The 288,358-nt window shown below is 43.1% G+C and overlaps 2 protein-coding genes across 2 annotated transcripts; one reads left to right on the top strand and one right to left on the bottom strand.

Moving 5' to 3' along the window:
• The first annotated feature begins 59,862 nt into the window (after positions 1-59,862).
• Positions 59,863-133,249, top strand: LOC126176290 (sialin-like). The gene is made up of 10 exons (XM_049923440.1): positions 59,863-59,946; positions 71,354-71,614; positions 79,361-79,594; positions 79,986-80,070; positions 84,604-84,818; positions 92,049-92,201; positions 98,527-98,659; positions 114,542-114,780; positions 123,595-123,715; positions 133,026-133,249. Exons 1-10 carry the CDS (start codon positions 59,863-59,865, stop codon positions 133,247-133,249), a joined length of 1,749 nt encoding a protein of 582 aa, XP_049779397.1.
• An 18,119-nt stretch (positions 133,250-151,368) lies between these two features.
• On the bottom strand, positions 151,369-281,375 carry LOC126176712 (sialin-like). Its single transcript, XM_049923878.1, has 11 exons — positions 281,270-281,375; positions 253,120-253,343; positions 239,850-240,083; positions 212,604-212,688; positions 201,011-201,225; positions 193,387-193,539; positions 184,931-185,063; positions 180,585-180,826; positions 169,269-169,389; positions 155,975-156,102; positions 151,369-151,717 (listed from the first exon to the last, which is right to left on the bottom strand). The coding sequence occupies exons 1-10, from the start codon at positions 281,328-281,330 to the stop codon at positions 156,005-156,007; spliced, it is 1,566 nt and encodes a 521-aa protein (XP_049779835.1). The 5' UTR covers positions 281,331-281,375; the 3' UTR covers positions 151,369-151,717; positions 155,975-156,004.
• Positions 281,376-288,358: the final 6,983 nt, after the last annotated feature.

The following is a 288,358-nucleotide window of genomic DNA, read 5'->3' as shown; positions in this document are numbered from 1 at the left end:
ACGTTCTCCTTTAACACGCAAAGAACTCTAAAGGCATAAGATCAGGAAAACGGGCTGGCCAATTTATGCATCCGCCACGTCCTATGAATCGCCAGTCGAACATTCGGTCAAGCGTCATTGCAGAATGTGCAGGAGCACCAACATGTTGGTACCACATACGTCTACGCGTTTCCAGCGGGACATTTTCTACCAATGTTGGCAGATAATTTTGTAGATCGTCGGTGTATTTTTCAGCTGTTTGGGTGCCTTAAATGAAGTGAGGACCAATGAGATGGTCGTCAATTATTCCGCACCACACTTTTACATTCCACGGTCGCTGTCGCTCTACCTGCCGAAGCAAGCGAGGATTGTCCACGGACCAGTAATGCATGTTTCGTAAATTCGCTGCACCGTGGTTTGCGAAACCTGCTTCATCGGTAAACAGGTAGAACTGCAACGCATTCTCTGTTAACGCCCACTAACAGAAATTCACTCGATTATTAAAGTCATCTCCATGTAACTGCTGATGCAGCGACACATCATACTGGTGAAATTTGTGACAATGAGGTAAGCGCATTACACTACTTTAACCCATTGCACTGCCTCTAGCGATGTCACGTGAACTCATGTGTGGGTTCAAGGCAACAGCATCTAACATAAAAACTGCACTGCTTCTACTGTGATGGGTTTGTTACTGACCCGTTTGCGTTTTACGACCATACCTGTTGCATAAAAATTGTTTGCAGATGTTTTCAAATGTATGGCGCTGTCCGGGTACCTTTCTGCATACAACCTGCAGGCTGCAGCTGCATTGTGTCTACACTCGCCATAGATGAGTATCATCTCTGCTTTTTCAAAGTTAGAATAAACCATTTTCACAGTTCTTACGGCACCGTACACAGTATTGTATTTGCGACCTTCTCACGTTCCTACTGTGCGTACTTCTGTTCTTACTTGTGTACAGTACACTATCACTGACGTCCGGTAACACAGTGTACTACAGTTATTCTGAGTACAAGGACTAATTCAGCAAGCGCTACATGCAGACACTGAGACAGCCAAAAAAAAGTTGAAATGGCTCTGAGCACTATGGGACTTAACAGCGGTGGTCATCAGTCCCTTAGGACTTAGAACTACTTAAACCTAACTAACCTAAGGACATCACACACATCCATGCCCGAGGCAGGAACCGAACCTGCGACCGTAGCAGTCGCGCCGTTCCGGACTGCGCGCCTAGAACCACGAGACCACCGCGGCCGGCCTGAGACAGCCAAACTCGTAAACATCGTAGTCTTCGTAAACATACCCCTACAGATCTTGTTTGTTACAACACGCGACTGAACGTCTGAGGTTTCAAGCGTCAGCTTTACGTTGCGAATTACTCCGGATGTACTTAACATTTTACGGTGTAACAAACAGCATTGTTAAGTATTAGTTTCTATTTACAGTTGTGCTAAAAATAATAACAGGTCTCTATTTAAAGAAAATATATAAATTTGTGTTGAAATTCATACTTCCGTGCATTTCTCAGTGGTTTGTATTAACCAATTCCACCAGCCGCTCTCCTCACTTTCAGCCTGTGGAATAGGTTATTCAGTGTTGTGGTTTGGGAGGTGTTTCCAGTGGTAATGTCATGTGACTCACTCTATATATATATATATATATATATATATATATATATATATATATATATATATATATATATACAGGGTGGTCCATTGATCGTGACCGGGCCAAATATCTCACGAAATAAGCGCCAAACGAAAAAACTACAAAGAACAAAACTTGTCTAGCTTGAAGGGAGAAACCAGATGGCGCTATGGTTGGCCCGCTAGATGGCGCTCCCGTTGATCAAACGGATATCAACTGCGTTTTTTCAAATAGGAACCCCCATTTTTATCACATATTCGTGTAGTACGTAAAGATATATGCATGTTTTAGTTGGACCACTTTTTTCGCTTTGTGATAGATGGCACTGTAATAGTCACAAACATATGGTTCACAATTTTAGACGAATAGTTGGTAACGGGTAGGTATTTTAAATTAAAATACAGAACGTAGCTACGGTTGAACATTTTATTTCGGTTGTTCCAATGTGATACATGTACCTTTGTGAACTTATTTCTGAGAACGCATGCTGTTACAGCGTGATTACCTGTAAATAATATATTAATTCAATAAATGCTCAAAATGATGTCCGTCAACCTCAGTGCATTTGGCAATACGTGTAACGACATTCCTCTCAACAGCGAGTAGTTCGCCTTCCGTAATGTTCGCACATGCATTGACAATGCGCTGTCGCATGTTGCCACGCGTTGTCGGTGGATCACGATAGCAAATATCCTTCAGCTTTCCCCACAGAAAGAAATTCGGAAACGTCAGATCCGGTGAACGTGCGGGCCATGCTATGTTACTTCGACGACCAATCCACCAGTCATGAAATATGCTATTCAATACCGCTTCAACCGCACGCGAGCTACGTACCAGACATCCATCATGTTGGAAGTACATCGCCATTCTGTCATGCACTGAAACATTTTGTAGAAACATCGGTAGAACATTACGTAGGAAATCAGCATACATTGCACGTTTAGATTGCCATCGATAAAATGGGGGCCAGTTATCCTTCCTCCCATAATGCTGCACCATACATTAACCCGCCAAGGTTGCTGATGTTCCACTTGTCGCAGCCATCGTGGATTTCCCGTTGCCCAATAGTGCATATTATGCCGGTTTACGTTACCGCTGTTGGTGAATGACGCTTCGTCACTAAATAGATCGCGTGCAAAAAATCTGTCATCGTCCCGCAATTTCTCTTGTGCCCAGTGGCAGAACTGTACACGACGTTCAAAGTCGCCGCCATGCAATTCCTGGTGCATAGAAATATGGTACGGGTGCAATCGATGTTGATGCAGCATTATCAACACAGACGTTTTTGAGATTCCCGATTCTCGCGCAATTTGTCTACTACTGACGTGCGGATTAGCCGCGTCAGCAGCTAAAACACCTGCTTGAGCGTCATCATTTGCTGCAGGTCGTGGTTGACGTTTCACATGTGGCTGAACACTTCCTGTTTCCTTAAATAACGTAACTATCCGGCGAACGGTCCGGTCACTTGGATGATGTCGTCCAGGATACCGAGCAGCATACATAGCACACGCCCGTTGGGAATTTTGATCACAATAGCCATACATCAACACGATATCGACCTTTTCCGCAATTGGTAAACGGTCCATTTTAACACAGGTAATATATCACGAAGCAAATACCGTCCGCACTGGCGGAATGTTACGTGATACCACGTATTTATACGTTTGTGACTATTACAGCGCCATCTATCACAAAACGAAAAAAGTGATCCAACTAAAATTTTCATATTTCTTTACGTACTACTCGAATATGTAATAAAAATGGGGGCTCCTATTTAAAAAAAAACGCAGTTGATATCCGTTTGACCTATGGCAGCGCCATCTAGCAGGCCAACCATAGCGCCATCTGGTTTCCCCCTTCAAGCTAGACGAGTTTCGTTCTTTGTAGTTTTTTTGTTTAAATGCTTATTTCGTGAGATATTTGTCCCGGCCACTATCAATGGACCACCCTGTACACATATCAAAAATAGATTTGTATCATAACTGATCCGAGAGTTCCGGAATCTGTACAAAAAAATTGGAATAGAGATTAACATAAATATCATTTCCGGCCTTTTTATTGCTCATGAAAACCACACATTGCATGTTGTACAGGCATACAGCGATACCTTCAGAGGTGGTGGTCCAGATTGCTGTAGACACCGGTACCTCTAATACTCAGTAGTACGTCCTCTTGCATAGATGCATGCCTGTATTCGTCGTGGCATACTATCCACAAGTAGACACTGTTGGTCCAGATTGTCCCACTCCTCAACTGTGATTCGGCATAGATCCCTCAGAGTGGTTGGTGGCGTAGATCCCTCAGAGTGGTTGGTGCGTCGCGTCGTCCATAAGCAGCCCTTTTCAATCTATCCCAGGCATGTTCGATAGATTTCATTTCTGGAGAACATGCTGGCCAGTCTAGTCGAGCTATGTCATTATTGTGTAGGCAGTCATTCACAAGACGTGCACGATCTGGGCGCGAATTGTCGTCCATGAAGACGAATGCCTTGCCAATATGCTGCCGATATGGTTGCACAATCGGTCGGAGGATGGCATTCACGTATCGTACAGCCGTTACGGTGCCTTCCACGACTACCGGCGGCGTAAGTCGGTCCCACGTAATGCCACCCAAAAACATCAGGGAACCTCGCTGGACAGGCTTTCATGCTGACCGGGTTGCCTCCAAACACGTCTCCGACTATTGTCTGGTTGAAGGCATATGCGACACTCGTCGGTCAAGAGAACGTGATGCCAATCCTGAGTGGTCCATTCGGCATGTTGGGCCCATCTGTAACGGGCTGCATGGTGTCGTGGTTGCAAAGATGGACCCCGCCAAGGACGTCGGGAGTGAAGTTGCGCATCATGCAGCCTATTGCGCACAGTTTGAGTGGTAACACGACATCCTCTGGCTGCACGAAAAGCATTATTCAAGATGGTGGCGTTACTGCCAGGGTTCCTCTGATCCGTAAGCCGTAGATAGCGATCATCCACTGTAGTAATAGCCCTTGCGTGGCCTGAGCGAGGCATGTCATCGAAAGTTCCTGCCTCTCTGTATTTCCTGCATGTCCGAACAACATCGCTTTGGTTCACTCCGAGACGCCTGGACACTTCCCTTGTTGAGAGCCCTTCCTGGCACAATGTAACACTGCGGGCGCGATCGAACCGTTGTAATTACCGCCTAGGCACGGTTGAACTACAGAGAATGTCCTTCCTGGTGGAATGACTGGATCTGATCGGCTGTTGGACCCCCACCGTCTAATACGCGCCGCTCATGCATGGTTGTTTACATCCTTGGGCGGGTTTAGTGACATCTCTGAACAGTCAAAGGGACGGTGTCTGTGATGCAATATCCACAGTTAACATCTATCTTCAGGAGTTCTGGGAGACGGGGTGATGCAAAACTTTCTTGATGTGTGTATACATGAGAGATAAGGCATTACAGAAGTTAAAATTGGTGTGAAGAAATTAACGGCAAATGTAACTTTCGCATGGTGTTTCACGGCCAAGTAACAAAGCTCGATGATACTGTGACCATACATAGAAACAACTGCTGCAGTATACTACAGAAGGTAACTGAATGAAATACACAACGGGACGAACAGAAATGACATTTCATTCAAAGACAATAATTACATTGAGATCATAGCGATTCATTATAGTCCCCTGGACATTGCAAACGGCGGTATACGGGTGTTGATCACAACGAACGTCATTGTATCCTCTAAAAAGTGCTGCCAAGCTGGGCACGACGTTGGTAAGGAGTTGTTGTTGTATGGCGTTCCACCCCAACGTGGTTGACAATTCCTGAATGGTCGTTGGAGCATGTGGGGTTGTTGCGATATGTCTCCCCAACGCATCTCACATATGTTCTGGGACACGAGCAAGCCAGTCCATCCGCCGAATATCCCCTCGTTCCAAGAACGCCTCTACTTGTGCTGTTCGATGCAGCTGCACTTCGTCATCCATAAAATGAAGTCAGGAACGAGTGGACGTTTGAAAAAACATACATGGTGAAGGAGTATAGTGTCTCAATAATACTGGCCGGTGAGTGTACCTTGTCCCAAGATTTGGAGGTCAGTAAGCGCATCTAACATTATCCATAACCGCATCATGACACCGGGACCATCAAAACGATCATGTTTGTTCCTGGGTACATTACATGTTCTTTCCGTGCACAGCCCAAGGTACATCGAGCTACATCACTTGGCAATGACATATCATGCGAAAGGTTTTTTCGTTCTAAGTTTTTCACGTCAGTATACAGGGTGATTCAAAAAGAATAGCACAACTTTAGGCAGAGCTAAGCACTATCTGTCGGCGAATTAAGGGAGCTATAAAGTTTCATTTAGTTGTACATTTGTTCGCTTGAGGCGCTGTTGACTAGGCGTCAGCGTCAGTTGATGCTAAGATGGTGACCGCTCAACAGAAAGCTTTTTGTGTTATTGAGTACGGCAGAAGTGAATCGACGACAGTTGTTCAGCGTGCATTTCGAACGAAGTATGGTGTTAAACCTCCTGATAGGTGGTGTATTAAACGTCGGTATAAACAGTTTACAGAGAATGGGTGTTTGTGCAAAGGGAAAAGTTCTGGACGGCCGAGAACGAGTGATGAAAATGTAGCACGCATCCAGCAAGCATTTGTTCGCAGCCCAGGAAAATCGACTCGCAGAGCTAGCAGAGAGCTGCAAATTCCACAATCAACTGTATGAAGAGTCCTACGAAAAAGGTTAGTTATGAAACTGTATCGTCTGAAATTGGTTCAAGCACTGTCTGCAGCTGATAAGATTAAAAGAATCGATTTCTGTGATTTTATCCTTGCTCAAATGGAAACAGATGAATCTTTCGTTTCAAAGATTGTGTTTAGTGATGAAGCAACTTTCCACACTAACGGGAAAGTCAACCGTAACAATGTCTGTATATGGGGCACTGAGAATCCGCGGGAAACAACTCAGTATGAACGTGACTCGCCTAAGGTGAACGCTTTCTGTGCCATTTCAGCCAATAAAGTTTTTGGTCCCTTTTTCTTCGAAGGTGCTACTGTAACTGGACTACAGTATCTGGAGATGTTAGAGAATTGGCTGTTCCCTCAGCTCGAACAAGAAGCACAACAATTCATATAACATATTTCAGCAGGATGGAGCGCCACCACATTGGCACTTATCTGTCCGTAACTACCTGAACGTCAACTACCCGAGGCGATGGATCGGCCGCCAGGCAGCCCGTGACAGAGCACTTCATCACTGGCCTCCAAGAAGCCCTGATCTTACCCCCTGCGATTTTTTCTTATGGGGGTATGTTAAGGATATGGTGTTTCAGCCACCTCTCCCAGCCACCATTGATGATTTGAAACGAGAAATAACAGCAGCTATCCAAACTGTTACGCCTGATATGCTACAGAGAGTGTGGAACGAGTTGGAGTATCGGGTTGATATTGTTCAAGTGTCTGGAGGGGGCCATATTGAACATCTCTGAACCTGTTTTTGAGTGAAAAAAAAAACCTTTTTAAATACTCTTTGTAATGATGTATAACAGAAGGTTATATTATGTTTCTTTCATTAAATACACATTTTTAAAGTTGTGGTATCCTTTTTGAATCACCTTGTATATTACCAATACATTTTAGTTTACATATCGAGGTGACTTCAATGGAATTATTGTCTTTGAATAAAAGTGAAATTTCTGATCGTCGTATTTCTTTCAGTTGCCGTCCATCGTACTTTGTAGTAGTGCTTTCTATGCATGGCCTAACAGGGGATATAGCAGGGGAGAATGTCACAGAGATACTGAAGGAACTGGACTGGAAGAGTCTTGAAGATAGAATTAAACCATCCCGAAAAGTTTATTAACAAACTTTGAAGAACTAGCTCTAAATTATGACTCTAGGAACATACTTCAGCCCCAACGTATAGCTCACATAGAGATCGTGAGGATAAGATTAATTACTTCACGGTAAATGATGACAGCCAAAACAGTTGCAGGATAAAGATTTATTAAAATTCTTGACCAAGGTTTCGGTATATATAAATATACCTTCATCAGAAGTAAAATATCCTGAACAGGAAGACACTTTCATTAACAAAAACTTAGCATCGGAAACGAGAAAGAAAAAAACACTATAACTTAAGTAACCGTAATTACCAGAGTATTACAGGCACAAAACTTTTAGTCACTTACTAAAATTACATCCTGCAATGGAGATTAATAAAACAATTGCGTCAAAGGTGTCGTCAGTAGTTAAGACATCATCTCCATTTATACAACATGATTATGGACACAGGGACGATGCGAACACAGTTTAGCATCAGTACTTCGCCTATGAACTATCGTGACAAGAGTGTGAAAGCCCTAGGGCAGATAGTTTCGCCGAGAGAGATCACTTGTATGTGCCAGACACTCGCGCACATAAATCCAGCGATACATACACATGCGCATCAAAATTATTAAAAGTTGTGCCAATTCAAACCTTCTGTCTTAATAAATAAAACTCTGTCTTAATAAATAAAACATATCAGAACCATTTAAAAACATCTATGTAAAATAGAAAATATGAAACCAATTTACCTGTGTCCTAGTGTCAAGCAGATGAAGCTTTCGCTATGGAACTCATCTAACGAGAGAGGGCACTAGTGTTATGCGCGAGAATCTCGCGTAATGTAAACGGTAAAATACATACTAGCGAAAACAACAAAAATGTTAAAGTAAAACGAAACCATCTGCCGTTTTGAATAAAAACATAACAGTCAATTAACCACACATACACATCGAAAATCACAAACAGCAAGCATCAAAAATACGTAAAATCCCAACAAGACAGGAAAAGCGCATTTCACCGGCATCAACAGGCAAGAAAACTAGCTTCTAGTCAGCCAGACCATATTACATTAAAGCAAGGAGGGGTTTGAAACTGTCTAAAAAATGTTTACCTGTCTGTCCAATGTAATAGTTTGGGCAGTCGTTGCAAATAATTTTGTAAACTCCGGATTTATTGGGAAGTTCTTCCCGTGCTCCAATAGTATGAATCACTCTTTGTTTCAGGCTATTAGTTACGGAAAAGGCAACTCTGTAACCGTATTGTTTCTGTAGAAGTCTTCTTATCTTATATGATACGTTCCCCAAAAATGGAATAGACATAGAGTTATTACCCTCATTCTTTTTCGCCCTGTTATCTCCTAAGGTTGAACATTTTACATCTCTTTTTTTCCTAACAATTTGGTCAATTAATTTAGGGTCGTATCCATTGTTAGTAGCTATTTCTTTCTCATTTCCGATGCTAAGTTTTTGCTAATGAAAGTGTCTTCCTGTTCAGGGTATTTTACTTCTGATGAAGGTATATTTATATATACTGAAACCTTGGTCAAGAATTTTAGTAAATCTCTATCCTGCAACTGTTTTGGCTGTCATGATTTACCGTGAAGAATTTCAACAGTTGCTGTTTCAGCCATGTTTAAAATGTTAGAATAATTACACCACGCCCAGAGGCATTCAAACTGTCATTCTTCCCGTGCTCCATACGTGGATGGAACGGTAATAAGCCCTAATAACTGGTACAGTGGGACGTACCCTTTGCCGTGCACCTCACGGTGGTTTGCCGAGTATAGATGTAGATATAAATGTAGAAGGTTCGTTGAGCTATGTTACCTGGCAGTGACACATCATGTGTAATGTACTTTCATCCTTAAGTTTTTCACACCAGTGTATATTGCCAATACATTTCAGTTTACGTAGTTAACTTTCCCAGGAGTTACTAATGCGTAATGACTCAGTTTAAAGTTCTTTAACTTAATTTGCATTTTAACCTGGCTGTATTACAAATGTGGTCATATAACAGAATTGAATAATTAATTTCATAACAGAATTAAATAGGTACTACTTTATATAAAATAATTTCAAATTTTTAAATAGAAATTCTTCTATGAAAGTGGGGGAGCTGTCCAAATGGAAAATTTTCTTTTGCCAATTTTAGCTTAGCTTTGACGTCTGTCGGGCATTTAATGTCGTTGGGTATTTGATCAGGGGTATTGGTAGCTCTTTCTGAATTAAAGTAAATCTTAATAATAAGTAATGAAAGCCATGTTTTCTTCTAGTATTGTAGTACGTCATGTCATATCGTTGGTTGCGTATTTCTTCGAGTCTGTTACATCATCTGGCAGTTGTTACAGGAGTTCCCCAAATCTCGTCATAAATCACAAGAACATTACGTGCACACATTCAGCCTTTGGATATGTACTTCGTTCGTTACCTTCACTTATCGCTTTTAGTGTGTCGTCAAAACACACTTTATTCTTGTATACTGATTCTGTTCGCACTTACATTCTGCTTTGGTCTGCCGAACTCATGAAAACTTCCTATGTGTACCACGCGCATACAGTTTCAAAGTTCAGTGGAAACTTTAATGCAAAGATGTTTGTTTGAGACGAGAAATACTTACAGAATACTAAATGGATGTCTATAAAATAAAGATACAAAAGTTTTCGATCACCTATCACAGCTATGCACTTGTGTTTAAAACAGGGATTTGGTTTTGAATATTCTATTATATGTCAGACCTGATAATAAATTAAGTATAAATATGTAAAGATTAAGCAGCGCCTTCGTTGTGTATTTGACTGGTTATTGACACTGAGGGCGCTGATGAAAATCAACAACACTTACATGCCTTCACCTAAAACGGTTCTGTTGGAATTGACCAAATTTCTTCAGCTGTCTGTGTAGCAATCAGGTTGCCTTAGTTTGCAGTACATTGTGTGCATCTAGCAGTGTGGTTATATACTTGGTCAGGTTCATACCATACTACCTTCTAATGGGACAGAAGAAGGAGACTGGAACTGAAAACGTGCTGTAATTGTAGCTCTGCAAATAGAAGGCTGTTTTAGCAAGACAACAGGTAGAAAAATCGGCGTAGCACAATCTACAGTGCTGCATACACTGCAGCGGTTCAAGTAACCTCGTGCCAACGCAAATGTTTCGCGATCTGCAACATCGTAAAGGGAAGATCAGTTCATCCCTGCAACTGAAATTCGCGAGGAAGTAAACAGCACGCCAGCGATTCCAGTCTCTGTCTCAACAGGGGTGCTTAGCGGCCAGAAAACCTTAATTACGCAAAGAAAATAAAATGAAAAGATTGCAGTGGGCACAACAACATAAAAACTGGAACGTGCAACAGTGCTCCAAGCTGTTATTCACGAACGAATCTATGTCTGAATTACCTGGAAGCCATCGTCGAGTGTTGTTCGTCGACTTCCCGGAGAACGTATGGAGTGTCAGTGTGTGACGGTAGCGGTGAAGCAAGATGGAGGGTCGGTTATGTTGCGGGGATGTTTTTCGGACGACAAAGGCGGTGATGTAGTGAGTATTAACGGAATATTAAAGAAGGACGGATATCACAGGATACTGATCAACAATGCCATCTGGCAAGAGACTTGTTGGTCTTGGGTTTGTTCTGCAACAAAATAATGATCTAAGCTATGCTTCTAAACTGTGCAGAGGGTTTGTGAATCGAAAAGAGAAATACGGGGAACTGAAAATATGATTTGGCCAGGGTAGTCGCCTGACTTAAATCCTATTAAACTGTTATGAGATGAACTTGACAGTAAGCTTAGGAAACTGAGGTCACCTAATGTCTAACACCTGTGGTATCGATAGCTACGATCCCACAACGTACTGTAGGTGCGCCCTGCTAGGTTGGCACTACGACAGACACCGACGAGAGCGCACTCTAGCCGGAGCGGGAGAGCTCTACGAGCTCCGCTCCAGATTCTGTCCATTTTCATCAACAGAAGACGGCCTGCAAAAGTCGCTTCAACCTCAGCTTGCTATTGAGACTATGTACTACTTACGACGGGTCTAAGGCTTCGCACCTCAGTGCAAAGTTATGTATTCAGTTAATATTTTGATATAGTAAAACCATTTCTAAGAGCAGTACCGAGAGATTTTCACCTTTTCCTGCTCCACCTCACTTCCTGTATTCGGCCAACCTTTCAGTTTTCAGGAGCAGACCCACGCGCCGCCTTCCAGGTGGGATACAAAAAGACCTACGGTGTAATTTTCAGATATGTTGAACTGCAGTATCCATAAAAACACTCCAGAATGTCAAGAGTTTGTGCAGCTGTTTCGAGAGCAAAGGGTGGATACTTTGAAGAGGCTAAAATATAGACGATATTTACCGAGAGAGGAAATATTTATTTTGTTGGTCTATTTCGTTTTTTGCGATGTGTTCGTATATTGATTGAAGTCTACAGTTTTTATCATAGGTAATATAAAACTTTTCATAGCTAGTGTACATTACGTCTTATAAGTAATACACTCCTGGAAATTGAAATAAGAACACCGTGAATTCATTGTCCCAGGAAGGGGAAACTATATTGACACATTCCTGGGGTCAGATACATCACATGATCACACTGACAGAACCACAGGCACATAGACACAGGCAACAGAGCATGCACAATGTCGGCACTAGTACAGTGTATATCCACCTTTCGCAGCAATGCAGGCTGCTATTCTCCCATGGAGACGATCGTAGAGATGCTGGATGTAGTCCTGTGGAACGGCTTGCCATGCCATTTCCACCTGGCGCCTCAGTTGCACCAGCGTTCGTGCTGGACGTGCAGACCGCGTGAGACGATGCTTCATCCAGTCCCAAACATGCTCAATGGGGGACAGACCCGGAGATCTTGCTGGCAAGGGTAGTTGACTTACACCTTCTAGAGCACGTTGGGTGGCACGGGATACATGCGGACGTGCATTGTCCTGTTGGAACAGCAAGTTCCCTTGCCGGTCTAGGAATGGTAGAACGATGGGTTCGATGACGGTTTGGATGTACCGTGCACTATTCAGTGTCCCCTCGACGATCACCAGTGGTGTACGGCCAGTGTAGGAGATCGCTCCCCACACCATGATGCCGGGTGTTGGCCCTGTGTGCCTCGGTCGTATGCAGTCCTGATTGTGGCGCTCACCTGCACGGCGCCAAACACGCATACGACCATCATTGGCACCAAGGCAGAAGCGACTCTCATCGCTGAAGACGACACGTCTCCATTCGTCCCTCCATTCACGCCTGTCGCGACACCACTGGAGGCGGGCTGCACGATGTTGGGGCGTGAGCGGAAGACGGCCTAACGGTCGCGGGACCGTAGCCCAGCTTCATGGAGACGGTTGCGAATGGTCCTTGCCGATACCCCAGGAGCAACATTGTCCCTAATTTGCTGGGAAGTGGCGGTGCGGTCCCCTACGGCACTGCGTAGGATCCTACGGTCTTGGCGTGCATCCGTGCGTCGCTGCGGTCCGGTCCCAGGTCGACGGGCACGTGCACCTTCCGCCGACCACTGGCGACAACATCGATGTACTGTGGAGACCTCACGCCCCACGTGTTGAGCAATTCGGCGGTACGTCCACCCGGACTCCCGCATGCCCACTATACGCCCTCGCTCAAAGTCCGTCAACTGCACATACGGTTCACGTCCACGCTGTCGCGGCATGCTACCAGTGTTAAAGACTGCGATGGAGCTCCGTATGCCACGGCAAACTGGCTGACACTGACGGCGGCGGTGCACAAATGCTGCGCAGCTAGCGCCATTCGACGGCCAACACCGCGGTTCCTGGTGTGTCCGCTGTGCCGTGCGTGTGATCATTGCTTGTACAGCCCTCTCGCAGTGTCCGGAGCAAGTATGGTGGGTCTGACACACCGGTGTCAATGTGTACTTTTTTCCATTTCCAGGAGTGTATGTATACAAAATTATCCTGAAAGTGCTGCTAAGAAACACTACATATCTAAATTCAAACGACTCAAAACATTTATGGTTAAGCACTTTAATATTCTTATAAGGCTTTCCTTTGTGGATTACTGATGATGCGTTAGACTATTAGATGAAACACGTTCATTAAAAAATTAGTTGCAAATGATTAGTTATGGTTATTCTCGCCTACAAGATAAACACCATTTAACTAGCAACTCAGAAAAAATGGGTGCATAATTATAAATACAATTTGGAAGGGATTTGCAGGTTTCACTTTTTCTTTACAAAATTCGAAGTTTACAGTCGATGACATTTGGGCATTATATTTGATGGTGTAATCAATGGTAAATAACGTAATTAGGCGATGAAAAAGTGAAAATTATCGTATTTGGTAATAACTATGCAGAAAGTGAATTTGTAATTCAATAAAACGTTCTCGGTTTTCAAGCCGCGTCAATTCGAAAAAAATTTTATTAAAATTGACGTGGCTTGAAAAGCAGGACGTTTTATCCATGTATGCCGTCGCGAAAGACTCCGAGGACACATAAATCTGTAACTTTCATCAAAATAAAATCGCAGCAGAACCGCTGGGAGTCAAATACAACAGCTATGGGAAGAATTGATTATACTGCATTGCTAAGTGTTGCAAAAATTAACGCCAGTGACACGTTCATGCCATTTCAGAAGAACTGTCAAAATACCGATTTCAAACATCTTTAGAAGGATCGTTCCTTTCCTTTTGAGATAGCAAGGTGAACTTTGTTTACGTGAAAACGGCACAGAACAATTTTTAAGTTTACAACGTGTGTGATACTGCCCACTTGTAGGTGCCGGGTTAAATTCCGAACGTCATTGATTCAGTTAAGCAATTGCATCTAAACATAGTTGTACAGGGTGAACCCGAACACCGACAAAATTTCGTCACTCAGGGATATTTTCAGAATATTTTAGTACAAAGCGATACGTGGTATCAGGTGGCGCGTAAAGAGTAATTGGATTTCGTTTTCTTTCCTAGCCCTTTTATCTTTCTATCCATATTGTACAGTTAACATGCAAATGTTCACTGTACAAACCGCGTTTCTTGCTTGAAGGCAAATTTGTTTCCTTCCCACTCGGTACTTGCCGTTGACAACAGTAATTCCCAATTTACGCTTCGCTCTCAAGCCTGCGTTCAGTGCTGCTCGGTTCTGTCTTGGATTTATTTCCCTCGCAGCGTTGTTGTACGGTAACGTTAATACTCAACGATACATATAGGTTTTTCTGTTCAAGAGTTGGCCGTTATGCCTATCGTGTATGGATTCACTGAATGCGATGGAAGAGATACGGTGAAGTGTTCTCACAGCAGCATCTGTACATATACGCCTACGAAGAAACGGACCTTTCCATGTTTAGAAACTGCATATTTACAGGCTTTATCAGTGTTGTGAAAAGGTGTTCACGCAAACAGAGGTAATTAGGACAACAAACCGAGTAAGTCACAATTCCATTATTACTTTGCAACGAGCTACCGGAGACCCGTAGGTACCTGATTCCATATTACTCACAAAATAGCTGTGAACGATCTCAGAAATTTTTTTGGTAAATTCTGGATCACCCCGTACTCATACAAACAGGATAAGAACATGAAGATAATGTTTTTAAATACACTTCTTGAAGATCACTGATGAGCTCTCCATCAGAAAAGCCTTCGCTATCACCCAACGGATATGGAGGGCAGCCACCGACGTAATTCAGCGGCTGGACGCTGCAGAATAACTGACACACAGTCTGCAACGCTGCCTTCTGCCTTCATTGGTTGGCCGGATTGCTGCACAGTTTAGAACAATGCGGTGTTTCCACAGCCGATTACACCATGGGAGCCTACCTCCTGTCATAACACACTCGAGGGTGTATATATCCTCCCAGCTAAGCCAGCGGCGGCATTCCTTCGGCGTCAAGCAGTCGACCAGCGCAGCATCGACGCCAGTCTCCAGTAGGGTATACGCCTAAGTCTCTCCAGGCTCATCGAACAGCCTGAACAGCTGGGCAGATTCGCTTATCCACGAGCTGTCAACTATCCCCGAAGGTTGTGGGCTTTGATCTGAATTCGCCCAGGTGAGGCCTGCCACTGGATTCCACCGCATGGCACCAAGGGTCCTGGCTTCGACGTGGGTTCTGCCCACTTTCCCCTGGCATCGGAGCTATTCCGCCGCCTCAGTTGGCCTTACGCCAACGAGGTGACAATGCGACTTGCGTCAGAAAGGACATAGTCCACTGAAATGTCTTAGGATATAGGTGTGAGCTGAAGGGGTGGCTACCAACCTAGAGCGACCAGTGGTCCGCTGTCACTGAAGTACTGTGTGCAAACCATCAAGTAATAAGGAATGCTCCTGTTGAGTTATCATTCTTGAATCTGTGCCGGCCGCAGTACTTTTTTTCGCTTGCTGCTGTTTTAACGTCATAATTCCTTACAGTAGGCCATTTTTAGCTTTATAGTCACAATGACTGACCATGGTGTCCGAGGGAACTTTTGCCCTCCCACACCGTAACAGCTGCACCACCAAAATGAACGTGTTCCACAGTTTTCCTGTGTGCATTTCGCGTTCTCACCTCCCACCGTATTAGGATACGTAAGCACTGCCAAACATGATCGTTTGGCTGTTCCAGGTGATGTGCTGTGGGGAGACATAATGTTGCATTAGCCTACTCACCTACAAATCTTTGAACACAGTACAACGTTGTTGCGGCACTGAACTCTTTCCCTATGTGCACATTTCCGTGGGTGCAATGACCTTGACTTCATGTGTAGATGACAGTGTGAGACCTCACCGAACAGCGCAGTTGGAGGAGGTCTCAGAGCGAAAGGATACTGACTGGCGTGTACCTGTCCCCCGACCTTAAGCCCATCGAACACGTGTGGGATTCGTTGCAGAGACGTACCGCAGCATGTCCACGTGCACCACCTGACGTCCTTCTGTTGTCTACCACTCTGGCCGAGGAATGGAACCTCCTACCACAAGAACTGCTTGCCAACTTTCTGACCAGCATGGGAGTACGTTGCAGAGCTTGCCCTACCGTCCGTGGCGATCACACACCCTATTAAGAAGCATGTCACGCCCTTTGTTAAGTCCAGAGGACCATCATGGTTTGCTGTTATTTCAATGTAATTGTTGTCTTTGGATACAAGAATCATTTCTGTTGGTGTCATTGCGTATTTATTTCAGTTCCTCTCTTCTTCTTCTTCTCCTTCTTCTTCTTCTGCCATTCTATGGTTGGGCTAGAGCCTGTTCCGAACTAACCATCTTATCTTCGGTCTTTCCTCACTTCTGTTGTTCCATGTTTTATAATCCATTTCTAGTATTGAATTACATGTTGGATTATTTGTTGCATTCGTAATTCTTTCCTTATTACTTCGTCTCTTATTCCAGTTATCTTCTGTGCTATACTGTAGCAGTTCCTTCTATGTGTTGTCCAAGTTTCATAGAGTTACGTTACTTGGCAGTGACAAATCGTGCGAAAGTTACTTTCGCTCTTAAATTTTGTCCTCCAGTGTATATGTAACGAAAAGTAACTACTGTCATGTAACTGTGCGTTAGGGTATTTCTGAAATTATTGAGCCTTGGCGACTGGCGGTAGGGTGTTCTACTTGCATCGCTGATATCTATATTCGGCTGTCTTGCTATGTTTGACTGCTCCCCCCGGTGGGTTTTCCGGGTGAACGTGTGACGAGAGATTCTCCGGTCGGCGTTCAACGACCCAAATTGTATTGAAAAAAAGCCTGCGTCCCTAACCGTGGTGCACGGGCCTCGCCGTGCCCACCGCCCTTGTGTTTTGTCGCGCCGTAAGTACGGTGCCGGTCATTGGGCGCCTTGACGTGCAAAATTGTGGTGGGTTCGTCGTCTCACGCAGAACAGCTTCCCAACTCGTAATTTGCAAGCTCCAAGTTACGTATGACTTTTATTCTGTGTTTAACTAAGAAGATTGTTGAAACTTATTGTCGCATGGGTAGGTGCCGCAGATGGTTCTGAACTTGGTTACACAGTGGTTATCTTAAGGAGTGTGATGTTCCTCATTTCGTTTCTCATTATCTGTGGAGTGTGTGTTTTAAGTGGTTTCCAAGCAAATTTTAACTTGTTTTAGGACATATTGACCGCTTTGAGACTGGTTGTGGTTGTGTACGCGCCCGGTAGCTGTAGAGTTAATGGTTTAATCATTTGGCACGGCTGGATTTGGTGTGTTAATTAAATGTTGAAAGTGCCTTAAGGCAACTGGTAGTGATCTCTAAGTTTCCTGCTAATTTACTGGGAGACGGGTAATGTTAGGGTATTGCTCCATAAGAGTTTGGGAGCATGCTTGTTATATATTCCAATGGGGCTGTGATTTGACACCGAGCGAGGTGGCGCAGTGGTTAGCACACTGGACTCGCATTCGGGAGGACGACGGTTCAATCCCGTCTCCAGCCATCCTGATTTAGGTTTTCCGTGATTTCCCTAAATCGTTTCAGGCAAATGCCGAGATGGTTCCTTTGAAAGGGCACGGCCGATTTCCTTCCCCATCCTTCCCTAACCCGAGCTTGCGCTCCGTCTCTAATGACCTCGTTGTCGACGGGACGTTAAATAACACTAACCTAACTAACCTGTGATTTGACCTTGTTTTCATTGCAATCTATTTGTGCTGCAGGCCGCTTGTTAAGACTGCTCGTTCCCTGGCGTCGGTGGGGTTATGGATTCTTGTCAGGGCCGTTTATTGTGAGGCCAGTCGGACTATATATGAATATATACCGCCTGCTAGTGAGCCTCTGCACAAGCCGTGGGGAGTGAATGCTTGTATTGCCTGCCGGCCGTAGCGTTATTGCTTCCAAATACTGCTGTGGGCTTTAACGCTGTTCTATAAAGTTAAGTGCAATTTTGGAAATCATTCTGAGTCATTATATTTGTTAGTTAAGTGAGGCCACTTTATTAATATTAGCGTTTCTGTAAGTCATTTTACTGGTTGAGTTATTACTAGCCATTCTTATTTAATACTTACGTTCATCATATGTGTATCTTTAATGAATGTGAAACTTGTTATTTTTCCTATGTGCCAGTTTTGCGACCTTGGTTGGCTCACTTTGCATTTTTAGTATAAGCGTGTTTCACTGGGGACCTTTATGTGGGCAGTTCAGTTTTATTAAGCTTCTAAGATCTTTGTTTTTTTAATGAAGTTGTGGTATTATGTGGCTGTGTAAGTTTGGGTTGTAAGTGTATAGTGTTACTAGTCTTTTGAGATATGCTTAAACAAGAACGACTGTTTATGATTGATTATCTCACAGTGGCAACTATCAATGATTTTGGTTGCGGACGTAAAATATGATTCTTATTCGTGTTTATGTAATTCAATTAAAAGTGAAGATTTGTATATTGCATCAGTAAGAGGGCAAATGTCCAAATTGAAGTTTATAATAAAGTCTGTTTTGAGTCAAATTAAAATTCTAAAACAATCACAAGCTTGTCCATCACTAGTGATCCCGGGCTTCCTATTTCCTTTAAATAACTGTGGTGAGATCGTAATTTTTGATTTTCTACAGAATTGAGTAGTGCCACGGTTCAGTTATATTTTCATGTGATCATTTTGCTCCGTTAATAAGGATGAGTTAACTTCCGTCTATTAAGAATTTCAGAATCTAGGCACAAAGTTGATCTGATATTCCGTAAGTTAGTATTGTATTCACTAGGTGACAAGATACTGGCATGAGACAATCCACTGACTGCTTCTCTTTCTTGCCGTAATTTTTTTGCGATTACAGAGCATTAAAGGTACAAAGTAAGTGTAAGAGAGACTGCTTTATTTAAGGAATTAAATATATTGTCTCTGATACATTATACATCATACCGGCAACTAGTGCAAGTGGTCAACGTGACTGCCGCTAGGAAGGAACAGCGAGGAGAAGAGTACGAAGGAGTCGGTCTGTAGGTAGCTAAGAACGGGAAGTGTTTCACGCAGTTAGTGCGCCCAGGAGTCGAGTCTGCGACATCGCTAGCGGTCAGCATGGGGCATGGCGCCGCTGTGTCAATACAGGCAACCCAGGGTTAGGCAACTGGTCTCTTTTCTCGGGGCGAGAGGACAGCCATTCTATAGGAGACGCGGACAGGGGTTTTCCACATTACAAGGGGAGCACTAACAGGGTGGTTTATTGACTGAAAATCTGGAAATTTGCGGTAAGTTCCTATGAGACCAAACTGCTGAGGTCATCGGTCACTAGGCTTACACACTACTTAATCTAACTTAAACTAATTTACGCTAAGGACAACATACACACACCCATGCCCGAGGGAGGACTTGAACCTCTGACGGGGAGGCCGCCCTATCCTCGGTAAGATGCCTTAGACCGCGCGGCTATCCCCCGCGGCTTTATTTACTGACAGCGGTATTTTCATCGGTTGGGTGATGCGACATAGTGTACAGCGAGGCCCACGAAAAAGACAGCGCAAATGTCATAGCACGTGACACTGCAGGTGTTACGAGTGCCAGTAGCCGTCTCCAGCGGGGAGCGAGTAACTATTTCAGACTAATTTAATAATTATTAGTTGGTCGTTTAAATGCAAGCGAGCTCTCATAATACACGACAAAGTTAAGACCGTTGGCGGGTACCTTTTCATTGACCCATTGATTTCCCGTGGGCCCTGCACGCACCAGAGCATTTACGAAGTATAGTGCACAATGCGACTAGTGTCACGCCACTAGTTCGTTGCAGAACCCGTGTTTCTCGTGGGCCCCAGTGTACAGAGAAGAGTGCAGGCTGTGCATTCAGTGTCACTAGTTATCAGTAATAATTCACACGGAAGGTCTGTGTGCACAGTGCAGCGTGTTGAGGTTGTTCTGTATTGACACGCGGGAGCCGTCCGAAGTGGCCGAGCTGTTCTAGGCGCTACAGTATGGAACCGCGCGACCGCTACGGTCGCAGGTTCGAATACTACCTCGGGCATGGATGTGTTAGTTAGGTTTAAGTAGTTCTAAGTTCTAGGGGACTGATGACCTCAGAAGTTAAGTCCCATAGTGCTCAGAGCCATTTGAACCATTTGACACGCGTGACGTGCAGTTGTTTCTCCAAGTGAAAGATATAGTGATCTTGTGAATTTTACGCTGTGAGCGTAACTTATTTTGTATGTGCCGTACAGAAAATTATTTTATTATTACTACAATATGAATGTCATTGTGTATGTGACATTATACAAAACGTTGTCTTCTTATTATCATGTTTTGCGGGTGATTCATTTTGTATGTGGTATTGTACAGAAAATTGTAACTGCGAAATTTACATAGGAAGTATTGTAGTGAGTTGACGGTAGCATTGTTTTGGTGAGTTGTTTGTGATGAGAGTGGAAGTAGATCTAGATTTAGTTGAGTGCCAAGGTACGTAAAGCACTAATTAAGCCAGGTAGTTGTCTTCTCATTCTTTGCTTGTTCTAAGTCGTTATCTGTGGAAGATAATTGCATTTGCCATTTTGTTGTCTGTCGGCAAGGGTATATCTTGCGAACTATTGTTTTCGTTGGCCGAATTTTCCTTAGTGAGTGGAGCGAAGCATAATGCAAATTTTGTTAAATTATGCTGAAGAATGTTACGTTGTTATCCTCTTACTTGTAGCCCTGCCTTCGAGAACTGAAATTGGGCTGCCTATTAAGTCCAGTTGCATTGCTTATTATTATTTGTCAAGATGTATGTTTTATGTCCAAGAACTTGTCTGTTAAATTGAGCCCACACCTGCACGACTCCAGCCCGAAACCCACGCCTCCAAAACCCTACTCTCCAAGCCAGATAGAGCTCATAAAGAAAACAGAGGATATCTAAGGAAGAGCAGCGCTTCTGGTCATGGATTCGTTCAGCAAGCACGGATGCATCTCGGAGATGCTCAGCCAACTTCTTTGGCAAACGCTGTAAGAGAGGCGTTATGCGTCAGGAGTCGCTTATTGTTTAAGTTTCAAGAGCCTACATTTTTAGAAGAGGGAATCAAAAAATGCTTCCTCCTACCCATATCTCGCCAATCGTCTATGAAAGTAAAGTTAGAGAGATTCGTTGTCTCTTGGAGGGGTACCAGCTGTCGTTCTAACCCACGCATTATTTGCGACTGGACTGGGATAGGCGGGAGTTGACAGTGGTACACAAAGTAACCTCCGCCACACATTACGTGTGTCACATGCAGATAACTGATGTATATTTAGCTTTACTGTAACACCGTGGACCTTGCCGTTGGTGGGGTGGCTTGCGTGCCTCAGCGATACAGGTACCCGGTACCGGAGGCGTAACCACAACGAAAGGGTATCTGTTGAGAGGCCAGACAAACGTGTAGTTCCTGAAGAGGGGCAGCAGCCTTTTCAGTAGTTGCAGGGGCAACAGTCTGGATGTTTGACTGATCTGGCCTTGTAACATCAACCACAACACCCTTGCTGTGCTGGTACTGCGAACGGCTGACAGCAAGAGCATGCAGCTCTATTGTATGGTTAAATGACGATGGCAACCTCTTGGGTAAAATATTCTGGAAGTAAAATAGTCCCCGATTCGGATCTCCGGTCGGGGACTACTCAGGAGGACGTCGTTATGGAGAAACGAAACTAGTGTGGAATGTTACATTCCTTAATCGGGCAAGTAAGCTACAAAATTTAGAAAGGGTAACAGACAAGTCGAAGTTAGATATAATGGGAAATAGTGAGGTTCGGTGGCAGCAGGAGCAGAACCTCTGGTCAGTCAATACAGGGCCATAAATACAAAAACAAATAGGGGTAAGGCAGGAGTAGGTTTCCAAATCAGGAACACGGGTAAGCTACTATGAACAGCATAGTGAACGCATTATCGTAGACAAGGTAGACACTAATGCCACACATACCACAGTAGTAGAAGTTTATATGCCAACCAGCTCCGCAGAGAATGAACAGTTTGAAGAAATATATGACGAGATAAAAGAAATTAATAAGATAGTTAATGGAGACGAAAGTTAATGGTGATAGAGGACTGGAATTCGATGATAGAGAAAGGAAGAGAAATAAAAATAGTAGGGGAATAAGGACTGGGGGAGGGGTGGGAAAGGAATAAAAGTGGAAGCCGACTGTTAGAATTGTGCATAGAGCATATCTAATGAAAGCTAACACATGGTTTAAGAATCATGAAAGAAGGTTGTATACGTGGAAGAGACTTGGAGACACCAGAAGGTTTCAGATTGATTATGTAATGGTTATACAGAGATTTAGGAACCAGGTTTTAAATTGTAAGACATTTACAGGGGCAGATGTGGACTCTGACCACAATTTATTAGTTATGAACTGTATATCAAAAGCGAAAAAACCGCAAAAAGGTAGGAATTTAAGAAGCTAGGACCTGAATAAGTGGAAAGAACGAGAGGTTGTTAAGAGTTTCAGAGGGTGCATTAGGCAACAACGGGAAAGAATTCAGTAGAAGACTAATTGATAGTTTTTGAGAGATGAAATAGTGAAAGCAGCAGAGGATCAAACAGGAAAAAGACAATGACTACTAGAAATCTACAACTACATCTACATCTACGTGATTACTCTGCCCTTCACAATAAAGTTTCTGGCAGAGGGTTCAATGAACCACCTTCAAGCTGTCTCTCTACCGTTCCATTCTCGAAGGGCGTGCGGGAAAAATATTTCTCTGTGAGTCCTGATTTCTCTTATTGGGTATCACAGGGGAAGTGGAATTTAATTAATGATCGGAGAAAATATAAAAATGCAGCAGTTAATAAGAGATTGAAGGTACAAAATCGCTAAGCAGGAATGGCTGGAGGACAAATGTAAGGCTTTAGATGCATATTTCACAAGGGGAAAGATAGATACCGCTTACAGGAAAATTAAAGAGGGTTTTCGAGAAAAGAGGTGCAGCTGTATGAATATCATTGGCTGAAATGGAAAATTAGTACGAAGCAAAGAGAGGACAGATGGAAGGTGGAAGTATACACAGGGTCTAGAAAAGAGAGGTGAACTTGAAAGCTGATTTATAGAAAGGGAAGACGACGCAGATGAAGATGAGATGGGAGATACAATACTGCGAGTAAAGTTTGATACAGCACTGAAAGACCTAAGTCGAAACAAGACCCCGAGAGTAGACGACATATTGCTAGAACCAGCAATATCCTTGGGAGAGCTAGCCACGACGAAACTATTCCATTTGATGTTTAAGACGTATGAGACAGGCGAAATACACTTCGAGAAGAATGTAATAGTTCGAATTTGAAAGAAAGCAAGTGCTGAGAGATGTTAATATTACAGAACTATCAGCATATTAAGTCATGGTTGCAAAAACCTAACGCTAATTATTTACAGAAGAATGGAAAGTCGGGTAGAAGCCGAACTCGGGAATGATCATTTTGATTCCGGAGAAACGTAAGAACTCGCTAGGCAATACTGATATTACGACTTCTCTTAGAATACAGACTAAGGAAAGGCAAACCTAGGTTTATAGCATTTGTTGACTTAGAAAAACCTTTTACAGTGTTGACTGGAATACTCTCATTGAAATCCTGTAGTTAGAAGGAGTAAAATACAGGGAGCGAAAGGTAAGTATAGCTTGTACAGAAAGCAGACGGCAGTTATAAGAGTCAAGGAGTATGAAAGGGAAGCAGTGGTTGGGAAGGGAGCGAGACAGTGTTGTAGCCTACCTCCGATGTTATTCAATCTATAGACTGAGGAAACCAAAGAAAAATTTGGAGTATGAATTAAAGTTAAAGGAGAAGAAATAAAAACTTGGAAGTTTCTCGATGACATTTTAATTCTGTCAAAGGCAGCAAAGGACTTGGGTTGGGGGTTGGGTTGGGTTGTTTGGGGGAGGAGACCAGACAGCAAGGTCATCGGTCTCATCAGATTAGGGAAGGACAGGGAAGGAAGTCGGCCGTGCCCTTTCAAAGGAACCATCCCGGAATTTGGAGCGATTTAGGTAAATCACGGGAAACCTAAATCAGGATGGCCGGTTGCGGGATTGAACCGTCGTCCTCCCGAATGCGAGTCCAGTGTGCTAGCCACTGCACCATCTCGCTCTGTCAAATGACTTGGAAAAGCAGTTGAACGGAATGGACAGAGTCTTGAAAGGAGGGTATAAAATGAAAATCAACAAAAGCAAAGGGATGATAATGGAATGTAGTCGAAATACATTAGATGATGCTGTGAGATTAGGGAATGAGAAACTGAAAGTAGTAGATGAGTTTTGCTATTTGGGAAGCAAAGTAATTGATGATGGTCGAAGTAGGGAGGATATGAAATGTAGACTGACAGTGGCAAGAAAAGCGTTTCTGAAGAAGAGAAATTTGTTGACATCGAATGTATATTCGTGTGCTAGGAAGAATTTTCTGAAGTTATTTTTATCGAGTACAGCATTGCACGGAAGCGAAACGTGGACGGTAAACAGCACAGACAAGAAGATGGTGTAGTCGTGAATGGAAGTGAGACATGGATGATAAATAGGTTAGATGAGAAGAGGGCAGGGGCTTTTGAAATGTGGTGCTATAGAAGAATGGTGAAGATTAGATGGGTAGAGAGTGTAATTAATGTGTGGTACTGAACAGAACCGGGGAGACAAGAAATTAGTGGCACAGCTTTTCAAAAAGAAGGGGGGTTCAGTTGGTACTGCACAATCTGAGACATCAAGCGATGGCCAGTTTAGTATCGGATGGAAGTGTGTGATGGAGGGATTGGAGGGAGAGGGGGTAAAAATTGTATAGGGAGACCAGGAGATGAATACAGTAAGCAGATTCAGAAGGATGTAGTTTGCAGCAGTTATTCGGAGATGAAGAGGCTTGCACATTAATAACGTAATTATGACTTACTCAGTTTGTTATCCCTCTTACCTTTGTTTGTGTGAGCACATTTTCACAACACTGATAATAGATGAAAAGTTTCTATAGCATCGAAAGATTCTGTTCCTCGTAGATACATTCGTACAGATACAAAAGTACTGTGATGTGGTTGACACCGCCGGCCGCTGTGGTCGAGCGATTCTAGGTGCTTCAGTCCGGAACCGCGCTGCTGCTACGGTCGCAGGTTCGAATCCTGACTCGCGCATGGATGTGTGGTGTCCTTAGGCTAGTTAGGTTTAAGTAGTTCTAAGTCTAGGGGACTGATGACCTCAAATGTTAAGTGCCATAGTGCTTAGAGCCATTTGAACCATTTTTTTGGTTGACACCACTGTGAGGGCAGCTAACCATAGGTCTTCCATATCAGTTAGTGAACCCATACACAAGACGCATATCGGCCAACTCTTGATCGGAAAAACCTATATGCACCGCTGAGTATTGATTTTCACGAACAAGAAACACTGCTGGGCAAACAGATCCTAGACAGAACCGAGCAATGCTGAATGCAAGCTTGAGAGTGAAATATAAATTGGGAATTACTATTGTCAGTAACAAGGACCGTGAGTGAATAAAACACATTTGTTTCCAAGCAAGGCCAACGGCTTATACTGTCGACATATACCTGTTCAAATTGCAGTATGCGTACAAAGATAAATGCGCCAGGACACTAAACGCAATTCCTCTACTCTGTAAGGCTTCATCTGATACCACGGATCGCTTGTACCTTAATACTCAGAAAATTGAACAACCTCCGCAATTTTGTCGGTGTACAGGTTCACAACTATGTTTAGATACTGCTGCTTGACTAGATCTATGACGCTTGAAAATTAACCGGGCGCCTACATATTCGCGGTATCACATTCTTAGTGAAGTGTGCTGTGCTATTTTCGCGAAAACGAAGTTCGCCTTGCTGTCTCGAAAGGGACAATCTTTCTAAAAATGTTTAAAATCGGTATTTCGGTAGTTCTTCGGAGATGGCATTAACTTGACACTGGCATCAATTTTTTTAACGCCTAGCTAGAAAGGACAATCATTTTGCGGCCTTGCCATAGCATTTGTGCTACGATTTTATTTTGTTTTTTGATGAAAGCTACAGATTTACTTTTCTGGTGAGCTATTATTGAAATCCGATAATTTTCAATTTTTCATCACTCAATTACATTATTTACCATAGATTACACCATCTTATTTAATGCCTTAATGTCATTGACTGTATGCTTTGAATTCTGTGACGAAAAAGAAAAATCTGCAAATCCCTTCGATACTGTACTGTTAATTCTCGTGTTGAACTGCGTCACACCAGTCTTTGGACTGAAGACCATAAGCACAACATCACAACATGGAATGGACCATTTTCCTCTAGATACACAGGACAAATAAGCACTTACACAATATCTTTAATAGGTAATACTTTTCGAATTTTCTATCAGAAATTAAAATTATTAATTTTGGCTTATGAGCCAACATAAATTAATCAATTGTTTTATTCATTGCACGTATATAGTATAGTTAATACTTCTTCGATTTCAAGTATTGTTGTAACTAAGTCTATCTTGTAGCGTCAGGTAAGTTGAGTTTAATTGTTTCACGCCATCCACACAGTCTTAATTAATTTTATTACATACTTTATCAGTACCACTGAACAATACCCATAAATGTTTATTTATTTTAATGGGATTCTCGTAGTTTACGCATCAGCAGACAGAGAAATTTTCGCAGGTCGAAGTCAATGGCTCAATCCATGTTATAAATGCATAGTGTTTGTATGAATAATGTGCCCGAGAGATTTTATGAAAGGAATTCGTGGTAGTGGTCGATGTTTATGACTTCAAGTTATTCTGATCATACATGTCAGTCCATGTTTTGTTCACAAAAAAGAAGATTAGACGTTTCTTTGTGGAGCATGAGCATGCATCTTTAGTATTATTTTTGTATACATTTCGTTGTAGCGATATATCATTTAAATAACGTTGTGTAAGATGGTTAACAATTGACACGATGTTAGTTTAAGAATAATAAAACAATAATATAGCAGTTGTTATTATAGGTCTATGTTTATTTCTTCCTTCTAAGAAATTGAGACGGAATTGTTTGCGACATAACCCAAATTTGCAATCCACTTGAGAGAGAAGCGGTTTCCTGGAAACGACTGTTGACATACATTGGCGCTATTTAATGTTTGGCGTGAGTGTGCGAATCGCTGTTACACGTAAATTTCCATTCGCTTATCACAGTTCGTGGAGGATTCCCAGCACGGAAGCTTAGTCGTCTAAGACCTCCAAAGCTTGGCGATTACGCTATGTTGACAATCCGGCTAGCACGTGGTCCCAAATGTCAGGCAAATAGAGGTTCGTGTAACAACATTTAGCGACGCAGCAGACAGCACTAAACAGGTGTTCAGAAAAAGACGACAACAGAGAGCCGTAGTACGCTGTGTGTTCGAACAATAAAGATACATATCTAATGTCTATTAAAAACACTATTAGTTCACCGTTATGCGTATGACGTGCTAAAAATTGAAGTTGTGACCGAAGAGTTAGCCCGAACTGATGAAAGAACGTAAATTCGTTGCCTTCTAGGAACCAGAGCCAACGCGGGTTTCTGGGTATGGTGGTGTAACCGTGGCCGAAACGTCAGTTTTATCAGTGCGTGTACTACAAAGTTTGATGTGAGATCACACCCAGAAAACTTGTAGAGCGAATTGTATAATGTCATCTGATTTTTTCTTCGAGTACGCACTGTCATGCAACTTCACTTTTTTTTCTGCCGATAGACGCGTTTTCGTAGTAGTAAAAAATGATTTGCAGCAGCAATTTGACATTTTGTATTTAAAATAGTGATTGTTATATGCTATCAACCGATTTTAACCAGTGTGTCATATTCAAGGAATTATCTTACAATGCCTCAAGCCATTGTGTATGGCGATTCCATAAATGCAAGATTACAAGTACGTATACAGTGAGGTGACAAAAGTCACGGGTTAGCGATATGGACTGTATTTATTTATTTATTTTTTTTTTTTTTTTGGTCATCAGTGTACTGACTGGTTTGGTGCGGCCCGCCACGAATTCCTTTCCTGTGCCAACCTCTTCATCTCAGAGTAGCACTTGCAACCTACGTCCTCAATTATTTGCTTGACGTATTCCAATCTCTGTCTTCCTCTACAGTTTTTGCCCTCTACAGCTCCCTCTAGTACCATGGAAGTCATTCCCTCATGTCTTAGCAGATGTCCTATCATCCTGTCCCTTCTCCTTATCAGTGTTTTCCACATATTCCGTTCCTCTTCGATTCTGCGTAGAACCTCCTCATTCCTTACCTTATCAGTCCACCTAATTTTCAACATTCGTCTGTAGCACCACATCTCAAATGCTTCAATTTTCTTCTGTTCCGGTTTTCCCACAGTCCATGTTTCACTACCATACAATGCTGTACTCATGATGTACATCCTCAGAAATTTCTTCCTCAAATTAAGGCCTGTATTTGATATTAGTAGACTTCTCTTGGCCAGAAATGCCTTTTTTGCCATAGCGAGTCTGCTTTTGATGTCCTCCTTGCTCCGTCCGTCATTGGTTATTCTACTGCCTAGGTAGCAGAATTCCTTAACTTCATTGACTTCGTGACCATCAATCCTGATGTTAAGTTTCTCGCTGTTCTCATTTCTACTACTTCTCATTACCTTCGTCTTTCTCCGATTTACTCTCAAACCATACTGTGTACTCATTATACTGTTCATTCCGTTCAGCAGATCATTTAATTCTTCTTCACTTTCACTCAGGATAGCAATGTCATCAGCGAATCGTATCATTGATATCCTTTCACCTTGTATTTTAATTCCACTCCTGAACCTTTCTTTTATTACCATCATTGCTTCCACGATGTACATATTGAAGAGTAGGGGCGAAAGGCTACAGCCTTGTCTTACACCCTTCTTAATACGAGCACTTCGTTCTTGATCGTCCACTCTTATTATTCCCTCTTGGTTGTTGTACATATTGTATATGACCCGTCTCTCCCTATAGCTTACCCCTACTTTTTTCAGAATCTCGAACAGCTTGCACCATTTTATATTGTCGAACGCTTTTTCCAGGTCGACAAATCCTATGAAAGTGTCTTGATTTTTCTTTAGCCTTGCTTCCATTATTAGCCGTACCGTCAGAATTGCCTCTCCCGTCCCTTTACTTTTCCTAAAGCCAAACTGATCGTCACCTAGCGCATTCTCAATTTTCTTTGCCATTCTTCTGTATATTATTCTTGTGAGCAGCTTCGATGCATGAGCTGTTAAGCTGATTGTGCGATAATTCTCGCACTTGTCAGCCCTTGCCGTATTCATACGCAAGGTATAAAAGGGAAGTGCATAGGCAGAGCTGTCATTTGCACTCAGGTGATTCATGTGGAAAGGTTTCCTACGTGATTATGGTCGAACGACTGGAATTAACAGACTTTGGACGCGGAGTGATAGTTGGAGCTAAACGCATGGGACATTCCAGTTTCGAAATCGTTAGGAAATTCCATATTCCGAGATCCGCTGTGTAAAGATTGTGCCAAGAATGGCAAATTTTCGGCTTTCCTGTCACCACGGACATCGCTGTTGCCGACGGTCTTCACTTGACGACAGAAAGCAGCGGCGTTTCGGTACAGATGTCACAGAGCCGACACTGAGTGAAATAACGCCGAAATAAATGTGAGTCATACGGCTAATGTATACGTTAGGCCAGTGCTGCGAAATTTTGCGTTAATAGACTGTGTCAGCAGACGACCGACGCGAGTCCCTTTATTAACAGCACGACATCGCCTGCAGCGCCTCTTCTGGGCTCGTGTCCATGTTGGTTGGACTGTAGACGATTGGAAAACTGTGACCTGGTCGGATGAGTCTCGATTTCAGTTGGTAACGGATGCTGGTATGGTCCGAGTGTGGGGCAAACCCAGCGGCTGCGTGGGGTAGCCGTGCGGTCAGGGGAGCCAGGTCACGGTTCGCGCGGCTTCCCCCGTCGGAGGTTCGAGTCCTCCCTCAGGCATGGGTGTGTGTGTTGTCCTTAGCTTAAGTTAGTTTAAATTAGATCAAATAGTGTGTAAGCCTAGGGACCGATGACCTCAGCAGTTTGGTCCCATAGTCCTTACCACAAATTTACAAAATTTTGCAAACCCTACGAGGCCATGGAGCCAAGTTTCCAACAAGGCACTGTGCATTTCTATGGGCAGATGTGGACTCTGACCACAATTTATTGCTTATGAATTGTAGATTAAAACTAAAAATCTGCAAAAAGGTAGGAATTTAAGGAGATGGGACCTGGATAAACTAGACGAACCCAAGGTTGCAAAGAGTTTCAGACGGAGTATTAGGGAACGATTGACAAGAGCAAGGGAACGGAACACAGCAGAAGAGGAACAGGTGGTTTTGAGAGATGAAATACTAAAGGCAGCAGAGGATGAAATAGGTAAAAAGATAACGGCTAGTAGAATACAAGAGATGTGGAATTTAATTGATGAAAGAAGGAAATATGAAAACTTTTGTAAATGAAGTGGGAAAAAGGCAATATAAACGTCTCAACAATGAAAGCGACAAGATGTGAAAAATGGCTTAACAGAAATGGCTAGAGGACAGATGTAAGGATGTGGAAGCAAATATCATTAGGGGTAAGATAGATGTCGCCTACAGGAAAATTAAAGAGACCTTTGGAGAAAAAAGAAGCACCTGTATGAATATTAAGAAGTCAGATGGAAAATCAGTCCTAAGGAAAGAAGGGAAAGCAGAAAGGTGGAAGGAACATACAGAGCTTCTATACAAGGGAGATGTACTTGAGAGCATTATCTTGGAAATGGAAGAGGACGTAGATGAAGATGAGATGGGAGATATGATACTGCGTGAAGTATTTGACAGGGATCTGAAAGACCTAAATCGAAACAAGGGTCTGCGAATAGACAACATTCCGTTATAAGTACTGATTGTCTTGGGAGAGCCAGCCATGACAAAACTCTACCATCTGGTGAGCAAGATGTAAGAGACAGGTGAAATACCAATTACAAAGACAGTAGGTGCTGGCAGATGTGAAAATTGCCGAACTATCAATTTAATAAGTCACGGATGCAAAATACTGACACGAATTCTTTGCAGACGACTAGAAAAATTGGTAGAAGTCGATCTCGGAGAAGATCATTTTGGACTACTGAGAGATGTAGAAATACGTGAGGCAATACTAACCCTATGACTCATCATAGAAGATAGGTTAAGAAAAGGCAAACTAACGTTTATAGCATTTGTAGACTTAGAGAAATCTTTTGACCGTGTTGACTGGAGTACTCTCTTTCAAATTCTGAAGGTGACAGGGATAAAATACAGGGAGCGAAAGGCTGTTTACACTTTGTACGGAAACCAGATGGCAGTTATAAGAGTCGAGAGGCATGAAAGGGAATCAGTTGTTGAGAAGGGAGTGAGACAGGGTTGTAGGCTACCCCAATTTTATTCAATCTGTATATTGAGCAAGCAGTAAAGGAAACAAAAGAAAAATTTGGAGTAGGAATTAAAGTCCTGGGGGGAGAAGCAAAAACTTTGAGGTTTGCCAGTGATATTGTAATTCTGTCTGAGATAGCAAAGGACTTGGAAGAGCAGTTGAACGGAATGGACAGTGTCTTGAAAGGAGGATATAAGATAAACATCAACAAAAACAATACGAGAATAATGGAATGTAGTCGAATTAAATCAGGTGATGCTAAGGGAATTAGATTAGGAAATAAGACACTTAAAGCAATAGATGGGTTTTGTTATTTGGGCAGCATAATAACTGACGGTGGTCGAAGTAGAGGGGACATAAAATGTAGACTGGTGATGGCAAGAAATGCGTTTCTGAAGAAGAGAAATTCGCTAACATCGAGTATAGATTAAAGCGTCAAGAAGTCGTTTCTGAAAGTGTTTGTATGGAGTGTAGCCATGTATGGAAGTGAACCATGAACGATAAACAGTTTGGACGAGAAGAGAACAGAAGCTATTGAAATGCTGTGATATAGAATAATGCGGAAGATTAGGTGGGTAGATCATGTAATTAATGAGGAAGTACCAAATAGCACTGAGGAGAAGAGGAATTTGTGGCACAAGTTGACTAGGAGAAGGGGGCGGTGGTTAAACACATTCTGACGCATCATGGAATAACCAATGTAGTATTGGAGGGAAGCGTGGAGGGTAAAAATCGTAGAGGGAGATCATGAGATGAATACAGTAAGCAGATTCAGAAGGATGTAGGTTGCAATAGTTACTCGGAGACGAAGAGGTTTGCACAAGATAGAGTAGCATGGAGAGCTGTACCAAACCAGTCTTTGGACTGAAGACCACAACAACAACAAGAAATAGGTTTTATTGATTATAGTTCTACTAGTTAAAAACCTGATTGTATATTTCTGTAAATATACAATCACAATTAAAACTTATTACTCAGTGCACATGGAAGAAAAAGGTTTTTCCTGTCATTTTGCCGAAAACTGACATTTCTGAGACCGTGGCTCTGTAGAAAAAGTTGATTCTTGTAAAGACGCGAACAGTAACCAGGTACAGTTAATAACGCTGTTCATTTACACAAATAGCGCCGTTATTCGTTTTGAACCATCAGGTTGGCTGTTCCTGTTTATATTACGTTTGTTGCTTACATTCGTTGTTGAAAAAAAGAGGCTAATAAAAATGTGATACAAATATGAACAGCCTTCTTCAGACGAACCTGTCGGTTTGAAAACAGTAATGGCGCAATTGGCGTAGATGAATAGAATTATTAACAGTGGCTAGTGCTGTTTTCTTCTTCACAAGAATCATCTCGTAAAAACTAACTTATTGGTATCTCGAACCAGTAAGCTTGCAGTTATGGCACTTCAAACGTTCTTAACATAGTATTTACTTTCTAGTTTGTCTCATTATTTTTGCGGTGATGCGGTGAACATATTTTTGTGGTATCGGAATACCTTCTAAAATTTTTGGGTACAAATCGGTTATGTACAAACAGAGATACATTGGAGGTTTGTTTGCGTGGCCACCACACGCAACAAGATCATAAATATTCGTTTTATAAACTTAAACGTCTTTATCTTGGAGCAGTGCCACAGTCCAACAAAATAAAAGCGTTTAAATTTATAAAACGAGGGGGTACACTGTTTTATTCATTACCCTGGAAAGTCTCAGATTTGGCATTTAGAACGTTTTCCACTTCTGTTCTTCATATTTTAGTAGACATCAGTCAATATTACGTTGAATTAAAGACTCTACAGCCTGGTTCTGGGGATGAATTCCTTTAAACAATTTCCATTGTCAATAATTTTTTTCTGGGTTTGAGACCATATTGTCAATATTTAAAACTACCGACGTTTCGGTCATTGTTGCGACGGACCTTCCGCAGTGTATTTTAGCTTACTGACTGGACGGCTCGATTAACCCTCTAGAAGACAGACCACGCCAGACTGATACTCTTAGTAGATCCCTCGGTTCCGTATGGATTCTCACTGGCCCAGTACACGCAGTTATGGCGGATAATTGTACCGTTAAGTTGAAAGGTCCCATCATCCGACCAAAGAATTAGATCTTGGAAACATTGCACTTCTTCACATCTGTTGATGAACCACTCCCAAAATTCACTTAACTGTCGGGATCATCCTCGTTGAGTGTAAGGTTTAAATTTCATGGATCGCAAAATTCTATGAATACTGTTTTTGCAGATCCCAGTCGCACGAGATCATTGCCTCATAGATTTCTTTGGGGATTACTGGATCACTGCATCATTGTCTGTTGAACGTCTCTTCCTTCTGCAGTGTCCCTTCATCATATCCTGCAGCGTTCCTTCGACGTCAAACTTATCTCGGATTCTTGTAATTGTTACCCTTGTTGGTGGTGGTGATGTTCCAAATCAACCCTCCTATGTCGTCGTACCTCACTGATATTCTCTGCTTTTCAGAAACAGTAACACTTTAGCATCCATTTCCGCTGATCCAACGATAACGCCATGTTTGTTTACAATCCTGAAGCAAAAAAAGCGTTATTATGTTTCTCACTACCTTCTGAATAACTACTCGCGAAAATTTTATTTCTGTCTCCTTTAGTTAAAGAGATATTCAGTCTCAGTGCATTCATTACTTTGGGACACCCTGTGTAAGTTCCGCGGACGCCGATGGTTTCTGCTCTCTTTACTAGAGATAGAATGGTGATGCCCGTTCAAAGCGTGATCACCTATGTTGCAGAATGTCCTGAAGATGGTGCGTTGTATCATCGAAACTGGTTGCAATTAAATGAAACTATTACAAACAGCTTATAGTGTTATCGTTGCTAGTCTAGGCTATTTTTACTGTTCTGTTTATTTCAGCCTTTATGCACCCAGTAGTTGCGTTCAGCTGCCCTAAATACAAAAATGAATCAACTGATTGTTGATTTGTACACTGCTATCCATTAAAATTGCAGCACCATGAAAGCTGCATGTGACAAACGTCAAACTGACATGGGATGTACTAGGTATATACTAGAATACCGCCGAAAGCACCGACTGTCTTAACGTTTTCACTTGTAAAATGTGAAATATTTAAAAATTCGGGAATTTAATACATACTCTGGTACTTAAACTATTGCCGTATGGATGTACATGTAAGATTTCCTTGAAAATGTACAAAAGTGTAGAAGTAAAAGCAGGTGGATATTCAGTCAGTGCAATAAGTTTTCTTCCAGTACCGCCCAGAGCCACTTTAGGAAGAGTTTCAGGCTTTATTGATAAATAACATTAGACAAGTAAATAAAATAATTAAACATATTATTATATGAACAGAATTTACATCAACATCTACGTGATTACTCTGCAATTCATAATAAAGTGCATGGCAGAGGGTTCAATGAACCACCTTCAAGCTGTCTCTCTACCGTCCCACTCTCGAACGACGGCGCACGGGAAAAACGAGCACTTAAATTTTTCAAAAAAAAAATGGTTCAAATGACTCTGAGCCCTATGGGACTTCACATCTGTGGTCATCAGTCCCCTAGAAATTATAACTACTTAAACCTAACTAACCTAAGGACATCACAAACATTCATGCCCTAAGCAGGATTCGAACCTGCTACTGTAGCGGTCACGCGGTTCCAGACTGAAGCGCCTAGAACCGCACGGCCACACCTGCAGGCTTAAATTTTTCTTTGCGAGCCCTGATTTCTCTTATTTTATCGCGATGATCATTGCGCCCTATCTAGGTGGATGCTAACAGAATGTTTTCGCAATCCGAGGAGAAAACTGGTGCCAGAAATTTCATGAGAAGATCCCGTCGCAACGAAAAACGCCTTTGTTTTAATGATTGCTACTCCAATTCACATATTATGTCTGTGGTACTATCTCCCCTATTTCGCGATAACACAAAACGAGCTGCCCTTCTTTGAACTTTTCGATGTCATCCGTCAGTTCCACCTGATGCGGACCCCTCACCGCACAGCAATATTCAAGAATAGCGGGGGCAAGCGTGGTGTAAGCAGTCTCTTTAGTAGACCTGTTGCACCTTCTAAGTGTTCTGCCAATGAATCACGGTCTTTGGTTTACTCTACCCACAACATTATCTATGTGATCGTTCCAGTTTAGGTTATTTGTAATTGTAATCCTTAAGTATTTACTTGAATTTACAGTGTGGTGTCACCGCCAGACACCACACTTGCTAGGTGGTAGCCTTTAAATCGGCCGCGGTCCGTTAGTATACGTCGGACCCGCGTGTCGCCACTATCAGTGATTGGAGACCGAGCGCCGCCACACGGCAGGTCTAGAGAGACTTCCTAGCACTCGCCCCAGTTGTACAGCCGACTTTGCTAGCTATGGTTCACTGACAAAATACGCTCTCATTTGCCGAGACGATAGTTAGCATAGCCTTCAGCTACGTCATTTGCTACGACCTAGTAAGGCGCCATTACCAGTTACTATTGATGCTGTAAAACATGTACCGTCAAGAGCGATGTTCACCATTTATGGATTAAAGTTAAGTATTCCACAGCTACGTCCTTTTTTGCTAGTCTAAATTCCTTGTCCTGTTCCAGACTTCACGCCAGCCTGCGTGAGCTAAAACGCGTGCCTTTCGGCTTCCTCTCAAACCCGGGTTGGCTCTCTTGCCAATCCACAACATACAGCCTTCAGATTTGTGTGACTTACCGAGTAATGGAAATGTAGCGTATTTCTTTTAGTACTCAAGTGAATAACTTCACACTTTTCTTTATTCAGGGTCAATTGCCACATTTCGCACCATACGGATATCTTATTTACATCATTTTGCAATTCGTTTTGGTCATCTGATGACTTTTTTAGATGGTAAATGACAGCATCATCTGCAATTTCAAACACCATCGTTCACTTATTGCTTGATCACAAAAAACAATGTACTTTCTTGGTCTACGTAACCAACATGCGTCCGCTCTTTACATTTAGTGCATTGTACCCATTCTAACTGTGTTCTGTAATAAATTTTAGCTCGTAATAGCGAATACTCTCTTCAAGAATCACAAGACGAGAAGATACACTTGAAAATGGCCGACGACACGGAAAGAGTGCAGTTAGATTATATGGTGGTCAGACAGAGATTCCGAAATCAGATGCTGTATTGTAAGGCGTACCCACGAACGGATGTAGACTCAGATCACAATGTAGTAGTGACGAAGACTAGCCTGACAGTTAAGAGATTAGTCAGGAAGAATCAATATGCAAAGAAGTGGGATACAGAAGTACAAAGGAATGGGGAGATACACTTGAAGTTCTCTAAGGTTATAGATATAGCAATAAGGAATAGCTCAGTAGGCAGTACAGTGGAAGAAGAATGGACATCTGTAAGAAGGGCAATCACAGAAGTTGGAAAGAAAAACATAAGTACAAAGAAGGTAACTCTGAAGAAACCATGGGTAACAGGAGAAATTTTTCAGTTGATCAATGAATGAAGTAAGTACAAATCCAGGAATACAGAAATACAAGTCGATGAGGAATGAAATAAAAAAGAAGTGCAGGCAAGCTAAGACGAAATGGCTGCAGGAAAATTGTGAAAGAATGGAAGACGAAAAGACTGTCGGATGGACTGACTCAGCATATAGGAAAGTAAAAACAACCATCGGTAAAATTAAAAGCAAGGGTTGTAACATTAAGAGTGCAACAGGAATTCCCCCTGTTAAATGCACAGGAGAGGACGGGAAGTCCTCTATGACGCGAAGATTTGTGTGATGTGATAGAAGAAGAAACAGGAGTCGATTTAGGAGAGAGAGGGGATCCAGTATTAGACTCATATTTTAAGGAGCTTTGGAGGACATAAGATCAAATAACACAGAAGGAGTATATAACATTCCATCAGAATTTCTAAAATCGTTGGGGAAAGCGGCAACAAAACGACTATTCACGTTGGTGGGTAGAATGTAAGTGTCTGGTGGCATACCATCTGACTTTCGGAAAGATATCATCATTATAATTCCGAAGACTGCAAGACCTGACAAGTGCGAGAATTATCGCACAATCAGCTTAACAGCTCACGCATCCAAGTTGCTGACAAGAATAATATACAGGAGAATGGAAAAGAAAATTGAGGATGTGTTAGATGACGATCAGTTTGGCTTTAGGAAAGCTAAAGGTACCATAAAGGCAAGTCTGACGTGGCAACTGATAAAGGAAGCAAGACTAAAGAAAAATCAAGACACGTTTATAGGATTTGTAGACCTGGAAAAAGCATTCGACAATGTAAAATGGTGAACGATGTTCGAATTTCTGAGATGAATAGGGGTAGGCTATACATACAGACGGGTAATATACGATATGTACAAGAGACCGGAATGAATAATAAGAGTGGATGACCAAGAACGCAGTGCTCGGATTAAAAGGTGTAAGACAGTGATATGGTCTTTCGCCTCTTCTGTTCTGTCTGTACGTCGAAAAAGCAATGATGGAAATAAAAGAAAGGTTCACGAGTGGGATTAACATTCACGATGAAAGAATATCAATGAGATGATTCGCTTATGACATTGCTATCCTGACTGAAAGTGAAGAAGAATTACATGATCTGCTGAATGGAATGAAGAACCTAATGAGTACGGAATATGAATTGAAAGTGTATCGAAGAACGATGAAAGTAATGAAAAATAGCAGAAACGAGACCACCAAAAGGCTTAACATCAGGATTGATGGTCACGAAGTAAATGAAGTTAAGGAATTCTGCTACCTTGGTAGCAAAATAACGAAGAACGTACGGAGCAAGGAGGACATCAGAAGCAGATTAGCACAGTCAAAAAGGGTATTCCTTGTCAAGAGAAAAAATCTGAGGAAAAAATTTCTGAGAATGTACATTTGGAGTACAGCATTGTGTGGTAGTGAAACAGGGACTGTGAGAAAACAGGGACAGAAGAAAATCGAAGCTTTCGAAATGTGGTGCTACAGACGAATGTTGAAAATTCGCTGGTCTGGTAACGTAAGGAATGGGGAGATTCTGCACAGAATCGGAGAGGAAAGGAATATGCGGAAAACACTGACAAGGAGAAGGGACAGGATAATAGGACATCTGGTAAGACATCAGGGAATGACTTCCATGGTACTAGAAGGAGCTGTAGAGGGCAAAAACTGTAGAGGAAGAGACAGATTGGAGTTCATCAAGAAAATAATTGCGAACGCAGGTTACAAGTGCTGCTCTGAGGTGTCGGAAGACTGATGACTCAAAAATTAAAAAAAGTATTCTTCTTGAAACGATTAAAACTCAGATATTGTGCTCTCGTCTGTTGTTCGAATGTCCCCACCAGACATCAGTTCTTTCTGACACTTGCTATTTGTTAGTGAGTATTGGCACTATTTGCCTGTTTGCTTCCATTAAATGCATCTGACGTATCTCTGTTGAGCGCATGATCTGACGTCAACACTCTTTCTGACTTCCTTTTTCCTGCTGTTTGTCTTTTATTCGATCACCTGACGTGCTCCTCCGGACATGAGAGACTCAACTGCCTGCCTTGCTGTCATTTTCCCCGACATTACTTCATTTATTGCCATCCTCATACTCTTTTCAGTCCATTCTTCTTATTCTCAGTCATTTCACTATGAAAATTGAAGAGAACGTGTTATTACTGGTTTTCCCCTAATGTTCTGACTGGTCGGTACTGGAAGGCAAGTAGCCGGCCGGTACTGTACGACGATCACGCAATAAAAACTATATCGATTGCGTATTGTTTAATTAACTGTGTCGTTAAAGTTTTACGGCTACAGTATCCTTAAAAATACAATTAAAACAACTGTAAAATAAATCCAATTACTCACCTCATAAACATGTACCACAGTCTTGAAACTAATTTCTTGCGCTCTCCTCACACACAAACAACATTAAACGCTCACTACTCATAAACAACTAAACGTAGGACAAATTGCCCGACGACTCATGAGTAGGATCATGGCAACCTTCAGATCACCCCTTATATGTGCTGCCACCTGGCACTAGAAACGAGAACTAGCGATGGCTGGTACCAATGACGTAGCCGAAGGGGGTCCCAAGCGGCCTAGCTGCCGTGTTGTGAAATTGAAAGATATTTTGATTTTCAATCATACAACGAAAAAGAGATACGAACTGTTAGCAGTCAACATGGACATAGATAGATTCAAAGTATCGATATACTGATAGCATTACTACCTGTTGCCCATCCCTACTTTAGCCAAGACCAACTGTTGTACATTGATGGCCTCACTTGAGCTCAGTAGCGTTAAAGTAAGTACACCATTCTCTTCCCTTTACAGCAGATGATGTCTTATATATTATGGCAAGAGAACAGAAAGGAAGACTTTTTCTATAGTTATCAAATATACATCTGTGATACTTATAGGTGCATATAAACGGATGTAACGTTCTTTACGAAAACTAGTGACAAATTTCAACAAACATATTTTTAAATAATTAATTATCTAAGAAATTTATCTTTCATTTAAAACAAATATTTGTTTACTTGATATACCTATCTATACTTCAAGCAGTACTCTGATTTTATATGACTATGATAGCCAGAGAAATAATACGTTCGTTTTGCTGTACTACATTAAAATTTTTTAGTTGAATTGCTTAACTCAGTTTATAATTTTCCTATTGCTATTATATAAAGGTAGTTGATATACAAGATTTTCACACAACAATCTTTGTGACTGAACTGTGTGTCAAATATCGCTTAATGCATCTAAAATTGCACAAATTAATTATTTTCACTCATGTTCTTTTGTTTAGCATTTTTTATTCTTTTTTTGAATGCTCTGTTTTTATCTTCAAAGTGTAATGTTTATAAGTTGTGCAAGCAATGGTATAACAAAATTTCTGGCTACTTTTGTAACAATACTTATCTTGATTTGTGGAATACATATCTATTTCTCGGGCAGACAGTATTTAATTTTAATGTTGCTCTGCGTAGTATTACGGCAGTAGGTGTAGTTCAGCGATATTTACATTGGAAGGCTACTAGAAATAGTCATTTTGTACTACACATCTGTCCAAAAAGATGGTTCCACTTGTGGAACAGCGATATATCATGTCTTCAGGTTTTACGACAAGAACGATGTTCTACTGTGGAATGTCTTATTCGTAATATCCTTAGAACCTTGAGTCCAACTAACGCAACTCTAACGTATTTGTAAATAAAAATCATGCAAACAGCAATATATGTTGTACGCTATAGAGGAGCTAATTAACATCATAGACTATATAACCGTATGATCATGGATAATTTTTTTTAGTGGTCGCATATATAAGAAGTCTAGTCGAAATCAAGGTGTTAATTAATGTCAAGGTCATTTTATTTATGTTTTCCCTTTTGTTTTGTATATAAAGTTGGCTGCTATAGTTTCAAGTTGACTTTTAGAATAATAATTTTAAGGAATTTCTTCATCACTTAAGGAAATTGAATAATTTTAATTGAATGAAAATCATTTTAATAAAAATTTGTGACTGAATTGAGAAACTTAGGATTCTTTGATGTACTGAAGGAATTCTGGCTTGGTTACAATTTTTTTTCGCAATAAAGTGAAGTTACATTATTATATTGCCAAATAAAGAAATATTTAATTGCGCATTTGGATGTTCCTTAGACATATGTGTTTTCATAATAATGAAAAACATGAACCTTTTTAAGCTCATATTTAGCAAATTGTTCCCCCATTTGGCAAAATCCTGGCTTCGTCCATGCCAGTACTCTAAGATGGTCGGTACTCTAGGACTCCCCATATGCAAATGATTTAGCATTTGAGTGGACTCACACAGAGTAGGCAGGAGTAACGCCATCTACATTCTTTTATAAGAAAAGATTACGCAGCGCGCTTCTTATTCAGGAATCACATATCAAAGCCGTTCATTTATGAGAAATTCATGCCTCACATAAGAAAAAGGAACGTCTACCGGCAAGTGCTGAATTTCCATAGGGGCAGGATTGTGACCTACCGAGACGGCGTCTCATATTTCTGCGATGTTGTCAATACACCCACGACTGGTAGGTGAACAGCGAGCCGAATAGTTTCAGGAGAGCTGCAGTGAACGCTATGCTGGAACTCAACTCTCCCATGCGACCAGCACCTGACAGAACCCAGTGCTCACTCATCTATACAGGATCTTACAGCCATGTCATGTACGTCGAGTCAGGAAATGACCTAGTTTGTAGCGAGACAAGTATCCACACAGACACTAGAGGTCGTCCAGACCAGACCTGTTCACTGACAGGCTCGTGAGAGCTGGCTCACGCTGAGGCCTCAGCAGTGATCAAGCGCCCGACTCACGGCGAGTTAATAGTGGGGAGGGGGGGAGGGGGAGGGGAGGAGGAATCGGAACAAAGCAACTCGTCACAAGAAACTGCTGTCAACGAGTCTATTCTTCGGCTGCTAATACTTCTACGGAGATCTATTGCTTCACCATGGCTAATTAATGCCTTTCGTCGCAAATTTATTTCCTGTAACAGTTGCAACGAAATGAAACTTACATTTCTTCTGATTGCTGAGGCGAAGAACGTGGGGTAGCTGACTACGAAATATTTGTCATGATTGATGCAGCCTTATTCTGAATGTCATTTTCGGACGAAGTTTTAATTGACATTAACTTGGTATTTCGTAACTATTTTATTTGCACGTTAAACATAAAAAGAGATAATTATTACTCATTTTGCTTTTGACTAAATCATCAGTGTCTCGCATCATTTTCTGAGCACTGCTCATTGGAAACCAAGCTTTTAAACTGAAGTCTGTCAGCGAGTTTCTGTCGGTAGATTTCTTCCCCTTCATTGCGCCAAAAAGTTTCTTGCAGAAATATGTAGATCCAGACATCGATATAATCGTAGATACATGCTTGTGAAGTCGTGGAAATTTATGTTAAAACGCAATTTTATAGAGTCTATAAGACTTGTTTTTTTATGAAACTTACTGTATAACTGCCTGTGTACAGGTTGATAAGTTCTAAATGTAGTTGCCTGCCTTTAACGTTGAAGTTCCTCTCCTGGCAATAATTTTTTTCATCGATCTTCAATCAGCTGCTGTCCACTTTAATCACTGCGTCATTAAGTATATACACCTGCATTTAAAACTACGGCGAAGTTAATGTATTGTAATTCCTCTGAAGAAAGTGCACAGTTTGCACTCGCTCTGGGGTACATAACGACTTCTGACAGCCACATTGTATCGCGAGCGCTCACTACTCAGGCCGCGAGCGACCACGAGCTCTCACGCTCGCCTAGCCACCAAGCCACCTGCCAAACAGGCCTGGTCTACTCGTAGACCACCACGGACTGTCGGCACTGCTATTATGCTCGACGTGGAAGCAGATGGAGGTGCGGTGGCAGCTGCTAATCCAACGGTAACGTTGAACACAGATATAGCGCAACGTCTTCTTTTCAGGCATTCCGGTTCTGCGTAGAGCATCACAGATGTGTCTGTGTTTGGAAACTCCGAGGAGGTGAGTCACTGTCATATTGGGTCGTCGTACGGGGTATCCCACTGGATACACGACACGATAAGTTCAGGTTCTCATTGCTGGTGCAAAAAATGTTCAAATGTGTATGAATTCCTAAGGGATGAAACTGCTGAGGCCATCGATCCCTAGACGCACACTACTTCAACCAAGTTATGCTAAGAACGACACACACACACCCATGCCCGAGGGAGGACTCGAACCTCCGGAGGGCATTGCTGGTGATTTGGACAATAGCCATTACATTTGACATGTTACCGCAGGTGGCTACGTCCTGTCATCGAGGAATAAGTGGTGTTACCTTTCAACAAGGCAACGCAGGCCCACACGTGACCAGTGTTGCTACGACGTACCTCAACAAAGATGCTGTTCAACTGCTGTCCTGGCTATAATGCTCTCCAAATCTCTCATGTTTACGGTCACTTCGAAAACTTTGGATAAAAAAAGAGAAATTTGATGTAATGAGCTAAAAATACTACAGCACGCATCTCATCACTGGCCTATGAAAGGATGAACCAGACATTCTGTAACACACTAAAAACTGCATGGCAAAAGCTTTGACTGGAGCACAGGCATCACACAAAGCTTTGAAAATTTAACACACTCGTCTCGTCGTCCGTATCACTAAACAGGTACTTAACTTCCAGATGCCTTCCGTGGCGCTACAATGTCTTCTTAATTTCTACACCTACATCTACATACATACTTCGCAATCCACCATACGGTGCGTGGCGGAGGGTACCTCGTACCACAACTAGTACCTTCTCTTCCTGTTCCACTCCCAAACAGAACGAGGGAAAAATGACTGCCTATATGCCTCTGTACGAGCCCTAATCTTTGTGTTCTTTCCACGAAATATAAGTTGGCGACAGTAAAATTGTACTGTAGTCAGCCTCAAATGCTGGTTCTCTAAATTTCCTCAATAGCGATTCACGAAAAGAACGCCTCCTTTCCTCCAGAAACTCCAACGAGAGTTCCTGAAGCATTTCCGTAACACTCGCGTGATGATCAAACCTACCAGTAACAAATCTAGCAGCCCGCCTCTGAATTCATTCTATGTCCTCCCTTAATCCGACCTGATAGGGATCCCAAACGCCCGAGCAGTACTCAAGAATAGGTCGTATTTGTGTTTTATAAGCGGTCTCCTTTACATATGAACCACATCTTCCCAAAATTCTACCAATGAACCGAAGACGACTATCCGCCTTCCCCACAACTGCCATTACATGCTTGTCCCACTTCATATCGCTCTGCAATGTTACGACCAAATATTTAATCGACGTGACTGTGTCAAGCGCTACACTACTAATGGAGTATTCAAACATTACGGGATTCTTTTTCCTATTCATCTGCATTATTTTACATTTATCTATATATACAGTTAGCTGTGATTCTTTACACCAATCACAAATCCTGTCCAAGTCATCTTGTATCCTCCTACAGTCACTCAACGACGACACCTTCCCGTACACCACAGCATCATCAGCAAACAGCCGCACATTGCTATCCACCCTATCCAAAAGATCATTTATGTAGATATAAAACAACAGCGGACCTACCACACTTCCCTGGGGCACTCCAGATGATACCCTCACCTCCGATGAACACTCACCATCGAAGACAACGTGCTGGGTTCTATTACTAAAGAAGTCTTCGAGCCACTCACATTTTTGGGAACCAGTCCCATATGCTCGTACCTTAGTTAGGAGTAACAGTGGGGCACCGAGTCAAACGCTTTCCGGAATTCAAGGAATATGGCATACGTCTGGTACCCTTCAAAGGAAAAAATCCCTTTCCCTTTAAAGGAAAAATACGTGCTCTGCAAACCACTTTTAAGTGCATGTCACAGGTTATTTCCCATTACACCATATTATGGTGCTTCTTTCCGCTCCATTCGCATTTAGAGCCACGCGGGGTAGCCGCGCGGTCAAGGGCGCCTTGCCTCGGCTCGCGTGGCTCCCCCCTTGGGAGGCCCGAGTCCTCCCACGGCCATGGATAAGCGTGCTGTCCTTAGCATAAGTTAGTTTAAATTAGATTAAGTAGTCTGTAAGCCTAGGGGACGATGACCTCAGCAGTTTGGTCCCATAAGGACTTACCATAAATTTCCAATTTCGCATTTAGATCGTGGGAAGGATGACTGGTTAAATGCCTCTATGCACTCTGTAATTATTTCACTCATCTTTCATACACACGAGTATTCCTAAATCATTCACTTAATACTGGTTCTTGAAACTTTGTAAGGAATAACAGTCATCTATTTTCAAGTGTCTGCCACCTCAGTCTATCAGCATTTCCGTGACGTTTTCCAGAGATTCACAAAAACCTGTGATCGCTCATGCCGCCCTCCTTTCTATACAGTCGAGTCCTGTCTGATATGAGCCGCACACACTTGGGCAATATTCTATGACGTGTTTTGCAGACAGACTTTTATGTAGACTGACTGCATTTTCCAGCATTCTGTTAATGAGCTAAAATCTGCCACCTGCTTTACGTATGACTGATCCTCTGTTATCAGTCCATAGAACATCTTTAAAACTGTTATACCCAGGTGTTTCGGTGAGTTTACGGATTACAGTTCTGATTCGGTAATACTGTAGCCATAAGATGCAAAGTTCCTTCGTTCTGTGAATTGCAGAATTTTACTTTTTCAGAGATTTAAATCAAGTGGCCAACGTTTGCATCGAATTGAAATCTTATCAATGTGTGCACAGGTATTTGTGCAAAATTCTTCATAGAAGGCTTCATTATAAATAAGGTTATCATGTTCCCGAATTTGAGGCTACTATTGATATTAACTATCACCTTATTAATATGTAACACCAACAACACGTGTCCCAACTTCGCTGGGATATGCCTGAAGTTTCTTGTAATTCCGTTGACTCTCCATCCAAGATAACATTCTGTTTCCTCTCCACCAACAAATTTTCAGTACCGTCATAAATTTGGTTTGAAACCTCATATCACCGTTCTGCCGATAGTAAATATTGCTACGATATTTAGTCAAATGTTTTTTAGAATTCTAGAAATACCGTATCCATCAGATTGGCTTGATCCGTGGGTTTCAGGATGTCATGTGACAAACTTGCGTCCGTTTACAACTATCCTATGTGTTTTCGAATTGTTTTAAGTATTTACGTATTGTGTTTCTGAGAAGCAGACAAAGAACCGGCCTAACAGGCGTCATAAAATGCCTTAAATGCTGACCAGTGTCTCGGACAAACAGTCTTTCATCCTGTGCAAGACTTCGAAGCGGTATTTCTCTACCTTCAGACTCTGCAGGCTAGTACTGTCCACTTGAAGCCAAACGACCATCTCTAGGATACGCTTTACATTGATTGCCAAAGAAAAATACTGAACATGATTCAGATGAATCAGGTTGTTTACTTTTGTTAATAACCTAGACAGACGTAGAACGAATCATTTCCATTTTCGGGTGCAACAGCGCTCCTTACCAGCGCATTTATACGGAATTTCACAACAAACAATCAGTACCAGAATGAGATTTTCACTCTGCAGTGGAGTGTGCGCTGGTATGAAACTTCCTGGCAGATTAAAACTGTGTGCCGGACCGAGACTCGAACTACGGGGCGTGAGTCGTGCTTGGGTAGCTCAGATTGTAGAGCACTTGCCCGCGAAAGGCAAAGGTCAACAGTTCTAGTCTCGGTCCGGCACACAGTTTTAATCTGCCAGGAAGTTTCAAATCAGTACCACTTTCTGCTATATCTGTCGTCTCAAAGCAGAAGATAACAGCTGGAACATCAGGTATGCGTGCTGAAGTGATGGAAGGATAACTTGTTTTTATCAGACTTTTTGAAACATGTGGTTCACTTTCGTTATCGAACCTTAAAAACCAAATAAAAGTAGGGAAAGCCTTGATATCCAAAGTGAACCATTCAATCGACGTTTAAAATCACGTTTCATCTTCAGTCATGCATAAGTTCCTAGACCTAATTCGCCCAGTTTAGTCTCGGTTCCCGCAATTGAAGTTTCTCCTAGTTCGACAATTGTAATGATAATCTTCAGTTTTCCATTCGTGTCATATGTGCCAAACATTTCCATCTGTACTGTGTTGTTACGTCATTAAGTATAGTTACATGGTTTTCCGATATCTTCCTTTTTCTGTCGGTCTTTATATACATTTAGCTCCTCTTTAAATCTTATTTCAGACATTGTCGTCTCGTCAGTTGATTTTGTGCGACTGTTCGAAGATGTTGTGTTGTAGCCGCCGCGTCTTAATGCTAACGAAAAGAACTTCTATATCTATGTCGAAATAATTGAATACGATGTGAACTGCACGAACTGGAAAGGAAAAAGGAGTGATACATTGTCTTAGTCAAGTTTAATTGCTATCTGATAAGAGTAACTGTCCTGTGCCGCACGATTTTAATTCTTTCCACTGAACTGCCCATTTTTATTTTGTTTAAGAACAACCTAAAAGCTTAATTTTAGGATTTCTCTTTCTTTTTGTTCAAATGGCTCACAGCACTATGGGACTTAACATCTGAGGTCATAAGTCCCCTAGAACTTAGAACTACGTAAACCTAACTAATCTAAGGACATCACACACATCCATGCCCGAGGCAGGATTCGAATCCGCGACCATAGCGGTCACGCGGTTCCAGTCTGAAGCGCCTAGAACCGCACGGCCAATAGCGGCCGGCTCTCTCCCTCTCTCTCTCTATCTCTCTCTCTCTCTCTCTCTCTCTCTCTCTCTCTCTCTCTCTCTCTGTGTGTGTGTGTGTGTGTGTGTGTGTGTGTGTGTGTGTGTGAGCGTGTGTATGTGTATTTTTGTGCTTTGTGTAAATGGCTCTGTGTTTTAAGGGCGTTTTTATACGTTCGTGCTAACTGAGTTTTTTATTTTCCTGCCACTTTTATTCACATTCGCCTTATGAAAATTTTAGTACGGGCACCAAGTCCGCTGTCGTGCACCCAGAGCAATACAGTGTACAGGGTACTTCAAAAGACACGCTACAACATGAATGTGTTGTAGCACACAAGCGAATTAAGATATTCAAACCATGTTTGGTTTATGTGAGAGACAAATTCGCAGAGTTTTGTTCTTGTGTGTTCAAAAAAATGCCTCTGAGCACTATGTTCCTTCAACCGTGTATTCACACTTCTCTTTGTAGTTCCATGCGGTAGGGTCTACATTGGAACTACAAAGACAAGTGTGAATACAAGGTTGAAGGAAAATAGAAGTCTTTGCCGACTGGGGAAAACAGACAGGTCAGCCGTGACGGAACATGCTCTGCAGTCGGGGGATCATGTAGTGAAATTTTAGGAAACTGAAGTTTTATATACTATGACGAACTATTATCCACGGCTATATAGAGAAGCCATCGAAATATATAAACATGGGGATAATTTTAACAGAAAAGAAGAAGCTGTGAAACTCAGCGATATATGGACAGTGGTGCTACAGAATCGACGAGAAGTTTTTATCTTTGACGTACTATGATCGATAGTTATATTTTATACTTGACAAGGTTTATCTCTGCTGTCACTTGAAATTCAGACCACGCCCACTTTCCACGGTATTTAGGCCGTTCTTCGACAAGACTTAGCACAAGCAGGATCACCTCCTAAGTTGTCCAACGTGGCTTTGGACGAAACGTCAGGGATAGAAGAGTTCCATGGACCAAGGGCATTGTGGCGCGTGCCCCCGGGCTCCAACCGCGTGCTGATGTTTTTTTTTTTTTTTTTGTGGTTTTAGGGCGCACAACTTCAATGGTCATTAGCGCCCTGACTACGTTAAGAATGCACCGCGAGGCACAAGTTTAAAACAACAACTAAAAGGGAAAACACGATAAAAGACAGACTGACAGGCATAGGATTAAAAAACAGCATCATCAAATGTCCTGAGAGAGGTTTGTCAAATTGATAAAACGAAGAACACGAGCAGCTGCTCGTGGGTCATCCGCTAAAATGGCATCTAAAGTACATGGCAGGTTAAGATCTAGACGCAGTGTGTTAAAATCCGGACAGGACATTAAAATGTGGCGGACCGTCAGCAATTGCCCACATGGGCAGAACGGCGCCGGCGCAGCCGTCAGCAGATGGCGATGGCTGAACCGGCAGTGTCCAATTCTTAACCGGGCCAAAACTACCTCCTCCCGCCGAGAAGGGCGTGAGGAGGACGTCCAAGCCACGGGAAGAGGTTTTAAGGCCCGAAGCTTGTTGTCTGTAAGTGCAGCCCAATCGGCATGCCACAGCGATAAAATGCGCCGACAAATAACCCTGCTACAATCGGATGAAGGGACACAACAAGAAGCTGTCCGAGGCTGGAAGACCGCAGCCTTGGCCGCGGCATCTGCAGCTTCGTTCCCAGGGATACCGACATGGCCATGGACCCACATAAAGCTAACCGGAGAACCGACCTCCACCAGCTGCCGAAGAGAGCGTTGGATCCGGTGCACGAAAGGGTGAACCGGATACGGATCACTGAGGCTCTGGATGGCGATCAGGGAATCGGAGCAGATGACATAAGCAGAATGTCGGTGGCGGCAGATGTAAAGAACAGCCTGGTAGAGGGCAAAGAGCTCAGCTGTGAAGACCGAACAATGGCCATGGAGCCGGTATGTGAAACTTTGTGCCCCGACAATAAAAGAACACCCGACCCCGTCATTGGTCTTAGAGCCATCTGTATAAATGAAGGTCATATTGATGAACTTCGAACGAAGTTCCACAAAACGGGAGTGGTAGGCCGAACCGAGGGTAACCTCTTTTGGGAGCGAGCTGAGGTCAAGGTGAACGCGGACCTGAGCCTGGAGCCAAGGTGGCGTGTGGCTCTCGCCCACTCGAAAGGTTGCAGGGAATGAAAAATTAAGGTGTTGAAGGAGGCGACGAAAGCGAACTCCAGGGGGTAGCAGGGCAGAGACATACAACCCGTATTGACGGTCGAGAGAGTCGTCAAAAAAGGAACGATAAGACGGGTGGTCGGGCATTGACAGTAGCCGACAGGCATACCGACAAAGCAGTATATCGCGCCGGTAGGTGAGTGGCAATTCGCCAGCGTCAGCATGAAGACTCTCTATGGGACTAGTATAAAACGCTCCGATCGCAAGTCGTAAACCCCGAGTATGGAGTTGAGGCGGCGTAAGATGGATGGCCGTGCAGAGGAGTATACGAAGCTCCCATAATCCAGCTTGGAGCGGACGATCGACCGATATAGACGAAGTAGGACAGTTCGATCCGTTCCCCACGACATACCACTGAGAACACGGAGGACATTTAAAGAACGGGTACAACGGGCGGCCAAATATGACACATGTGGAGACCAGCTAAGTTTCCTGTTAAATGTAAGACCTAAAAATTTGGTTGTCTCCACGATTGGGAGAGCAACGGGACCGAGTCGTAAGGACGGTGGGAGAAACTCTTTGTAGCGCCAGAAGCCATTGGCGACACTCCAGGAGTAAAGACGGTCAAGAGAACGCTGAAGACAGCGCTCCAGGACACGTGTACACTGCGCGCTGCAATAGATGGTAAAATCGTCCACGAAAAGGGAGCCTGATACATCAGCTGGGAGGCAATCCATTATTGGATTGATCGCGATGGCGAAGAGAGCGACGCTCAAAACTGAGCCCTGTGGCACCCCATTCTCCTGGCGAAAGGTGTCTGACAGGACAGAACCCACACGTACCCTGAACTGTCGATCCATTAAAAAGGAACGAATAAAAAGAGGGAGGCGACCGCGAAGGCCCCATGTATGCATGGTGCGGAGAATGCCCGCCCTCCAACAGGTGTCGTAAGCCTTCTCCAAATCAAAGAACACAGCCGCGGTCGGGCGCTTCCGCAAGAAGTTATTCATAATGAAGGTCGACAAGGTAACCAGATGGTCAACAGCAGAGCGGCGCCTACGAAATCCACATTGTGCATTGGTAAGTAGGCGTCGAGACTCGAGCAGCCAAACCAATCGAGAGTTAACCATTCGCTCCATCACTTTACAGACACAGCTGGTAAGCGAGATGGGTCGATAACTGGAAGGCAAGTGCTTGTCCTTCCCCGGCTTAGGAATCGGGACAACAATAGACTCGCGCCAGCATGTGGGAACATGTCCCTCAATCCAGATGCGATTGTATGTACGAAGAAGAAAACCTTTACCCGCAGGAGAAAGGTTCTTCAGCGTCTGAATACGAATAGAATCAGGCCCTGGAGCGGAGGACCGTGATCGGCCAAGTGCGTTTTCGAGTTCCCGCATGGTGAATGGGGCATTATAACTTTCACGATTCGAGGAGCGGAAGTTAGGTGGCCTAGCCTCCTCTGCCTGTTTGCGGGGGAGGAAGGCAGGGTGGTAATGAGCGGAGCTCGAAACCTCTGCGAAAAAGCGGCCGAAGGCATTGGAGACATCCTCAGGGGCCACAAGGACGTCATTCGCGACCGTCAAGCCAGAAACTGGTGAGTGGACCTTAGTGCCAGATAGCCGGCGCAGGCTACCCCAGACAACAGAAGAACGAGTAAAACTGTTGAAGGTGCTTGTGAAAGCAGCCCAGCTGCCTTTCTTGCTTTCTTTAATAATACGACGACACTGAGCATGTAATCGTTTATAATTGATACAATTCGCCACTGTAGGGTGGCGTTTAAAGGTGCGTAAAGCACGTCGACGAGCACGTAAAGCGTCTCTACAAGCTGCGGTCCACCAGGGGACCGGTACGCGACGTGGAGAAGAAGTAGGGTGAGGGATGGAATATTCAGCAGCAACGAGAATGACGTCCGTGAGGTGTGCGACCTGACGATCGCAGCTTGTGAAGGTTTGATCCTGAAAGGTCGCCCTGGAAGAGAAGAGCCCCCAGTCTGCCTTGGAGATGGTCCAACTAGAGGAGCACGGAGAGGGGGTATGCTGCAGGAGATGGATAACACACGGGAAGTGGTCGCTCGAATATGTATCAGAAAGTGCATACCACTCAAACCGGCGTGCTAGTTGGGGAGTACATATAGAGAGGTCTAAATGGGAATAGGTGTGAGATGTGTCCGAAAGAAAAGTAGTGGCGCCAGTATTGAGGCAGACAAGAGTGAGCTGGTTGAAAAGGTCTGCTAACAGGGAGCCCCTCGGGCAGGATGCTGGAGAGCCCCCAAGGGGATGGTGGGCATTGAAGTCTCCAGTTAACAAAAATGGTGCAGGTAGCTGAGCAATAAGTTGCATCATGTCTGCCCTGGTAACGGCAGATGACGATGGAGTGTAAACGGTACAAATGGAATATGTAAAAGTGGGGAGAGTAATGCGGATGGCAACTGCCTGCAGGCCGGTGTGCAACGTGATGGGATCGTAGTAAATATCATCCCGGACCAGCAACATAACCCCTCCAATTGAGCTGGGATACCTACCACAGGGGGTAGGTCAAAACGCACAGAGGTGTAGTGTGCCAAGGCAATGTGATTGCATGGGCGTAGCTTCGTTTCCTGGAGGGTTACGACGAGCGGACGGTGCAAGCGGAGCAGCAACTTCAGGTCCTCTCGGTTGGAGCGAATGCTGCGAATATTCCAGTGAATAAGTGCCATCGTAAGAAGAAAGGAAAATGAAAGAAGGGGTCACCTCGAAGGCCGCTGAGGGCCTGGCTTCGAGCGAGCACCGCCGCCGCTATCAGTAGGCGGACAGTCATCGTCCATTGGGTCTATAGGTTCATCGGCCATCTTGGGAGGATGGCCGGGAGGGGGAGCTTCCTCCGCCGGTGAACGGCCAGATGTTCGGCTACCAGCGGGGCGGCCAGGCGAAACGGATGACGGCCTGGGGCGGCAACCGCTGGGTGGCGCAGGAGAAGAAATGCGCCGTGGCGGAGAAGGAGAACTGTGCTTCCTATGAGCCTTCTTGGAAGGACGTTTGGTGGAAGTACCGGTCGAAGGCTGGGAGGTCAAGGTACGTAGGAAGTCTGCATGGGATGGTTCCTTCTTGAAGGCCCGTGCATCTGACTTCTGGGTCTTCGTCTTAGCAGAAGCTGATGAAGGGGCTGGTGTCTGTGGGGTGATGGGAGGAAGAGGAGACGTCGACCTCGCGATCTTAGCACTGGCCGAACGGACGACCGTGGTGCTGAAGGTCAGATCGCATGTCTGGGTTGCCACCTCCCTGGTAGTCCGAGGGGAGGCGAGGACAGTACTGTATTTCCCCGCTGGGAGCAGCGTGGGCTTCCTACTAGACAATAGCTTGCGAGCAGCGTTCTTCCTTATAGACAGGACAGTCGCGGGAGGATGCGGCATGGTCACCCTGACAGTTCACACAACGAGGAGACGGAGGTGGACAGTCACCCTCATGGGCATCCCTGCCACAAGTGACACATTTAGCCGCATTGGAACAAGACTGTCGAGTGTGATTGAAACGCTGACACTGGTAGCAGCGCGTAGGTGTCGGGACATAGGGGCGAACAGAAATAACCTCGTAGCCCGCCTTGATGCGCGATGGCAGCTTAACACTATCGAAGGTCAAGAAAAGTGACCGGGTCGGTACAAGGTCATTGTTGACCTTTTTCATGACCCTATGGACAGCCGTCACGCCCTGCTCAGCGAGGAAAGATTGAATCTCCTCGTCAGTCAATCCGTCGAGGGAGCTAGTATAGACTACACCACGAGTCGAATTCAAAGTTCGGTGGGCCTCCACCCAGACAGGGAACGTGTACAGGAGTGTGGCCCGAAGCAGTTTTTGTGCCTGAAAGGCGCTCTCAGTTTCTAGTAATAAGGTACCGTTATGCAACCTGGTACAAGATTTGACAGATCCGGCTATGGCATCTACGCCCTTCTGGATAACGAAAGGGTTGACAGAGGAAAAATCCTTTCCGTCCTCAGATCGAGAAACGATGAGGAACTGTGGGGCAGGCGGTAGTACTTTTGTCACTGGTGGCTGGTCACATTTCCGTTTTTGGGCAGAAGTCGAGAGAGATGGAGTGAAATCCATTGCGGAGGAATCCCCCATTATTGCCAGCATCTCCGATGGCGCGCTCCTTCCTTGTGGGGACCCTCTCAGAGGGCACTCCTGCCTTAGGTGAATGTTTACACCTCAGGTCACACCTCCCGAGAAACAGACGGAGGGACCAATCGGCATGGTCAGAAGGTATCAGCTCAGGCAATCACCCCTCCCCAGGCCTGGCCTTTACCAGAGGGTACGCGCGTGCCTTACATGTCTACCCAGGGCGGGGAATTACGCGTTACCCCGTCACCGGCTACGCGTGCGAACGCGTGGGTCGGCCTTCAGGCACGCACAGGGAGGAAGGAAGAAGAGGAAAAAGGAGAGAGAGAGGGAGAGAGAGAGAGAGAGAGGACAGACTGTCCCAAACGCCGAGGCGGAGACCAGAGAAGGCAAGGGGAAGAAGGCAATGAGAAGGCAAGGAGAAGAAGGCAATGAGAAGGCAAGGAGAAGAAGGCAATGAGAAGGCAAGGAGAAGAAGGCAATGAGAAGGCAAGGAGAAGAAGGCAATAAGAAGGCAAGGAGATTGTGCAGGGGAGAGAGTAAGGAAGACAGTGAGGTGGAGAAGAGCAAAGAAAGGAACCAACCAAAGGTAGGAAGAAACGAGAAGTGAAAAAGCAAAATGACCGCAAATAGAGGTCGTGGAACTGTCCGTCTCCGGACGCAGGCGCTAACTACCCCCGTGAGGGGGATGGACTCCTTTTAGTCGCCTCTTACGACAGGCAGGAATACCTCGGGCCTATTCTAATCCCCGGACCCGCAGGGGGGGGCGTGCTGATGTAGTCGACGCCGTAGAGCTGCTACTGCCACAGCTCTCGCGGCAGAGTAGAGACACGATGCGATATAACGTCAGTCCCCGTAGATTAACGGGAGAAAAAACCTGAAAAACTCGCGAAAAGGCGTTCCTCGCGTAGTCGTTGTATCCCAATTACAAGTCCGCAGCGTTTCCACTTATGCGAACTCGTATAATTGATGCTTTTTATTATTAATATTGTATTGTTAATTGCCCGGATTTGCAGTAGTTATTAATTCTTCTCTCGTTCGCATAGCACACACCAGTGATTGCGAGGAAATATTTTAGTTAACAGTTTTTTCTTACGCTGTTGTCTCGTTGCTATGGAATTGTTGTGCTGGTACGCAGCGAGATCCGGAGATACTCTTTGATTCAGTCTTGGGTCTAGTGAAGCAGGGGATACAACCCGTCGGCTTTGACCAATGACGTCATACATTAGTCATAGATAGTAATGTCTTCACTTCGTGGCGTAGATAGTAAAACAGTTCTGTGTTCCGGATAAGCGCTATCATTGTACATTAAAATAATTGAATGTGAATCTAAAAGCGATCGCTTGGAATTCATTAAATTATTCATCGTGTAATTTAATTAAATTAATTGGTTGTTTCTTATTGAAACGGTACTTAATTTTATTCGTAATGATATTGAGGTAATTTGGAGTATTAGTTTGTTACTGTAGAACAAATTTTAGTGTCTCATTTTCGTTTATAGGAATTGATTTGTCTGATGCAATGAATCTTGACGATTTAGGAGAAGCTATGGGCGAAGACATATTGACCACAATTTGTTTCTTGCAAATGTGTGGTCTTATTGCTGAATACGTCCTATGTCGAGAGTGCGGCGAACATATGCGCCTCAGCAGTGTATCATGTCGCCGTACTCACGACTTATTTGTATGGAGGTGCAGCAGAGACCAGTTGTGGCGATCTATTAGGAGGGGCACGTGGTTCGAGAAATCTAAGCTCGCGCTGAGAGACATAATGAAAATCACTTACTGTTGGTGTTTAAGATAGCCTGTGTGGCTCTGTGTGCATGAATGTCGTGTGAGTAAGCGTACGTAGTGGACTGGTACTCGTTTTGTAGGGAAGTTTGTGGGGAATATATGAAATATAGGGGGCCTTTGGGGGGGGGTGGGGGGTGGGGGCGGGTGTTATGGTCGAAATTGACGAGTCGCAGTTTGGGAAAAGGAAGTACAACAGGGGGGAGCCTCCGGTGGGATTATGGGTGTGGGGGGCAGTAGTTTCAAAAATGGCTTCAAATGGCGCTGAGCGAATTTTGGGAAAAGGAAGTACAACAGGGGGGAACCTCCGGTGGGATTATGGGTGTGGGGGGCAGTAGTTTCAAAAATGGCTTCAAATGGCTCTGAGCACTGTGGAACTTAACATCTGAGGTCATCAGCCCCTAGAACGTAGAGCTATTTAAACCTGACTAACCTAAGGACATCACACATATCCATGCCCGAGGCAGGATTCGAACCTGCGACCGTAGCGGTCGCGCGGTTCCAGAATGAAGCACCTAGAACCGCTCGGTCACCACGGCCGGCGGCAGTAGTTTCAGGTCAGCATTGTGACGATGTAGTGTTCAGAGTAGTACGAAATAGAAGTAAGGACGTATGGTTACGTTAATTGAAGATAAGGTTGCAGAGGGTTCTATTGTTATTGCAGAAGGGTTTTCTTCATATAGGGATTTAGGGGATAGGGGTTATCAACATCTTGTAGTAAACCACATCACTGAATTTAGATCATTATCCACAGGCGCCTGCACTAACAGTATAGAGGGGTACTGGTCAGCGGTGAAATCTCTTGTAGGGAAAGGGAAACGTCAGATTTCGACACTTCAGAGGCACCTAGAAGAGTATTCGTAATGTTGGTCAAATGGTTCAAATGGCTCTGAGCACTATGGGACTTAACTTCTGAGGTCATCAGTCCCCTACAAATTAGAACTACTTAAACCTAACTAACCTAAGGACATCACACACATCCATGCCCGAGGCAGGATTCGAACCTGCTACCTTAGCGGTCGCGCGGTTCCAGACTGTAGCGCCTAGAACCGCTCGGCCACTCCGGCCGGCCGTTCGTTCGTTGTGAGTGTGGGTATGTGATTTCCGTTACTGTCTGTCAAGGCGAGCTTCGGTTATTCCTCGATATTTCCGTGTGGTAAGTTCACTTTTCAAAATGGTTCAAATGGCTCTAAGCACTATGGGACTCAACATCTTAGGTCATAAGTCCCCTAGAACTTAGAACTACTTAAACCTAACTAACCTAAGGACATCACACACACCCATGCCCGAGGCAGGATTCGAACCTGCGACCGTAGCAGTCCCGCGGTTCCGGACTGCAGCGCCAGAACCGCTAGACCGTTCACTTTTCCATTTGCTTCTTTCACTGTATTTCACTATTTTGACATTTCACTATTTTATTCCACCAATGTGTGTATTTTCGTGTTGTGAAGTACGTAATAGAAATTTCTCAGCTGCCGATCTTCTTTCGTTTCCCAGCACTAGTATCAGTACGACATTTTCGAATATGTACTTGCTATATTAAAGGCGAAATCCCCGACACAACTAAAATTTGTATCCCGTCCTTTTCTTCGCCTTTACACTGATAATATATATGTCAATTGGCGAGCAAGATACAAATGTTGCGTATAGCTATATAGCTCAAGTAACGAATGGGATACTATTAGCATTCAAGGCAACAAAAAAACTGTACCCCATAGTGAAATACGGGATACAAATTGTACATGTGCCGTCTTCTTGTGTCCGTGTAGTTCAATTGAGGTACAGGTTGCAAATGTAACTTACTTCTATTTCCACCTTCTAGTTATCAGTGTACATCTATAGAGGTCAACGGAAGTCTGGCATACATATATCACATACGTAGGTCCTTCTGTCATCAGTAGTACTGATATGTACGTAAGAAAGGACTGTGAGTAATAGCGGAGACGAAATAAACAACACATCTACAATTTGTATCCCGTGTTCCACTTTTACATTGTATTTTGCGGAGAAATACTAAGATACAAACACGCGATATCGTTAACGTGAAAATACTTCTGGCTCTTATATATGTGAAGTACAAAAAATGGTTCAAATGGCTCTGAGCACTATGGGACTTAACTTGAGGTCATCAGTCCCCTAGAACTTAGAACTACTTAAACCTAACTAACCTAAGGACATGACACACATCCATGCCCGAGGCAGGATTCGAACCTGCGACCGTAGCGGTCACGCGGTTCCAAACTGAAGCGCTTAGAACCGCACGGCCACACCGGCCGGCTATGTGAAGTACAGTTTTTTCTCTTGCATTCCTTTGTTTCTGAACATTCTTCTCAGCTCTTTCATCTTTGTAATATATGCTCTCTGGCCAATTCTGACGTCATTGGTCAAAGCCGACGGGTTGTATCCCCTGCTAAACTAGACCCGGAATTGTTGTGCTGGTATGCAGCGAGATCCAGAGATACTCTTTGATTCAGTCTTTGTAAGATTGCGTAGTAATACGAAAATATTTTAAAGTTCACTTCTCAACTAATCACGTGAATATTTGCACTTCAATGAAATAGTCTTTCATGAGTAGTCGTTGATTTAGTCATTTATCAAACTATTTAATGATGTAGTCCACACCAGGTATTTAACAGGTAACGAACAGTTTATTGTTATTTTGTCACTAAATACTTATAACTCCTGCACCAGACGCACATGAAATAGTTTAGTTAAGTCAGTCCGAATGAGTTATAGTTTCTTGGCAATTACCACAACTCAACACTTAAGCGTAATAGTTTTATCTTCATGATGTCGTGTACTTGGGTCCTACTCAAGACTAACTGCGTGTATTCTTTCGTAGAATGTTCAATTCTCCTTAAGGTCCAACTAATTTAAAGTCAAGTCCAATGTTCACTAATTCCGTTACTAGATTTAAATTAACGCGTAGTGCACGGTTAAATGAGTCTATCTGTTCCTGTCTCAGTTCATAAAATCAGTTTCTTAAGCCGTGAATCGCGTCACGCAACAAACACTTCTAAACTCGAAAACAATCTCGTCACGATTCGCAGTCTCAATAATTCAGATCAGAACTGCTCTCGTACGTCTGCACTGGATGAGTTCTAGCAAGCGACTTCTTCTGTGGAAGAGCATTGTAGGCGCATTGAATTTCTTCGTTGCGCTTACAAATCTCTTCCACATAAAAGAGATCTCTGATGACATTACTTTGGACTTAACTTTTAATATATTAATGTCACATTTGTCACATGGATATTTGTCCATTGCTGAAATACGATGTTCCTTCTTTCTCTTTCGCTAACAAATATGCTCAGAGCTGTGCAATGTAGTTGTTGACAAAACTCTTTCGTGTTAGCTCATCGGCAAAGATGTATCTGCCAAGATAACTTTCCCTATTTCATGTTCTTTCTTAATTGACTTGGTGGTCGTTGGCGCGTTACAACATACAACCCGGAAGAATTCTCGGTAACTGGGACAAACTGTTAATCGATGGTAATATCGGGATGTGTTGCGACGCCTACGAGAAAATATGAGAAAGAAACGATCTGAAATGTGGCGAGACAATTCATAGCTCTTGCGTCACGCACCCGCACGTTCAACCCTGTTCGTGCGTGACTATTGAACTATAAACTGCCTCATCCTCCGTACTCTCCGAGCCTGGGCCCTGCGAACTGTTTTTTTTTATTTCAGAAGTGGAAAAAACCAGTTGAAAGGACGAATATTTGAAAGCTTGGACGAGATAAAAGAAAATTCACAGACGGCGATTCGCGCGATGCAGCAACAGGCACACCAAGACATCCTCCGGTAGTGGAAACGGTGCCGTGAGCGGTGTATCAGTTGTGGAGGAGAGTATTTCGAAGGAGACCGTGCACAGTAAGTAAAAGGTAAGCATAGAAAAATTTTGTGGACAAAGTTCTGGGTACAGGAAGTGTACTGCAGGACTTACGTTAAGCGAGGTACAGAGTGCGCGGCAAATGACGCGGGGTTCGCTTACAGGCGTTTCTGAGAATCTGGGTGGAAGATTTCTGTCCTTTTGCCTTGAAAGCGCTAACAAACAGCCTAAGGCGAGTCATGCGTAATGTAACGTTTGCCGTGTAACAAGGTGCGTACAATGGGCACCGGGCTACCGACGCAGCCTCAGCCGGGCCGAATGACGCCGTGCGCGACAAACGGCGTCGCTCCCCCTCCTTCGCCGGCGCGGATTCCCGCGCAGATAAAAACATGAAATACGCCAGAGGCTCGTACTCGTAGCCACAGATCCGCCTGGGCGCAGGACAGAGCGGCTAACAAGGTCTCTAGCTGACGAGAATCGCAAACAGCGCACCGCACTCGCGACCGACATGGCTGTAGCGGCGCCGTCGTCCAAACCGCAAGACAGCGTCGGTAAGCAGCGCACAGACACTCACTCTCTCTCTCTCTCTCTCTCTCTCACACACACACACACACACACACACACACACACATATATATATATATATATATATATATATATATATATATATGTTCAGAATATTCAGAATAAGTTACTTTTGTTTATGTCTATGATCGCAGAAGTGTTTGGTCGTTAGAGTACCGGTTTCGGTCAGGGATGACCATCTTCAGAACTGTATTTAAAACATGGCCTAACATACATATCTGAAGACGGTCACCACTGACCGAAACCGATAGTCTAAGGATCAAACAATTTTGTGATCATAGATGTAAAAAGAAAAATTTATTCTATTTTCTACATCACTGTTCTACTCGTGACTATGTCGCAGCTTGTGAGGTCTAAGTACTGTACGCGCAAGTTATTATTTAATTTCTTTGCTTTATTGGCCTTTGGAGTACATACTGTACAGCGAGTGGTAATACATACTAAGTAAATCTGATGTTAAAAACAAGTTTATGTAAGTACGTACAGAGCACGTAGTAGGTGGGAGATTTAAGTTTTTCCCATCGGGCGACTTAACGGTAAAAGTCTAGGGTATTACGCAAAGATGTGCGTCAAAGTCGCATGATCTTTCGGGGTCAAATCGAGACACAAGAATGATGTGATTCACCCACATCCACATCTCTTACCCATGGGATCTTGGTTTGACTTCTCGATTTCGTTCTGCTTTGACACATATGATGTGATAGCCTAGATTTTCAATTCTGCATCTACATCTACATTCCAAAAGCCACCTTACCGTACGTGGCAAAGAATGCTTCTGGTATGGCTATCTGATCCCCTTCCCTGTTACAGTCACACATGCTGCGTGGGAATAATGACTGTCCATGAATCTCCTTACCAGCTGCAGCACATCTCATTTTTCCATCGTGGTCAATTCGGGAGACGAATCCAGTAGGAAGTGACATATTGTTTGACTTTTCCTGGAACGTATGCTCTTAGAATTTCAACAGTAAACATCTCTGCGATGCATAAAGTCTTTGGTAGCGTCTGATGTTGGAGTTCGTTGAGAATCTCGGTAATGTTCTCAAGCTGACTAGTCGATTCTGTGACGAAACGCACCGCTCTTCGTTTGCACCTCTCTAACTCTTCTATTAATGTAACGTGGTAAGCTTCCCATTCGCGCAACACTTAATAAGGGTTTCTCAAGCCATTTCTTTCGTTACATTTGCTTAAGCTTCTCTCAATCGATCTCAGTCAAGCATCTGTTTTTCGTACAGTTTGTTTCATGCCGTCATTCCACTTTATGTCGCTCCAGATGTACGGTAATAGTGGTCTCCATCTTTTGTCGCCAATAGTGTAATCGAATGGTAGCGGATCTCTTCGCTTATTTATGAGCCTTTAATAGTTCATGATAGTAATGGGAAACAAATACAATGCATTAGACCATTGAGACAAAAGAAGCAAGCAACAGTGTAGAAACCTTTAATTGGTTCTCGAGTGATACTGCAACATTATCTTCTGGCAATAGGATTAATAAAGTCATCAGAAGATCAAAACAAACTACAAAACGATTTAGAAAAGATATCTGAATGGTGCGAAAATTGGCAGTTGACCCTAAATTACAAAAAGTGTGAGGTCATCCACATGAGTGCTAAAAGGAATTCGTTGAACTTCGGTTACACTATAAATCAGTCTAATCTAAAAGCCGTAAATTCAACTAAATACCTAGGTATTACAATTACGAACAAGTTAAATTGGAAGGAAGACATAGAAAATGTTGTGGGGGGCTAACCAAACACTGTGTTTTTTGGCAGGACACTTACAAAATGTAACAGATTTACTAAGGAGACTGCCTAACTACGCTTGTCCGTTCTCTTTTAGAATACTGCTGCGTGGTGTAGGATCCTTATCAGATAGGGCTGACGGAGTACATCGAGAAAGTTCAAAGAAGGGCAGCACGTTTTGTATTATCGAGAAATATGTGAGAGAGTGTGATAGAAATGATACAGGATTTGGGCTGGTCATCATTAAATGAAAGGCGTTTTTCGTTGCGACGGAATCTTCTCACGAAATTCCAATCACCAACTTTCTCTTCCGAATGCGAAAATATTTTGTTGACACCGAACTACATAGGGAGAAACGATCACCAAGATAAAATGATAGAAACCAGAGCTAGCGTGGAAAGATATAGGTGTTCGTTCTTTCCGGCCGCTATAAGAGATTGGAATATTAGAGAATTCTGAAGGTGGTTCGATGAACCCTCTGCCAGGCACTTAAATGTGATTTGCAGAGTATCCATGTAGATGTAGATGTAGACGACTTGCATAAGGTATTAAATCTGATTGTCAGCCCTCGGTTTGGCACAGTTCTCCTGTCAAAGACTTTCAATTACATGTGCAGGTTACAAGCTCTAGAAAAGTTTTCGATGATACTACCAACTGTATTTCGCGGCGCGAAAGCGTAGTTGAAGTTTCAACTTGTTGACTCTTTTGCACAAAGTGACTTAGTGATCGCGTTTTCATATACATGAGAAGAAAATCTGATTTTAATCATTTCTGATGTCGAGTCAGAGGAACAAAGCGAGGAATCTGTAACGCACATCTTGATGACTTGGGAAGTCTCTGTAATGGAAATGCACCATCGTCACTGACGTTATGTATCATTGGTGTATGTGCAACCCGTAAACCACGCACTACCGAGGGCGGGGCAGCTGTCAGATTGTAGTACTGGCGGCTTCTCTGCCTCCTTTGTCTCGCTACTCTACCTCACGTACGTTATATGAACTCGCTTTCATTAAGCGACGAAGTCGAATGCAAGGAAATCGGGAATACATTAGTGCTTGTCTCGTATTTCATTTTGCTGGCCGGCGGGACTGCGATGTGAGATTTTCCTCCAACCTGTCTACAATATTTTCATCTAGAGACAACTCTGACTTTCCGAAGCTCCTCACATCATAACTAAAATTTTTAGTTGGTGAAGTCCTTCACCTCTTGCACGATTTGGAAATGTGTTTAAGTGAGATCTGAAACTCTGGGTTAACTTTTTACTAACCCACAGTAGAACTGTTTAAAAACTGTCCCATCTGAACCACTATATGCCCATGCAGAATTTGATACAGCAAGCGTATTCTACTCAGCGTGACACACACGGACTTACAGGGTTTACTGGCTAGGAATACTTGCTTTGTATAAAACTGTAACAAATTTTATACACACTGACGGGAAAAAAATCACAACACCAAAAGATGATTAAAGCAGAGTAATGATATTTAGAGAATACATTTGTCTAGGCAACATACGTAAGAGATTGACATTGCAAGATCACGGATTAATCTACGCGCGAGATAAGCCATTGTAGTAAACGTGAAATTCTGGTAGCTTAATAACCGATGCAACCACCAGAATGTTGAATGCAAGCATGCAGACGGGAATACATTGTGTTGTACAAGTGCCAAACGTCAGTTTGTGGGAAGGAGTCCCATGCCTGTTGCATATGGTCGGTCAGTACAAATACGGTTAATGTTGCTTGTGGATGACGCTGGAGTTGTCGTTCGATGGTCTCCCATATGTACTCGATTGGAGACAGATCTGGTGATCGAGCAGCCCAAGGCAACATGTCGACACTATGCAGAGCAAGCTGGGTTACAACAGTGGTATGTGGGCGAGCGTTATCCTGTTGGAAAACACCCCCTGGAACACTGTTCACGAATGGCAGCACAAAATATCGAATCACCAGACTGACGTACAAATTTCCAGTACGGTTCGTGGGATAACTACGAAACTGTTCCTGCTGTCATATGACATGACATCCCAGACAGTAACTCCAGGGTAGGTCCAGTGTGTCTAGCACGCAGACGGGTTGGCTGTGGGCTATCAATTGACCTCCTTCTAACCAACAGACAGTCATCACTAACTCCGAGGTAGAATCGGCTTTCATACGAAAATACAAGAGTCCTCCACCTTGCCCTTCGATGATCTCTCGCTTTACATCACTGAAGTCGCACATGGCGGTGGTGTGGGGTCACTAAAATGCACGTTACAGGGTATTTGGCTCGGAGTTGTCCTTCAAGTAACGGATTTGTAACAATTCTTTGTGTTAGTATGGCACCAACAGCTGCTCAAATTGCTGCTGCAGATACAGTACGATGCACTATATAGTGGCTACATTTCTGCCAAGTCTTTCTGCAATATCGCAGAAGGAACATTCAGCTTCTCGTAGCCCTATTACACGACCTTGTTAAGCTCAGTGACAGGTTGACAATGGTGTCTTTGAAACTTCCTGGCAGATTAAAACTGTGTGCCGAACCGAGACCCGAACTCGGGACCTTTGCCTTTCGCGGGCAAGTGCAAGTGGTAGAGCACTTGCCCGCGAAAGGCAACGGTCCCGACTTCGAGTCTCGGTCCGGCACACAGTTTTAATCCGCCAGGAAATTTCATATCAGCGCATACTCCGCTGCAGAGTGAAAATCTCATTCTGCAAACATCCCCCAGGCTGTGTCTTCGCAATATCCTTTCTTCCAGGAGTGCTAGTTCTGCAAGGTTCGCAGGAGAGCTTGTGTAAAGTTTGGAAGGTAGGAGACGAGGTACTGGCAGAAGTAAAGCTGTGAGGACGGGGCGTGAGTCGTGCTGTGGTAGCTCAGATGGTAGAGCACTTTCCCGTGAAAGGCAAAGGTCCTGAGTTCGAGTGTCGCTCCGGAACACGGTTTTAATCTGCCAGGAAGTTTCATATCGCCGCACACTCCGCTGCAGAGTGAAAATCTCATTCTGGAATGGTGTCTCTGTCGCCTCAAAATCATTCTTGACTAACATCAACTCACCACGTCCAAATGAATGGTAACTAACGTTCATGACCGTTACAATGTGTGTTTAAATCAAGCCTGATTTGCAGCCTCATAGTGGCGCTACTACGGTCAACCTCATGCGACTGGCGCGAAATTTGAATAGACATCGTCCTTCTGATGTAGAAACACGTCTACCAACTTTCGCTTGTATCGCACAACTCCTTGTTGGTCTTGCTATTATTTTCCGTCACTGTATATTTCAGTTCTCTCCCTGATCACTTGTTACAGTCTAATTCGTTCATTTTTCATTGGTCTTAAACTGCAATGCACCCAAACTTGGATGTTATAGATGCTGATCTACGAAGTCGAACGGCTCAGTATTGCCAACATATTCTAATGCGCAACGCGTCGCAGTAGTGGATTCTGCTTCTGAAAAGTATGTCAAAGAAAGAACCATTAAGAAAATTTCATTTCACTGAGTTCCAGATCTCTCACCAACCAGGAATACTCCCTTAGGGACAGACAGTAGCCGTCTTGTGTAGCTAGGGACTGAAATACCTAACAACAAAGTTCCTAATCGTCATTTTTATGTTTTCTGTCGTTTCGTAGTTGCTTTCATTTTAATATTTTTATCAATATCTTCTTGGATTGTGAACCGACTATGCAACTAAACAGAAGGCTTTTTGTTTCAATGACGTAGGCTCTTCGCTTGGTTTCATTTGCCAAGCAATCTCAGTGGGCTGTAAAACAGATATACTACTATATCACAGTTAGTATTTTACTATTATTGTCTTATTGCTAAATAAGAAACAAATTTCTGGAGCCCAAGTTTCGTAAGATGACATTGCTGTCTCATTCTGCTTTCGATTTTCTGGGAGCTTGGTATCAGATGTACGTCACCCTAGAATTATACCTCGTTGTCCTGCGTACACCAGGGTTTTCTACTTTCAGCGTTCGCGGCACATTTCACCCCGTTTTCAAAAATACATGCTGTAAAATGTGCTCGCAAACGGCGAAAATCGGACGTCCTGGATGTTACCAGGGTCAACGAGGTATAATTATAGGGCGACGTATGTCTGATTACAGCGTCCCACAAAATCGTAAGCATATTCAAAGAGCAATTGGTAAAATCTTGCGCTCCAAATTTTTTTCTTATTTAACGTTACGACAATAACGAACAAAACTGTAATATGACAGTATTCTGTACACACTTTTATTATATATATGCAACACACATCTATTACAGGCCACTGAGGATCCTTCGCGAATAAAAAAAAAAAAGCGAAACGTGTATGTCGTAAAAACAGACTTTTATTCGATTTCACAGACTGATCACACACCCAAGAAGGTATTAATAATAATAATTATAAAGTCCCTGGGCCTTGACAAATAATGAAAATTGCCTAGGACTAGCCATATATTTAACACCTTTTAATTCTCCGGAGCCCAAAGAGAGATTCCCGAAATTACATCCAGAAATCACAGCAGAAAATTCGTCACCACCAATACAAGAAGAGGGCTGTTCACACATAAAGAAACTTAAAAACATCAAATCATCAGTGGAGGCCGGATCTGTAGCTGAACTCTTGAATAATTTAGATCCAAAACCAGTCAGATAAATTTCACAAATAATTCGAAACGTTTAGCAAAGGGGGATCTCCCTCTTAGCGGTCACCTGCAAAATCCTATCAGCTTGTTTCTTGAATAGAACAAAAAAGCAATTTTAACTATAATTAGCAGAATATCAAGCAGGATTCAGACCGAACAAGTCATGCCCAGAACAAATTTTTATCTTCAAAACCGTACTCAAAATGCGTATGTGTTGATTTAAAAAAGAACCCCGGCAGGCAAGCGCTCACGGTTCCAAATTTTAGAAGAGAGGGGACTAGATCCCACAACACAATAACTCATGAAACAAACACTAAGTGGCACGAAAGTAAAGTTTATGAGGGAGAACTCAGAACACTTTCACAGTCAAACAGGTGCCAGACAAGGCGATGGACTCCCTCCTATTTTGTTCCACGTCGGTGTAGACGAGCCTATTGAAGAATTGGCGAAAGAAAGTAAGAAACATGGGTTTTGGAAGCCAATTCTATTGGGCTTTCACGAGGTCAACCTCTGCATACCATACCTCACGTTTGCAGACGACCTGGCGATACAAGAGGACGAAGAAACAGCCGTCAAACAGTTCAAAATACTAAAAGAATGTGACGAAAAGGTAAAGTTACAAATCTCATTCGAGAAAGCTGAATTCTTATGTTCAAAGTCAAGAATGGCGTGCCCGAAAACAGCGTCTTGCACTTTAAAAAACTCGGAGAACTCATCGAACCGACAGGACTTGAAAAAATCTAACAACAAAATCGTCCCCAAAAGGTCAAAAAAGCATTAGTTTAGTCCAAAGCCTCTACAACAAAAAATCTATCTCAAGAAAGGCAAAAATCGGCACTACAACACATTCACAAAACCAACAGTCCCCTACGCAAGCGAAAACACTGACACCTAACCCAAAAGGAATTGAAGACAACAAGAAAGAAGGGAGAGAGATAATTAGGAAACGTTTAGGAGCAAGGCATGCCCAAGACGGTCACAGGTTACAATCAATCAAAACAACAGATAAGTTTTCAAATATCGAAACTGACACTAATAAAATGCGAATTACCAGAAAAGTGGTTGACAAACAGGATAATACTTTATGTTATAGCACTTAAAAACTCAGCACCTGGGCTGAACGAGATTCGAAAGGACCTCAAAAACGCAAACATATGACCAATCAACGTTTCAGAAAGAGACAACTTCAGACATAAAGTAGACAAATGGGAAGTTAGATCAGAGCAACCAAAATAAAGTACAGACCAAAGCGGTCGGCTGACATTAACAAACCTTTCTGGAAAAAATTAAAGCCTAAGGGTGCAACAAGAAGAATCTAAACAAATGTTTATTTAGTTATTTGTTTGACTTCCTCTATTAACAAGAAGAATTCGCTAATAATAACAATAATAATAATAACCATAATAATAAAGTTCCTAATCTCTTAAAAATTTGTCAATACCAAAGACTAGGGGATAACGAATAACGACTGGTACCTCCATGTTTCATGCAAAAATTAATGAATAAATTCGACAAATACTTGATGAAGAATAACCTGAAAATGGGTTGACATAATATGAAGTGCCTGTAAAGATCGAAACAAGACCTCCAGCAGGTAATAGTGAAACATTGTCTAGGCGAGCGAAACCTGTGGAAGTGAGGATAACAAACGAGGATGTCAGATACGTATATGAAGATTCAAATAATGTATAAAATTCAATTTCGGAAATTGTCATTCTAAGTAACATTATACTTCCATTGAACTCTATAAGTGATTCTTTCTTTTTCGATAGATATTGCTCGTTTTCAAAATTTCAGGTGGTTTGGCTTTTTGTCTACTGTATGTTGGTATTGCAATGATACTGAAAATGGGACTATATATCACGTTAATGTTGTTTCAGATCTATCTTGCATTTAATGTCGTCAAATTATTGGTCATTAGCTGACTGTCAGTAACTGCGTTTTACTGAGTTACACCTTTCTAAAGTAAGATTAATGTTTTGAGCTACGCTGTTATTATGTACTCTGAAAAATTTTGCATTGATAAGCAGAGCTGACACGTTTGTATACATGTTCTGCTGCTTTCGTTCTTCCTGAGCTTGCCGGTCACGAATGATTAGATGAGTAAATCTTTTCCCAATTCCGGAACTGTTGTTTTTGTTACAGTATGTTACATATATCGTTTTCTGATTCTATTAACATGTAAAGCTGTCAGTCCCCTTCTTCTGTTTGAAGTTAGGCTGGTAATCTGAGCAATGTGTACGGCAGAAGCAACAAATAAAAAAAATGTAAGAAATGTTTTAATGTAGATAACATGTTTTCGACTGCCAACCCTGTAAACACCCTTCTGTAGTCATACGTGTTAAATATCACACTTATTTAATATACGCTGTCTGTTTTAACTATTTGTAATCGTTGTTCACATGAATAATGCATATTTGTGAGAGAAGTTTGGGGATGGAAGATATAGCAAGAATTGAGACATTCATCATCACGAAAGTTCTCAAGGGAAATGGAACAGGACAATACAATTTTTTTAAGTACGCAAGCTGCACAGATATTTTGACTAGAAGATCAGAATTTAACGCTGTGTCTAATACGAGGTCATTAAATACAAAGTAGCAGTACCTGTGTTATTTAGAAATAAGATGCAGTACTCCTTCGCACATGTATGCACGTCCTAAGGAACAACGCATCGTACTTCTTAATAACACAGGCACTTTTATTTTGTATTAATTCGCCAATGCCAGACCTTCGACTCATTATAACTCCTTGCTGGATGGGAATACAGGTAACGTACAAGTGCAAGTTGTGACAGGACGGCGATATATGGAATTTTTGGTCCGGCCGTGTTTCTTGCACGGATAGCCGCAGCGGTTGAGGCGATAGCTCGCGTAAAGCGGCAAAGCCGGGTTTGAGTACCGGTTCGGCACAAATTTTCATTGACGTCATTCTAATATACAGTCGAAGGTGGCTCATATTCACAACTGCGAATACATTTCCTAAAGTCATTACAGACGGAACATTCGCAAATGCTGGACAGAAACGGAAAAGGGCAACATACGTCTCGCATTCGTGGAACAATTCTGGAATCCACGATTAGCGGTGTAGTGAAACAATGAAAATCTCGAAACATAGAGGTCGGTCAGAATATCGTACATTATTTCCTGCACATTGAATACTAATTGGTGAATAAAGTACGCTGTTAACACTAGCGTCAATCACTATACGGACAGAGTAAGAAGCAAGGCAGGCTCGCACGCACTTGAATTTCTCCTATCTTGTCTTTTTAGTATTTACATGAAAGATATGAACACGGCGGTAATACTGCTTCTCAAAGAGTGTGACAGACTTCATCAGCAGCGTCTCGACCACCTTGTGGATAGTATGCCAAGGACAATCCAAGCATGCCAAAATCTACAGGATGGGATAACAAATCATTGAATGTTACCAATCACATGAGTGCATTTTAGAACAGACTTTATTATCTTCTTATTTATTTTTATTTCACCTATATCTCTAACGTCGATCAGTTGTAGAATTTTGGAACACGTATTATGTTCGAGTACAATGACTTTTCTGGAGACTAGAAATCTACTCAGTAGGAATCAACATGTGTTTCGAAATAGACAATCGTGTGAAACCCAGCTCACGCTATTCGTCCACGAGACTCAGAGGGCCATAGACACGGGTTCCCAAGTAGATGCCGTGTTTCTTGGCGCAAGGCGTTCGATACAGTTCCCCACAGTCGTCTAATGAACAAAGTAAGAGCATATGGACTATCAGACCAATTGTGTGATTGGATTGAAGAGTTCCTAGATAACAGAACGCAGCATGTCATTCTCAATGGAGAGAAGTCTTCCGAAGTAAGAGTGATTTCAGGTATGCCGCAGGGGAGTGTCGTAGGACCGTTGCTATTCGCATATAAATGACCTTGTGCATAACCTCGGAAGTTCACTGAGGCTTTTTGCGGATGATGCTGTGGTATATCGGTAGGTTGTAGCAATGGAAAATTGTACTGAAATGCAGGAGGATCTGCAGCGAATTGACGCATGGAGCAGGGAATGGCAATTGAATCTCAATGTAGACAAGTATAATGTGCTGCAAATACATAGAAAGAAAGATCCTTTATCATTTAGCTACAATATAGCAGGTCAGCAACTGGAAGCAGTTAATTCCATAAATTATCTGGCAGTAGGCATTAGAAGTGATTTAAAATGGAATGATCATATAAAGTTGATCGTCGGTAAAGCAGATGCCAGACAGATTCGTTGGAAGAATCCTAAGGAAATGCAATCCGAAAACAAAGGAAGTAGGTTACAGTACACTTGTTCGCCCACTGCTTGAATATTGCTCACCGGTGTGGGATCCGTACCAGATAGGTTTGATAGAGAAGGTCCAACGGAGAGCAGCGCGCTTCGTTACAGGATCATTTGGTAATCGCGAAAGCGTTACGGAGATGATAGATAAACTCCAGTGGAAGACTCTGCAGGAGAGACGCTCAGTAGCTCGGTACGGGCTTTTGATGAAGTTTCGAGAACATACCTTCACCGAGGAGTCAAGCAGTATATTGCTCCCTCCTACGTAAATCTCGCGAAGAGACCATGAGGATAAAATCAGAGAGATTAGAGCCCACACAGAGGCATACCGACAATCCTTCTTTCCACGAACAATACGAGACTGGAATAGAAGGGAGAACCGATAGAGGTACTCAAGGTACCCTCTGCCACACCGTCAGGTGGCTTGCGGAGTATGGATGTAGATGTAGATGTAGAGCTATTTTCTTAGTTCTCCTTGAATCAAAAACAATACAACTTCGTATACTTTGTATACACATAGGCGGTGCGAAACTTTGAATAGATTAGATATGATACAAGAGGCTCCCCGATATCCCCAAGTAACGTTCCTGCTTGTTTGGCGGCGAGCTCAGGCTTCTGGAAGACGCGGTACACGCTGCTGGTGCTGAACCTGGTGGGGCTGGCCATCAGCTACGCGACCCGCGTCAACTTGTCCATGGCGATCGTCGACATGGTCAACAACACGGCGCTGCGCGAAATCTACTCCTCTGAAGTAGACACGGAACTGGAGAATCTGGGCATAGCCGACTGGGCTGACCGCAAGGTAAGTCCCGCGCCGCCTGCGAACGCAGATATTGGCACGCGACGCGACTCACGAGGAGAACACAGCAAGTGCCATAACGCGATTTCCCAGAAACTTCAGTCCGTGGCTTGGCCTATCTGTAGATTGCAAGATGGACATGCCATGAAACTTCCTGGCAGATTAAAACTGTGTGCCGGACCGAGACTCGAAGTCGGGACCTTTGCCTTTCGCGGGCACGACTCAGGCCCAATCCTCACAGCATCACTTCTGCCACTACCTGTCTCCTACCTTCCTGCTTGGGTAGCTCAGATGGTAGAGAACTTGATCGCGAAAGACAAAGGTCCCGAGTTCGAGTCTCGGTCCGGCACACGGTTTTAATCTGCCTGGAAGTTTCATATCAGCACACACTCCGCTGCAGAGTGAAAATCTCTTTCTGGACATGTCATTTTGATTTTTGCATGTTAGCGGCGTGCAGTGCAGGTCAGAGAGGGAGGAAGTTACGTTACTGTTAAACAGTCTTTGGTCTTGTCGTGGCACAGTTTTTGCCTCTGTACAGTCTGATACATTCTTAGTTGAAGTATGGTAGGTGATGGACGTATTTAGAAGTGCTGAGAAAAAAGAGAGAAGATGTTTGAGGTAAGACTGCAGCATTGCTCATCTACTTTGTAGAAATGATTCCTGGCAGCTAGTTAACTTCGTTCACTTGCTCAGAAGTGAGAGAAAGACCCTGAATCACGCATTAAGATACCAACTGATCAAGCTGTATGACCCCCCGTAGCTGAGTGTTCAGCGCGACAGAATGCCAATCCTGTCGATTCCCGGCTAGATCGGAGATTTTCTCCGCTCAGGGACTGGGTGTTGTGTTGTCCTAATCATCGTCATTTCATCCCCATCGACGAGCAAGTCGCCGAAGTGGCGTCAGATCGAAAGACTTGAACCCGGCGAACGGTCTACCCGACGGGAGGCCCGAGTCACACGACATTTATTTATCAAGCTGTCTGATTTTTATAGACGTTCTCTATTAACAGTGTCCCCTTTTCAAATCATTGTTCACTTTGTTAAGCATACTATTATTCAGACCAATGTTAACGTGTGAAGATCACGCGAAATTTTACTCTGTCCGTTGGAATACATAGTTCATTCTAATTGTTGTTTTGAATACCATTTCATAGGAATAGCTCCTCTCCCTATCACACTGTTTAATAGAGATGGGCAAACTGAAACATGTAACTATTTCGAAACAAATGAAACAGTACAATGTAATGTTTCGATACGCTGTTTCGAAACAGTGAAACAGTTTGTAATCTAATAAACCTACACATTTTATCATCTTGAATGTCTACTCTATAAGTATGTCCATATAAACACAAATCATATCGCAGAAAGCATGAAACTATCACTTAGACGTCTTGGCAGTTTCGTATTTCCTGCAGCAAATGCGCTGCTTTCGTGTCGTGTGACTTTCACGCTTTTGAATTGGCTGAGGACAGCCATAGCTGAAGATAGAAGAACCACCACGAACGGAACTGGAGGTGGGAGCAAACTGCAGAAACAACGGATATGCTACTGGGATTCCCATATTCTGTTAGTATGGGTAATATACTCATCCTGCTAATTTCCATTCACACAAAGGGAATCATTGTGGATAATAGGCACAGTGACTATAGACTCACAGATAACGCCAAATAATTCGAATAAATAACAAAATATAACAGAAAAAATTTTTGTCTCTCAAGGTGTTTCGAACCGTTACTATAAATTCACCATGCTTCCCAGCCCTTCCCGTTCACGATTACACTATCAGTGACACGTCAAACAGATTGCTTGCAATTATACCTACATCAAATTTATGTATATGTCTAATAACTGTCACTCTACGCCTTTTTTATTCAAAATGTTGTAGGCTTACTTGCGTTTCTTAATGTGATTACTGTACATGAACATAGAAGCGTATGTTATAAAAAAGTGTAATTTAGCTGAATGATTTTCACATATTTATTATTTTGAATGTGAATAGTATGCGTTGTTTTATTGTTTGGTTAGTGTTTATAAAGCAGATGTTACGCCATTTCGTAATAGGACAGTCAGCTAGAAACGAAGCTTTATTTTCGGATATCTTAAGCTTCACGCTATTGCTTGTCAAAAAGATTTCGACACTCTTGAAAGTGTTTCATGAAGTGTTATGTTGTGTTTCAGTACCTGTGCCGAGCCCGAATCTCGTCCGACACAGAGCGGAATGAAACATCACTGTTTCGATACAATTAGTCCGTTCCAAGCACAAGTGGACTGAAACAGCCTTATTTTGAAACAACGATATAGTTTCTGTGTCTGGCTCGAGATCGAATCTGGTCCGGTTGTCCGAGACAGGAGCGAAATGAAACACCACTGTTTCGAAACAGTGAACCATAGCCGTTCCGAAACACTGAAACAGTTTCACGTATCGATACACTGTATCGAAACATAGAAACAGTGGCCAAGTCTACTGTTTAACATTAGGCAGTACCACATTGCACCATGTGGTATGAAACAGTTTGAATATAGTTTGGTAATTTTATTTAGAGATAAATCTGGCTTAGCCGCTGCCTGCTTGCTGTTTGTTATTATGCTTTCGAGAAATATGCAATAATGTTGTCAAGACTCGAGGCAAGTGGAAATTCTGATTAGGGCCAGATTATTGCTTTTATTACAGTTGCGCATTTAACATGAAGACAAGTTGTATTCAGACCAGTTACAATTCAATTCAAATTAGGTTCTGTTTAGCCAAAGGTTAACATCTGAGTTTAAGTTGGATAACAGTTTCTGGATACATAGTTTTGGTAATGGGTAGCTTTATATAGAGTGGGAGGTAAAGTTGGACTAAATTTCTTAGAAATAAATATAGTGGTGAGGTTACAACTTGACATTTTCTGCTAAAACGACGGTCAAAGTTTTCGACGTACTTCTACAGAAAGTAGTGAATTGGAAGCGGTGGCACAATGGCTAGGCTCGCGGAATGACAGTTTTACTCCCCGTGTTTGAAACACAACTATTTTTATTTTTGTTTTTCATTTGTCTACCCATTTCCATAGAAGATGGAAACACGTGTGTTTTCCAATGTATACTGAATTACGTTACCCTAATTCATCTACTGGAAAAAATGGAAATACCGTGTGGCTAGGGCCTCCCGTCGGGTAGACCGTTCGCCTGGTGCAGGTCTGTCGATTTGACGCCACTTCGGCGAACTGCGCGTCGATGGGGATGAAATGATGATGATTAGGACAACACAACACCCAGTCCCTGAGCGGAGAAAATTTCCGACCCAGCCGGGAATCGAACCCGGGCCCTTAAGATTGACTGTCACGCTGACCACTCAGCTACCGGGGCGGACATTCGTCTACTAATTTACGTCTAGTGAATGAATTAAAAAAATAAAAACAATAAATGAATAGAAGAGTTATTTGAAATTATTTTTGGTAAAATTCCTGTAGCATATCTTGATCCATAATCAGCTACATTCACCAGTTTTCGGAGAAGTGATCCATTATGCTTGGTTAGCGGCGGCATTATTGCCAATGCGTGAAATCTTCAGCGATGCTAACGACGTTTCTTTTTTGAGAGCGAGGCCAACTAGAAAGCCAGGCCGCAGCGCCTACGTCACAGCAAGTGACACTGCAGGTCTTACGAGTGCCAGCAGCGGTCCCCGGCGGGAAGCGAGTAATTATTTCAGGAGAATATAATAATTCTTGACTCCGTGATTAAATGCATGCAAGTTCTCGATAGCACACGACATTGATAAGTCGGTACTGATTTCCCGTGGGCCCTACACGGTGCCGAGCGTTCGCGGAATATGGAGCACAAGGCGACTAGTCAGGACCATTCTTTTGTAAGGATTATTCAAAGTCAGATTGCGTTGTGTTAAAAAATATAATGTGTCAGTTTAGTGATGATCAGAATAATTAAAGAGAGAACTATCTGAGTACGTTCAGTTTTTCTCAGCTGTTTGAAAATCGCATAACGTAGAAGTTTACTACCACAGTCATTCTTAATTTTTCTAAGGGGACGTTTCAGTGGTATCACTTGATCTATAGCCTTATAGGTACGGTTGTATATGAACCGTTCTAGCAATTTGTAGCTTACACTCAGTAATGCTATTCAGTGATAGGTTGCTGGATGTTTCGGTGGTTTACTAGTCGTTCCAGGACCAGAATATCTCGTTGGCCCCGCCCGACAGAGGTTCATACGAGGAAATGTCACTGTGGCAAATCTGCTTTCGCACGATGCTCCTGCTGTTTGCGATTCCTATATCTAGAATCTTTCTACACTCGGTACCTCCTACATATTGCACTAAATCATCTTGAAGAATAAAATATAAGAAAAATAGGTAAACCACTGAAAGATCCAGCAAGCTATAGCTCAATAGCATTACTGAGTGTAAGCTGCAAATTGCTAGAACGGTTCATATACAACCGTACCTATAAATCTATAATATCAAGTGATACCACTAAAACGTCTCCTTAGAAAAATTAAGAATGACTGTGCTAGTAAACTTCTACGTTATGTGATTTTCAAACAGCTGAGCAAAACTGAACGTACTCAGACAGTTCTCTCTCTACTTATCACTAAACTGACACACAATATTTTTTAGCGTAACGCAATCTTTCAATAATCCCTAGAAAAGAATGACCCTGACTAACAATAACCTATACCTTTAATGAACCACTTACCTCACAAAAATCTTCGTTACTCGAACTACTGCAATACAGCGAGCGCCAATACTGCCAGCTAAATAAAAGATTCTAACTACTGAAGGCACTAACTACTGATAGGCATAGTTAGCAAATGAAAGATTTTGATAGAGAACGAACAATTTATTTACCTTAATAATGTTCATATATCAATTCATGACATCCATCTTTACAAATTTCCTTTTTCTGGCAGACACGTCCAGATCGTTCGCTTACAGTAACCTCTCAAAACTCTTGGCATCTCTCTCTCCACATCCACCACTGCCAGCGGCTCACGTCCAACTGCACAACACTACACAATCGAATATTCCAACAATGAGTCCAATCAGCTACAGACTGCACACAGCATAGTCAGTGATTTTCATACAGAGCGCTACGTGGCGTTACCAACATAAAAACCTAAACAGCCTACTTACACCACCATTCCAGGCAGGCTTCCGCAATAATCGTAGCTGCAGCGAGCAAGTATGGCTTTGACATCATACATAGAAGCTGTCTTTCAAAGAGGACTGGAAACATCAGTGGAATTCGTAGACTTAACAGCTGCCTACGATACTGTTTGGCTGGATGGACCTCTTGCTGAAACTAAAGAAAGTGATCCTATGACTTCGGCTCACAACTCCCCTAAATAACATGCTCACCAATCGCAACTTTAAAGTGACAAGTAGCATGGACGTCAGTAACTCTTTTAAGATCAAGAATGGACTACCTCAAGGCTCAGTCCTAGCACAACTACTATTCAACCTCTACACCAGCGATATGCCTTACACAGTGAGCAAAAAATTCGGATACGCTGACGACCTGGCCATGGCAGTCCAAAGGAAATCTCTCGAACAAGGGGCAAGACTTTAACTGATGACGTTGAAGTTCTTACCAAATGTTACAGAAGATGGCGTCTGCACACAAACCCTTCTAAGACACAAGTCGGCGCTTTTCGCCTTAACAATAAAGGCGCCAATGATAGGCTGACCGTGTTATTTGACAAACAGAGGGTGAAACACAACTTCCATCCTAAATATTTCAGCGTTGCACTGGACAGGACCATATCCTACAAACAACACATTAAAAATGTTGGTCAGAGGCTCAAAACATGGAATAATACAATTAGGAAACTATTGGCGGGTAGTTCTTGGGATGCAGATGCATCAACTCTACGAACAGCAGCAACATCAATAGTCTACACAACTGCAGAATACTGTGCTCCTGACTGGCAGAGAAGTCACCATACCAACATGGTAGACGTGCAGCTCCGCGATACCATGAGTATTATCACTGGGACATTAAAATCTACCCCGATACCATGGCTCTCGTCATCGCCAACATAGCACCGCCAAAACTAAGACGGCAAAAAACATCTATTGAAGAATACAAATAGATAACGCAAAATGCCTACCTATTCAAGAGGTCATTAGGAATTTACCAAATCACACATTAAAGTCACGAAACCCGATATGGAATAACAGCTACATAAGAGGAGAGGATAGCTTCAACCTTACAGACGCTTGGAAAAAGGAATGGGAGAACTCAGTCCGTAATTGTCACGTTATAACTGACCCCTCAAAAGCACGAAAATGGTTCGACTCTGCTAGGAAAGACTGGGTTAAGCTCAACCATATCCGAAGGAACCACACTAGATGCAAGGCCACGCTCTGTAAATGAGGATTCGTAGATAACTCAAGCAGTGACTGTGGGGCACCTGAACAAACCCTGGATCACATCACAACGATTTAACAGCGCCAAAACGATCAGTTGTTTCTGCTCTAAACTGAGTGTGCCGGGGATCAGGTGACTTTCATTCGGTTGCTCCCACAGACTGGATTCACTCAAAAGAATAAATCAGTACAGGGCTATTACAAATGATTGAAGCGATTTCATAAATTCACTGTAGCTCCATTCATTGACATATGGTCACGACACACTACAGATACGTATAAAAACTCATAAAGTTTTGTTCGGCTGAAGCCGCACTTCAGGTTTCTGCCCTCAGAGCGCTCGAGAGCGCAGTGAGACAATGGCGACAGGAGCCGAGAAAGCGTATGTCGTGCTTGAAATGCACTCACATCAGTCAGTCATAACAGTGCAACGACACTTCAGGACGAAGTTCAACAAAGATCCACCAACTGCTAACTCCATTCGGCGATGGTATGCGCAGTTTAAAGCTTGTGGATGCCTCTATAAGGGTAAATCAACGGGTCGGCCTGCAGTGAGCGAAGAAACGATTGAACGCGTGCGGGCAAGTTTCACGCGTAGCCCGCGGAAAATTGGCTCATGCCACAACTGGAGACCGACAGCGCCGACTTCATCCTTCAACAGGATGGTGCTCCACCGCACTTCCATCATGATGTTCGACATTTCTTAAACAGGAGATTGGAAAACCGATGGATCGGTCGTGGTGGAGATCATGATCAGCAATTCATGTCATGGCCTCCACGCTCTCCCGACTTAACCCCATGCGATTTATTTCTGTGGGGTTATGTAAAAGATTCAGTGTTTAAATCTTCTCTACCAAGAAACGTGCCAGAACTGCGAGCTCGCATCAACGATGCTTTCGAACTCATTGATGGGGACATACTGCGCCGAGTGTGGGAGGAACTTGATTATCGGCTTGATGTCTGCCGAATCACTAAAGGGGCACATATCGAACATTTGTGAATGACTAAAAAAACTTTTTGAGTTTTTGTATGTGTGTGCAAAGCATTGTGAAAATATCTCAAATAATAAAGTTATTGTAGAGCTGTGAAATCGCTTCAATCATTTGTAATAGCCCTGTAGTTCTACTGGCGAGTAAAACTCTAGCCGAATGTGCCAATTTTCATTTTACAACAACCGACTAATTCAGTTGTTTTCGTTTTGTTGTTACCCTCACTAACCACAGGCGCAAAAGCTTAAAGATGACGATGATTGTGTAGAGTTTCTTACAATATCTGTATACGAACACTTGTGCATCCAGTCGTAGCTGGCTGTGTGTCGTCCGATGTCCTGACCATCAAGTGACTATTCTGCTAAAGAGCAAACTGCTACAGTTTGCGGCCTCGTGTTCCAGGACGGGCATTTCATCTGGGACAGACAGCAGCAAGGAGAGCTGCTGGCTGCCTACTACTATGGTTACGCGGCAGGCCACATCCCCGGCGGCGTGATGGCCGACCGTTTCGGAGGTAAAATCGTCTTCGGGCTCGGTATCTTCATCTCGTCCATCCTCACAATCCTGACTCCTGCGTCAGCATGGGCTGGCTATTACGTCCTTTTCGCCAACAGGATCGGACAGGGATTTATTCTGGTACGTATTTTCCACTCCTACTGCCAGTTTCCTTACGCATTAGGTATGGTATATGCTTGATAATATTTACACTAATGAAAGCATAGCTTCTATACAAAGGCACAAAAACCTTGGACATTTGGAACAATTACAGAATGGTCGACAAACACTGAACGCATCTACCAACATTGGTGTAGAAATATTAAACTGTTTCGTTTAAAATAAAAAAATTGGTGACCTTTATACAAAAAAAGGGATTAACTCCAAAGAATAAAATTTTCGAACAATCCTTCATTTATTTTTCACAATCCTTATTTTTTATTTGCTTAAAGTTCACTGCTATATTTCACAATTTGGTATTTATTTATATATAAAGGGATTGTATGTCATTTTTGTTTCTCTTAACTTCTAGGGCGGCGTTATACCAGCGATACAGACAGTTATATGTCGATGGGCCCCTGACCACGAGAGAAGCAAGTTTTCCGTTATCTATGTTGGTGAGTTTCAAATTACGGAAATATCAGAGATTCGTCTTTTCCACAAACAGTATTTCTCACATGCGCTTTTTAGTCATAGGTTACTTACCCAACTCAACAAATTATTATAATATTGTGAACAGGTAACTGAGAGCTGGCTGTCGCCGTAATTTGGTCACTGATGATTCTTTGAAACTACGAGGTGCAGACATCTGAGCTACTTTTCGCTATCCCGAAATTTCCGAAAGGGTTACTCGATAAAAACTTCCTTTGCTGCGTCCCACATTCTTCACCCATTATTTTGGCCGGTTGTGATGCATGTTATTCCAGACATGTCTTTATGCGAACTTTAACTTGCAACCAGTAAATTCACATTTTTTTTTCTTCGGACCATGTCTTGGCAAAATTTTCGTTTTCTCGAATGCTGGTGTGTTCTGAGTTGTTCAGAAGAGCACATTTATTTGTGTTTCATTTGTGATACCAAATTATTGGGTATATTGTTCAACATCAGAAAACAAGAGCTCTTCGTATTTTTTCCAGATATTAGGTATAAATGTGTCTTACTGTATTCCGACTCTTTTCGTCTTATGCATCCATAGAAAGAAACACAGCTTTCCCAATTGGTGCCTGTTACCTTATGCACATAGAAGCATTCTCTCTTGTCAGTCTATGGTCGCCCTGAGACCTTCCACCTTCCTTTCTTTCTTTGGCTTCTAACTTCTCGTTCAGTCCCGTTCCTATTCATCACGTGGCATCCTGTTGTTCTGGTTGAATGACTGCATAATAGTGTCTGAGCTTGCATGAAACAGCACGGATCGCCATTGTAAACACCTCTAGTCAGCTAGTGTAGAACAATCACGTTGCTGATCATATTTGCAGAGGCTTCTTTGAAAGAAATTTTTGGTTATATTGATTTTCTTAGATACTCGAACATTTTTCGCGTTTAATTTTTCTACGATGTAAATTGAGCTCTATGAGCACTTTGTTGATGTTAGTTATAAGCCACATTTTCGGAGTGGAAATTAGAGGTTCGGTAAGGCCTCTGTGGGTATTAAGTTCATTGATTTGTTTTGTGACTGTCACCACATGATGAGAAAAATGTACACGACCATCAACAGAAGCTATGCAGTCAGATGTCTGTTCTACGCTCATACAATCCATTTTTCACTCCTCCCTTGAATTCCAAGAAGTTCGGCAGTAAAGACAAGAGCCAGTTTTCTTGCTTGATCTCAAAGGCTTCTTAAATCTCTTTTCTATATTTAAGTCTGAAGGTGATCTCAGTCAATTTTTGTTGGCTAATCGCTGTTATCTTGTTGTTTAAGTTCATTTTTTCGCGATTTGGAATAATGTCATAAACTTCTGTTAGTGGGACATCCACAGGTGTTATATAAATTGTTCATAACTGAAAGTTCCGTTGCAGCTCTATAAGATATTTATTACTGAAGACATCCAAAAACCGTTTCGGGGTCTCAGCTGAATCTTCAGGTAGAACTGTAAATTAAAAATGAAGCCAAATGTCTGAGCAGTAAGACCCATGAAAAACCTACCAGTATTACAAAAGCAAATAAGATAAAAAATATATAGAGGAAAAATCAACATATCTAAAACCAGTACGAGGTGTACATGACCAAGTTAAGTTAACGGCAGCACATCTACTGTGCATGGCTGCTCAGTGGGAGTATGGAAAAGTGACCACGTTAAAACCATCTCTCAAATGTGATTGATGTAAATCTATCATAAGCTGCAAGCACAGTCGAAGGCCTAGAGTCTAAATAAACGCAAACAGAGCCGGATTATGGACTATAAGGGAAGTCAAGAGCTATAATGTAAGGCTAAAACTGGTCCAAAGATTACGGAAGGCCAACAGATGCCAAGATTGCACAGCGCCGTCATTGATGGTAGCACGCAAATTGACGTAACTGTAATAAACGAGAAAACTATTCACTTAGCCATAACTAAACAACTAAACGACTGGGAAATGATACGGCCGCAAAGTCTGCCACATACCAATTACTCGCAGAAAGCAGCAAAGTGTCCCCCCTAACAGTGGATCGAAAACTGAGTAACGTGATTACAAGCTGCACTGAGGTAAGCACGGCGTGAGGAGGGCCCCACCCGAGCAAAGGAGAAGTTAAGATAAAGTTCAAAGTGACGAAAATAGTAATGAGCAGCTGAAAATAAAACGGATGTACGAGAGATGAGCGCCCCATAAAAACGTAGTAGACCAAGCCCAAAGTATTAAAAAGCTGAGGTGAAACCAATAAAATCAACCAACACAAAAATTTACACGGATCACATGTAATGTCAAACCAGCGCTCTACGCAAGACGGATATAGAAGTCAAATACAGTAAACTCTCGCTAACACGGCCCTCAGTAATCCGGCCTCTCAGTAATCCGGCACACTTCAAGCATGTAGTCGTTCAACCTGAAATGACACGTACAACAATGAAATTTCGTCTGCAACCATGTTGTTTATTAATTATAATGTTCAACATTCCTGTACACTTAGAAATTGTGGCTTTCCTTGCGGATCATTATCGTGGATTCTAAAGGGAAAGCGGAAACTCGAAATTAGATATAAACTGAGCTGAGGTTTCTCGCAGAAAATCATTGTTGCCCGTAACAGTGTTGGACGGGCAACTATTTATGACCAGACTTCAGCAGAAAAGTGGTAATCATAAGCTCGCAGTGAAGTTGCGGTGAAACTGATGAAGAAGAGGAAATAGGAGGAGAGAACATGAGGATATCTCAAACTGCTGGTGCTGAAGCTGGAGACGTCTTCGTGGAGTTCATTATGCAACAATCAGAAACATGGCAGCACCTATGAAATGCTGGTAAGGCCGTTGTGTGATCAAGCATACTACCGTAGCGTATCATCATGGTGACAACCAAAACTTCAGGACATGTTTAACAGTGAATTTCGAGTGATACTAACATGCGTGTACACACTCAAGGACTAAGTTTTCTGTAAAGATGAATGTATCTTCTGATTTGATAAAGCACCATCCCTACGTACTCTACTGGCCATTAAAATAGGTACACCAAGAATAAATGCAGATGATAAACGGGTATTCAGTGGAAAAATATACTAGAACTGACATGTAACTACATTTTTACGCAGTTTGGGTGCATACACCCTGAGAAATCAGTACCCAGAACAACCACCTCTGCCCATAATAACGGCCTTGATACGCCTGGGCGTTGAGTCAAACAGAGCTTGGATGGCGTGTACAGGTACAGCTGCCCATGTAGCTTCAACACGATACCACACTTCATCAAGAGTAGTGACTGGCGTATTGTGACGAGCCAGTTGCTCGGCCACCATTGACCAGACGTTTTCAATTGGTGAGAGATCTGGAGAATGTGCTGGCCAGCGCAGTAGTCGAACATTTTCTGCATCCAGAAAGGCCCATGCAGGACCTGCACCATGCGGTCGTGCATTATCCTGCTGAAATGTAGGGTTTCGCAGGGATCGAATGAAGGGTAGAGCCACGGGTCGTAACACATCTGAAACGTAACGTCCACTTTTCAAAGTGTCGTCAATACGAACAAGAGATGACCGAGACGGGTAACCAATGGCACCCCTTACCATCACGCCAGGTGATACGCCAGTATGACGATGACGAATACACGCTTCCCATGTGCGTTCACCGCGATGTCGCCAAACACGGATGCGATCGTCGTGATGCTGTAAACAGAACCTGGATGCATCCGAAAAAGAGACGTTTAGCCATTCGTGCACCCAGGTTCGTCGTTCTGTACACCATCGGAGGCGCTCCTGTCTGTGATGCAGCGTCAAGGGTAACCGCAGCCATGGTCTCCGAGCTGATAGTCCATGCTGCTGCAAACGTCGTCGAACTGTTCGTACAGATGGTTGTTGCCTTGCAAATGTTCCCGACTCAGGGATCGAGACGTGGCTGCACGATCCGTTACAGCCATGCGGATTGTCTTGCAAATGTTCCCGACTCAGGGATCGAGACGTGGCTGCACGATCCGTTACAGCCATGCGGATAAGATGCCTGTCATCTCAACTGCTAGTGATACTAGACCGTTGGGATCCAGCACGGCGTTCCGTATTACCCTCCTGAACCCACAGATTCCATATTCTGCTAACAGTCATTGGATCACGACCAACGCGAGCAGCAACGTCGCGATACGATAAACCGCAATCGTGATAGCCTACAATCCGACCTTTATCAAAGTCGGAAACATGATGGTACGCATTTCTCCTCCTTACACGAGGCATCATAACAATGTTTCACTAGGCAACGCCGGTCAACTGCTGTTTGTGTATGGGAAATCGGTTGGAAACTTTCCTCATGTCAGCACGTTGTAGGTGTCGCCACCGGCGCCAACCTTGTGTGAATGCTCTGAAAAGTTAATCATTTGCATATCACAGCATCTTCTTCCTGTCAAATTTCGCGTCTGCAGCACGTCATCTTCGTGGTGTAGAAATTTTAATGGCCAGTAGTGTAGAATAGTTGTTTCGATAATCAGAGTCACAGGGTTTTACGCTTTCAGTATAATTAATTGTGACGCGTGTCGTGCGGCAGGCGTGTTCGGAGGGACGCTGATCTCGATGGCGCTGACGGGCGCGCTGTGCGTGACGTCTGTGGGCTGGCCGCTGGCCTTCTACTTCTTCGGCGGCGTCGGCCTGCTGTGGTGCCTGCCGTGGTGCTTCTACGTCGCAGACTCCCCGGCCCAGCACAAGCACATCGACCCGGCGGAGCGCTACTTCATAGAGGCCAACATACAGTCCAGCGCCAAGGTACCGTTGCACTCGAGGCTAAATAAGTATATTTTGGGTTCCGTGCCTCAATCCGTGAAAGCGGAACCCTTGTAAAAGCGGTTTGTTGTCCGTCTGTAGGCCTGTCCGACTGTTAAGAACCATTTTCTCAGGAACGTGTAGACGTTTCAAGTTCAAATTTATGTTAAATATTAAGGTCTACGGTTCCTTAACGGTGCAAACATTTTAAGCTTCTACGCCAATTCATTCAAAAGATACGGCGATTCATGTCACATATTTTGAAACTCGAAAACTAGCTTTCAACACCTATGCGGTACTTCCCATTGACCTAGAATCATGCAATTTGGCAAGGAGCAGCGTTTCACAGTAAAAGCAAAGAAAAACATCCGAAATCGTATCACACAAAAAAATCTTCGTTTGTCATTTGTTTTCCGACTTCAAACTTGAAATTAAATGTTGTCGAGAGTCTTAGAACCCCGGGGCCGATATCTTGCCAGTATCGAAATCTTTAACAGGCAAAAATTGTCAGTAGCCTCGATTCCTGGAATGTATAAACTGCCTATACAGTATACATTGTCAACTTTGTACGGATCTCTCAGAGCACGAGTGCTACTTGCATCTCGCCAAATTTTATAGATACTGTTACCACCCAACGCTGTTTTCATCAGGTTTTCACTAGGTTACAACAGCAGTGAGGGGATGTAGCCACATTGCAATTCATTCGAAATTGCCACATGTTTCTAAAAGCTTCACAGTATTTGTTGTACGATAAGGTGCCGATGATAACGCAAATGCGGAGGTAATTCCTTTATTACTTAACTTGTATACTTCTTAAGTCCGCCCCTCGTGGTCTCGCGGTAGCGTTCTCGCTTCCTGAGCACGGGGTCCCGGGTTCGATTCCCGACGGGGTCAGGAATTTTTCCTGCCTCGAGATGACTGGGTGTTGTTGTGTCGTCTTCATCATCATCATTCATTCCCATTGCGGTCGGAGGAAGGCAACGGCAAACCACCTCCATTAGGACCTTGCCTAGTAAGGCGCATCGTTCCCCTACGCTCTGTAAAGAAGCATGGGACTTCATTTCCATGCTTCACAAATGATACAACATTCGACAACACATTTCAAATGGCGGCATTCACATATTCTCACTGAGCTCACTCGGGTCATTGTAGTGGATTTTGTGTATTCTTAGTCATTATTTTATTGTATGCTTTGTCTTCGTGATGTTTTGTAAAGTTCCCATGAGGACTTAAATATAATTTCTATGAGAGTTCTGCTGCACAGAGACCAAATACCTGAAAGAGAAAAATAATTTAGGTTTTACGTTACCTGGGCGAAGGAAAAGCCTGTAGCGTGCACAAATAACAACATAAACAGATGAAACGGCTTTTGTTAAATAATATTGTTTGTGCGTGAAAAAGTCTGTTCTACTGAAGAGAGAAATATGGCTTTTAACTCGACTAAAAGAAGAGATCGGTTGGTAGGACATATTCCGAGGCATCAAGGGATCAGCAATTTAGTATTGAAGGGCAGCGTGGAGGATAAAAATCGTAAAGGGAGACCAAAAGACGATTACACTAAGCAGATTCAGCAAGATGAAGGTTGCAGTAGACACTGGGAAATGAAGAAGCTTTCACAGGATAGAGTAACATGGAGAGCTACATCAAAGCAGTCTCCGGACTGAACATCACAACAACAACGTTATTTGATACTTAGAAAGAAAACCAACTGCAGGAGAAAAGTATAACGGTTCTGCCTGTAGGGTTCTAAATACTATTTTATCAGTTTGCGTGTATATATTTACCCAAGGGAATGCGAGTGTGTTCATTTTTTGAAATATTTGGATATTTTTCTGTTGTTTCATTTAATACCTGTTTACCACAAAAACTTTGTTAGGAACATCAGTTATAGATTTTGCTTTGACCATTAATTTGTCATTGCTAGTGCATTAATTATTACACTAGCTGAGCAAAAACATCCGAACACCTATCAGTGGATATTGATATGAAGAGTTTCCATCTTTCGCCTTCATGACGCTTTGAACTCTGCTGGGCACATTCAACGTGGTGTCTGAATGTCTCTGAAGGAATGGCTTCCCACTTTCCTCAAGATCCAAAACCAGAGGACGTAGTGATGTTGGACGCTGGGGTCTGAAATGAAGTTAGCGTTCTACCTCATACCAAGACCATTCATTGTATTCAGGCTGGGAAAGAAAGCACTCCGTCTTAAGGCCACAAGTGGCCCATCGGGACCACCCGACCGCCGTGTCATCCTCAGGTGAGGATGCAGATAGGAGGGGCGTGTGGTCAACAAACCGCTCTCCCAGTCGTTGTGATGGTTTTCTGTAACCGGGGCCGCTGCTATTCGGTCGAGCAGCTCCTCAATTGCCATCACGAGGCCTAGTGCACCCCGAAAAATGGCAACAACGCATGACGGCTCAGATGATCACCCAATTCAGGCTGGGGACAGGGATGTGACTGTCCACAACATTTTGCCTCACAGATGCTACTTTACGACAGGGCGCATCGTCAACCTGATACAGTCACTGTCTCCGAACTGCTCCTCTAGTGGACGTAGTACAAAATGCTATAAAATGTGTCTATATCCTTCCGTATTTAGCTTTTTCTTAAGCCTAATAATGGGACCAAACACTAGCCACGTAAATCACACAACCCCTCCCTCCCACCTCCCCCACCACCGTATTTCGACTAGGCACTGCACATGACAGGTGACATTTTCCAGGCATCCACCAAACCTAAACCCCTCCTTCAGATTCTCTTAGAGTATGCCGTGATTCATGATTTCTAATCATTCATTTCAGTCATCCACTGTACAGTGCCGTTGCTCTTTACACCACTTAAAGCGGCGATTAGCACTGACAACAGAAATGTGTGGCTTATGAAAGCCTCCTCGAGAACTGTACCCCATTCTTTTTAACTGCATTGAAGAGCCAAATAAACCAGTATACCTGCCTAACATCGTTTAGGGCCCCGCGGGCACGCAGAAGTGCCGCAACACGACGTGGCGTGGACTCGACTAATGTCTGAAGTAGCGCTGGAGGGAACTGATATCACGAATCCTGCAAGGCTGTCCATAAATCCGTAAGAGTAATAGGGGGTGACGATCTCTTCTGAACAGCACGTTGCAAGGCATCCCACATATGCTCAATTATGTTCATGTTTGGGTAGTTTGATGGACAGCGGAAGTGTTTGAACTCAGAAGAGTGTTCCTGGAGCCACACTGTAGCAATTCTGGACGTGTGGTGTGTCAAATTGTCCTGCTGAAATTGCCCATTACAGAGCCTCCACTTGCTTGGTCAGCACCTGCTAACGTGCAGGGTCCATATATTCATGACGTTGTCTCCATACCTGTACACGTCCATCCGCTAGACACAATTTGAAACGAGACTCGTCCGACCAGGCAACATGTCTCCAGTCGTCAACAGTCCATAGACGGACCCAGGCGATGTGTAGAACGTTGTGCCGTGGAGTCATCAAGGGTACACGAGTGAGCCTTCGGCTCCGAAAGCCCATATCGATGATGTTTCGTTGAATGAATCGCACTCTGAGACCTGCTGATGGCCCAGCATTGAAATTTGCAGCAATTCGTGGAAAGATGGCACTTCTGTCACATTGAACGTATCTCTTCAGTCGTCGTTGGTTCTTGCAGGATATTTTTTCGGCCGCAGCGATGTCTGAGATTTGATGTTTTACCGGATTTCTGATATTCGCGGTAGACTCGTGAAATGGTCGAACGGGAAAATCTCCACTTCATCGCTACATTGGAGAAACTGTGTCCCATCGCTCGTGCGCCGATTGTAACACCACGTTCAAACTCACTTAAATGTTGATAACCTGCCATTGTAGCAGCAGTAACCGATCTAACAGCTGCGCCAGACACTTGTCTTATATAGACGTTGCCGACCGCAGCGCCGTATTCTGCCTGTTTACATATATCTGTGTTTGAATACCCATTGCTACATCAGTTTTTGTGGCGCTACAGTGTACCTACTCACAGAAATTTTTCTAGATGGGTTGGTCGTAGCAGTTTGGAACTCACAAGTGATTTCTTCTGCTGATTTTATGCGATGGCTCACAACCAGCCTCTTCTCTGCTCGACGTTCCCTGTTCATCTGTATATGTCTGCCTAGGCTTGGTTAAGCTATGGTTGTTTATTCGTGTTTCCACTTAACAATTACATCACCAACAGTGGACTCTGGCGGCTTTATAAAGGCTTAAATGCACGTGATGGATTAGTTAGCCAGGTGACATCCAATGACTAGTCCACTTTCGAAGCCATTGAGATCTCCTGGCATAATTATTCTGACAACGCAATACTCGCCGCCTCCTTTTATTGCGATGGGTCCGCCTCTTGTGACATCTAGTGGTCAATTTCACGTTTCGTAGGAGTGTCCGGATACTTTTCATCAGCTAACGTATATTCCAACTGTATGTATCACGGATAGTATGTCATAACCTCACGTTCATAGTTCGGAACTTGGCTAAGCAAGTGACGTTGTTTTTGCCTTTGCGTCTAGCATGAACACACCACCATCTGATGTGATGTCGCACTCCTTTCCTTTCCGTTGACCTGAAGGCAGCCAGACGAAAGAGCGAGAGCTGTCTTGCCTTTGTTCTACAGAGGAATGTAGACAGCTGTCATGTCACTTTACTTGCACGGCTCTGAATGTCTATTCAAAGAATGCAGCGTTGTCAGCAGCAATGTCTGACTGTACGGTAGAGTGTGCACTATTTCGAGACGTCCTGCTCTGCTATAAAGGCACAACCGACACTCGCAGCTCACCAGCTGATTGCTCTGTTGGTAAGAGCAGTACCCACAGAAGGGAACTCACTGGATTCGAGACCCCCTTCTTGCGCACAGTTTTAATCTATCAGGAAGTTTCAGTTCTGCTAATTGTTTGCTTAGGCAACGGTCTTGCCGCAGTGGATACACCGGTTCCCGCGAGATCACCGAAGTTAAGCGCTGTCGGGCGTGGCCGGCACTTGGATGGGTGACCATCCAGCCGCCATGCGCTGTTGCCATTTTTCGGGCTGCACTAACCCTCGTGATGCCAATTGAGGAGCTACTCGACCGAACAGTAGCGGCTCCGGTCAAAGAAAACCATCATAACGACCGGGAGAGCGGTGTGCTGACCCCACGCCCCTCCTATCGGCATCCTCAACTGAGAATGACACGGCGGTCGGATGGTCCCGAACGGCCACTTGTGGCCTGAAGACGGAGTGCCCTTTGTTTTTGCTTCATGGATTGTCTTGTACTAGGATTGCGATCTGACATCTAAATGCTCATGGTCTGTATGTGAAGCTCAGTAAATAAACTTTATTGTGACCACGCTAAGACGAGCTGTAAGGATTGTTTATGATGAGAAACTTATTGACAATGGAAGAACGGTTTCAGTGGATTTTTGCCTCTAACAAAAGAGACCAATGTCAATAAATTGCGCCCGCATCTCGTGGTCGTGCGGTAGCGTTCTCGCTTCCCACGCCCGGGTTCCCGGGTTCGATTCCCGGCGGGGTCAGGGATTTTCTCTGCCTCGTGATGGCTGGGTGTTGTGTGCTGTCCTTAGGTTAGTTAGGTTTAAGTATTTCTAAGTTCTAGGGGACTTATGACCACAGCAGTTGAGTCCCATAGTGCTCAGAGCCATTTGAACCATTAAAAAATCAATAAATTGCCTTATCCACCTTGTGTACAGATTATAAAGTAAAAAATAAATCGGAGCGACAGAAAGCGCATAACCAAAATTTTCTTCGTAGCACTGTCGTAGGCTAACCTCATCTGAACCAAATTGAGCAAAAGAAGGCAATACTGGTAAAGGTAAAGAGAAACACGCAATGTGCTCAGGCGAGTCCATGTCACACTGTTACCTTTTGCAAGACGTGTTTAACCATGAAAACACTAGGGAGATCTTAGAATACAGATTTCTTTACCTCACAACAGTGAAACGTGTCAGAGAGAGTTTTCACTTCGACTTTACTGAAAGTAAATCTAGCTAACACGGCGTACGAAATCATTTTATTTACCGCTTTCACTGTACGACGCAAACATTGTTTCCAGCAGGTATTACATCTTCCAAGACGCTCATTCCATCATTTTTATGACTTTGTTGTCCATGCGGTTGAAGTACTGTGGCTTACCTGGCTTGACAGTTAGCAGATACAAATATCATAGAGCCAAATGTTCTCGAAATAGGAAATGGAATCGGTTTCCTCTAATGGAAACGAAACGTTTCCTTTGCCACAAATACAAGAATCCTATTGTCCGCCATTCAGGTTTTATTTCGCCGGAGGAGTCAAAGTTACTTGGGTATCAAAGATGACATTTCACTGTGTTAGGTGAGGGTGTGTACCAGTTAGGTAGCGTGCACCTAACCACAGTGTTAGGTTTCCTGTGCAATATCCAGCCATCACAAGCAGATTTTCTGGTTACGTAATACGTCAACATAAACTAGCACAGAGTCTGCCTATACAGCACTTATTGAACGGTGGTCTCTTTGTGTCCCTCTGATATAAACACGGATTGTTTTTAGATGCACGATAGTCGAATCCAGCTGCGCGGTACTTGGAGTATGCCGAACAGGTTCGCAAACAATCGGGTGACAATGCGCGACTTCACCCAGGAAGCTGCAAGCTGATAAGTTCCATAACGGATCTCAAACCTGTCGTAGCAAATATAGTAGGAATAGTCCCAGTTGCAATATATATATATATATATATATATATATATATACTACAACCAAATCCAAAGTGAAGTAGTCAACACAATACTATAATAACGCGCAAGGGAGTGCTTCATGTAAATAAGCGAACTGCCTTCCAGTTACGCAGCGCGCTTATGTAAAACGGTCATAACCAAAGGTTTTACCCAGCTGAGCTGCGTTTTCTGGTTGTCTCAGCTGCTTTGCAGCCCAATAACTTTATGCTCTGCCCTCTGTCGAGGCGACTAACCACTAACCGATTCCACCTCCGTAACGCTGCCTGCTGTTGGAATATCGTCAACACGCCTTTACGGATATACGATAGTCTCCTCGTGAAATACAGTACACAGAGTCTGAGAATTATTGTTCCAAATTAACATTTCTTTATACTCACTAACTACAACTATAATGACAACACATTCTCGTATGATAAATGACGATGAGATCTTTTGCCATATTTACTGAGCCCTGATCTTAAACTATGCAATCTACCAGTTGCCTTATAGCATTATCTAAACTGTATACCTTTTCACTGATGCAGAAAAAACTGCCGATTCCTTGGAAGAGCATCTTGACGTCTCCAGTGCTGTGGGCCTTCGCTGCACTCTTTGTCACCTTGGACTGGACGTATTACCTCCTGATCACGTCGCTGCCACAATACGTCGCCAACGTTCTGCACTTCAACATAGAAAGTGTAAGTAGAGGACTCAAAGATGCCGGTGGTGCGTTCTTCCAAGGATAGCAGTGAAGTGTAAATATTCCCATGTCAAATAGGAAGCACTGCTGTAGCATCTACAAGCTATAAGCGAGAATTAGAAAATTTTAAATTTACCGTTGGTCTACTGACGATGAGGAAATTCATTTGCTAATACTGATACACAGCAATTCTTCAACTGCCATTATACATCAGGACAGTGGGAAATTCAGGGGTGATGTTCTATGTCACCAAAAATTATTTTTGGTAATCCAAGATGAAATTTTCAGATTCTTAACCTGTGGAAATGTAGCAGCAATAAGTGTTAATGGATCGTACCTGAATTATTGTCTTTTCTGGCTAAATTGTGCTGTTTCTCTCCAGAGCAGATAAAAGAGTAGAACAACTTAATAGAATTGGCTTAAAAATATAACTATCAATTAATTACGACCAAGCAAAAAATCGCAATAAACACAAAGAAGGAAATACAACAGAAATTGTCTATCAAGTTACAGAACTTGAAGAGTTTATTTATTTATTATTTATTTATTTTTAATTTTTAAATTGAACGACTTGATAAGAAGTAAAATCACATGGAGTGTTTTTGTAAAATACATAGAATTCTCAAAACTAAGCTTGCGATGTGACTGAAATAGAATTTACAATATGTGTGTGTTATCGACCGTGACGTGTGCCAGTAGCATACGGAGTTTTTACATAAAAGCCTTTCAAAAACCGATGGATTCGTCGTGTGCGTTGGAGAGCTGCATGATGGGTATTTCTAGAAGAGACCGGTACACTTACAAATGGATCAGGGAAAACTGGTGTTGAGATTGATCGAGGAATCTCTCACCGGATTCCTACAACGGGACGAAGACCTATTGGGAAGCGGAAGAATGACACTGCAAAACGTGTAGGAGTAGCGGTGATTCATATAACCCACGTTCAGGAAGCAGTCGTAGGTCCTCAGCTGCTTTCTTCTTTTTCTCAAAAAGATTAAATTTGCCCCTGTTATTCTTAGATTTTATTTCCCTACTGTATATACAGTAAGGTGCTTGCGAGTACATGGCCAAAAACTTCTTTCATTGGGTAACCTTTTTATAACTCACTCTCTCCACGTCTACATCTATACTTCACAAGCCAAATTTTCGAGTCTGGCAAAGTGTAATTTGTCGCCATATGTCTCTCCTACCTCTTTCTCATCATAATCCGCAACAGTAGCGTCAAACTTGAGCACCCTTTACGCAAACACTGGTTCGTGTAACTCTCCCCTTGCCGGCCGGTGTGGCCGAGCGGTTCTAGGCGCTTCAGTCTGGAACCGTGCGACCGCTACGGTCGCAGGTTCGAATCCTGCCTCGGTCGTGGATGTGTGTCATGTCCTTAGGTTAGTTAGGTTTAAGTAGTTCTAAGTTCTAGAGGACTGATGACCTGAGATGTTAAGTCCCATAGGGCTCAGAGCCATTTGAACCATTTTTGAACTCTCCCCTTCAAGCAACCTCCACATGCATTACGAGGACATTCGCCTGTCTTGAATATTTTCTCCTTCTTCTTGCCGCATCAGGTTTAAATAAGGGCTCAAGTTTTCGACGACTTTCTCCATAGTCATGGTGTGTTCTTATTCATACCTGCCTGCAGAGAAACCTTGGGTAACACAAGCAATCAACTGATCGACAAAAGAAGGAAGCACAAAAATGTTCAGAGAAAGACATGATACAAAGTGTGTGTGTGTGTGTGTGTGATTGCAAACGAGAGCGTGTATAGGTTGAAAGAGAACAAAAACGGGAGGAATTGTTTGATGGCGTAATAGAATAAACTAGAGTTGATATAGAAAGGGTAGAGGATCCCGTATTAGTGTCAGAATTTATACGAGCTTTAGAGGACTTGAGATCAAATAAGGCAGAAGGGACAGATAACATTCCATCGAAATTTATAAAATCATTGTGGGAAGTGGCAACCTGTAAAAAGTACTGCTATCTTTGACGTTGTAAAATAACAAAATCGTACCCCTTACTTGTTGCTGGCTTCTGTAACTTTCGACGCCTAGAACGCCTTTTCTTTGGAGGGAGCACTGGAGCACCGTGGTCCCGCGCCGCTTGCTATGTGCAGCAGAGCCATTGTTGTGCTTCAGCGCAGAGCGATCTCACGCAACCGCGTCGAGGATACATCCAGATGAAGAATTCGGTAGAAAGATAATTAAGTGTTGAAAGTTTTATGTCACTTTGTAGAAAAAAAGTGTTTCAGTAATTCAGTTACTTCGTGAAAGGCGCGCAGAGTTAAGTATGAGATTTATGGTTGAGCCGGTGTCGTGTTTGTGAATCACTAAATATCGTGGAGGAACGTATTGACAATTGCCTGTTTAATTAGCGTGGAAAATCAACGTAGCAATGGTTACTTCAGTGTGAATGTGAAACGAGCTTAAATGTTATCATGAGACTGGATGAGATTAGACATTGGTATTGAAGTGTGTTACGTGATAAAGGGACAGTAAAACAAAGTAATTACATACATAAGCGGGACGACAAATGATACCTTCAGTGCAGATACAAGACAGACTCGAATTCTTACGGGAATCGGCGAAATGTCGTGAGTAGCAATGAGAATAACGGGCAAGGGGTAGAACGTGTGGATAAGTTGAGGCTTTGGTTCTCACGCGAGGCGAGCTAAGGTAATCGTTCAGTTGTAATGAGCACTGTGTCCCGACGCCGGCACGGTAGCTCAGCGTGTTCGGTCATTAGGATAGCTGCCCTCCGTAATAAAAAAGCTGAGTTAATGTATCAACGATTAACTTCAACAAGTGTCATAGGACGTCCGCCTCTAACAAATACAACGATCAATTACGAACAAAATGAGATTAACAAATAAAAAAGTGTTCAGAACATCTGCCTCGTAAGAGGGATACCCACATTCGAATCCCAATCCCGTCTAAATTTTCAACTTCCCCATCGATTTCACTCAATGCTCGCTCGCAGCTAATGTCTCCAATTCCTTTGTGCCTTAAAGTAATTTGAAGTTTGTGTTAATATTTGAAAGCGATATTTTCCATCAGACCATGGGAAAATATCATCCATACAAATACGAAGATAGCAAGGGTAGATAAATGCCAGAACTATCGCACAATTAGCTAAACAGCTCGTGCATCCAAGCTCTGACAACAATAATACATAGAAGGATGGAAAAGAAAATTGAGTACCTCTTAGACGAAGATCGGATTGGTTTTAGGACAGGTAAAGACACCAGAGGCAGTTCTGACGTTGCGCTCCACCGTGGAAGCAAGTCCGATGTAAAATCAAAACACATTCATAGCATTTGTCAATCTGGAAAAAGTGTTCGACAATATAAAATGGTGCAATAAGATCGAAATTCTGAGAAAACAGAAGTAAGCCACGCGGAAAGACGGGTTAATACACAATATGTACAAGAGACAAGAGGGAGCAAAAGATTGAGAAAGGAATACAAAGGGGTAAAGCAAATCTACAGTCTTTCACCTGTACCGTTCAGTCTCTACATGGAAGAAGCAATGACGGAAGTGAAAGAAAGGTTCAAGAGTGGAATAAAAATTATGGGCGGAAGGATATCAATGATAAAATTTTCTGATGACATTACTACCATCAGTGAAGATGAAGAATTACAGGATCTGTTGAATGAAAAGGACAATCTGAGTATAGAATATATATATATACTGACAAGGGGACCTCATCTCTTCGTCCTTACCCATTTCTTCCAAATTTATGCTATACGCATGGCTTGGCCAGAAATGAAAGAAACAGAGTAGAAGCTTCAGATGGCCAAGCGTTTATAAAAAATATTTTCGGAACGGCTCGGACGAGACATGAGCCATTTACTTTAAGTGATTTGAAAACAGAAATTACGGAATGGTAGTGCGCCCGCCATGGGGTTAAATTCAAATGCGGAGACATTTTTCTTCTTTTGTTATCAGTTTTTACGTCAGTTATACCGCAAATAAACTGAAATAATGTTCAGTATACTGGAGTTATTGTTTCATAAAAGGCATGAAGAGGAAAGGCAAGGTAAAATCTAGGATTACAAATAAAATTCCAATAAAGGAGGGCTAATGGTTCAAATGGCTCTGAGCACTATGGGACTTAACAGCTGTGGTCATCAGTCCCCTAGAACTTAGAACTACTTAAACCTAACTAACCTAAGGACATCACACACATCCATGCCCGAGGCAGGATTCGAACCTGCGACCGTAGCAGTCGCGCGGTTCCGGACTGCGCGCCTAGAACCGCGAGACCACCGCGGCCGGCCAATAAAGGATTGTACGTGCAGTGTCCACGAGGAGTTTGAATATAACATCTGAACAACAGATGGTAATTAAAGCGTACAGGACTTCGTATTCCGTTGGTTTCATCTTCACCTTGGAGCACACTGCATCAAAATACAGTACATCAGCAGCTATCCTCCCCCATATTTGGAGAAATAATGCATCATGCGTGGTTTGCTACCACATTGTGTGATAAGAGAGAACCTTTTACGAATGTAAACTACGTTTGTTTTTCTATGGGAACTTTCTAACAACCGCGTAAAGGTAAAAATGCGGCATTTGTAGCGTGTGTAAGATGCTGAGAAAATTATTGCTTCCCCCATTTTCATGTCGATTATCACGCCAGCACATGTAAACGATCAATGGGAGTATTTAATTTCACATACGAAACCCTCGTGTATGCTTTACAGTCTCTTGTTGGAAATATTTTCAAAGCCAAATTTTTCTTTGCCTTTTGTTTTCGTACCTTTCATGTAAATATTAATAACAAAGTATACTGAGAATTTTTTAAATTAATTTGCAATGTAAATAACAGAAAATTGAAAATAAAAAGAATCCCGCTTAAGGATTCAATCCCACGAACTTCGGATTCTGTTATCTTTCCGCTGCGCTAACCGCTGCCTGGATCCGATATTAATATTATGAAACGCCCCCTTAGAAAAATTTATGAATTACTGTGCTGATAAACCTCTTACATTATTTGCTTTTCAAACAGTTGAGCAAAACTGAACGTACTCAGACATTACTCTCTTTACTTATTCTGATCAACACTAAACTGATACACAATATTGTTAGCGCAACGCAATCTGACTTTTAATAATCCCTACAAAAGGATGACCCTGACTAACAATAACCTATACCTTTCACGAATCACTTACCTCACAAAAATCTTCGTTACTCAAACTACTGCAATACAGCGAGCGCCAATACTGCCAGCTAAATAAAAGATTCTAACTACTGAAGGCACTAACTACTGATAGGTATACTTAGCAAATGAAAGATTTTGATAGACAACAAACAATGTATTTACCTTAATAGTGTTCAAAAGTCATAATATATATAGCAGTTCATGACATCCAGTCTGACAAATTTACTGTCTATGATGGCCACACATCCAGATCATCCGCTCTCAAAACTCCGCCATTTCTCTCCCCACATCCACCACCGGCTCACCTCCAACTGCGCAACGCTACGCGCTTTTCACATCCAACTGCCCAACACTACAATAGCAAACAACAATGCAAACCAGCCACAAACTGCACATAGCACACCCAGTGATTTTCGTACAGAGCGCTACATGGCGGTACCAATATTAAAACTAAACAGCCTACTTACAACATAAATATTTCAAGTCACCCGACACTCGGCAAAAAATGCTATTTTTTTGTTAACGCTTGGCCATCGGGAACCCCTGCTCCTGTCAATTTCATTTCAGCTCTTGCTCTGCATATACAATAAATTTGGACGAAATCGGTGATGACTAGTAGGAGCGGTCGCAAATGATAATAGAAAGAAAACATCAAAAATGGTGATCACGAAGTAGACGAAGTTAAGAAATTATGCTACCTAGGAACGGAAATAATCCATGACCGACGAAGCAATTAGGGCATAAAAAGCAGACTAGCACACGCACGGCGTACATTCCTGGCCAAAAAAGTCTACTATTATCAAACACAGGCCTTAATTTGAGGTAGAAGGTTCTGAGAATGTTCGTTTGGAGCACAAAATTGTATGGTAATGAATTATGAACAGTGGAAAAGCTGGAAAAGAACTGTGGTGGAAGACCGTTCACGAGTTACAAGACTTTACGTCCTAGGCGGCTCACGCTGTGTTCTGTAAATCACAAACGAAAAAGAGAGTCGCAAATTGCAAGGAAGACACTATTGCAATTTATGCAAAAGAGTAAACTCTGTTGTAAACAGAAATAGTTTTTGTTTTTACCTACGTACTGGTACAAGAACGAGGATGAAAGAGAGATAATTTTAGGCACGTATACCGAGAACTAAAATCAATGTTTTTTTTTTTGACATCTCTTTGCAGAATGGGCTGCTGTCCGCCATTCCACAAATCGCTGCGGTGGTTGGGAGCCTGCTCTTCGGCTGGCTGGGCGACCCGTGGTTCCGGAAGGGCTACATATCCAAGCTCAACGGCTTCCGCCTCGTAAACGGACTGAGTAAGCGCTGCTGACGCTCCTTCTTTGCAGTATGTTGCTCCAAACTAAAATCTTACCTCTCTGTCGCCATTATTTGATTCTACTTCTTCTGCTGAGCGTTAATTGCTTCTAGTATGAGGTCTGCAGTGTTGAAGACTTGGTAAATATTTTATTTTTATTCAACTTTGCGGTCGGACGCCCTTTCTGTCGCCGCAGCTGTCAGTTACCTGAGGGGAGAGGGAAAACCGGACGGGCGACTTGTCTATGAACTGTGTAAACTTTGTTCGGTGTGCGATCGCATTTTAAATGTTTGTTTATCGTATTTTCTGCTATTGTAATTAGGGCCAACCCAGCATTTGCTTAAACGAGCTGAGAAACCGCCTCAAAACCATACTCAGACTGATCGAAGTACCATCCACAACTGATAATCTGCTACCCAGATACGATCCAGGTCTGGCTCGCCTTCCTATCTAGACGGCCAGCGCACTGCACGTTACACTATACAAACTGGTGTCGGCCTTATGTAATAATTGAAAAATGTTTACTATTGAAGAGTTCATATAGCTGTGGGTCACTAACTGCAGAGGGAACACATGAAAAAGATAGGCTGCAAAATTGGGACAAGTAAACTTTACATCTTGTGGAATACCATTGTCAGATAAAGGAAAAAGATCTGTGATGTCACCGCCAGACACCACACTTGCTAGGTGGTAGCTTTAAATCGGCCGCGGTCCATTAGTACATGTCGGACCCGCGTGTCGCCACTGTCAGTAATTGCAGACCGAGCGCCACCACACGGCAGGTCTAGAGAGACGTACTAGCACTCGCCCCAGTGGTACGACGACTTTGCTAGCGACTACACGAAGCCTTTCTCTCATTTGCTGAGAGATAGTTAGAATAGCCTTCAGAAGTCCATGGCTACGACCTAGCAAGGCGCCATTAACCAATTCTAGAGAGAGTCTCACTTGTATCATCAAGAATGCTGTATACAAATGATGGATTAAAGTTAAGTATTCCAGCAGCTACGAACTTTTCTTTATAGCATTCATTCCGTATCCTGTTTCAGACCTCAGCCAGCCGCTTGAGTTAAACGCGTGCATTTCGGCCTTCTCTAGCTATATAGCAAGATCCATATGTTCAGTTTACTTGTATAGGTCACTGTTATCTATTTATCGGAACATGGGTTTTTATGTAAATTTACAATCAAGAATAAGCAATGTAGACAACTTTCTTTGGGGTGGGGGAAGAGGGGGTTGAGAGCAATGCTGCTGGGCGACTTTAGGAGATAAAATTACAAAGACGAAAATTAAGGAAACAACGGGAATGTAAAGAAAACTTTATTTCGTGTTGCAGAAGAGAAGTATTTATCAATGTACGGTCACGTGAGAACCAAAGAGAGGTTGCCACAATCGTTTGGAAATATTTTCTGCAAACAGAGAGAAACGAATCAGACCAAAACGATGGTTGCAAGGAAGTCATTATGGCAATAAATTCCTGGAAGGCGAGCGGTAAAATAAAAATGTACCGTATGTCGCTTTTGGGTGTGGCAGAAAGCCCTTGACTTTGTAAAGCAAAATCGCTCATTTATTACGCTCTCAAAGTAGACGGAAGACAGAAAGTGTAGTATGTGAATTGTATGTAAGCATATTATAAACCGTATCACCGAGTATTTATATGGTAAGTAGATTCTGCCTTCCAAGACACGCGGAAAACAATCAGTCACGTACAGTGTTGCCGGTTGGTAACGAAAATACGGTATTACTAAGTGTATTGACAACGTTAAGGATGACTGAAAGAGATTTAGATAAATAGATACCTCATCATTGATGAATGTTTAACAGAAACAAATTTCGCTTTGAATATGCTCCAAGGTGACCTAAAAAACCCTATAATGTTCTCAATGAGCGTAAACATTTTCTTTCAAATAGGGTCACCAGCACTACCATTTTGTTCACTAACAGCGCTGCTGAGTAGGAGAAAGTATCGTTGCTGAATATTTGTAACGAATCGCAGAAGGACTTGAAATTTCTAGTTAATTTGGTTAATGAGAGCCCTCTTTAGACGCAGATAATTGCCAGATAATTGTCATGAAGAAGATGAAAAATCAAAAGTAAAGTAAAGGTAAAATTTCGGAGCCCCTCACGCACTTTAAATATCTAAGTGTAATCGGTGCGATAGGAAATGGAATGAACAAGCACATCACGTCCGGGAAGGCGAAAGTAACATATACATTTGTTATGAGGATTATGTTTAAGTGCAGTGAAAACTTCAGGCAAATCACCTGCAAGATACTGACCAACACTCCAACATTTGGGATCCTTATAACGCATGTGTCATCATGAAGGAATACAGAGATAAGCTGCTAGGATCGTGATAGATCGTACGAAAGAGTTAGAGAGATAAAAAGGAAACTGAAGTGCAAATCGTTGGAAGGAAGTCGACGTTGTTCTTGCAGATCCTATTGGGTAAATGTGGGAGTACCAATATTTGATAGAAATGACACAATAATGCTACTGCCTCCTACACAATCTGATTGAAAGCGTCCGAACACCATTATGTAATGCGAAATTGACCACCAGATATCAGGCGAGGCGGACCCGCCAGTGTGGCAGGAGGCGGGGAATACTGTGTTGTCAGTAGGGGGGCAGGAACAACAGAATGGGTCGGTCAGCAGAGCTCAGTGACGTCGAACGTGGGTTAATCATCGGATGTCGTTTATCAGACACAACCTTTGTAAAGCTGCCCAGATCGACAGATTGTGATGTGATTGTGAAGTGGAAACGTGAAGGAATAACAGCTAAGGCCAGAGCAGACAAATGGTTCAAATGGCTCTGAGCACTATGGGACTTAACATCTATGTCCCCTAGAACTTAGAACTACTTAAACCTAACTAACCTAAGGACAGCACACAACACCCAGTCATCACGAGGCAGAGAAAACAGAGCAGACAGACCTCATGTAGTGACGCACGGGGACCATCGAGCATGGCGGAGAGTGGTTGTAATGACTCACCTAAAATCAGCGGAAGGAATCATTCTTGAGTTTCAAACATGTTCCCAGTAATCCATCCAGCCCAGTGATTGTGCGTAGGGACATGAAAAGAATGGGGACAATGGTCGAGCAGATCCTCATAAACCACACATTTTTCTAACCAATAATAAGTGACGCCTGAGGTAGCGTAAAGAGCGACGCCACTGGACATTGGATGACTGGAAACGATTGATTTGGAGTGACGAAGTACGTTATAGGCTGTGACAGTCCTATGGAAGAGTTTGGGTCTGGCCTGTGCCTGGAGAACGTTGCCTCTATCTCGAGCAGTGCCAAGAATAAAAACAGAGTACTCTGTTTCTGTATTATTTTCCATATGTAATACCTGTTTCAGCAATTTTTTAGCACTCTTGTCAAACACTAAGCTACTCTTAAGTAGGCTTGTCAAGTCTAATTTTATTTTACTCAGATTGTTAATTTAATTTAAGTTTTTTATATAGATACTGCGTCCGTGCGGTAGCGTTCTCGCTTCCCGCGCCCGGGTCCCCGGGTTCGATTCCCGGCGGGGTCAGGGATTTTCTCTGCCTCGTGATGACTGGATGTTGTGTGACGTCCTTAGGTTAGTTAGGTTTAAGTAGTTCTAAGTTGTAGGGGACTTATGACCATAGATGTTGAGTCCCATAGTGCTCAGAGCCATTTGAACCATATAGATACTGTTTCTCGCGTTTAGTGATAATGTTTTCCTGCTTCGCTTCGTTCATATTTACGAGTATTTCCGGGTTCGATTCCATCATCATTTTCATCATCATTGACTCGCAAGTCGCCGATGTGACGTCACCTAAAAGGACTTGCAATACGGCGGCCGAACTCACCCGAAAGGGGCCTCCCAGCCAACAATGCCATACGACCACTTCCATTTCCATTGTTCAACTCTTTAAATTTTTAATTACATTACTGTCAACCTATTGTCAAAGATGACATTTACTGTTTGTTGGTTCATCAGTCTAATGAGTAACATTTTTTCGATATTATTTACAAATATTGTAACTTCTTTGTCGACAATAGTCCAAGTCTGATGATGCTCTTGTAGGCTCAAAACCGATTAACTGAATACATTATTCCTGTAGAACATACACAGTGTTCTGCTTTTTCTCTATTATTATGCCTGTCTGCTAAGAAGCGACGGAAGAATCAGTTAATAGTAGAATTAAGTTGCATGGTGAGGCATAAGGTCTTTTTCCCTCGCTACATGCGACAATGTAACAGGGCAAAGAGTGTTTACTATTGTCGGAATATTAATATGATACAGGGAATTCAGCAGCTGTGTAGCTGTGATGACTAGTATGACTAGCATGACTGCTACAATCAGTTTCATGCGGGATCAGCATAATCAACAATAGAAACACGCACTCGCTCATGATTTGAGAATGCTTGTACAGTGAAACCGCTGTTTGAGTATGCAAAGCGAGTTATACAGAGCGTCTAAGAACGAAACTTATAATTTCCGTGATGTTACAGACGGATAGGGAACGAAGCTGGTCTGCCTTGTTTGAGAAACCATCGCAGCACACGTCTAGAATGGCTATCAAGAATCCATTGAAAAGTCTTAAGAGAGAGTAATAAACGCCCATATTAAACATTATATTTATGTCCATTTAAATACAAGAGTGGTCACTACGTTGATTGGGCAAATCTGAATTTTGTTATAAGATGAATCTGTGCCCTTGTCCAACTGAGAACCATAAGCAGACTGGAGCATAAGTGGGTTACAAAAGTAACTGAATACATCTTAATAGACTGAAATACATTAAACATATCAGGAGCGATCAAATGTTTCCTTTTGAAGCGTTGTTGTAACATATATACAACCCCGAACGACTCCTATGCTGGTATATAATCACCGACATCTAGGCAATGGGATAGTTTGGCCTTCAAACCTTGATCGACCCTTACAATATCGAAAAGTCTACGGGAGCGCGTGAAGGTGACGGTGGGATAATTAACCTGTGCCATACATTGTCTTTACCAGGATAGTCTGAAAAGTTCACGGTTTCGGCAGACATTCACTTCACAAGTTATTCCTCGTGGTCGTCCCGTGATTCGCGCGTAACCGTGTACTTACGAGAATCAAGACTCAATTTAACCTCATGCTGAGAAATGTCCTGTAGCTCTTCAAAGAAAATAAATTTGTACTTCCAGATACTTCTGAAACATCTGTTTATTTAAGATACTCTTATAACCATATTTTGTAGACTGCTTATAGCAGAATAAAGGGACCATAGTAGTGAGTATATAGATAGTCTCAAAATTACGATCATTTCCGCATATGAAATGTGTTTAGCAGCCGGCCATTGTGGCCACGCGGTTAAAGGCGCTTCAGCCTGGAACCGCGCGACCGCTACGGTCGCAGGTTCGAATCCTGCCTCGGGCATGGATGTGTGTGATGTCCTTAGGTTAGTTAGGTTTAAGTAGTTCTAAGATCTAGGGGACTCATGACCTCAGATGTTAAGTCCCATAGTGCTCAGAGCCATTTGAACCATTTTTTTGTGTTTAGCATAACATTTTAATAATAATCATTGTGTTGAACTCAGTTGCTTTTACTTTTTAGTGTATCACTAAGATTCGTATCTACCGTTGCTAGTCGTTTTCTTGATTTTTAAAGACTGGTTTCATGCATCTCTCAATGCTGGTTTATCATGTGCAAACATTCTTCTTCCTCTCTGCATAACTACTTTAACCTCAGTCCACTTGTTTGTAGTCAAACGTTGGTCACCGCCTAGAAGTTTTACCCTCAAACTTCCCTCCACAAACTCACTCTTCCTTGATGCTTCAGGATGTCCTCTATCAATCGAGTCCTTCTTTTGAATAAGTTGTGCTATTAATTTCTTTTCTTCTCGATTTGATTTTGTACTTCTTCATTATACTAAATGGTTCAAATGGCTCTAAGCATCTGAGGTCATCAGTCCCCTAGACTTGGAACTAATTAACCGTAACTAACCTAAGGACATCATACACACCCATGCCCGAGGCAGCATTCGAACCTGCGACCGTAGCAGTAGCTCGGTTCCGGACTGAAGCGCCTACAACCGCTCGGCCACAGCGGCCGGCTTCATTATACTCTTGAGCATTCAACGCACGACGAATATGGGTTCTCAGCCAAAAATGTTCCTCCAAAATTTAGTGTGTTGCGTTGCCCTAGCTCCAGAATTATGATTTTATGACCAGTGCGCCGCAACCGACTGGACAATACTCACAAGCAGTTACTCCACAGGGAAATGAGGCAGCTAGAATTTTACTTCGGGCAAAGCTCTTAGAATGTACGGGGCTGTAGTATTATACAGCTCCTAATTAAAATTATCTTTAGATGTGAAATCTTTTTCGACTATACCAAACGAGACAAGGATTCTTAAACGAATGCTGTAAATATGAGAAGATGCTCTGGTAAACAGTATCATGTTAATAATTTTCGGTATTATGTCCTCCATGGACCTTGCCGTTGGTGGGGAGGCTTGCGTGCCTCAGCGATACAGATGGCCGTACCGTAGGTGCAACCACAACGGAGGGGTATCTGTTGAGAGGCCAGACAAACATGTGGTTCCTGAAGAGGGGCAGCAGCCTTTTCAGTAGTTGCAGGGGCAACAGTCTGGATGATTGACTGATCTGGCCTTGTAACATTAACCAAAACGGCCTTGCTGTGCTGGTACTGCGAACGGCTGAAAGCAAGGGGAAACTACAGCCGTAATTTTTCCCGAGGACATGCAGCTCTACTGTATGATTAAATGATGATGGCGTCCTCTTGGGTAAAATATTCCGGAGGTAAAATAGTCCCCCATTCGGATCTCCGGGCGGGGACTACTCAGGAGGACGTCGTTATCAGGAGAAAGAAAACTGGCGTTCTACGGATCGGAGCGTGGAATGTCAGATCCCTTAATCGGGCAGGTAGGTTAGAAAATTTAAAAAGGGAGATGGATAGGTTAAAGTTAGATATAGTGGGAATTAGTGAAGTTCGGTGGCAGGAGGAACAAGACTTTTGGTCAGGTGATTACAGGGTTATAAATACAAAATCAAATAGGGGTAATGCAGGAGTAGGTCTAATAATGAATAAAAAAATAGGAGTGCGGGTAAGCTACTACAAACAGCATAGTGAACGCATTATTGTTGCCAAGATAGACACAAATGCCATGCCTACTACAGTAGTACAAGTTTATATGCCAACTAGCTCTGCAGATGATGAAGAAATAGGTGAAATGTATGACGAGATAAAAGAAATTATTCAGGTAGTGAAGGGAGACGAAAATTTAATAGTCATGGGTGACTGGAATTCGTCAGTAGGAAAAGGGAGAGAAGGAAACATAGTAGGTGAATATGGATTGGGGGGAAGGAATGAAAGAGGAAGCCGCCTTGTAGAATTTTGCACAGAGCATAACTTAATCATAGCTAACACTTGGTTCAAGAATCATGAAAGGAGGCTGTATACATGGAAGAAGCCTGGAGATACTGACAGGTTTCAGATAGATTATATAATGGTAAGACAGATTTAGGAACCAGGTTTTAAATTGTAAGACATTTCCTGGGGCAGATGTAGATTCTGACCACAATCTATTGGTTATGAACTGGAGATTGAAACTGAAGAAACTGCAAAAAGGTGGGAATTTAAGGAGATGGGACCTGGATAAACTGAAAGAACCAGAGGTTGTAGAGAGTTTCAGGGAGAGCATTAGGGAACAATTGACAGGAATGGGGGAAAGAAATACAGTAGAAGAAGAATGGGTAACTCTGAGGGATGAAGTAGTGAAGGCAGCAGAGGATCAAGTAGGTAAAAAGACGCGGGCTAATAGAAATCCTTGGGTAACAGAAGAAATATTGAATTTAATTGATGAAAGGAGAAAATATAAAAATGCAGTAAATGAAGCAGGCGAAAAGGAATACAAACGTCTCAAAAATGAAATCGACAGGAAGTGCAAAATGGCTAAGCAGGGATGGCTAGAGGACAAATGTAAGGATGTAGAGGCTTGTCTCACTAGGGGTAAGATAGATACTGCCTACAGGAAAATTAAAGAGACCTTTGGAGAGAAGAGAACCACTTGTATGAATATCAAGAGCTCAGATGGCAACCCAGTTCTAAGCAAAGAAGGGAAAGCAAGCAGAAAGGTGGAAGGAGTATATAGAGGGTTTATACAAGGGCGATGTACTTGAGGACAATATTATGGAAATGGAAGAGGATGTAGATGAAGATGAAATGGGAGATAAGGTACTGCGTGAAGAGTTTGACAGAGCACTGAAAGACCTGAGTCAAAACAAGGCCCCGGGAGTAGACAACATTCCATTAGAACTACTGATGGCCTCGGGAGAGCCAGTCATGACAAAACTCTACCATCTGGTGAGCACGATGTATGAGACAGGCGAAATACCCGCAGACTTCAAGAAGAATATAATAATTCCAATCCCAAAGAAAGCAGGTGTTGACAGATGTGAAAATTACCGAACAATCAGTTTAATAAGTCACAGCTGCAAAATACTAACGCGAATTCTTTACAGACGAATGGAAAAACTGGTAGAAGCCGACCTCGGGGAAGATCAGTTTGGATTCCGTAGAAATGTTGGAACACGTGAGGCAATACTGACCTTACGACTTATCTTGGAAGAAAGATTAAGAAAAGGCAAACCTACGTTTCTAGCATTTGTAGACTTAGAGAAAGCTTTTGACAATGTTGACTGGAATACTCTCTTTCAAATTCTGAAGGTGGCAGGGGTAAAATACAGGGAGCGAAAGGCTATTTACAATTTGTACAGAAACCAGATGGCAGTTATAAGAGTCGAGGGGCATGAAAGGGAAGCAGTGGTTGGGAAAGGAGTGAGACAGGGTTGTAGCCTCTCCCCGATGTTATTCAATCTGTATATTGAGCAAGCAGTAAAGGAAACAAAAGAAAAATTCGGAGTAGGTATTAAAATTCATGGAGAAGAAGTAAAAACTTTGAGGTTCGCCGATGACATTGTAATTCTGTCAGAGACAGCAAAGGACTTGGAAGAGCAGTTGAACGGAATGGACAGTGTCTTGAAAGGAGGATATAAGATGAACATCAACAAAAGCAAAACGAGGATAATGGAATGTAGTCAAATTAAGTCAGGTGATGCTGAGGGAATTAGATTAGGAAATGAGACACTTAAAGTAGTAAAGGAGTTTTGCTATTTAGGGAGTAAAATAACCGATGATGGTCGAAAAAGAGAGGATATAAAATGTAGACTGGCAATGGCAAGGAAAGCGTTTCTCAAGAAGAGAAATTTGTTAACATCGAATATAGATTTAGGTGTCAGGAAGTCGTTTCTGAAAGTATTTGTATGGAGTGTAGCCATGTATGGAAGTGAAACATGGACGGTAAATAGTTTGGACAAGAAGAGAATAGAAGCTTTCGAAATGTGGTGCTACAGAAGAATGCTGAAGATAAGGTGGGTAGATCACGTAACTAATGAGGAGGTATTGAATAGGATTGGGGAGAAGAGAAGTTTGTGGCACAACTTGACTAGAAGAAGGGATCGGTTGGTAGGACATGTTCTGAGGCATCGAGGGATCACAATTTTAGCATTGGAGGGCAGCGTGGAGGGTAAAAATCGTAGAGGGAGACCAAGAGATCAATACACTAAGCAGATTCAGAAGGATGTAGGTTGCAGTAAGTACTGGGAGATGAAGAAGCTTGCACAGGATAGAGTAGCATGGAGAGCTGCATCAAACCAGTCTCAGGACTGAAGACCACAACAACAACAACAACAACAACATGTCCTCTATATCCTGCCACAGTTCACACGTTTGAGTTGTATCTTCAGGTTAATTTTGATTTTGATCAACATACATCAGGTACACGTGTTGCCGAAGGAACTGAAATAAATGGTCTGGGGAGCAATGTAACGTGGTAAACAACTATTGCCACCTGTTTCTGCTGACCTCACTCGTTATCACCAAGGAACAAATAGGATCATTCAGAAACGCGCTCCAAGGTCACTGCGATATTTCAGTATACGAGACCTGTTTAGGGATTTTCATAGAGAAGAAAATAGCTCTCTGGCCTTGTAGTTTTATTGCAAGACAAATATGAACTGCCACGTTGTCCGAGCAAATTCTTCGCAGTGATACCTTCGTCACAGAATTGAGGGACTTTTGCAGATTCACGCAGCTAAATTTTCCGCGCTGTGGTTTCGCTTATCTCACGACAACGCCGCTAACTCGTGCTGACTCTGTGGCGCTTACTCAGCGGTTATATATGTTACACTTCATGCAGACAGGGTACACTCGTATGCCCAGGAGGGGAAATGTGAGGGAGGAGGGCAGCGGACGAGCAAAGCGGCTAGAGGTGGCTCGAACAAACATAAGAAAATGGTAGCGGGTTTACTTTACGAGTATAGCCATGTCAAACTTGCAGTAATTTCGCCATTAAGATGTTAGCAGATCTTTAGACTGATTGCAGACACAACTACACATTACAAATGTGTTTCGCTTCCACTGGCAGCGTCAGTTCGTTCACTGTTATCTTCGATTGCGGAATCAGTATTGCTTCCATAACTATAACTATCACTATTCGAATCTGTACCAATTTCCACATTTATAATCATCTCCAGTGCTTCGTCCAGTAAAAGTTCTCTTACTTAAGGAGCTCAGAGATTTTTTCCAGTCTTGTTATGGAAGCAGTTTGTTCATCTGTAAGTTTTAATAACGTGTCCATTCTGAATGTCTCATTGCGTTCAGAAACGCCGTAGTTGACTCTTGCCCATATCAGCTCTGTAGTATCCAATTCTGGACGCCATGTAGGTAGTCGTAACAGTGTGCGCTCATTTATGTCTATTTCATAAGAAAGGGGATTCCCTTTCCTGTTAACCATGACAACATGGTAAGGGGCGTTGTCTATAATGAAGATAGTATTGGATAGTAGATTAGGTATATAAACCTCTCTCTGAGGCACTTCTCATAATTTGGGAAATCTACTCAATTTTGGCAATCCCCTATTTTCTGGCCAGATTTAAACCATACGTAGGCCTTCGGTACAAAACCGTCGCCCTCGCCAGCACGGATGACGATAATTCTGCTTCCTTTCGAAACAGATTTCAGCAGACCCTGTAGTGAACTGTTACTCCATCCGTACGATGCTGTGTGAGAAGTGAGAACGTATATTGGAGCTTACGGGTGCTCTATGCCGAGGTTATTAGCGCAGAAGGTATGACTCAACCACGTAGACAATTGGGTGACACTGACATCTGTACTGTGGGATACTTTTTAAGGAAGCAATTCGTTTTGCCCTAAGCATTTCGTTTACTCTGATACTACTTTGTTCCAGGAGAAGTTTTTGGTTATCCGCCTCTCTTAGTTTGCGAAGAATTTTACGAGACGTATTTATACCTCCTTAAAAATTTATTAAACTCTGTAAATTTTAATGAATTTCCTGCATATTGAGTCCTTTTTTATCTGTAATGTAGAAATTATTCACCGCGTGGCAACGACTTGCTCATCAAAATTGTCTAAACTGGCCTTTCAAGATCTTCTGGGTTTTTTCCATATGAGATGTTAAAAATGTCGATTCGCCTGCCAGGACTCTTTTCAGTTCTGTCTTGATTTGCTGAACGGAAATAAAGGACACACCAGTTGCTTTGGCCACTCGTTTCAATGTGGCGCACCTAACACAGCTTCTTTCTCTGTAATGTGACAGACATTTGCAGCTACATCACGTGTTTGTCTAAAAAGAAATTTGCTCTTTAACTTGCTTCATTTGGTGGTATCTTCAACTTCGAGTGGGTCTGCAGTAGTGGAGCGCTCCTCTCTGCCTAACAGGAGGGCAACATGTCCGACACTGGCAATCGACTGTACGGGGGCTACTGTGCATCGTGTTTACATCTATTTGCATGAACTGTACCTCGTGTTTATTTTACTACGAAGCTTTTGTTCATTCTCAAAACATGTTCGAATCATTCTTGTCCACATACATTAATTTTGGCTTCTACAGAATAGATGTCTAGTCGTTTTCTGGTATTACCATTTTTGTACGGCATCTGTTAGGTCATCAATTGATTGCAAGTAGGAATGATATATAATTTCACATAATTTTGTTTTTATTCGTATATTTGCCGAATCAGTCCTTCAGATGACCATTCTTTTATGATTTCTTCACACGTTTCCCGTAGGAGATTCGTCTTAGCTTCCTGCACTTCATATTTATTTCATTCCTAAGTGAGATATTTCTTTATTCCTGTCTTTTCCTGAAAATTTTTGTACTAGTATTCTTTCGACGATCATATGACGTATTTCCTCTGTTACCCAGACTTATTCAACTTCTTCACAGTTACATTCCTCGTACATGTGTTAACCTGTCCAACGTCTGTGATTGCATTCATTAGTGATGTCCACTGCTCTTCGACTAAACTGCTTACTGTAGTATTCATTATTTACATATCTTCATCCTTAGAGGACAGCAAGCGAGTCTCGCCGTTCCTCAGTAGTTTAGTATCCCACATCTTACCCCACTGATTCGTCCAAAGGATTCTCTTAAACTTAGTTCTTATCCATCATTACTAAACTGTGACCTAACCCTATATCCGCTCCTCCATATATGTACCATGACACAACACTCTCAAAAACTCTCTCTCTCTCTCTCTCTCTCTCTCTCTCTCTCTCTCTCCATCTTACTCACTCGCTCGCCCGAGTTCCATTCAATAATACAACATCTGGTAGCTAAAGAATACGTCTCAATTATGTGTTCAGGTGTGCAAAGATGCTTATAATGATGATAAACATACCAAAACACATCGATATTTTTCATGATATATACATCTTTCAAACTTTCGCTACTTCAGCCAGTGTAGAAGGAAAAATACCGTATGGGCACCTCACGGAGTCCCGGCTTCGATTCCCAGCCGAGTTGGGGATTTTCTCTGCCCGGAGGCTGGGTGTTTCTGTTGTCCTCATCATTTCATCATCATTCGTGAAAGTGGCTAGATTGGACTGTGTAAGGATTGGGACTTTGTACGGATGTTGATAACCGCACTGTTGAGCACCCCACAAACCAAACATCATCATCATCGTATGGGCACCAAACTTTATAGGATAGGTGTTCAGACTGTGTGCTTCAGGATTTACGTTGTTTGCAGTACTTTAGGCGCCGGTACTGATACGGTGACCTAGGGCTGAAACACAACTATCAGTGTGCATTAGAGTTGCAAACAGACAGCCTGGACAAGCTTTTTAAGCTTTATCAAAACAACAGAAATAGTGCCACTGCTCTTTGCGAAATCGGATATGTCCTCTTTGCACATGGGGCTTGAAGAACATGTTTTGGAAATTCAAATTAACTGGCGATCTGAGAACCGCTCCTGCAAGAGGCCGACGGCCAATTCCACCACAAAATTGTTGAAGAAGTTACTGTTGCCGTGTCTGGGAATGCTGGACGCAATGCACGATCTTCAAGCAGCGCACGAGCTCTGTCACGATCGTTGATCGTTCCATGGTCCACTCTTTGAAAATTGCTGCGAAAAATAAGTGAAATGGTATCTCTAGAGCTTTTCAAGGCTGTCATGGATGCATATGGTCGTCACAATGAGCAACGTTCGTAAACAGGAACCTAAACACGGTACGCAATTAACAAATCTTATCCACTCATGTGGAAATTAAAGTGCGTTTCTCTCAATAGTTTATTCGTTGTTTTTCTTCTGATAGTCCTTAAAAATGTTACCACGAAGTTTCGTTGTCCTGCGATCGCTCGTTTTTCATGGGGGCCCTCTCACGTGGCGAAAGTTTAATGATAAGCAGCCCGTTCCTCTTAATGTATAGATTATGACAGCGTTTTTCAACGCTGAATAGCAGGAGCACTGTTTCTGTTCTACTGCTCTTTCTTTATTTCAAACTAGTTTTCGAAATTATTGCGCCATTTTCAGGAAATAACTGACTAGCGTCTGGAAGAGACACTAGTTCTTAGATAACCAAACGTTAAAAGCAAAGATATAATCCACTTGTAGAGTGCTGTGCATGAACTTGCTTCTGAACATTGAAATTACCCTTTATTCAATGGACATTATTAAGCACAATAAATAACTACACAATATTACGGGTTATATGGTTATAATACTGAAGTTAGCGAGATGATTTATGTTGTGCAACAAACATGTTTTTTAAAATTGTAAATTATTCTTTAGACAATGGACAACGTTATACAAAATAATTAATATACACAGTGTTACAAATTTACGGGTTGTACTGTTATGATGCAATAGTTTGTGTGCTCGTAACATTGGTTGAGAACTGTCTAGCTGAGCACTAATAACTTATACTGTGCAAAAAACATGTTTCACATTGTAACATTTTATGCAGTGGATAACACTAAACACAGTACACGGTTAGAATACAGATTATTACAGTATCACGGTTTAAATTTTGAAGTTTGTATGGGAGGTTCTAAACTTTCAATTACAGCTATGCGAATCTCCACTTTTAAGTTTCACATGCTGCAATCAACCAGCCACATACCCACAGTCCGCCACAATGGCACATACACCTACACAAAATTGAAACACATTAGAATTTCCTATTCCTTACCTTGCCTTCCCCACAAACTACAACAATATAAACTGTAACACTGTAATAATGTGTATTTGTACATCGTACTGTGTTTAATATTATCCATTGCATAAAGCGTAATTTACAAAGTAAAACATGTTTGTTGCACAATATAACTTACTAGTGCTCAGTTAGACAGCTCTCAACCGATGTCACGACCATACGGTACCATAACAGTATAGTCTGTAATAATGTAAGATTGTGTATTTTTATTATTGTGTATAATATTGTCCATTGCCTAAAGTATAATTTACAATGTTAAAAAACATGTTTGTTTCACAACATAAATAAAGAGTATTCAGTTTGACAGTTTTTCAACCAATTCCAAGAACTAACAAACTTCAGCATTATAACCATTCAACGTGTAATATTGTGTAGTTTAATTATTTATCGTGCTTAATATCGATCATTGGATTAATTGTAATTTCAACGCTAAGGAACGTGTTTGATGCACAACACTCTAAGCAAGTGGGTTGTATCTTTGCTTATAATATTTGGTTACCTAAGAAATACTGCCCCTTGCCGACGCTAGTCAGTTCCTTCCTAAGATGGCGCAATAAGCTGGAAACTTGTTTGAAATAAACAGAAATAAGTAGAACAAGAACAGTCCACTCGTTATTCAACCTTAAATATTGAATTGTTCTACCAAGATGTAACGGGAGAATCTATAAATAATGCCAGAATTTAAAATTTTTTAATTCGGTCAGTAACTATAGGACATATTGAAAATAAAATTTTTGTTGGCCCTGGAAGCCGCTGGATAGGCAAGCTGCAACCCTATATGTGCACCATGCACTGGCGTATCCATTTAGGAATAGACACATGTCTCCCATAACCTACAGTCAAATCGGTTAAAATAATTGCTAGACAATACGTGTTTTAGAAGGAACGACATTTTATTCGTACTGGAGACGCATTTGATTGCTTGTTTTGAAAATAATTTATTGTCCAAAACAATCAGTACAATTTCAGTATAAAATTTTGGGCTCGGCCGTTACCGGCCATCCTCAGGTCATGAAACTGACGCCATGAGTCACTTCCACCACGGGAGAAACCACGTCGTGGTTTTTGTACTGGTGGGAGTGAAACATGGCTTCTGTTTAACGACCTGAGGATGGCCGTTGACGACCGAAACCGGTAATTTCCTATTGAAGTAGTTGTGATTGTGCCGGTCAATAGATTATTTTCGAAGGAATATGTGTATTTCTGTTGAAAACTGTCATGGGAGTTTGAGTGTACCGTGTGTTTTTGTTTTCTCTTTGTTGCGGAGCGACGAGTGGCAGCGAGACTAGTGTGTAACGGCTGCTCCGTGTGTGTGTGTGCAGACACTCTGGTGCCGGCCGCCACGCTGATCGTGGTGACTCTGGTGGACGACACGGCCGTGGTCGTGACCATGCTGGCCATCAGCGGCTTCTGCCTGTCCACCTACTGCGCCGCGCCCTACATGAACATGCAGACGACCTCGCCCAACTACTCGGGCACCATGACGGGCATCGTGAACAGCATCGCCAACCTGACGGGCATCGCAGTCCCTTACGTCGTCGGAGCCTTCACGAATGCCGATGTACGTAACTTGAAGTGCCACCGTTTCCGAGCGATTTGGCTGCCCCGCTACAGAGCGGGTCTGTCTTCCACTGGTTATAACGTTAATGGCTTGATGATACGTACGTAGAAAACAGGCAGTCCTCAGCATCACGTAAGGATTTATAAAAATGACTTGATATCTGTCGCAGTAAGTGCTGCTCAGACGTTAGAAATTCCACTACCGCCAGTCCTGAGGTTATTGCTGCCATTTAGCTGATTTTGACATAATTTCAACTGAAGGCGAGTGATTGATGTCAGAATGTAAATAAAAGTACAAGTAATTGTTTTGCATTCATCAGTTACCGACTTCATTGCATTGGCGTTGTAGGTTGTGTGTGATTTAAAAGGAAGTAGTGATAGCTAAGCCCTAAGCCTTTGAGCTACCCTACAGTAAGTATGAAATGTATGGCCCAGAAAACGACTGTAAAGCACAGTCTGACTCACAGTGTTCAATACAAATGGTCACACACACACACACACACACACACACACACACACACACACACACACACACAAACACACACACACTTGCATAATCCAGTTCATCTGAAAAAGAGCTTGATACAGATACCGTTTAAATATTGAACAATTCATCAAAAAAGTGATCGAGAGACGAATAAGTGTCTTCCTTCTGCTTATAGCGTCCATCAGTGCTAATGACGTTGTTTCCTCCGTTTTTTGTCATTGACTTTGAACACAAAAGAGTAATTAACCCATCAAAATAACCACGTAATTCATGAGCATAATTTCCACCTAAGATCACAATAATGTGCAGGATAGTTCTCCAACGCATTCAGCAGGCAGCGATTGTCGAAACACCACTCGTCGATTAGTCATGTCAGCAACTGTAACCTGATAGCATGCAAAAAGAAACTACCTATTAGTAATGTTTTGCTCCTGCAGTTCAATATGTGGCATCTGATACGTCAGAATATTCACGGGCCACGAACGGAATTCTGAAGTTACAACAAGATGGCGGTCAAGTAGCCTGCGACAGTATCAGGCATAAGTGCTCAAATGTCTTGTGTTCACATTAAAAATGTTAAGACTGCATGATAACGACGATGACGATATTTGGTGCAAAATCTCGTGTGGCATTCATGGCTAGGGCGTCGCACGAGTTAGCTTCAGCCGACCGTCAGAAAGAATGTTCTTTCTGCACTCACATTGGCTCCTTCCCTTGAGGATAATTGAGAGCTGTGTCGTATGTGCACATATATGTGGAGTGTGAATGAGTGTAAGATTGTAAGACCAAGAACTAACTGCTCGAATTAAAAAAGGTGTAAGAAAGGGATGCAGTACTGTGAATTATACATCGAAGAAGCAATGACAGAAACAAAAGAAACGTTCTAGAGTGAGGTTAAAGTTCAGGGTGGAAGATAACGGTAAGATTCGCTCATGACACTGCCATCCCCCGTGAATGTTTAGAAGATTACAGAAATTGGATTGAAAGGAAACCGGCAACAAGACAAACATAGTGAGATGTACTAGAAAAATGGAATAGCGAGAAACTTAGCATCACAATTGGTGATCCCGAAATAGACAAAATTAAGGAATTCAGCTACCTTGGAAGCAAAATTATGCGTGACGGGTAAGCAATGAAAGCAAGAAAAATAGCCTAGCACAAGTAAAGAGGGCATTCCTGGCCAAGAGTAGTCTACTGATATCAAACATAGGCCTTAATTTGAGGAAGAAATTTCTGAGAATGCACGTTTGAAGCACAGCATTCTATGGTAGCAAATCATAGATGGTGGGAAAACCGTAACAAAAGAGAATCGAAGTTTTTGAGATGTGCTGATGCAGAAGAATGTTAAAACTTATGTGGACCGATAACATATAGAATGATGAGGTGAGAAACTTACAGAAAACAGTGAAAAGTAGAAGGGACACGATGATAGAAAATGGTTCAAATGGCTCTGAGCACTATGCGACTTAACTTCTGAGGTCACCAATCACCTAGAACTTAGAACTAATTAAACCTAACTGACCTAAGGACATCACACTCATCCATGCCCGAGGCAGGATTCGAACCTGCGACCGTAGCGGTCGCCCGGTTCCAGACTGGAGCGCCTAGAACCGCACGGCCAGTCCGGCCGGCACGATGATAGAATTTGTGTTAAGACATCAGGGAGTAACCTCTACGGTACTAGAAGGAGCTGTAGAGAGTAGAAAGTTTAGAGGCATAGAGGCAGACTGATATGTTAATACATGCAGCTAGTAATTGAGGAGGTAGGTTAGCGCAAGAGAGGAACTCGTGACAGGCCGTATGAAACCAAAGACAGATGATTCAAAAAAAGGGAGTGTAATGGGTGTGTGTACAGTGCTGTGTTATCTTTTGTGTCGTATGATGTTGCTAATAAAAGGAAGAGAGTGTAGCTCGGCACATAGCCTACTTGTCTCGAATAGCTTTACGTACCAATCCGAAGGACAGATCGCCACCAACAGTGTCACATGCCCTCTTTTTGTGAGTCAAAATACGTTGATCAGGAACTTTACGTCATCACTTCTCCCTTCCCTCTAGGCTATAAATGTCATCCATCACCAGGATTCGAACCAGCTTGTCTTCGAGTCGAGCACCACCGCAAGGGAGTTCGTTAAGGACTTTTTTTTTTAATCTCCTTTTGTTCGTTGTCTTCCTTCATGGCGGACGTCCCATGACACCCCTTCAAGTTCATCGCTGCTCCGTTCACTCAGTTTTTTTTATTACAGAGGGCTGCTAAAACTCTGGCCGAAAACGCTGAGGTACCGTGCCGGCAAAACCTCGACTATGGAGATGGCAATATTTGGTAATGAGACCGTAGCCTTGAAACTGGAAGTGACAGAATAAATATATAAAGGAGTTAAACGTAGCTGCAGAGGTTTTATTTCTTGAATTATTGTCAACTATGGGTCCTTAAGAACGTTCCCTACAAAGAGGGGAGAACCACAGAGTGTTGCAACATTGTCTGGCAAAATGCTTTCTCTCCTGTCTTCATGCCTGTCTGCACATAGACGGAACCATCAAAGCTTTCGTCTTATGAGATTTAATGAAATAATGGAAAACGTAAATATGGATGGCAGGACAAAAATTTGAACCGCCGCCTTTCCAAATGCGGTTGCAGTGTCTCAACAGTGGGACACATAGCTCAGTTCATTCCCTTTTAGTGAATATAATTCACACTGCATAGACTGCCCAAAGGAAATCTGAAGCACTCATAAGGGGAGGAGGAAAAGAAAAAAACTTCACACATTGATAGCACATGTGATGTTACTTCAGTGATTACAAAACTGAGTCAAATTTAGCAGCATGAGTCAGTACGACGTTGCACACTGTCTGTCCTGTATGCAGGCACTGTTCGTTTGGGAAGGGTATCATAAAATCGTCGCATCTCCCCTGAAGCACGTTGTCCCACAGTTGTTGTAACTGCCTGTCACATCCTGGAAACTAACACTGGAACTGAGTTGACGTCCGAGCTGGTTCCGCGCCTGCTTTATCGGAGACAGGTCTGCGGATCTTGCCGGCCACTCGAGTTCCTCAGCATTATGCAGACAGTTAATAGACACACATTCCATGAGTGGACCGGTACAGTCCTGTTGAAAACAGGAACCACGGTACTGTAGTATGAGAGGTAACACCTGAGGACATAGGATGACTTTGACGCACTGTTGTGCCGTCTGAGCTCCCTCAATCGCTACCAGCCATAAAAATTAAATGATCGTATGGCATTGTTGGCCGGGAGGCCCCATGCAGGGGAGTTTGGCTGCCGTATTGTAAGTCCTTTTTAGTTGACGCCACTTTGGCGACTTGCGGGTCAGTGATGATGAAGGACACTCAACACCCAGTCCCCTGCCGGGAATGGAACCGGGCCCCCTGCGTGATAGGCGCAAAGCTGCCGCTACGCTATGGAGGCGGACGCTACCAGCCATGATCTGAGGTCACACGCAATAGATCCCTGCACTATGACTCCAGGAGCAAAACCACTGTGTCTCTCCGAAGTACTGGAAGAATGGGAGCTCTCCACAAGTTGCCATCATACTCCGTAGTAGTGCAAAACCGCGACGCTTTGCTCAACACAATGCGAAGCCATTATTCAACAGTCCACGCGCACCACTATATATCAGACCTTCGTGTTGTGATGTTAACGGCAACCTGTGTATGGGAGTGTAATTCCCTAGTTTGACTGCTCCTAGTGTCCGACCAATAGTGTGGGATCACACAGAATGGTGCATTGAGTCCGTTACTCTTCCTCGGATGACAAGCATAGATAAGAAGTGCCGATGGTCTCACCGCACAATAGGCCAATATTACCCTGCTGCGATCAGACGTTGTCGACCGGTAACTTGACGCCGAGTACTGCAGCCCTAAAGTTGCCATGCAGTGCAACATCGGGCCACTGTAATATTCGAACGCCACACAAATCTGTATAGGACATCATTCGCCCAGCAGGCCAAATGAAGACCCACAGTTCCGCCCCTTTCAGACTGTTAGGAGCTGATAACACCGTACGCGGCATCTCCGTTTCGTTCGCAGTGCACACTCAACATCCGACGCTGTTAACACCCAGTACGAGGCGTGGTAACACCACCAAATAAGAACAACAGCAATGACTAATGCAGTCTGATGGCAGTTCTACCTGTAACACAAAACTGCAGCTCTGCGTGTACAAAGTTACACTGACATCTGCCAATGTCTTCTGACTGCTTCAGTTTTTCCGTCAAGCAATATTTACATAGGGACTCCCTCCTAATAGTCGCCATGCGCATTTTCTCCGGTGTCTCGGCAGATGTTTATAATTTATTTTTTTCAATATGTTGTTGTTGTTGTGTTCTTCAGTCCTGAGACTGGTTTGATGCAGCTCTCCATGCTACTCTATCCTGTGCAAGGTTCTTCATCTCCCAGTACTTACTGCAACCTACATTCTTCTGAATCTGCTTAATGTATTCATCTCTTGGTCTCCCTATACGATTTTTACCCTCCACGCTGCCCTCCAATGCTAAATTTGTGATCCCTTGATACCTCAGAACATGCCCTACCAATATGTAGCTGGAGTCATCTCAAATAAATACTGCTTATCAGCTCCACCATAGGACGCCCAGTGTCGACACAAAGTATCAGTTGTTACCACATTGCAACAAAATGATTTTTAAAGCGGAATTTTACGTTTCCATTCGATAGAAGTTCTAAACTCCGTCCCAACAGGCATTAAAGGCCCAACGAAACCGTCAGACCTCCGTGCCATCCTCACCCTATAGGCGTCATTAGATCGGATATGGAGGAGCACGTGTTCAACACCCCGTACTCCCCGCCGATGTCAGCTCCTGTGTCAAGTAGCTCCTCAGTTTGCCTCACAAGGGCTGAGTGCACCCCGCTTGCCAACAGAGATCGATAGACCGAATGGTGACCCATCCAAGTGCTATCCGAGACCGGTAGCAGTTAACTTCGATTATCTGATAGGAACCGGTGTTACCACTGTGGCATGGCCGTTGCCTTTCCACGCTTTATTTGTTCATGAGACCCATAAAATATTAGATACAGGCTCCCAGGTAGATGCTATTTTCCTTGACTTCCGGAAGGCGTTCGATACAGTTCCGCACTGTCGCCTGACAAACAAAGTAAGAGCCTACGAAATATCAGACAAGCTGTTTGGCTGGATTGAAGAGCTTTTAGCAAACAGAACACAGCATGTTGTTATCAATGGAGAGACGTCTACAGACGTTAAAGTAACCTCTGGCGTGCCACAGGGGAGTGTTATGGGACCACTGCTTTTCACAATATATATAAATGACCTAGTAGATAGTGTCGGAAGTTCCATGCGGCTTTTCGCGGATGATGCTGTAGTAGACAAAGAAGTTGCAGCATTAGAAAATTGTAGCGAAATGCAGGAAGATCTGCAGCGGATAGGCACTTGGTGCAGGGAGTGGCAACTGACCCTTAACATAGACAAATGTAATGTATTGCGAATACATAGAAAGAAGGATCCTTTATTGTATGATTATATGATAGCGGAACAAACACTGGTAGCAGTTACTTCTGTAAAATATCTGGGAGTATGCGTGCGGAACGATTTGAAGTGGAATGATCATATAAAATTAATTGTTGGTAAGGCGGGTACCAGGTTGAGATTCATTGGGAGAGTCCTTAGAAAATGTAGTCCGTCAACAAAGGAGGTGGCTTACAAAACACTCCTTCGACCTATACTTGAGTTCTGCTCATCAGTGTGGGAACCGTACCAGATCGGGTTGACGGAGGAGATAGAGAAGATCCAAAGAAGAGCGGCGCGTTTCGTCACAGGGTTATTTGGTAACCGTGATAGTTTACGGAGATGTTTAGCAAACTCAAGTGGCAGACTCTGCAAGAGAGGCGCTCTGCATCGCGGTGTAGCTTGCTGTCCAGGTTTCGAGAGGGTGCGTTTCTGGATGAGGTATCGAATATATTGCTTCCCCCTACTTATACCTCCCGAAGAGATCACGAATGTAAAATTAGAGAGATTCGAGCACGCACGGAGGCTTCCAGACAGTCGTTCTTCCCACGAACCATACACGACTGGAACAGAAAAGGGAGGTAATGACAGTGGCACGTAAAGTGCCCTCCGCCACACACCGTTGGGTGGCTTGCGGAGTATAAATGTAGATGTAGATTTAGATGTAGATAGAGCATCCCAAATTAGTCAGTTACGATATTCCATTTATTGCTACGGTATTAACAGGTGCAATAAAACACCATGATTAAACAATACTCCAGCAGCGAATACGTTACTGTGCTGTATGGCAGTAGCAGGCATCGCGCGTCAAGGTGGTATTCGGCTCGTTGCTGGACAACCCATCATCGTAGTGTTTTAATGTTCCTTTACATGTATATACGAATATACCAATTGACCGATTTGGGAATACTCTATCGAATGGGCACGTAAAACCCTGCTTTAAAAATTATTTTTCTTGAAAAGGTAAACAAATCGAAACTTTCCTCTACGCTAGGCATCACATGAAAGTGGTGAGTTCTTTGGGCTTCTACACACTGCAAAAATCAAATTCTAAGTATCTGCTGAAATACGAGAGAAAATGAGGCCTCATGATTCTTATGAGGGACATGTGGTATATTCATTGACGTGGAATCATAATCCACGTCCCTCCACCGACTAAATTCCCCCAGGTGAGCTATTATCACATGTCCCATGGGACAAATTGTGTTAGTTAGTTGCATGGTCCATAGATTGTTTGAACGATTCTTTTATTGAATGACGGCCACTGTGGCCGGCGGTTCTACGTGCTTCAGTCTGGAACCGTGCTGCTGCTACGGTCGCAGGTTCGAATCCTGCCTCGGGCATGGATGTGTGTGTTGTCCTTAGGTTAGTTAGGTTTAAGTAATTCTAAGTCTAGGGGACTGATGACCTCAGATGTTAAGTCCCATAGTGCTTACAGCCATTTGAACCTTTTTTTTTTTTTGTATTGAATGATGTGGAACGAGTCAGTTCACAGGATAGTGTACATGATTGGTGTTAACATTAATGGACACATTATTTTTAGTCCTGGCTGCGATTTTTTTCAGTGGAAATTCATTAGTGGAGTAGAATTGGCCACAAGTAATGGTTTTAAATTATATTTAAAACTTGCTTCTCTACCTGTAAGGCATTTCGTGTTATTGGTCAAATGATAAAACATTTTGGTTGCTACGTAGTGAACTCCTTTCTGACCACTGACAGACTTAACAATAAGTAAAAAAAAATTATTCTCCCTCTAATGTTTTGGGTATGTACATTACTGTTCTTCTCAAGTTATGATGGATTATTTATGACGAATTTTATTAGCGAATATATGTATTGCGACGGCTCAGCTGAAATGCCTACCTCCTTGAACACGCCTCTAGGTGAACAGCAGGTGCTATTCTTACTTTTTTTATTGTTTGAGAAGCTTAGTAATATCCTTCTTTCAGTTCAATTTTTCGTGAATATTTACACCAAAAAATCTGGAGCAGTCTACCTATTTACTGACTGCTGCTCATGCATTAAATCAGTTTTTGGTATGACTTTACTTGTTGCTCAGAAGTGAATACAGTGTTTTTTTCTTTTTCCAAATTTATGGACAGCCCATTTTCAGAGATCAATAATTCTTTGGAACATGTCTTTTAACAACTATTATGTTGATTTCTCTCATATGGAATTTATTATAACTCTAGTATCACCTCCAAGAATACCAATTTTTCTTGTTGAATCTTAGGTGGAAGGTCATTCACTTATATAAGGAATAGCAGTGGACCCAAAATGTCTGTGGGACTCTTTCTGTGATTGTTTTTTTCCTGAGCCACTAGAAGTTTCTACCTTTACGACATCGTCTGCATTATTCAGCACAACTCTTTTCATTCTGTTTGTTAAGTGATTCAGATTAGATGTGTGTAAAGCCATCAGTTCCATAAAACGTGAGAGTTTTTCTAAGAGAGTATCATGTCTGCTCAATTAAACGCCTTCCAAGAATCACCAAAAATACCATCTGGTGATGTGCTGTTATATAAAGCTTGAACTATTTGATGAGTGAACGTATAAATAGCATTCTGAGGCGAGAAACATTATTGACAATGAAAACTTGATACAGGGCAGGTGACGTCTTCAAATGCCCTAAAGGTTAAAGAATCTCTTCAGGAATAGAAGAAAATCCGTATTCGAGTTCTGTTACGGTTCGAATTTTCGTTGTTTTGCAGATTCAGTAGTTCTGACCAGTCAGTGGCCCTTTCAGTAAAGCTAATCCATAGGGTACCTTAGGTCTTGCTCAACGAGATGTGATGCTGCGCGGTGGGGTAACTCCTGTGCTTGTATGTCTACAGAGGACGCGATCAGGATGGGATGCGGTGTTCTACCTGTCAGCAGGCCTGGCCGTGGCGGGCTATACCATCTACGCCACGTGCACCAGAGCTGAGGAGCAGCCATGGAACACGCCCCCTCCAGGTAAGCTCTCCAGGGAACTCGCCTTCTGCAGGCGCCTTATACCAAGTTGTTCTCCATACTCTTCAAGATACTAGTTCCTCTGGCAGCTAGAACAGTCCACCACAAACACAAGGTGTTTCACACTTTTTGGGTCAAATTGAAGAAGGTGATACCGGATCCACAACCGATTATATTGAGATAAACATAGTTATTGTATTATGGACATAAACTGTGTTCATCACTTAACAACAATGTAGCTCATAGAAATTATTAAAAAGTGGTGACCGTCAGTCTCAATGAAATGCAACGGGGCATGGAGTTCTGCCACACTCTCTCAAAGATCCCTGTTGTTTGTTATACGAGGAGAGAGGCAGCTCTGACCCTAACAAGCAGGTCTTCATCCGCTTCTACGGAGGTTTCATACACCAACGGATGCATACTGCTAGGTGGTCGGCCATGACCTGACACCATCTCCTCAAAGTCTGGTGATATATGGAGATCGTGCTGACTGTGGGACAGGACTTCCCCTTCCAATACTATGACGAGGGTCCGTGTTATTTAGGTGCTCGTGGACATTTACATCGAAGTGTGTTGGTGCACCATTGTCTTGAACCCATATTATTTCACAAACAACAGGGGAACAGTCTCCAAGAACTGTGTCACACATCTCGCAGCTACATCTGGTAACATGGGCCAGTCAGATGGAGAGGCAGCAAATAAGGTCCTAGAAGGTGATCTTGGAAAGTGCACACTCAGATGTTGACAGAGAATCATTGTTAGTGGCCACCAATGTGGGTGTTGCAGCTGTTGTAAACACTATCACGGGTGAGTGGGGCCTCTTCTGCGAACAATACAAACTGTACTAATTTTGGCAATTAAGCACTGCTGCAGATAATCCATTGACAAAAGTGACTGCAGGGCTGAAAATCCTTTAGTCCTGTTGTTTGCACACGTTCATTATGATAGGGATGTAATAACTGTTCCACCAGTACTCTTCACATTGTGTCCTTGGAAGTGTACATTTCACAGGCATAATGACGGATGCATAGTGCTAGGTGGTCGACCACGATCCAACACCATCTCCTCAAGGTCTGGTGTTAGGACACCTCTTTGACAGGAAGTTTTGCCGGCTCTCTGTGGCATGAATGACCCCATCTCTCGTAATCTTGTGTTCACATAGATAAACTTCTTCCGGTTGTCATACATCCAACCTTTGTATCTGCACAGAGTGTGTACTAATGTATGCAAACTTAGCTTACCAATTAGCATGCAAATGGACAAAACATCTGAACTGTCTTCTCAATCTCAGAGAAGTCAAACAGACATTCTAAATAAATATGACACTGGCACTGTAAGGCAGCTAATATCAGGTGCGAATCATAACAAAAATCATTAGAAATGCTTTTGTCGAGTACCTAGAATGCATGAATTAATAAAAATGAAAGTTTGAGGTTTATTGTAGTTCAAATGGTTCTAATGGCTCTGAGGACTATGAGACTTAACATCTGAGGTCATCAGTCCCCTAGACTTAGAACTACTTAAAGCTAACTAACTTAAGGACATCACACACATCCATGCCCGAAGCAGGATTCGAACCTGCGACCGTAGCAGCAGCGCGGTTTCCGACTGAAGCGCCTAGAACCGCTCGGCCTTAACGGCCGGCGTTTATTCTAGGAAGAACAAACAGCTATTCCCTTTTTTTTATTCTACATATAATTTATCAACTGTTGCTTACAGGGGTCAAGTAATAAACAACAATCACGTTCAATTACTTTGACACTCAGTAACAAAATATTTAAGTCTTGGACACATTGAAATGAAGATTATTGAAGTCGTTATCTCTACACATAAATTTTTTTTTCACAGGAAAGAATTATTATGAAAAATCTTCATTAGCTCATTTAAATCTTCGTTGTCGTAGCTCGACAATACACTGAGTTGGTGGAGAATAAATTTACTTTTTGAGCCAATGGAAAAAAACTCTCATGTACTCACTGTGAGGGTAGGTTAGTATCCTAGCTTTTGATATTCTAGGCACTACAGTCTGGAACCGCGCGACCGCTACAGTCGCAGGTTCGGATCTTGCCTCGCGCATGGATGTGTGTGATGTCCTTAGGTTAGTTAGGTTTAAGTAGTTCCAAGTTCTAGGGGACTGATGACCTCAGAAGTTAAGTCCCATAGTGCTCAAAGCCATTTGAACCATTTTTTTGATATTCAATGGTCAAATTGTACACAAGTTGGAGTCAGCAAATTCTAGACTCAACATTTACTTTGGCCTAATGTGCAATGGTACTTTACCAAGCGGCATCTGCAACGGTGTTTTCTCTGTGCTGAATCTGAAACGCTAATTCCCTACTTTGGCTTGACTGAATTCACTCAGTCGCAACTTTCCTGCATTCTGCAGAACTTTAATCTTTCCCTAGTCGAAATAATGGCTATTGCACTCTCGATATTGTCCGCAAAAAATCCCAAAGGAATAATTAACTACCGCTTTGCCGGAGGAGATTTTCACTCTGCAGCGGAGTGTGCGCTGATATGAAACTTCCTGGCAGATTAAAACTGTGTGCCCGACCGAGACTCGAACTCGGGACCTTTGCCTTTCGCGGGCAAGTGCTTTACCATCTTTTTTTTTATTTACTTTTTTTCTCCATCGACTTTTTTTTATCCATCCTTTTCTTCCAGCAATCCAATTTTTATTAACCACTTTTATTTTCTTTTTATTTATTTTTATTTTATTTATTTATTTTTTATTTTTTTTATTTTTTTAAGGATGGTCAGGGCGTGGTACACGCCGGACTAGCAGTGGGGTCTGTTCACGGCACTGCCAGTGCGTCGAGGCCCAACCCCTCCCAACCCTTTTTCATGTTCCCTGTTGGGTCATAGCACTAAGTGTGCAGAAATCTTAACACAATATTCCCATTCTCCGATGTAAGAAAGACAAAGAAACCTCTTCTCTGAGTAGAAACTGAACACTGATAAAAAAAAAAAAAGGTTCCGGAAGCAAGGTAAAAGTAAATAATAATAAGGATCCAAGTTGAAACGTCCCCTTAGAACAAATTATACATGACTGTGCTTAAACTGACACACAATATTTTTAGCGCAACGCAATCTGACTTTCAGAAATCCCTACAAAAGAATGGCCCTGACTGACATTAACCTGTACCTTTCACAGATCACTTACCTCACAAAAATCCTCATTACTCGAACTACAGCAATACAGCGAGCACCACTACTGCCAGCTAAATAACAGATTCAAACTACGGAAGGCACTAACTACTAGTAGGCATAGTTAACAAATGAAAGATTTTAGTAGAGAACAAACAATGTATTTACCTTAATAGTCATAATTGACATCCAATCATACAAATTTCAAATCTCCGCCATCTCTCTCCCCACATCCACCACTGCTGGCGGCTCACCTCCAACTGCGCAATGCTACGCGCTGTTCACATCCAGCTGCCGCTGCCCAACACTACAATGGCAGACAACAATGCAAACTAGCCACAGACTGCACACAGCACAGCCAGTGATTTTCATACAGAGCGCTACGTAACGTTGCCAATAAGAAAACATAAACAGCCTACTTACAAAGTAACTTTTATTTTTCTTCTGTTCGTTCTCGTTCAAGGTGTTGTAGTGGTTTCACATATTTAACCAACACCCATTCTTTCAAAAATGATCTTCAGCATGTTGCCATAGTGCTTCTTGTGGTTGCGATACGTGCTGATTTTTGCATATTCACACTTCATGTAAACGCGGAATTCTATCTCGTTGTCCGACCCAAGTGTGTGGATGACATAACTAACATATTTACCCAGTAACCAGCTAATGGCGTTGGTTTTTAATTTCGGAAAGTATGTCATGTCCGGTCTCAGGAGGAGCGATGGCGTTATATATTGCGTAGAGGATCTGGTGAGAAAGGCGATTTGTTGCCTGATCCAATTCCAGTTATGCACATTGCCACCACAGGTAAATCTGTGGCTGAGTGTATCCACCAGATTGCATTTTCCACAAAGGTGTGTCTGGTTTAAACCGATCCCATATATCTGAGCTACCGAAGCACGACTCACGCCCGGTACACACAGCTTTACTTCTGCCAGTATCTCGTCTCCTACCTTCCAAACTTTACAGAAGCTCTCCTGCGAACCTTGCAGAACTAGCACTCCTGAAAGAAAGGATACTGCGGAGACATGGCTTAGCCACAGCCTAGGGGATGTTTCCAGAATGAGATTCTCCGCTGCAGAGTGAAAATCTCATTCTGGAAACATCCCCTAGGCTGTGGCTAAGCCATGTCTCCGCAGTATCCTTTCTTTCAGGAGTGCTAGTTCTGCAAGGTTCGCAGGAGAGCTTCTGTAAAGTCTGGAAGGTAGGAGACGAGATACTGGCAGAAGTAAAGCTGTGAGTACCGGGCGTGAGTCGTGCTTCGGTAGCTCAGATGGTAGAGCACTTGCTCGCGAAAGGCAAAGGTCCCGAGTTCGAGTCTCGTTCGGTCACACAGTTTTAATCTGCCAGGAAGTTTCATAGCGCTTTGCTGTCAGTCGCCACAATATGGGAAACATATCATCCTCACTTCGCAGAACGCAAACTCTCAATGCCTTCGCTTATTTCCACACACTTCAGCAGTCTGCTGCGAGACGAGAGAGAGAGAATTTAAGTCTCAAAATGCTTTTATGTAATGGGGATCTCACCACCGTGTCGTGTCTGCGTCACCAAGTATTGCTTCAGTCAATCACCGTCTCGCTAGAGGTGAATATATTTTTATTTTTCTTCCTGCGTCGCAGCCTAACCCTTTTAATGACATGCAGCCACTTATCCTCGGTCCCAGCCTTATTTAGTTAAAATGAATAAGGCACTGTTCTGGCCTTATCCATTTCTGCACTGAAGCTAGCCGTTCTCTTGCTAAATGGGAGTTTTACGATATCATTAACCACCTGCTCGGTTCGTCTCCAAAATGCGTTTCACTTCAATTTGTTTGTTCCATGCCACTGTCCATATTGGTAGAGATTGTTTTGTTAGCTTTTGGTACATGAGATTAACTGCAATTGCCTTTTGTTGATGTAAAATGAGGTTCACTCCAAAAGAAATGCACACTATTTTTTTTAATCCATGTTTTGTTCTACATGTTTGAAAGTTTTACAGTGTGTAGATGCATCCTTTAGGAACAATATTTTCATTTCTCCACATAATTTCCATCCCTCTCAACTGCCTTACACCATCTTGGAACCAGCGCCTGTATACCCTCACGGTAAAATTCTGGACCAAAATGTCAGAGCCACAGTTTGACAGCGTGCACAAGGGAGTCATCATCTTCAAACCTTGTTCCATGAAGAGAGTATTTCAGTTTCCCAAAGAGATGATAGTCACATGGAGCCAGTTCAGGACTGTAAGACGGGTGTTTCAGTGTTGTCCATCCGAGTTTTGTGATCGCTTCCATGGTTTCTTGACTGACATGTGGCCGTGCATTGTCGTGCAACAGCAAAACATCCTGCTTTCGTCGATGTGGTCGAACACGACTCAGTCAATTTTGAAGTTTCTTCAGTGTCGTCACGTATGCATCAGAAGTTATGGTGGTTCCACTTGGCATGATGTCCACAAGCAAGAGTCCTTCGGAATCGAAAAACACCGTAGCCATAACTTTTCCAGCAGAAGGTGTGGTTTTGAATTTTTTTTCCTTGGGTGAGTTTGCATGATGCCACTCCATTGATTGCCTCTTCGTCTCTGGTGAAAAATGATGGAGCCATGTTTCATCACCTGTCACAATTCTTCCAAGAAATTCATGCCCACCATTCTCGTACTGTTCCAAAAGTTCACTGCATACCTTTTTTCTTGTTTCTTTGTGAGCCACTGTCAACATCCTGGGAAACCAACTGGCACAAACCCTTTTTAACACCAACACTTTCAGTGTTCTGCAAACACTTCCTTCCTCTGTCCCAACGTAGCGTGACAATTCGTTCACTGTGATGCGTCTGTCAGCAGTCACCAATTCGTTAACTCTCTGCACATTGTCTGGAGTGTATGCAGTACGAGGCCTGCCTCTGTGAGGACAGTCCTCAATGTTGACGTTCCCGCTTTAATCACATAACCTGCTTGCCCACCGACTATCTGTACTGCGATCGACAGCAGCATCTCCATACACCTTTTTCAACCTCTTGTGGATGTTTCCCACTGTCTCGTTTTCACAGCACAGGAATTCTATGACAGCACGTTGCTTCTGACGAACGTCAAGTGAAGCAGTCATCTTGAAGACATGCTGCGACGGCGCCACTCACGGGAACAGGTTGAACTAAGTTTGAAAACAAGCAGGAAGGATGTATCTCACACAGTAAAACTTTCACTCATGCAGAATGAAAACTGTATTTTTACAAAAATAGTATACATTTCTTTTGGAGTGACCCTCATATAATAAATATTTTCTGAGGATCTCATACTGTATCGTCCTGTCGTTATCGATCTAGCTCATGTAAGGTCCGTAAACTCTGGATGCCTTATACAGTTAGGATAACGCCTCATTGGGAAGCGTTCCGTGTATATTCGCGCTGTTTTACGGGTACTACATCCTGACACACCACACATTAAATGATTGTATGGCTGCTCTCGTGACGAGTAATGTTCCATCTTTGACTTCGCATCATGCGTTGAGCACAGTTACACACCTCACCATGGACAGATCACAAGCTGCCTGATGCAATGGACATGTGACACCAATGATAGTGGTGTGCGTTTGGAACAGGTTAATGCACTGATGCAATGCATGCATTTGTCACATGAGGACGTGCTAGGAGCTGGGATATGTATAGTATGTTTGTTTCCAGTGTGCAACACCTGGGATACTTGCGAGAGAGAGCCAAAAATGCATGAGCCATTGCAATACATGCACTGAGATTTGAGGTCATCGCTTTAAACAGTTACTATGAACCAAGGTGTTGTTCCGTGGTGTACACTGTGTATGTCCATAACACGATAACTATGGATTTTCGACCATTAGTTACCTGTCTCAATATAATCGGTTGTGGGCCCACTATCACCTGTTTCAATTTGACGCAAAAGGTTTCAGACAACCTATATATCCACAACGAGGTCTATATTGATGAGTGAAATCATTGTGGCTGCCAGGTACCAGTAGACTGAACACGACTGAGCGTCACTGCGGGCATGTGATGCAGTAAGAAAATTATGTAAACAGAGTGGATATGAATGGGAAATCATTCCAAGGGAGATACGGGTCGCAAACTGGAAAAATACGTGCTGACACAAACGACCTTGACAAAAGGGCAAATTGTAATGATCTGGCGCCTGAAAACGAGCATTTTCCTAACCGCGAAGCTGGTCGTTGGTTCGTGTGCTACTGTGTTGAGCACATATAGAAAGTAGTTTCAGGACGGTGAAATCACGAGTATTCGACAGGCTGTAAGATATCCACACCTCATCACAAAAATTGGTGGTCGGACGCATAACAACTCGATAAAACAGGATGGGCGGCGATCTGTGAAACATTTGACGCCAAAGTACAATGAGTTTTCAGGCATAAGTGGTTCGGAGAACACCGTTCAGTTCACATTGATGAACAGGAGGCTTCGAAGAAGACGAGTGCAACGTATTGCGATGTTGGCCCAACGGCCTCATCGATTACTATTGCAGTGAGTACAGGATCATCGAGATTGGATCATGGATCAATGGAATCACGTTTCTTGTTACATCAGGTCGATACACCGTCATCCAGGAGTATGGCTGCTCTAAAAATTTTCCGCGCCACGGACGCGAGCCATTAGTAGCTTTACGTTATGTCGGACATTCACTCGGGCTTCCGTAGGACCTGTGGAAGTAATCGAATGCACTGTAACAGCTGTGGAGTTCGTGAAAGGGACTGTGGACCACCTGCATTCCTTCAGGCTTGATGTTTTCTCTGACGGCGACATCATCTTCCAGCAGAATAACTGTATGTGTAACAAATTCAGAATCGTAGTACAGTCTTTTTCAAGAGCATGCCAGTGCTCACGTTGATGTCTTGTCCACAAAATTCACATGATCTGAACCCTCCTGAAAACATGTGAGGATTTAGAAACGTCCACATATATCACGGAATATTTGTCACACATTGAATCATACGGTTGAAAGTGAAACACAGGTGTTAAGTCGTAGTTGTTTTGAACCTGTAAAGTCATTACTTTGGCAAGTTAAGTTATACAGGGTGTTACAAAAAGGTACGGCCAAACTTTCAGGAAACATTCCTCACACACAAAGAAAGAAAATATGTTATGTGGACATGTGTCCGGAAACGCTTACTTTCCATGTTAGAGCTCATTTTATTACTTCTCTTCAAATCACATTAATCATGGAATGGAAACACACAGCAACAGAACGTACCAGCGTGACTTCAAACACTTTGTTACAGGAAATGTTCAAAATGTCCTCCGTTAGCGAGGATACATCCATCCACCCTCCGTCGCATGGAATCCCTGATGCACTGATGCAGCCCTGGAGAATGGCGTATTGTATCACAGCCGTCCACAATACGAGCGCGAAGAGTCTCTACATTTGGTACCGGGGTTGCGTAGACAAGAGCTTTCAAATGCCCCCATCAATGAAAGTCAAGAGGGTTGAGGTCAGGAGAGCGTGGAGGCTATGGATTTGGTCCGCCTCTACCAATCCATCGGTCACTGAATCTGTTGTTGAGCACTTCGACTGAAATGTGCAGGAGCTCCATCGTGCATGAATCACATGTTGTGACGTACTTGTAAAGGCACATGTTCTAGCAGCACAGGTAGAGTATCCCGTATGAAATCATGATAACGTGCTCCATTGAGCGTAGGTGGAAGAACATGGGGCCCAATCAAGATGTCACCAACAATGCCTGCCCAAATGTTCACAGAACGTTCACACAAGCACCGAAGTCAACATTACCCTCCTTCAATTGGGCCAACTGGCGGTGAATCGAGGAAGTACAGTACATACTGACGAAACTAAAATGAGCTCTAACATGGAAATTAAGCGTTTCCGGACACATGTTCACATAACATCTTTTCTTTATTCGTGTGTGAGGGATGTTTCCTGAAAGTTTGGCGGTACCTTTTTGTAGCACCCTGTATATTCAGTGCATCATGTAAAAGAATTCTGTGAAGTATTTGTAAAGGCTTCGTCAAAAAAAAATTCACAGTGACTGCATTGCACAACAAGAATATCAAAAAACAAATGATAAATGACTCTCTTGATATTTTCTCTTGCACTTTATTGCTTTATCAAGCATGCTTCGTACATTACTTTTCCTTCTAGTCTTACGAATCTTCTTTCTTTTTACTTAATTCACGTGTTTACGTCGTTTTTCTTGTTTCAGATGAGCAACCCAAAGAAAACTGCGAAAGAGGAATCGACAACATGATCTTCGATGGTGATCAGAGGTCTCCGAGCTCTTCTATTAAAGCCAACCATCACACTGTAGAAAATACCACGTTGTCTTCTATTACAGCGAACCAGCACACTGAAGACAGTACCACATCCTCTCCTATTAAAGCCAACCAGCACGCTGTAGACAGTACCACGTCTGTACCTGTTCTTTAGAGCAAGTACAAAGGACCGCTAACCCGTATCGGGATGAACGATCTGAACTGATGTTCAGAGAATGGAAGCATTTAGATGCTCGTGTACATATGAAATACTCATTTACTCCAATTTAAATTATGTTCAAGGCTCCATACAGTCGCATACATCAGTTTTTGTAGTTCCTTCAAGACACGTATCTGGTGCGTGTAAATTTAGTAACGTTTACAGTTTAGCGTTATACGTAGTGTAAGCGTCTTATTTCCAAGTTTTCTCATGTACGTTCACGGAGTGTAGCTGCCATTTTCCATATCAGTTTCGTAGACATTCCAGAGGTCTTTCTAATGTAGATACGAAGCTATGTTAGAAATATGACCCACATTGCAGCAGCCTAGATTATAGCCTCTGGCCCTAAATCTGTCAGTATTATTTACACTAGTTGTTATATTTCGCTATTGCCAACATATTCGCGCAAGATATTTAGCAGCTTCGATTAATAGCGGGAACAGCCAATCAATTACAGGAACAGTTCCGGCAATTGATTGGCTGTTTACTTTATGATCGAAGCTTTCCCCCGGTTGCTCTTAACAGCCATTTCAAAGATTATGATTTTCAGCAGCAATGTTGAAATTAAAAATTTATCCTTTATTTCATCGCCACAGTCGCATATTTATTTTTATGAGGCACATTTTCGATCAATGTTTTATCATCTTCAGAGCAGTGTAGTTCCGTAAGCAAAGCTTCGTATCGCTATGGAACTACACATCAGACTCCACTGTTCTGAAACTGATCAACTATTGATAGAAAATAGTAGTCATAAAAATAAATGTCCAACTGATTCAGTGAAATAAAGGATAAATTTTAAAGCTGTTACGTTTAGTGGCACTGTGTATCTTATAACGGCAGTTAACAACTTATTGCTCAGAATGACCTGCTCCAGAGCCTATTTGATTACTGTCACGAATTTCATTTGTAACTATCCATGACATACCTCATCTTCTCAGCATAAAATAATTTAAAAGAAGCATAAATACTATCTGCAATACTGTATTACTGACCTTCTGTGTGTGATGGAATTCAAAGCATCACTCTTTGCCCGCTCTGGTAGCAAGCATTACAACTACAATATCACATGAAAGTAACAGTATAAGCGTAAGTAGACTAATGTATAAACCGCCAACATAAGTAAAGTGCGATATATACTTATCATAACAACAATGTAAAGACGACCTCCACTGCATTTGTCCCATCTGTGTTTATTGTGTTCAATGTGTGAAGTGTATGTAGTGAAATATGATGATTGTATGTCAATCGTTGTGGTATATTTATACTGTTACGAATGGCCCTTGTATACAGTGAGTGAAATTTTTGTACATAATTTATATCAATAAATAAAAAACCTAAAAATTGAACTACCTATGAACAGTTCACCCCCCTTCTTTCCCTCCTCTTCTAATTTTTGCCGTAGTTATAGTAGTTTCAAGTAGAATGTATTTAACATTCTACGCTACACATTCCAGTATTTTTACTATTCTGCCAAGATTCTTCTTTACGAGTGTTGCTCCTACTATGACTACGTCAACCAGTGTCTATTTCTTTAGAAAATAGCCATCAATACGTCTCTACGACTAAATGATGCACTACGACCGCTAAAAAGAAGCAAAGACTGGACGAGGTGATGCTGTGGACTCAGGTTTTCTTAGAGCTGATTTCGAATTCCTTTCTGACTGCCGTGATTTTGGTTTCACATGTTTCCCCTAAATCAATCGAGCAGGTTTCTTTTTTTTTTTCAAAAAGGTTACTGCCGATTTCCTAAATAATTTACTTAAGAAGAAACAGCGTTTCTGTCTTACAAATTCTGGAACTTGTAGAGGAACCATGTCAGGAAACACACCGTTTCGATTCTATTATGGTTTTATTGAACTTCTGCTTTGAGGAACTGAATTTGGCGTGATGCAATACAATTATTAAATAACAATTCGAAAGCAAACATAATGAAACATCAGGTTATCAATTAAGCAGATTTTTTTTGTATCAACACTTAGACATTGCATGTTTACACTATTCCAAAACAAAAAAGAACCCAGCATATTCTACGTACAGAACAGTACTGATGCGGGTCGATGTGGCGACCACCAAACGTTGTCACAGACACGGTGCCCACGAAGCATTTTCTGATACATATTCTCCATCCCACCTGGTGTCTCTTCAGTTCGTGGTGCAGCGACCATAACTCGTGCCATCGGATCTTCATCTCTCCCTACATGAGTCTCACAAATTAAACTTTGGGTAAGGTCAGCGTTTCTTGGCAAAGGTTCCTATTGAGAATATTGCGTACTTTCTTTAAGTTTGTAGCGGGAATTTCCGAACATCCTGCATACAAAAGGCGACAATATCGCGTACACGAGATATCAAAGGGCAGTGCATTGACGGAGCCGTCGTTTGTACTCAAGTGATTCATGTGAAAAGGTTTCCGGCGTGATTATGGCAGCACGAAGAGAATTAACGGACTTTGAACGCGAAAGGGTGGCTGGAGCCAGACCCGCGAGACATTCAGTTTCGGAAATCGTTAGGGAATCCAATACTCCGCGATCCACTGTGTCAAGAGCGTGCCGAGAATACAAAATTTCAGATATTCCCCTCACCATGTACAACGCAGTGGTCGACAACCCCCACTTAAAGGCCAAGAGCAGCGGGGTTTGCGTGCAGTTGTCAGTGCTAACGCATAAGTAACACTGCCTGAAATAACCACAGAAATCAATGTGGGACTTACGACGAACGTATCTGTTAGCACAGAGCGGATAAATTTGGCGTTAATGGGTTATGGTAGAAGACGACGTCGTCTGCTGCGCCTCTCGTGGGCTCGTGAACATATCGCTTGGAACCTAGACGACTGGAAAAACGTGACCTGGTCTGATGAGACCAGAATTCAATTGGTAAAGCCCGGCCAGTGTGGTCGAGCGGTTCTTGGTGCTACAGTCTGGAAGCGCGCGGCCGCTACGGTCGCAGGTTCGAATCCTGCTTCGGGCATTGATGTGTGTGATGTGCTTAGGTTGGTTCGGCTTAAGTAGTTCTAAGTTCTACGGGACTGATGACCTCAGATGTTGAGTCCCATAGTGCTCAGAGCCATTTTAACCATTTGAACCAGTTGGTAAAAGTTGAGGGCAGAGTTTGAGTGAGACACAGACCCCACGAAGCCAAGGACCCAAGTTGTCAACAAAGCACTGTCCAAGTTGATGGTAGTTCCGTAATGGTGTGGGCTCTGTTTACATGGAAGAACTGAGTTCTTCGGATGTTCGCTACCTCGAGACCATTTGCAGCCATTCATGGAGGTCACGTTCGCAAACAACGATATAATTTTTATGGATGGCAAGCGCCGTGTCACTGAGCCACAGTTGTTCGCGATTGGTTTGAAAAACATTCTGGACAATTCTTACGAGTGGTTTGGCCACCCAGATCGCGCGACATGAGTTTCATCGAACACTTAAGCGACATACTCGAGAGGTCAATTTATGCATAAAATACTGCAACGGCAACACTTTAGCAATTATGGACGGCTATAGAGGCAGTAAGGGTAAATATTCCTGAAGGGGACTTCCAGAGACTTGATGAGTCTATGTCACTTGGGGTTGCTGCCTTATGCCAGGCAAAAGGAGGTCCGACACAATATTAGGAGGTATCCCATGACTTTCGTCACCTCAACGTGTAGCACTGTGTATCATTTGCTAGTCGCAAGCGAAACATGTAGTATGAATTACTGACTGATCTGGAATACATATCTTAAGAGAGAGTTTATTTATTCAGGTTGAACGAAACCATTACTCACAGCGCTTGAAGATCAAGGCTTACTGAAGAATATATACGTCAATTCTACAGCTTCCACCAGACTTCATCAGAAATGAAAGACGAGTCAGAAAAATCTCCAAAACTGTTCTCGCCAGCCAACACACTGAAGCGAAAAAAGCATAAATCGAAAATTAAGCTACCAACCTGTAAATGAGATTTTATATTTACAGCAGCCGAAGACAACGGCTGGATGGCGCAGAGAAAGAAATTAACAGAAGAGGCCTGGAATTGGTTTGTTAAACTAAAAAGTTTTTCAGCTTAAGCTATAATGTGTCTATAAAGAAATTTTGCAGGATTTCAAAAAAATCAATAGTGGCCCTCAACTACGTACCCTCAGACTCAGAGTTGAAATATTTAAAGTTTTGGCTGGTTTCGTTGTCTAGGGGCTGAGATATGTAGTTGCCGCATTACATGCAAAATACTGCTGGGTCTACAGTATACAATATGAATACACACATGAATCGAATGGTCGAAGGTTCCTATCACTCGGCAATTGCGAATTTTGAATGTAACATATAAATTTATAAATGAAAGATTGCAATTAATTAAAATCTGCAGGTACTATTTTAACGGCTTTAAATGATGAGTACAATAGCAGAAGTACTTTTAAGAATGCCATTTATTACCGTAAAACACTTACTGGTGTCGATGGTCCAGCAATTAAATAAAATATAAGTTGAATGACAGGGAAACAATAGATTCCTACATAGCTCGCGAGATATTCACTTATAAATGCATACTACATCTTCACTGCCGAAGCCACGGAAATCTCACAAGTGCACAAGTCAGCACTATGAAATATTTCTATCTCCCGCGACTACGCGCAAACTGCTGAACACTCTCCAAGTATTTCCTGCGACCGTCCGTCGCGCCTTCGCGTCTAGCACTCCCCCACTTCCATTCAGTCTCTCCACTGACTTTGGCAGTCGCCTACCATAGTAACGAGCGCTGTGATTGACTAGAGGGCTCCCGCCATGTCTCCAAGGCAACACACACTCACAAACATATTGAAACCCATACTAAATACTGGATTTGCATTTAAATAACTTGAAATTAAATAAATATTCCTATGGCTGGACCATAAACACGCTCTAACACACGTCATGAAATACATAAACAAATCAAATAAACATATATCAAAGGAATATAAACAAAAGTAGGCCAGTAGCCTAATGTCTCTGTGTTTTCTAAAACCCAGTATATATTTGACCAATTTCTTCATGAATAGTATATGTCGGATATAAACAATGACGTAGACGAATAAATATATTTATAAGCATGCTACTACCGTTTTTTCGTGTAATTGTGGAGTACTTATGGCCTGACACGATCAATAGTAGTCGGCCACTTTGACCTCCAGTAACTCATGTACTATTCAAGTTACATGCCTGTAATTCATACCAATTTAGGTTTACACTAATAGCTTTTTAAAGATACGTCGATCGACAAAAACGGATGAACCATTTAGATTTTGGAAATTCGTTGCTGGGTGTTACATGTATTATTTACAGTCAGATACTAAAGTTTAAACTAATAAAGATATTGAAAATCTTATTACACCATCACAATGGTCGTGCAAATAATGTCAACGTACATGTTTCTTTTTAAGGTATCATGATTCCTCTGGCTAATATTAATATCTACATGTACTGTGAAATGTCTGGCATTATGGTATCACAAAGTCCAGCCCTCCTGGCATACAAATCTGCTTCATCGACACAATGCACAGTCCTCGACACAGCGTCAACATGGAATTCCCAACCACGCGATCGGCCTGGACCACACGCTAGGGCTACCCCTCTTGCTCTGGCTAATGTTCGCCACCACGCAGTTGCAGGCGATCCCCGGCTTGCCGAGCGGCCCGTGCTGTCACGCCAACTCCGAGCTTAGAATATTTTCAGGGCGCCACAACACGCCCATTACCTCACAAGCTTACAATCAGTATAATATATGTTACCAGTTTTCATTTTTAAAACGAAAACCATTCAAGAGATGAGAACTGCTCAGCTAACAGTAGAGAGTTACATGCAGGCAGAGTTGAGGAGGAGAAAGAAGGAAAGAAGAAACCGATTAAGTTAACTGAAGTTAAAATCTTCTGGGTTATTAGGTCGCATCATATTTCCTCTAAAATAATCGACGTTTCGACCCCTCTGCTGGGATCTTCCTCAGGATCTTCCTGTGTCCACTACTGCTAGAACAGCAGCTATAGGAGTAGTGGATACCGGAAGATCTTGAGGAAGATCTCAGCAGAGGGGTCGAAACGTCGATTATTTTAGAGGAAATATGATGCGACCTAATAACCCAAATGATTTTACTTCAGTGGCAACGGCCACAAAAGCCTGCACACTTACAAGAAACCGATGGATCAGGATACGCACTGGAGAGGTAAATGTAACTGTTACTGCAGTGAGTATCAACAGAGATGAATTGGTTATGGGGCTACGCGTATAGGTAGACGAAAAGTTTCTTTGAGGGATTATAAAAGACAAGGACAGACCAGGTAATGGAAGGTAGGTAAATGACGTTACAAAAGTTGCAGAAGCGCCATGGAAAGAGACGCCAGCAGTGGATATCAACCGCTTGCCGCTTTTCCTGCTGCTGCTGAAGACGATGAAAAGATGACATTCCGTCTCTAATGACTTTGACGTCTACGAGAGGGTTTGTCGTCCTTTCTTGTCATTAGCTCTGTATTACTGTATAGCTTGTAAAACTGCAACACCCAGAAGTAAAATGTTTGAATCGCTCCAAATTCAGTGGAAGTGTAGAAACGCGGAACCATGACGCGTGACTAAGAATACAGAGACATGGCGTGCACGTAGACCTAGAAGCGTGTGACCGGACAGATCAGTGTTTTAACGTCACTCTCAGTCGGTGCAGAGGCATCATACGGAGTGGAAACGTGCAAGAAAGTGCCATTATACCGGGTCGACGACAAAGGGCGCAAATCTTCATGCCAGTTAGTTCAAACAGGACTAGGTGATCGGTTTCAGGGAAACGTGATTTTCATGCCGCGACACTGCGGCTCGTACAGGGCACGCTGCTACGACAGTGATGCGTGTGTACAACCAGTGGATAGAAGAGGATCGTACAGTGCAGCAACGAGCGGGTACTGAAACACACACTGTGACTGGAGCACAAGACGACGCTATCTTGTCCACATAACTGTTATCCACAGAGCAGCTTCGTCCACAGTGTTGGCTTGACGTTGGAGCACTGCAACGGGTGAGAGCATGTCTGCCTCGACGGTTCGACGCCATCTGCTGATGACTTCCACTGACAAAAATTAGCCAATGCCTCAGACTGCAGTGGACACGTGAACGCCGTCACTAGTGTGCTCAATGGCGAAGGGGAGTGTTTTCGAATAAGTTCCGGTTCAGTCTCCCCTACAATTATGGCCCTGTACGTGTTAGACACCACCTTGGTGAACGCAGTCCGGCAGACTGCATTGTTGAGCGGTATAGCGTTCGAAGGTCTAGAGTGATGTTTTTGGGGCGCCGTTGACTGCAGCTTGAGATCTTGCGTCCTACGTACTGAGGACACTGCGAATAGCAATCGGTACATGAGGGAGGGTTTAGAGCCCCACATGCCATATTCCAGTTGGAAAGATGCCAGCCACATGTGGCGAGGAACGTGCAAGCCGTTTTCAAGAACTAGGGGTACCGTTACTTCCCTAGCCTGCACGTTTGCGTTGCATCTCACCCACGGAACATGACTGGGATATGGTCGATTGCCACATTGTTCGTTCTGATCCTCAAGCAACTACAGTACTGTCGGTGCTTTGTGGACGCGCCCACAAACCGCGTGGCAGTGTGTTCCCCAGTAGCATAACCATGCACTCTTTGATTCCATGTCACTACGTCTAGAACAGGGCCGGCCAAACGCTGCACAGTGTGCAGACGTGCAGAAGTACTGCACATGTCCGCACGTGTGCGACAGCGACATCTGTTATTAGACACGTGTCCTAAATGAACGGCGGCGGCTACACTTACCTGTGGTACAAGCAAGAGCGCAACATATCCAGTCTCGTTTACCAAAAAATTGGCTCTGAGCACTATGGGACTTAACATCTTAGGTCATCAGTCCCCTAGAACTTAGAACTACTTAAACCTAACTAACCTAAGCACATCACACACATCCATGCCCGAGGCAGGATTCGAACCTGCGACCGTAGCAGTCACGCGGTCCCGGACTGAAGCGCCTAGAACCGCACGGCCACCACGACCGGCTTCTCGTTTACCCCTGGTGACCGTAACCTTAACAGAGAAGTACTGAGAAATGGCAAGTTCTGTGAAAAAGCAAAGGACGGGAGATCTATGTTCTCAGTCATTTAAAAATTACTGGGAACTGCAATTCTTTTTTGTAGCCGTTGGTGAAAACTCACAGTGTTTGGTGTGCCGCTGAATAATAGGCGTCCAGCGTAAGTTTTCAATTGAAAGACACTACAATACATATCACAAAGACGAGTGTAGTGTACTCAACAGTGAAGAACGGCAAGCAAAATTAAATGTCCTTCAGAAAATGGAAGAGAGCCATCAACTCGATTTTACTGTACATCAAAGTAACCGATACCTCTTCAACTCTTAGTTTCTTACCGAGCGAGGTGGCGCAGTGGTTAGCACACTGGACTCGCATTCGGGAGAACGACGGTTCAATCCCGCGTTCGGCTATCCTGATTTAGGTTTTCCGTGATTTCCCTAGATCACACCAGGCAAATGCCGGGATGGTTCCTTTGAAAGGGCACGGCCGACTTCCTTTCCCATCCTTCCCTAATCCGAGCTTGTGCTCCGTCTCTAATGACCTCGTTGTCGACGGGACGTTAAACACCAATATCCTCCTCCTCCTTAGTTTCTTGTGTTACATTTATGTCTGTTTTACTGTACGCTGTACAATGTACTGTTTTCCATTTTCCAGAATGACAACCACACTAAATCTTCACAGCGAGCAAGTTTTAAAATCGCATTAAGAATTGCACAACCTGGGAAACCCTTTTCCGGAGGGGAGTTTGTGAAAGGGTGTCTGATTGATTCTGCAGAACTTGTGCGTCCCACGAACGTTAGCAGGTTTCAAGAAATCAGTCTATCCAAACAAACAGTGACAAGACGTATCAGTGCTATGGCCGGCGATCTGCACAGGCAGCTAATAAATAAGGCTAAATACTTTGTTGCTTTCTCTGTTGCGCTCGATGAAGCAACAGATCTTACAGATACAGCCCAGGTTGTGATATACATACCAAGTGTCGATAACGCACTTTGTGTAACAGAGGAGCGACATCTGTGCGTAGAAACATGCACTACATGAGCGCTGACGGCTGCGGCGTGCACGCCGTGACCCGGAAGTTGCACATGTGCAAGAGCACCGCACGCGTGCAGAATTTCTGGCCGGCCCTGGTCTAGAAGTTCTGATTGCAGCACATGGTAGCTTCACACCATACTGAATACGCACGGTCAAAGTGCACGTATAGTTCTGTAATTCTAATCCTTGCCATATTACTAATCTGTAGTATAAATTTCATTGCAATCACATGTCTTCTTCTTGTTGCTTTTTTTTTTTTTTTTTTTTTTTTTTTTTAGTGTGTAGTGTGGACTGAAGAGATCATCCTTAATGACTTATTCTTCTAGGATGGGATGTAAGGATAAAAGGAAAACACTATATTTATTACGCATTCAGTTAGGCTTGGGCACGCAATGGGTCCTTTAGCCTGCTGTCTTTGGTGATGTGTATCTCCTGTGGAGGGTGAAATGTGTCAAGGCTGTTATGTGTGACTGCTTCCTCATGTTATGACAGATTGCCTATGGGGGGTGAAACGTTATTGACTTCGGTACTCGATACTTGTGCCATCTTGCAGGGTTTGCCGTTCCTACCGATTGTAACTGTCGAACTTCGTCCCTAAGGGCATCGATCTTGTCAAAAACTCATAGAGCCTTGTCACGGACCTTCTCTTGTATAGTGGTCTCGTGGAGTGCGGTGCGGATGTCGACGTTTCTTGTCCACCATGGAGCTCCTGTGATCCATCGATAGCAAATGTTTTGCAGCGCTTGGAGTTTGCTGTAGTTCGAGACGCACGTAGTTCCCCACGAGGTGGAGCCATACAACATTGTGGGTTCCACCGTTGCCTTATACAATTGGAGTTTAGTCTTAGGGTTGAGATCCTTACTCTTCAGGAACGGAATCAATGACCTGGCCATCTTCTGGGCTGCCGTCTTCTTGTCGTCAATATGCTGCGTAAAGAGTAATTTTTTGTCAAGGTAGACACCGAGATACTTCACTCCCGGCGACCATGGGATAAATTGGTCAGCTATTTGGAGTCTGTCGTCCAGAACTGGTTTCCTCCGTGTGAACAGAACGGCTGCCGTCTTCGTCGGGTTGATCGTTATCTTATTTTGCAGCGCCCAGCGTTCCATTACAGCAAGTTGCCGTTGCATCCTAGCGATTAGCTGCTCCAAGTGTCGTCCAGTTGTCAGAAAGGCCGTGTCGTCCGCATAAAAACTCGCCGTAACAAGGGGGACTGTTGGGATGTCATTTATATATAAGTTGAAAAGTAGAGGCGAAATGACAGAGCCCTGCGGAATTCCTGCGGAGATCAGTTTCATTTCGGAATTTTTATCGTCGACTCGGACATACAGTTTCCTGTCCTGCAGAAAGCTGTCTATGAGTCTAATGTAACAATCCGCAGTAGGGGTAGTGCGATGCAGTTTGACGATAAGGTTGGGCCGCCACACCTTATCGTAAGCTTTTTCGATGTCAAGGAAGACACCAATCGTGAAGTGCTGCTTGTTGTATCCTTCTTGTATCCGTTCGGTGATCCGTAGAAGTAGAAGTTCGGCAGGTAACTTGTCCTTGAAACCGAATTGTTCGGGTCGTATAACATCATGCGCTGTAAGCGTGTCATGGAGCCTCTGCAACAGCACTCTCTCGAGCACCTTGCCAAGGGTCGGCAAGAGGCTAATTGGCCGGTAACTGTTGGGTTCTGCTGGGTCTTTACCTGGCTTGGGTATTGGAACTACTCGAGCCGTCTTCCATGCCGTAGGAAAATATCCCTGCAGAAGGCAGCTGTTGAGAATTCGGGTAAGGAGCACAGTTGGTTTCCTGGGCAACTGTATCAAATCGGTGTTGCTTATGGAGTCGTTGCCCGGCGCATTATTCCGAGTCTTCCGGATAATTTTACGGATCTCTGCTGGTGTGGTGAGTTGTGGGCGGCTCTGCACAGGCGCAGCACGAAGAGCAGTCCATTCTGCAGTAACGACGGCTTCCTGTTCTTGCAGGCGGACGTCGTTCACGGGGGTCGCTGGTGTAGACATCTGTTCTTGGTAAGTCGTAGCATACAGCTCTGCCTGGGCGAGTTCGTCATAGAGGAGGCCATCTGGTCCTCTGATGGCTCGTTTAGGTGGCCGCTGGTGTCGTATGTTCTTGACTACCTGCCATTCGTTCTTGGCTCGAAGTAAGAATTCATCCATCTTATCTTCCCAGACCTGCTGTCGCCACTCGGCCACTCTCCTGTGCAGTTCTCGTGTTAAGACGTGTGTTTCTCGTCGATCGATCGGGTTTCTATAGCGGAGCCAACGTCGCCTGCTCCTGTTTCGCTGTGTCTTCAGTTCTTGGAGTAGAGGCGGGAACTCATCGAAAGCTACTACAGGGTAGACCGTGTGAGTAGTTGCCCTCCGTTTGGCTACCTTTATCTTCTGCGTCAAAGTTTTTACCGCGATGTCGATGGCTTCCGGTGTTGAAACGTCCTGCGTCGGGCAGATATTGTTGTCAAGATATGTCCGAAATTGACCCCAGTTCAGAGTTTGTGAGGTTGGGGGCGGAAGGTTGGCCGTTGCGTTTTCCACTATACTGATAACAGGTCGGTGGTCAGACGAAAGATCGTCGACGGTGCGGAGCTGGAGGTTCGTCTCAATATTTTTGATGACAGCAATATCTAGGACGTCTGCTTCTTGCCGATCGACGTAAGGAATCCGCGTGGGCTCTCGTGGGCCATGGACTGTGATGCCCAGTTCTTCTTCCATGGCAATCAAAGTTCGTCCACGAGGGTTCGTACGCTGGGAATTCCACGCGACGTGCTTGCTGTTAAGGTCACCTCCTAGGAAGATTTTGTCAAAATTGGTGAAGATACTCCGTAGGTCGTCTGGCACCAGGTTTTTACCGGGGATGTTGTACGCCGCAATGAAAGTGATGTTGCCTGCCGCCGATCGAACCGTTACTGCTGTTGCCTCCAGATGTTGGAGGTGTGGTAGTGTTTCATGATGGTGCCGCAGTTCCCTTTTAAGCAGAACTGCGGTCCCTCCACCTCGTTGGCCTTGTCTGTCCGTTTTATAGACGTACATGTTACGAAATCTGAGCTCAGTTGTTGGACGAAGGTGCGTCTCCGATACAAGTGCGATGTCGATTTTGTGACGTTGTAAAAATTCAGTGAATTCTGTTTTCTTGTGTTTCATTCCGTTGGCGTTCCATATACAAATTTTCAGGTTTCTCGTGGTCCCATGGCGATCCATCTTAAGATGTTCCGAAGGCCTTCAATACACTTTCGATTAAAGAAAGTATCCCCACTAGTTGTTGCTGCACGGCGGTGAGAAGTTTCGCGACATCAGAGAGCGCTGGAGCTATAGATTGCATTAAATGAGCTGGTGAGACGTAGGTTTCCGGTTCCGGTCGGCGTGGTGATGCTGCGTGGGCGTATGAATAATGCTGGCGGTGCTGTCGAGGTGGAAGTGCTTCAGGAGGAGGCTGTGTTACTGGCTGCCGTGTCGCCGCCGGCTGTTCTTGTGGCGTTTGCTGACGGTGGGGCGGAGGGTGTGGCGTCAGGTTGGAGTTTCGTAGTACACGAGTCCTCCGTTGAAAGGGCTGCGGGGAAGACCGTTGTGTGTATTTCCTGAGAAGTTCCTGGTACTTCTGGCAGCCACGCCACGTGGCAGGATGGTCCTTTTCACAGTTAGCACATTTCGGCGGAGCCCCTCGGGGATGAGTACATGCTGAAGATCGGTGTTGCCCTCCACATCGAACGCAGCGAGCAAGCAAGCTGCAATAATTAGCCGTATGTTCGAATCGCTGGCAGTGGCGACATTGAACAGGTCCTTCTTGTCTGTTGTAGGTTTCAATAACGACTTTAGTATATAGAAGGTATTTGATGTCGTAAATCTTGTAGTTTTCCTTTTGGGCTGGCAACGTGACACAGTAAACATCTTGAGGTCGTAATTCCTTCGTGTTGTCGTCTCGATTTTTAAACTGGTGGACGTTGATGACAGGGAAACCCTTCTCTATCAGTGCGTCTTTCAGTTCTTCCTCCGTAACTTCGGCAGGTAGACGTTTGACAACCACTTTGAGGTCCTTGTCCTCCGCGGCCTGATGTGTGAAAAAGTGGATGTCATTCGAACAAAGAAATTGATGGCCCGCCGTTGATCTTCATAGGAGTCAAAGTGATATTTGATCCGGTCTCGTTGGTAGATGGCCTTAAGACTGCCGTCAATATTCGCTTTCAGCGCCTTGTTGAGTTCCATGTAGTTCTTGGTATGGTAAATAGTAACGGGCGGGACTTTGCGTAGTAAGTTCCGGCCAGAGCCATCTGTCCCCTCTTTATCTGCTTCGAGATTGACATCACTCGTCTGGTCCATACGTTCCGGAGCATCTGTAGTATCTTCCGTCGCAATAGCCGCATAACGGTTGGAAGTTTTCAGTTCTTCCGGACGTTGTCGCTTCCGAGAGTTGTTCTGCTTAGGAGAAGCGTTGAGTCGTTTTCTTTGGCGAACTAGTGTAAAATCGCCCTCTTCGTCGGTGGGCTGCATGGTCCAAACTTCTTCAGAGGAGACTCCCTCCATTTCGTCGTCGTCGTCGTCTGGTGGAGAAAATTGTTCCACGTCGTCTACTTGTTCTTCATGCTGTGAAGGAGGAACTGTACTAGTGCGGTTGTCGTATACTTGCTGACTTTGCAGAATCATGTGTTGTATTACACATCTCAGTTCCCGTTGTTGCCGATCGTTCTGTGTTAACTGATGTCTCTCGTCAGAGGGGTTTGACGTATGTTGTCCGCCGCTCTGCATTCGCGTATCGCTCGTCGTGGTCCCGTCCTCATTATGTTGCCTGTCAGAATCCGTTGTCGTTGCAGGGGTCGTCGCCACTGTATCCGTCCTGTTGGGAGCGGCCGCCGGGGCGGCCGGCAGGGCAGGCCCCACCGACCGGCCAGCGGCCGGCCCCGGCGCGACCGAGCCGGCTGGCTCGGACGCGCGCGTTCCGTTGTCCGCACTCATCGGCATCGCGCGCTCAACTGCGCTTCTTCTTGTTGCTGCAGCTTGCAGGATCTGCAGTGTATATTCCGACCATGGTGTTCCTCTGGCGTGCTGATCCGACGGCAGGCGCTTCTGTTGCTATCCCGTATTCATTGCATGCCATCGGTACTGAAACGAATGAAACTATTTACGTATCATAGTTAAAAAGTAACGAAGTCCAAACAGCGTTTGCATATGGTGACTGTAATAGTGGATTGACGAGTCTTCAACAGACACGGCGAGGTTTCAAAAGAAACACACAGAATTCTTCATTTGCTCATTTGTCAGATAGGAGAGACCCATAAGTCATCGAATCGCAGTTACGCACACTGAAGAAGCGGCTCAGTTAGTGGAAAATAACTGAAGGAATCTTTCTTTCTCGCTGAACCTGAATATGCAGAAAAACATTGATTTCTAATTCGCATAACTGAACACACTTAGAAGAACTGTTATGGACGCAGATGATTGAATTTGCAGTATTAGCTGCTATCCCTCTCAATCCTCGCGTAACCTGAGATTGCATATTACTTATTCTATTATGTATTGGATAACTGTTTTAAGGCTTATTAAAAAGGAATTTTTATAAAATAACAGAAAAAACTTGTTTTCATAAAAAGATTTTCATTTTTCTCGTATAATGTAAACATCGCCCCCCCCCCCCCGTTATACCGATTCCCCCGTCCCCCAATTACCCATGGACTTGCCGAGGTCAGGTGATCTGCTGTGTCTCAGCGATACAGATAGCCATGTCTCCGCAATATCCTTTCTTCCAGGAGTGCTAGTCTTGCAGGATTCGCAGGAGAGCTTCTGTGAAATTTGGAAGGCACGAGATGAGGTACAGGCGGAAGTAAGACTGTCAGGACTGGTCGTGAGTCACGCTTGAGCAACTCAGTCGGTAGAGCACTTGGCAGTGAAAGGCAAAAGTGCCGAGTTCGAGTCTCGCTCCGGTTCACTGTTTTAATCTGCCTTTATGTTTTAGCCATACCTTAGGTGCTACCACAATGGAGGGACAGACAAACGTGTAGTTGCTGAAGAGGGGCAGCAGCCTTTTCGGTAGTTTCGCGGACAAAAGTCTAGATGATTCACTGACCTGGCCTTGTAACACGACCTTGCTGTGCTGGTACTGCGAACGGCTGAAAACAAGGGGATACTACAACCGTAACTTTTCTCGAGGACCTGCTGCTCTATATGGTAACATGACGATGGCATCCTCTTGTGTAAAATATTCCGGAGGTAAAATAGTTCCCCAATCGGATTATGGAAAGGGGTGGGGGGATTGGAGGGTAGGGGGGACTACTCAGGATGATGTCCACATCATACAGGTTAGAAAATTTGAAAAGGAAAATAGAATAGCTGAAGTTAGATACAGTGGGAATTAGTGAAGTTCGGTGGCAGGATGAACAGGACTTTTGGTCAGGCGAGTACAGGGTTATGAATATAAAATCCAACAGGGGATACGCAGGGGTAGATCTAAAAGTGAATGAGAAAACAGGAATGCGTTTAAGGTACTATAACAGCACTGTGAACGCTCTTTCTTAGCTCACATAGACACGAAGCCAACACCCACCGGAGTGTACAAGTTTATATGGCGATTAGGTCCTCGTATGATGAAGAGACTGAATCAAGAAATAGGGCTGTATGCATGGATCAAACCTGGAGACATCGGAAGGTTTCAGATTGATTATATAATAGTCAGGCAGAGATTTGAGAAACAGATAGACTCTTTCTAAGTGCAGATGTAGACTCTGAGCATAATTTATTGGTTATGAACTGTAGGCTAAAACTGAAGAAAAAGGTAGGAAACTAAGCAGATGGGACCTGGGTAAGGTGAAAGAATGAGAGCTTGTTGAGAGTTAGAAAGGGAACATTAAGCAACGACTGACTCGAACAGGGGAAAGATGTACTGCAGAAGAGGCATGGGTAGTTTTGGGAGATGAAATAGTGAAAGCAGTAGAGGATAAAATAGGTAATCAGACAAGGTGTAGTGGAAATCCGTGGATATCATAGAAGATGTTCGACTTACTTGATGAAAGGAGCAAAATAATAATGTGGTAGGGAACGCGAATGGTCGAAGTCAGTTTATTGGGAGAATTTCATAAAAGTGTGATTTATCTGTAAAGGTGACCACATAAAGGATGACAGTGCGACCTATTCTTGAGTCGTGCTTGAGTGTTTGGGATCTGCACCAGGCCATTGAAGCACTTCAGAGGCGGGCTGCTAGATTTGTTCAAATGGTTCAAATCACTCTGAGCACTATGGAACTTAACTTCTGAGGTCATCAGTCCCCTAGAACTTAGAACTACTTAAACCTAACTAACCTAAGGACATCACACACATCCAAGCCCGAGGCAGGATTCGAACCTGCGACCGTAGCGGTCTCGCGGTTCCAGACTGTAGTGCCTAGAACCGCTCGGCCATACCGGCCGGCCTAGATTTGTTACCAGTTGGCTCGAATAACAAGCAAGTGCAAAGCAGATGCTTTGGGAACGCAAATGGGAAAATGTGGAGGGAAGTAAGCGTTCTTTTCGAGAAATATCATTCAGAAAATTTAGAGAATCGGTGTTTGAAGCTGACTACAGAACGATCCTACAGCCGCCAAGGTACATTTCACGTAGGGACCACGAAGACAAGATACGAGAAATCAGAGTTCTTATGGAGGCACGTAGACATTCATTTTTTCCTCGTTCTGTCTGCGAACGGAACAGGAAAGAAAACGACCAGTAGTCGCACAGGGAACCCTTCGTCACACACCGTATGGTGGTTTGCGCAGTAAGGATGTAGATATAGAGTAGCATGGAGAGCTGCAGCAAACCAGTCTTCGAACTGAAGACCACAATAACAACAACAACAGCAACAATACAAAAATGTTGATTATCCTCTGACTTACCGATTTACCAAGAACAAGCGCCATTTAGGAAAACGTGGATAACATCATACTGAACTGTACTGTTTTGCCTGTTGGATTTATAGCTATCGAGAGCTTTTGAGCCTGAAAGTAACTCATTCAGTGTTCCGTGGGACGTAGGTATCTGGCATATAGAAAGTTTCTTACAAACCTAGTGTATTTAGGTTCTGAGTGCTTCCAGTGTATATGCCATACCATGTAACATTGGCCCTAAAAGCCAGCAACACGAAGAGATAACATACTTCAGTTTATGTAGGTAATACAGAATTTGGTTGAGCTGCAGCAGTATCGAGCTTCGGTGAACTTTCAGTAGCACAGCTAACATCCATATTAAGCATAAGCTTTTATCAAGGAAATTTCTCAATTTACCTCCAAGGATAGGCATCATAGGCTATCCAACTTGTTTTTTCGGTGCAGCTTCAAAGTATAAATGAAATCACTTGTTCTTTTCGTGCAAGAGGTATCACACTAAGAAAGTTGCTTCGTGCAAGACAGCAAGGTGAAGGGCAAGTTTACAGTAATACACATATAATCACGCACCAAGAAATACAACAATACACAGGATCACAATGAAGTTTTTAACGGGCTATAGGCTCCAGAACGTCGACTCTAATTGTGAACTTCTGTATCATCCTACGGACTGTATGTCGGGCAGTAGTATCATACATACTAATTTTTACATAATCGAAGTAATGGTACTGCAATATGATTATGTGGCAACATTGATTCAGAAAAAAATTGTGAATTTGTACTTTTATTAATACTTTTTCCTCAATAATCACAAAAGATTGTATTCATTGTCAGGTACCATGCTGTTTTTTATGATTTGTTATACTCTATTAAGCGTTAAACAATATTGTTTTTAATTTAACAATGGAGAGGAATTCGAGTAAAGAGGAAATAGTGTACTTATCCTTCAAAGAAAATAGCGGACCTTTCAACGACAGCCGTAATCGCCGAGTTTAAATAGTATAGTGCCAAGTGTGTTATGTGTGGGTGACGTTTATACCCCTTCCTTAATTGGATGTTCCCGTGGAGTGAGTTTATTTTGTTTCTGTGCTTTATATTAATCATTTTTCTTTTAGGGAAATTACCAATGAGGCTAGTAATTCATCAATGAGTCACTTTATTCGATTCCATAGCATATATTACCACTCTGTGTTTTAAATGGCTTGCTGTAGCAACGCAAGAAATGACAATAAATAAATAAATAAAATGGCAACTGTGACGTTGCCAGGCGACATGACGCAGGCTGATGGCAGCGGAGACGGTGTTGTGGAAGCATCGACGACTTCCTCGGGGCGTCGAGTTTCCTCTGCTGAAGCATCGCCTTGTTACCACTGCGACAGTTGCAGTGACCGCTAGCGAGATCTTCGTGACACCGTGTGATGACGTTCCCGCTCGCCAGCGTCAACGCTCCATCTCTGCGACGTCCACCACGATATCTCTCAACATTTCTCTTTTCAATAGCGAGAATTGCTGCAGAAACAAGAGAAATAATAAATACATTATTAGCCTTGAAAGCTTTGTGAGAAACAAGATGTGCTACAACTCCGAACAGCGGCCGGAAAAAAAAACAGAAATAACCTAGAATCTAAAAATGGCAATAGTAATTACAAGAAACTAAGAATTCTTTGATGACAGTGTAAGTAGGCTGTTTAGGTTTATATGTTGGTAACGCCATGTAGCGCTCTATATGAAAATCACTGACTGTGCTGTGTGCAGTCTGTGGCTGGTTTGCATTGTTGGAATTTGCTATTGTAGTGTTGGGCAGTTGGCTGTCAACAGCGCGTAGCGTTGCGCAGTTGGAGGTGAGCCGCCAGCAGTGGTGGATGTGGGGGGAGAGATAGTGGAGTTTTGAGAGCGGATGATCTGGACGTGTGTCCATCAGAGACAGTAAATTTGTAAGACTGGATGTCATGAACATGACTTTTGAACACTATTAAGGTAAATACATTGTTTGTTCTCTATCAAAATCTTTCATTTGCTAACTATGCCTATCAGTAGTTAGTGCCTCAAGTAGTTTGAATCTTTTATTTAGCTGGCAGTATTGGCGCTCGCTGTATTGCAGTAGTTCGAGTAATGAAGATTTTTGTGGGGTAAGTGATTCATGAAAGGTATAGGTTATTGTTAGTCAGGGCCATTCTTTTGTAGGGATTTTTGAAAGTCAGATTGCGTTGCGCTAAAAATATTGTGTGTCAGTATAGTGATGATCAGAATAAGTAAAGAGAGAAATGTCTGAGTACGTTCAGTTTTGCTCAGGTGTTTGAAAATCAAATAACGTAAGTGGTTTACCAGCACAATCATTCATAAATTTTTCTAAGGGGATGTTTCATAAAACCCCTTGGGGTGGGAAACTACTCCTAAAAGATGGAAGAATCATCAATGATCAACGGCATGAGGATGCAGAAGGCAATGGAAAGCACTGCATTATAGACACATAATGTGTATCCTCCGGACATATGACCCATAATTGAAAAAGTATCATGATGATGTCTCCAGTGGCAAAAGATTCCTGACACGTCCCCATTCGGATCTCTGGGGGACGACTGCCGAGGTGGAGGTGACTATGAGAGGAAAATTGAATACCCAACGAAAGGATAACATTGTACGAGTCGAGGGGTGGAATGTAAGAAGTCTGAACGTGATAGGGAAGCTAGAAAATCTGAAAAGCGAAATGCTAAATCCCAATCTAGATATAGTGGTGATCAATGGAGTGAAATGAAAAGAAGACATGAGTTTCTGGTCAGATGAGCATAGGGTAATATCAACAGCAGCAGAAAATTTGGTAACGGGTGTAGGATTCATTTTGAATAAGAATACAGGACGGAGAGTGAATTACTGTGAGCAGTTCAATGATGGGATTGTTCTCATCAGATTCGACAGCAACCCACCACCGACAACAATAATTCAGGGTCGCGCGGGATTAGCCGAGCAGTCTACGGCGCTGCAGTCATGGACTGTACTGTACGAGTCCTCCCTCGGGTATGGGTGTGTGTTTTTGTCCTTAGGATAATTTATGTTAAATAGTGTGTAAGCGTAGGAACTGATGACCTTAGCAGTTAAGTCCCATAAGATTTCACACATTTTTTTGAACAATAATTCAGGTACACATGACGTCGCCGCAAGCGGAAGATGGAGAGGCAGAGAAAGCATATGAGGATACTGAACGGGTAATTCAATAGGTAAAGAGAGATGAAAATCTAATAATCATGGGAACTGGAATGTCGTTGTAGGAGAAGGAATAGGAGAAAGGGTTATGGGAGAATGTGGGCATGAGAGAGGAAAAAGACTTTATGAGTTCTGCGGCAAATATCAGCTAATAATAGTGAATACTCTGTTCAAGAATAACAAGTGGACGAGGTGTATTGGGTAAAGGACGGGAGATACGGAAGATGTCAGTTATATTATAGCCAGGCAGAGACACCAAAATCAGGTATTGGTGTGTAACGTGCACCCAGGAGCAGTCTGTCTCAGTTCACAATTTAATAATGATGAACAGCAGGATGAAGTTTCGCAACGCATTAAATTTTATTCTTAACAATTGTTTCTCATCGCAAACTACCCTGGAACAACTTTTTAAGCGTTTCAGTTTCTGACCACCTTGTACACGTATATATGTACATTATGACCACATTCCTGAGGGACATATATACAGTGTGTTTCAGAAGTGGCGGTCAATAGTCAGGGATATGACAGGAATGATCATTCGAAACAAAAAAGTCAAGTAAACATGGACCCTAAAACGCATATCTTAAGAGCTATGACCAATTCTTAATCTTCGATGCTGTGAAACGAATCTGTTCTCCTGCAAGCTCTTTGTTTTCCATATTTTGGGAAGTGGTAGTATGGAACAAAACAAGAAAAGATGGCCATTAAACATGTGCTCTAAAACGCATACTTTAAGAGCTATAAGCACTTGTTTATTTTCGCTACTTTGAAACACAACTCTTCTAATGAACAAATGCTCACAACTTTTAAGGTACGAGTTTTGGAGCACATGTTTACTGGACTTTTTTTTCTTGTTTTGGTCCTTACTACCAGTTCCCAAAACATAGAAAGCAATGAGCTTGCAGTAGAAGAGATCTATTTCACAGCATCGAAGATAAAAAATTGCTGTAAACTTAATACCTGTTTCGATTTGACGAACTTTGCATGCTTTCCTTCCGTAGTGTAGACAGTAAATCGAGCTTTTTCGGGATATTACTCTCTTATGAAGCAAATCTGCAATTGTATACAATAAATCAATGAACTTCCGTTTTACCGCCTCTGTAGTCTCATGAATACAGCTTCGTTGGCGGCCATCTGATCCCGAGAGTCATTTTCGCTTTGCCATTGCTTCACTACAAAAGCAATATCGTGCACCGAGCTTTCGGGCTACGTCAGAACGTTACACACTTGCACGATTTAGTAAGGGGGAAAGAGTCCACGAGTAGGAAGCGACCGCAGACGCGCCGATTTCACTTGTCATACTCCGCAACTGCAGCGGGTAGGGAGGAAGCCAGTATAGCGCTGAGGTGACAGCAGCAAGTTGATTTACATTGTATGCAACCCTCAACCTTGCGTTTGTACTAGCTGTGTAGTCGGTAAACGACGCCGGAACAAAATATGTGCTACCGGCGTATACGTGCTGAACTCGTGAGACTGCATACCTCCGACATATATCGCTACCTGGCCACATCCACATTCTTCTACGTCTGTTGTCAGGCGTCAGAAAAATCTTGCAGTCGTCGATGAAGGGAACGCAGTCTCATTGATACAGGTTACATTCCAGGAGTTCCTCGGTTATCTCAAACGAATATGAACACATTCCTGAGGGACTCGTACGGTCATTCGTAGTAGATGTATAGAGGCCAAACTGATCGCATACTGTTTGACAGCTCTCCCAGTTAGCTCCAAAAAGACAACGTACAGTTCTGTTGCAATCTCCTCGGGGTATCTGCTACCAATAAATTCTAGGCAGCGGTCATTAACGGTTGTAGTTAATGGCAGGAGATCGCTACGAGGCAAATATCAATGCTTTGTGTCACACGAAAGTGGTTGAGTCTCCGAATGTACACCAGTGTGGTGGCCAAGACCCGCTGTTGAAAACTCTTCTCGCCGTAAAATGGCTCTGTCCAAACCAGAAGTGTTCCGTCGGCACTTGGTGACAGACAAAGCAGTGAGCAAACGAGGCATTAACTGAAGATTGGATACAAAGCTTGCTCTACTGCGGCTTTTCTTTTTCGTCCATTGCTTAGCGATATCTTGTTTCTAAAAGAGAATCGACAAAAAGGCCGGCTATAAAAAAGCACAAGCTAGGTGAATAATGAAGATGGTATAAAACATTTTGAGCACTTTCGGCTATATAAGAAGTAAACTCACTCCCTAGCGAGCTTTACTAAGCTATCGAAGATAAAGGTGCGTTTAGCTGCTGCTGAGCGACCGCGAGGAGGCGCTGATGCTGATGGAATCAGCGAGCTACGCCACCTTCCTTGGAATGTGGAATGAGGTGTGGAAGCATTTTGAGTTCCAGAACCTTAGCCGACCATTCACGCAGTTATTTTTACAAAAAATGAATAAAAACAATGTCAGTCGATTATGAAGATGAGGCAAGTCACTTTTACACTTTAAATAATAAGGCAAAGCAATCACATGAGGAATAGGAAAATCAACCAAGATAAAAGACTACCACCAAAAACAGCAACAAATAATAAACCCAACAGAAAAGCTTGATATTTATAATTACGTACTTACCACAGTAGCACGGTGCACAGTGGATGAAGACTAAGGAATAGCCGGCCTTTGTCCAGTATGCCGCGTGACATCACACTCGAAAGCCGCGTTGTCAGTACAGCACTCGCTTCTTTCTTTGGATTCCTTCGCTGAAAGAGTGAAAGGATGAAAAGCTCCATTTACTGTATTTTTTATGGAATTTTGATAGTTTTCTGTTGAGAATTTACAATTTGCGTAGCAGAAGATGCTTTGAAATTGTATTGTTGGCCACGAAGCGTAAACCCTGAACATAAATAAATAATCTTCCAGGGCCTGATAAGCTAAACGCACTAGCCGATAATGCTAACGATCATTAGTGGGTCTACCAACTGACTACCTGATGAAATTCTAGAATTTACGTCTCTAGTTTTCTTCATTATAATGGCTAAAACAGTTCCGCATTGTCGTCTAGAAACAAAATACGGGAGTTCGGAATAACAGGACACTTTGGAATGAAGAGTTCCTACCAACAGAACAGAGCATGTATTCTTAATGGAGAGAAACCTTCAGAGCGTAAAAGTGGCTTCGGATGTGGCCCGAGGACGTGTTACAGAACCAGTGCTATTCACGATATACACTCATCAGCCAGAACATAATGGCAACCGGCCTACTATCCATGTGGACCCATCCAGGCGATAGCAGCGTTACCTGGCGAGGAATGACTGCTAGCCAGACACATTCACGGTGCATGTAGTATCAGTAAGCGTGCTGCCCATGTGCAGAATGGGAAAAGAGCGCGATCTGTCTGAGTTTGACCAAGGGCAGATTGTGATGGCCCGGAGGCTAGGTATGAACGTTTCGGAAAATGCACAACTTCTCGGGTATTCGAGAAGCGCTGTCGTGAGTGTTTTCAGCACGTGCTGGAACTATGGTGAAACCACGTCCAGACGTCGCTGGTCGGACAAATGGTTCAAATGGCTCTGAGCACAATGGGACTTAACATCTGAGGTCATCAGTCCCCTAGAACTTAGAACTGCTTAAACCTAACTAACCTAAGGAATCACACACATCCTTGCCCGAGGTAGGATTCGAACCTGCGGCCATAGCAGTCACTCGGTTCCAGACTGAAGCGCCTAGAACCGCTCGGCCACACCGGCCGGCCGCTGGTCAGACATATGTCGGACGTCATAGGTTGGGCAGACTGGCAAAACAGGACAGGCGGCGAACTGTGGTGGAGCTAACACCAGAATTTAATGCTGGGCAGAGTACAAGTGTGTCTGAACACTCAGTGTACCGAACACTCCAAACGATGGGCCTCTGTAGCCGACGACCCATGCATGTGACAGTGTTAACACCATGACATTGGCCACTACGACTGAAATTGGCGCGTGACGCTCGTCACTGGACATTGGCACAGTGGTTGAGCGTTACATCATCTGACCAATCACGATGCCTTCTTCATTACATCGATGGAAGGGCGCGAATCCGTCATCTTCCAAGCGAATAGCTAGTTGACACCTGTACTGCGAGACGGAGACTGCGGCTCAGTTATGCTCTGGGGAACATTCATATGGGCATCCATGGGTCCAATGGAACTCGTGCAAGGCACCATGACGGTCACGGGGTATCGTACTGGTTGCAAACCACTTACATCCCTTCATGACGATCATGTTTCCTGACAGCGGTGTCATTTTCCAACAAGATAATGCGCCATGTCCATGAGTCCAGGAGTGTGATGGAGTAGTTCGAGAAAACATTAGTGAGTTCCAGTTGACGTGCTGGCCCCCAACTTGCCAGACTGAGCTCCATCGAATACGTCTGGGATGTGACTCAACATAGCTCAAAGCTCATTGTCCCCCTCCCCCGAATTTACGGGAATTAGGTGACTTGTGTGTGCAGGTGTGGTTCCATCTCCCACCAGTTACCTACGAAGGTCTCATTGCTTCTATGTCACGAGGCGTAGCCGGTGTTATCATTGTCAGAGATGGAGATACAGGCAATTAGGCCGGTGGCCATTATGTTCTGACTGATCAGTGAATGTATGAGACCGCGGTGAAAAACTACCTCCGAATTTTTTATTCTGTTCGGAATATGGATCGAGGTACTACATGCCATGCATATTATTCAGTCGACCTTTCCGTTTCGCTGGCGTAAGTGGCAACCGTTCGCCGCTAGAGGGCTCCGTATTGTAGCATGTAACATGGTGGTGTGTATTGTAACTATGGTGACACGTTAGAAAATCTCAGATCACTGAAAGCACGAACTCGAAAAGTTAGTCCATACATGGTGCACCATCTCCTTCAGCATGACAAAGCCAGACCACACTCGAGTGCTGCAGTATCTACAGCAATCCGCGGCCTTGCGTGCCCTGTCATCGATCATTGTTCGTACAGTCCCGACTTGGCCCCATCCGATTTTCATGTTTCGGAAACTTAAAGAACACTTTCTGCGACTTAATTTTGATAGTTATGAACCGGCATAAGCAGAGATGACATTCTACAGTGGCCGGCCGGGGTGGCCAAGCGGTTCTAGGCGCTACCATCTGGAACCGCACGACCGCTACGGTCGCAGGTTCGAATCATGCCTCGGGCACGGCTGTGTGTGATGTCCTTAGCTTAGTTAGGTTTAAGTAGTTCTAAGTTCTAGGGGACTGACGACCTCAGAAGTTTAGTCCCATAGTACTCAGAGCCATTTTTACACATTCTACAGTGACTGTATTAATAAAATGGTCTCTCGTTGTGAGAAATGTGTTCCTCGCCAGAGTGACTATGTTAAGAAATAAGTATGTAGACACGAAGAATAAAGATGTAGAATGTTAAAATGTTTCTGTTATTTAAAAAGCTTTATGAGGTTTTACATAAAACATTCGGAAGCATTACTTTTCACCACGAGTTTGTATAAATGACCCGCTAGATAACTTTAGATGCTCCGAAAGGCTGTTGCTGTTGTATGTAGAGAAGTAGTAACGCTAGAAAATTGTACGGAAATGCAGGAAGACTAGCAGAGTACCCGACGCTTGTTGTACGGATTGGCAGTGGTCTATCAGTATAAACAAATGTAACATACTGCCTATAAATAGGCGTTGACACCCGTTATTGTGTGACTACACTGTTGCCAAATAGTCACTGAAAGCATTCGCATCCATTAAATTTCTGGGAGTATGAGTACGGAACGATTTAAAGTGTAACGACGACATAAAAATATTCTTAGAAAAAGCACATGCCAGAATGACATTCTTTGCAGGAATACTTGGGAAGTATAATCCGCACACAAAAGAGGTGGCTCTCAAAATCCTCGTTCGACCGATACTTGAGAATTACTCGTCAGTCTGTGACTCATATCTAGTAAGAGTAGATTGACGCATAAAATACAGAAGAACGAAAGAAGAGCAGCGCATTCCGCCACGGATTTGTTTACTAAGTGCGAATGCATCATAAAGAGGCTCACCCAATTCTAGTAGCAGAAGTTACAAAATAATCATTGTGAATCTTGGCGGAGCTTCCTGTTAAATTACCGAGAGCGTGCTTTCCTTAGAAGAGTCAACCGACATATTACTTCTTCCTACGTGTATTTCGTTAACAGACCATGAAGGCAAGATCAGAGAGATTCTACACCGTTCGGAGGCTTCCCAACAATCGTTTTCCCTGCGCACCACTCGTGGCTGGAACACAAAGGTGGGAAATCGCAGTGGTGCACAAAGTATCCTCTACCACACACGATACGGTGGCTTGCGGAGTATAGGTGTAGAACTAGATGTAATTGTAGTAACATGCACAGACCACTACGAAACATGAACACGTACTCTGAATCACATGCAATTGTTTCCCATGCAACGTCTGCTGGGCACATCCCGAAAGTGTCGCGGCGTACGTATAACACTGAAGATCGCCAGCGTCGCATCCGTGAATTTCCGTCACAATTCTTGTCTGTATATGAGTAAATGACGGCATTATTCGATTTCGGTGTTGGACGACCTCTATATATTTCAAAATATTGTTGCGATGCCCGAGAGGTTCAAAAAAATGGCTCCGAGCACTATGCGACTTAACTTCTGAGGTCATCAGTCGCCTAGAACTTAGAACTAATTAAACCTAACTAACCTAAGGACATCACACACATCCATGCCCGAGGCAGGATTCGAACCTGCGACCGTAGCGGTCACGCGGTTCCAGACTGAAGCGCCGTTAACCGCACGGCCACACCGGCCGGCTGCCTGAGAGGACTATTGTTAAATAAAGTAGGAATTCTGTCTTAAAAATACGAAGTCGGATGTATTTGTGTTCAGAAGAAACAATAGCAAGCGATTGAAACGTGACGTGCAGAACTGAGAAAGAAGTTGTATTATATAGTCTGCCGATCATTTCTGAAAAGCTGAGACGCAGCTTTACTTTCCAAACGCAACTAGCATATTGTTGCGGATTGTGTGCTGATTCGAAACTTCCTAGCAGTTTAACCGTGTGCCGAACTACCTCTTGCACTGTGATTTTTTTTCGCAGGTTCCATATTTTGTAAGCTCATTGTTCTCGAACTTAACTATTAGTCTGGCACTACCTGCAGATTTTCTAACGAGATATGTGACTCGTCGTCGTAACTGTGTGTTCACTTGATGTCTCTCTTTTTATTTCATTTTTTTCCGTAAGTCTTTCCAATCTAATGAAGTATACTGTGCAGCGAAATTAAAAGATCACTCTTTCGAAACCCCTTAGTTATTTCCCACTGCGACGCATAAGTTTGTGATTTGGCACAAAGGTGCCTACAACCTCTGTCTGTAATGGTGCAAATACGTGGCGCCCTGTGACACTACATTCGGCCTCGCTGACGCTTCAGACATCAACGTCTTGACACATGCGAGAAAGAGGCCAGGGCTCAGAAGTTCAACGTGAGTTGATGATGCCACACACACACCAAATTTGACCGCAATTTTACCCAACGTCACCGTGGGCACGTCACACTACGAGAATGTCGTCACAGCACCTCTGAGCCACACCCACCCCTTTTTTTGACGCCTCTGAACGGCTACGATGTCCTTAGAGAAGGGTTGAAGCGCTAGGGAAACATCATCAGTACCAAAGACTTCTCAATCCACTGCAAACTGTCATTCTCGACCTCGAAATGTGTGGGAATCAATGTACCAAGGAAAGACTCCCGTTATGCCACACCCTGGGGCCTTTTCGTGTCGATTCTGAGTGGCAGTGCCGGCCGGAGTGGCCGAGCGGTTCTAGGCGCTTCAGTCTGGAACCGCGTGACCGCTACGGCCGCAGGTTCGAATCCTGCCTCGGGCATGGACGTGTTTGATGTCCGTAGGTTAGTTAGGTTTAAGTAGTTCTAAGTTCTAGGGGACTGATGGCCACAGATGTTAAGTCCCATAGTGCTCAGAGCCATTTGAACCATTTTTTTGAGCGACAGTGTGTTCGAAATGTTTCCCTCGGCCACTAATAAAAAACAGCATGATTCCAACACTGGGCATCGCAGTTCTGGCCTCCGTCACAGAGGCGTCCAAATAAGTGGTGAGGGGTGTGACGACCTTCCCATCATGTGACAAGTTCACGGCGATGTCGGTCAAAATTGTGGTGAAATTTGGTGCCAACGTGACCTCAATAACCCACTTCGAGCGTCACATGAACTTTTGAGCTCTGGCCTTTTTTGCTTGCGTCGAGACCTTACCGTTTCAAGTGTCGTCGAGGCAGAGGGTGATGTCGCAGGGTGCCACGCTTTTGCAGAACAATATAGAAAGCTTGTAGGCACCTCTGAGCCAAATTTCAAACTTCTGCGTCGCAAAGGGAGAGAATTATAGTACTTCGAAAAAGCGACCCTTTAATTCTGTTGCACAGTGTATATGATGAAATCAAATCACTGTTCATTCCAGTTCTCTTTCTATCTGTGTATGCGTGCGTGCGTGTGTGTGTGTGTGTGTGTGTGTGTGTGTGTGTGTGTGTGTGTGTGTTGAATGTGTTAAAGAGAGAGAAAGAGAGAGTGTGATGTGTGTACGGAAAGGCTTTTTCTTTCTAGATATTATTGGGATTGGGCTGTCCTTAGTCGTGGTGGAGGCAGAAAGTTGAATGTCGATGTAATAGCTGCCAGAGATTGGTTGAAAGTTTTAGGTGTCGGGAGCAAGTAAAGTACGCTGTAGATAAAGGGGTTTAAATTTGTGTAACGAAATTATGTACTCATTGTGGATCATGGCCACGCAAACAAACTTGTTATAAATCCTATTTAACATAGTTTGAGCAATGAAGAAGAAATGTTACTTAAGTTATCGAGAACAGAGCAAATGTGGACTGAACTGCAGGAACATCGGTTGCTTGTATCGTCTCACGTAAAATGAGAGTTCAAACGCCAGTTGAGTCGACTAGAGCGCGTGCCACTGCAGTAAGGTGGGTTGCCGTAGAAGCATCGTCAGGCGCATATGCGGCTCTCGATGCCTGTGAAGTCTTCGAAATCGGCAAATTCCAAGTCTCATGTTACTCAAAGGGCATAATCACGATCGATGAAGCCTTTATAATATGTTAAACCTTTCCCTGTTTCCTTTAACTGTCCAATCATTGCAGGCATACGTGAAACTAAAGACATGCTTGTCTGGTAGTTGTCCTAAAGGCAGCTCATAGAAGCTCAGTAGCTACAAATAGGAAGTTAGTCTATTCGATTCACTTTAAAATAGAAATTCCACTCCTACTCTTTCAGTAGTAGCTCCTACTGATATTACGATGATTTATTAATTATTTCATTAGTGAACGTATAGGAATGTGCAGTAGCATGCCTGCCACCATTATAAGGGCCCTACAAGATGGCAGAGGCCCATCTTTGTAAGAATAAAGTCGCAGGAATGTGTAAGAACGTTACATTTTCATCCCTGTTATTCGGTGTTGTGATCTTCATTCCGAAGACTGATTTTATGCAGCTATCCTCGCTAGTTCGTTCAGTGCACGCCTCGTCATCTCTGTATGATTATTACAGGCTACTTCCGTTACTCCTATCTCAAGGCGATTTATTCAATTGGTCTCCAATTTAACCCCCTCCCCCCCCCCAACACACACACATGTCCCCCCCATTATCAAACTGACGCTTCCTTGGATCACTCGATCCACTCTTTCATATAAATTTTGTCATATATTCGTTTTTTCCCGACTTGACTCAGTATCTCATTATCAGTTATGCGTTCTACTCATATAATCTTCAGCATTGTTCTTTAGCGCCACAAGTATAAAGTTCCTATTCTCTTTTTTTCTGATTTGTTTATTACCCATGTTTCAAATCCGTAGAATGATAGACTCCAAACAAATACCATTTGAAAATCCTTCATAATATTTAAATTTTATATTCGATGTCAACAATTTTTTATTTTTCAGGCACACACCATCCTTCCAATTTCCAGTTGCATTTTTTATTCTTTCTGCTTCAGCCATCGTTAGTACTTTGCTACCCACATAAGAACACTCGTCTAATACTTTTAGCGTCTCGTACACTAATCTAATTCCCTCAGTAACCCCTGATTTAGTTAGACTGTATTCCATTACCTATGGTTTATCTTTTTTATATTCACCTTATAGCCTCTTTTCAAGACTCTTGCCATTGCCATCAGCTATTAATCCAAGTTGATTACGTGTTAATAATCTGTTAATAATACTGAGAAACAAATATTTCTGATAACTTAACCCCTTATACAGGGTGTTACAAAAAGGTACGGCCAAACTTTCAGGAAACATTCCTCACAAACAAAGAAAGAAAATATGTTATGTGGACATGTGTCCGGAAACGCTTACTTTCCATGTTAGAGCTCATTTTATTGCTTCTCTTCAAATCACGTTAATCATGGAATGGAAACACACAGCAACAGAACGTACCAGCGTGACTTCAAACACTTTGTTACAGGAAATGTTCAAAATGTCCTCAGTTAGCGAGGATACATGCATCCACCCTCCGTCGCATGGAATCCCTGATGCGCTGATGCAGCCCTGGAGAATGGCGTCTTGTACCACAGCCGTCCACAATACGAGCACGAAGAATGTCTACAGTGCATTTGGTACCGGGGCTTTCAAATGCCGCCATAAATGAAAGTCAAGTGCGTTGAGGTCAGGAGAGCGTGGAGGCCATGGAATTGGTCCGCCTCTACCAATCCATCGGTCACCGAATCTGTTGTATAGAAGCGTACGAACACTTCGACTGAAATGTGCAGGAGCTCCATCGTGTATGAACCACATGCTGTGTCGTACCTGTAAAGGCACATGTTCTAGCAGCACAGGTAGAGTATCCCGTATGAAATCATGATAACGTGCTCCATAGAGCGTAGGTGGACGAAACTAAAATGAGCTCTAACATGGAAATTAAGCGTTTCCGGACACATGTCCACATAACATCTTTTCTTTATTTGTGTGTGAGGAATGTTTCCTGAAAGTTTGGCCGTACCTTTTTGTAACACCCTGTATAAAAGCGAATAGGTTCCACTAACACTGAAAAGTGCAATAAACAGTTTGGCACCACCAGTGGTGATTAGAAATGGGCGTTTGTGACTTACTGTTTACACGAAAGGGGTTCAATAAGTAATGCATAATGCTTTTTTTTTTAGTTTTTCTGAAATCAGGTTGGTTTCAGTCAGGATTCCAACACACTATATTATTCCCCACTCTTTTGGCTACTAAATCCCATTTTTTCAACATAATCTCCGTTCAATGTGACGGCCTTACGCCACCTTACTAGGTGGGCCTTTATGCCCGCATGGAATCACATTACTAGTCGACGTCAGAGATAACGTCTTGCTGCATCAGTAACCTCCCCATCACTCGTGAACTGCCTCCCGAAGAGTGCATCCTTAATAGGGCCAAAGAGATGGAAGTCGGAAGTTGCGATATCCGGACTATAGGCTGGAGGAGGAAGACAAGTCCAATGAAGTTTTCTGAGCTGCTTTCGGGTGGGCAGACACGTTTGGGGCCTTCGCTGCCACGGGAAGGTGTTTGATTACATTTTTGTGACGACGAATATGCTGATGTCGTTTCTTCAGTATCGTAAGGGTAGCACAGTACACTTCAGGATTGATCGTTGCAACATGAGCGAGGTCATCAAATAGAACAATTCCTTCAGAATCCCAGAAGACGGTCGCCATGACTTTACCGCCTAAGGGTGCTGCTTTGAACTTTTTCTTTGGAGGAGAGGTAGTGTAGCGCCACTCCATGGATTGCTATTTTATTTCCGATTTGAAGTGAGGAACTCATTTTTCGTCACCTGTGAGGATGTTCGACAAAAAATATTCACTATTAGCCCTGTAACGCCCAAGCTATTCCGCACGGATAGTCCTTCGTTGCTCTTTACAGTCTTCTGTTAGGCGGCGAAAAACTCTTCGGGCACATGCTTTTGAGTACCCTAACTGGTGGACGGGTATGTCAGAACTACCAACGGAGACGTCCAATTGAGCAGCGAGGTATCTGATTGTGATCCGTTGATCATCTCGAATGAGAGTGTCCGCACGTTCCAACACTGCTCGAGTCACAGCTGTGTGCGACCGGCCGGCAAGCGGGAGATCGGACAGATTTGCGACTCTCTGTGCTTTTGTTCACTGCCAGGTCACCGTAGACATTCTGCGAGCGCCTACGAATATCTGCAATGCTCTCGTTTTGCGCCAAAAGAAACTGTATGATTGCTCTATGCTTGGAACACATTTCCGTCACCGACGCCATCTTGAAGGCTACGTATAGTGCCGTCACCTATCTGAACTTCGTGAAACTATGGGTGCTAAAGCGGGAATATTCGTCGATGCCCGACAAAAATATTCCGCATTTGTTAAACTGAAATTGGCCGAGAGAAGAAATGTGTTGCATTACTGATGGCCGAGTGCACCAACCCCGGTCAAAAAGCATGATAACCAAGGTCCTGCGATCATGGTTAAAAGTACATCGTGTTTAAAATGTTTCTGCAGTGCACCAACGTTAATCGCTGGTCAGCAAACCGTCGTCAACCATGCATCTGACCGCGGTAAACTCTGTACATTGCAATGGAACGTACCCTGGCGACGCAAAGATGTTAGTAAACATGCAGTTGCACAGATAATCGCTGGTGCCACATTCTCTCTTTGCTGTCTTTTCCATCGACAAGCAGAAGTGTGTATACGTACCTCGGTACCTATTTCCGATCTGCTTTTTTTTTTCTTTTTTTTCTTTTTTTTTTTTTTTGAGAATAATGGAGAGCAAAAGAAAAACCCCGAATTTCTCGAAGCACGAGATAGATGTACTTCTTGAACTGGTGGGTGTAAATGCACCCGTTCTTGAAAATAAGAAAACTGACGGCTGCAGCTTGAAAGAAAAACAGGCAATGTGGTCCCATGTGGAGGCGCAATTTAATTCTACTCCTTGTAAGTTTACTCATAAATTAATAACTTTTCTGGGTTCATCGTAAACATAGGATACGGCACACTCTGGCTTTTAGTTTGAAATTTGAGTGTTACTGGAGTACCACTGAATTTCTCATCACACACCCAGTTCAGTGAGTACTTTTGTGTTCCCTAGATAACAGAAAAAAATAGATTACATGCTGAAATAATCGAAAAAATTAAAAATACAGCGAAATCCTGTAACTATAATCGTAAATTTTCATTCTGAACAATGTCTGAATTTATTTTACCTTATCGGAAATGTTCATTAATTATAGCACGGCTAACTGCTCTTCCTGGTAATGTGTCATCACGATACATCTGCTGTCCAGGTAGCACAGGTTCGTTATCTTCAATGTTGGGGACTCTCGCGACACGTAAATGACTTAAAAGTCGAGAACTTTCTGGATCTTCTGGTGGTTCTTCACTGCTTGTACTCCTCGGAATATTATGCAAGACAGTTGTATCCACAATTATTGACATTGTTTTCTGTGGATTACGTCTTATGCCTACAGTTAATATGGGAAATCTTCTCTTCCACAAGCCATATTTTCTCTCAACAGTGTTTCTAGTTTTAATATGAGACCTGTTATATTGATGCTCTGCTTCATTTTGCGGATTTAAAAGTGGAGTTAACAAGTGGGATCTACATGCATAACCACTATCTCCCAATAAGTGACCTTGTGGTATTCCTCCGTTTTCAAATTGAGCTCTGCGAGCGCAGTTGAGAAATATGGTACTGTCGTGCACAGAGCCCGGCCATCGAGAGACAATACCTCTTATTAACAAATTGTGATCACTAATGGTTTGACAGTTAAAGGATGTCTGATACATCACGGATGATTCATTGTGCTGTTGCACAATGTACATTACTGTTGTCCCCAATAAGAATGTTGACAGCACCTGTTGTATTTGCCCTTAAAGTAATCAAAAGCCTCTTCATCGGCGAAATAGAGTTATTGCGATCAGTAGGAAATTCTAACCTACAAATGTTTACAAATTTGGTTTAATAACCACCACACTGTTTCTTTTGACGGACGAAATCTCTCTCCAAACTTCCTGTCACTATAATCTTCAAAAGGGTTTCCCCTTTCCAGAATCACTCCAGTACGGTTTTGGCCACGATTTAAATGGTCAAGGTATAACAATTCTTCCTCAGTGCCATCCATAACATCAAAACGCACCGCCATCTTAATAGCGTATGCTTCTAAAACCGCGGTTATGTCGAGAAAACCGGGAAAGGGCCCCGGTTAAATATAACCGCGGTCTATTCCCTCGTCTAACTTACTGTTCGATCAGTGCACCATAATTTTGCGTTGAACAGGATTATACAGGGTGTTACAAAAAGGTACGGCCAAACTTTCAGGAAACATTCCTCACACACAAATAAAGAAAAGATGTTATGTGGACATGTGTCCGGAAACGCTTAATTTCCATGTTAGAGCTCATTTTAGTTTCGTCAGTATGTACTGTACTACCTCGATTCACAGCCAGTTGGCCCAATTGAAGGAAGGTAGTGTTGACTTCGGTGCTTGTGTTGACATGCGAATCATTGCTCTACAGTACTAGTATCAAGCACATCAGTACGTAGCATCAACAGGTCAGCGGTTTTGCAGTCAGTGCAATGTTTACAAATGCGGAGTTGGCAGATGCCCATTTGATGTATGGATTAGCACGGGGCAATAGCCGTGGCGCGGTACGATTGTATCGAGACAGATTTCCAGAACGAAGGTGTCCCGACCGGAAGACGTTCGAAGCAATTGATCGGCGTCTTAGGGAGCACGGAACATTCAAGCCTATGACTCGCGACTGGGGAAGACCTAGAACGACGAGGACACCTGCAATGGACGAGGCAATTCTTCGTACAGTTGACGATAACCCTAATGTCAGCGTCAGAGAAGTTGCTGCTGTACAAGGTAACGTTGACCACGTCACTGTATGGAGAGTGCTACGGGGGAACCAGTTGTTTCCGTACCATGTACAACGTGTGCAGGCACTATTAGTAGCTGATTGGCCTCCACGGGTACACTTCTGCGAATTGTTCATCCTACAATGCGTCAATCCTCATTTCAGTGCAAATGTTCTCTTTACGGATGAGGCTTCATTCCAACGTGATCAAATTGTAAATTTTCACAATCAACATGTGTGGGCTGACGAGAACCCGCACGCAATTGTGCAATCACGACATCAACACAGATTTTATGTGAACGATTGGGCAGGCATTGTTGGTGATGTCTTGATTGGGCCCAATGTTCTTCCACCTACACTCAATGGAGCACGTTATCATGATTTCATACGGGATACTCTACCTGTGCTGCTAGAACAAGTGCCTTTACAAGTATGACACAACATGTGGTTCATGCACGATGGAGCTCCTGCACATTTCAGTCGAAGTGTTCGTACGCTTCTCAACAACAGATTCGGTGACCGATAGATTGGTAGAGGCGGACCAATTCCATGGCCTCCACGCTCTCCTGACCCAAACCCTCTTGACTTTCATTTATGGGGGCATTTGAAAGCTCTTGTCTACGCAACCCCGGTACCAAATGCACTGTAGACATTCTTCGTGCTCGTATTGTGGACGGCTGTGATACAATACGCCATTCGCCAGGGCTGCATCAGCGCATCAGGGATTCCATACGACGGAGGGTGGATGCATGTATCCTCGCTATCCTGAAAGTTTGGCCGTACCTTTTTGTAACACCCTGTATATCGACTTAACGGCGGTTAACTGTTGGTGCACTCGGCCATTAATGAACGCCTTTCGTATTAATGGATGACAATCAGGCTTTCTCACCGTGTTGTGTGCGTTCGTAGACATTTTGCACTGCTGGTTATCGGGAAATTCGTCTGTTTTGTCAACAAAGAAATATAGTGGAATTAATGATTAGATACAGAGAACGTTGGTAGCTATGTCCTTTTCGAAATGACAGATATTTCGTGTTGCTCAGCCACTGAGCTCATGAGGCAGCTACTCACCTGGGTGAGGCTCATTCCAAGGCTGGACATCGGCGCTGGTGAAGACAGCGTAGATGGTGTAGTTCACGGCAGCGAGCGCCGCCGTCACGTAGAAGACCGAGTTCCACGCCCACCGCGTTTGCTGCCGACATCAGAAGAACAGCGGCTGTGTGGCAGTTTCTGCAGCATTTCGACTCACTGATTTATTAATATTAAATGACTAACACTCATAGATTGTCTTTACCTTTCTATAGTGATATAATTTACCTATAGTTTTTACTCTAAGATTGAACAGCATAACCATTATCACATCCTACGAGGCGTGTTTTTTAAGTAAGTACCGTTTTGAAATTAAAAAAAGACGTGCTAAGATATCTCAATAATTTTAGTTTTACATAAAAGCCTGTACTTTTCTACATAACTCCCGTCAATATTGAGGCACTTGTCATAACGTTGTACCAGTCTTTGAATACCCTCCTCATAGAAGTCTGCCGCCTGACTTGTTAACCACTGAATCACCACTGTTTTGACTTCGTCATCGTCTTGAAGGCGCCGACCGCCCAGGTGTTTCTTCAAGTGCAGGAACAGATGGTAGTCGCTGGGCGCAAGATCGGGACTGTACGGAGGATGGTCTAGAGTTTCGAAAAGATGTGATGAGATCTTTGGTCTGATTCGCCACATGCGGACGGGCATTGTGTTGCAGCAAAACGGTGCCCTTTCTCAACTTCCATGGACTGTTGTTTTGATTCTGGTGTGACGTAGGCCACCCATGTTTCATCGCCAGTAACAATTTGGCTTAACAAATCATCACCGTCGTTGTGGTACCGCTCAAGGAAAGTTAATGCACTGTCTAAAAGTTTGGTTTTGTGCACACCCGCCAACATTTTCGGTACCCAGCGTGCGCACAATTTCGGTAACTCAAGTGCTCGGTCACAATGCCATACAAAACACTACGAGAAACATTAGGAAAGTCATCCCGCAAGGAGGAAATCGTAAAGCGTCTGTTTTATCTCACCTTATTGTCCACTTCCTGCACCAAAGTTTCATTAACGACCGAAGGACGCCCACTCCGTTGCTCATCATGCACATTTGTGCGCCCATCTTTAAATGCTCTCACACACTTTCTTACCATTCCATCACTCATAATGTTTTCTCCGTAAACTGCACAGATCTCACGATGAATATCGATCGCTTTTAGGCCTTTACCAATAAGAAATCTTATAACAGCCCGTACTTCACAGTCGGCGGGACACGATTATTGGAGGCATCTTAAACACTCAGTACACAACGTAAACAAGGAAGAATCAGACTGTAATGGCATCAGTACGTAGATTGAGGTACAGGCTTTCATGTAAAAATAAAATTATTGAGATATCTTAGCACGTTTTTTTAATTTCAAAACGGTACTTACTTGAAAAACACGCCTCGTATTAGAATAAGAAATATAATAACACAAGCATGCAACAGTACGTAATAAACACATTAAAGATCAAGTTCCCCCCTCCCTTAGTCTGCCTTATCTGGAGCGTTATTCTCAGAAAATTTAGCACATCGGACAAAAAGCTGGTCAGGTGTGAGTAGGACTCGAGTACGTAGACAGTTCATCCATTTCTGGAATCGAGGATATTGACGAAGTTTGCCAGTTATCGACATTTATACTGGCAAGCTATCAGACCCAGGGATTCGAAAACTTTCGAGAATTACAGATTAACAATTTCGGATTATTGCCTTTACTCGTACTGTGAAACCTTCCTCCTTTCCAAATCTCATGAGTCTGGATCAACGGAAAGAAACCTATATGTTCTGATGACTGAGTTTGCGAGTATCAATATATGTGACATAAATGGCCGCATCTTTTGATTGCATTGACTTGCAAGCTTCACCTTTTTTACGTCGCCAAGGACCCGTAGGCCTTAATATGTGACTATGTGGCGTAAATTTCAACGTGATGTGTCTCTCTGGTTTTGAGAAAAGGGGTTTTGAACTGTCGGACACAAAGACAGACACACGGGCAACAAAGTGATCTCACACGGGTTATGTTTTCACCGACTGAGGTAGGGAACCATAATTACACTACTGGCCATTAAAATTGCTACATCAAGAAGAAATGCAGATGATAAACGAGTATTCATTGGACAAATATATTATACTAGAACTGGCATGTGACTACATTTTCACCCAATTTGGGTGCATAGATCCTGAGAAATCAGTACCCAGAACAACCACCTCTGGCTGTAATAACGGCCTTCATACGCCTGGGCATTGACTCAAACAAAGCTTGGATGGCGTGTACAGGTACAGCTGCCCATGCAGCTTCAACACGATACCACAGTTCATCAAGACTAGTGACTGGCGTATTGTGACGAGCCAGTTGCTTGGCCACCATTGCCCAGACGTTTTCAGTTGGAGAGAGATCTGCAGAATGTGCTGGCCAGGGCAGCAGTCGAACATTTTCTGTATCCAGAAAGGCCCGTACAGAACCTGCGACATGTGGTCGTGCATTATCCTGCTGAAATATAGGGTTTCGCAGGGATCGAATGAAGGGTAGAGCCACGGGTCGTAACACATCTGAAATGTAACGTCCACTGTTCAGAGTGCCGTCATTGCGAACAAGAGGTGACCGAGACGTGTAACCAATGGTACCTCATACCATCACGCCGGGTGATACGCCAGTATGGCGATGATGAATACACGCTTCCAATGTGCATTCACCCCGATGTCGCCAAACACGGATGCGACCATCATGATGCTGTAAACAGAACATGGATTCATCCGAAAAAATGACGTTTTGCCATTCGTGCACCCAGGTTCAGGCGCTCCTGTCTGTGATGCAGCGTCAAGGGTAACCGCAGCCATGGTCTCCGAGCTGATAGTCCATGCTGCTCCAAACGTCGTCGAACTGTTCGTGCAGATGATTGTTGTCTTGTAAACGTCCCCATCTGTTGACTCAGGGATCGAGACGTGGTTGCATGATCCTTTACAGGCATGCGGATAAGATGCCTGTTATCTCGACTGCTAGTGATACTAGGCAGTTGGGATCCAGCACGGCGTTCCGTATTACCCTCCTTAACCTACCGATTCCATTATCTGCTAACAGTCATTGGATCTCGACCAACCGGAGCAGCAAAGTCGCGATACGATAAACCGCAATCGCGATAGGCTACAATCCGACCTTTATCAAAGTCGGAAACGTGATGGTGCGCAGTTCTCCTCCTTACACGATGCATCACAACAACTTTTCACCAGGCAACGCCGGGCAACTGCTGTTTGTGTGTGAGAAATCGGTTGGAAACATTCCTCATTTCAGCACGTTGTAGGTGTCGCCACCGGCACCAGCCTTGTGTGAATGCTCTGAAAAGCTAATCATTTGCATATCACAGCATCTTCTTCCTGTCGGTTAAATTTAGCGTCTGTAGCACGTCATCTTCGTGGTGTAGCAATTTTAATGGCCAGTAGTGTAGCAACCCCCAGGAGACCTGACGCTATTACCATGTAACACCGTCTCTAAAACTGGAAATGGCATCAATTCGTCGCGGGAGAGAGTGCACAAGTTTCTGCAGATATGCGAGACCCATCTGAGGCTAGCCATTGATCACTATATGCCCTAGAGCTACTACATTTCGGGGATGTTGATTGCTGTTCGAAGTAATCGCACACATTTTTATGCGATGAAGATAGGGTTAGGGTGATTTAATGGACCAGTCGACGTGCGATAGGATGAATCAGTGTTCGTCAACCCAGCAACACCTTTTAGCAGCTCTGTGAACATGGCTGATATCTTGTAAGACGGAAGTATCGATAGCATAATCGTCATAAGGGTGTAGAAGGAAGGACAATACTTTTCGACCTGGAGTGCTGAAATAATCATCCCGCATCGTGGTCGCAGTAACCTGGATGGGTGCGCCTGAGGTATGACAAGAAAGATTATCGCAAAACAACACGGAACAACCTCTCGTCTTAGCTAGACCTTCCGCACACTTGGTTAAACGCCTTATTACGCCGTCGGTACACTGTACCACTAGCCAGACCGTACTGCACACCACCAGTTGCGGCGGCGCGGTTCCTTCCTTCCCTTTACGACGAACCTGCACCTACCTGTGAACATTGTCTCAGCATATCACAGTAGGGAAGCCGAGCGACGTGAACCAGGCTGCAATTAAAGTCACTAAATCTACGTTTCGGGAGAACGTTTTCAGACGAAATGAAGGGTTGGAAATTTTGTCCTTCATTAATATATTCTGAAGGTTAGGTGAAAATCTATCACTGCCAAGCCCGTGCTAGTCTTAACACAGTCACCCACAATCCCTTTCACTCACGTTAGCAAGGTTATGGTGTTGCATTTCCCGAAAACGTAACAGCTACAAAAATACGGATTGTTATTGATTAAGAATGCTCGACAAATATTAAGTCTGTCTGTACCTAATGCAGTCACAGTTTTTAGCCACCGACCTGCTCAATACGCCACGCGGAATTTATGTCTTTTCTCGTCACAAAATTCACTTAAAAATTCCGAAATTTCTACACACCCATCGGAATAATTATGCCGTCACTTTACAACACTTTTGATGTATGAAACACTGCTAGATCCGGCAACTTATCATTTCCCTCGGCACTACTACTACACACGTCCGAACTGTTTCATGGCTAGGCTCCGACTCCTCTCTAGAGTACTCTAAGTCTTCTCTACCAGCAGAGAAAGGCGCGCGAAGAATATCGCTTTAGCATTGGTCAGTTTACTCAACAGCCAATAGCAAAACAACATTCGCCCGCGTCAGTCCGCGCTTTTCATCAATAACCAATCGCAAAATAGTAAACCTAACGGCTGCACTTTTTACCAACGCAATTATCTGATATGCTGAAGTTTTGTTTATGCATAAAGTTATTTATTATTCTTATTTATACCTGAATTAACTTTCCCTTTACCATAAACTTACTTTACAAATCTATTCTACAAAAATCCCCTTTGTCCACACCCATACTTCTTCGAAATGTTCCCACACTAAATCCCACTACATAACTCGTTAAACAATTATCTTCATATTAACCTTAAATCACACTCATGCATCATTCATACTACTAAAACACATTTATAACATTTTACATACACAAAAAGACATAATAACACTTTATGAAAATACTAAAACAGTTTATGAAAAACATTCTATTACTTTAGTGCACTCTAGTTGGCACAATCGAAACTAAATCACAGTCCCCTATCCAATACTGTCCTCTATCGGCTGATACATAAACTACGTGCGCGTCCTGTCTCGCGTCACCATCTGTCACTATCCAGCTCTGGGACACATCTCCCACTTAACCGCCTCCAAGGCAGGATCGGTATATGGCGCTACGCCTCACAGTCACTGTCCAGTTTCTGTGTTCTTTGGTCTGATGAATACCAGCAACTCCATATGCCCCTGTGAGGAAAAGCCTATTGCGCGGGTCCATACATCCATTGCATGCTGTAGCTTTCGCATCACTCGCCTGGGAACTGACTGAGACAGACCTACATTCACTAGCAACAGATGTTCCTGTCGGTTTTAAAACCATCCATCAACGCCAAGGCGTTGCATTCTATCCAGTCACTGTCGCTGTGGAGCTCTCAACGACCACTGCCCTTGCGTGACATACGAGGGGCGTTCAGTAAGTAATGCAACACATTTTTTTTTTCTGAAGCCAGGTTGGTTTTATTCAGGTTTCCAATGCACCATATTATTCCCCACTCTTTTCCCTACACTTTTCAACATAATCTCCGTTCAATGCGCCGGCCTTACGCCACTTTATTGGGAGGGCCTGTATGCCCACATGTTACCACTCTACTGGTCGACGTCGCAGCCAACGTCTTGCTGCATCAATAACCTCCCCATAATCCACGTACTGCTTCCTGAAGAATGTAACCTTCAAATGGTTCAAATGGCTCTGAGCACTGTGGGACTTAACTTCTGAGGTCATCAGTCCCCTAGAATTAGAACTACTTAAACCCAACTAACCTAAGAACATAACACACATCCATGCCCGAGGCGGGATTCGAACCTGCGACCGTGAGCGGTTACAGACTGTAGCGCCTAGAACCGCTCGACCACTCCGGCCGGCATGCATCCTTCATTGAGCCAAACAGCTGGAAGTCAGAATTTGTGTGATCCGAGCTGTAGGTTGGATGCGGAAGAACAGTCCAACGAAGTTTTGTGAGCGCTTCTCGGTTGAGCAGACTTGTGTGAGGCCTTGCGTTGTTAGGGAGAAGGAAAAGTTCGTTTTTGTTTATACGGTAACGAACACTCTGAAGGCGTTTTAGTTTCCTTTGGTAGTTTCCGGTTCAAAGTGACGAACCCATGTTTCATCACTAGCTATGATGTTCCACAAAAAGTAGTCACGATCAGCCTCGCTAGCATTTCCGCACAGACGGTCCTTCGTTGCTATTATAGTCTTCTGTTAGGCGGCGAGGAACTCAGCAGACACACACTTTTGGGCATCCCAATTGATGGACGAATGTGTCAACACTGTCAACAGAGGTATCTAGTTGAGCAGCGACGTGTTTGATTGTGATCAGTTGATCAGTTCGAATGAGAATGTCCGCACTTTCCAAAATTGCAGGAGTCACAACTGCGCGAGACCTGAAGGCACGTGGAAGATCGCACAGGTTTGCACGACCATGTTGCGATAATGACAGATGGTTCTCCGAACGACTCACCATGCTTTTGTTCACTGCCAGGTCTCCTAGACCTTCTGCAAGCACCAATGAATATCTGCGATGCTCTCGTTTTCCGACATAAGAAACTTAATAACAGCTCTCTCTTTGGAACTCACCTCCGTTAGACACGCCATTTTGAAGGCCACGTACGGTGCCGCCATCTATCGTGGCTTCATGAAACTATAGGGGCTGAAGCGGGAATATTCCACGATGTCCCACAAAAAAATTCTTCCTTTTTTCAACCAAAATTGTCCGAGCAAAAAAAAGTGTTGCCCTCCGTACTGAACGCCGCTCGTCCATAACTGCAGGGGGTACTCCATTTCTTGTGGACACGTTGGACAATCCGCGTTGATACACAGACAAATCGGATAATGACATTCAGTCACGCCTAAAAGTAGACCTATCTTTCTGCGCTGATTTCATACAAGGGACTGCCACTTGATTGCCATGACTTATCCCAGCTGTGAAGAGTAACACGACCGACTAGTACCAGTCCTGCACCACCTACATCGTTCCGAAGCGGCCAGTCTGGTCTTCTTAGAGGGTGAGTAGTGTTCTGTCTGGTGAGCTTATCAGAGTCACCTTACACAGGTGCCACGCGCACGTTCTAAAATAGGATAAGAGCTTCCTATACTTATACGACTATGACATTTTACTTGCTAAACGGCAAGTGCTGTGCAATGGCGTCGATCATACCTGACGTTTTGCCAACAATACCTTATGTCCATCTACATCGATACTCTGCAAATCACATTTAAGTGCCTGGCAGAGGGTTCATCGAACCACCTTCAGAATTGAAATGATAATTAAATGGACACCCTAGCTGCAAACAGGTGCTGATGTACTTTATTGGGGACATGTTGAAAATGTGTGCCCCGACCGAGACTCGAACCCGAGATCTCCTGCTTACATGGCAGACGCTCTATCCTTCTGAGCCACCGAGGGCACCAAGGATAGAGCGCCTGCAGGGACTTATCCCTTGCACGCTCCCCGTGAGACCTACATACCCACATGTCCACACCACTACATTCGTAGTGCGCCTAATAAATGATAAAGTACATCAACGCCTGTTTGCAGCTAGGGTGTCCATTTAATTTTCATTTCATTTCTAGCAAAGCAGCAAAGCTGCAGGGTCATCTGCCGGCCGCGGTGGTCTCGCGGTTCTAGGCGCGCAGTCCGGAACCGCGCGACTGCTACGGTCGCAGGTTCGAATCCTGCCTCGGGCATGGATGTGTGTGATGTCCTTAGGTTAGTTACGTTTAAGTAGTTCTAAGTTCTAGGGGACTGATGACCACACCTGTTAAGTCCCATAGTGCTCAGAGCCATTTGAACCATCTGCAGGGTCATCTACGGTAACTGTTCTTTCGGGAACAAATACTACCGTCATATATACCTTCACAATTCTCTATCATTCCAATATCGTATAGCGCGCCGAAAGAATGAACACTTATATCTTTACGTACGAGCTCTGACTTCCCTTATTTTATCTTAGTGATCGTTCCTCCCTATGTAAGTCTGTGTCAACAAAATATTTTCGTATACGGAGGAGAAAGTTGGTGATTGGAATTTCGTGAGAAGATTCCGTGGCAACGAAAAACGCCTTTCTTTTAATGATGTCCACCCCAAATCCTGTATGATTTCTGTGACACTCTCTCCCATATTTCGCGATAATACAAAACGTGCTGCCTTTCGTTGAACTTTTTCGATGTACTCCGTCAGTCCTATCTGGTAAGGATCCCACACCGCGCAGCAGTATTCTAAAAGATGACGGACAAGCGTGGTGTAGGCAGCCTCCTTAGTAAGTCTGTTACATTTTCTAAGTGTCCTGCCAATAAAACGCAGTCTTTGGTTAGTGTGTTCTATGGGAAGTAACAGAACAGATATGATATCAGTCATGATATCAGTCATCCGGTAGAGTAGGTTTGAGTTCCACCATTATATCGGCTAGAACATAGCTACCAGTATTGCTGTTTTTCCGAGTAAATAGCTTCCAAGTATACAGCGCATAGTTTTATAAACGTTGTGTAAGGCCTGGTTGGCTCTCTTTAAGTAGAGTATCGTGGTATTACATCCCACCATTACTGAATAATCAATTAAAACTACAGTCTTCCATGACATGTCCAGCACCATAAAGTCACAATGGAGGCAATCATGGCATCTTACTGTGCCCATGGCTGACACCCAACCAGTTTTGCACCGTGGCATTCCCGACCAGAGCCTCCCCCATTGTTTCGGCTTCCTTTGACCGTTGGAAAAGACAGGTCTAAAATATTTGTGGTCAGGAAACACCACGTTTACGTCGCGTGTTGCAAAGCCCACAGTCGGGAAGCACGCGGCACCATACAATCTGTTAAGTATGATTTTACTTTTGTTACTGAATAAAAAAGCAAAACGACGAAAGTTAAGAAGAAATTCTGGGTGGATCAATTTTTTTTTTTTGAGTCAACAGTCTTCTGACTGGGTTGATGCGGGCCGCCACGAATTCCTCTCCTGTGCCAACCTCTTCATCTCAGAGTAGTACTTGCAACCGACGTCCTCAAATATTTGCTCGACGTATTCCAATCTCTTTCTCTACAGTTTCTCTACAGTTCCCTCTTGACACCATGGAGGTTACTCCGGCATGTCTTAACAGATGTCCTACCATCCTGTCCCACCTTATTGTCAATGTTTTCCGTACATTCCTCTCCTCGCCGATTCTCCGGAGAATCTCCTCATTCCTTATCAGTCCACCTAATTTTCAACATTCTTCTGTAGCACCACATCTCAAATTCTTCGATTCTCTTCTTTTCAGGTTTTTCCATCGTCTATGTTTCACTGCCTTACAATGCTGTGCTCCAAACGTACATTCTCAGGAATTTCTTCCTCAAGTTAAGGCTTATGATACTAGTGGACTTCTCTTGGCCAGGAACACCCTTCTTCCAGCGCTAGTCTGCTTTTGATGTCCTCCTTGTTCTCTCCGTCATGGGTTATTTTGCTGCCTATGCAGCAGAATGTCTTAACTTAATCTATTTCGCGATCACCTGTTGTGATGTTACATTTTTCAGTATTTCAAATTTCTGCTACTTCTCATTACTTTCGTCTTTATTCGATTTACTCTCAGTCCATATTCTGTGCTTATTAGACTGTTCATTCCATTCGGCAGATCACGTAATTCTTCTTCACTTTCACTCAGGATAGCAATGACATCAGCGAATCGTATCACTGATATCCTTTCAACTTGATTTTTAATTCCACTCCTCAACCTTTCTTTTGTGTCCGTCATTGCTTCTTTGATGTACAGATTGAACAGTTGTGGCGAACGATTACATACCTGTCTTACACCCTTTTTAATCCGAGCACTTCGTTCTTGGTTCCCACTCTAATTTTTCCTATCCGTCTGTCCCCACAGCTTATCCCTGTTTTTCTCAGAATTTCGAACACTTTGCACTATTTAACAGTGTTGAACGCCTTGTACAGGTCGACAAATCCTATGACCGTGTCTTGATTTTTCTTCAGTCTTGATCCACCGTAGCGTCAGGATTGCCTCTCTGCTGCCTTTACCTTTCCTAAAGCCAAACTGATCATCATCCAACAGATCCTCAATTTTCGTTTCCATTCCTGTATATTATTCTTGTAAGCAACTTGGATGCATGAGCTGTCCTCGCACTTGACGGCTCTTGCTGTCTTCGGTTCAAATGGCTCTGAGCACTATGGGACTTAACTTCTGAGGTCATAAGTCCCCTAGAACTTAAAAGTACTTAAGCCTAACTAACCTACGGACGTCACACACATCCATGCCCAAGGCAGGATTCGAACCTGCGACTGAAGCGGCCGCGCGGTTCCAGACTGAAGCGCCTAGAACCGCTCGGCCACTCCGGCCGGCCGCTATCTTCGGAATTGTGTGTATGTTTTTCCGGATGTGAGAAGGTATATCGCCAGATTCATACATTGTATACAACACCGCCAACGATTGTAGTGCCAACAGTAAAATTCGGAGATGGTGGTGTTATGGTGTGGTCGTGTTTTTCATGGAGAGAGCTTGCACCACTTGTTGTTTTGCTTGGCACTATCACAGCACAGACCTACATTGACGTTTTAAGCACTTTCTTGCTTTCCGCTGTTGAAGAGCAATTCGGGGATGGCGATTGCATCTTTTTTACCCTTCACCCAATCATTTCAGATATTCCGGTAGAATGGTATCAATCCCTACTGCCTTATTCGATCTTAAGTCTTCCAAAGCTCTTTTCAATTTTGATTCTAATACTGGATCTCCTTTTCTTCTCCATGGACTCCTGTTTCCAAGTCCATCACGTCACACAGACGCCTTCAGTGTACTCTTTCCATCTATCTGCTCTCTCCTCTGAAACTAACAGTGTAATTACCATTGCAATACCAATGTTACCACCCTTGCTTCTGATTTCATCAAAGGTTGTTTTGACTTTTCTATATGCTGGGTCAGTCCTTCTGTTGTGACAGTCACAGATACTGCATTTCGCAATAGTAGCCGTTATCTATACGCAGTTTACGTAACTCTACATTTTTGTATTTCTATTCATTTTTTACGAATTTGACATCTACTACTTCATTCATTTTATTCATACTCCATAAATAGGAATACACAGCTAACTTATAACCACTTGCATTAAGACTCTGGAGATCGAGCAACTTACATTGGCGCTGGTGAAGGCGCCGACGACGTACGGTACTGCGATTCCCGTTAAGTTGGCGAACATGTTGACGATCCCGACGATGGTCCCCGCGTAGTTGGGCGCGATGGCGGACATGCTCATGGAGGGGCCGGCACCGTTGGTGGAGATGCAGAAGCCGTTGATGGCGAGCAGCGCGATGATGACGCCCGTGTTGCAGCCGACCACCGAAACCACCAGAAGCGTCGCCGCGGGCACCAGCGTTCCTGTACGTCAACACGGCAGTCACGCCTGGCTCCCAGCTCACCCACAGAGGTGAAATGTGACAGTTCTCTATCAGTGTATACAGGGCTATTACAAATGATTGAAGCGATTTCATAAATTCACTGTAGCTCCATTCATTGACATATGGTTACGACACACTACAGATACGTAGAAAAACTCATAAAGTTTTGTTCGGCTGAAGCCGCACTTCAGGTTTCTGCCGTCAGAGCGCTCGAGAGCGCAGTGAGACAATGGCGACAGGAGCCGAGAAAGCGTATGTCGTGCTTGAAATGCACTCACATCAGTCAGTCATAACAGTGCAACGACACTTCAGGACGAAGTTCAACAAAGATCCACCAACTGCTAACTCCATTCGGCGATGGTATGCGCAGTTTAAAGCTTCTGGATGCCTCTGTAAGGGGAAATCAACGGGTCGGCCTGCAGTGAGCGAAGAAACGGTTGAACGCGTGCGGGCAAGTTTCACGCGTAGCCCGCGGAAGTCGACGAATAAAGCAAGCAGGGAGCTAAACGTACCACAGCCGACGGTTTTACGGAAAAGGCTAAAGCAGAAGCCTTACCGTTTACAATTGCTACAAGCCCAGACGCCCGATGACAAAGTCAAACGCTTTGAATTTTCGGCGCGGTTGCAACAGCTCATGGAAGAGGATGTGTTCAGTGCGAAACTTGTTTTCAGTGATGAAGCAACATTTTTTCTTAATGGTGAAGTGAACAGACACAATGTGCGAATCTGGGCGGTGGAGAATCCTTACGCATTCGTGCAGCAAATTCGCAATTCACCAAAAGTTAACGTGTTTTGTGCAATCTCACGGTTTAAAGTTTACGGCCCCTTTTTCTTCTGCGAAAAAAACGTTACAGGACACGTGTATCTGGACATGCTGTAAAATTGGCTCATGCCACAACTGGAGACCGACAGCGCCGACTTCATCTTTCAACAGGATGGTGCTGCACCGCACTTCCATCATGATGTTCGGCAGTTCTTAAACAGGAGATTGGAAAACCGATGGATCGGTCGTGGTGGAGATCATGATCAGCAATTCATGTCATGGCCGCCACGCTCTCCCGACTTAACCCCATGCGATTTCTTTCTGTGGGGTTATGTGAAAGATTCAGTGTTTAAACCTCCTCTACCAAGAAACGTGCCAGAACTGCGAGCTCGCATCAACGATGCTTTCGAACTCATTGATGGGGACATGCTGCGCCGAGTGTGGGAGGAACGTGATTATCGGCTTGATGTCTGCCGAATCACTAAAGGAGCACATATCGAACATTTGTGAATGCCTAAAAAAACTTTTTGAGTTTTTGTATGTGTGTGCAAAGCATTGTGAAAATATCTCAAATAATAAAGTTATTGTAGAGCTGTGAAATCGCTTCAATCATTTGTAATAACTCTGTACACTATGTGATCAAAAGTATCCGGACACCCACAAGAACATACGGTTTTCGCATTAGGTGCATTGTGCTGCCACCTACTGTCAGGTACTCCATATCAGCGACCTCAGTACTCGTTAGACATAGTGAGAGAGCAGAATAGGGCTCTGCTCGGAACTCAGACTTCGAACGTGGTCAGGTTATTGGGTGTCACTTGTGTCACACGTCTGTACGCGAGATTTCCACACTGTCAGGTATCCCTACGTCCACTGTTTCCGATGTGGTAGTGAAGTGGAAACGTGAAGGGACACGTACAGCACAAAATCGTACAGGCCGACCTCGTCTGTTGACTGACAGAGATCACTGACAGTTGAAGAGGGTCGTAATGTGTAATAGGCTGACATCCATCCAGACCATCACATAGGAATTCCAGACTGCATCAGGATCCACTGCAAGCACTTTGGCAGTTATGTGAGAGGTGAAAAAACTTGGATTTCATGGTCGAGCGGCTGTTCAAAAGCCACACATCAAGCTGGTAAACGCCAAACGACGCCTTGCTTGGTATAAAGAGCGTAAACACTGGACGATTGAACAGTGCAGTGACGAATCACGGTACACAATTTGGCGATCCGATGGCAGGGTGTAGGTATGGCGAATGCCCGGTGAACGTCATCTGCCAGTGTGTGTAGTGCTAACATAAAATTCGGAGGAGGTAGTGTTATGATGCGGTCGTGTTTTTCATGGAGGGGGCTTGCACCACTAGTTACTTTGCGTGGCACTATCACAGCACAGATCTACATTGACGTTTTAAGCACCATCTTGCTTCCCACTGTTGAACAGATATTCGGGGATGACGACTGCATCTTTCAACACGATCGAGCATCTGTTCATAATGCACGGCCTATGGTGGAGTGGTTACACAACAATAACATCCCTGCAATGGAGTGGCCTGCGCAGAGTCCTGATCTGAATCCTACAGAACACCTCTGAGATGTTTTGGAACGTCGAAATCATGCCGGGCCTCACCGAACGACATCGATATCTCTCCTCAGTGCAGCACTCCCTGAAGAATGGGCTGCCATTCCCCAAGAAACCTTCCAGCACCTGTTTAAACGTATGCCTGCGGCAGTGGAAGCTGTCATCAAGGCTACCGGTGGGCCAACACCATATTGAATTCCAGCATTACCGATGGAGGGCGCCACTAACTTGTAAGTCATTTTCAACCAGGTGTCCGGACACTTTTGATCACATAGTGTATCAGTCTGCTTACACTTTGTTTCATCAAACATTCAAGACTGCGTAAAACTATGATTTGTGAATAACCTAGGAAAACTAGAATTTAGCTTCCATTCTGCAGTGGGCTAGTTTTGAAATTTTGCTCCACACTGAAACTGTGTACCGAAGCGGAACCGGACCTTGCGGTAATGCTCATAGGGACAGAGCATCCACGATGGATCGAATAGCCACTCACCCTTCGAACTTCATTTCTGCCAGTACCTTTCGACATCTGCAAGAAAGTTTGACAAGAACTGCATACTCTGGTGTGAAGGTTCGTTCAGGAAACCCCCCTAAGGCTGTTGCTAAAGGCCCCTGCAAAAAAGCATGATTTTACTAACACATATTCCTTCCCAATGTATGGGATCCGACTAGTGATGTATGTTTTGGTCGGCCAATTAAATAACGAAGGATCCGGGTACCGGGTGAACTGTAAAATTGTTGCTACCGACCAAGTTCGTTGGTTCAGTTGACCAGCGCTACTGTCGGTACCTCAGAAGAATCTCAGCCCCATAATTACTGCCAGTGGTAGGTCGGGGAGAGAGGAACATCTTTGCCTCTCGTTCACTGTCCCTTCCGAGACATTGCGCGATTCGTTTCCACATTCCTGTTGGCGCTCCCCGAGGTCCGATAAGTCACTGCGAGTGTAAATCCAGCCTGACGTCACGTCTGGATACCAGGACCGACAAATCGTGCCTTCTCTAGGGCCATAAGTGCTGTATATTTTTTCTGAAGTGCTAGTACAGCAAGTGCAACTATTCTCAAACGTGCAGTGCAGGCTGTAATTATCGTGCAGCAGCGAAACGTGGAAGATATTCTAATGCGGTAATGCGGAACCGAATTATTCTGGCAAAAAAGTACCAATTTTGGGCATCAGGTGCAAATCTGGCGCTGTGAATGCAACTAGGCCGCAACTAAGTCGATCCTTCCCCGAATCGAACACGCCCGGCTGGTTAATGACGAGGGCCAGTGTGTCGGGCAGCTAGGGTGCGGTTTTTAGACAGTTGCCCACGTCCGACTAGGCGAATACCGGCTTGGTACCCACGTCCTGCCTCAGTTACACGATTTCCAAACATTTCGAAAACGTTCACTCATTTTCACGTGTGTTAACACTAGACGCAGACGTATGACATATAAAAATTTTGCCCCAGTGGACAACTGGGGAGAGGTGGACGATGGAAAAGTGATGGGCATGGGGGGGGGGGGGGCGGAATGGGTGATGACAGAAAGGTCATACAACCATCCTCTAACACTAATTTTGCCAAATCCAGATTAATATACCGACCCTGTGAAGACACAGAATAACGTCAGGAAGAAGGAGGAAAGAAGACTGACAGTACGTTTTAGATGCCTAATCCACAAGGTACGGTTAGTGTGAAGAAATACTGAGTAAGTAGACGCATGAAAATCATTAAACTGAATGCAACATCAAAGTGACTTACCTAATCCGTTTACTATACGAAGACCGTTGATCTTGGATATGTACCCTTTTCGGAGGACGTAGTCGATAAGCCAGCCACTGAACAGAACTCCGACACTGCCGGTGATTTGAGGAATGGCAGAGATGAGTCCGTTCTGCACAGTATGCAAGCATATTCCAGGCTACTCCGAAGTCTCTTAGAGATCCAGCGTTCTAAAACTACAGTAAATAATTTTCTAATTGTTGTGTGTATTACCGCCTCAACGATAGCAATGTAGTCTGTCTCTAGATACAGTGTATACTGTGTAACATTTGTTTCCAAAATTTTACAGCTACAATGTTACTGCTGGCATATGGTTTATTGTATAATACTTTTAGAAATTGCTGTTTCATGTCCTACATTTCGTACTTGACGCAAAACACACCTCAGTGAATTTGTCACGTGTAGTATTGTAGTCATTAGGTATCTTTCTCTAAAAGTTTTCCAAAACATCTTCCATATTGACGGCTCTTAGTTGGCAGAGAAGATAGTACTGAACACCACGAATAAAAAGTTAACACCAACTTTTGATCTGCTTGTCAAAGGTTACTGAGGTTCAATTGTTTGAGTGTAACCGTAACCAGGTTACCGTTTATTCCTTGTCCTATATGGCACACACCAAAAAAATTGAGGACTTACTATTTCACTTGATCTTTGACAACACTGTTCTTTTAAATTTGAGCATTTCACGGGAAAAAATGTTTTTTTTAACCGTTAGTGATGCAGGTAATAGTTACATAGTCCTAAAAGCAAATATCGTGTGCCTCTGTGCGATAGAGATATTACCTGTTTGTAACTTTCATACGTCTCCAGCTACGAATGTACTGCGCAGTTTTTCTCATACTGTACATTTTATATTGCCGTGAGGTAACAAAAATACAGAGTATGTTGATATGATTGACATGAGCGATTAAGACTGAAACTTGGAAAGTGTTTATTTTTCTAGAATGACGTCACGAGTAACTTGTAAGTAAGAGGATTTTTTACGTAGCCTTCTAGGATCGCATTTTTTTTTTCTCGTATGACCGGCTCCGGATTTAAAAACCAACCGTCATTTCTGTTTAAGAAAAGACAGACTTTCTTAACTGCAGAAGCTTACTAAGTTGCAATGATATTCCAATTTACAAAAATAATCGTTCCTAGCCTTGTTAGACCGAGGCCGCGTACGCTTACAATTCTATATTTTATCTTATGTGCTATTTTTATTTCGGAACTACGTCATTTTCAAGACAATCAATTTTTGCAATTCCATGTTATAAATATAACTTATAAATGACAGAAATTACGTCGCTTACATACCAATTTATAAGTTCGGAAGAAGCAATAGGGGCAACGACTAACGAAATACATGAAAGCACTCCTGGTCGTTCGTGTGAGAATACGAGACTCAGAATGACTGCGCTTGAAAAAGGGATGAGGGCAAAACTACATCAATACATAAAAAAATATAAACAACCAGAAGCGGACATGACCTCACTTAAACAATTTATAAAGGCTTTGGTCCCCTTCCTCAAGAAATTAATGGGTTTCTTCTTTTCTTTTTCTTCTTCTTCTTCTTCTTCTTCTCTTTCCCCTTCCTTTTCTTCCTCAGTGTTCAACCCGTACTTTTACGTGCAGTAAACATTTTCCAACATATTCGACTTTCCGTTAGTCTCCTCACCTCGGTGTAGCTTCTACAAGCTTTTTTTTCCCTTTATTCTGTTATTAATGTACGAGGGGTTGCGACCGAACCGCTGAATCTTTCCATCAGTAAATGGGGTATGTTCTCCACTGACTCGGTTGTTTTAACCCCCTCCACTGACGGAATGACCCACTTCCTAATTCCGTATGTATAAAACCAATACGGACTTGTAGCTGTCACGCCTTTGCGCTTACTGCTACGTATTTTAACTGTAAATAGCTCAGTCCCAATGGTAAGAGGCAGTAGTGAATTCACGTAGTTAATATTTGAATCCAGCACAGCTGCCACAAGCTCAGCTCACTTTTACTCCACTCCTACCCTCGCCATTGCACCACATTAACTAGGTGCTACGTGGACCTTGCTAAATTCACTTGCGTATACATTTTTGACCGTTACTCGCCAGTATTTACCTAATGATTAGTACACTCCTAACCGGACTATTTCCCTAAGAGCTGTGATGATTGAACGGGTTCGATCCACGGCCTACAGTGCCCTACAGTTCACACGGTAACACTGCCTACCTGACCCACTTAACTTGGTAGTGAGCTTATGTATCCAATCACCACTGCTAGCAGCAGTGGATAATCCTATCAGCACGACGAGAGCAGCAGACTTACCGTCGAATCCTCCTGAAAATACTTATAACTACGGTCGCCAGCTCTGAAGGAGCAAAAGAATAAATCAATTTTTGGCTCGTTTCAAAGTGAAATGGCTTGAGTTGAATTTAAACTTAATTCTGAATATTACTATTTCTGATCATTCTAGATGATTCTACAAAGCAAATACTCTCTCAATTTCTGTGAGTTGGCTTGGTAATTACTACCAAGACAGTTTATGCAACTTCGGTTAACAAAATTCTATCCTTCAACTTATTTAGTGATTTTGGATATTACTCTTTGGACCATTGATACAGAATTAGTTAAGTGACTTTACTTGAAAGATTGCTCAGAAAAATTTAAGTAACTGTAAATAGGCGACTCATTCTGGTGTGACCATTGCTCTTTTCAACATTCTTATACGCTAAAGTATTCTACAACCAAAAGAATTGTAAATGAAAGAGGCGATGGTGGCCTCAGTCTGATTTCACTATACTATGTTTGAGGTTACTACACTTTACAATGAACAACATGCGTCGTAATTTTACTCATTACTATATTCTGTCCTCTGCACTTGCATAAAAGAAAACTGGTATTCTCCTTTTACATGTATACAAAGTTCGACTTAACAATTGCAAGCAGTCTTGCCTTGGGTAGACGTGCCGGTGCTGGTGGTGAGATGCATGTGGCTAACGCAGCTCTTCACGCCTCATGCCCTTAATGGCGGCTGGAACTACGAGCTGTAGCACTCGTATAAGCTACTGCACGTCCGCCATAAAATCTGGGCACAGGAACTCTTACAATCAGCCCCAGTGGCATAGAGGCGGCTTCAACAACCATTCGTCGCGTTTTACTCCAAAAACGGCGACGATATTCGCCTCTTCGCTGTTGCACAATCACTTTTGCGTGAGCACAGTTACGCACGTCCGATCACGTCAACACTCCCCAGGCCATTCCATTGTTCAGTCTCTGTGTCTCCAGCTACCCCTAGCTACGCTCGTATCACCAAGAGTGGGGGCGTTCCCCTACCACCTTTTTACCGAAATCATTTAGTATTTAAGAATATTTATATTTACTACCCTGGAGTTCATACCAGTCATAATAATTTACTACTAGCTCTTTACAACATTAAATTATACAGTAATAACTTATAATTACCAAGAAAAAGAATACATTTGACTCCGAGAACTTAGTGCATTGTCTGACAGGCAGCGCTAATTCCCAGTTTCGCCAATAGATGGCATCAGGGTGCACTCCCTGGCAGTCTCACACAAGCGCGCCCGTTTCAGACGCGCGGGCTTCAAATTACTGTCAGCCCACCATCATTTCTGTTCCGTTACAGGGTGTCTATAAGTAACCCAACACACGTTTTCTCGGCGAAATACGGTTTAAAAATTTCAGAATTTGTTGTGGGACATCGTCGAATATTCCCGCTTCAGCTCCTATAGTTTCATGAAGTTCCGGTTGGTGGCCTTGGTGTACGTAGCCTTCAAAATGGCGTCTGTAACGGAAGTGCGTTCCAGGCAGAGAGCTGTCACTGAGGGAAGCAGTACGTGGATAATGGCTCCGATGTAGACCAGTAGAGTGGTACAATGCCTGTATGCAGGGCCTCCCAATAAGGTGGCGTAAAGCCGTCTCATTGAACGGAACTTATGTTGAAAAATAGGGTTTTGTAGTCACAAGCGTGAGGAGTAATATAGTGTATTATAATCATGAATAAAAATAATTTGCTTTCAAAAAAAATGTGATGCATTACTTGTTAAACGCCCCTCGTATTTCAGCATGGGACGCTCTTAGCTATTCTTCCATTCTAATTGTCTATAGCAGTCCTTCTTGACAAAGCATCAATGCAACCCTGCTCCTAATTGACACCTCCCATACATCAGCTTTTCTCTCAATCGAACCAAATCTTCTTCATTCATTATACTGTCAACCCACAATATTTTTGACGATCTCCGACAACACCACTGCTCAAATGCAATAATTCTTTTTCTTTCATGCTGCTCCTACTGGGCACGTGTCGTTTCCGTGAACTATTATGTGCCATACAGACTTCTTTACCAGATTCATTCTTATTTCAGTTACAATACTTTCTTTAAGCGAATCATTTTGTGTTCTTATCGAAAGCTAATTTTGTTGGTTGTATACTAACAATTTCCTGTTTGCTTCTACCATCAGATGTTATTTCGCTTTCCAAGTAGTTGAATTCCTCTATATTTTCTGGCTGCCTATTATCCTAACATTTCTGTGCTGCTATTTTTATTTTCCTTATTTATTTTTGGTCTTATTTAATTTGGAATTCCATCACGAAAGTTTGGTGTCGATCTGAGTGATCAGTTGTTGCAGCTGATGCTAACTTTCTCCCAGGACAGCGGTATCATCTGCGAAGTGTGACATATCTATTTTCCGATCGCGAACTTTTACTACAGTTGCTACGAAATTTTCACTTAATCCATGCGTTCTGTCTGTGTTTAAATTAATGCGGGTGACGGCGAATATTTCTGCCTCATTCCCCTTCTGATTTTGGTCTACCTTTTTGTTCAAAATGGTTCAAATGGCTCTGAGCACTATCGGACCTAACTTCTGAGGTCATCAGTCGCCTAGAACTTAGAACTACTTAAACCTAACTAACCTAAGGACATCACACACATCCATGCCCGAGGCAGGATTCGAACCTGCGACCGTAGCGCCTAGAACCGCTCGGCCACCCCGGCCGGCTACCTTTTTGTTGTTCGCATCTCAGCAGTGCACTTTCTTCTCTTCAGAGACTCCAAATAAAACCCCGAATTTTTATACATTGTTCTAGCGTCTTTCAATATCTTGAAAAGCTGAGTCTCGTCGAGGCTATCCAAAGCTTTCTCAAGTTGACCAGAAGCTGTGTAGGGATTCTTTCTTTGATCATTTTTTTATATTACTATTGAACGGCAAATATTTGGTTCCCTTGCTCCTTTGCCCCTTCCAAATCCAAAATAGTCTCCACCGAGTCTCTGCTTAACATAATGTTCATTAATATGGGAGATATGTCTCACTGTGTGCTATTGTTCACATCTGTTGGCTGATGTTTCCTTAGGCAGTGGTACCGCTACGCACTCCATAAATTAATTTGGTGTGTAACCAGTTCTATACATTCGTTCAATAAAGAATTCTTCGTCAGTCATTCTTAGGACGAATTCGTTTTTTATAATTCAATTGGGGGGCGGTAGTCAACAGTCATACAAAAAATTGTGACATCAGTTGAATGAAGGAAAGATTTGGTTTAACATTCCGTCGACAGGAAGGTCATTACAGACGGAGCATAAGTTCGGATTGTGTCAGGAATGGGGAAGGAAATTGGCAGTGCCCTTTCAAAGGAACCATCCTGGCATTTGCCTGGAGCGATTTGTGGAAATCACAGAAAACCTAAATCTGGATGACCGGACGTGGTTTCAAACGTCGTCCTCCGAATGCGTGACCAGTGTGCACACCATTGCGCCACCTCACTCGGGACCATCAGTTGATGTTCTGCAATTAGTACGTAAGTACGGAACCTGTATAATAACTCTATTACCGAGCGAGGTGGCGCAGTGGTTAACACACTGGACTCGCATTCGGTAGGACGACGGTCCAAACCCGAGTCCAGCAATCCTGATTTAGGTTTTCCGTAATTTCGCTAAATCACTTCTGGCAAATTCCGGGGATGGTTCCTCTGAAAGGGCTCGGCCGATTTCCTTCCCCATCCTTCCCTAATCCGATGGGAACGATGACCTTGCCGTTTGGTCCTCTCCCCCAAACCCAACCAACCAGCCTCGATTCATGTAAAACTGTTATTGACGTAGTAGCTTGTGTTTCTTCTTTAGATATAAAAGCCTATCTTTTTGTTGATGTTTGTGTTGATTAGCAGGGCACTCCGCTACACAAATGAAGAACTACCACACACGACGCGTGTTGTACTATCTCTCTTGCATTTCTGAGCTCATAAAACGGCATCTAACCGGATTGCACCTGTATGCAGCACCGGGCAAATGTTTCTCTAATATGTCCTCTTAAGGGCGTGAATAGGTCTAAGTATTTCATTTAGTAACTGTGACTCTAGAAGAGCTCTAGAGAAGATTATAGTACTATTAAATAACTCATATAAACCATATGTACAAATAATTAAGTAAATATTACGTTGTATATCAGGCTGTTGCTTAACGAAGAAGCAAGGCTTAGGAAAATTCTGTCCTGAACAGATAATGTATTTTCTCCGAAAATGCTGTCTGAAAGTAGAAGGGAATGTAGCCTTGAGAAACTCCTCGCTTCCATTTATTGTAAAAAGAACTTGGATAGAATTAAAACGCTCTTCCCACGGACGTCATGACTAAATGAGAACATCCACTCCATCTTCTAGAAGTCATAGAAAACTTATACCGTCGCACACAAATAGTGATGAAAACAGAACATATGCTGTCTAAAGATCAAGGAATATGTCATGGCTGCAGCTTATCCACTACACTTTTTAATGTTTACGATGGCGATATAGTTAGAGAAAGGCCGTTAATTAAAATCAGCGAAAGAGTGCATTTAAATAAAATGCTATCTGCAACATACCAAGTCTTTATTCAGAGCACTAAGGATGGCTCTCAGATCTGTGATTTAACAGCAGCAGATCTGAACAGAATATAACAAAAAAAGATCTCTGCACAAAAGAGGACGAGAATGGCATTTGGAGGTAAATATCCGGTCCGAATAAGAAATAGTTCGAGATAATAGGCCTACTGAGTAAATGAACACTTCCAACTCCTTGGCAGTGACATAACTTACGACATTTATCATGATAACGATCACCAGTTGAGTACCAGGTTATAAGTGGAATAATCTAAAAAGATTTATCTAGGTAAACGATGAAAGAAAGAAGAACGAAATTTTATGAATCGACAGCTATGGATGCTTTGTTCAGGGACATGGGTGACAAATTCTAAACATCTTAATAAGGAACAGAGATCAGAAGTGTGATTCCTGGGATATGTGCAAGGCTCCGAAAGACTGAACAGATTTAAAAATTAAGATATTTAGAGATAACTGAACTTTTTAAAATAGAAAGAGAAGAATGAACGCTGATAAAAAAGTCATCATATAAATCTAACGGCAGAAGAAAAATTGGAATACCAGTGCTTCCAATAACGTCCTCTGTAATCAAAACCAGAAAATAGCTTACTTCTTGAATAAGAAGATGAGGAAGTACAAATATGATTGCAGTGTACCTAAAACACTAAAGATAACTATGAGTGTTGCACTTAAAAATCTAAAATATGAAGTATTTACTATTTATAATGAGATTCGAAAATAGATGCCAAGTTAGTGTAATATACAGTGTGTCCTAGATATGTTACGACTAACTTCGAGGGGTTGTAGACCGTCTTGGGGAGTAAATTGAGGACGGGAATCCGTGTCCGAACACGTCATCCAACGACACTACTGAGTGTCGAAGTTGTGGGCTCCGGCGACTGCCACGAGGCTGCCCCTTCAGCTGGAACCGTTACTTTGTAAGCTGACCCTCCGCAATGTTGTGAGCGCTTGCCACGATCGCCAATGGTGAAGACCGACATACGTACAGCCTAGGCAAGCCTGGTCTCCTTTGAATGTGAGCTCTATTGCCTCGGTGGACGATCGTTTTAGTCACGGGTTTCCAGCTGCGGTTTATTTTTCTCCTGGGACCCTCTAAAATCTCCAGTGTTTTTTGGTATCCAGTAGAAAAATTAACTGCATACGGCAACCCGTGTCCAAAACCGTCATCCACCGAGGCAACAGAGAATATCATTCAATAGACCAGGCCTGTCTACGCATCAGCTGGCTTCACCTCCTCCACTGGAAATCGTGGCAATCAGTCGCCATCACCGATAACAAAAAACATTGCAAGACATTCCGTCTACGGTTCGTCAGCGTGCGACGTCACTTTTGCTGCCGGAGGGGTGGCCTAGTGACATGCGCTGTTGCCTATTAACTTCGCTCTGCTATGACGTTTCTGGACACGGTTTCCTATCCTCGATTGGTTCCTCAAGGCACGCTCTATAACCCCTTGCAGTTTGTCGCAACATTTCTGGGACACCATGCACTACCTTAGCCTAAAACTGTAGACTAATCGATGCAGTCGCCGCCAATGTTTGCTAGGCTTTTATGAAGTGTAGTCCTTGCATACTTACACTTCGTGTATCGAAGAACAAGACGTTGGCGATGTAAAGCGGCAGTGAGGTGAGCAGCAGGTAGAACGTCCAGTCGAAGGTGATCATGAGCGACACGAGCGCCCACAGAGCTGGTGACGTCAGAATGCTCTTCCAGGGCACTGGCAGGTTCTTCTGCACAACCAGCCACAAGCAAACGATATTCAGTCCTGGAGGCGATATTCCACTTCCGAAATTAAGGTGCATTTGCGAACAGGATGGAGAGCAGTTGGCAATGCGCATTATCTACTCAAATTGAGTCACCACCTCAGCAAGAGTTTGCTTAGCTAAAATATGACGCAGTGAATATTAAAGCAAGTGAATATTTCTGATAAGTTTAAATTGGGTGTTGGACTGGTGATCTAATACGAGTTTCTTTCGTGCAATAATGCGCTATCAATTGCACTAACCATCTGTATTTTATGTTAACATATGACTCATTTTTGAAAAAACTTTTCTTGTTATTGTCAGTCTGCATTTCATATCCTCTTGTCCGCCCCCTGGTATCTGAGTGGTGAATGTTATACCTAACGGCCCGGGTTCGATTCCCGGCTGGGTCGGAGATTTTCTCCGCTCAGGGACTGAGTGTTGTGTTGTCCTTATCATCGTCATTTCATCCCCATCGACACGCAAGTCGCCGAAGTGGCGTTAACTCAAAAGGCTTGCACCAGGCGAACGGTCTACCCGACAGGAGGCCCTAGCCACACGGCATTTCCATTTCCATATCCTCTTTCCCTCTGCCGTGGTCAGCTGTTCTCCTGCCCTAATATCAAAACTCCGCCACTTTTGACTTTCCTGCTCTAGCTCCATCAAAAACAGCAGACTATATTCAAGTAGATTCCATTACCCCTCTTTTACATTTATTTAAACTCTTTTCTTACTCTTTTGAAGACCTTCTTCAACTGACCTTCCAAGTCCTTTGACGTTTCAGCGAACCTAAGAGATTTTATTTCTTTTCTCTGAATTTTACCTTCTTTTCTAATTTCTCTTTATTTTCCATTATTGTTTACATTTAGACTTAACAGGCTTCATCCTGTCTCATCCCAATCTCTACTGTTGCCTCCCTTTCATGCCCTACGGCTATTATTAATCCTATCATGCGTATATGCTTGAAAGTACATTCTTTTACTTCTGACTACTCTGGATAAAAAACAAATGCTTTTCTTACAAACTGCTGTGTTATTATCATTTACTGTTCATGATCATGTGTTGCTGTGACTCAGTCTGTATAAATGGAAAATAAATATGAATGGGATTGTATATACATATATCCTAATCTCCTTCTCGCCTTGTCTCTGTCCATCTCATTCTCCTCGTTTCTTTGTTTCTCTCCTCTTCTTCCTTCCCCCCTCTCTGTCTATTACGTCCTCCTCCTCTCTCTGACAATCTTCTCCCTCTTCTCGGGACTAATGACCTCAGCAGTTGAGTCCCATAGTGCTCAAGCCATTTGTCCATCTCCTCCCGCCTCCTCTCTCTCTCTCCATCATCTCCTGCCCCCACTCTGCATGTCCTCTTGCTGTCTCTCTGTCCATCTCCTCTTTCCGCTTTCTATGCCCATTTCCTCCCACACCTTTGTCCATCTCCTCTTCCACCCCATTCTCTGACCTTGAGCCTTGATTATTGTTCCGTAAAAACGTACAAAAATTTAACAGGATATAGAGGATGCTGGGTCGGTGAGCCACCTTAAAGAGATAATAAGAATAAGAGGTGCATTCAAGTTCTAAGGCCGCCGATTTTTTTTCTTCAGACTGGAAAGAGATAGAAACATGCGCATTGTTTTAAAATGAGGCCGCGTTCATTGTCAATACGTCCCAGAGATGGCAGCACCGTACGGCAGATGGAATTTTACAACCAGCGGCGAGAATGAGAACTGTTTTAAATACTTAAAATGGTGACGTTTTCCTTACTTGAACAGCGTGCAATCATTCGTTTTCTGAATTTGCGTGGTGTGAAACCAATTGAAATTCATCGACAGTTGAAGGAGACATGTGGTGATGGAGTTATGGATGTGTCGGAAGTGTGTTCGTGGGTGCGACAGTTTAATGAAAGCAGAACATCATGTGACAACAAACCGAAACAACCTCGGGCTCGCACAAGCCGGTCTCACGACATGATCGAGAAAGTGGAGAGAATTGTTTTGGGGGATCGCCGAATGACTGTTGAACAGATCACCTCCAGAGTTGGCATTTCTGTGGGTTCTGTGCACACAATCCTGCATGACGACCTGAAAATGCGAAAAGTGTCATCCAGGTGGGTGACACGAATGCTGACAGACGACCACACGGCTGCCCGTGTGGCATGTTGCCAAGCAATGTTGACGCGCGACGACAGCATGAATGGCACTTTCTTTTCGTTGGTTGTGACAATCGATGAGACGTGGATGCCATTTTTCAATCCAGAAACAAAGCGCCAGTCAGCTCAATGGAAGCACACAGATTCACCGCCACCAAAAAAATTTCGGGTAACCGCCAGTGCTGAAAAAGTGATGGTGTCCATGTTCTGGGATATCGAGGGCGTAATCCTTACCCATTGCGTTACAAAGGGCACTACGGTAACAGGTGCATCCTACGAAAATGTTTTGAAGAACAAATTCCTTCCTGCACTGCAACAAAAACGTCCGGGAAGGGCTGCGCGTGTGCTGTTTCACCAAGATAACGCACCCGCACATCGAGCTAACGTTACGCAACAGTTTCTTCGTGATAACAACTTTGAAGTGATTCCTCATGCTCCCTACTCACCTGACTTGGCTCCTAGTGACTTTTGGCTTTTTCCAACAATGAAAGACACTCTCCGTGGCCGCACATTCACCAGCCGTGCTGCTATTGCTTCAGCGATTTTCCAGTGGTCAAAACAGACTCCTAAAGAAGCCTTCGCCGCTGCCATGGAATCATGGCGTCAGCGTTGTGAAAAATGTGTACGTCTGCAGGGTGATTACGTCGAAAAGTAACGCCAGTTTCATCGATTTCGGGTGAGTAGTTAGTTAGAAAAAAAATCGGAGGCCTTAGAACTTGAATGCACCTCGTAAAATCACATCACTGCGTACTTTCTTATTTACGTTTATTAACTGAAAATATCATCCTTGACACAATGAAAGTACGTTTTGTACGGAATCTTACAAAATGCGCTGAAACTGACGGCCATCAACCTCAATGCAAGTATGACATCTGCGAACAATATTCCCTGGTGTGTTTCGAATCGCCTCACAGGAGCTACAATTCTGGCAACCAATTCCATCTCCGTATTCACTGGGGTCTCTTCGGAAAAAATTAAGATGATTCAGGTCAGGTGACCTCGCAAGACATTGAACAGAACCTCTCATTCCAATCCAGCGACCAAGAAATACTGTTCCATCGTACTGTACTGCATGTCTCTGAATAACACTGAGTAATGAAAGGGTCTGCCGTTGATTCATAGCATGGTCTATCATGAGACAATGTAAATACGATACAACACAGCCAGCATATCGACAAGTAAAGTAAACAAAACCTGCATCATAACTGCCTGGTAATCAGGCTCATTCTCCGTGTTTCCTTGCAGGAAATAAACAACGTACATGTAAATAAACAGCACAGTACGTGTAAACTTCTACGCATCTTAATCATAAGTAAGCTGGAAAACAGTAATGCTAGACAAAGCATTAGACAAGTTTACTTCCGTATTTCCTTAAGTTAGCTTCCCTACCTCAAATTGCTCAGTGGAGCATTCTCTAAGTCCTGTTACATTTTTGCGCGCTCTTACGGAAATACCCCATATATTACATATAGAGGGTGCTAAAGAAAGAAGTATCGAATATTTTCAGAGGCGGCAGTACTGGTCCGCAGCTCGTGGTCGTGCGGTAGCGTTCTCGCTTCCCACGCCCGGGTTCCCGGGTTCGATTCCCGGCGGGATCAGGGATCTTCTCTGCCTCGTGATGACTGGGTGTTGTGTGATGTCCTTAGGTTAGGTAGGTTTAAATAGTTCTAAGTTCTAGGAGACTGATGACGATAGATGTTAAGTCCCATAGTGTTCAGAGAGAGCGGCAGTACTCATCGAAACGAGAAAAATAAGTCTCATAAACATGAGTCCGGGAACGCATACTTTACGAGGTAAACATGTGTTTATAGGAAGGGCTGCGAGACGCTTGGTTGCGGATATTAGCAAAAAATGGTTCAAGTGGCTCTGAGCATTATGGGACTCAACATCTGAGGTCATCAGTCCCCTATAACTTAGAACTACTTAAACTTAACTAACCTAAGGACATCACACACATCCATGCCCGAGGCAGGATTCGAACCTGCGACCGTAGCGGCCGGCCAAGGATATTAGCACAATGTTGCATTGGCGCTCCGTCAAATGTGTCGGCAGGGTATTATGATGTGTTACAGTACTCGACCTACCATCAGGTGGTCTGCAGACAAGTGTGTGGTTCGGATCGTGTTGTAGGCTACGTAAGTTTTCGTCATGTTTATTTGCTTTATTGTACAGTACTGTCAGCACTGGGTACGCGCTGTTTTATCTCTTTCCAAACATGGAGTAACTTACATGTTAACTGTTAGTGCCCTGTTTGAACGTACAAATGGTGTAGTATATTTACATTTCCTCTCTTCCACCATTTGTTAGCACTGGAAGACTACTACTCGACAAGTCAAATGGCTGATATGATATATTGCTATTGTTTAGCAAATGGACGTAGCCTGCAAGCTGGCGCCCTCTATATCCAAAGCAATGAGTGCCCTCTGATGAGCTGTCCGGCAGACTTTTCTAGCATCTGAGGGGCACAGGTAGCCTTGCATCTCGGAAGACTCGCAGTGGAAGGCCGCGCACAGTCTGCACGTCTGACGTGGAGGAGTGTGTGCCACGTTTGGTGAAAGAAATCGCTGGGACCAGTGAACGACGATTGACAGCAGCAGAAGGTATCTCTCATTCTTTTATCTGGGGGGTATTTCACGAACAGTTGCTGTATCCATATTATCTAAAGCGAGTTCAGCCCTAAGGCTACAGGATCATCAAGGCAGACGGCGGTTCCGTCAATGGCTGTTGCAGAAGTGTGTCGTAGATCCACTGTTCATATCCAAGATTTTATTTACCGATGAGGCATGGTTCATATGAGAGGGTTTTGTGAATTTCCATAACCAGCATGTGTGGGCACATGTAGATCCCCATGCAATTCAGGAAAGAGGTCATCAACACCGATTCTCAATCAGCGTTCCCGGGTTCGATTCCCGGCGGGGTCGGGGATTTTCTCTGCCTCGTGATGGCTGGGTGTTGTGTGATGTCCTTAGGTTAGTTACGTTTAAGTAGTTCTAAGTTCTAGGGGACTTATAACCATAGATATTAAGTCCCATAGTGCTCAGAGCCATTTTTTTCAATCAACGTATGGACAATCCCGTTGACTTTTGGTTATGGGGATACTTCAAGGAATTGGCGCACGTCACGCCAGTCAACGATGTGCGTACACTACAGGGTCGCATCTTCAATGCGTGACAGCAAGTACAACAACCGGGTATACTTCAAAGGGTGCATCATTCTTTATGCCGGAGGGCAGAGCGGTGCATTGTCATGAATGGACACCAGTTTGAATACCACCTGTGAACATGTGTTTATCACAGAACGTATGTATTTCCAGGTCCTTTTTTACTGATCTCAGAAAGTATACATTTTTGGACTCATGTTTATTGGACTTATTTTTCTTCTTTCGATGATAGCCTTCGTCCGTCCCAATCTTCATTAGATTATTGTGTAAAGTTTGAAATAAATATGTGAAGAACTTTTCAATATTATGGTAAATGCGTTTGCCTTTTATACATTACATATTTATTCATATATTGCATATATTTAAAAAGTAGATATGTAAAACTCGCGCTTATCCGAATGTAACATTGTGTCAAAATTTCAAAGCATTCGGTGAAGAACTTTCGGATATATATATGATTCTGAACAAACCAATCCTTACGTTTTTATTTATATAGATTGAGGTTAAAATGTTGAGCGTGATATTTGGGGCATATGTTAATCTATATTATTATGTGTATTTCTCCTCAGGGCTTTGTATACACTGATAACAAGAGAAAAAATAGAGTCTGGGTCGCATTTTGCGTGATTTTATCAACAACTCAGAAAGAACTTATTTGTGGTTCTCATAGGAAATCACCTGAAATGCATTGTACACCACAGGGCACGTCACTTTCCTCGTTGGGTACCATTACATCTTCAAAAATACGAAGAACTTAGGAAACACAGTGTTCAATCAGATGCAGAGTCTAATAATTTTAATGCTGGTTTTTTTTTAATATCATCATTGTATCGCTCACCCGTTCAGAGGAAACAGTATTTATTACACAACCGATTGTAGTCTGAAATGGAGGATTATCAGTTTATATAAAACTCCGACACGCCTAACTAGGTTCTATAGGTTTAATGGTAATCGTAGTCGTAGTAAGACTCGATATGTCCAAAAATTTGATCACATATTTGATTAGCCGCCTAACCTAATCCATGTAGTGTAACCTACTGTAAACTGCATGGAAAGTAAAATACAACAGTATGGGTATTACGCCGGAACTAGAACCAGGACTTTCGTCTTTAATGAGAGATGGTTGACTGAAGTATGTAGTCATACTTCACGACTCCATTCAAAATTTGAGGTTTCAATACGTCTTAGAAGTTCTGCACCACACTTGGTGGGAATAATCCTCGACAGAGTAGAACATTGCTGTGCCGTAAGCTACAGAACAAATCTTTCGTGCTAGAGCGATAAGTACATTGCAATTATGTTTCCTGATAGTTTGAAAAATTGTATTCCTGTTTTGGAATCAAACTCCTGCTTTACTCTTGTCAGCTGAGCCTTATGGTAATTCTCTAATCGGATAACTCATTTGGTACAACGTCTCTCTTTCGCCTTAATCTTGGAAACAAACGAATTAAAGTCCCAACAAATTTTGCCTATTTAGCCTGAATAATGTCTTCTCAAAGAACTCTCACTTAGGAAGAAAGTGTTGAAACAGGAAAACGAGCAGGAAGAATAATTTCTGGTGTTTACCCGCTGCTATCTTGTAGGTAACTCTTCGAGGAGGTACTTCATCACAATACGTATATTCGCTAACGAAATTCTTCTTATATAATCCATCACAATTTGAGAAGAATAGTAATGTTTATACTTACAATATTAGAGGAAAAATGACCTTTATTACCCATTATTAAATCTATCTATAGCTCAGAAAGAAGTTCAATGTGAGGAAATAAAAATTTTGATCATTTGTCCAGTAACATAAAGTATGTGACAGGTAGAAAAGCAAGTTTTCAGTCCAACCTAAAGTAATGTCTTCTGGACAACGCCCTGTATTCCACTGACGAATTTTTATTTTATAACTGGTAGCCTGTTAAAAAACTATTTTAAGCGTAGTTGCATAAGTGGGACATTTACTGTATGTTTAAATTAGTCAAGTGTACATATCCTGTAAACTGACTCATTCGTCATCATTTCGATAAACGGAAACATGTAACTAACTAACTGTCATCGATTAGGGAAACAGTTTTATTCTTTGATGAAACATTTCAGTTGACACTCTGGTGATAGCTACCGATTCAGTCTGGACGGGAGAAAATTGTCTGAGCTGCGAGGCGTTACCTTGGCACTCGACTTGATAGTAGCCTCGATGTAGCGACGCTCTGTTGGGTCTATGCGTGGGTGTTTCGCTGGCGTATCGGTAATCATCAGGAACCATGGCAGGCACCACAGCACACCGGCGCTGCCGATCACATAGAAGGCCAGAGGCCACCCCGCCGCCGTCTCACACATGGCGCCTGTCGAAGCCATTGACACCAACGGCCCAACGAACATACCTGCAACCGAATAAGTATCACGGGTGTCATTTGTGTTCAGTGGATGATGAAGACATTTGTGGAAACTGTAAATACGTAGACAAATTCTTATTCAGGATTTGTACCTAAATGAGATTTTCACTCTGCACACACACACACACACACACACACACACACACGAACGCACGCGGTGACGCTTACAGATATGAACACATTCACATGAGCGCATAGCTAACCGTTTCTGTAGTATAGAGCACTAGTTCCTGTGCGAACAACTCGCAGTCTATTCTGATCGGTCATCTATAGGTAATATAGCAATGGACAAATAAGTAAATGGAAGTATTATTAATAAAAGATGTTATGTTTTGAGCAGTAAAAGCAAATATTACACTGATGTGACAAAAGTCATGGGATACTTCTTAATAGTGCAGTAACTCGACGTAGTACGGTCCCAACACGTCGTTGGAAGTCTCTGAAGAAATACTGAGCCATGTTGCCTCTCCAGCAGTCCATTTTTGCGAAACTGTTGCCGGTGCAGGGTTTTGTGTACGAACTAACCTTTCGATAACGTCCCATAAATGTTCTATGGCTTCATGTCGCGCTATGTAAATGACCTGATCATTCGCTCGAATTGTCCAGAATGTTCTTCAAACCAGTCACGAACAATTAGACCCGGTGACATATTTGGGTACTAAAGAATCCAAGTAGCCGAACATTATCATTTACAGTCAATGATCTGTTCAGTTGGACCAGAGGACACAGTCTGTTCTATGTAAATACAGTCTGCACCATTGTGGAGCTATCACCAGCGTGCACATCGCCTTGTTGAAAACTTGGGTCCATGGCTTCGTGGAGTCTCCGCCACTCTTGAACCCTTCCATCAGCTCTTACCAAGTGGAATCAGGACTCATCTCACCAGGCCACGGTTTTCCAGTCGTCTAAGATCCAATCGATACGGTCTCGCGTCCAGGGCAGGTGCTACAGGCGGTGTCGAGATGTTATCAAAGACATTGGCATCGATCGTCTGCTGCCATTACCCATTAACGCCCAATTTCGCCGCACTGTCATAACGGATACGTTCATCGTACGTCCCACCTCGATTTGTGCGTTATTCCACTCAGTGTTCCTTGTCTGTTACCACTGGCAACTCTACGCAAACGCTGCAGCTGTCGATCGGTAAGCGAAGGCCGTCGCCGTCGGCCACTGCGTTTCCGTGGTGAGAGGTTATGCGTGAAGTTTTGTTTTCTCAGCACACTCTTGAAACAGTGGATTCCCCAGCGATTTACGATATGGAAAGTCTCATGCGTCTGTCTCCGACTATCACTCCGCATTCAACGTCTGTTAATTCAACTCGTTTCGCCATAATAATTTCGAAAAACTTTTCAAAATCACCTGAGTGCAAATGACAGCCCCGCCAGTGCACTGCCCTTCTGTACCTTGAGTACACTACAGGGTGGTCCATTGATCGTGACCGGGCCAAATATCTCACGAAATAAGCGTCAAACGAAAAAACTACAAAGAACAAAACCTGTCTAGCTTGAAGGAGGAAACCAGATGGCGCTATGGTTGGCCCGCTAGATGGCGCTGCCATAGGACAAACGGATAACAACTGAGTTTCTTTTAAATAGGAACCCCCGTTTTTTATTACATATTCGTGTAGTACGTAAAGAAGTTGGGCAACTTTTTTCGCTTTGTAATAGATGACGCTATAATAGTCACAAACATATGGCTCACAATTTTAGACGAACAGTTGGTAACAGGTAGGTTTTTTAAATTAAAATACAGAACGTAGGTACGTTTGAACATTTTATTTCGGTTGTTCCAATGTGATACATGTACCTTTGTGAACTTATCATTTCTGAGAACGCATGCTGTTACAGCGTGATTACCTGTAAATACCACATTAAGGCAATAAATGCTCAAAATGATGCCCGTCAACCTCAATGCATTTGGCAATATGTGTAACGACATTCCTCTCAACAGTGAGTAGGTCGCCTTCCGTAATGTTCGCACATGCATTGACAATGCGCTGACGTATGTTGTCAGGCGTTGTCGGTGGATCACGATAGCACATATCCTTCAACTTTCCCCACAGAAAGAAACCCGGAGACGTCAGTTACATCGAACGTGTGGGCCATGGTTTGGTGCTTCGACGACCAATCCACCTGTCATGAAATATGCTATTCAATATTGCTTCAACCGCACGCGAGCTATGTGCCGGACGTCCATCATGTTGAAAGTACATCGCCATTCTGTCAATCAGTGAAACATCTTGTAGTAACATCGCTAGAACATTACGTAGGAAATCAACATAAATGCACCATTTGGATTGCCATCGATAAAATGGGGGCCAGTTATCCTTCCTTCCATAATGCCGCACCATACATTAAAGTCGCTGATGTTCACTTGTCGCAGCCATCGTGGATTTCCGTTGTCCAATAGTGCATATTATGCCGGTTTACATTACCGCTGTTGGCGAATGACGCTTCGTCACTAAATAGAACGCGTGCAAAAAATCTTTCATCGTCCCGTAATTTCTCTTGTGCCCAGTGGCAGAATTGTACACGACGTTCAAAGTCGTCGCCATGCAATTCCTCCTGCATAGAAATATGGTACGGGTGCAATCGATGTTGATGTAGGAGTCTCAACACCGACGTTTTTGAGATTCCCGATTCTCGCGCAATTTGTCTGCTACTGATGTACGGATTAGCCTTGACAGCAGCTAAAACACCTACTTGGGCATCATCATTTGTTGCAGATCGTGTTTGACGTTTCACATGTGACTGAACACTTCCTGTTTCCTTAAATAACGTAACTATCCGGCGAACGGTCCGGACACTTGGATGACGTCGTCCAGGATGCCGAGCAGCATACATAGCACACGCCCGTTGGGCATTTTGATCACAACAGCCATACATCAACACGATAGCGACCTTTTTCGCAAATGGTAAACGGTCCATTTTAACACGGGTAATATATCACGAAACAAATACCGTCCGCACTGGCGGAATGTTACGTGATACCACGTACATATACACTCCTGGAAATGGAAAAAAGAACACATTGACACCGGTGTGTCAGACCCACCATACTTGCTCCGGACACTGCGAGAGGGCTGTACAAGCAATGATCACACGCACGGCACAGCGGACACACCAGGAACCGCGGTGTTGGCCGTCGAATGGCGCTAGCTGCGCAGCATTTGTGCACCGCCGCCATCAGTGTCAGCCAGTTTGCCGTGGCATACGGAGCTCCATCGCAGTCTTTAACACTGGTAGCATGCCGCGACAGCGTGGACGTGAACCGTATGTGCAGTTGACGGACTTTGAGCGAGGGCGTATAGTGGGCATGCGGGAGGCCGGGTGGACGTACCGCCGAATTGCTCAACACGTGGGCCGTGAGGTCTCCACAGTACATCGATGTTGTCGCCAGTGGTCGGCGGAAGGTGCACGTGCCCGTCGACCTGGGACCGGACCGCAGCGACGCACGGATGCACGCCAAGACCGTAGGATCCTACGCAGTGCCGTAGGGGACCGCACCGCCACTTCCCAGCAAATTAGGGACACTGTTGCTCCTGGGGTATCGGCGAGGACCATTCGCAACCGTCTCCATGAAGCTGGGCTACGGTCCCGCACACCGTTAGGCCGTCTTCCGCTCACGCCCCAACATCGTGCAGCCCGCCTCCAGTGGTGTCGCGACAGGCGTGAATGGAGGGACGAATGGAGACGTGTCGTCTTCAGCGATGAGAGTCGCTTCTGCCTTGGTGCCAATGATGGTCGTATGCGTGTTTGGCGCCGTGCAGGTGAGCGCCACAATCAGGACTGCATACGACCGAGGCACACAGGGCCAACACCCGGCATCATGGTGTGGGGAGCGATCTCCTACACTGGCCGTACACCACTGGTGATCGTCGAGGGGACACTGAATAGTGCACGGTACATCCAAACCGTCATCGAACCCATCGTTCTACCATTCCTAGACCGGCAAGGGAACTTGCTGTTCCAACAGGACAATGCACGTCCGCATGTATCCCGTGCCACCCAACGTGCTCTAGAAGGTGTAAGTCAACTACCCTGGCCAGCAAGATCTCCGGATCTGTCCCCCATTGAGCATGTTTGGGACTGGATGAAGCGTCGTCTCACGCGGTCTGCACGTCCAGCACGAACGCTGGTCCAACTGAGGCGCCAGGTGGAAATGGCATGGCAAGCCGTTCCACAGGACTACATCCAGCATCTCTACGATCGTCTCCATGGGAGAATAGCAGCCTGCATTGCTGCGAAAGGTGGATATACACTGTACTAGTGCCGACATTGTGCATGCTCTGTTGCCTGTGTCTATGTGCCTGTGGTTCTGTCAGTGTGATCATGTGATATATCTGACCCCAGGAATGTGTCAATAAAGTTTCCCCTTCCTGGGACAATGAATTCACGGTGTTCTTATTTCAATTTCCAGGAGTGTACGTTTCTGACTATTACAGCGCCATCTATCACAAAGCGAAGAAAGTGGTCCAACTAAAACATTCATATTTCTTTACGTATTACAGGAATATGTAATAAAAATGAGGGTTCCTATTTTTAAAAACGCAGTTTATATCCGTTTGACCTATGGCAGCGCCATCTATGGGACCAACCATAGCGCCATCTGGTTTCCCCCTTCAAGCTAGACGAGTTTCGTTCTTTGTAGTTTTTTCGTTTGATGCTTATTTCGACAGATATTTGGCCCGGTCACCATCAATGGACCACCCTGTATACTACGGCCATCTGTATATGTGCATATCGCTTGTCACTTCAATGTACTCTCATCGTAAAACATCGATTTCATTATGTACAATATGGATAACTGTAAAACATATGTAAACATATATTGTCTTTCTCAGATTTATTTCATTTTTTTTAATTTCTTTATTTTAAAAATTTCTTTGAAACCACTCTAAGCAGCCTTAATGTGAACATCGTTTACTTTTTGACTATATGTGACTTTAGCCCAAAAGCAATCTTAACAGTCATAATGTGATCATCGTTTACTTTTTGGCTACATGTGTCTTTAGCACAAAATAAGCATTACTGAATATGCAAACTCGTGAAAAAGCCACGTATAACTGTCCATGCGAAAAAACAGGTTCTGATCAAATCGATCCCACCCTTTGAAGCGTCTGACGTCGTGCTTTGTTAATAGTCATAGCGAAGCATACTTTTATTGGGAACTGTTATCTTGCCATTTGGAAAGGCATGGTTGGTTCAGAAGGTGTGAGGTTAATGTAGGATATGAGCACAGGTTTGTCGGAGTCAATTAATTAAGCAGTGATGATCAACTCGACAAAGTGAGTTACTGCTAATCTTGCACCACTAATTAGTCCCTGATCAGCGATAGGATTTCTTACTGCTGTTAAAGTTGTAAAAGCAACTGAAGAGGTTCAGTTTAAACAGTTCAAGAATTCCTTGGGGTACAATTGGATGTTGTTTATTTCCTTAAATTGGACAGAATCAGAATTTGCCTTTCCTTGCAACGAATTGGAAATGGCATATTCAATAATTGTTGTACAGTCGTTATTTTCTTGGACATGGAACGTAGTTGAATACAATACGAAAGTTTTTGTTCGTTGTTTCTTTGGCGCTGAATATGGTGGTGATAAAACTATCGTCATTGCAATAACAATGTTCAGGAATTTTGAACGCTTCACTAAAGTAATCTGTTTGATTTTCTAAGTCACCGTTACCCAATTTGCCGTGATACTTTAAATTAACTTATGAGTTTTCATGTGAGAACATAGGCTTGATTCTTTAACTGTATTTTCAACAATGGCTGTTCTAGTGCCATGTCTAACGACGGGAAGTACTTGATGGAAATCTCCACCAAACATAATTATTTTACCTCCATAACGGAGATTATTATTCATGATGTCCCTTAAACATTAATAGAAAACGCTTAGCTCGTCTTTGGAATCACTGAAATCTCGTCCCAAATGATGAGATCAGTTGCCGAGAAGTCATGCATCCTTGGTGTCAGCGCAAATCGGTGAGACGGATGTGCTCAAGTTGGGTACAGGTAGTTCGAAAATCGTATGTGAATACGTCCTCCTGTTAGGATACTGGCATCAAATGCCTGTCCAAGAAACTGTTACAGAAAATTCGCTTTCATCTCGTAAAATGTGACACTAAGTTTTGTAGACAAATGTTTTACCTCTGCAAACCCTGTAATGTAATGATGAATTATAAGTTAAATAAACTAAGTTATAAAAGTAGACTGTACTTACCTGTAATGGTGAATATTGATGTAATTTAGTTTATTCACGCAGCAGACGACGCTTGCCTAAGGAAAGTAAACAACTCCAAGCGCTGTTGTGCATAATAGAAAAATTAGGGACCTCGTTCCTCGAACAATACCACACTAATATTGCCACAGCAGTCAGTGAACAACACGACGGCAAACCATCCAGTCCACCTATATCCAAGTTCCATCTGATCCCAATCTTACAAGGCGCTCCATCGTAGCTCATCCAACAAATGATGGCTCAGTGTCACTGGGCCAAGTTTCGTCGCAGTACTGAGCTAACTGCCACTTTTCTGCCATACTTTGGTCTGCTAGTATGCATATAGATAGTGTAACAATCTTAGAGGGGATGTATAACGTGTCTTGAGGAACAATCTGAGGGTAGAGGCCCTTTCTGGTAACATCCAACGAAGATACAGAGCGTCGAAGTAAAAGGAGTGAAACGCCCCACCCTGAGCTATCCCTTCAGCAGCAAACGTGATCTGTAACGTTGATGCTATTGCCGTCACTGCGCTTAGGGCACGATATAGTATTGTTGTGACAGGCGTGGACCGTGGACGCCTCGGATGGCTCCAAACGCCCTCAGTACTGTCATCTCCGTTGCGACGAGTTCGTAAGCGTCAACACTCACGTTTTTTGCCAAAGGGTTGGCCTAACGGAAGGCTTTCTGGTCAAATGTTTGAGCTGAACAAAAACAAGAGTCCCTAGAAATTACACGCTGGATTTTTGCACGAATTTTCATGGGCGGGCGGACGAAAAGTGGGAAATGGACAAATGGGCTTTCAAATCGACCAGTGTGAGGTCTGGATTAGCAAAAAAAAGAAAAAAATTAATTGCTTGGAAGCAATCATGGACACCCCCCCCCCCCCACCCCGGATAGTCGTGCGTTTTAAAGTGCTGACTTCTTAAGTAATAGAACCCAGTACGTTGTCCTCGATGGTGAGTGTTCATCGGAGGTGAGGGTATCATCTGGAGTGCCCCAGGGAAGTGTGGTAGGTCCGCTGTTGTTTTCTATCTACATAAATGATCTTTTGGATAGGGTGGATAGCAATGTGCGGCTGTTTGCTGATGATGCTGTGGTGTACGGGAAGGTGTCGTCGTTGAGTGACTGTAGGAGGATACAAGATGACGTGGACGGTGTGATTGGTGAGAAGAGTGGCAGCTAACTCTAAATGTAAATTAATGCAGATGAATAGGAAAAAGAATCCCGTACTGTTTGAATACTCCATTAGTAGTGTAGCGCTTGACACAGTCACGTTGATTAAATATTTGGGCGTAACATTGCAGAGTGATATGAAGTGGGACAAGCATGTAACGGTAGTTGTAGGGAAGGCGGATAGTCGTCTTCGGTTCATTGGTAGAATTTTGGGAAGATGTGGCTCATCTGTAAAGGAGACCGCTCATAAAACACTAACACGACCTATTCTTCAGTACTGTTCGAGCGTATGGGACCCCTATCAGGTCGGATTGAGGGAGGACATAGAATCAATTCAGAGGCAGGCTGCTAGATTTGTTACTGGTAGGTTTGATCATCACGCGAGTGTTACGGAAATGCTTCAGGAACTCGGGTGGGAGTCTCTGGAGGAAAGGAGGCGTTCTTTTCATGAATCGCTACTGAGGAAATTTAGAGAACTAGCATTTGAGGCTGACTGCAGCACAATTTTACTTTTCGCGGAAAGACCACAAAGATAAGATAAGAGACATTATGGCTCGTACAGAGGTATATAGGCAGTCATTTTTCCCTCGTTCTGTTTGGGAGTGGAACAGGGAGAGAAGATTCTAGTTGCGGTACGAGGTACCCTCCGCCACGCACCGGATGGTGGATTGCGGAGTATGTATGCAGATGATTCCCGAACGGGAAGGTGCGCCGGCTTGGGATCGAATCCGCCCGGCGGATTAACGAAGAGGGTGTGTGTTGCGGCCAGCCTGGATGAGGCTTTTAGGCTGTTTCCCACATTCCACTAGGTGAATACTGGGCTGGTAGCCAGGTCTCGCTTAAATTACAGGATTCGCAAACATTTTGAAACTTTCGCCCACTTTCACAAGAATAATATTGCACGTAGACAACTGGGATACACATATTCCGTCCTGGTGAGAGGTACTGGGGGGGGGGGGGAGGGAACGACAGACATTTTTGCCACCCCTTAAACTGACTATGCCGAATCCGTTTGACAACAGTGCCGCCCATGCACCGATGCGGAACAAAGGCACAGGGGAAAAGCAGACGAAGAAGAAGTAGAAAGTAATCAGAGTGATTGAGAAAAACTTAGTGATTTGAGGTATTTTTGAAATATTTCACGAACAGCTGAGGCTAGTGGTCAAGTGTCAAAAAATATCACATTACAACATAAAATGAAACTTGTCTGCTTTCTCTTGATCTACATACTCTTAAGTAATAATAAACACCGACTGATATATAAGTCATGCTTTCTGAACGAAACTCAGGTCAGATATTTTTGAAATGATTTGTCTAAAAGTAAGACATAAAAGACATAGAGAAACATTCGACGAGCCGTTCGATGATTCTTGTAATCATCTACATAATTTGTGCTGACGATTGAGAGTTTAAAGTTCAGTGCTTGACATGAAATATTAGAACTTTAAAGATTACTAGGGCACATTTGGCTGATGCAGTTTCACTCAGTGGGCTCCTCGCGTTACTAACGCGTGAGCATCTCAGCTCCTGTACATGATTTCGAGCATCATTCATATCTACTGCATTTGATACGTTAAGACAAACCGTTTCACAAAATATTTGACGTTTGTTTTTTCTTCAAACTTTTCTTTTCATATCCCAGTGATTTCGCCGCTATGTGGTGCCGATCGATGGAGTTTCTGGACATGGGTTCCTACCTTCAATTCGTTCCTCAAGACACTGACTATAGTCCGTCGAAGTTTATCAATATACTTCTATATCACCCTGCACAGCCATGCGGATTGTAGAGACCCACAGTTTAAGAAGAATCAGAAATAGTGTGAAAAGGTTGTAAGGGTTTTGCAGAGAAGGCTGTGTTGAGAAATAGTTTTGCAGAGAAGGCTGTGTTGAGAAATAATTGTTGAGAAAAAAATTTTGTGCGTTGCGCTGTTTTCAAGTTAATTAGCACTGAAGTTTAATCAATCAGTCAGTTGCGCGCAACGGTTTAAGTGGCTCGCCAGAGCTGTGTCGCCAAACGCGTTTGATTTCCTAAAGCTGAACAAGAGGGCGATGCAAAAGCTGGACATGGGACGGTAGTAAGGATCAGACCTCATTCAAAGGCCGAGCAGTGTACACTATAAGAATAACTGACACTAATTATTGCTTCCGGAGGGCCGCTGGAATTTGCGCACGTAGCGCCGTAATTGGCTAATCTCAATCCTAATTAACTCGGAAACGGCGATACGTATCGAATTTCTTTCTTAACAGTTATTTCTCAGCACAAGCTAACCTGCAACACCCCTACAAGCCTTTCAGGCTATTTCTGACCACCCTGCAGAAGGGTAGTTTTGTGGATCACTATTAAGATGACAATTATCTTTAATATTTTCCCCAAAATTATGGAACAGGTGCATTACAGGATACAAGGTGAGTGTAATAATATATTTTCTGACAATATTTAGCACTGAGAAATTTTCCTTTTTCAAGCAAACAAAATTGTCGCTATGAAGCCTGTGTTATCTGCGTTACTGTTACGGAATAAACGTCAGCGATACAGTGGTGACATCAGTGTATGAAGTTCAACATTTCTCGGAGTCATAGTTAGGACTTTTATTCGACATATCATTTTAAAACAATATGCACGGGAGACTGGGGCAAGTTGACGACAGGGGTAAGATGGCTTATCACCTAGCCTACGTTCATACTTTCAGATAGCACCACCATAGGATGGTACTAACACTTCACAAGGGCAAGAAACCAAAAACTTGCACAGTGAAAGCGCTGTCGCTAGTTCAATGTGCATAAGATAACTGCCGTACACTTTCCTTGATGTATTACGATTCTTAAGACATTCAGCATAAGCTCTTGTGGAATATCTGGTAAGATATTTAGTTACTATTTATTGAAGGAGGCGAAACAGACAATAAGTGTTACCTAGCCCATATTTATTTATGTCTTATCCTTGTTAACCCTTTTCCAAAGATCACACAATTTTTAAAACAGTCGACTGGGGCGAGTCGACTCGGGCAAGTTGACGACTTAGTCACCTACTGAGCACTACTTATTTCAGAGCAGATGCAATCGGCAATGCAGTTAATGGATTTAAAAAAAATGAGAGACAGAACCTTATTATTCTCTTCTGTTTAATGAGCATTATTTTGCTGCGGTGAAAATCACCTATCGTGGCTTTTTTACAGACCAAACCGAAACTGAAGTGCTCCAGCGTAGGCCACAGAACCTACAGGATAACCCACAGAAACTCCTAATTACTCTCCTACTGAACACGAAGCAGATAATAATGAGGAACCGGGTCAGCAATTGCTGCTCCCATTAAGACATGACGTTTTCGAAGTTTTTCCATTTTAAACTATTGCAAAAAGAAAGGTCATATGTGAACAAACGGATAAGTCAGAGAACGCAAAGTACCTCACTCACATATAACTACGTTTAATTCATTAATATTCTATCTCATACATCATAAAAACAAAAACGTTTTAAAAGTTTATCACTATTGTCAGCGCGGCCCCTGGTCAAAGTAATTTTGGCCCTTTCATTAGCTTTGAAAATTCAAAATAATTATCATAATATTGCCGGCCGAAGTGGCCGTGCGGTTAAAGGCGCTGCAGTCTGGAACCGCAAGACCGCTACGGTCGCAGGTTCGAATCCTGCCTCGGGCATGGATGTTTGTGATGTCCTTAGGTTAGTTAGGTTTAACTAGTTCTAAGTTCTAGGGGACTAATGACCTCAGCAGTTGAGTCCCATAGTGCTCAGAGCCAATTATCATAATATTAAAGAAAATATTTATAAAACCAGATGCAACACAATAAGAAATCAGTTTCTTAATACATTTAAAGATAGCCATACAATCTCCATAAACAAATTTATTAAAAGTGGATAACAGTTAACATCGTCAATCTGCCCCGTCTCCCCCATGTTTAAAGGAAATTTCAGTGCCAGAAAGGTGCAAGATGGAATATAAAAATTTTGAACTTACCGATGTAAATAATGGCAAACTTGCTCCTTTCGTGATCAGGTGCCCATCTACAGATTATTGTCTGTACGGCTGGTACTATACCACCCTAAAAGAAGGGAAAGGGATATTTAGTAACTAAAAATACTTTGTCATCGGCCGATCAGAATTATATAATGTAAATTGAATAGTATATGATCTATGAACTAGTAGTTCCAACTTGAAACTATGTAAAGGCATCTTACTCATATTGTTTTCTTCAGGTTTGGCTCTTCTCAGTCTTAATACAATATTCTGTTGGACACCATTTGTTACGATGCTGTAACAAAGAACTAAGCGTTCCTGCCGGTTATTCATCATCGACATCTCCAATGATGCTATATGACTGTCATGCGGTAAATCATACACTATGTGAACAAAGGGATCCGGACATCTGGCTGAAAATGACTTACAAGTTCTTGGCGCCCTCATTGGTAATGCTGGAGTTCAATATGGCGTTAGCACACTCTTAGCCTTGATGACAGCTTCCACTCTCGCAGGCATACGTTCAATCATTCTTCACGCAGTGCTGCGATGGTGAGAGGTATCAATGTCTGTCGGTCATACCTGGTACGAAGTCGGCGTTCCAAAACATCCCAAAGGTGTTCTATAGGATTCAGGTCAGGGCTGTGTATGGGCTAGTCCATTACAGGGATGTTATTGTCGTGTAATCACTCCGTCACAGGCCGTGCATTGTGAACAGTTGTTCGAACGTGTTGAATGATTCAATCGCCATCCCCAAATTGCTCTTCAACAATTGTAAGTACGCTGTTCAGGCTTTCTTATTGGTAACGCCACGTAGCGCTCTGTATGAAAAATCACTGACTGTGCTGTGTGCAGTCTGTGGCTAGTTTGCATTGTTGTCTGCCATTGTAGTGTTGGGCAGATGGATGTGAACAGCGCGTAGCGTTGAGCAGTTGGAGGTGAGCCGCCAGCAGTGGTGGATGTGGGGAGAGAGATGGCGGAGTTTTGGAATTTGTAAGACTGGATGTCATGAACTGCTATATACATTATGACTTTTGAACACTATTGAGGTAAATACATTGTTTGTTCTCTATCAAAATCTTTCATTTGCTAACTATGCCTATTATGGTGAGGTAAGTGATTTGTGAAAGGTATAGGCTAATGTTAGTCAGGGCCATTCTTTTGTAGGGATTTTTGAAAGTCAGATTGCGTTGCGCTAAAAATATTGTGTGTTAGTTTAAACACAGTCATGTATAATTGTTCTAAGGGGACGTTTTATATGTCGACTCTTAGCCGAGGATACCTCACTGGAATCTTCTGATTTTTCTTGTAGTTTGTGTAATTAGTGTAGATTTTGTTTACTGCTAGCGCGTAATTGTAGAGAGAATCTCCTTTGTAGTTGCAGTTTTTCATTGTTGTACAGTAAAACAGTTGTGGCATGCATGTAGATTTGCACCAAGTATTTCGCAGCTGCGCTTGCAATTAACTAGATATTATTTTCAGTGCTATGTTAATGTGTTCTCTTATTTTTGCTCTTCAAATTGTGTTTTTCTGTGTTGTCATGTGAAATATTGTGACAATAATGGCGAGTGAAAAACTTACTACTAGGCTCCAAAGTAAACTGAGAAATGATAGTGAAGAGGAAAGCAGTGTGTTAGCGCCACCATGTAATGAATTAACTAATGTTCAAAGTAGTAATTTGGTAATTGCGCATAGGGAAATGGATCGGGCTGCAAATAATGGTGTAGGCAGTGAAACAATTAGTGAACAGGGAAGCATTATCGATCGATCGGTCGGCAACAGCTCGCCTCAGGATTCCGAAATGACAGGACACATTCTTGCAAATACTGTAGATTCAGGTTTTGCGTCCTCACCGTTTTCTCAAATAAATCAAGACACATTTTCTGCTTTTCTAAATGCGAATATTGCGGGTTCAAATGCACTGCCGAATGGCACTGAGGAACATTTTTCAGACACCAGTGCACTGTTATTACAGTTAATGCAACAAATGGGACAAAGGCTACAAAAGTTAGACACAACGCTTGAACGAAATCAGAAACAAATGGGACAAAATCTTCAAAAGTTAGACACAATGGAACAACACCAGAGACAACCACAGCAACAGTTAGACACAATGGAACAAAATCTTCAAAAGTTAGACACAATGGAACAACACCAGAGACAAACACAGCAACAGTTAGACACAATGGAACAAAATCTTCGGAAGTTAGACACCACACTTGAACAAACACATGAAGATTTAACTACTGAGTTACATAACATTGAATCGAAATGTCAAAAAGTCTGTAATGACGTAAAAACACAAATTTGTGAGCATTTCCAACCTATTTTTCGCGTCATGAAAATGCATTACAGAATCACGAAGCAGCCATAAAAGAACTGCAAACTATTGTTCATGAAAATCACGACACCTTGCAAGCTAAAATTGACTCAGTTGCATCTACCGATTCGGTTATGCAACTTGCAAAAACTCAGGAAAACTTAAAGGACACAATAGATACGATTTCAACACAAATCGACACTCTGAAACTTGGTTCAGAAAAACACACAAAGGAAATAATTTCACTATCGGATAAAGTAGCAGAACTTTCAGATCAGTTCACTAACTTATCTACAAAGGTAGATGATGATCTGAATGACACAAGACCTGTAGCCTTCACAGACACTGAAGAGTATGAACAAATTAGAAAATTCAAACAAAATCAAAATCAAATCAATACACAGTACAAAAGAGAAATCCGGGAAGTACAAGATCAGTTGGCACAAGTAATACAAGAATTACATATTTCAGAGGACACTCGCGCTCCAGTACGGGAAGAGGGACATAGAAATACGGTACAACCACAAAATAATAACACAGGACACTTCGGAAATTATGAAAGAAATTGGCAAGGTGCACCGAATTTTGAGATGGAACCGCCGACACGACGTAACAATGACCGATAAGCTACTCGCCGACACGATGATTGTGACTATAAGCTGTTCATTACTACACGTAAATTCAAAACATTTAAGAATTCTGGCAACGACATTCATCCACAAGCGTGGCTGCATCAATTCTCTCATTGCTTTCCTCCCAACTGGTCATTAGAGCACAGATTAGAATTTATGTGTGGCTATTTAGAGAATGAACCAGCTGTAAGAATGCGATTGGTCATTCACGATTGCCACAGTGAAGGAGAATTTTATCATGCCTTCCTGTCAGCATATTGGTCTCAAGCTACACAAGACCGAGTAAAACATAGCATCATAATGATGAAACATTTCGAACAATCTGAATTCTCCAGTCTTGTGAAATATTTTGAAGACATGTTGCACAAGAATCAGTACCTGTCAAACCCATACAGCCCCTCAGAACTCATCCGCATTTGCTTAATCAAACTACCTGAACATTTACGACATATTATTTTGGCAGGACGTTGCAAAGATGACACTGAAGCTTTTCAGGGACTCTTACAAGAATTGGAAATCGACACTGACAATCGCGGGACGCGAAAACAGGAACATAACAATTACAGGTCACATCCGTCACGATTCCGTGATGAAAGAAATACTAACTGAACACGACAAGGCTATTCTTACACCGTAAATCGTGACCAAAACAGACACCACCTGTATGACAACCATTGGCAGAGTAGTAATAATTACAGAGAAAGATCGCATTTCCGTAGTAATGAATATGACATAGATAACCACAGAAACAGACAATATGGTAACCAAAACAATTATTATCATGGGAGACAGAATAACTTCAGACGCAACAGTTCAGAGCGCAGTTACGATTCAGGGAGATATTCTAGACCATGTGACCAACAATAAAGAAATTACGGAATCTACCGTTATGACGACAGACGATATAATCGTAACAACAGACCAGAATTTAATCAGAACTGGCGGGTTTCAAACAGGGCAGGGCCCTCTCGACAAGGTGAATTTGTAGAAGTTAGACCTCTAAATCCCAGTAACGACACGCGGCAACGAAGAGACAGACAATGACTCGCACCACAGGCAGACACGTGCGCCGGCTGGCTCAAGAGAAAAATAACGTAGACACTAACCTTGAGAAAAATTTTAGCATTCCTTACCGATGTATACCACACGATAATTGCGTTGAAGTTGAAACTCTGCGTACTAGGAAGAGTAAAGGTTTACACCACATTTCACATGTAAATTTATTGAGAGACAATCTGCTTTTTAACTTAGTCTTTTCTCGAAAATTTTTTCACTTCACGTGGCTAGTATGCTTTGTCAGACTTAGAATCTGTTAACATGCAACAATGTTTGAAGTTAAATATCCAGTCAAGAACCAAGAGAACTTATTTAAACAGAAATTACGAAAGCATTGTTATAGAGAACAGATGACACAGTGTTGTTATTTGTACATTCTTGCTTGTTAGTTGCACGATTACGTAACGACTATAAGGCTTACATACTTAGGACATATACTGGTACTGCTAATGAGATTTTAATGCAACATTTTGGTTTACTTGAAAATACATTCTGGATTTAAAGTACTTTCAGTGAGATACCAGATGACACAGTGGTTAGTTTACGTGACAGCTACACAATTTTATCACGACGCTACTATTGAGTGACAATTTACAATGTTGCTTTTGTAGTGTTTCTGTTTTATATCTGCACAGTTTTTCTGTACTATTCTGGAAAGTAAAACATGTTTTAGTAGTAACTTTTGTGGTATAGCTACAATGAGACGGCCTTTTCCGTAGCACAACAATACGTAACAGCACAGTACTTTCTGCATCACGGCAATAAGCGTAATAACTAAGGTATCTATACGCAAAGCATTTCACTTTTGTGTATCATGAGGTAAGTACATTGACTTCTGCAGAACTTAGCTTTCAGAGGACAATAACTACGACACTTCCACAGAGATTATCTTACAAGAAGACGCACAGTTTAGCGCTACAGTACACGTATTTGAGTGATTAATTTTGTACTTAAATCATTTATTTTTAAAGATATTTGAAGTACAATGATACAAAGGTTTTCCGTGATACATTTCATTCCATTGCTGTAATTTGTAACACCTGAGGGTATAATTACATTAATCCTCAGGGGGTACACGCTTACTTTGTGTATGATGTGTTCGGCAAGCACAAGGAGCCCTAGCTAATATGGTATTTTCTTATACAACTTTACACATCGGTACCATATTTCTCTAACACACAAATTACACAGCTATCTTATCATTTAACTGAGAGATAAACTTTTTTTTTTACTACGTCAGTGACACAAGTTTACGCAATTACACAGCTGGATAACTTCATACTTATGAAATTGTATTTTGTCTGTAGTTTGTGAACTCTACATATTTTTTCGGAACCATTGTGAGCTTTGAATGATGTATTTGGTATGGGATCATGATTTTTAAAGTACGTTTGAGGTAGATGACACTTTTGACATGAGCAGAGAATTTTTTTAGGTTTTGAAATTATTGAAGGAAGCTACGACGATTTTGAGCTTTGGCTGAGGTTTTATGATGTTATGATGACGATGTGTATTACGCTGTTGCGGTAAGTTTATCATCAATAAGCTGATGCTATGTGAGGAATTTGATTATGCTACATATTTATTATGATGAAATATTGAAGAAGTGTCGACGAATATGTATAGGTGTAATAAGGTAAGGAATAATGAGTAGTGGTTAGGGACTCTGACTTGTAAAAAAGGATGTTGCAAACCAAGAATCATACTTTAAGAGTCATGAAATGTGTGTAAATGCCTGAATGTACCACAATACCGACGAAAATTTTTTGGACACTGTTATATTCACAGGATTTTGTTTCTACAGATTTGTAACGCAAATTCTAGACCTGTGAAATTTTTTATATGAGACTGTCACTGTAGTGCAAACTGGTATCATAAATATTTCGGTAAGAAAGCCAAGTGACCTTTACGTAATGTGTCTTGAGCGGCCAGCTGTGTCAGATGCCTGGAGAAAAAGCCATTAGTGTGTGCATTTTCAGAGGCACAGATAGAAAAAAAAAGAAGCCATTATCCTCTCTATTGACATTTCTTTGTCGAAAGCATCGCAAATACGACACGCTTAAACTTGAAAACATATGATTACACTGTGGAGCTCTTAATTTATGATATTTACTAAAACGCCTAATGAAATGATGAGAAACATTTTTACATCTATTATCTTTCTAGTTGAGAGATTGCTCAATTTGTTTAATATCTAGTTTCTAGATGCACTGCAGCATTGGTTAAAATAAAATTTAATAGATGTACTAATATCACTATTTTCTGTCTACAGACCCAGTAAAGAATACATTTATGATGTACTTTCTTAGAAAAAAGAGCACAAATAGACATTTCCCTTCACAGAAATTGCATAAATAATTTATTTAACAACTTGGTAACTTTCTTGCAGAGTTAGATTTTGTGATGCATCACTCTAGTATTAAGATGTGACATAGGTATTAGACATGGCTATCTTAAGTGTAATATTTTTTTTGCTAGAGCTTTGTCATGTTTAGGTATAAGTTATTCCATTTGCTGCTGCTGCTTGCCAGGCATAGTGCTACTAAATTTCACTTTGTATTACTCTGTGAAGCCTGTTTTACTACTGATTTATTTTTAATTTTGCTGTACATTGGCTCATATTAGTGATAATGTTGCATTTGCTTTGCTAACTTATATATAACTTATATATATTGCTGCTTGCTTTGCCAATTTGCATTTTTTTGTCATTGCTGTTTGTGTTAATTGTTTTGTGCTGCTGCATTTCGTCATCACTTGTTTAGCATCTGAGCTCAGTAGATTTAAGTTAGCTTAAGAGAGGGTAGACTATATAAGAGAATGAGTTACGATGAATTGGAAGAAATGCATTGAGAAGTTACACGAAAAAAGTACAGAAAGCAGGTATAGATAGGACTTTTTGGGAATAATGATGAATGAAGGGAGATCTCCAAGAAGAAAAAAGGTTTTGTTTGCAAAATACTGCAGTACCAAATGTCACACTGAAAACAAACCCTGTCCTGTATTTTTGTGTTATTACACTATGTGAATTTGTGTGTTTCCTGTCTTTATGTGTTTACCTAATAAGAGTTATGTTGTAGAATTTTTCTGATAATATGTTATTTTCTTTATAAAGATGTTTAGACATTATTTATTCTGTTCTGTTTTAATGCTCATGTGTGAAGTTGATGTTTCGAAAGTTATTCTGATCTTTTATGTATGTACTCATGTCATAATTCCTGTAACACTGATGTGTATGTTATTTCGATTCTTTTGTAAAGCCTGTACTACAAATGTTATCTGTATTTTTATGTTCTTTAATGATGTATTTTGTACCTTTGTTATTGTATTCTTATGTTATAAAATTGTAATTGACACCACTTCATCACATTAAGTAACTTGTAAGCATTCATTTCACTGCACATATTTATGTTGGTCATAGTAAATGCACAATATGTGAAAAAAATAGGACTGTTAGTGTTTGCACGTGTGTTAATAATTCAGCAAGGGACTGGATAACAGCATTGCTGGTTCTAAGGACATTTCAAAAAAATTTTTTGTGAGTGCACAAGTGTTGGTTCATGGACTTACTATATTGTCCGCAAGATTCTTCAATGGTGATTGTGCACCTGCACAGTCACAGCAGATGGCTGCTAGCCATCTCTACAAGGACTACAGTGGGTCTACACCTTTGATGACTCACAAATACCATTATCTCCACAAGGACTACAGTGGGTCTGCACCTTCGATGGCCCACCAATACCATTATTTCTACAAGGACTACAGTGGGTCTCCACCTCTGGTGGCCCACCAATACCGTAATCTCTACCAGGACTACAGTGGGTCTGCTCTGTGATGACCTACCTACCAATATTCTTCAACTTCGACTGACTCTGCTGAGGGTTTGCTCTGTTGTGGCCCATTACCTGTCTGCATGTCAAGAGTCAGCACTGTCTTTCCGTTGGAAGGGCAACACTACTTCTTCAACACTGCATGGAAATCCATTACTTCCGTGTGCATTCTCTTTTACTGCTCAGACTTTGAGAAAAAAAAAGACACTGCAAGTTCACTGTGATGAATGATCAGGACTGTCTTTATGGACTGTGAGAAAATTTTAGCTTTTGACCAACATTGTATTAATAAGTGTGTGCATTTGATATCTTTCTTACTGTAATTATGAAATTTTTTTTTCAAATCTGTATTGGCCAGTGCCCGAAACAATTTCTAAAATTTTTTGTGGGGAGCATGGGGGCTATGTAAGTAGGCTGTTCAGGTTTTCTTATTGGTAACGCCACGTAGCGCTCTGTATGAAAAATCACTGACTGTGCTGTGTGCAGTCTGTGGTTAGTTTGCATTGTTGTCTGCCATTGTAGTGTTGGGCAGATGGATGTGAACTGCGCGTAGCGTTGAGCAGTTGGAGGTGAGCCGCCAGTAGTGGTGGATGTGGGGAGAGAGATGGCGGAGTTTTGAAATTTGTAAGACTGGATGTCATGAACTGCTATATACATTATGACTTTTGAACACTATTGAGTTAAATACATTGTTCGTTGTCTATCAAAATCTTTCATTTGCTAACTATGCCTATTAGTAGTTAGTGCCTTCAGTAGTTTGAATCTTTTATTTAGCTGGCAGTAGTGGCGCTCGCTGTATTGCAGTAGTTCGAGTAACGAAGATTTTTGGTGAGGTAAGTGATTTGTGAAAGGTATAGGTTAATGTTAGTCAGGGCCATTCATTTGTAGGGATTTTTGAAAGTCAGATTGCGTTGCGCTAAAAATATTGTGTGTCAGTTTAAACACAGTCATGTATAATTGTTGTAAGGGGACGTTTCACAATGAGAAGCAAGATGGTGCTGTGATAGTGCCACGCAAAACAACAAGGGGTGCAAGCCCCTTCCATGAAAAACACAACCACACCATAACACCACAGTCTCCGAATTTTACTGTTGGCACTACACACGCTGGTATATGACGTCCACCGGGCATTCGCCATACCACACCCTGCCATCGGATCGTCACATTGTGTACCGTGATTCGTCACTCCACACAACGTTTTTCCACTGTTCAATAGTCCAATGTTTGCGCTCCTTGCACCAAGCGAGACGTCGTTTGGAATGTACCGGCGTGATGTGTAGCTTATGAGCCGCTGCTCGACCATTAAATCAAAGTTTTCTCACCTCCTGCCTAATTGTCATAGTGCTTGCAGTGGATCCTGATGCAGTTTAGAATTCCTGTAGTGATGGTCAGGACAGATGTCTGCGTATTACACATAACGACCATCTTCAACTGCCAGCAGTCTCTGTCAGTCAACAGACGAGGTCGGCCTCTACGCTTTTGTGCTGTACGTGTCCCTTCACGTTTCCACTTCATTTTCACACCGGAAACAGTGGACCTAGGGATGTTTAGCAGTGTGAAAGATCTCGCGTACAGACGTATGACACAAGTGACGCCTAATCACCTGACCACGTTCCAAGTCCGTGAGTTCCGCTGAGCGCCCCATTCTACTCTCTCAAGATATCTAATGACTAATGAGGTCGCTGATATTGAGTACCTGGCAGTAGGTGGCAGCTCAATGCACCTAATATGAAAACTGTATGCTTTTGTGGGTGTGCGGATACTTTTGATCACATAGTGTATGTCGCCAATTGCATTATCGCGTGCAACCACGATACAGGTTCGTTCCTCGCATTTGTCAGGAATTCTGCACAAATTTCCACAATTCCAACGCCAGAGCAGAGTTTAATTACAAATACGGCAGAGATCGCTCTTCTGAGTATCTTAAGGAACAGGGATGTGAGACATGCACTGATGTTACAAAACGTATCTTCACTTGTTTACTTTATAGGTATAATTTATTTAAAAAAATCACTAGTTATCACAGTCTAGCTTTGAAAAAATAAAATTTACCGCCAACTGGACAGAGCCTCGTTCTAGTTACGTGCTTCTTTACAGTTCAAATCATTCTTTCACAAAATATGTCCCTGGAGGCTTACCTTACCTACATCTAAACTAAGTTCCGCAGGAATTTTCTCCTATTTTTCATTATAGAAGCATAATTCTTTCCAAATTTTGTACACTACGGTACTCCATCAGAGGCCAATTTTCTCAAGTATTTCTCATCCATGGAACTGGGATACCCTTTCTTCATTCTTCAACCGAGTTTCTTCAACTCAGATGACGTCTGTGATTTACAAGAATCTTTTTCGTTGTGAGCATTCCTAGTACATCCCAAGATGAATAACTGAGAAAATGGGGTATCACTATCCAGAATACAAAAAATTCTCCAGAACCACTATTCTGCTCAGTACTAAATATAGTCCTCGAGTGACCCCTGGAAAATTCCGCCGTCCACTAAAGACAGACGTTGTTGGCCTCAAGCAGTCTCCCTTCCCTGGCTCAGCATCGGCTTTTGTTGCTCAATTAGCGTCAATTGCCTCGCGTATCACATGCAAGCTATTAATTACCGCCTCCTAATAAAAGTGGATCACAGATTCCCCTCGTGCTCCGTTTCATACTCTGCACCTAAAACAACATTTGCATTAACCTCAACAAAACTGCACAATACAGTGAAGTACTCAAGCACTGCAAAACACGGGAATTGCGTGACCTGTTCGTAATATCAGATCTCACACACTTGCAGAAATATAACAAGGATCTGTCGACTCCATCCCATGTAGAATCGTTGTTGTACTGCGTTTCAGAGGTGCACCAAAGTGCTATTTAGTACATGGTCATATTCTTTGACCCATCAGTGTATTTGGCGGACGTGGTGGGGAAGTTCGAGACATAGGGGAACTCAGGCCAGAATGAGATATTTGACGTTTAACAATTTCTGTAAAATAAAAGAGCACAAGAAAACACTTCTTAAAAATATAAAAATCACCTTATAGCATACCCTAAAGCACTTTACTTGAAAATTGCTTAAAACTTTATGTTACATAACTTTTTACGTTTTTCCAAAGAAACTCTTTCATTATTCTCGTTTTCCCCACCCACGGGGTAGGGTGGAGTAAGGCAAATTTTTATGAAATTGTTGCATTAACCTTGTAATAATTAGGAATATATCTTAAAAACAAGACATAAAGTTGTTTAATGAACAATTTAGGCTAAGAAATATGGAATCATAAAAAGTTAACAATAAGAAAAAAATTTAATGTTATTTTTAAATGTACAATTATTTTTAATGATTGTAGTGCTACACTAAGCGGATGGTACGCAGAAAGTAATCCGGTAGCACACACTTTTATTCTGCTTAAGGCCGTACATGCGAGATACAACTATACACACAGAAGCTATTAAGAAAACTACATCTACGTCTTCATCTACATGGCTACTCTGCAAAATCAAATTTAATGACTGGCAGAACGTTCATCGAATAATTCTCTGTTATTCCACTCCCGAAAAGCGTGCAGAAAAAATGAACACCCACATCTTACCGTGCGAGATCTGATTTCACTTATTTTATTATGATGATCGTTTCTCCCTATGTAGGTCGGTGTAAACAAAATATATTCACAGTCGGAGAAGAAAGTAGGTGACTGAAATTCCGGGAGAAGATCCCGCTGCAACGAAAAACGATTTTGTTTTAATGATTTCCACCCCAGATCCCGTATCATCTGTGTGACACTCTCTCCCATATTTTTCGATGATACAGAACGTTCTCCCCTTCTCTGAACTTGCTCGATGTACTCCGTTCATCTTATCTGATAAGGATCCCACATCACGCAGCAGTACTCCAAAAGAGGACGGACAGGGGCAGTGTACGCAGTCTCCTTAGTACATGTGTTGCTTCTTCTAAGTGGCCGGCCGGAGTGGCTGTGCGGTTCTAGGCGCTGCAGTTTGGAACCGAGCAATCGCTACGGTCGCAGGTTCGAATCCTGCCCTTGGCATGGATGTGTGTGATGTCCTTAGGTTAGTTAGGTTTAATTAGTTCCAAGTTCTAGGCGACTGATGACCTCAGAAATTAAGTCGCATAGTGCTCAGAGCCATTTTTTTCTTCTAAGTGTTCTGAAAAAACACACAGTCTTTGGTTCGCTTTCCCAGCAAACTTTTCTGTGTTCTTTCCAATTTAAGGTGTTCGTAACTGTAATTCCTATGTATTTAGTTGAATTTACGACATTTAGATTCGAGTGATTTAACGTGTAACCGAAGTTCAACGGATTCCTTTTAGCACTCATGTGGATGATCTCTCACTTTTCATTCCGTACGGTCAAATGCTAATTTTCATGCCATATAGATACCTTATCTAAATCGTTTTGCAGTTGGTTTTAATTTTGTCGTGACTTTACTAGACATAAACGGCAACATAATCTGCAAAAATCTAAAATGGCTGCTCAGATTATCTCCTAAATCGTTTATGTAGAGACAACGGAGAGCTTGTACCTTGGGGCACACCAGTGATCATTTCTGATTTACTCGATGCCTTTCTGTCAGTTATTACAAACTGTGACCTCTCTGCCAGAAAATCACGAATCCGTTTGCATAACTGAAACGATATTACACAAGCACGCAATTTCATTAGAAGCCGCTTGTGGGGTACGGTTTGAAAAGCCTTCTGGAAATCTAGAGATACGGAATCAGTTTTAACTCCCTTGTCGGCAGCACTCAGCACTTCGTGTCAGTAAAGAGGTAGTCATGGTTCACAAAAACGATGTTTTCTAAGTCTGTAATGACTATGAGTCAACAGATCGTTCTCTTAGAGGTAATCCACAATATTCGAATATAATATACAGGGCTGTTACAAATGATTGAAGCGATTTCATAAATTCACTGTAGCTCCATTCATTGACATATGGTCACGACACACTACAGATACGTAGAAAAACTCATAAAGTTTTGTTCGGCTGAAGCCGCACTTCAGGTTTCTACCGCCAGAGCGCTCGAGAGCGCAGTGAGACAAAATGGCGACAGGAGCCGAGAAAGCGTATGTCGTGCTTGAAATGCACTCACATCAGTCAGTCGTAACAGTGCAACGACACTTCAGGACGACGTTCAACAAAGATCCACCAACTGCTAACTCCATTCGGCGATGGTATGCGCAGTTTAAAGCTTCTGGATGCCTCTGTAAGGGGAAATCAACGGGTCGGCCTGCAGTGAGCGAAGAAACGGTTGAACGCGTGCGGGCAAGTTTCACGCATAGCCCATGGAAATCGACGAATAAAGCAAGCAGGGAGCTAAACGTACCACAGCCAATCTTACGGAAAAGGCTAAAGCAGAAGCCTTACCGTTTACAATTGCTACAAGCCCTGACACCCGATGACAAAGTCAAACGCTTTGAATTTTCGGCGCGGTTGCAACAGCTCATGGAAGAGGATGCGTTCAGTGCAAAACTTGTTTTCAGTGATGAAGCAACATTTTTTTCTTAATGGTGAAGTGAACAGACACAATGTGCGAATCTGGGCGGTAGAGAATCCTTACGCATTCGTGCAGCAAATTCGCAATTCACCAAAAGTTTACGTGTTTTGTCCAATCTCGCGGTTTAAAGTTTACGGCCCCTTTTTCTTCTGCGAAAAAAAAAACGTTACAGGACACGTGTATCTGGACATGCTGGAAAATTGGCTCATGCCACAACTGGAGACGGACAGCGCCGACTTCATCTTTCAGCAGGATGGTGCTCCACCACACTTCCATAATGATGTTCGGCATTTCTTAAACAGGAGATTGGAAAACCGATGGATCGGTTGTGGTGGAGATCATGATCAGCAATTCATGTCACGGCCTCCACGCTCTCCCGACTTAACCCCATGCGATTTCTTTCTGTGGGGTTATGTGAAAGATTCAGTGTTTAAACCTCCTCTACCAAGAAACGTGCCAGAACTGCGAGCTCGCATCAACGATGCTTTCGAACTCACTTGATGGGGACATGCTGCGCCGAGTGTGGGAGGAACTTGATTATCGACTTGATGTCTGCCGAATCACTAAAGGGGCACATATCGAACATTTGTGAATGCTTAAAAAAAAACTTTTTGAGTTTTTTTATGTGTGTGCAAAGCATTGTGAAAATATCTCAAATAATAAAGTTATTGTAGAGCTGTGAAATCGCTTCAACCATTTGTAATAACCCTGTATGTTCCAAACTATTGCTGCATATCGACGTTAATGATACGGCCCTGTAATTTAGTGGATTATTCATACTGCCTTTCTTAAATATCGTTGTGAACTGTGCTACTTTCCAGTCTTTGGGTACGCATCTTTCGTCGCGCGAGCGGTTCTATCTGATCGTTCAGTGTGCAAAAATTGCATCAGCATACTCTGAAAGAACCTAACTGGTAATCAAACTGGACCGGAAGAGTTGCTTTTATTATGTGAATGAAGCTGATTCACTACTCCGTCGGGACTGCTGCGGTCGCAGGTTCGAATCCTGCCTCGGGCTTGGGTGTGTGTAATGTCCTTAGGTTAGTTAGGTTTAAGTAGTTCTAAGTTCTAGGAGACTTATGACCTAAGATGTTGAGTCCCATAGTGCTCAGACCCATTTGAACCCCACTACTCCGAGGATATCTGCTTCTATGTTAATCAGTTTGGCTGCTGTTCTTAAATCGAATTCTGGAATATTTACTTCGTCTTCTTTGACGAAGGAATTTCAGAAGGCTGTATTTAACAACTATGCTTTAGCGACACTGTCATCGGTAGAATTACTATTGCTATCGCCCAGAGAAGGCATTGATTGTGTCTAGCCGCTAGCATACTTTACATGCGACCAGAATCTGTTTGGATTTTCTGCAAGTTTGGAGACAATGTTCTGTTGTGGAAACTGTTATAAGCATCTTGCTTTTGAAGTCCGCGCTAAATTTCGAGCTTCTGTAAATGATCAACAATCTTGGGGATTTTAAGTTTGTTTAAATTTGGCATGATTTTTTCGTTGTTTCTGCAACTGTGTTCTGACTTGTTTTATGTACCATCATCTCCATCGTTTGTTAATTTATTTGGTATAAATCTCTCAATTGCTTCCGATACTATTTCTTTGACTTCAAGCCTCATCTGGTGTACTCTTACATTGTTAACCTGGAAGAAGTGGAGACCCTCTCAGAAAGACGTCAAGCTAATTTTTATCTCCTTTTTTGAACAGATATATTTTTTGTTTGACAGTTACGGTGTTCAGTCTCGCTACGACAACCCTGCGTTCACTAATCCCTGTACCCGTTTTTATGCTCGTTATTTGCTCATGACTATTTGTTGCCAAGAGGTCGTGTTTTCACAACCGATTACTATTCGAGTGGGCTCATAAACTAATTGCTCGAAATAATTTTCTGAGAATACGTTTAGCACAATTTCGGATGATGTTTTACACGTACCTCCGGTTTGAAACATATATAACGGCTATCGAGGGTAAACTGAAGTCACCACCAACTATAATTGTATGAGTCGAGTATGTGTTTGAAATTAAGACTCAAGTTTTCTTTGAACCATTCAGCAATTGCATCATGAGTTAGGTAGTCGACATTATATTGTTCCGGTGTCGGTGACCTCTAACCATACTAACAAGAAATATCTACTTCAATTTCGCTACAAGACAAACTACCTCTAACAGGCAACAAACACGCCATCACCAACTGTACTTAGACTATCCCTTCTGAAGACCGTTAGGTGCTTTGCAAAAATTTCAATTAAACTCTGGCTTTAGTCAGCTTTCACGCCTATAATGATTCGAGCGGCAGTGCTTTCTGTAAGCGCTTGGAGCTCTGGTACTTTCCTAACACAGCTGCGACAATTTACAACTGTTATACCGATGGTTGCTAGGTCTAGTTGTTCCTGTGCTCAACCTGCACCCTTTGAGACTGAAGCCCTTTCTGTGTTTCCCCGAGGCCTTCTAACCTAAAATGCCATACAACCCCCGCTACCCGTGTACCCGCCTCCTGCGTGTAATGGACTCCTGACCTACTTAGCGGAACCCGAAAGCCCACAACCCTACGGCGCAACTGACTGTCAAAGATCACGGGCGTGGTCTAGGTCGATCTCCAGCGATAATTCTTTGCAGTCGTGGAGCTCCCATAAGCTTAATACCAAGTTACTATTACTGTTGCTTTACTGAATCCCATCGCTCATCTGTCATTATTATTGTTATTGCTTACGAACAGACAATAGGACGCCTATCTCTCAGTCTGCCAGCTAGATAAGTTTCTTTGTCAAATCTGTCTGTCATTTTATTCTGTAGCTGACAGGCTAATGATCTGACAATGAGATGTTCCATCGTTGGGCTAAAAAATCTACTCTATGTTGTCGTCAGTTGGCAGGATCAAGTTAGCGTCTCTCTGCCGCCGTCCGCGCTCAGTCGCTGCTGCAACCTGGCGGCCGTTACTCGAACTACTTGGTGTGGTCGGTGTCGTGTGGCCAAATAGTTCTTTCTGTTCCTGCCATGTGCAGCGGAATTGTGGGTTCGACTCGCGATCGCTTTTGAGCTTCTAGAAACTAAAATTGCAATCAAAGCTTGAATGCATGCCCATTTTCTTCCCTGATTATATCCACAGCTCCCAACCAAACACCATTCCTAAAAAAACTTTAACAGCAACATTAATCTTCTCCAGTAAATATAGTGGAAACGTCTGAACGTCTAAAATCTATGCCATTCTCAGGAGTGCAATTAAATAATCAAAGTGCAACATGGAAGCAAATTCGAAGTAAGAGGAAAGCAAGAAGGCAGAACGGTCACACTGGTAACATTCTTGGAGAAAGGAAGAAGAATAAAGGAAGGAGAATAAGGAAGATATATGAGGTCTGTTCAGAAAATTCCGGAATTTTGTGCACAAAATTTTTGTACGCTTGCTGTTTACATATTGTGCATGGTCTCCGAAATACTCTCCTGCACAACTGATAAACAGCTCCCAACGCCGTTTCCACTTCCGGGAGCAGTCTTGGTACGCCTCTTGCTGGACTGCGCGAAGTGCCGTCTGCGAATTTTCTTTTATTTCGTCTATCTTTGCAAATTTTTGTCGTTTCAACGGGGCTTTCAACTTTGGAAATACAAAAAGTCTCCAGGACCAGGTCTGGAGAGTAAGGAGGATGAGGCAGCACAGTGATTACGTTTTCTGTGCAATAGTCACGCACCAACAGGGATGAATGTGCGGGTGGGTTATCGTGATGCAAGAGCCATAAATTGTCTCGCCACATTTCAGGCCGTTTCCTTCTCATATTTTCTAGTAGGCGTCGCAACACGTCCCGATAGTGCCGTCGGTTAACAGTTGGCTTCTGTGGCGCGAATTCAGTACGAACTAATCTTCCAAAGTCAAAGATAACTATCAGCATCGTTTTGTCATTTGACCTGACCTGAAGAACTTTTGTTTGGTCTTGGAGAACCTTCCCCGGCCCATTGTGAAGACTGAACCTTGGTCTCAACATCATAACTGCAGACCCACGTCTCATTACCACTTATGATTCTCTTAAGGAACAGCTCGTTCTCATTTGCGATATTCAAAAGCTCTTCACAGATTGCGAGGCGAAGGTCTTTTTAGTGTTGACTCATGAGCCGCGGGATGGAGGCGACACGATGCACTCCAAGATGCAGCGTCAGGATATCATGACATGGTCCAACTAAAACGCTACGTTCTTCTCCAATCTCTCGGGCAATCAGTTTCAATTGTCACGCACAGTTTCGCTGACGTTTCTGAGATGAGCGACATCGGTAGACATCAAAGGCGTCCTGAGCGAGGGTCATCTTTAACTTCCGCCCGGCCATTTTTAAACCGCGTGAACCATTCGTAACACCAAGTACGTCTTAAGCACTCATCAGCGTAGGCTTCCTGCACCATTTGGTGCGTCTCTGAAAATTTTCTTTTGAGTTTCACGCAAAATTTAATGCAGACGCGTTGGTTCTCTAACTCTACCATCTTGAAATTCGCACAGCACACTGTGTGACACAACGCTCTACTCGATACAGCACTGAACAATAACTAAACAGACATACAACAATGAAACTTCCGGCAGTTACACATTAAACACAGGCGCGTGGAGGGATGCCAACCGCATTTCACTCCAACACATTATTGGCGGGAAATTACGAATCCTCCGGAATATTTTGAACAGATATCATAAAACGTTTTAGCATATCTAAAATCTATGCTACGCCCAGAAATATAATAAATAAGAAAACAGCAAAATAGAAGAAAATTGGAAGTAAAAAGAAAAAAAGGGCAGAATAGTTACGATGGTAACGTCATTGGAGAAGGGAGGTAAATAAAGAAAACACAAATAAAGAATATAAAAAAGGGTTTGGGAGCAGCAGCTAGAAAACGAGAAGTATAGGTTAGTAAATATTTTCCAATGAAATCCCAAACACACCTAAACCGAACCATTTTCATCGAACAGAAAGAACTCATATAACTAACATCAGACCATTTAGTATCATTATTTTATAGCTATAAAAGTTAAATCTCAATCGGTAAAAGGACTTCTGCCAGCCAGCCCTCATCAGCGAAAATGTAACTCACAGCAAAATTTTAAAAAAAGTAGAAATATTAATGTCCTAAAGGATCATACCACCAACCAACCGTTGAGAGTTATGAGAGACCAAGTAACTCTTATCAACAGATGTTTTTTCAGCCTGCCGAAAAGTTTGCCTGGGCTTTGCCGTTTGTGGTCGCTGTTTAGGGCCTTCCTTCCGAATCAGCGTCGCCCACGTCTCAGCGGCCTTTGTCAGATTGTTGCCACCATATCACTACGGCTGGACGCAACATTGCACTTGATCCATATACCACCAGAGTTTCGCGCTGAATCTGTCTGCAAAAGACGTTCTTCCTACAAGAGTCGTGCTATCCCGTGTTCTTCAACACTGGAGTAAGTTTACAGCTGCTGTGTCACTTCAGTGGAACACTGTGATCCAGCCCGTATCCGTACTGCAGCTGACTACCTTTTTGAATTCCCTACATATAACCAAGCCTTGAAAATTCGATACTCACATTGCTGTAAACAGTTAATATGTTTGCTTATTAACAGTACTGCATTCGAATATATTCAAGACACCGGACACGAACTAAAGCCGTCGGCACATGGGGCGAGGCAGCTAACGTTGACGTGCAACAAAATGGGATATGTCACGTCACGAGACGCAGCGCCGGCACACGCCACGAATTGGTTGTGATTTTTCGCTCTCAGCCCTCTGCAGCGGCAGCTGTCGGCTTCATTTGTTACGCGAACCTTACAGGATGTTTACGAAAATGGATACCGTAGATTTTCTGTATTAGCTCTAGTAAATCGCACATTTCTTTCTTGACCAAACGCTAGTCATGTTGGTCTGTCTGTTGTGGCATACATAAATATAAACTTCAGTATCCGTGAACGTGCAATAAGACCAAAATGGAAGGTACATGTTCAATCAAGAAGGATATCACCGTATAAAAGTTCACCAATTCGAACAAACTCAATCCTGGCAGAGAACACACATTCACGTAACATCAAATATTACAGAAATTATTTCAATTAATTTCCTGTCATTTTGTTACAACAGATCGTGCCAACAATGATTCGTTCTCGAGACTTTCAACATCCTCGTGCTTAAAAACAGCTTAATATTGACGGGGTGTAACGTATAACATAAAACCCCCGGAATATGGGCTTCTACAGAACACTACAAATACAGTACGGCGTCTTGCTTGTGACCCTGGGAGCGTGCTTGCATCCTACTGGTTCTTATTTTGTGTTTTACTTGACGAAATAGCTCAACAATAACAAACAGCAGGAAGTGACTTCACAAAACTCGCAGAGCGCCCCGTCAAGGTTAACTAAATCGTCCCGTGCGCCGACGGCTGCAGTCGCTCTCCGAAGACACCGTGCTAAACCGCCTCTAGTTCCGATAGTGGTCTCAGTTCGGAGAGGAAGTGACCTTGGGAATGCCGTATCTAGCTGAAGCCCCATGTTGATGATTAGACGCCGTAAGACCTACCAAACTGCAGGGCTGTTGATCGCTAAATTTTCAACCGCTGTTCCAAATATTCCTAGAAATTTTCTAAGGGTCTAATATCGGAGAATTTAGAGGGCCGGACGAAATGTGATAGCGTGTCTGTCCGTTCGTCTAGGCAGAAACGTACGCGTGAACACAGCTGTTGTCATCTTGGAAAACGGGAATTTCCATACCATACTCGTAATGAACCTGTCGCACAATTAGACCATTATCAACGAGTGCAATCAGATATTAACAAGAATCCCTGCCCTCCTGAACCCCTGCTCCCTATCAACATCATCACCATTAGCGCCCAATCGTAGAAAAGAATTTACCTTCAACACTTTTATTTTTGAAGACGAACGATAAATATTTAGCCTCTGTAGATGTTTTATTAAATCACTACCTAATGAGTCAGTGGGACGGCTGATACTACTTATTTCTAACGAACTTTTTTAACAGAATGTGGAACAATTTTCAATCCATCCCGAGTGCTACTTACAACTCCTTCTCAGGAAAGGGAGCTAATCGCTAGAGTTGAGGGTAGACACTTCATACAAAACGTACCTCATCCGCACGGCTCCCCTCTCTAGCAACTGTCTCTTCATCCGCTCCCTGTACCCTCATTTAAAATCAGCCGAATTAAATTTAGTGTACTTTACTTTGTCTTCTGCTTGTAAGTCACTCGATTGCTGGGTTCCTTATTTCTGAACTGGTAAAAATTGGAAAACTTCAGCCTGCCAATGCTTTATGTCTGGCACTACCACTAATAACAATAACAACAACAGCAATAATAATAATAATATCGTGTACAGCACTATAGTGACCATTATGTTGCTGCTATTGTGTTGTGCTCTCAATTTGTTCGTTTATCTGTTGCGAAGTAAGAATAGAAGCAATTTCTATTTACAACTCGAGAAGGCATTATTAACCGTTTCTTATACGTACACCTCACTTCTACTGTCAGAGGTGGGTGGTACGAAATGTTGTTCATACATTTATCTCACAAGCTGTAACCTTCAACACACTGCAACGTCCGTTAATGATACAGTTTGAAAAAAAAATTAATTACTGCTAACTTATTTAATCAATATTATAGTCTTATGAAACAGCGACATTAGTAACTACATTTTAAAAATAGCTTAGTTTCGTAACCGAAACACAATTGAGCATTTTGTTTTTACCCCTCAGAAAATTATATTTTACCTCTCAGGGTGTAATTACCCCCCAGGTAGGGAACCACTGATGTAGAAGAAAGAGTAAGACTCGCCACAGAGAATGTTGAAATAAAATTCCTGGTTCATTTCCACGGTGAATTGAATCAATGGGCCCAGTTCTTATGGGAATGGTCAGACTTGTCATGTGGAAACCTTTGTTGCTTTTTTTTACCACTATTAGTTAACATTGAAAAATGTCCGTATGCATTATTTTAGCTGCTGACATGACCTGGAAGTTTGTAGAAACACCTTAATGAAGTAAGACGCTTGTCGCATGTTTCCGCACTCGTAAATGCCCATTGTACAGCCCTGAACTCTCTTACAAGTTGTGCACACGCCATCTAGAGAGAAGGTGCGTTAGCTACGCACCGCTCTCCTGCCACAGCAGTGACAGAGCCGATTCGCACAGTGAAAGCGATCGTAAGATAATTACACATTCATTGAGAAGTGCAGCTGATATGTTATCTACAACATTATTTCCAGTATGTTGTGGAATGGATACAAATAAATATACCGTTTAGAACACGTCAGAATTAATTTTATTTCTTGTAACTAAAGCAGAAGTGCAAGATGCTGATGCAATGTTCCAAACATACATTATTTTGTGCACCAAGAACATCCAAGTAAAGACGATATATTATAGCCCAGCGAGTCACAGGCGTTATTAGACGTCCTTACACAAAACCGAGCCGGTTTCAGAAATGAATCAGGCCTAATATCGACATATTTTGATGAGTGTCACGCATATTATATCAAATTTTGAAACAGTGTAGAGGAAAACTGATAACGTGCTACTGACTGCAACTTGAAAGTATTGTCACGATGGTAGACTGGAAACTGTAGTGGTCTGCACATAATCATTTTTTCTGTGAGCGTTTTGTAAAATGCCTCCCACTGACGGAAAAATTCTCTGTCTAACGGCTGAATTGCGTCCGTCGGGTCGGGTGAAATCTGAAGTACCTCTACTTCTTTGTCAGAGTTATCTCGAAGTATTGCTTTTAATGAACCAGTACTTGTATGACCTGACCACTAATCTAGAAGTAGCAGAGATTAGTTCAGGCACAACGGAAGAACAGCATGACGCAAGAAAACTTCAACGTTTTCATATTCCATGCCCTGTATCTCGACTTCATTGCGTCTATCATAAGATTGCCTGCGTAGAACAATGTTGATTTGACATGTAGTCCAACGCGTCTGGTTAATTCTTGAAGATATATATAGTTTAGGCAGCAATGAACCATCAAGACTAATTATGAGCATTAAAGCTTATGAATGTGTGAGTGCAGTCGTAGAAAGCGCAGTATCCTATGAGTGTTTTTCCCCTTTGAATGACAGTGTTGTCTTAACACGCGTTTAGTTTTGAAAACGCCTGATCTGCACTGTAAACGTAAGATTCACTAAAACTAGTGGACTTATGCTTTTTATTCGTAATGAAAGCTTCCATCATTTCGTTGTAAATCACCACATTTTCCGACCTGTTTCTCGACTATTATTTTTCTTGCTACGATTTTATGTGATGTTTTGAAGCAACTAACCCAACTTTGAGAAACTGTAAATTCTTAGCGTCTATCGCGTTGGCAATATCTAACGCCCACTCGCGTATTAGTTGTATCTCTGATACCACCATGACATTTGTCTGGCTTTGGCAAATAGATCAAAAAAGTCGCGCAATTTCCAGTTGACTCTTAAGTCGTCCAGCGACTTCCTTTTCCCATCTATACAATCCACGTTCAGAGCGGGCTGAGCGATATTTATTTTGAACAGTACTGACGCGTAGGCGTTTCTTGTCACTTTCGTTCGATTAATACATCACCGCGGTTTTTTGCCCGATCAAGTAATTTTAGTTGCTGATGTTGCTTTGGGAGATAATTGTTCTTTATGCGTGGCATTATCACTCGAAGAGTCTTCATGAGTATAACTTTCTTCAGTTTCTTTGCGGTCTCTGGATTCGCAGTCTGCAATATCAAGTGTTTCAGTCTTTTCTCTTTTTACATGCTCGTCTACAACTACCATTTCACACATCACATAGTCTTTACGTGTGTTTTCTGTTGTTGCCTTCATTTGGCATATGTTGTGTATCTCCATAGCAAGTAGCAAATATTTATAGGGTTCGTCATCACCTGTGAGGGGAGACTGAATGTTCAGCGTAAAGTGGTTTGTGGAATATAGATGTAGTTGTACAGAATATTTATCACAATTCGAACTGGCGTCAGAACGATATATTCCGAAATACGTACCAGAAAGTAAAAGAAGCTGCATCCCAAAGAAACGAATATTAATTTCCTCTTTTTAACAAAACCTTGCAGCGATATTCGTCTTGAGTGAATGCTGCTGTAAGACGGCCGCACTTCCCGACCATGAGCGAATCGCTCATCACTCCAACATTTCACGAGTCGCGAATTCCAGACGTGGCCAGCCTTCGCTGCAAGTGCCGAGTAAGAAAAACGCCGTTTTCGTGATTTTCTGTAGGTGATTTCCAGCTCATGTCAGCAGCAGTTGTGTGCGGAGCTTTTTCACAGTTAACTAACAGTGGTAAGAAAATCAATGCATGTTTCGACATGACAAGCCTGTCCTTTCCGCTGTAAGTACGAACAACACCCACAAAACATCGCCTTAACTACAGCTTCCACACACTGCGATTGAAACTCCCAACTGTGCAGTCGGTACGCTGGACGAATTACTCCTTTTGAAAAGGGCCAAAGTTGCGATTGGGCGGCCACACCGCAGGCCTCAAGACAGCTAGTGCCCAGTTTCTGTGTTGACGTAGCTTTGTGTACCGCAATGGCCGTTTGCGATATGACCGACACAAATTTCCATTGCTTGCAGTTCCCTCCAGTCCCCCCCTCCCTCCCCCCCCCCTCCCCCTCTGGTCTGAAAATGATCGTCAATGACAGAGATAGACAGTCTAGGATCTATTTATGACAGCTGTTCTTATCTCGCGCTACGTGGTACGCGTTACGTGGTACACCATTCCCTATAAAGACTATGGGGAGCCAACGTTGATCAACATCATAATTTCCAGTTCTGGTTTAAGATCTTTGCCTGTCCAGTTTCAAGTAGACTGCCATTGATCTGTCCGTCTCTCGTGGTTATTCCACGCAACCTGACTGCAAATTTGTACGTCATTGTGGTGATACGACCTGTTGTGCTGCCAATCGTGAACAGCATTCCAAGGGATGTTTTCCAACAGGATAACGCTGTTGTAACCCAACGCGTTCTACAGAGAATCGACATGTTGCCTAGCTCTCGTCGACCGTCAGATCTGTCTCCAATCAACCACATAAGGGACATCATCGGATGACAACACCAGCGTCATCCACGACCAGCGTTACCATGGAACTCCATCCCGTAAACTGATACTCGTCACCTGTACGACGCAATGCAGCACATTTGCATGCTTGCATTAGCATCTGGCGGTCACACCGACTATTTATGTACCAGCATTTCACATTTGCGAAGGCTTTCCTCGCACTTACATTGACCTGTTGTAACACTGAAAATGCAGGATGCATGGCACCTGCTACCGATATACGAGGGCTATCCACAAAGTAGATTACGTTTTGGAATTAAAAATAAATAAAGATTGGAAATTTTTTTATTATATACAGATGAAAGCCACACTTAAATACTACTTTTTTCTACATAGTTGTCATTTAAATTAAGGCACTTATCGTAGCGATGGACGAGCTTGGAAATTCCTTCGTCGTAAAATTCGGCCGCCTGCGCCTTCAACCACGTGGTAACCTCTTCTTTTGGGACAGAAAAGGTGTGATTTTTATGGATTTCCTGGAAAGAGGCACTACAATAAACTCTCAAAGGTATTGTCAAACTCTGCACAACCTCAGAAGAGCAATACAAAACAAGCGCAGGGGAAAGTTGGGCTCAAAGATCTTGCTGATTCACGACAACGCCCGGGCCCACACGGCAAATGCCACTCGTGATGTTCTCGAATCTTTTAAGTGGAAGTTGTTTCCTCATCCGCCGTACAGTCCCGACCTGGCACCGAGCGACTTCCACTTATTCCCAGCAATGAAGAAGTGGTTGGCTATGCAGCGTTTTGATGACGACGCACAGCTTCAAGAAGAGGTAACCACGTGGTTGAAGGCGCAGGCGGCCGAATTTTACGACGAAGGAATTTCCAAGCTCGTCCATCGCTACGATAAGTGCCTTAATTTAAATGGGAACTATATAGAAAAGTAGTATCTAAGTGTGGCTTTCATCTGTATATAATAAAAAAATATTCCAATACTTTCTTTATTTTTAATTCCAAAACGTAATGTACTTTGTGGATAGCCCTCGTATAATTTTTTTTTTGCTGAATTGTATGTAAATATTTGTATTTTAAATGCTTTCTGTTAATAAGTAAGAGCATTGCTTCACTGTATGTGTGTAGAAGTCTGTTGACATTTCATTGTATTTATCTGTGTCTTACTGTGAAACTTATAAGATCTGGGGAAAAGCCAAAAGAATTGTTCTTTGCATCGACTAGCAACGATAATAGCAGCAGTGCTTGTGAGTTGTAAAATCTTTGAGTAGGGGGGTGTTGCGCAGAGCGCGTGGAGAGCGTGATGTTAACGCTCTTTCAGTAGGGAGTACCATTTCGGCGGCATCATGTACGCCCGCTAGCCAGATGTCTAGTAGCAGGAGTAAGGACAGTGAACGGGCGGAAGAGGCTGTATTAATTACGATTGCCCTTTCCTATAATTAGCTGTGCTACCGTCTTCAACAACAGCAGCAGTTCCAGCAACACAGATTCGTCGTCGGCTCCGAGTTTCGTCGCACGCACAGCACTGAAATAAGTCTGTTCATTGGTATAAAGTATGAACGGCTAACCAAGCAGCACTACTGAATGTGATTTGATTGATAACATTTATTTAAATAATAATCAGCTAAACTCAGGGCGATTGTGTCCTCATTGTCCTCAGACATTGTTACCAACCAGGGTACTTGTTCCTTTTTTCCTTAAATGGTAACCGCGTGTCAAGAAACAAATTGAATAGTTACAACCAGTTTATTAATGAATAATTTCTCTTTTAAGAATTTTAGCCTCAGTCTTCTTTCAGTTAACTGTTGTACAACAGAGGCTTCAGTATATGACTAAAGTAAAGCAATTTCATTCAGTTTGAGAATCAATCACTAAAAAAAAAAAAAAAAAAAAAAAAAAAAAAAAAAAAAAAAAAAAAAAAATTCTAAAGACATGCACAAATTAAGAGTGCGGTAGTTTCATTTATTTTACATATAGCTTGCAGCACATGGCAGTTTGGTTTGGTACGTATTCTATTATTTATTTCTGTTTAAGTCAGTAAAAAAGGCTCAGCTGTTCAGACAATAATTTGAAATCCAATTTGCAAAATAAGTAAAAGCAAAGTAAAAATGCTTTCTTTTTATCTAAATTTCTTTGATGAAGTTACGTCGAGGCCACTGAAAGTCTTTGTTCACGTAACGAAGCTCAGTACTAACATACAGTTTAATTGCATATTTTCAAATCATTACTCGATCTTTTTTTTTCAAAATTAAATGATCAACATAACGTAAGAGTAGCTTTTCAGTTTTCTTTATCATTACGTACTCACTTAAAAGTAGTGTCAAAAAACGTGACTACCTTCTGTTGCCACCTCAGTGTTTCATAACACATGTTTTTCTTTCCCATCATCTTGTACAGGATTTTGGATGTAAATTACTCTAGTGGGCTGGTGACCGTTAATTATTTCATTTTCGTTCATTAGTGTAACTTTTGGATTCATGATCAGTGGTACCCCTTTTCTGTCCAGTGTTGTTCGTGAATGAATGGACAAAATTACTTTCATTTTTCCAAATTATAACCCTGTTCAGTTTAATTACTTTTTATTTTTAGTAGACTTTTCCATCAGAAGGGTCTGTTGTGCACTCTCCTCCTACTTATCGGTATTATTTCTTCGGGAAAGACAGCCTTACCCAATTAGTAAAAATCCATTAGGCATACATGCGATCCAAGGTCATATTTTATATCACAAGCAGGGTAGGCCGATTAGTAAGCGGGAGGTTACACTGTGATCTTGCAAAGTTAATCACTTAAATATCTTACCTAGACAAATATATCGCCGACATTTCATTGCTGTACACTAATTATTTATTGGTGCTGAGATTTTTTTTCCGTCAGGGTGTGAGAGGGAATGTAGTCTACGTGTTCCTTGGTACATACCTGTGCGAGGCCCTGTGCCAGCCTGTTGGTGAACAATACGTAGTCGCCAGCCCACGCAGACAGTGGTGTCAGAATTGAGAGCGCTGATGAGACCAGCACGCCAACGCCGAAGATAATCTTACCGCCGAAACGATCTGCAAGCAGGCCGCCGGGGATGTGTCCGACCGTATAGCCGTAGTAGTACGCGGCTAAAATCTCGCCTTGCTTCTGCTTATCCCACACGAACTCTCCGCTCTGCAAAATACAAGTGGTGTAAGACATAACGAATGTCTGTGTGGTTGAAAATGCTAGCAGAACATTATCATGTTAAGCGATGTCTACATATTCTGTTAACTTCTTGTACGACAAAGGTCTATCACTTAATTAATCCTTAGGCTGAGGTCTGTCACTTATGGAAAATCTATGTTGTGTGATTTTGTTCAAACGGACCAGATTATCGTGTCGTAGTTAAATTCTTTATTACAGTCAGTTTATGCCAGCAAATATGCAAAAGTTGGCGAAGTTATACATGTGATTCAGCTGCCCCTATCGATGTCGTTTTATGCAACCCGCAATTCTATATCTGGTCTTCAAAAACCACGCGCGATATTTTTCGTATTCTCTCGCTCGCTACGCGGAAGCTATTAGTCCTACAGAAAAAAATGAACAGGACCTTCTTGTAAGAAATTTAATTTAGTTATATTTTTGACTGGGGAATGTTTTTTTCTAGAGGCCGTAGTTTTCCAGTTGCTCAAGTAAAACAAACGGAAGTGACCTTCAAATGGACCCCCACTCTTACACTCAGACCCCACCGATCTTGTTGTTCATGACACTCCCTTCTCACACTGCACAAATATTAGCCACTGCACGAATTATTTCCAGCATTCAACCTTTCTTTGGTCTTCGTTGATTGGCCTTGTTACGCCACTGGCTTAATTGACACTTACAAATGTAACATTGAGGTTTGTATAAATTTCATCTAAAAATTTTGTAATTTTAAAAAGCATAAATTAAACAATTACATTGTTACATTCACCAGGTCCTCTGAGTACGACACTATTGTGCTTGTAAGGGTTAAGTTTGGATCGAATTGTTAACGAAATTAGTTTTAGTGTAATGTTTCGAAAAATCGTTTTTCTTTCGTTACTGTCACCGGCACGTTTAAGTTAGTGGTGTTAACGAAATAACCGCTCATACTGGTGGCGTAATAGCCCAATCAATAGAGACCAAAGAAGGTCGAATATCGCGAATAATTAGTGCAGTCGGAAATTTGTCTCCAGTGATACGAGGGAGTGCCAAGAACAACAATCCTGAGCGCCGGCCAGAGTGCCAGAGCGGTTCTAGGCACTTCAGTCAGGAACCGCGCGACGCTACGGTCACAGGTTCGAATCCTGCCTCGGGCATGGATGTCTGTAATGTCCTTAGGTTAGATAGGTTTAAGTAGTTCTAAGTTCTAGGGGACTGATGACCTCAGATGTTAAGTCCCAAAGTGCTCAGTCATTTGAACCATTTGAACTATCCTGAGCGGTGATATTTGAGTGTGGGGTTGGAGGTGCATTTGAAAGTCAGTTTTGTAAGCTTTTCTTGAATAACTCGAAAACCGTGGCTTGCAGCGAAAATGAATCCTAGTACAAACTTTAATTACATAAAATTTTCTAGGAAAAGGTCTTGCTTATTTTTTCTGTAGGACTAATAGTTTTTCTTAGCGAGCGAGAGAATACGAAAATCTCGCAAGTGGTTTTTGAAAACCAGATTTAACATTGCGGATTGTACAAAACAACATCTGCAGGGGCAGCTGAATCAGCCCGTATAAGGAGTCTAATCCTGTATTCAACGGTTAAGAAGTAACGGCTGAATTCAAATGTGGCCGTATTTCTCTAAAAAGACAGCTGAGAGAGGAACGCTGCAAGTGCAAGTCAGCCGGAACAACTGCTTTAGTTTCATTTGTCTTATATTTTACAGAACATCGCGACCTTTTGTCACATACAATTTTATTAAATTTTTTGTGTGGTACACACCTATAGCGCCACTATCTTACTTCATCATTTGTCGTCAGTGACAACAACTCATTCGCAAAGAGGCAGATTTTTTGTATCGAGGCCAAAATTTTACAGGGACATTAAGGTAGTTAATAACAAAAGCTATGAGAGACAAATGACGCACGTGTTGCATCTACATATATACTCCGCTAGCCACCAAACGGTGTGTGTGGCGGAGGGCACAATTCGCTCCACAATCATATTCCCCCCTCCCCCCCCCCCACACCTGTTCCACTCGCGGTTCGCGCGAGGGAAAAACTACTGTCTGAACGCCTCAGTACGAGCTCTTATTTCCCTTATCTTTGAATGGTGATCATTCCGCGATTTGAAAGTTGGTGGTTATAATATATGCTCTTCATCCTGGATGAAGATCGGACTTCGGAATTTAGTGATTAGCCCCTTCCGTTTAGCGCGCCGTCTATCTGCAAATGTGTCCCACTTCAAACTTTCTATGAGATTTGTAACGCTGTCGCGATGGCTAAATGTACTACCAGTCACGAATCTTGCCGCTCTTCTTTGGACCTTCTCAATCTCTTGAATCAGATCCAACTGTAAGGGTCCCATACAGACGAATAATTCTCCAAGACCAGACGGACTAACGTATTGTAAGCTATTTCCGTTGTTGAAGGACTGCATCGCTTCAGGATTCTACCAATAAACCGCAATCTAGAGTTTGTGAATTGGGTGAGTGATTAAAATAACGACGTGGGGCACAAGTCTGCAGTTTTATCACATTACGCAGCAAGTATCTGCAACAGGTCTGGTATTCTGAAGAAACTCGCTATTAAGAGTGTTCTTTCATCACCTAAGACTAGTTCTTTTACGGCTTTGTTAAGGATGATTTTGTTTCCTTAATGCGGCTACTGTAAACAGTGCAGTTGTGGTATGTTATACATACGCCAGACCACCGTCAGACCTGTGTATAGAGCATAAGCGCCACATACCCTTACAACAGCCAATCATGTCTGAGACGGCGGACCGTTGCCTTGATAACGACAAAGAGATTCTGGTGTGAACTTCCAGTTACTGGGATAGTACGACTGAGAAATATGTTGAGATTAAATCCATGTTTAAACTGTCAACTTACCTTATGAAAAGAGGCATACGTTTTTACGAACTTTCAGCAGGCTGGAGTAATTGCGGGGCGGAAACTTGTGTTAATCAATACAACAGAAAAACAGGCAAAGTTGTAAATTTCACTTTTATGTATTTTATGACTAATTTTTGGTCGCGACCCACTTTCAAATCATACAGATAATCAAAACATAAGAACCATGTCAAGGTAACAAACAAACAAGTATAAAAAGTGCAAATGAATGCATAACTGTATGATTTATGCTCTGAAAATGTTTATTTGCACTTTGTTATATGTACATGTTTGTTACCTTGACATGATTCTTATACTCCGGAAACACAATTTTGACTATTCCATTCTAACTACCTGGATAACCTGAAAATGGGTCCACACCCGTAGCTAGTCATCAAGTAAAAAAAAGTGAAATTTGGAACTTTAGCTGTTTTTCCATTGTACTGACGTACGTTTTTGTTTACATTCTGCCTCGAATATTGCTGTGTACCTAGTGAGACAACCGAGAGACAGGGATGCTGCTACTTGCTTTGCTTCAGGTCGACGTAGCGCCGGCCACCGGGAGTTCGTATTGTCGTGCACAGGGGCCTGTCCTTTCCTTTTCTACCTTGAACATTACGGTATGTTCATCCATTGTCATATCGGCAGTTGTCTACTTCTACATCTACATCTACATCCACATCTACATCTGCATCCACATCAGTATTCCAAAAGCCACCATACGGTGCGTGGAGGAGGGTACCATGTACCACTACCTGTCATTTCCTTCCCTGTTCCACTCACAAATACGGAGAGGGAAAAACAACTGTCTGTATGCCTCCGTATTCTTGTATCTTTTCTTCGTGGTCCTTACGCGCAATATATCATGGCGGCAGTACAATTCTTCGGCAGTCAGTTTCAAATTCCGGTTTTCTAAATTTTCTCAATAGTGTTTCTCAAAAAAGCGTCACCTTTGCTCCAGGGATCCCCGTTTGAGTTCCCGATGCATCTCCGTAACACTTACGTAGCAAATCTAGCAGCCCTCCTCTGAACTACTTCGATGTCTTCTTTCAATCCGACCTGCTACAGATCCCAAACACTCGAGCAGCACTCAGAATAGGTTGCACCAGCGTCCTATATATGGTCTCCTTTAGAGGTGAACCACTCTTTCCTAAATTTCTCCCGATTAACCGATGTCGACCATTCGTCTTCTCTACCACAGATCTCACATGCTCGTTCCACTTCATATCAATTGGCAACGTTATGCCCAGATATTTAAACGACGTGACTACGTCAAGCAGGACACCAGCAATACTGTATTTCTAAGTTGTCTTACTTCTACAGTCACTCAACTTCGACATCTTACCATACACCACGGCATCATCAATAAACAACTGCAAATTTCTGCTCACCCTGTCAGCCAAATCGTTTATGTATACAGAGAGCAACAGCGGTCCTATTACACCTCCATGGGGCACTCCTGACGATACACTTGTCTCTGAGGAACAATCGCCGTCGAGGTCAACATACTAGGTTCTGAAACTTCCTGGAAGATTAAAACTGTGTGCCGGACCGAGACTCGAACTCGGGACCTTTGCCTTTCGCGGGCAAGTGCTCTACCGACTGAGCTACCCAAGCACGACTCACGCCCCGTCCTCACAGCTTTACTTCTGCCAGTACCTCGTCTCCTTTCATTCTAGATACTAGGTTCTACACTCCTGGAAATTGAAATAAGAACACCGTGAATTCATTGTCCCAGGAAGGGGAAACTTTATTGACACATTCCTGGGGTCAGATACATCACATGATCACACTGACAGAACCACAGGCACATAGACACAGGCAACAGAGCATGCACAATGTCGGCACTAGTACAGTGTATATCCACCTTTCGCAGCAATGCAGGCTGCTATTCTCCCATGGAGACGATCATAGAGGTGCTGGATGTAGTCCTGTGGAACGGCTTGCCATGCCATTTCCACCTGGCGCCTCAGCTGGACCAGCGTTCGTGCTGGACGTGCAGACCGTGTGAGACGACGCTTCATCCAGTCCCAAACATGCTCAATGGGGGACAGATCCGGAGATCTTGCTGGCCAGGGTAGTTGACTTACACCTTCTAGAGCACGTTGGGTGGCACGGGATACATGCGGACGTGCATTGTCCTGTTGGAACAGCAAGTTCCCTTGCCGGTCTAGGAATGGTAGAACGATGGGTTCGATGACGGTTTGGATGTACCGTGCACTATTCAGTGTCCCCTCGACGATCACCAGTGGTGTACGGCCAGTGTAGGAGATCGCTCCCCACACCATAATGCCGGGTGTTGGCCCTGTGTGCCTCGGTCGTATGCAGTCCTGATTGTGGCGCTCACCTGCACGGCGCCAAACACGCATACGACCATCATTGGCACCAACGCAGAAGCGACTCTCATCGCTGAAGACGACACGTCTCCATTCGTCCCTCCATTCACGCCTGTCGCGACACCACTGGAGGCGGGCTGCACGATGTTGGGGCGTGAGCGGACGACGGCCTAACGTGTGCGGGACCGTCGCCCAGCTTCATGGAGACGGTTGCGAATGGTCCTCGCCGATACCCCAGGAGCAACAGTGTCCCTAATTTGCTGGGAAGTGGCGGTGCGGTCCCCTACGGCACTGCGTAGGATCCTACGGTCTTGGCGTGCATCCGTGCGTCGCTGCGGTCCGGTCCCAGGTCGACGGGCACGTGCACCTTCCGCCGACCACTGGCGACAACGTCGATGTACTGTGGAGACCTCACGCCCCACGTGTTGAGCAATTCGGCGGTACGTTTACCCGGCCTCCCGCATGCCCACTATACGCCCTCGCTCAAAGTCCGTCAACTGCACATACGGTTCACGTCCACGCTGTCGCGGCATGCTACCAGTGTTAAAGACTGCGATGGAGCTCCGTATGCCACGGCAAACTGGCTGACACTGACGGCGGCGGTGCACAAATGCTGCGCAGCTAGCGCCATTCGACGGCCAACACCGCGGTTCCTGGTGTGTCCGCTGTGCCGTGCGTGTGATCATTGCTTGCACAGCCCTCTCGCAGTGTCCGGAGCAAGTATGGTGGGTCTGACACACCGGTGTCAATGTGTTCTTTTTTCCATTTCCAGGAGTGTATTATTTAAAAAGTCTTCGAGCTACTCGTACCTTCGTTAACTGCCCTCAATGGGGCACCGTATCAAATGCTTTCCGGAAATCTAAAAATATCGAAACTACCCGTTGCCCTTCATCCATAGTTCTCAGCACATCATTTGAGAAAAGGGCAAGCTAAATTTCGCGCGAGCGACGCTTTATAAAACCATCTGATGCGTGCACGTAAGCTTAACAATCTCAAGAAAGCTTATTATATTCGAATTGAGAGTATGCTTAAGGATTCTGCAGCAAACAGAAGTTAGGGATATTGGTCCGTAATTTTGCGGTCCGTAATTTTGCCGGTCCGTTCTTTTACCTTTCTTATATACTGGAGTCACCTGCACTTTTTTCCAGTCGCTGGTACTTTGCGCAGAGGGAGAGACTCACGATAAATGCAAGCTAGGCAAGGGTCCAGTGCCGTAGAGTACACTTTGTAAAATCGAACTGGGATTCCATCCGGACCCGGTGATTTGTTCGCTTTCAAATCCTTCAGTTATTTCTATACGCCAGGTATGTCCAATGTTCACATGACGGTTTGCTTGCACGATTCTCCTGTGTGAACGATTTCTTGCAAGTGAAATTTAAAACTTCAGCTTTCGTTTTCTATCTTCAGCTGCCACACCAGACTGGTAGACTGGTCAACAAGGGACTGATAGGAAGCCTCAGACACACTTAGCGTCTAGGATGTTATTCTTCGACATTCCCGTAAGTCGTCTGAACAACCAGAACTTTGTGCACGGACTGAGAGCTGACAAAAAAATAGAAAAAAAGTAATTTTATTCGCGCAGGGACGAGAAAAGAACTGAGATCTTGACTGTAAGAGCGGCAATTAGGAACCAACCACAACTCTCAAATTTCTGGCGGTATGCTTTTGGAGCGATTTAAGGTGGAAATTCAACATAAAGACAGTACTTCTCTTTGAAAACGTCAAATATTGATTTTTTTTTACTTAAAATGTTCTCTAGGATGTCCACTTCATTGTAGTGTTCATGCCAAGTTCACCAGAAATTCCATTATCGAGTTATGTAGTGTTCATCCCAAGTTCGCCAAAAACTCCATTATCGAGTTATAAGGCGGTTAGAGCAGAAGTGTCTCCGAAAACCAAAATCATTCACAGCGGGAAAACATTAGTCGCCATCGCGGCCAGTGTGGCAACAAGTAATTTCAACGACGGCCTAACAGGCATTCTGGAAATTATGAAAATGTTCGAATTGAGATCGAACCAGCCTGTTACAACCTCTGCACAAAATTGGAAGAAAAGCATATCGAACGAGCAGTGCAGCGGATGACAGAATCTGTCAAACGGCCGGCAGGACTGCCATGGCTGCGAAGAACATGGAGGAGGACCACCTTCGGGATATGGTAGGACTGTTGTATGGTCCAGCGATCGCTGACTTGAGGCCTGTTTAACTTAACTATGAAAAACGTTAACTCAAAACTAAAAACGCGTTTTTCTCATATTTTGCAAATTGGCGGGAAACATTTCTTTAGAATGGTAGATACGATTTTGAACGGAATTTGATGCCAGGCTTCTAAATTGAGTTATTTGTCAGCATACGCAGCCGAAGCCTGTTTTCGGTGCACCTTTTTGTCTGGATTGTTTGGGCGAATGAAGTGACTTTTTTTGTCAAGGCTTATTCATTTTGTCAGAACTTTAAATTTTTCTGTTATCCTTTACACACTGACAGAACGCGTATTGAAAATGACTTATAAAGAATTACGAGGGTAACTCCAAAAGAAATGCACACTATTTTTGTAAAAATACAGTATTCATTCTGCATGTGTGAAAGCTTTACAGTGTGTAGATACATCCTTCCCGCTTGTTTTCAAACTTAGTTCAACCTGTTCCCGTGAGTGGCGCCGTCAACAGCATGTCTTCAAGATGGCTGCTACACTCGTCAGAAGCAACGTGCTGCCATAGAATTCCTGTGCTGTGAAAACGAGACAATGGGAAACATCCACAAGAGGTTGAAAAAGGTGTATGGAGATGCTGCTGTCGATCGCAGTACAGTTAGTCGGTGGGCAAGCAGGTTACGTGATGAAAGCGGGCACGGCAAAATTGAGGATTGTCCTCGCAGCGGCAGGCCTCGTACTGTATACACTCCAGACAATGTACAGAGAGTTATCGAATTGGTGACTGCTGACAGACGCATATGTGACGACACTGAAGAAACTTCAAGCTCGACTGAGTCGTGTTCGACCACATTGGCAAAAGCAGGATGTTTTGCTGTTTGCAAGACAATGCATGGCCACATATCAGTCAAAAAACCATGGAAGCGATCACAAAACTCGGATGGACAACACTGAAACACCCGCCTTACAGTCCTGACCTGGCTCCATGTGACTATCATCTCATTGGGAAACTGAAAGACTCTCTTCGCGGAACAAGGTTTGAAGATGATGACTCCCTTGTGCATGGTGCCAAACAGTGGCTCCAACAGGTTCGTCCAGAATTGTACCATGTGGGTATACAGGCGCTGGTTCCAAGATGGTGTAAGGCAGTTGAGAGGGATGGAAATTATGTGGAGGAATGAAAATATTGTTCCTAAAGGATGTGTCTACAAACTGCAAAACTTTCAAACATGTAGAATAAAAGATGGATTTAAAAAAAATAGTGTGCATTTCTTTTGGAGTGATCCTCGTATTTTGGTACAGGACCAATATAAGCGCTTCGGGAATTCCCACCGATGACCAGTGCTCCGGCAGGAAGTGGTCCTTTCATCTAGTACAGTGGATGCATGGAGCGTCCGATGCGGACACAGAAATAATTTGTTAAAGACAAAGAATAAAAGTATCGTCATATGTAGAATAGTTTTTAATTTTACTTGAAAAAAAAAATCAGGAGAAACACCTACTTTTCATGCGTTCAAAGGGGACTACCCCATTAAGAATAGGTGCGGTTATAGAGGATGTCACTCACAATATTTTTTTCGGCAAGTTCTAAAACATTATTCGTGTGCAAGGACCCTTTCCAATTTGGATTATCGATAGAGATTTAACTGTGCGACTCATCTAAGAACTTTAATGAACGCAAGACCGTCACGGAAACTCTTAACAAACACTCCCGTGGACGACATGTCAAGAGAGAGATGGCGCGCGTGGTGCTCCTTCGAGAGTTGGCAGCTCGCTATTCGCTGCTGGCACATGGCATCTCTCTGCTGGCCAGGAGTCTCGTTACGTTTCCGCTGCAGCGTCGCTGTTGACACATCGCTAGTCGCCGGTCACACACGCATCTTGCTTCTCGCCGAGTATCTTTACCCTGCAGGACTTGACGTCGCTAGTGGATTGCTTGCAGTGTGTGAAGCACCAACTATATTCTCTGCATCGTCAGACGACAGTGATAGTAGTTCGTTCGCGCCGAAAATATGAGGAGAAAGAAGAAGAGTCACGGTTGCACGCTTTGAATGCAGACGACCCACACTGCATATATTTTCACTTCTGACAACAGCTCAAAAATTATCCACGGCATTTTTCACACTGTTACGAATATGTAGCTGTTGATGCCTCATGGCCACTTGTTGACATTTTGCCTACTGGCCTCTGTCTCGGATTCTTCGGCCGACGTTTAACTGACGATTTTTCTGACGTTTCGCCTGCACGAGTGGCTGGCATTGACAAAGTTTCACCCTCAATTACGAATGTCGCTAAAATTTCCATTTATTTTAAAAAATGTGAAATAAGAACAGTTCAACATACGAATATTCTATGTAACATTCTTAATGTAATTTCTGAGGAAGAACGACTCGTAGGACCACTCACTCTGATGTAATATTTCGTCAGTTTTTATCAACATCTACTTCATGTATTATATCTACAACTTGTCGATTTTCATGCTGATTTTCTACCGAAAGAAAACGACGAATTTCCCAAAATTATTAAACCTAATATTATATGTCATGAAGCGGATGTTATGGTCTGTATGCATCTAGTTCCAGATAGCTTTGCGACGAAAACGACTGAAATTAGTGCCTAGTTAGAATCATCGCTTTTAGTTCTCAAATGGTTCAAATGGCTCTGAGCACTATGGGACTTAACTTCTGAGGTCAGCAGTCCCCTAGAACTTAGAACTACTTAAACCTAACTAACCTAAGGACATCACACACATCCATGCCCGAGGTAGGATTCGAACCTGCGACCGTAGCGGTCGCGCGGTACCAGACTGTAGCACCTAGAACCGCTCGGCCACTCCGGCCGGTTTTAGTTCTCACTCTTATACTGTATGTGTATGGCGGTTTCATTCGTAGTATACTATGAAAATACAGCTGCACTGCGAAAGAGATTCCTTACAAAACATTCTTGCGATCCGTCCTAGAACAGTGCAGAAGGTTGTGGGATCTACATTCAATAGGACTATCAGCAGACACTGAACATACACAAAGTAGGCAGCATCAATAGTCATATATTTTTCGGATCCGTGATAGAACGTCATGGAAATGTGGAAAAACCTGAGTTGGCAGATGCTTTAAGACAGACTCAAACTATCTATCGAAAGACACAAAGTTTCAAGGACAAACATTAACTGAGGACTCCAGGAATATACTGCAACTTGCGGCAGTGATGATGAAGACAAGATTAAAGTAATTACAGATTGCGCAGACCAATTAGGAAGTTATTCTTCCCACCCTCTACAGTCGAATGATACAGGAAAAATTCTTAATACATGGTACAATGAGAGACAAGAGCTCTTCAGTCTCGAGATATCACGCTCAGGCCTAGTCAACAAAGATATTACTTTCTCCGACGTACACTTCGCATAGTAACCAAGACAAAAAAATTAGAGGAATATGGGAAATACCACACTCATGAATAAAAAATAAAAATTTAAAAGTTAACCTTGAACTCAGTAATTTAAGTGATGTTTTGTGATTTTATTTCACCAGTATCTTTTCCAGGAGGAAGAGTACTTACACAAGGACAGTGGGCTATAGTATCACACATTTTTCGACTACAACTTTTGTCTCTTGGCTAATTCGGTTTGGTTGTCGTCTTCTGTGTCACTGTTGCACTGGAGCTGTTTTAAGACACTCATACTTTTGTAATGTTGCTAAGTGTAGCGGTCCTGTTGTCTATACCATCAGGTTTCGAATTAAGGCTGTTGATATTTTTAAAAATATTAGAAATCAGATATATCGATATTTAAAAAGGTATCATTATCGTCCCTTGACATATTCAGTAAAAATATTGAAATACCGATACATCGACGGAAAAAATATCGACGTAGCGACGTATAAAAATATTGCCTGGAGATGAAAAATATACTGCCGGTCTTAGAGCTGTATATTTAAGTATTGTTTTATTATTAGATGTCTGTACATGAACAAACTAGCAGCAGCTTATCCCCCTCGAGCGACAATTGAAATGAAAACGATGCACGTTCACACTTGGCGATAACCACTTTGCTAACAACGGTAACTGCATGTGAGAGGCACAATAGAAGGTGCCCGCTTGGTCCGTCGTTCGGCTCTTTAACGCAACTGGTATTCTAGTTTTTCACATCGGAAATCTTGTTATTCCATTCACAACGCCACCTCCAGATGCAATCAGACTTCGTTTTTTGTGCCACCTTTACTTGCTTCACACAGTCAAAGAGAAAGACTGGACGTCATGAAAGTTCAAATAGCAGTAAGACTCCTTCATACAGTGGTAGTAAAATTATGTTCTGTTACAATTACAAAAGAACAATTTCAAATATTTGCCGAAAATTGCGAAAGAAATGTAATATAAAACAAAAATATCGGCACTCTAAACTGCCATTTGAATCGATATATCGATAACATCGGTATATTGAGGCAGAAATAATATCTATCTTTACCTGCTCTTTAACGCGAAATATCGATATATCGATGTTTTATCGTCAGCCCTTGTTGAAATGTACCGAATGTCCATAAAAAATGTTTCAGTTTTAATGATAAACTATAAGATTTTAGTTAAGACTATTTACAATAAATCATACGTAAAACTGAAGGTAAAGCAACCTAGTTTTTCTTATAAATGTTCAATATGTATACCTTTAGTTACACGGCACACATCCAACTTTAAAATGCAGTACTTCGCACACCCTGGTTAAAAAGTCCGGAGTAATGGAAGCAATAACCTCTTCAGTGCTGTTTCTCAAATCTAATAAATCATTAAGCAGCCCCAAAGCAAAAAGTCGCATGGCTGAGGTTAGGTGAACGTCGAGGTCCTGTCGTATTGACCATTGCGGCCAGTCCAACGATCAGGGGCTTCGACGTTCAACCACTCTCATACATCTCACTATACAGGGACTCCATCTTCTTGCCAAATAAAGCTTTCGGGTTCACCTTCTAATTGAGGAAAAAGCCATCCTTGCACCATATTAAAAAAAAGTTCGTACACTTGATGTCGGCCACAGCGCCGGAAATGATTAATTTTGAGAAATCTCTTTGATATTGCACAGGTTGTTGACGATGTTCTGACACTGTAACTGGTCTGGGTGAATGTAAGCGTTTCCTTAAAACCTTTCACACTGTCGTGTTTGGCAATTGAAACTCAAGACTTGCTTTACGAACAGACTTCTTAGGATTACAGAGGTAGGATGCTCTGACAAAAGCAACATCCTCCTCATACACTTTTGGCCGTCTATTCCTTTTCCCTTTACACACACATCTTGACGTTTCGAACTGACTGCATCATCGGCGGATGTTATGGCCACATAGGAGGACCACAATTAGACTATAAACGAAACGGACGTTGAACTGAAATTACAGATTACTGCCCGCGCATGTGCTAGTATAAAATTGTTTGAGTTACTCTTTAACTGTGACAATGCACTAGCACTTTGCAGTGGTTACCGTTGATACTGTTTGAATCTATAACTGGGAGATTCTTTAATGGGCAGCCTGTATTTCAATATGGGTTTAGCTGAAAACACGAAAATTTAGTGTAAACAGGGCAATGACTTAGAAACAGTTACTACTCGTACTACTGTCAACTGTTGAGCCTCGAGTGCCGGCGCCTAGAGGCACGCTCTATACGGTATTGGAATCCCGTTGCTGTTAGTGACAGGTCACTCACCTTGCGCCCAATATCGACTGCTTCTATTGGTCCTCCGGGGCAGGCGTCAGGATCAGTTACGACGGAGGAGCTGTTAATACTGTCGCCTTCACTGTAGAGGCTCGCCACAGCCGTATTGTTCACCATGTCCACTATGGCCACCGAGATGTTGACGCGTATCGCGTAACTGACGGCCAGGCCCAGGAAATTCAGCATCAGGACTGTGTGGCGGGTCTTCCAGAAACCTGTGAACATAAGCACGCATCGAACTTGAATAGCAAAATTCCGGCTGACACAGGCACAGGTCATCAGACATACGGATTAACTGGTAAGAACTTTGCACGGACAAGAGAATTACAGCATCTGTGACTGGTAAGAACTCTGAGCATACGCAAGAGTTGATTGTGCCTATGGCTGACTCTGGATGTACCATGGTAACGGGTCTGGAACCAATTTCCATTGTGAAGAGCGTTTATGTAATGTAGCAGCCATTATTTTTTCGTTTGACACCCGACTGGTTTGTCGTAGATCACAATGACTTCCTCCATAATTTTTTGGATGTACTGTAATCTCTGTCCTCTCCTGCAGTTTGTGCCCTCTGTGGTTACCTACATTACCACGTTCGCTATTCCTTAATGTCGTTACCTAAGTCCTACCACCCTGCCAATTCTTCAAGTTAGTGTTTTACTCATACCTTATCTTTGCATCACCGGTTGTGCAGAAGACCACTTTTTATCAGTCCGCATAATTTTCAGCTTCATTCTGTAACGCCACATCTTAAACTCACCGTTTCTTTTCTTTTGCGGTTTTCCCTTTATCCATACATCACTTCGAGACAATTTTTCTCCAGACGTACATTCTCATAAATTTCTTTCTAAAATGGAGTTTGATGCTAGCAGATTCCTTTTAGCAAAGAATGCTCTCTTTGCCTGTATTAGTCTACTTCTTGTAAGGGGACTGGACAGAAATATGCAAACGCCGCGAGAATTTGTGGTTGAACATAAATGCAGATTCTAGCCAAACCTGCAGGATGTGCTGTTGTATTTCGGCACAAATGTCACCTGTGCAGTGCCCTCACTACGTTGAAAGTGTCATACATTGTCAGAACAGTGTTCCGTGAAGTTGGGGTATGATGTTTCAATAGGCACTGTATCGAAGGTCTATACCGCGTACAGAAAATGGCTCTGAGCACTATGGGGCTTAACATCTGAGGTCATCAGTCCCCTAGAACTTAGAACTACTTAAACCTAACTAACCTAAGGACATCACACACATCCATGCCCGAGGCAGGATGCGCGCGGCGGTCGCGCGGTACCGGACTGAAGCGCCTAGAACCTCTCGGCCACATCGGCCGACTACCGCGTACAGGAAAAGCGGAAAAACATCATCGGCTAAGTCACAACGCGGACGAGAGCGTGCATTGAGTGATCCTGATAAACGGAATTTGAGCAGGATTGAGTCGAAATATGAAAGCTATAATGTCAAACTCGCGAATCCTATCAGCAGCAAAACAGGGCTACCTGAACCGTGGGCAAGACGAGTGTCAAAACAGTTGACAAAGCAGAACAGGAATAATCAGGTCAGGCGAGCTGGAATTCCAAATCCATTCATCAGTGATGCAAATGGCCGTAACAGGAAAATCTGGACTGTGGAGCAATGGAAGAAAGTCATTTGGTCAGATTAGTCTCGTTTCACAAGTTTCCAGCTTCTGGCCGACTTTATGTCGCAAGACTGAAGCGTGGGGAGTGTTCGGTGATGATTTGGGAAGCCTCATCATGGTATTCCACGAGCCCCATGGTTACTCTGCAAGGTCGCATTACTGTCAAGGTTTATTTGGCCTTTGAGTGATCGAGTCCATCCCACGGCACAATATTTGTTCCCCAAGACGACATTGGTCCTGTGCATACGTCTCACATCACCCAGTCCCAGTCTGTGAACACGAGAATGATTTGTCGTACCTTGTCCGCAGCTCGTGGTCGTGCGGTAGCGTTCTCGCTTCCCGCGCCCGGGTTCCCGGGTTCGATTCCCGGCGGGGTCAGGGATTTTCTCTGCCTCGTGATGACTGGGTGTTGTGTGATGTCCTTAGGTTAGTTAGGTTTAAGTAGTTCTAAGTTCTAGGGGACTGATGACCATAGATGTTAATTCCCATAGTGCTCAGAGCCATTTGAACCATTTTTTTGCCGTACCTCCTCTGGCCAACACACTCGCCGCAGCTCAATATTGTTGACACTTTGTGGTCTACTTCGGACTTGCACGTCCATCATCGTTACCTGAACTTGCCACTGTTTTGCAGGAAGGATGATATAAGATATTTTTTGCACGAAATTGTAGCTTTCAATTTTTTGGCAGATGGGATATTGGTGTGACGCCACTGTGATAACTGTCTTTTTGTATCGGACGTGTAATGAGGCACCGACGTCTCTTCTCCTGTCACAATAGAGCTCAGAAAATGCTCACCTTTCAGTTCAAGTCACTCAAGAAACTAGTGGGCGCTATTGACCTGATTGTTCTTGTGTTGCTTTGTCAACTGTTTTGAGACTCATCTTGCCCACAGTTTAGGTAGCCAAGCGTTACTGGGAGTGTCTCGTGGAAGAGAGTTCCGGAACCCAGAAATTTCATCCTGTGTCAAACGGTAGGCTTCACGAACAGTTTCCTCGACTTTTTTCACCGACTCATCGGTCAGAAGGTCTTCATGAGCATTTGTTCTGCTGTCACTAAACTTCCAATAGCACTTAGACACACGCGTTCTAGTTATAAAACCTTCACCGTAAATAGTTTTGATTCGCAAAAATATTTCGGTAGATGTTACTTCTCTCGGGAGGACGAAGTGGAACACAGAACGTAGCTCGCGCACTTGGCGGGATTTCTTACCGACATCTTTCACGCAACTGGGCACTAAAACTTGAGATTAAAAATTATTCCATTCAGTCCTGGCATGGTGGTACAGTAACCTCACTTTTGCTGCTATTACAATGGCCGAGCGTTTCTAGGCGCTACAGTCTGGAACCGCGCGACCGCTACGGTCTCAGGTTCGAATCCTGCCTCGGGCATGGATGTGTGTGTTGTCCTTAGGTTAGTTAGGTTTAAGTAGTTCTAAGTTCTAGGGGACTTATGACCTGAGCAGTTGAGTCCCATAGTGCTCAGAGCCATTTTGAACCATTTGCTATTACAAAATCAAAAACAAAAAACAGTTGTACGTTGCACAGTCTTCTTTATTAAAACAAGAATATGCCTTTCGCCCGGATAGGGAATCATCAGGTTATTTGCAAATATAAGGGAAGGGCGAAATTACAATTATTCCGGCAAGGACCTAACCTGGACTAACATAAAAGAAAAATAAGATTCAAACACCCACCGAATAAAGTTAGACAGAGACACATAATGTAAATCACGTTAAGAGTACAACAATTTTCTGCCGAAAAGCATCCGTCAAAGAAGGTACGATACCTAGTAAAAGGTACTGAAAGCAACCTATACGTAAAAATATATTAAAGATTAATAAATAAAAGTACCGGTATCATGCATGAATAGAGAACGAGGGAGAAATGAAAAATTGTGTATAACCCCATGGGGGCGACGACAGGCTTAGTAACTCAGAACAAGACTTCACCGTGCAAACTGTAAACACAGCTGTACACTAGAACGGCAACGGAGGCCCGTCCGTATTCACATAGTACATACATATGAGTGAGACGAGCTCGAGCAGAATATTTGTCTAGTAGTGATTACAGGGGTCTTGCGGCGCCGCCGTCGGGTGTACAGTGTGATAAAAACAAATGTCGTGTGATTAGAGCCTCCTGGCGGGTAGACCGTTCGCCGGATGCAAGTCTTTCGATTTGACGCCACTTCGGCGACTTGCGCGTCGATGGGGATGGAATGATGATGATTAGGACAACACAACGCCCAGTCCCTGAGCGGAGAAAATCTCCGACCCAGCCGGGAATCGAACCCGGGCCCTTAGGATTGACATTCTGTCGCACTGACCACTTTTTTTTTCATTTTGTTCGGTATTGTTCGTTGCGTTTGGTCTGGGCGGACGTCACAAGCCATCCGTTCAAGGTGATCGTTGATTCCTTTACTCAGTTTTTTATTACAGAGGGCAAGCAGATCTCTGACCGAACACGCTGAGCTACCGGACCATTCAGCTACCGGGGGCGGACTACAGTCTGATAACGGAGTAACATTTAAAATACAAACGGCAAAACTGAGAAATAAATAAAAACATAATGGAGCATATGAAAATAGACACAGTACAGGACGTGCTAGATCGAGTATTATTTTACGGAGACATAGAAAACCCTTATGTTCAAAAACAGTGTAAGAGAATAATGAAGTAAAAAAACATAGAGAAACAAAATGAAGATCACAAATATAAAGCTAAAAGGTAACAATGCTAAAAAGATAAAATACCATAGCATAAAAGTGCCAAGCGGCCAAGTCCCTGGTAATAAAAAGCTAAAAACTAATATATTGTTTGAAAATGGGAAACATACAATTATAAAAGCCTTATTTTTGCCGGATTACTGGTCATTGAGTTACATATCCTTCTTAGCGTGTGAATGTTTAACAATTTCGGTCTTTCAAGTGGACTGAGTCTTTCCCTTGAGAGCGTGGTGTAAAGCCTTTAAGTTCCCGATTGTAGGTGGCTGGTGGCCACTGGATCCAAGATGGTCAGCGAAGACTGAATTATACTTAACCTGTCCCATCTTAGTGAGCAACTGCCTCTAAAACCTTATTTTAAAAGCGCTTCTCCCGTCAGGCCAATATAAGGTGCTTGACATTCACATGTAGTTATAGACGCCAGAGGTAGCATATTTATCTTTCTGTGAACATTCATTGTGAATGTATATGTATTGGATTTTAGTAGGGACAGTATACACTATTCTTATATTTAGAGCACGAAAGAGTCTACTGTGGCATAGGACGCATTACCTAAAAATGGAAACTTAGCAAAGCTGTAATATTGCCCTGGGAATGGTTTCTCGCTCGCATAGCGATTTTTTTTTGCATGTATAATTTATCAATGATGGAGGGCCCCTATCCATTACAAAAAGCGATGTATTTAAGGTTTTCCACTTCCTTTGTAATAGGTTCTGCGCTAAGCGGAATTTCAGTGATACGATGTATCACAGATCTGAAGTAGCTCACCTGTTACTTACAGGGACGACACGACGAAGCCTGTATAGTTGTATCGCTTGTAGAAGGCTTACGATAAATGTCAAATTTGATGACATTATTAGTGAGACAAAGCTGCAAATCACAGAAGTTGAGAATACTATTGCTATACATGGTTCAAATGGCTGTGAGCACTATGGGACTTAACTTCTCAGGTCATCAGTCCCCTAGAACTTAGAACTACTTAAACCTAACTAACCTAAGGACATCACACACATCCATGCCCGAGACAGGATTCGAACCTGCGACCGTAGCGGTCGCGCGGTTCCATGGAAAAGCCACTGTGTTTTTATCAATGTAGTCATTTTCATGAACAATGATAGGGGTGAAAATTCCTGGCAGATTAAAACTGTGTTCTGGACCGAACTCGAACTCGGGAGCTTCGCGGGCACGTGCTTTATCATCTGAGCTACGCAAGCACGACTCACAACCGGTCGTCATAGCTCTATTCTTCAGTACCTCGTCTCCTGCCATCCAAATAACGACAGTGGAATGCCTTTTGTCAGTGCAGTCTACAATGACATTATGCCAGAATCATATGGTCTTCATCATGCTTAGCAAATGTGGCCTTCTCAGTAAGTTCACTGGCTTTACAAGCGATTCACAGTTTATCAGATTTGTTACAGGTAGAAGCACCAAGTGCGATTGTACCATGTGTTACCAAGAAAGTGGCAGTAGTATCGTCTAGCCTTGGTTGGATGCTATACTTGAGGCCTTTGTTGAGCATGTTCAGTTGCTTTTCACTGAAAACAATGTCCATCATGTGAAATTTAAAATTTTCCCGGCGAACTGAATATTCAAAAAGATTTCGGGCTTGCAGTCTGCCGTCGTTAGCTTCCATCCACGATATTTCGACTGGACAACTGCCAACCATCCTCAGGTGAGCCATCGAAGACTGACGAAGACGCCCTCCGTTCCGTAATATATAGCGTGCAGCGAGTATTCCGCGCATGCGTCAAAATCATATGGAGAGACGAACCACACCGCCCGCCAGCAGCGCCCTCACTGGTGGAACTGCAGAACTCAGCTGTCTTCGGCGCTGTCAATTGCCGCGGCCATCGGAATACTCTGACGTCTTCGTCTGGAGCAGATCTTACAGACGACGGGGTCCACGCATTATCTAGCTGGTAGCCATTGTCGCGGTTGATAAGATTGGTTCAAATGGTTCAAATGGCTCTGAGCACTATGGGACTCAACTGCTGTGGTCATAAGTCCCCTAGAACTTAGAACTACTTAAACCTAACTAACCTAAGGACATCACACACATCCATGCCCGAGGCAGGATTCGAACCTGCGACCGTAGCGGTCGCGCGGTTCCAGACTGTAGCGCCTTTAACCGCTCGGCCACTCCGGCCGGTAGGTTGATAAGATTGTCTGTCATGCGAATTTCCACTGATTCTTTTATGACGGAGTCCCAAAAGGATGTTGTTATGGCCACAATTGTTGTCTTGTCATACTCCAGTGGAAATGCAGTGATCAGCAATTGCGGACATTCGGTTTACATGGAGTTAGAGAAAAATGGTTGCCTCCCTTTCTTGGATGTGCTAGTCAGACGGAAGAGTGATGGCTCTCTGGGGCATTCGGTTTATCGAAAGCCCACACATAGTTTTGTATTTAAATTCGTCCAGCTGCCATCACCCATCGCAAACAATGAGTGTACTTAAAACACTTGTACACAGAGCTCATGTAGTGTCAGATGCAGATGTTTGCCTGAAGAGCTTGCCCATCTGAAGAGGGTTTTCAAAGAGAGTGGATATTCTACCCGGCAAATTAGCAAGGCACTTGCAATTAAGCCAAAGAAACAGGGAGTGGAGAAAGAAGAGAGTACGCCTACTAAATCTTTAGCTTTTCTTCCCTTTGTTGGCAACATTTCCTTCAAAATTGCAAGAATCCTCCACGGTTTCGAAGTGTAAGCAATTTTCCGTCCACCATCGAAGATTTCCGACCTGCTGGGATCAGTGAAAGACGATCTGGTATTGCGGAAGGGGGGAATTTATAAAATACCTTGTCAGTGTGGCATGCCATATATAGGACAAACATTGCGAACTGTAGAAGACGTTGCACTGAACATCAGCGCTGTACTCGCCTTTTGCAACCTAGCAAGTCTGCAATTGCCGAGCATTGCATTTCCACTGGACACTCAATGGACTATGACAAGACAACAATTTTGGACACAGCAACATCCTGTTGGGACTCCGTCATAAAAGAATCAGTGGAAATTCGTATGGCAGACAATCTTATGAACCGTGACAATGGCTACCAGCTAGATAATGCGTGGAACCCCGTCATCTCTTAAGATCTGCTCCAGAAGAAGACGTCAGAGTACTCCGATGGCCGCGGCAATCGACAACGCCGAAGACAGCTGAGTTCTGCAGTTCCACCAGCGAGGGCGCTGCTGGCGGGCGGTGTGGTTCGTCTGTCAATATGATTTTGAAGCATGCGCGGAATACTCGCTGCACGCTATATACGAGGGCTATCCACAAAGTACATTACGTTTTGGAATTAAAAATTAATAAAGTATTGGAAATTTTTTTTATTATATACAGATGAAAGCCACACTTAAATACTATTTTTCTACATAGTTGCCATTTAAATTAAGGCACTTATCGTAGCGATGGATGAGCTTGGAAATACCTTCGTCGTAAAATTCGGCCGCCTGCGCCTTCAACCACGTGGTTACCTCTTCTTTTGGGACAGAAAAGGTGTGATTTTTATGGATTTCCTGGAAAGAGGCACTACAATAAACTCTCAAAGGTATTGCCAAACTCTGCACAACCTCAGAAGAGCAATACAAAACAAGCGCAGGGGAAAGTTGGGCTCAAAGATCTCGCTGATTCACGACAACGCCCGGGCCCATACGGCAAATGCCACTCGTGATGTTCTCGAATCTTTTAAGTGGGAGTTGTTTCCTCATCCGCCGTACAGTCCCGATCTGGCACCGAGTGACTTCCACTTATTCCCAGCAATGAAGAAGTGGTTGGCTATGCAGCGTTTTAATGATGACGCACAGCTTCAAGAAGAGGTAACCACGTGGTTGAAGGCGCAGGCGGCCGAATTTTACGACGAAGGAATTTCCAAGCTCGTCCATCGCTACGATAAGTGACTTAATTTAAATGGGAACTATGTAGAAAAGTAGTATTTAAGTGTGGCTTTCATTTGGATATAATAAAAAAAATTTCCAATACAATATTCATTTTTTATTCCAAAACGCAATGTACTTTGTGGATAGCCCTCGTATTACGGAACGGAGGGCGTCTTCGTCAGTCTTCGATGGCTCAACTGAAAGCTGTTTCAAACGCTAATGATTTTCCTACACCGTACTAGACACGGCAAAGTGTGTCTTCCTTGTTTCGACAGTTACTTCTCTTCCAAGGTACTGAAATTCCATCACTTCCTCTACCACAAGGATCCCAATTTTGATGTTAAGTTTACCACTATTTCTGCTGCTCTTATTACTTTCGGCTTTCTTTGGGCTACACTCAGTTCTGTATAGGTCAAACCTGCGCTCTCTTGCAGTTAAGAGGAACACGTCTCTCGTCTCTGAGATCAATTACTGTTCCATAATTAACTCTCGACAGCGAATGTACCGGGGCGCTGAGATTTATCGATTTAACCTGTTTTCAGCAACTCTAGCATTGATAAGTTTGTCTCACAGCAAAAGCGAGTGTATTAAATAACTACAGTACTCACTGAGTTTTGTTTCAAATAAACGTTTGAAGACAGAAGGTAACATTTCGGCTTTTTCTTTATTTCGGTTTCTGGGTCGTCCTCAGGTATCTGAGCACTGGTTATTATTACAATGACAACCTAATAATGTGATCATTTTTTGGGTTCTGAGGCAGCTGCTATTATAATACTCTAAATTAATGCGCCCAAATACATTTCGTCTTTATGAAATATTACAGACTTCCGAAGCGAAGTAATGAGCTGGATGTATAGCAAAGTTGACAAATTCCTTTAAAAGAAGGAACGAAGTTGCAAAACATTGTGACACAAACCGTAACAGTTTGGAGTGACCTGCTAAAGACCTAGTCCGTCATACGTGGCTACGCCTTACGCCGTCTTGTTTACACAGCCCGCGTCGCTTTTAATACCCTTCACGCGTAATACTCCGTGAAGCCATGGCAACACCGTCCACTGATTCCCACGGTGACTCAGCACTGGTGACATTGCCACGTGCAATACACAAAGCCTTCCGTTGTCATTTTGGTGCTGCTACATAATATGTTCTACGCTGTCGTTTATCTTTGTCTTCAGTGATTTTCTTCAGAAACTTTTCTATTTGCGTCTATTTTTGCATCAATAACAACTATATTTTTGAGGATTCCGCACTGAACAAACTATTATTTCTTGTCTATCTGGCCCACCCTGGAAGCTGAACATTGTGGAAAGGCTTAAACAGTCTATGACTTTTTGTGGAAAGTGCGTCCAGTCGCCTTTATAATTTAAACCTTTTAGTGTCCAATACCTAGCTTGCGAATATCAGCAAAAATGGTTCAAATGGCTCTGAGCACTATGGGAGTCAACATCTGAGGTTATCAGTCCCCTAGAACTTAGAACTAATTAAACCTAACTAACCTAAGGACATCACACACATCCATGCCCGAGGCAGGATTCGAACTTGCGATCGTAGCGGTCGCGCGGTTCCAGACTGAAGCGCCTAGAACCGCTCGGCCACACTGGCCGGCTGAATATCAGCAGATGTGGGTATTTACAGGTATTTCATATTATGTAGCTGGGCGATGGGAATATGGTAACGTCATACAGTAAACGAAGTTGTGAGGATGATAACTAAACCGGCGCATTATATACCAGGGCAGAAAAAAATGCACTTAGATGGCCATGGCATAACATACAGTTATATGTCACTTTCACGTGAGCTAGTTTTGAGAAATTGCTTTAGAGATCGTTCTTACGACAATAGTGTGATTTAAGCCAGTGAGTTCCGAGGTTATGGTTGACAGAAGATTATTTACGGATGGTCGATTGGGATGATTCTATTGCAGAGTCATATAGCGAGCACACCTAAAGCTATCGTTTGTTGTCTCTGGCATAAATTGGTAGGTCCTGTGTGGAAATATTGTGTAGATAACTGAAATCCTCAATCTCGTCTGGACATCGGAGTCTACTATTTTAATTCTTTGCTCTTTTACAATATGCCTAGTAATCAACTAAATGTAATGTACAGGTGCCTCACTCAGTTTATCGCTTGAGAAACAACCAGTAAGAAGTGGTATCACTCTACGCTCTCTAGCGAAATGTTTCATCCACACACAGATGAGCCAGATACTATGACAATCTCCTTTGTACCGCGGTAGTCTATCTTTGGAACGCAGTACAGCAGCGATCCTATGTGACATGAATTCGACAATTCATTGACAGGTTTAAGATGATATGTGGCACGAAGACATGTGTCACCAGGTGACGAAATCCCGTAAATTATGGGTTGTTGGTTTGTGGGCCGGGAACTGGCACCGATAACGTCCGAGATGTCTTCCATCGGGTTCAGATCAGCCTAATTTGGTGGCCAAGACAACGCGAGATCAGTATCGAGCTCCTCAAACCACTGTAGGTCGGACCTTGCCGTGGGTCACGGGCAGTTATGGCATCGCCTTCGGGGTAGGCGCCAGATATGGAGGGATACAGGTGGTCCGCAGTAATGTTCACGAATCCCTCTCCTATCCAGGTGCCTACTATTACTGCCGTACGTCTATGGAAGCTCAGAAGAATATCCTCTGTGGCATAATACTGCTCGCAGGGCCCTACGTTCGTGGCGTGGTGCATGTTACGAGCGGCCGTTCGATTGGATGATGGCGTATCTGCATCTACATCTTTGTCGAAATGGCTACTCTGCAGTCAGACGTATGTGCCTGGCAGAGGGTTCATCGAACCACCTTCACACTAATTTTCTACAACTTTCACTCTCGAACAGCGCGCAAAAAAAGAACACCTACCTCCATATCTTTCCGGGGTAGCTCTGATTTCGCTAATATTATTATGATGATCGTTTCTCCCTACGTAGGTCGGCGTCAACAAAATATTTTCGCGCTCGGAAGAGAAAATTGAAACTTCCTGAGAAGATTCCGCTGCTACGAAAAACTTCTTTGTTTTTATGATTTCAGTCCCAGATATTGTATCATATCCGTAACACTCTCCCCCCTATTTCTCGGAATTACAAAACTTGATGTCCATCTTTGAAATTTATCGATGCACGATGTACTCCGTTAATCCTATCTGGTAAGGAACTCTCAACGCGCAGCAATACTCCTAAGTAGGACGTGCAAGCGTAAAGCAGGCAATCTCTTCAGTAGATCTGTTGCATCCTCAAAGTGTTCTGCCAATGAAACACATTTTTCGTTCCCCTTCCCTACAACATTTTCTATGTGTTCTTACCAATTAAGTGCCGGCCGAAGTGGCCGTGCGGTTAAAGGCGCTGCAGTCTGGAACCGCAAGACCGCTACGGTCGCAGGTTCGAATCCTGCCACGGGCATGGATGTTTGTGATGTCCTTAGGTTAGTTAGGTTTAACTAGTTCTAAGTTCTAGGGGACTAATGACCTCAGAAGTTGAGTCCCATAGTGCTCAGCACCATTTGAACCATTTTTTTGAACCAATTAAGTTTTTCGCAATGGTAATTCCAGTTATTTTGCTCCCCAAATAGCAAAACTCCTTTACTACTTTAAGTGTCTCATTTCTTAATCTAATACCCTCAACATCACCCGACTTAATTCGACTACATTCCATTATCCTCGTTTTGCTTTTGTTGATGTTCATCTTATATCCTCCCTTCAAGACACTATCCATTCCCTTCAACTGCTCTTCCAAGTCCTTTGCTGTCTCTGACAGAATTACAATGTCATCGGCGAACCTCAACGTTTTTATTTCTTCTCCATGGATTTTAATACCTACTCCGAATTGTAATTCGTAGGTCCTCCCCCCATGAACCATGGACCTTGTCGTTGGTGGGGAGGCTTGTGTGCCTCAGCGATACAGATAGCAGTACCGTAGGTACAACCACAACGGGGGGGTATCTGTTGAGAGGCCAGACAAACGTGTGGTTCCTGAAGAGGGGCAGCAGCCTTTTCAGTAGTTGCAAGGGCAACAGTCTGGATGACTGACTGATCTGGCCTTGTAACAATAACCAAAACGGCCTTGCTGTGCTGGTACTGCGAACGGCTGAAAGCAAGGGGAAACTACGGCCGTAATTTTTCCCGAGGGCATGCAGCTTTACTGTATGATTAAATGATGATGGCGTCTTCTTGGGTAAAATATTCCGGAGGTAAAATAGTCCCCCATTCGGATCTCCGGGCGGGGACTACTCAAGAGGATGTCGTTATCAGGAGAAAGAAAACTGGCATTCTACGGATCGGAGCGTGGAATGTCAGATCCCTTAATCGGGCAGGTAGGTTAGAAAATTTAAAAAGGGAAATGGATAGGTTAAAGTTAGATATAGTGGGAATTAGTGAATTTCGGTGGCAGGAGGAACAAGACTTCTGGTCAGGTGACTACAGGGTTATAAACACAAAGTCAAATAGGGGTAATGCAGGAGTAGGTTTAATAATGAATAGGAAAATAGGAATGCGGGTAAGCTACTACAAACAGCATAGTGAACGCATTATTGTGGCCAAGATAGATACGAAGCCCACACCTACTACAGTAGTACAAGTTTATATGCCAACTAGCTCTGCAGATGACGAAGAAATTGAAGAAATGTATGATGAAATAAAAGAAATTATTCAGATAGTGAAGGGAGACGAAAATTTAATAGTCATGGGTGACTGGAATTCGAGTGTAGGAAAAGGGAGAGAAGGAAACGTAGTAGGTGAATATGGATTGGGGCTAAGAAATGAAAGAGGAAGCCGCCTGGTAGAATTTTGCACAGAGCACAACTTAATCATAGCTAACACTTGGTTTAAGAATCATGATAGAAGGTTGTATACATGGAAGAACCCTGGAGATACTAAAAGGTATCAGATAGATTATATAATGGTAAGACAGAGATTTAGGAACCAGGTTTTAAATTGTAAGACATTTCCAGGGGCAGATGTGGACTCTGACCACAATTTATTGGTTATGACCTGTAGATTAAAACTGAAGAAACTGCAAAAAGGTGGGAATTTAAGGAGATGGGACCTGGATAAACTGAAAGAACCAGAGGTTGTACAGAGTTTCAGGGAGAGCATAAGGGAACAATTGACAGGAATGGGGGAAAGAAATACAGTAGAAGAAGAATGGGTAGCTTTGAGGGATGAAGTAGTGAAGGCAGCAGAGGATCAAGTAGGTAAAAAGAAGAGGGCTAGTAGAAATCCTTGGGTAACAGAAGAAATATTGAATTTAATTGATGAAAGGAGAGAATATAAAAATGCAGTAAGTGAAGCAGGCAAAAAGGAATACAAACGTCTCAAAAATGAGATCGACAGGAAGTGCAAAATGGCTAAACAGGGATGGCTAGAGGACAAATGTAAGGATGTGGAGGCTTATCTCACTAGGGGTAAAATAGATACTGCTTACAGGAAAATTAAAGAGACCTTTGGAGATAAGAGAACCACTTGTATGAACATCAAGAGCTCAGATGGAAACCCAGTTCTAAGCAAAGAAGGGAAAGCAGAAAGGTGGAAGGAGTATATAGAGGGTCTATACAAGGGCGATGCACTTGAGGACAATATTATGGAAATGGAAGAGGATGTAGATGAAGATGAAATGGGAGATACGATACTGCGTGAAGAGTTTGACAGAGCACTGAAAGACCTAAGTCGAAACAAGGCCCCCGGAGTAGACAACATTCCATTGGAACTACTGACAGCCTTGGGAGAGCCAATCCTGACAAAACTCTACCATCTGGTGAGCAAGATGTATGAAACAGGCGAAATACCCTCAGACTTCAAGAAGAATATAATAATTCAATCCCAAAGAAAGCAGGTGTGGACAGATGTGAAAATTACCGAACAATCAGTTTAATAAGCCACAGCTGCAAAATACTAACACGAATTCTTTACAGACGAATGGAAAAACTAGTAGAAGCCGACCTCGGGGAAGATCAGTTTGGATTCCGTAGAAATACTGGAACACGTGAGGCAATACTGACCTTACGACTTATCTTAGAAGAAAGATTAAGGAAAGGCAAACCTACGTTCCTAGCATTTGTAGACTTAGAGAAAGCTTTTGACAATGTTGACTGGAATACTCTCTTTCAAATTCTAAAGGTGGCAGGGGTAAAATACAGGGAGCGAAAGGCTATTTACAATTTGTATAGAGAAATTTGTTAACATCGAGTATAGATTTAAGTGTCAGGAAGTCATTTCTGAAAGTATTTGTATGGAGTGTAGCCATGTATGGAAGTGAAACATCGACGGTAAATAGTTTGGACAAGAAGAGAATAGAAGCTTTCGAAATGTGGTGCTACAGAAGAATGCTGAAGATTAGATGGGTAGATCACATAACTAATGAGGAAGTATTGAATAGGATTGGGGAGAAGAGAAGTTTGTGGCACAACTTGACCAGAAGAAGGGATCGGTTGGTAGGACATGTTCTGAGGCATCAAGGGATCACCAATTTGGTATTGGAGGGCAGCGTGGAGGGTAAAAATCGTAGGGGGAGACCAAGAGATGAATACATTAAGCAGATTCAGAAAGATGTAGGTTGCAGTAGGTACTGGGAGATGAAGAAGCTTGCACAGGATAGAGTAGCATGGAGAGCTACATCAAACCAGTCTCAGGACTGAAGACCACAACAACAACAACAATTCCTAGGTAAATAGTTGAATCTAGCCGGCTTCAGATTTTGATTGATTTATAGTGTAACCGAAGTTTAACGGATTCCTTTTAGCACTTATGTGGATGACCTCACACTTTTCATTATTTATGATCAATTGCCAATTTTTGCACCATACAGATATATTTTCTAAATCGTTTTGCAATTGGTTTTGATCATTTGATGACTTTACAACTCGGTAAATGACAGCATTATCTGCAAACAACCTAAGACGACTGTTCAAATTGTCTCCTAAAACGTTTATATAGATCAGGAACAACAGAAAGCCTACAACACTACCTTGCGGAACACCAGCAATCACTTCTGCTTTACTCGATCAATTTTCGTCAGTTACTACGAACTGTGACCTCTCTGACAGGAAATCATGAATCCAGCCGCATAACTGAGACGATATTCCAGAAGCACCCAATTTGACTTTAAGCCGCTTGTGAAGTACGGCGTAAAAGCCTTTCTAGAAACCTACAAATATTATAACAACTTTAAATCCCTTGTCGGCAACACTCAACACTTCGTGTGAGTAAAGAGCTAGTAGTGTTTCACAAGAACGATGTTTTCTAAAGCCGAATTGACTATGTGTCAATAGACCGTTCTCTTAGAGGCAATTCATAATATTCGAATAGAATATATTGCAGAATCCTGCTGCACATTGACGTTCTTGATACAGGCATGTAATTCAGTGGATTACTCTTACTTCCTGTGCAACTTTCCAGTCTTTGGGTACGGATCTTTCGTCGCGCGAGTCATTGTATATGATTGTTAAGTATGGATCTGTTACATTAGCTTACTCTGAAAGGAACCTAACTGGTATACTTTGTGGACTGGATGACTTGTTTATATTAAGTGATTTAAATTGCTTCACTGCTCCGAGGATATCTACTTCTAGGTACCCGGACACGACCGCATCCACTTCCTACGATGAGGTGTGGACGCTCCGCCCCTGATCACCTACCCGTTGTTATACCGTCCTTCAACCTTATCGCCGCTAGAATGACTTCCCGATCGCTTCTGCTCCACTTACACTTTCCTTACCGCGTCATGTGCCTGCAGTGCAACCAGGCGGCATTCAGTCTCGCGCTAGGCATTGCTCATAATGTTTTGGCGCATGAATGTGTATCGGAGGAAGGACACTTTCCTATCACTAAGACGCCGCGAGAAGAGAGTGCGTAATTTTATCCTGATTCCATGAACTGTGCGTCTATCATATTGGGTGGTTCAAAAAAGAGCTGTAAAAGATAAAAACACATAGCGTATGTCACTAGTTATAGGAAGGTTCAAAGTGTTGACACTGCTGCGCTGATTTTTGTTTCTAGCTATATGGCAACTACACGACAAGAAAAATCATTTTGTGTGTTGGCATATGCGGGAAGTCAATCCAGTGTTCAAGTGTAACGTTCGTTCCGCCGCCTATTTAGCGTGAGGCTGCCTCTGCACAAGCAGATTTAAGACTGGTGTAAAAGTTGATTGCACATGCAGAGGGAAGAGCTCACTGATCGGCCACGCACATCTGATGAAAATATCGAGCTTAGCCGAAATGCGTTCACACGGAGCCCTGGGTAGTTCACAAGACGAGCAGACCAGGAACCTCATCTTCCTCAAGCAATGGTGTGGCGTGCTCTGAAACGACGCCTGCATATGAGGCCTTGCGCAATGCTGTTACTGCGACAATTGCGCCCCGGCGAACTCCCCCCCCCCCCCCCCCCACCACCAAAAAAAAATAATGATAATAATTTGCATTTTAGTTCGCCGGAATACGGTAGAGGGCACTTCCTCTGAGTGACTCATCATTTCGGACGACACGGCGTCTCATCTATCGGGTAAAGTATACCTCCACAATGTAAGTATTTTGTGGTCACAAACTCCCGATGTCGTCCTCGAACCTGAAAATCTCACAAAAATTGATTGTCTTTTGTGCCGTTTCTGTTCACAACGTTTATGGCCCTTTCCTTATTTGTGGAGGAAACTGCGATAGGTATGTCATACGTAAACATTTTGCAAAATTGGTTGTTTCCTCAACTTCGCGAAGATTCCAATGATATCACTTTTACGCATGGTGGCGACCAGCCTCAGATTCACCTTGAAGCGCGGCGTTAGCTTAACAACACTAACCCACAACGTTGGACTGGAAGAGATGGACAACAAGATCTTGTTCATTACTTCTGGCGTCCTAGGTCACCAGAACTCACAACTTGCGATTTGTTTTCTGTGGAGGAATATAAAAGACAGAGTCTTTGTCCCACCTATGGCAGCTACTCGAGTTGAGAAATCCATTTGTTGAAGCTGTCGATTCGACAAATAGGGATCTGTTGATTCGTTTGTGGAATGAAGTGAGCTACCGTTTCAATATTTCTCAAGCAACCCATTGTGCTCACATTGAGTGTGTGGTACAGTGTCTGCGCGAACATAAAACTTTCAACCTTCATCTATCTAGTGACACAGCTAAAGTATTTTTAACTGAAATCTGTTCTTTCTTTTTGAATCAACCTGTATAAACATGATTTCATTGAGTTTCTTTTAGTACAGAATCTCCGTAACTTACATGGTGTATTAAGAACTTTTTGTTAGAAAGTTTCTGATTTCGTTTCTTTAACATTCTTCTGATGCAGCATTCAACTACGTCACGAGTAACCCCCTTTAATCACTTCTGTACTGCACCAGTTAACTTCTAGAGTGTTCTTTTGCTCGTTTCAGGCGTTTTGTCTGTGAATTATCTACGTAGACCTACAGACGGAGAACCTACTGAATGAAATGATGTCGTTAAAGAACAATGCACAGCAACAATTCGAACCGAAACGAAGTGGTTTAAAAGTTACAGTGTATAGTGGGCGCGTGTTACTGTTGGTGACAACGTCTTCGGTGTTGAATCCCTCGCAGGTAATAATTCAGTGATAACTCACCCTGGAATCGACGTCCTAGTGTGCCACGGCAATTGCCATTTGAGTACAGCTGAACAATACGGTACGAATCTCAGCATCTTCCGACTTCATATCTCCTACATGTTTGACATGTATGTGTTAGGTACGAATCAGCTGTTTTATGGTCACAATGAGGCAAGTACTTAAGAATCAACAAAATGAAGAGCAAAATTACATTAATACGAAAATAATGTACAGATCGTGCTCGAATCATCCATTCACTCTACTGCAGTGTTACTCACGGTGTATTTAAGTGGTTTGGATGATAGTGAAATAAAAACAGTATATGACTGAAAATAGATTCAGATCACCTGAGTATACAAAAATCCAATGGATTTAATCTCAGACCTTCGCCCCGTGTTACCACGAAAGAGAACATATGACCTAAGGTGACCTGTCTGTGGTCCATTTGCTGCTTTTCAAGAGAAGAGCCATGCTGCAGAGACACAATGCTCAGCGAGCAGTCACTTGGAGGAGAAGTGGAGAGTTGCTCCTATACGTATTTTGATGTCTGGTGTGAGTACGGAGCAGGAGTACCCGGAACGTATCCAGCCCTAGCCGCTAACATTAGCTGCGAAGTGTGAAATCCTGCACAAGATAAAATGCTTAGTTTCTGGATTCCACAGGGCATTGCTTCGTTAGTAGCAAGGCCAGTTAGCAGTCATGAGGGAGGAGTGGGGATTCCAAAGATCCGCAACACTCGTAGACTTTGTCGATAGTGGACAAGAACATACTTCGTTAGTAGCATGGCCAGTTAGTAGTCATGAGAGAGGAGCGGGGAATCCAAAGATCCGCAACACTCGTAGACTTTGTCGATAGTGGACAAGAACATACACAGGACGCAAGCTGTTGGGGGTGAATGACGAAATAGGAAACAATCGCGAGAGTTCATATAAAAGTGTGTAGGTACACTTGCCAATAGTGATATCTATGTTTCTTTGCAGCTGTGGCTTAGAATTATTATATTCTTCTTGAAGTCTGAGGGTATTTCGCCTGTTTCATACATCTTGCTCACCAGATGGTAGAGTTTTGTCATGACTGGCTCTCCCAAAAGCAAAACGAGGATAATGGAATGTAGTCGAATTAAATCGGGTGATGCTGAGGGAATTAGATTAGGAAATGAGACACTTAAAGTAGTAAAGGAGTTTTGCTATTTGGGGAGCAAAATAACTGATGATGGTCGAAGTAGAGAGGATATAAAATGTAGACTGGCAATGGCAAGGAAAGCGTTTCTGAAGAAGAGAAATTTGTTAACATCGAGTATAGATTTAAGTGTCAGGAAGTCATTTCTGAAAGTATTTGTATGGAGTGTAGCCATGTATGGAAGTGAAACATGGACGGTAAATAGTTTGGACAAGAAGAGAATAGAAGCTTTTGGAATGTGGTGCTACAGAAGAATGCTGAAGATTAGATGGGTAGATCACATAACTAATGAGGAAGTATTGAATAGGATTGGGGAGAAGAGAAGTTTGTGGCACAACTTGACTAGAACAGGGTATCGGTTGGTTTCTGAGGCATCAAGGGATCACCAATTTGGTACTGGAGGGCAGCGTGGAGGGTAAAAATCGTAGGGGGAGACCAAGAGATGAATACACTAAGGAGATTCAGAAGGATGTAGGTTGCAGTAGGTACTGGGAGATGAAGAAGCTTGCACAGGATAGAGTAGCATGGAGAGCTGCATCAAACCAGTCTCAGGACTGAAGACCACAACAACAACAACAACATGTTTCTTTGGCGGGGACAGTTGTAAATCCGATTAACAAAGCTCCTTTTTCTCTAATTGAGGGAGAGGGTCGGAGGGGGGGGAGGAGGTCCATGAGAATGTGGTAGGTATGGGAATCACAACACCAATGAAGAACGCTGGGAGACCGGTTTACCAGTGCTTGTCAAGGAGGTAAACTTTGTTGCTGCATCTCATTATGATGTCTCTCCAATAGCTTGGATGATACATTAACTGGCAAACCGTTTAGGTACACAATTACCAACTGAGAGCACGTGGAAGCAGTTGTACCAATAGAAGTACCGGCTCTATCAAGTTTCATCCAAACTCTTCTTTCTTCGTCAACATAAAGCATGACCTCACACTCTGTCAGGCATGCCAAACTGCGAACTGAAGTTCCCGAAAAAGCGACAACCAATAGCACACAGATAGCTGTTGAATTTGCGTTAAAAGATGGTCTTATACACGTCCGGAAAGTGCGGCAACAATTAAACGTTGACTGATACTTTCGTTTCACAGTACACCGTTTTGAAACAATATTTTCTCGTTCATACATGAGAATTCTTAATCTGGAGCCTTTAACACTTAAGTCCGTAAATAGAATAATTTTTCTTACAGTTTCTTTGCTAATGTTCAATAGATTTAAAACAATAAAATAACAGAAGACCTAAGTGTTCTTGTAAATAACTAAGTAAAATTTTGTATTGATGCTCTTAAAAACTATTAGTGGTTAATTATAAATGAGAAGCACAAAAATGAGGATGTATTACAATGTACTGAGTGTTTGTTTTAACTTGAGACAAATAAATATTTCGAAAACGATGCATCATACGAAAAAAAATGTTCAAGGTGAAAAGTTAATGTCAGTAAAGGTGACATATGTCTGAGCTAGAACTGGCCACCTCCTAACCATCCCTCCTGTGTGGGCGGGATCAACTTTGCATTTTCAGATGGGAACCACCACATTTTATTACATATTCATATCCTACGCCAAAAAATGTACTGATTTTCATTCGTGGTAGATGGCACTGCAATCGCCAAATGGCAACTCTACCTATTTTTTGCAATTAAGAAGCGATGCATTTGATTTAACCTTTCATTTACAATGTAAATGTACACCTTTGTGTTATGAATTTACGACGAACGTATCCGTTAGGACAGTAGGGCGAAATTTGGGGTTAATAGGCTATGACTGCAAACGACCGACGAGAGTGCCTTTGCTGACAGCACGACATCGCCTGCAGCGCCTCTACTGGTCTTGTGACCAAATCGCTTGGACCCCAGACAAATGGAAATCCGTGGCCTGGTCAGATGACTCTCGATTTCAGCTGGTGAGAGCATATGGTAGGGCTCGAATGTAGTGAAGACCCCACAAAGCCATGGACCCAAGATGTTAACAAGGCACAGTGTAAGCGGTAGTGGCCCGGTAAGGGTGCGGGCTGTGTTTACATGGAATAGACTGGGTCCTATGGTCCAAGTAAACCGATCATTGATGGGAAATGATTATGTCCGACTACTTGGAGACCATTTTCAGCCATTCGAGGACTTCATGCAGCCAAACAAAGATGGAATTTTTATGGATGACAATGCGCCACATCAGCTGGCCACAATTGTTCGCGTCTGGTTTGGAGAACATTCTGGACAATTTGAACGAAAGATTTGGCCACCCACATCGCCCGACATGAGTCCCATCGAACATTTATTGGACGTAATCGAGAGGTGAGTTCGTGCACAAAACCCTGCACTGGCAACACTTTCGCAGTAATGGAAGGCTATAGATGCTGTTGCTTAAAATCCGTCTTGATTGCAAAATTTTTTTTATTATTCATATGACCGGTTTCGGTTCATTCAGAACCATCTTCAGATCTGATATTTCAGTTACAGGAGTAACCCGTCCAAATCCAGCAACGTTTTTTTTTTTTATTTTTTTTTTATGTGACGTAGCATGTGAAAGTTGCTGGATTTGGACGGGTTACTCCTGTAACTGAAATATCAGATCTGAAGATGGTTCTGAATGAACCGAAACCGGTCATATGAATAATAAAAAATTTTTTGCAATCAAGACGGATTTTAAGCAACATTATAAAATCACTGATTGCTGTTATCCCATAAGACATTATGTCTGTTTTTGCAAAGGCTATAGATGCAGCATAGTTCTCTGGAAGGGGCTTCCAAAGTTGAGTCCATGCCACATCGAGTTTCTGAATTACGCCGGGCAAAAAGGAGATCCGACTCTATTTAAGGAGGTATCCCATGGCTTTGTCATCTCACTGTATTACTTTTCACACAGTGTCGAATGGTTGCTTGTGCTTACGTATACGCAACGGTGAAAATGTAGATGGTTCATAGCATAGCACGATGTTTGCTTTGTACAAACGAGCCGTAACACACACTATCGGATCGCTTTGCAAAATTATTTTTTCCTATAACAGCTTATTATAAGTTGCACATTAGCTGTTACGTATACGCAACAGTGAAAATGTAGATGGTTCATAGCATAGCACGATGTTTGCTTTGTACAAACGAGCCGTAACACACACTATCGGATCGCTTTGCAAAATTATTTTTTCCTATAACAGCTTATTATAAGTTGCACATTAGCTGTTACAATAAGATGCTACATAGATGATGCATCATTGACTGTACAGGATGTTTCACAATTCTTATTACAAGCTTCTGGGGTTGCAGGGGAGAGACAGTGCATAAACGTCTTGAATAATAACCGCTTGGTTGCACTTACAAATAATTTGTTTAACTACCTGTTTCGTAGCTTCTAAGCCACATCATCAGGTTAGATATGTTAAATGATGACATTTAACTTGCGAAGTGGACAGGACCGAACATTCCTCGCCTATGAACAAACGCAATTATCGATTCGTCAGGTAAGCAGGAAGTATGGGTCCACGATTCCTCAACCGCACCATGACGACGACAGTAGGCCGAACGTAGCCGGTTAACCATTAGATCGAGCGTCACAATGCATCAAAAGTGCCATAAATAGAGCAGAATTGGATGCAGGGACATGCAAGCGTGAAGGTGCTCAGGTAAGGAGCGGTAGATAAAGCTCTGATAAAGGAACACAGGTCTGGAACTTTTCCGTTAGGATGTAAATTAAATTTGAAGATTGGATCATTTCAAACCTCCCACTTCACGGTACATCCACAGCGGAGACAATTATCTCTGAGCTATGTGTCCTACAGGAGTTTCCCCATGCGGCTACCTTGCTATTAGTTATGGAAGGCATATCTGTGACCCACGATTTGATAGGCACTACCCACAAATCCTGGTGCACGTTCGTGGAGCGCCACGGTAACCACTTCTAGTTGCGAATATACCAGTTTCTCGCAGCCGTTGTTGTAGTCGGTCGAAAATGGTATATGCTGGACTCAGACGATCCGGAAAACAATGATGAGTAAGACCGCTTCATCTATATGATACATCTTTATTTCTGATCCAACTAGGTTCACGAGGTTTTAGCCACATCTTCAGGAATACAGATTTATAATTTTTTCCAAACGATAAGCAGTAGAGGACGTACCATCTTTGTCCAGTTGTGATAAATAATTTACTCGAAATGGAAAACATTCTCCATACACGCGTTATTCAGCCGTACCATATTGTATCATATCACGAAGCGTGAGATTTGAAAGCGATACAATCTTCAAACTTATTTTGCATCTGAATTTTCCCCATGCATTTAATTTATTCTCAATGGACAAACATCAGCTGAAAAATGGAATAACGACAAGAAAAATTTGTGCCTGATTAGGACTCGAACACGTATTTGCCGCTTATTGCGAGCGGGAGCCTTACAATCTGCTAATCCGTGCATGACACACGGGCGCACCAAAACTTCCATATGTCGTCAATCATGTGTCTACAACCTGTGCTCTTACATCCATTACGTATATTCCTGCACAGGGGAGATATTTTACTTGAAAGTCGCTCGCAGGTATCGGCGGTTAAATACGATATTGCAGTGCGTGTATTATTCCAAATTGTGATGCAATGCCGGTCAGGCACAAATTTTCACTGTCGTCATTCCATTCTACGGCTGATGGTCGTCCTTATTCGCAATTGCCAATACATTAAATGAATTTCATAATGGCTGCAGTCGCCACAGCTCCTGTTCCTCCAAAGGAACTTTGCATCGTAATTCAGAATAACACAGGGACTGCGATATCGAATTTATCCGCCGACAGCGGGCAAGCGACTTTGACGTAAAATGTCTCACTTGTACGGGAATATACATAATGTACGTACGAGTAGAGGTTGTAGACTCACAATTGACGACATATGAAAGTTAGGGTCTGGCCGCGAGACGATCACGGATAGCCAAATGGTAAGGCGACTGCTCGCGATAATCGGGAAATCCGGGTTCGAGTCCTGGTCGGGTACAAATCTTCACAACATGCACTCCATTGATGATGGTTGTACATATTCGCAATTGCGAATACATGAAATGTATTTCATGACACCTGTAGTCTCTGCAGTGCCTTTCCGTCATGTGTTTCTTACCAAAAATTTATTTACTAAGTCCACTCTACAACCCTAGAAGGCTGTTATAGGCGTTGTCAGACACCCTGCATATGATCCTGCCTCATAAGATGGGAGGCAGTACACAGTCTGCACCGGCAAATCAGTTGGAATAAATAATAGAAAACTAATAGAAATAGCTTTTGTCGACACTTACATGCCCAACACAGAGATAAGTCAAAGCCATTTCATACCATTTAAGTTGGCAGAAGTAGAGTCACCATGGCGGAATCATTTCTTTCACTGGCCACATCTTGCGATTACGACTTCGGGCTACATCATTGACGAAAAACCTGTCCCTGAACAGTGAGAATAGACCTACCAGGCAACTGCACATTGTGTAAGCTCTGTATCCCACATAGGGCTTGAATGGTTGAAAAGAAAGGATATGGATTCGAAGAAGGCATCAGTGGGAAAAGCTAAAAATTGCGGCTCTTTTTGTGTGAGAATTTAGAATATTTTGCTCTGGTATTTCGGCACGTACTTGCAATCTGGTGTTTGCAATTGTAGATGGAGTCGGCCAATGAATAATTTCATCTTTTACAATAGCCAAAGTAAGTGCCTTACCATGAACAACAGAAAGGTATAGCCCATTATCCATAACAATGGTTGACGGCCTTGTGAGAGATGGCATAGAGATGTTTCAAAAAGCTTCTGAAAATACCATCAAAATAATCACTTGTCTTACAAAAGTTTGATTTTCCAACAGGCACTCTTTCATCTTGGATGCCATCACTCCAATGTCAGACAATGACTGGCACTGATCCAAGTAGCTAAAGCCTGTGGTTTTCAAAACTGCGCGTAATTAAATTGTACTGTCAATTAAAATATCAATTTTCTGAAACACGTCTGTTTCAAATGTGTTGGATGTTCCACAGACAATGTAGAGCGTCTTTCTGGAGACTATCTTCCTCAACCGCTTTTCCCCTAGAGTCTGCAGCTTCTTGCTGTTAGGCCCATCGCAATCTACAGCGTAACACCGAGCGAGGTGGCGCAGTAGTTAGCACACTGGACTCGCATTCGGGAGGACGACGGTTCAATCCCTCGACCAGCCATCCTGATTTAGGTTTTCCATTATTTCCCTAAACCACTCCAGGCAAATGCCGGGATGGTTCGTTTGAAAGGGCACGGCCGACTTCCTTCCCTGTCCTTCCCTAATCCGATGAGACCGATGACCTCGCTGTCTGGTCTCCTTCCCCAAAACAACCCAACCCAACATACAGTGTACCGTTCTTTCCCTATCATTATAACTAAAAGGCGGTTATGGGTTTTGTGTCCTCAGCTGACGTCCTCCCTTGTTATTTGTCAGGATTATACAGACATTGGGTTCATGAGATCCCAAAACTCGCGAACATCGAGTCATTTACCGTCACCACTTCATTTCCATAAGAACAGTATAACAACGCGCTTGCTACGCTGACCCGTCATAGGTGTCTCTGACGTCCTACCACGAGTAAGTACGGGTTTGTCGCGAGACGATGACGACAAATTCCGCGTTGGAAACAGTTCCACCCGTGCAGCGACATGACGCGACGCGATGCGACTACTGCCGGCGTACACTGACACCGCATTTCATCAGCATTCCGAGATAGCGCCAGCTCGCACTCGTTCTCGCACTAGACGGCTGCGTCCAAGCCTGTAACCCTTACATCATGACAGCGGTTCTGCTTTTTTCGAGCGTGTTGCAATCCTCGCTACAACCGAAGCAACAGGGATAAGGGCTCACAGTTCTTTTTGTTCTCAACGCTCTCTTCCACCGAACAACCGAATTGGTGGATCTGACTATGTAACACACTTTTTTCCTCAGTTCTCACTTCATGTCTTGGGTTTGTACCACTTGTCGTACTACATGTGGTTTGAGGTGAAATAGAAGTGGCAAAATTGTTAAGGCTTTCGAGGCCACTTGTTGACAAACTGCCTGTTGCCTTCTGTCTCTGGTTCTTCGGAAGAGGTTTGTTTGACGATTTTTCTGACGTTTCACTATCACCAGAGAGTGTAAGAAGGTGGAGATTGTGGTGTGCGTACTGTAAGACCTTCGGTACACACACCATCAGATTATTTGACTTGTCTCTCTAACGAAGTAGGCGAGTGTCAGCAATATGTCTCATGGTCTTATCGTGGCGTGTTTATCTTCTGCCGTTAGTTCAGACGATAGAAATGCCACTTGCACGCTTAGAGTAGCAGATTGACGGTGACCAACTTTAAACCGAACTTGATTAATTTTCACACACATTTATTAAAATAATAAAAATCATAGACATTACGTAACTTGATTCTCGATGCTGTTTACGACTGACAATCTGAAGTTCCTTTGGTCTTGGTACGTTAATCTTATTCTCATATATCTTTGATACTTGACGAAGTGTCTATACATTTATCTTCATGGCTATGTACAGGAATATGGTAATCTTATTAGGCGCAGACTGAAACTTGACTATAGACTCGTACAAACAAATGCAGACTAATGCAGACTGACTAATCGGAGGTCTGTACACTCGTTATAATACCTCGCGCGTTCAGGTATCACTGCGCGAGTGTGATCCGCGAGGAGAAAAGGTTCTACGTTAGCAGCAATCTCATTGGCTGCGTTACATATTAATATGCGGATCGGCGGAAGCAGAATTTGGTCCGTCTTTAAGGCAGCGCCATCTCGTAGTGCGGAGACGGACGAGTGCTGCGCCTGTTGTGCTTAGCGGGGCGCGCTCTAGTGGGTAAGTTGCGTACGCGCTGACTACGCGGTGCAAGCAGATAGAGCAGCGGCCATTTGAAGCCAAAGTAGTAACTGGTAAATAGATACCCTGACCCGTAAGAACTTACCCTCATTGACTGAATGAAAAACTAAGAATTATGATATACAGTGTAGAATAACTGCTATTTTATTGATAGTTGTGTCAAATTAAACATATCAAAACTAATGATACGCAGTATGTAATGTCCTTAAAACTAACGTAAGAAACATCCAACAGATTCCAAACTTACGTCGATTGAAAAACATATATTCTCTTTTCTTCATTCTTGTTTTACATTTGTTGCAATCAATAAACATGCTGAAACGGAGTACTGAAGGTATTTTAACGTTTACACATTTAACTGTACTAAGCTAGATGTAGCAAATTACTCTTCAGCCTCGCAGCAGCACAACGTCAAACAATACCGATACGATCACCTGTCCGGCAGAAGCAAGGTGATTGGTGTTCGCTATTAATTTGAATGTACTTGACACTATGCCTTTCCTTGTCACAAATTTATAAGATATCGATCGTTCAAAAGTGGTTGAAATGACTGTTAACACTAAGAGACTTAATATCTGAGGTCATCAGTCTCCTAGACTTAGAACTACTTAAAACTAACTAACCTAAGGACATCACACACATCCATGCCCGTGGCAGGATTCAAACCTGCGACCGTAGCAGCAGCGTGGTTCCGGACTCAAGCGCCTAGAACCGCTCGGCCATAGCGGCCGGCATCGCTCGTTACTCAACATTTGCATGTATGTAACTTTTTCATAAACAACAATGCATTCTAGACAAACACCAGCAAATGATAATAGCGATAAAATAAGTGGAGTAGTCATAGAACGGTATTAATATCAAATTAAGTTTCTTGTAATTTTTAACGGTATGTGATTCATTGAACTGACTACACAACACCGTTGAATTTGGGAAGGAAACTAGAATGTAACGAACCTACAACAGCTGATACAAGGAAAATTTTACAATTTCGACATCACCTTTTTAAAGGACTGTGCCAACTTGTAACTAAATCTGCGGGGGGTGCGATGGGGAGGTTCCCTTGTAAGAGGATTTTTAAAACAATTACAAGGACCGCAGTTCGTCCATGATATTGTCTTATTTGGAAGCATTTACGACACTACACACACATTCAAAAAATAAATGTGTTCTAAGACTGCTGATAAAAAAAAACCTATACGACGTGGAAGGCTGATCTCATACGGGACTCGCCAGTCAACAATGCCATGCAACATTCCCGTTTGCTTTTGGGGAAGCACGAGGGACGACGCGTTAACAGAAACTACAAGAGCAAACCACGCAGGGTTACCGTTGACGTCGCGCGGCTTCTGCTGCGACGCTTGCGCCGTCATGTCTTCTGCGGCTGTCATTGCGAGGGCGGGCGGCTGCGGTGCAGTACGTAATGCCTGCGGCTCGGTGCTCGCTGTACTGCGTACCCAGCGCAGCAGCTATTTTTATATACTCCGTGGAGAGGAGTGGGGGGACAGGGTAGCGGGGTGGGGCAGGGCACGGGCTCAGGACTGGGCTCCACAAATCTCACAGCTGCTTACTGACAAGATCGTGTTCTTACTGACAAGTCCACAGACACACCGTTGTCCTGTACACGTTTTGTCTCAAACGGTCCAGACATACTTTCACCTTGGGGGGGGGGGGGGGGGGTGCGGGAAGGGGGGGGGCCCTACAGCTTTGCAAGATTAAAATATACAGAACAAGGCTCGAATTCTTCCATGGTCAGTGTCAATTTGTACAAAATCGTTTTGGACATTAGATTTCATCATCTTAAAACCAAAACTACTATTAAACCCGAAGTTTCCACCTTCTTTGCAGCAGTCCTCTTCAGGCCGAATAAAATAGTTTAGTAGCCCTGAAGAGGGCCGTTGCAAAGACGATAGAAACTTCGGGTATAATAGTAGTTTCACTTTCAAAAGTCGCGACGTAATGCCAGAAAAGAATTTCATTCACACCCAGTTGTTATAATATTTCCGTACTTCCTTCCTGTTTTAAATGTTTGTTGAATGTTCAAGTAATGTCAAACACGCACATGTATTGATATTAAAGATCTGAAAAGTGTATTTTATCAGTAATATACAGCGTCTTTATAAACTAGTTATAAAAAGTAACATTTAATTGTGAAAAAGGTAAATAACTTACACAAATGATCGATAGAGCAAGGCACGTAGTCTCATCTTCAACAAGGTGAGGTCGTCACTGAACAGCGTCTTCCTTCTACACAAAACTCAGCTAATTTTTCTCCGTCACCCTATCTCAAAACTTGCAACAGTTCCAGTTTGCGGAGTTTGAACTACAGGCGTTTCCGTAACAAGTTCCACGCTGTAACACAAGCCATATACGATTCTAAGCTGGCACATCTGGTTGATTTATTCAGACTACGAATGTAAGTCTGCCGAACTTGTTCAACTGCCGCGTCAGAGGCTACCCTGTCCCGGGGCCCTATGTGATACACACCAATTTAATTGAAACGATTGTACCAATTAATAACAGTTTGTCTTCGATGTGTTGGCTTGCTGTGTGTAGTCCTGAATCGTCTCTGAATTGTAGTGGATTTGGATTCATGAAACCGAAAACAACACTACACACGCTCTGCACCATCAAGCGACTCCGTGATGATTGTAGGAGTAACTTACAAGCGCATACCCTCCAGCAGGAACGTCGGAAACTGACAACGATAGGCCAGAATGATACATGAAGAGACACTTCGTTCAGTGCTGTATCAAACATTTCTGTAAGATAGCCGGCAGCGGAGGCCGAGCGGTTCTAAGCGCTTCAGTCCAGATCCGCACGACTGTTACGGTTGCAGGTTCGAATCCTGCCTCGGGCATGGATGTGTGTGATGTCCTTAGGTTAGTTAGGTTTAAGTAGCTCTAAGTTCTAGGGCACTGATGACCTCAGATGTTATGTCCCATAGTGCTCAGAGCCATTTGAACCATTTTTCTGTAAGATATTTTCCATTTTCATTATTAAAGCTTACTTTCGTATAATTAATTTCTAAACACCCAGTATTATAATTATTATTATATATCCTTTTACGTTCTTTTTCCCTTAATAGGCACGCCTCTCCATGCGAATCAAACCGATAACCGCCAATTGTAAAATCCAAAATACAACTGCTGTCGGGGTTATTGGGGAGCAATACAGACTGCCGCGATAAAGGAAAGGATGAAAGTTGTGGTATCAACGTTCGATACCACACTTGGGTTGCGGTTATCGACCGCTCCGCGACTTGTATCAAGTTTTTAACGAGCTCTCGTCCACTCTTGCTCGGGACGTCAAGTAGTAGAGTAGCATAGCCTTCAGCTGATGGGAAGCAGCCTCTAACAAGGCTCTTATTAACGTATGGCCTAAGTGAGGCCTCAATGGCTACCTGTTTAAAATTTAATGTATGCATCCCAGAAGAATCCTGTACAACCAGTTAAGTACAATATTTATTATTTTTTACAAACGACTTCTAATTATTTTAGTCGTTGCAGATCCAGACTATGCAGCCAGCACCTTACCGACGTTACTGACAAACCTGCTGTGGTTTATATGTTCCTATTTAGCATTGGTCACCAGTCAACATTGGCGACGAGTCGTTCGTCGTCATCACAACAAAAATGACTTGTTGGTGGAATCATCCTGCCTCGAGTGATCTGTGAATACTGATGATGATGAAGTCCTATACTCCGTGCCAGAGCGTAGGTGAAGATGCGGGAGGAGACCCGCACCGCTATACTAGGCAAGGTCGTAGTGGAGGTGGTTTGCCATTGCCTTCCTCCGATCGTAATATCCATGAATGATGATGATGAAAACGACACAACAACACCCAGTCATCTCGAGGCAGGTGAAAATCCCTGACCCCGCCGGGAATCGAACCCGGGATCACGTGTTCGGGAAGCGAGAACGCTACCGCGAGACCACGAGCTGCGGACTTGTATGAACACTAAGGAAAAAAATTAATCATGTTGCATGAGCAGGGATTTGAAACTTTCTCCTCCGGAAAACGAGTCCAGTTAACCATTACATCTCCCGTCTCCCGTTAAAACATGAAGGCCCGGATACATGCTGCACAATGACGAATGTAGAAACCCAGTACAAGTCAGCTGCAACAATCAGTACAGTTATCCGTATCCGTTCGTTATACAAGTGTATCGAGCTGGTTCTCATTTGACAGATCATAAGTTTTCCTGAACCGTCAACCTGAAAACTCGTATACTGGTAACGGTCCTACTGCATGTGGCATGCTCGATCTTCGTGTCTGATATCTGTTTTCCCGTTCACTGGCGAAATTGTAGTTTAAACTGGAATCCAAATCATTACTCAAAGCAACATTTTTCAAATACGAGAAGTATTGTGAGTCGCAAAATGCTTCCCTTCTTCCTTCTAGTGATTGTCACGTTCTCATGGAATTACCAAGATCAGGCAGACTCCACTACGTCAAAATTTTTGATTATGCTCTTCCTGCCACCAAACTTCGGCGGTAGCGTTCTCGCTTCCCGCACGGGGTCCTGGGTTCGATTCCCGGCGGGGTCAGGGATTTTCTCTACCTCGAGATGACTGGGTGTTGTGTGTCTTTCATCATCATTTCATCCTCATTCACTCTCAAGTCGCCGTAGTGGCGTTGAAGAACTTGTGGAGCGGCGACCGGACCGCCCCGCGAGGGGTCTCCCGGCCACCAATGCCATACGCTCATTATCATTATCTATTACATTATTTTAAATACCATGTAAGACAATAAAAAACGACGCAGCACAAAGGAACTATCCGAATGAGATGGAAATCGGTAGGTGTGATCTACATGTATCAGCAAACAAATGATTACGATTTTTGAAAAATTGGATGATTTATCCTCGAGAAAGAGTTTCACAAATTGAGCAAGTCAATAACACGATGGTATCTCTGGCCCTTATGCAGGTTGATAGAGGTGCTGGATGTCCTTCTAAGGGATACCGTGCCAAATTCTGTTTAACTGGTGTATCAGGTCGCCAAAATCCCGAAATTATCGGAGAGCCCTGCCCACACTGCTCCAAAAGTTTTCAGTTGGGAAGGAGATTCGGCGACCTAGCTGGGCAAAGTAGAGTTTTTGCAAGCACGAAAACAAGCAGTAGAAACGCTCGCCGTGTTCGGGAGGGCGTTATCTTGCTGACATGTAAGTTCAGGATTGGTTGCCATTAAGGGCAACAAAACAGTGCTAAAATATCGTCGACGTACCGCTGTGCTGTAAGGGTGAGGCGGATGACACCCAAAGGGGTCCTCCTAAGGAAAGAAATGCCACCACTGTCCGAGGCTTGTCCAGACACGTCTTCGCTGCCCATCGGGACTCAGTTCGAAATGACACTCATCACTGAAATAATTTTTCTCCAGTCAACGAGATTCCAAGCCGAAGACGTGTCTGGAGACTCTCCAGACAGCAGTGGGATATCAACCTGATTGTCGTCCGCATTGCGGCCCGACAACCCTGAGTGATGGTCTGGGGTGCCATTCCTTTTCATAGCTGGACTACTTTGGTTGTCATCCGTGGTGCCCTTACAGTACAGCGGTACGTCGACGATATTTTAGCTCTGTTTTGTTGCCCTTAATGGCAACCCATCCTGAATTTCCAAAGCAGCAAGATGATGCCCGCCCGCACACGGTGAGAGTTCCTACCGCTTGTCGTGTTTGCTAAACCTTACCTTGGCCAGTCAGGACGCCCGATCTCTCCTCAATTGAATACGTTTGGAGCATCGCACACAGGCCCAATTGGACAAAATTTGGCACGATATCCCTCAGGAGGGACTCTATCAGTCAATGCCAAGACGAATAGCTGTTTGCATAAGAGCCAGAGGTTGACCACCGCCTTATTGACTTGCTCAATTTGTGAACCTGTTTCTCTTAAACAAATCATCCATTGTTTTCTGAAATTGTATTCGTTTGTTTGTGCGTACATGCATATCACACCTATCGATGTCCTTTCCATTCGGATAATTCCATCGTGGCGGTTTTTCTTTATTTTTAATAAAGAGTATTCGGTTGTATTTTATCAGGTGGAAATTGGGAAACAGCGCGCAATATGAGATTTCCACTCTGCAGCGGAGCGTGCGCTGATATGAAATTTCCTGGCAGATTAAGACTGTGTGCCGGACCGAGACTCGAACTCGGGACCTTTGCCTTTCGCGGGCAAGTACTCTACCATCTGAGCTACCCAAGCATGACTCACGCCCCGTCCTCACAGCTGTACTTCTGCCAGTACCTCGTCTCCTACGTGGCAGAAGTAAAGATGACGGGGCGTGAGTCGTGCTTGGGTAGCCCAGATGGTACAGCACTTGCCCGCGAAAGGCAAAGCTCCCGAGTTCGAGTCTCGGTCAGGCACACAGTTGTAATCTGCCAGGAAGTTTCATATCAGCGCACACTCCGCTGCCAAGTGGAAATCTCATTCTGGAAACATTCCCTAGGCTGTGGCTAAGCCATGTCTCCGCAATATCCTTTCTTCCAGGAGTTCTAGTTCTGCAAGGTTCGCAGCAGAGCTTCTGTAAAGTTTGGAAGGTAGGAGACGAGGTACTGGCGGAAGTAAAGCTGTGAGGACGAGGCGTGAGTCGTGCTTGGGTAGCCCATCGGCAGAGCACTTGCCCGCGAAAGGCAAAGATCCCGAGTTCGAGTCTCGGTCCGGCATACAGTTTTAATCTGCCAGGATGATTCAGTCCGCAATATGTTTAATTTAGAGCGAGAATCCATCAAAAAATCACACCCGGTCTGGCTCCCATAGCAGAGGAACGATTGCTAACCCAGCACGAGGAGAAGGAGAAGGCAAACCAGCCAATAGCGTCGACAAACATGCTGGTCTAAAGTTCTGTTTCCTGCCCTCTCCTATACACCATCTGAAAGACATGACAGTTTACTTTGATAATTTCTAATCAAATTAAGGGAACACATTATCACCAACCCACAGCGTGAATGTGGCGAACTGTATGACATTCAGTTCTTTTTTCTGCTATTGCTTTCATATTGCTGGGAGAGGTTATTACGGAGAACAAAAAGTACATAGCAGTAATGTCTTCAGTCTTAGAACACGCATGTCACTAATTCCGCTAATTCCACTTATTTTTTTCTGTTTGTTTCTACGTAAACGTATCTTATGCTCTTGAATTTATGTCCTCGCATGTCAATATCAAAGAGAATCGCTGACTGTGCGGATGGTGACTTCAGCACTTTGTCGTGCAACTGCTACGACATGAATGACTGTGTAACACGAACAGTGACTGGTGTCGCTAGCAAGTATGATACAGGCACTCTGCTCCATCGTTCGAAACGTTAGATGATTGGGAAAGAGAAGGAATGTGAGAAGAACAACAACAATGACAATAAAAACAACAAAGAGAATGAGGTGCCAAATACGCCATTTGGTAGAAAACTGACGACGATGAAGATGTTGGTAACAAATCATGCATTCCACCCTCTCCTCATTGCTATTTAAATGACAATGTAGTTTTCTTTGACTCTTCTAATTTGTAATCAAGCTGAATGTGAATGTGGTGAACATTCCATTCGTTTTTGTCTTGTTTGTTTCATAGTACTGAAATAGAAGAAGACGATAGCTGCTAAATATCTTCCTATGGAGAATAAAAACTATTTATCACTTTTTACTGTTATTTTTATCTCCTACCAGTTGTTGAGCTGGCCGCGGTGGCCGTGCGGTTCTGGCGCTGCAGTCCGGAACCGCGGGACTGCTACGGTCGCAGGTTCGAATCCTGCCTCGGGCATGGGTGTGTGTGATGTCCTTAGGTTGGTTAGGTTTAAGTAGTTCTAAGTTCTAGGGGACTTATGACCTAAGATGTTGGGTCCCATAGTGCTCAGAGCCATTTTTTTTTCCTACCAGTTGTATTTATCGATTTTGATAGTCTGCGATAGATTTCAAAGCACTTCACAAAGATCTACAAAAACATTGCGTGGTATTTAATTTATTATACATCCGAAAATGAATAACGGTAGTCATAACAGGTCAGGACCGACGTCAAGTTGGAGATGGATTGCCACCTTTATTCAAAATAGCGCTAGACGAAGTGAACAGGCAGTGGAGACCAGTAAACTAAAAAATATGGCAAAACCAAGAAAGTACCGGGGGCGGGGGGGGGGGGGGGGGGGAAGAGGGGGAGGAGATGATAGGGCCCAATTGGACTGCCTAGCCTTTGCAGACAACATAGAGATAGTACGTGAGGCAGAGGACGCAAAGACACGATTAGACAACCCAAGCAAGGACTGAGGATCGAACAAGACAGAGTCACTAAATACCGCTGGGAATTGCAAGACTCCAGAAGGCACCAAGCACGAGGTGGATAAATTTAAAAACAATGGAAAATATGTAACAAGAAGAAACAGGGGAAAGGATGGAAGAACAGGGTGGATGAAGAAAATGAGGTCAGCCTTC

This window comes from Schistocerca cancellata, chromosome 3 (genome assembly GCF_023864275.1).
Source record: "Schistocerca cancellata isolate TAMUIC-IGC-003103 chromosome 3, iqSchCanc2.1, whole genome shotgun sequence".
Classification (NCBI taxonomy): domain Eukaryota; kingdom Metazoa; phylum Arthropoda; class Insecta; order Orthoptera; family Acrididae; genus Schistocerca; species Schistocerca cancellata.
The sequence above is the reverse complement of the archived record's forward strand: the minus strand, read 5'-3'. Positions and strand labels throughout refer to the sequence as shown.

Excerpts from the sequence above, each read along its gene's own strand:
- LOC126176290 (XM_049923440.1), top strand. The coding sequence starts at position 59,863 with ATGGGCACCGGGCTACCGACGCAGCCTCAGCCGGGCCGAATGACGCCG. Across the intron at positions 92,202-98,526 it reads TGCACTTCAACATAGAAAGT|AATGGGCTGCTGTCCGCCAT; the intron begins GTAAGTAGAGGA and ends ATCTCTTTGCAG. Across the intron at positions 98,660-114,541 it reads CCGCCTCGTAAACGGACTGA|ACACTCTGGTGCCGGCCGCC; the intron begins GTAAGCGCTGCT and ends GTGTGTGTGCAG.
- LOC126176712 (XM_049923878.1), bottom strand. The coding sequence starts at position 281,330 with ATGACAGCCGCAGAAGACATGACGGCGCAAGCGTCGCAGCAGAAGCCG. Across the intron at positions 240,084-253,119 it reads CAGTCGATATTGGGCGCAAG|AGCGGAGAGTTCGTGTGGGA; the intron begins GTGAGTGACCTG and ends TGTATTTTGCAG. Across the intron at positions 185,064-193,386 it reads TGTTCTTCGATACACGAAGT|AACGGACTCATCTCTGCCAT; the intron begins GTAAGTATGCAA and ends CATACTGTGCAG.